General features: G+C 40.3%; 9 protein-coding genes and 1 long non-coding RNA gene across 25 annotated transcripts; 7 read left to right on the forward strand and 3 right to left on the reverse strand.

Annotated features, from left to right (window-relative positions):
• Positions 1-2435: 2435 nt before the first annotated feature.
• LOC113575997 (synaptoporin) lies at positions 2436-7192 on the reverse strand. The gene is made up of 5 exons (XM_027007878.2): positions 7101-7192; positions 5762-5880; positions 4954-5152; positions 4523-4714; positions 2436-3566 (listed from the first exon to the last, which is right to left on the reverse strand). The coding sequence occupies exons 1-5, from the start codon at positions 7122-7124 to the stop codon at positions 3243-3245; spliced, it is 858 nt and encodes a 285-aa protein (XP_026863679.2). The 5' UTR covers positions 7125-7192; the 3' UTR covers positions 2436-3242.
• A 14835-nt stretch (positions 7193-22027) lies between these two features.
• cadpsb (Ca2+-dependent activator protein for secretion b) lies at positions 22028-87533 on the forward strand. 11 transcript variants are annotated; one of them, XM_027007864.2, is made up of 33 exons: positions 22029-22794; positions 37488-37601; positions 41004-41336; positions 48685-48765; positions 49122-49355; positions 51255-51376; positions 54157-54268; positions 56554-56693; positions 57048-57114; positions 57351-57459; positions 57792-58004; positions 60908-60919; positions 64323-64459; positions 64819-65006; positions 66926-67027; positions 67161-67224; positions 67566-67689; positions 69505-69573; positions 70781-70813; positions 72499-72605; positions 73100-73129; positions 73568-73576; positions 75809-75965; positions 76118-76259; positions 77445-77606; positions 80082-80237; positions 80522-80669; positions 81141-81215; positions 81366-81449; positions 81542-81574; positions 81670-81777; positions 85832-85936; positions 86162-87533. In XM_027007864.2, exons 1-33 carry the CDS (start codon positions 22456-22458, stop codon positions 86336-86338), a joined length of 4086 nt encoding a protein of 1361 aa, XP_026863665.1. In that variant the 5' UTR covers positions 22029-22455; the 3' UTR covers positions 86339-87533. The 11 variants fall into 11 exon arrangements, with proteins under 11 accessions (XP_026863674.1, XP_026863675.1, XP_026863676.1 ...); XM_027007873.2 differs by lacking the exon at positions 77445-77606 and having other exon boundaries at positions 22028-22794; XM_027007865.2 differs by lacking the exon at positions 73568-73576.
• Positions 87534-87847: 314 nt separating this feature from the next.
• cplane2 (ciliogenesis and planar polarity effector 2) lies at positions 87848-90860 on the forward strand. Of its 3 annotated transcripts, XM_035524708.1 has the most exons (7): positions 87848-88038; positions 88594-88746; positions 88978-89102; positions 89186-89322; positions 89958-89986; positions 90102-90149; positions 90691-90860. In XM_035524708.1, the coding sequence occupies exons 1-6, from the start codon at positions 87930-87932 to the stop codon at positions 90104-90106; spliced, it is 558 nt and encodes a 185-aa protein (XP_035380601.1). In that variant the 5' UTR covers positions 87848-87929; the 3' UTR covers positions 90107-90149; positions 90691-90860. The 3 variants fall into 3 exon arrangements, with proteins under 3 accessions (XP_035380601.1, XP_026863678.1, XP_026863677.1); XM_027007877.2 differs by lacking the exon at positions 90102-90149 and having other exon boundaries at positions 90691-90859; XM_027007876.2 differs by lacking the exon at positions 90691-90860 and having other exon boundaries at positions 89588-90212.
• A 1136-nt stretch (positions 90861-91996) lies between these two features.
• Positions 91997-97376, forward strand: wdr82 (WD repeat domain 82). The gene is made up of 9 exons (XM_027007919.2): positions 91997-92380; positions 92984-93081; positions 93730-93796; positions 94044-94143; positions 94245-94361; positions 94798-94953; positions 96316-96385; positions 96539-96681; positions 97060-97376. Exons 1-9 carry the CDS (start codon positions 92220-92222, stop codon positions 97087-97089), a joined length of 942 nt encoding a protein of 313 aa, XP_026863720.1. The 5' UTR covers positions 91997-92219; the 3' UTR covers positions 97090-97376.
• Positions 97377-98660: 1284 nt separating this feature from the next.
• Positions 98661-109034, forward strand: LOC113576029 (twinfilin-2). 2 transcript variants are annotated; one of them, XM_027007916.2, is made up of 9 exons: positions 98661-98912; positions 104454-104632; positions 104794-104889; positions 104991-105095; positions 105245-105259; positions 106243-106368; positions 106559-106709; positions 106808-106929; positions 107770-109034. In XM_027007916.2, exons 1-9 carry the CDS (start codon positions 98816-98818, stop codon positions 107935-107937), a joined length of 1059 nt encoding a protein of 352 aa, XP_026863717.2. In that variant the 5' UTR covers positions 98661-98815; the 3' UTR covers positions 107938-109034. The 2 variants fall into 2 exon arrangements, with proteins under 2 accessions (XP_026863717.2, XP_026863718.2); XM_027007917.2 differs by lacking the exon at positions 105245-105259 and adding an exon at positions 105817-105830 and having other exon boundaries at positions 106179-106368.
• On the reverse strand, positions 106799-110247 carry LOC113576032. Its single transcript, XR_003410459.1, has 3 exons — positions 110160-110247; positions 107809-107872; positions 106799-106884 (listed from the first exon to the last, which is right to left on the reverse strand). It is a non-coding gene; the product is annotated as an uncharacterized LOC113576032 (long non-coding RNA).
• cish (cytokine inducible SH2-containing protein) lies at positions 110231-113776 on the forward strand. Its single transcript, XM_027007920.2, has 3 exons — positions 110231-110599; positions 111377-111540; positions 111967-113776. Exons 1-3 carry the CDS (start codon positions 110577-110579, stop codon positions 112455-112457), a joined length of 678 nt encoding a protein of 225 aa, XP_026863721.2. The 5' UTR covers positions 110231-110576; the 3' UTR covers positions 112458-113776.
• A 129-nt stretch (positions 113777-113905) lies between these two features.
• Positions 113906-122596, reverse strand: hemk1 (HemK methyltransferase family member 1). The gene is made up of 11 exons (XM_027007784.2): positions 122365-122596; positions 121652-121828; positions 119259-119350; positions 118984-119077; positions 118665-118802; positions 118371-118435; positions 118225-118274; positions 117751-117856; positions 117515-117610; positions 116555-116665; positions 113906-116058 (listed from the first exon to the last, which is right to left on the reverse strand). Exons 1-11 carry the CDS (start codon positions 122422-122424, stop codon positions 116025-116027), a joined length of 1023 nt encoding a protein of 340 aa, XP_026863585.1. The 5' UTR covers positions 122425-122596; the 3' UTR covers positions 113906-116024.
• Positions 122597-127280: 4684 nt separating this feature from the next.
• On the forward strand, positions 127281-192030 carry srgap3 (SLIT-ROBO Rho GTPase activating protein 3). Of its 2 annotated transcripts, none has more exons than XM_035524678.1 (22): positions 127281-127814; positions 147633-147828; positions 154442-154604; positions 158816-158878; positions 166382-166567; positions 168086-168214; positions 170960-171181; positions 171532-171633; positions 173906-174103; positions 174591-174675; positions 177149-177176; positions 178809-178911; positions 179825-179885; positions 181179-181256; positions 181613-181747; positions 181964-182069; positions 184724-184951; positions 185266-185339; positions 187538-187718; positions 188513-188662; positions 189630-189945; positions 191310-192030. In XM_035524678.1, exons 1-22 carry the CDS (start codon positions 127748-127750, stop codon positions 191742-191744), a joined length of 3306 nt encoding a protein of 1101 aa, XP_035380571.1. In that variant the 5' UTR covers positions 127281-127747; the 3' UTR covers positions 191745-192030. The 2 variants fall into 2 exon arrangements, with proteins under 2 accessions (XP_035380571.1, XP_035380572.1); XM_035524679.1 differs by lacking the exon at positions 178809-178911 and adding an exon at positions 179354-179384.
• Positions 192031-209564: 17534 nt separating this feature from the next.
• Positions 209565-241980, forward strand: rad18 (RAD18 E3 ubiquitin protein ligase). Of its 2 annotated transcripts, XM_035524743.1 has the most exons (14): positions 209565-209712; positions 210200-210278; positions 210529-210590; positions 210744-210814; positions 216406-216746; positions 217586-217685; positions 218464-218511; positions 220699-220880; positions 222345-222415; positions 222553-222613; positions 226978-227100; positions 228201-228321; positions 236579-236625; positions 241755-241980. In XM_035524743.1, exons 1-13 carry the CDS (start codon positions 209662-209664, stop codon positions 236601-236603), a joined length of 1335 nt encoding a protein of 444 aa, XP_035380636.1. In that variant the 5' UTR covers positions 209565-209661; the 3' UTR covers positions 236604-236625; positions 241755-241980. The 2 variants fall into 2 exon arrangements, with proteins under 2 accessions (XP_035380636.1, XP_026853437.1); XM_026997636.2 differs by lacking the exon at positions 218464-218511.
• The last annotated feature ends 9855 nt before the right edge of the window (positions 241981-251835 follow it).

A 251835-nucleotide genomic window follows, 5' to 3' on the forward strand; every position in this document is an offset into this window, starting at 1 on the left:
GTAGGAAGTGGAGGGATGCTAATTCTAAGATGAAGTCAGCCTTCCGGACAGCAGATTGGCAGTTCCAGAGCCCTCCTGCCACCACTATATGTGATGGTGTGAAGCGTTGTGAGTCAGTGAGGTTGCTGAGATTGCGACGTCTATGATTGTGTCGAGGAGATCTGTGGGATATGTGGACAGGAATTGTGAAGCACATTTCAGATTGATTTGTAGATGTATGAGATAAAGGATTGAGATAATATGAGAAGATACTTAGCTGAGTTTGTGAAGTCCTGTAGGTGAGATGTAGATGAGCAGATTGAGAACACCACCAAACCTCCTCCAGATGTTGATTACTGCTACAGACACATCTGTCTGTAGCGGAGTCGTCCTAATTGAACTCAGTTCAATAAGTGCTGAGCCCGCCCCTCAATTCACACCTAAGGTCAGGGCAAAACTACACCTGTAGTGAGTAAATACCGTTACCAAGCAACTAACAACTAGGTTTAGACAACAAGCCTTGAATTTCACAGAATCTAAGACAAAAGTAAGTGAACTCAGAGCCTACCTTAACCAACCAGATGATAATCCAACGAGACAAACCAAAGCACACACAACATTACAATATCAAACAAAGAAATTTACCAAGCTCAGTAAAGCATAAGCTTCACAATATAACATTGCCTTTTTTTCTAAAAAATAGCTTTAGGTTATATACAAAATTGTGGTCAGTGTACCTTTTTAAATAATTTACAGTAACAGTACAGTCCAATACATGCTATTTTTCTAATTTGGTGACTATTTCTGTTTTAGATAGGAAGTAGTTTATTACAATTACTTTAGTGATTTGATTTAATGCCAATTAATTAATTAAGTATATGCACATGGTCCAAGCAGTACAATATAAAACCTGGAAAAGCTGAATCCTTTACATTTTTGATTCATGAAGGTCTAGGCAGGACTTTGTCACAGGTCCAGGTGGGACAGATTGGCCAGCAAGATGAAGAAATTGTACTAGCTAATAACAAACAACATGGTGTCTTATCATCTTCGCAACTGAATCTGGCATTAGCTTTTATGATCATTTCTCTATAGTTGAATTGAAAACCAGCATAAGACTGCTTGCAGCACCAAAATTACTATATGACGGGGTAATTATGCCTGGTTGGAATTAAATGCTAAAATTAGTAATAAAATCTGTCATTGCCAGAATTAGTCTAACACACATTTAACACACAGCTGAAAATTGAGAACTCATAATAAGCATAGATCTTGGTTAAGATGACTATTCACAATAGCTTTCCGAACACATGCAAAGCAAGCAGCAATCACATTTGTTCACTATCTTGCTGCCATTTTTTTGACATATGGCTATTGTCTATTAGTACCCTGCTGCTAATATCAACATCAGCTCAGAAAAACAGGGCTCATTATATTAGAACACTACAATTATTGCTCTTCAGGTTTTCATTCCTCTTCTCTCTCTCTCTCTCTCTCTCTCTCTCTCTCTCTCTCTCTCTCTCTCTCTCTCTCTCTCTCTCTCTCTCTCACTCTCTCTCCCTCTCTCTCTCCCTCTGGGATATATAATTGAACCCTACTTACAGCTGGAGACAGTTCTTAAGTTGTAACCTTTTATTTCCTGTTATAATCTGAATGGCATAAGCTCTAGAGCCATAGCCACCTAAAGCTGCAATTTCAGAGCCTGGGCACCTGCAGGCAGTTAGCTTCACTGCAGTGAGCCAAGCAATGGAAAGCAGTGTGTGAGGACAAGCCAGGACTCTGACAAGCCCAGAGGTCTTAATTGCACCCCAATACCCCCTCATTAGCAAGGCTTAATGGGGAAAATGAGTATCTTCACTATTCCCTGGTCTTCAGCATGAACAGAGACCGAAACCAGTTTCCTTATGAGGGCTGCTGTAATGAACATACACAGGTCAAAAGCAATACTAATGCTGAGAAACAGAACACAGTGGAGACCAAGTTCCTGAGCTTTGCAGTTTGAACACCATTGCTTTAGATTCTCTCTTGTAATGTATGACTTCATAATAGTGAGAATGGAGGTATGTAAAGGGTGATGGGTAAGTTCTCCTTGTAAGGGTTTACAGAGAACCAGAAGTGGGGGTGATTCGGCACATCCTCCTTGCTTCAGTGATGCAAAAACAGGTGATGCTGAATACTCCACAGTTTGTCACATTATCTGCGGTTGTTGCATTGGTATTAACAGTTTTGGAAAAAAAGTTTTTTGATTACAGCTTGTACAGACACAAGTGTGAACACTAAGCATAAACTGTGAACTTAGATCAAAGGTGGCTATTTTAATGTTACTATCTTAAAGCAATGTTCTAATCTAATGTTGCTAGATTAAAGAAGGTTTAAACCACAATAGAACAAAGATGCATAGAAAATCAGAGTCTAGTTTGAGGTGATCATGACATGACAGTTAACTTAGTCATTTGTTGGAATTCTTAATGTTTTATTCCTTTTTGAGATAACAAGGCCAGTTTACAAACTTCAATATTGAACAAGTTACAATATGACTGCATCACATTTTTGACTGAGACTTTCTACATCACCATACTTCTTGCACCACACAATGTGAAATCACTGAGTCATTAATAATACAGCCCTCTGCTCGGATAATTAGCATCTCTAGACATCTTTTAACTTCAGACTGCTGTTTGGCACAATGGTTATTCAAGAAAGTCCTGCAATCAACATCATCACCATTGCAGAGGTGAAACTATTATTATATACATGGAAAGAAAGCATAAATCAGAATGAAATATGTTACTACTCATGTTTGTGAGCAAGACACAGGGGAACAAAAACAAATAAAGAAGTACATCCAAATATTACAAACAGTGGTCATGTTGACTTTTAAGTTTAGTTAAGCACTTCAGAATGTACTAAACAACAAATAAATTTTTTATATTATCAATAAATGAGACTCAGTCACAGAACATAGATTGACATTAAATTTAGCATGTGTATAAATATTTTATCAGCATTTAAAAATGAATACACAAACAAGTTACAGACCATTATATTTATACCACAATTAATCTTTAGATTAAAATCACCAGACTAAACTAGCTAGAGGTCAGCCAAAATTCCCAGTGTTAAAAATCACCCAAATAAACACTGGGTTTTCTTAGAGTGACTATATATACCAATTCTACATTTTTCTGTAAATCTTCCCCCTCTCTCAGTTTCCCCTCTTACACCAAAGGTTGTACAGTGTAATCATTCTGTATAACCTTCTATCACTGACTCTCATTGACAAATATGAGTGGTCCTCTGGAAGTGGGGCTCCCCATCTGTCTGTAAAACATTGGTTGTCCCAGATTGGTCTGTGGTAGGCTGAAGCCTCCACCTGATATTTCAAAACTACCCTGGCTGTAAAGCCTCTGTCCAAAACCTGGTCCAGACTGATCAAAGCTACTTTGACTGTACTGCCTGAAACTAGTGCTGCGTTTCTCAGAGGGCATTCTGGAGAGGTAACGCTGACTGGACTTGTGCAAGCCTGTCTCTTTATAGGCAAACCAAATATTGCCAGCCCACAGAGAGAAGTTCAAAAATCCAAAAGCCTGGAAGCAGAAAGGGATGGTTTAGAGTCATGTAAGATATAACCTTACAGAAATAAATTATTTTTCACATTGTGGTAATTTATTTTGGCAGTGTAACACTTCCCCACAAAGTTCTCTTGCTTCAAGTGTTCTTCTGCACTTATAACCACCAAGTATGGGAAATGAAAGCCCACAGAGATGAATGTAGTCAGTATGGATTTTGGGTGAATGAACTTTCAGCAAAACTTTTATACTCATTCTGCAGCTCAAAAGGCTTGTCAAAACACTTATTGCCCTTTATCTGAGAAGCCTCCTCATGATCTTTGAAGTACTGCCACGTTGTAGATGGAATAAAAAACAAACCACTTCTACAGAAGTTAGCTTTACACATAAAAAAAACCTTCCACTGTATGTTTTCTTTGTCTACTGACTCCACCATTTCTGTTGTGATGTCAGTGAAATCATGAGACCTAGGACTCAAGACCAGACTTGTGTTTGTAAACATACATTTGTGCTGTGACCCACTAGTGAAAGTTCCCTTATCTCCCTCACTCAGGCAGGTCAAGGACACACCACTGACTTGAAATTTTATGTCTTTTATAAAATAAAACTTTGAAAGCTTGTTAACTTCACTTTATGAATGAAAAAAAATGAAAACATTCAGCTTGGACAGTTTAGCTCATCAGCAGCCAAGATGTAAGCCTGCAATTAGACTCTACAGTCTTAGATCCTGATGGCACTTGTTACCCATTACAAAACAAGGGAATACCTTGTTCACTGGTGTTAATTACTAATAGTTTCTGAACCACAGAAAAATATACTTGCTCTCAGAATTAAATTTAAAGCCTGAGATTCTCGCTTCTGATATTGGTGGAACATTAACCAGGTACAACTCTAAATTATGCATTGAAGATCTGGTGTAACAGAATGAAATCACTGATTAATTATACTGTTGAATTGTAAAGCAGCATACTTACCACTGACATGTTAAGATTCGTCCAAGTGGGCTCCGCTATTGTCTCACACACATTCTCCTGGTCTCTGCAGGCAGTCATTAAAAGCTGTATTCGACTTATATCAATAGCTGTTTTAACTCCAGAAAGAGTTTTAGCCCAGGCTATGGAGCTCACTAGCCAAAGTCCTGAGAAAACCATTGTCACCAGGCAATCCTGTGGAAAGAATGGATAAAATTTACACAGTATCTAAATCTTCAAAAAATACTGGCTGCTACTAATTAGTCAAAGGTAGCAGAAGCCAGTTCCCATTAGGCAAATTAGACCCAGCTGATTGAACCGAACTAGTTCCTGGTATTTTTTGGATTAAATATATCATTAATACATTTAATCAATATTCCTTTCAATGAGATCCCTTTCAATTCATCAACTGTGTGATTCTGAGAAACACTCACCACTACAGGGCCCCTGTTTTTTTCCCTGTACTTGTTCTGGTAGAAGATGTAGACTATCGTGGCTAGGAGGGAGTAAAGGAAGGCGAGAACAGACACAGTAACGAAGAACTGTGCTGATGAAGAGTAGTCTCCCTCGAGGAAGAGCATCTCTTGCCTCTTATCCTCACAGAGAGGAGCATTAAAGTGCACCTGCTGGAGTCTAGAGGAACCACACATGGGAAGTCACACACAGTGTACAGCATGTCATGCTAGACAGAACACGTTCATGAAAGATTTCGCCATGCAAAAGTGATATATTAGACATGAGGTAGCACCAGACAGTCAAGCTAAAATAGTTTGTGCACCATCTTGTAATTCTTTAAATGAGCAATCATTTATGTTATGCAACATTCAGATACGTGACCTTATAAATATGGACTAATATCTAACTCAGCCATCTTCTCATCATCATCTATGCTGTATCTTAAACTGATTTAAATTGATGCAATGCTTCTATTGGTCTCAGTTTTAAGCAGAACAGCATGATGTACCAAATTAAGTTTAGATAATAAGTCATATAAATTGGTTCAAGGCACCATATTGAACTTTAGTTTGTACCGTGTTATCCAAAATGGAAACACAGAAATTAGTTAGAGTTCCAGGTGTGGGTGAGTGAGCTAAGGGGCTTCAGACACTTGGGAGGGGCTTCAGACACTTGCTCAGTGACTGTGCCACCAGAGGGAACAAATTATTTCTGTTTCACTGACCACAAAAACTTAATTTGCTCTTTTTAGATTCTGGGGACATTAAGAGGAATAATGACACTTACCGGAATGGATAGGCAAAAGTGATAGTGATGTTGCTTTGGATTTTATCCACACAGTCCACTTTAACCATTATCTGGCCAGAATATCCACCACATGTTGCAAATGCAAAGATGGCAAAAAGCTGTGGAGGCAAAGCAAATCACTTTTAGAAATAATTATCTGAATGTCTATCTGAATATGTGTGCATGCTTTTTAGAACCTGTCATATTGGATCCAACAAAGACAGCAGCTTTTTGTTATAACACAAAATACACCAAACAAAAATTAAATGCAGATAAAATATACCAGTATGTGAATATGCCCATTAGGTAAAAGTTACTTAAAACTGCTGAAGATGTATTTATCTAGGGGGCCTTTATGTGCAAGTTAAATCTGGTTTTAAATGCCAGAAATGAGAGACTGTCTGTGCAAAACATCCAACTCAGGCTCAAATGTTTTCATGTGAAAAATAACATTAACAGGGCTGCATGACATGAGCTGAATATCCTGACTATTGTGTTTGGGTGGTTGACTATAATGAATAGAAGGTGTATTTGGATACTGGGTAGATATTTTATGGACACATTATTTTCTGTCTCTCTCATCTCTTCTTCTAAAATAAACTCACAAACACACACACACACACACACACACACACACACACACACACACACACACACACACACTTTTCCATTTGTTTGTCATTTTATTAAGTGTATGTGAAGCTTTAGATATGAAATGTATCTGTGTGTGTAAAAATACATCACACATACTCAATCCTTATGGAGTAAACAGCATTTAAAAACTGCTAGTATAGAAACATCTGCTAAAGCCATGATGAACAATTGACGAGATGCAACCTGAACAAAGGAATGTACAAAAACACCAAAACCTTATGGGATACTGAGCAAAGTTAACTACATCAGAGCAGATCTGCAGGAAAAAACCTGACAAAATTCACTGAATAATGTAGAGATAATCCATGGGTTACCAAAGGACAGAAGCATAGACACACACATTTTATTTACAGATTCATAAATATATGTGCCTAGAACAGCGTAGAGTATTAGCATCAATCTTTCACGCATACCAGCAAGAGCAGATCAATTATTCAAAAAGGAGAGACTACAAACAGGAGGCTGATGCTGGGACCCCTCACAGTGAATCTGATGAAATAACTGAATGTTCTCACAAATATTCACACAAATACCCTGAAAGAAACATTATAGAAAAAATATAGCTTATAAGGAATGTAAATGTGTTTTTATTACTATATACACAGAATTACTCGGTACACTTCAAAAGAATATCAAGATGTCTTAGTAAGTAAACTAGAGAGAGAGAAAAAAAAGATAGCCTTACCGGAGCAAATATGACCATACACATTGATGAGAATGATTGATCATCAGTCTGTATATCTCTCAATAAAGTGACAGCTCCTATCTTGCCCAAGACCTCTGATAGTGACTGAGAATTCACTACCCAGATGCTTTTACATAGGAACCAAGCAGTGTGTGTGTGTGTGTGTTTGTATAGGAGGGGGGGGGGGGTGAGAGAGAGAAAGAGAGGAGAGAGAGTAAGAGAGAGAAAAACAGGAGAGAGTGAGAGAAAGCAGGAGTTTTGCAATTTAATAAATCAGAATTTTAGTTTTAATTTAATTTATTTAATTTAAAAGTGCTATAGCATGTGCAAAATATTGGATAAATAAGCCACAAACCACAGTGTTATTGACAGAATAACACTTTTTTTGGTATAAACCAAAATCAAACCAGAAATAAATTGTAGGAATTTGGTACACATTTAAAAATGATTCTTTGGAGTCAGATCTGTGCACAGTTTCAGGTATTCAACAAAAACGTGCAAACCAACTACAGTCTAACCAACAATGGACATCAGAAGAACAACAGAAGAACAGAGGACAACACAAGAAGAGGTTAGGTGACTATAGGGGACAACAGATGAAGGGGTTATATGTCAATGCAGCTGCTTTGTAACAAAAAGTCAGTCCTAACAGTTTTAGCATTGCTGACAGAATAAATACTGAATAATATTTTCTTAATAATTTATGAAAATTTTTTGATGTTTAAAACCTGAAAAAAAAATATAAATATTAATGCCATTTTCTTTGATATTATTGCTGAAAGAAATATCAGTCACAATCACTGATGCAGCTGATCTTAATTCTGGGCTAAGGTAATTGGACTCAGTCTGAGAGCATAAACAGGCCTGAGATCATTCCTTAATGCAGGAGAGGCTTCATAGCCCTTCATCTTTTGGCTACATCTGTCCTTCATCTCTCTAAAGGTTTCAGTGTTTCAGCTCAGTGGATCTGTAGGAACCCTTTAGCCTTCTAGTAGATCCAGTGATAGTGCAGTTTTCAAGTCATGTCATGCTTTTTATTGTCTTTCCAGCCATATGCAAGAATACAGTGCAATTATTTTACACTTCTCCAGGACCATGGGACAACACAAAATAACACAAGTGCAAACAACAATAAACATGAAATGCAGGACCAATAATAATGATAACATATAGGACACTGACTAATACCCATCACCAAGCCTAACAGAAAAATATTTCCATTTTAACATGCTGATTTATGATATTCATGTTGCTGTGCACTGTAATGAGCAGCACAGTACTCCAACATAACATTCAACATTAAACTTCACCATGGAGTTTAGATGATCTTTTTCATCACCAGCCTTCCTGCATACCAGACCCACTCCACTCTGCTCCTGATCCTTGTCCAAGTGACATTTAGCTAGCTCCATTAAAGGCCCATGTTTCTGATTTAGTAACTGTAGATATTTCCTTATAGTCTGCCTTCCTGATAGGTTGATAGCTTCTGCAATTCTGTAGTTGTTGGGAGAATTTGTTTCCTTTCGAGCCACCCTCTTTATTGTGTGTGGTGACAAAATACATATGCATCCTTTTTTAGGTAGGTTCACCTTTAAACATTTTAATATTTCAGGTTCACCTTTAATCATCTTAATGTCTGACAGCAAAGGTGTCTCATTTGTGTGTTTTTGATATATGTTGATAGATGAGTACATGAGTGTGGCTTGTGCGTCCATATGTCTTATACGTTCTTTTTATAATAAAAAAAACCCAAAACTTTTTTAAAATAAAATGCTTTGAAAGTATAATTAAGAAGTCTATCAGTCTATTGTTTTAATCTGTTAAACATTTTCAGGATTTTGATTTGCCTTGCCTTTTGGGAAAGAGCAACATTCAACCTAGGTATTTTCCTCTAGCAAAACAAATCTTTTAAAAACTGTACACTGTGCAAATAGCCATTGAAACTGACTCTCCCTCTACACTGTACTAGGCATATATGGCACAACTGAAATCTTGTTTTAAATCCAAGTGATTTACCTCTTTTTTAAGTAATAATTGGACTTTTGTTCATTTTTGCCATTTATCATGTATTAATTGTGTAGGTCAACAGGGTTAGCGGAGCCTTCATTTCAGAAACACAGACAGCAAATAAGCCCTCAAGACATTCAGCACGGCACAATAGGCTGGTTCAGTGAAACCTTATGTCAACATCAAAACATCAGTACATCACACATGTCGCAATATATAACATCAAATGTCTAAAGGGAAGTAAATGTTCTTAAATCATCATTCCTTATGATGAGAGCTATTGCTCTGCTGAGTTAAGTTATATATCATTGCCCCCTTCTGGGCATAAGGTAAAATCACACCATTTTGAAATCATTTTGACTAGTAGTTGCTTTATTCTACCTAAAAGCAGCCAGACAACTGTCTCATGTCCACAATATGATATTTTATAAAAAATGCTCAACATTCTGTGTGACTGAGGTAGCTCATAACATGACCCAACAAATTTCATTTCAACAATTGATTTTGTAGAGCTAAAAGCACACACTAATTTAATGTGTAATAATTTCTGATACTGTTTATTTGTAGCAGTGGGAAAAGCATTTCATCTGAAGAGCAAAAGCCCATTCATTCATGTTAATATCTAAACTGCTTCTTAAACATTACATGTTTATTGTATAGTCTGTTATCATGGTCAGTCTTCAAGCAACCTGTGAGCTATGTTTTGCTTGAAACATTTCTTATACTCCAATAATAAAGTTTAATACTCTTGTGTTGAGAATTATTATTTAATAATTCCAACCATAATTTACAAGTTCTAAATTCATCAAAAAATATACTGAAGTGACAGTAAGAGAGTACTTTATCTTGAACAAAAGGAAAACGTAATATAAAGTTCACATTATAATGTTTGATTGTTTGGTCCACAGCACATTTTCTACAGGAAATCTTACTTGTAGCTTCAATAAATCTGAACTGTTATTTATTATGCATGCAACCCTATCACATATGCACACTCACAGTTATACACATTTGGAAGTGTTTTATCTGATTTTTCCATTTTATGTAACTTTGCATTCAGATTAGAGCATAAAATGTGGTGTCATTGATAAACCTGAGTTAGACATTTCACCTTTTTTTTTTAACTACTCTGGAGAGTGTCCTTATTAAAAACATTTGGTTGCCTTACCTCATTCCCTGCTGCCTTACCTCATTCCTTGCTGCCTTACCTCATTCCCTGCTGCCTTACCCCATACCCTTCTGTCTTATCTCATTCCCTGCTGCCTTACCCCATACCCTTCTGTCTTATCTCATTCCCTGCTGCCTTACCCCATACCCTTCTGCCTTACCTCATTCCCTGCTGCCTTACCCCATGCCCTTCTGCCTTACCTCATTCCCTGCTGCCTTACCCCATGCCCTTCTGCCTTATCTCATTCCCTGCTGCCTTACCCCATGCCCTTCTGCCTTACCTCATTCCCTGCTGCCTTACCCCATGCCCTTCTGCCTTATCTCATTCCCTGCTGCCTTACCCCATGCCCTTCTGCCTTATCTCATTCCCTGCTGCCTTACCCCATGCCCTTCTGCCTTATCTCATTTCCTGCTGCCTTACCCCATGCCCTTCTGCCTTACCTCATTCCCTGCTGCCTTACCCCATGCCCTTCTGCCTTATCTCATTCCCTGCTGCCTTACCCCATGCCCTGCTGCCTTATCTCATTCCCTGCTGCCTTACCCCATACCCTTCTGCCTTATCTCATTCCCTGCTGCCTTACCCCATGCCCTTCTGCCTTATCTCATTCCCTGCTGCCTTACCCCATGCCCTGCTGCCTTATCTCATTCCCTGCTGCCTTACCCCATGCCCTGCTGTCTTATCTCATTCCCTGCTGCCTTACCCCATGCCCTGCTGCCTTATCTCATTCCCTGCTGCCTTACCCCATGCCCTTCTGCCTTATCTCATTCCCTGCTGCCTTACCCCATGCCCTGCTGTCTTATCTCATTCCCTGCTGCCTTACCCCATGCCCTTCTGCCTTATCTCATTCCCTGCTGCCTTACCCCATGCCCTGCTGTCTTATGCCACTTACTGGCTTACTTTGCCTTTTTTCTTACTCATTCTGAGCACTGGACCCTGATTATCATGCAACAGAACACATGAACACATGATACCATATGACACTTAACCTTTATCATATCATAATATTGTATCCCGCCATTTTGAACAAAATTTATTGTGTAACTCTCATTCTTGCCATCTATTTTCTCTTAAACAGAATTTTAAGGTGTACACATGTTGTTATTTTATTCCCTTAGTACCCTTGTAAATGTATGGCTTCTTCTTTTTATTATCATCTGGAACACATAATTGTCATCCTGAAGTCATAAAGTAATGCTCCACTGGAGGAGCCATTGAGCTTTATTATACTGAGGAAAATGGTATTTGGGAAAATGTATTATTGCTTTTTAAAGATATTGTCTGGTAATGCTGAGTAAACAGCCTACAGCTGGCACAGAAATAGCTCCAAATAAAGCAAAAGTGCATATGCTTTAATTCAACTAAATGTTTCTCCATTTTTCCTTTCTTTTTTAAAGGTTACTTTCCACTTCAGTACAAAGAGGGCTCTTATTATATATTATATTTCATTGAGGTTTTGTTTCTTGGTTGATTGTCTGAAACCGCATCTGAAGTACTTTAGCTCCTCATTTAGCTGTAGCGGACAAAGGACAGAAGTGCAGGGCTGTCTGTCTGGTGCTTTCTGCTGCTTACCACTAAGTTTTTCACACTGACAGCTGACTGCCAGCTAACTAAACTGAGTCAGACTCAGCTGCGTGAGGAGTACAACTTTGATTCCATGTCTGTTTTTTTCATGTTTATTTAATTGTTTTAGAGGTTATTGTGGTCTACTCTACTCTGTTGTTTAAAACCATGGTATTGGGCTCCAGCTAAGCCTATGTTCATATGCTGTTGCACCAGCAAATAGACTTTTTATAGGTACAGAGTCCATCTGTTCTTTAAATATGTTACCCCTTCCTCTCACTATTGTACTTTTACATTGCTGCCATTTTCCAACTATTTAATTATTGGTAGCTCTCTATTGACAGGGCAAGCTATTTTTTTAAAACACCATTCAATACCATGCACCACTCGCACTCTCCCTCTCACTCTCTCCCTCTCTTTCACTCTTCCTCTCTCTTTCCTTCGCCATCTCTCCCTCCCTCTCTATCTCCCCCTCTCTCACCCCCTGCTTCTGTGCCTTTCTGTGCCAGAACCAATCAAAGCTAATTTAATTTGTGCACTCACCTGCGCACATGCCAGGAGACCTTTTTATTAGGGAAGCCACCTAATATGGTTTTCCAAAGCACAATGCAGTGGGTATTTAGGTACTGACAAATAATTTGTGAGAGGTTGGACAGACAATAAAAATGTTTATAAATTAGTGTCTGTATTCACAAACATAATCAGCACAGGTTTTGTGAAATGCATTTTTACTTAGTAGCCTTTTTTTGTTACAGTACAGGGTTTGTGTGATCTGGCATGGAATCAATACAAACACCCACAAGTCTACAAAAAGGCTGGTATTTATCTGTGCATATCTCCTTACTCTAATATTAGAGGAATTAACTGATACCTCTTACTGTATGCAGTCAGTATTTTTAGCAGAGCTACAGACTAAGGCTAGTTTTCTGGGGGGGTTTTTCAGTGGGAGAGCCTAGCAGGTGTTTTTCAGTTATGCACAGACCTATCATGCTGTTCTTCTTTATCTCACAGCAGAAGTGTTATATTCTCACAATAGAAGTGTTTCATTTCTCTAAGACAAGTTCATTTATTTCTGTGTTTACAGAGGGCTCTGTTCATGTTCCGTAGACTGTTTCATGCCTCATATCTGCAAGAGGTGCAGGCTGGTATCTCCCCAAGGAGTGCTGGGGCTGACGTTCAGCAGCTGAGGTGAGGAAGGCCGATGCTCCTCGCTGCATAATCAACCGCTCTTTTTCTGGCTTCCTCTTCACGCCTCTCTCTCCCCCTCCCCCCTGATGAGAAAGAGGTGAAAATGAAGAGTGGCATGATGCGAAGGGTGTTGCGAAGTCCTGATGCACCCAAATGTTCAGGCTCAGCCCCTCTGCGTGTGCTGAGCAGCAGTACAGGAGTTACTTCCTGAAGAAGTTACCTCACAGGCAGTACTGCTCTTCCAGATAATGTGGAAAGAGCAGACACATGGTAGCGCTCTAAATATAGCATGGTGGCACTCTTCAGACTGGCCTTGCTTCCCACGGAGGAAGGGAGAGCAAGGTAAGAGCCCAGATAGTCTAACAGCTTCTAAGGCACCTGAATAATCTGACAGTTAAGACACCACAGCCAAGTTATTAGCATCAGTAAATGAACTCCTTTAAATGAAGGTACTAAAGGTGTGAATGATAAATACATGAATCCAATGAGTACTATAGATACAGTGATTGATCAGAGCTTACTGCATAGGTAGAAATAGGTAGGTAGAAATGACATAGTCACCTATGTCATGAGGATAAGTGGGCAATGCTAATGATCATATTCCCACATATGAAACAATAGGGGCTTTTCATTAGCTTTGTGCTGCAGTATACTGGCTTTATTTCATCTATTTCATGATTGCAGGAGGGTGGGAGAGAGAGAGAGAGAGAGAGAGAGAGAGAGAGAGAGAGAGAGAGAGAGAGAGAGAGAGAGAGAGAGAGAGCACGAGCAAGCGAGTGAGCGAACGAGTGCAAAACACTCATTAGAGTGTTAGAATATTTAGAAAGTCACTTGGCCCATGTTTGTGAGCTTTCAGACTTGGTATCTTGCCTTCTTCATTGACCTGTCACTCTTGCAGTCACTTTTGGTGTTTCATTTATGACCTCTCATACTCACTCATCTCCTGCACCTGTGCGTGCACACACACACACACACACATACACACACACACAGAGTTACAATTACTCTAATAGATACAAATATTATTAAAGAAAGCATTACACTTTATGAATATTTCAGACTATTTCAAAAATGAAATATTCATAAGGATTAGAGTGTGCACAATGAAAGCTGTAAGTCATACGTGCTGCTAGCAAACAGAGATTGTTTCTATTGCCTATACATTCACACGGCATCATGAATATGCAAATGTAGTTGTTCCAGTGATTGATTACCAGTGGAGTGGTTTTACCCCGCATTGTGTTTTTCCAATGATCTATTGGCCTTACACAGAAATGATGAGAGAGCACACATGACATGGGGAGGATGGAGAACATCCACAATACCGCATGTCTACAAATAAAGCCTTACCACACACTGTGACCTTGTTGAAGGCTGTGGTAAAAACAGATCTTGAAATTTAAACTATATTTAATTTAGACAGAATATGCTATGTGAAATGACCAGTCAGACTGGTGAAATTTGTATCATATTGCATCTTTCCTAATCCATTATCATGGTGCATTTGGCAATGTTCACCTTATGAAAGCAAATTCTATGTGTATGGTATCCCCACAGGAAAAGGCATGGAATGGTCAGGGTTAGTTGATCAAGACTATCCCTGCCACCATATCCAGAGCTCCACAGGCAGCACTGTATAGAAGGAGAAGTGGAAACTGGGAAAGTGATATTAAACTTTCTCAGTGTTGCTCTTTATTTGAGAAGAGAGGAGAGAATGGCACAAGGGGTGGATGGCGGTGGGGGTATTTGTCACGGTTAGTCCCTCCCATCTTCGGTGTTCCATGGTTTCCCTGTCATGTGTGTTTTGGTTCCATTCCTTAGTTTCATTTTCTCCATCTCTCGTTTGGTTTTCCACGCCCGTCATTACTTTCACCTGTTCCTCCTTTCTAGGCTTGTTAAGTTCATGTATTTATACCCTGTCTTGTTGCCTGTCTCCTGGCTGTTCATTGTTTGGTGGAATGCTTGTTTGGGTGTTTGAAAGTAAGTTTGTACTCGGTGCCTTTGTGTTTCCTAGTCTATTTTATAGTCTGCTTCCCTTGTTTGCCTTCGTGTGCTTTTGTTTCTTTATCGTGTATCCCCGTAATCTCCGTATCGGTGAAATGACCCTGGACTTCTCTGACGACTCTGAATTTGGATTTGCCCCTAATAAATCTCACTCTTCTCCGCACTTCCGTCCGCCTTTTTAACGCTCGCCGTTACAGTATTAAACTGTAATCACTGTGATATTAAAGTTAGATGAGCTTCATAGAGGATGAATAAGAGTAAGAAAGAGGAGGGGGTCAATAAATAACTTTTTTCTTTGCTTTCTGAGATCAAATAATAGCATACTTGCGTATATGTTGCTAGGCGTACATAGTTGCTAGTGACATCAAAAGCCATGCTAAAGTTATTGAAATAGACTGTGTAGTAGCACAACTATAGCTAACTATATATTTATAATATAAATAAAGAAAAATCTCCCCAGACTCCAAAGGGTTATATATGATACACTTAATATTATTCTGCATTTTGAACCCTCTGCATATTTCAAACAGGGAAAAAAACATGCATAGCACTGATATGACATATACCATATTATACATCATTATCATGGAAAGTGCATTACAGAAATTTTCTTCCTTTCAGTAAGCTGTAGGTCTTGCTACAGCCAGCAAGTTTAGTGTGTAACCTTCTCCAGTATATATACAACCAAATAAAGTTTAGGTGGAAGCAGAATAAGAGAGAAGCTCAATCAATTATTAATGGTTAAGATGCAGAGGGAGTGCTACTGCATATGAAGCAAGAGAAATCTGGAGAACCCCCTGGGCTAGTGTCCATTGGACAGAGAGAGTTAACCAACAGGGCTAGCATAGCAGAACAACTACAACACCTGATCAGCCATAAACACCAACATGGCATATACACCTGTCATGCATTCTCTTTTAAGGCGACTAAATTATTTGCCTTAGGACCTGTGATGGAGATAAACGAACATTCCCCAGATAGCAAGCACTAAAGCTGTTTTTAAATTCTTCAGCCCCTGCAGTGGAGTCCTTTTTGCTGACAAACCTTCTGTAAAAACCCAAGAAGTTGTGCTAATTGGTTCTAAAACATTCTGTAAATTCTAACAAAAATGTGGCAACTTTGATCTTGTGATGACCTTTTACTGTGACCCAGTTATACCTTTTTACCAGGTCTCGGTGCGCAGAAAAAAAGAGACAGAGATACACAAAACAGTATATATCTCACATACAAGAAGCAATATATATCTCAAAAACAGAAAGCAGTATGTATCTCACACACAGAAAGCAGTACGTATCTCAAATACAGGAAGCAGTATATATCTCAAATACAGAAAGCAGTGTGTATCACACAGGAAGCAGTATGTGTCTTACATTAAATCACATCTCTTTGGTGAAAGACTTGCTATATTTGATCTTAGCTCCAGGAGTTTTTATTACTACAGTTCTTAACCCCCCCCCCCCCCCCCCCCCCAAAAAAAAGAAAATAGATAATAAGCATTTATTAAACTAAAAATAGCTTATGCTCAGTTTGATAGCAATGTTTTTAGGCCCACAGGGTATTCATTTGGAGGAACTGGGATAAAGACACTAAAGACACAGTAAATAGGACAAAGATCCAAGTTAAAAATAAGTTTGCTACAGCACACACCATACATTTTCTATTTAACTGAACAACTGGTACAGTGTCTTAGACTGTCAGATGTTTGTGTTTATAATATTAAGTGCAATGCCTGCTTGGTGCCACTGTGCACCCAGCCTGAGTTCAATTCAGGAATGTTTGTATATGTTAGTCTTCTTCTGTTTCTCTCTTATGCTGTCTCTCTCTCTCTCTCTCTCTCTCTCTCTCTCTCTCTCTCTCTCTCTCTCTCTCTCTCTCTGTCTGTTTTTATATCTTTGGCAAAGCGCTACAATCAGCTGGCATGGAGTAGGCTTTTTTGGGATCCACCCCTAAAAGAATATCTGTCCTGTGTGCAGTGTTAGATGTGTCTTTAGGATACAGAATTCTGTATTTAGGCTTAAAGGCCTAAACTATGACAAACTGTGTAGTTGACTTTGCTAAGAGAACCCCATATTTTACTGCCATTATGGCAGTAAAATATGGGGTTCTCTTAGCAACTTATCAGTTGCTGATAAGTTGGTCAAAGGACACTACCAAATAAACAACTTTTAACTGACAATTCAATGTAAAAACCTTCCAATATGAAGATTCCTTTTATTTGCTATAGCACTTGTTGAGTTGGAGATGACACATTATTGTAAAGTGTAAAAAGTTGGTTTGCTGATTGTTGTGAGTGCACTACAGACGGCAGCCATTGCTAACTCCAAAAGCCTGCAAAAAATACCTAGTTCTTTTGATGATTTTGCCTCTCTCTCTCTGTGTGTGTGTGTGTTTGCGTGTGTGTATGCCTAAACAGTGTAATGAAGGCACACACACAAGAAAGAGAGGTTTGCAAGAGGTTTTATTAGGTTAATGGAGTAGGTTGGGACTGAAGAAAGAGGTGTCTGGGTCCTAAACATTGCAAGCCAGGTATGTCGGAGTTAACAAGTACTCTAGGTCAGGCCGGTCCAAGGTCGAAAACGAGCAGAATCTGGGTGAAGTCCAGGGGTCAGACAGTACATGAGGTCTGGAAAACAGGCAGAATTTGGAAACCAGTAAAAGTAACTAAAGGAAAGGCTTAGCATTCTTCATGTGAATGGCAATACTTCACAATGAGAGTGTGAGGGAGGGTGAGGGAGCATAAATAGGAGAGTTCAGGGAGGGACAGAATATGAAACAGGTGCACCTAGTTAATACTCCAGTGGGAAGAAGTGGGCATGGCAGTGCTCGGACAAGCATACTTCATGGAATCCATGACAAACAGATGGAATAAAGAATCTTGTTTTTCCTATTAGAACAAGTTGACCTCCAGCTACTGACTGTGGTTGGAGTGAATTAAACCAGTGCTTGCAGTGTTTCCCTTTTGCAGAACATCTGTTGCTGCATCCTGGCTTGTCAGACATTCTAATTTATGGTCTTGGATGCATCATCTACATGCAGGTTTGTGCACCTGTGTATTCAGTTTAGGAATCTCTTTTTTTATGCTAGTTATACAGAGAAAATTGTCTTTCCATCTCTCTCTCTTTATCTCTAAAGTGTGTGTATGCTTTAGTTGGATTCTACTGTTCCATGATATATTGGTGTTTTCAAATATGACACATAAGCAAGTTTATCTGAGAATGCTATAACTTTGTGGTGGTAGTGCTTAAATGCTCAATTAGCTTTGGGATAAAAGCCCAAACTAAAAGTTAAAACTACTGGCAGCAAATGAATTCACTCTGAGAATTTAACATTGAAATTTCAGGTTTAAGATGAAAGCATATTTGTCATGGTTGGCCGGTCACAAAGGTGACACTGCTCCCCCCTCATCGGGAGGGGGATTGTGCCATTACTCTCAAGGAGGGCACGGTGCCCCCCCCAAGTGCAGAATCTATCCCCGCTCCCAAGAGGAAGAGCAAGCAATGGAGCAGTACATCTCAGAAGCACCGGAGCAAGGGTATTACTGTCCCTCCAGCATCAGCCGGGGTCTTTTTCGTTAAGAAGAAGGATGGGGGCCATGTGTAGATTACTGAGGACTAAACAAACTGATTCAGTATCCTTATTCCCTCCCGCTGGTTCCAGCAGCACTTGAACAGCTGAGGGGGGCTAAATATTTCACCAAACTGGACTTACATAGCATGTATAACTTGATATGGGTCAAGGAGGGGGATGAGTGGAAAACTGCTTTCAGCACGTCCATCGGCCACAATGAATGAACCAGGTGTCTTGCCATATGGCCTGGCCACAGCTCCATCCATCTTTCAGGCCTACATCAAAGAGGTTCTGAGGGAGTACTTGGGAAGATCTGTCGTCGCTTACATCAATGACATCCTGAGCTATTCTTCCAACTGGAACCAGTATGTGCTTGATGAGCGGGCCGTGCTCCAGACCCTATTAAGGAACCACCTATACTGCAAGGCAGAGAAGTGAGTTCCACCATAGGGAGGTAGACTTCCTGGGGTATGTCATCCTTGAGGGCAGTGTGCGCATGCAACCGGGCAAAGTAGAGGTGGTGAAGGCTTGGTCTAGACTGCACACATGAAAGGCACTACAATGATTTCTGGGCTTTGCGAACTTCTACATGAGGTTCATCAGGAACTTTAGTTCCATCAGAAAACCCCTCACAGACCAACTTCGGGGACCAGCCAAGTGGGTCAGGTGGACCTCCGAGGTGGAGAGGTCTTTCAAGGGGCTCAACCCCATACACCACCACACTGGTACAACAGCAACCTGACCCGGAGAGGCCCTTCATAATGGAAGTCGACGCTTCGGACACAGGAGTGACCGCCGTGTTGTCCCAACACACAGGTGAGAGACAGGGATTTATCCCATTGCTTACTTTTCCCAGAAGCTAAGCCCTGTGGAATGGAAATATGGTGTAGGGGACTGCGAGTTGTTAGCCATGAAATTGGCCTTTGAGGAGTGGAGGCACTGGCTCAAGGGAGTACGACACCCTTTTATGGTATACACTGACCACAAAAACCTGGAGTACTTACAGACCACAAAAAGACTCAACGCTAGGCAAGCCCTGTGTTCTGATCTTCTCCAGGCTCAAGTTCTGCATAACCTACAGGCCTGGGGAGAAAAACACCAGGGTGGACAGGCTGTCTCGGCAACACCATGCAGAAGCCCTACCGATGAGTGCGGAGCCTGTTCCCCCCCTCGTGCTTCTTGGTGTCCCTGTAGTGGGACCACCGACCACCTATGTACCGCCGAAACATCAGGGTGCTCTGATCGCATGGGCACATGCCTCTGTCGGAACGGGACACCCTGGTGCCACACGTACAGCACAGTTAATAGGCACTTGCTACTGGTGGCCTGCTATGCACAAGGATGTGGTGAAAGACCTCACGTGTTCCCCCTGTCGGTAAAGTTGCACCCCCTGCCTACTCCTCTGAGACCCTGGTCACACCTCGCTGTAGACTTTGTCACCCTGGGCCTTCCACATTTCGGCACTGAAGCCCGTGATGCAGGGTCCCCTCGCCGTGGAGCACAGTCCCTTGACCAACCCGCCGCCACTCCTGGAGATGGAAGGGGGCCTGGTGTACAAGGTGAGAAGCCTGCTCGATTACCAGAGGAGAGGCAAGGAGTTGCAATACCTCGTGGACTGGGAGGGGTACAGCCCTGAGGAGTGTAGTTGGGTCCCGGCCTCCCAGGTTTTAGACCCTGGCCTCATCGCCTCCTTCCACAGGCTGCGCCCGCGGAGGCCCGCCCCACGCAAGGCAGGCCATGCTTCAGGTGGCTAACAGGATCTGGGGGGGGGGGGTTCTGTCATGGTTGGCCGGTCCACCACGGAGATAGACACGCCCATGTCAGTTGGGGGCCGTACCATTTGTCTACCCCATTCTGAATCACCTGATTACTGATTGGAGACACCTACTCCTCATCATTTATGCACCTGCAAGTCCCAAAGAAAACTGCGCATTAGTGGTCAAGAATACTACGGAGTCCCCTCGGTGCATTGCAACTCGGCATTCATAGCATCCCTGCAGATTACTTTACCGTTTACATTGTCATGGATAATAAAGAGCGCGTTAGCCCAACTCTTGCTTCTTCTGTGCCTCCAGCATCACAATATTGTTTAATTTGATTAACAGATTAGTGAAATGAAATACAGGCAGAACTGTTCATTATTAATTGCAATCACTGCCAATATAATACTTAATTTTGGTGTGTCCATTAATGAAATTGTACAGCTACACGAAATAGAACTTCGATAACTTTGGCTGGATATGTAGACAAATTCTTGCCTTATAAAATCTGAGTAAAAGTAACTGATTGATTGATCTTAAATTTCACACCTGAATATTTCTTACAGCTACTGTTCAGGCAAAACCTCTTGAATCAAAAGTACTGACAGTATTCCACTACTAACTTTTAGAAATTTTACTTTAGCTCGGAATGAAGACATTCTATTTGTTAGGAAAGTATTTCCTGTGTAGAAAAACATGTTAGGTAGTTATTTTTTACTATTGGCGGTAGTGTGTGAACAGGTAACACCATTATTGTGCAGGGACGTGGACAAATTACATTTGTCATAATTTTACTATTATATTTAGATTAGACGTTTTTGTCGAAACAGAATCGAAAAAAATGTGTGCTTTTTAAAATAAAGTGCGTTTGGAATTGATTGCTTTTCGTACTTCTGATTGGCTCAGCAAAAATCATACCGTAGTTAGTTCCGACAATGTCATTGGCTGAAAAATACTCTGAAAGACACACTGACCGCATTTTTCAAAATCTTGTTACCTACTGCGCCACTCTATCTGTGTAAAGTTGCTTTTTAACACAGGCTCACGATATAGCACAACCGAGTGTCACTCGCGTAAATGCTAGGCTTGGATGCTTAAAAAAGAGTTATTCCCAATATTTTTTTTAGGTGCACTAGAGTTGATGCATCACAATTAGTTATTTGTGTTGATTTAAGTGATTATAGTATGTATTCGTACCAAATTCTTTTAGTAGGGACTAGACAGCAAATATGAAGCCAGTTATGTCGTTAAAAGACATCAATAATTGTAAATATAAAAATATTATATTCTGCAAAAGCATTTTTGCCCTAATAAATAAATAAGTGGTGCCACCCTTTAGTCTGCTCTTGCCAACCCTTTGCCAACTCATGTATACAATCCCGGACACGCCACTGTTTGGTAGGACGACCTTGCTTACTGAGCGATTTTTTATCTGCTCCCTAGAACAACGTAGCCCTATTGTGTGCCCTTTGTAGTCTCTGAGGAATATAGTACTTTTATAGGGCAGTCTAATGTTGACGTATTATTTTATGTTTAAATAGAGTAGTGCTAATTGCATCACTGTAAAATGCCTCACTGTGAACTCTCTGCATGCCGGTGGCCATCCTGTCCCAGATACTGTGCGACCGGAACGACCCCCATGCAGGACCACGGACAGCTGCTCGGGAGCTGCGCCTGCGTTTCGCGCACCACTTGGCAGGAAGAGGCCGTCTTTCGATCTTTCATTGAAATAGCTGCTTTCGCTCAGCCCTGTGTGCCCCCTCCTCCACTCCTCGGCCTCTCCCTCCCGTCGCTCTTCCACGCGCATCCCTTGCAGTGACTGGCGAACTGAACCACAGCTCGGAACACGTAAGCAACAGCGTCGGTCTGCCTGTGTGAAGATTGCAGTGTCTGTACCCGCAGCCTCCGCGAGCCTTTCCTTCAGCACAGACGTGATTTGCGTGTTTCGTTGGAATATAAAATATTCGAATAGCTTGATTCGATCAAACTGCTGACGGCTAAAAGCTGTGTTTATGAATTAGTCGGACTCCGTTTCTGGTATTATAGCCATTGTTCGTAATATTAGCTTGCAAGGTTAGACAAGCACCGCTTCGGAGCAAAAATGTTGGATCCATCGTCCAGCGAGGAGGAATCGGACGGGATAGTAGAGGAGGAAAGCAAAGAAATACTGGCACCCCAGGCAGGATCCTCTCGCATCTCTCCGAATAGGAGCAATGAGAGCACCGACAGGCTCCAGCCCAGCAGCCGCGGTAGCAGTGCCCGTCCATCCAGCCCAAGCCCGTCGGCCGCCAGCGAGCAGGAGAAAGAGGACGTAGAGAAATTGCAGAGGGAGGAAGAGGAGCGAAAGAAGAAGCTCCAACTCTATGTCTTCGTGATGCGATGCGTCGCTTATCCTTTCAACGCCAAGCAACCGACGGACATGGCAAGGCGGCAGCTAAAGGTAAGAAAATAAAAGGAAAGGTAGCTTCTGTTCCTTGAGGTCTCACCTTGAGAGGCACCTTCTTCTCTCTAAAAATAATAAAAAGCACTCTCCAGTTTGGGACATGCCGCCACCAACATTTAATCGAATTTCGTTAAAGCATTATATAAGGAAGCGTATCACCAGTGATAAATGTGTGAGATCACCACAGCACACACACTGTTTGTGGGACAAGTGGGGGTGTAAACACAAGGGGACCATCTGTACTGCAGAATCCCAACCATAACATTTTATGAGGTTTCTAATGCAAGGCGGAAACAGCGAGTTCCTTGAACATAGACTGTTCCGTCAAATACGGGAGCTGGAGACGAGTTCCAATTATAGCTGTTCTTCAAGAGTGTGATAGAGACAGACCAAAATAAAGCCGTGTCATTGCCGTAGTAGAGTCAGGTGACCCGCTCACATTGGGAGTCCGTGGTTGTGTGCACTCTTGCGGTGGTAGGATAGAGTTCCATTTGCGCCATCTCTTGCCTCGCTCATTCATCTTCCAAGGTGACTTTAGTTCTAAGATGTAACGTTAGACGTAGATAAGGCTGTCGGTTGCTTTAGCTGGATTTGACTGATCTGTTTTGCTAGTTTTGTTTAACTTAAGTAATTAGAATTAATTACTTTTTGTACATGTTTAAATCTTTTCTATTTTTATTTGTCTTTTTCATTACTGTGGAATAAAAACAACAAGGAGACAAGGACATGTTTAAAACTGTAAAATCCTTTTTATAATAATAATAATAATAATAATAATAATAATAATAATTATTATTATTATTATTATTAGTAGTAGTAGTAGTAGTAGTAGTAGTAGTAGAAGTAGTATTGGTAGTAGTACTCAGTGTATATTTGTATGCTAAACTCAAGAAAAGAGATCCAATAAACTTAAGTGTTCTTTTTCACCCCACTGATCTCAGTTCATAATTAAATTTAAATTGCTTCTATTATGTGTATGTTGTCCTTTATTCAAAATAAGACTATACTACTTTAGATACCTGGCCCTGTTTTATCAATTCTTTCTGTTCATTTTTTCATCTTTTTAATGCACTAACAGGGGACTTCTCCAAACTTCTCACTTTTATGCACTGATATGGTGTTGAAGCTAGAACTATAAAACTTGAAATATCAATACGCAAAAGTATACTAGTGGTCCCTGTGCTAATAATCCATCTGATCTATCATATATTCACCTACCTTTCTTTCGTAGAAAACCACAGACCTTCTTCACTCCATCTTTTTCTTATCTCTTTTTGTTTGTTTTCTGGATAGCCTTTTAAATCACCTTTTTATAGTGTTATTATTGCTATTAGGTTTTATGGTATTAGCTCATTGCATAATTCTGATTGAAATACAAATTGCCCAATTTAGTTTTTTTTTTTAATTTAATCATCTTTTTAAAACCGTTATCTCTTTATATTTATTTTTTTATTTTAACCATTATCTTTTTTCAAATTATTATCTTTTTTCTTTCCCTCAGAGCCTCCAGTCCTAGTTTAAAGCTTCAGGCCATTGATCTCAGTATGCTGCAGTGTGTCATACTGTTGCCTCTCTGGTAACTGATCCTGAGCTTGCATGGGTGCACTACAGCACCCATCTACTTCCCCTCAGTTATTGATCGAGGTTGATCTCTTAGAATTTACAACAACCTCTTAACAGCTTGAGGTCACTAGCCTTCTACAGTCAGCGTCAGATACAAAGAATTGAAGCATGCATATTTTGATATACCATCTTTTTAAAAAACACATTTTTTTCAATGGAAATTAAGCACTACTATTTACTGCTTTATACTATTTGACATATTGTGTAGTGTTGCATGTTACACAAGAAGAAATTGGAAAAAGAAACAAATACCAGTACAAGGACATCTGGTTTACGGTAATATTTATAAATTCATTTTTGTTATCCACATCAGGATGTTAGAAGGATATTATGTTTAAGCTGCAGAGAAACATAAGGACATGTAAAAATGTTGTGAAAACAGCAGCAGCAGGCTTAATCACTTATTTGAATAACATAGTCCTGTGTGAAGCTATGTGAACTTTACCATTCTAGTCTGTGGAGTAGTTGCTGCAAAGAATCAAGGCTTTGAGTCTCCCACCGGGAGTCAGTTCCGTTTAGTGAGTCAATGATGATAGTATCTGGGTCACTGAGATTAATTTTATTGAAGAGACACTGCTGAGGTCCCCAAAGTGCAGAAGAGTCACTGTAGTTAATCATTGATTCAGAGTCATCTGTGTGAAACATCATAGTAAAGGACATGGCTGAAGTGTAAGGTTTTATTGTTTGTAAGGTAGATATGGGTAAAATATATTGACAGAATGAATTAATTTTTTGAAGAGCTGAAAAGAGTACTTTTGTGTTTGTTTTTTCAAATTCAAATTCGCTCCTATTTTGGGACAAATGTTCAGAGTAATGAACTGAATTCCTCTTTTGAACTCAATTTATGTCACAGATTTGAGGATTTGAAATGTAACTGAGTCCTGGTAGCAAACACAAATCATCAGTATCAGTATCATCTGATACTAAAAATATATATTTTCATAAGATATAAGAATATAAATTATTGATTAATAATTAATTAAGACATTAATGTGAAAAGCAACGTGTTTGTACAAACCAATCTTACCTAGATCATTCTTAATTTGTTCAGAAAGAATGTTAAGGGTATTCTGAATATTTGTGCAGTCATTTCAATAACAAATATAAAATATTTCATAAAAATTGGCCATAAAAATATTCAGTAAACACTGAACATTTATCTGGCCATAGCAATTTCAGTAGTTTAAATGGTATAGTACCCAAATTTTGTAAGAATGTAAACTTAGTTGTAATCATTATACACTTAATTTATACACCATTTATTATAGAAATATTTTTAAAAAAATCAAAGTGGCTGAAATATTGAAAAAATTACTACCAGGTTTTGTGAATCAAAATAATTATTCACAAATAAGAAATAAGGATTTGCGGTTGGTTAGCGAAAAATGACTTAGCATGCCTGGTTAGGGGAAAATGACTTAACACGCATGGTTAGAGAAAAAAATTATTCCTATGCCCAATGCTTCTCGGGTTCTGCTAATTGCTTTGTACAGCAAATACCTATATAATAGTATTGCTGATATAAAAGCCTTTCTATAATAGCTTATTATTGTATCATGAGCCTTGTGCCATTGTCTGGTCACTTGATTTGTAATACTTATTGTGAATGCAGAACATAGTAGTTTATAAAACAGGGCAGAAATAGTTATTTACTCTTGCTGGGAGCATCTGATAATGTCTTAATCAGCCTCTTGTCATAAATACTTTTTAGCACAGTTAAACTTGTTTTCAAGTGTATTATGTGATATAGTATATTGACAGGCCTAATTAACCTTTTGTTTGGATTGAACCGCTGTGTATTGAAGTAGCGGTCATTAAGTAAGGAAATTAAGGAAATACAAAATATCTAATATACTATTTGAATTACAGCTGGGTCCTTTGAGACATTCTTTACTTCCTGTACACTCCCCCATTCATAACATACACACATACATACAAACATCACATACACACATACATAAATACACACAAATACACAAAAACACACACAGCCACAATTACACACACATTACATTACTCCTTTATTTTAGCTCTGTTGGACTACCTTTGTTCTGTTCTATGAAGGTGTGTCTCATTGCTGTCAAGGATTTTACTGGCAAGGATTTTATAGGTTAGATGAGTACTATATGCTGAATGGACCCCCTGAATGGCTAAATGCTTGGTGTTTGTCTATAGTGTAGTGTAAACAGTGCTGCTTAACTTTGCAATAGTAAGCTGTAATAATTGAGCTCCATAACTCTGCAGTTTAACATTGTTAATAAGTTGCTGAGAAACGTCCCCACAGCATATAAAACTGAGGGCCTGCTTTCCACAACACACTGTAGCTTTCCAAATGTACTGCAACTTTCCAGACCTCATTGTAGCTTTCCAGCACACACTGTACACGTCAGATCACCTTTTATAAAGCATGCTCAAAAAGAAAATTAACCTGAAACCTTTTTCCTCAATGGTCTTGTGAAGCCAAGCATAGTTTACTCTTCTGAACATGAACATTTTTGGTTATTGAGAAATGAGAGTAAGTCAGTCAGGCCCTGTACCTCTGAGGAATGGTTAGAATGTGTAGTGATGAGGGGGAGTCTAGGACTCCAGGACACCTCTCTGTCAGCAGAGCCCAGCAGAGTGAGCATGTGGACCACATGATTATCTTCTTCTTCAGAAAGGATGCAAATCAGGCCAGCATTGTGTGGTGGCTCAGTGAGTGTGCCTGTAATCGAAGAGGCAGTCTGGCACTTCATGAACATTCTCCCCCTGATTTTCCCTTGAGATCTTTTTATGGAGCTGTGTGTGCTGTATGTGTAAATGCATTTGTGTAGGTAGGTGTGTGTTTTTAGTGTGTGTGTGTGTGTCTCCAAGGAAGCATGTGCAACCTCATCCCTTTGCCCCACTCATACACTCTGTTGGATCAATATGTCAATCACCAGGCATGTCATCAACGTGAAATATGAGACATAAAGATATTCAGAGAGGTGCATGAGTGAAACACGCACAATTGAAGAGAGACTGAAAGAGTGTGAGACGCATCCAGTTCTGGCTCAGCTTTCATCAATGAAAAGGTCAAAAATGCCTTTCTTTTATATTATTGGTTAAACAGATGAGTATAGTTAAACAGAAGATATCGGAGCAGAACATAATATTTTGTGTTCTAGTGAGAACTCAATAGTGAAAAGGCAGAAATAAATATTTTTCTTACCCATGTTTTATCAAGCTGAAGGCCAGCTGAACTCTAGACTAACTCACTTCACCGTGGTGATCAAGCTGAGCAGCTGAACCGGCGGAGCTGAGTCAGATTAGAACAGACCTGTCTGTGCAGTCCTCACAAAGTATGCACTAACTGCACTCATTTCATGGAAAATCGATTATTTGGTCAAAAAGCCTATATAGAGAAAAACGAAAGAATCTGAATTTGATTTGAAGGAACTTTCATTTAGTCAGTATTCAAAAAGTAGGAATTTAGAAAATGTTGCTGCCTCTACCCTCAAAGATATTAAAAAAGACACCACTCAGCATCAGTACTGAGAAGCCTGTGGTTTGTTGAAGGTACTCAGACCTTACACTTTCTAAAACTAGAAGATGGCTATGCAAGAAGAAATTAAATCAGTCCCATGTAGGGCAGATAAAGAGGACTAGGGCAGGGACGAAGCCATTGATGATGAAAGAAAACGATGTTCCGGTTGAAGCATAAGATGGTGGACGTGCGCCAGGATAACCCAGCCTGGTGAATGGAGGTTGAGCTGGTTAGAAGAGAAGAAGCCTGACGTAGAACCAGAGCTGCTCAGAGGAGTTCTAGAGGTGAATGACTTTTTAATACGATAGGGCAAGAATGGTGGAATTAAATCAGAAGGGCACATGAAGGGTCAAAGAGGAAGGTGTGCTTGAACATGGTGTTCTGTGACCTCAGATAGACTGATAGCTCACGTGAGCAATAGCAGCATATAAAAGGTGAAGAACGAAACAATGAGAAGTGACAAAGTTAATTGAAGCACTGACTGGAAATTTTGAGCAGCAGCATATGCATTCCTCAAGAATGCTACATTGTGTTACCTGAACAGTGTACATTTACATGCTGACCTCTCACTATACCATTTAAACCACTGAAATTACTGCTCTTTTTTTCAATTTCATTGCAACTTTTCATTATCTTCCCCATTTAAAATTAGAAGGAAATTCATGTCAAACCCATATGAATGAACTGACCACTGTACTTCCAATTCTGTATTTTATATAATTCTGTATACTGTGTTATCTTGAGGAAGTGTTTGAGTGCAAACTTGTGCTCCAACAGCCTGCTTAAGCCTAGATAACTCTAATAGACTAATAGACCTTTCCCTATCCTCTGTATTTGAAACTAGACATCTTAGTTAGGATGAAGTGTAAAAATAGCGATCCAATCCAGTAGTTAGGAGTGTGTAACAAACCTAAAACCAGAAATGTTAATGAGAAAGTAGCTTTGGAGTAGATATGCACACTGATCTGAAAATAGATGAATGGCACTGTTGACCTGCAGAATATGTTGCTGGTTTTATTAATATGAATGAAAAAAATGCTGACTAATCACAGGTCTTATCATTTTCTTAAAGAACTGAGTCATTCTTGCGGGACACAGTTTATAGAGCTCTTCTATTTGCTCACAAAATGTATTATTTATTAAATGTATGATGTCCATTAAAGGATGGAGGGATGGAGTGGAGTATGTCCTTTTAACAGCTGTCAGCTCATTCAAATCAATACAAGCACACATATAATAGTGGTGAGGCCATATTCTAAAGACCGAAGCACCTACCCCCTCCACCTCCATACACACCATCCTACTGTATTGCCATAAACACTGAGTTCCTGCTCACTTTCCCAATCACCCCACACTTGCAGGCAGGCCTACATGACCCTCCACCTTCTGCAAGGCTGAAAAGCAGACAACACTGTGCTTAAGTTTTCTCTCCATGTCAGAAGCAACGAGGGAGATCCACATGTTGCTCACACACATTTTGACTATAAGTTTCTCCCTGTGGCGTGAGGAAGGTAGCAGGGCCATGTTCGTACTTGGTGTGTGGTCTCTTCGCTCAGAATAAATAGGCCTCTACAGGGAGACATTTAACTGATTCTGCAATGTCACATGTCTCAAAGCCTGGTTTTTGAGATGCTGAGTTTTGGGCACCCTGTACATACATTAGTTCTGTCTTGCAGATACATTAGCTCTATGTGTGGTGTTCAGGTATTGTGAAACTTTTCACTTCTTTCAAACACAAGCATGTTAAGTTCTATGTTTAAATAACACAATAACACAATATATTATTTATCGATAATATATATGATAAGATAATATGGCAGTGTGATTCTGTCTCTGCTTTACACTGTAACTCCATTACATACACACACTGCTTTTCAAAGGATGGAGTTACAGTGTAAAATCTTAATTCACTTAGGCAAAGACATGCCATTACCAAAATGTTCTCTGTTAAGACAAATGTGACATGAGGTAAAGTTTCAAACATAATACTCTTAAAAATATAGATGTTATCATTTTGATTAACAGCGGTGTTTCATGTTGTATATATTTTTGCATAACAATGTTGTAATCAAAGGTTTATAATAAGGGTTTGTGTGCACTGATTCATTTGTACACTGGTTGTGCATTTTAGATTAAAAGAGAATTCAGAAAATTTCATTATCAGACTGATGATACAGTCTGTGTTTTTATGCTGCTCTACTGAAAGAGCAAACTTTGGTTTAAAACATTAAAACAGGTTAAATTTCAACTCAAATAGCACTATACACATGTGCATACAAACACACAACCAAACACACAAATGCATAATGTGTTCTTCCATTCTATTACTGTTGTACCCAATTGAATAGAATTCTTTCACCCCATCACATGGAACATTTGGAAGCTGTTTTGGATGAAGAGAAATGGAAGGGGTGTGTACATATGTGATGTGATGCAGTCTTACATAAAGCAAACAAAAAGCTTGTCTCTGAGGCAGCATTTTGTGTCATTGTGTCTGAATGGAAGATGAGCATAATTACATATATGTTTCAAGGCAAAATGCCACTTTGCGGAAATGACATTTGTCAGACTGCAAAAACTCCTCAGACAATTATCACAGGTTTGGGATCGATATGCAGTTCTTTGTCTTTTTGTTTACTTAGCTAGATTGTCAAAGTGAGATACTAGCACTTTGGGCCATGAAAAATGAATGTTAAAATCACAAGATGGCAGGATTGTCTCTTTAAAAAAAACTTCCAGTGAGCTTCCTTTGCCTACAGTACATCTTTATTGACAAACTGACTGGACCATTGAACTGAGGTTAGTGGAGATGACACAACTCGGCTTGCACTAGAGCTCTGAAATGACCCATTCTTAATGGGCCAACAGAGGTTGGTCAGAGGGTTCACAAGGCCTTTGGCATATTTTTCATTGTCTCACTAGAGCACTTATTTGCTTATTTATGATTACAAATGCTTGACTTTGATGTAATGGCAATGCTGCTTAGTGAAACACAGTAGCTGCTGCCTTCATGATTAGCTAATTACTGATGTCAAACTCATGATTACTTTTTATTAACAATTAATTGTTCATCCCCAAGAAACATTGCACATTGTGAGTCAGAATGTGGACTTCCTCTGCTTTTCATGTTTAAAAAGGCTGTTTATTCTGAATAAATATAACCCATGTATTGAGGTGAACTTCACAGATTATCAGTGCTTTCACAGACTATCGATGTCTTCAGATAGCAGCCATCAAAAGAAGCCACTCTGCTTGAATGAGAATGATAGCTTGCATGGCTTCTTCTTGAAGCTGAGCTGCTGGTAGAAGCTGCACAGTGTGAGAGCCTGTGCGCGCTGCTTCATGGCTCAGAGTGTACTAAAGGTATGACTAGCCAAGTATAATCTTGTGCACCTGCTATGTGGTCACCCTGAGCAATGTTATCCTAAGTTGAGAGACAGTACGTGGTTGTGGGGGTGGGCATGGGACACATTGTTCCTCCACAGGCAGAGTTTTCCTAGAGTTCTGGAGCAGCTGTTGGGTTTGGACAGCTTCGAGATGTTTTTCTGTCTCAGCTGTTTTTATGGTTGTGAACTGGAGGAAGATGAGGCCCTACTGAGTGGGCTGTGTACTCACAAAGGGCTCAGTTCTTCTGTTTGCTCAGGGCATTGTGTGTGGCACTGCCTATTTGCTTTGCATGTGTATATTTGGTTTGTGTATGTATGTGTGTGTGTGTGTGTGTGTGTGTGTGTGCGTGTGTGTGTGTGTGTGTCTGTGTCTGTCTCTGTGTGTGTGTGTCTGTGTGTGAGAGAGAGCGACCAAAAATCATTGAATAAATAAAAAGGGAAAACCTGCAGAACCAGCATGCTGCAAATATATGTATTATTTATTTCATTTTTGTGTGTAGTTCTTTGTCTCTGTTATGAGCTATTATTATTATTAATTATATAGTGCATTTCTCAAACTCAAGAACACTTTACAGGCAGATATCACCTTTACAAACACTCACACACTGATGAGAAGCAGCAGCCAATTTGTGCACAGTGTACTCTCTGTCGAAAACTGCAGCACCTTGGGGAACTGCACCGTTTGCAGGGGAAGGGGAGGAGGTTAAGACCAGGACAGTGCACCAACCATCACTGGACATACATGCACACAGTCATACACAGGTCGCAATCATACAGGGCAATTTAGAATATGCAGTCAACCTAACCTCCATGTTTTTGGACCATCGGAGGAAACCAGAGACCCCAGAGGAAATCCACACAGAGACAGGGGAACATGGAAACTCCACCCAGATAGGGACTCGAACCCAAGTATTCTAAATATTGTCTTTTTTGTGAGATTTGGCCCTCAACTGATATCCACACTGAGTTCACGTAGAAGCACATTTATGCATCTGCAGTGTTTATGCCTTCAATATGGTACAACACATAACATAACCAAATAGCTAGTTGTCATATCATATTTTTAGCACATACAAGTCCCACTATAAGATTGCTGTACCTAAACTAGGCAACTGCCTCATAAAGTCAATATGGATACAAGATTACACTACCCAAAAAATGTTTCTTTGAATTACAATCACTTGTATGACATCTCCACAAACTCTCAATTACCAGGACAAATTGGATTCCTTCATTTCATATTCTGTACAAAGAGACTGGAGTGATTCAGCACAATCTCCATACAAGGTTGATGTCAAGAAATTTCTGAATACAAACATTTGTTTTTAATGGAGATGAATACATAACCCAATGAATGGAATGTAGGTCCACGCAGAACAGGGTCCAAGAGTTGTTGTTTTTCCAGAGACAAGCTCTGAGATGAATTATGGTTGCATCATGCACAAAGTCACCCCCTCAGTTCTACTTCAGCTGTCTGCTTCTAAATTTGGCAAGCACCTCTATTTTTTCCTTTCACACTGAGTTGCATAATATTTAGGGAAGGTTCTTTTTCTTATTCTCCTACTGTTGATGAGCCAGTTTGGAAAGCTAATCTTACACCCTTCCAAGAAATTACAATCTCATGCAAGAGTTAGCTAAAACTAAATTCAAATTGAATGTACTACATTGATCAAAAGACACTGTTTTGAATGTAACTACTATATTTTCCCACTATTTTGTTAAATTTAAAATCATCTATATTTTCTCTCTCTTCCGCTGTCTCTCCCAGGCATCTAGCCCTTAGCAAATGCTGCTCCATTCATGCAATTATCATAATTACTAACAACTCTGCAGTGTGCTTCTGCTGAGTGTGTGTGCATATACTCATCTGCACACAAATACACTATTACACAAACACACTGTTGCATGCCTTTGTACATAAAGTACCTTCTCACAGTTCACTCCGGTTAAACTGAAAATGTCAAAAGCATAATGTCAGGGTAAAATGTGACTTAGAGATACTCTTATAGTAGCTGAATACATTAAGATGAATACAGCAGATGAATATATTAGCAAAGAAAAGCTTGATGTGTGCGAAAATGCAGTGAACATGTTTTTATTCCCCTTTTTAAGTTCCAAGTAACATAAAAGAAAAGAAATCAATAGAAACGTTTGTGTAGAATTGTCTGGTGCTTACTGTCAATATGGAATTTTCCAGTTGGGAAACAGACATTTTATTATTATGATAATGCTTTGGAAATTGCAGGTCACTACTTCCCTGTGCATTAATTTGCATTTCATTCCGTAGCTTTGTACTGAGGTACAGAAGCTGGTGGATGTGGTTGCCCTCTCTGCTGCAAAAGAGTGAGCCTATAAGAAGACTTTGAGAAAGGATTGATTGGAACTTTACATGGGTTAGCTGTAGGTGGAGATGCAACGAAATTGCTTAAGAACACTGGCTGGTTCTTAAGTCTGTCAACAGGATGAGCAATGCTAGGCCTCAGTGAGTGAAAAGCTTGAACAGCATTAACTGACCAGGGCTAAAGTGCTTTTAGTTTAATTAAAGAAAGAACCTAGATGACCTATGCTACCATACTAAATCACCAGATGCGTTTGCATATCCACATGATCACACACTCTCTCACTCATACACATACACACACACAAACACACACACACACACACACACACACACACACACACACACACATAGAGAGAGAGAGAGACACACACACACACACACACACACAAACACACACACACACACATTGTATAGATCTAGATTAAAAATAATTTTATGGTCTTTTGGCTGGCACATAGAACCCCATAGGGAGCAAAATGACATGGAGTGAAAAGTGAGTTTAAAAGGGTAAACATGCACATTTCTTGCAACTTCAGGACACTCTTCATGGTTGCAAGGACCAAGAAGTGTAGAAGGATCATAAAAGTTTAAAGAATTCTATCCAACAACTCGAAACCTCCCCCGCCCTCCCATTACCACCACACACCTTTTTTTAGTGAATCAAATCTTTTTAGACTTGATAAACACTCAGATACTCTGTTTCTATTTCCCAGAACTCTCTGAGTGAAAATATATCTGAAATAATGATTACATTTTGTTTCTGCTCATTTCCACTCTTCGCATTACACAATGAGAAGACAGGTTCAAAAACTCTGAAAGGACAAATGTGTGTGTGAGCCTGTGTGTCCATTTCTGTGTGAGGGAGAGTGAGGACAGCAGCAGAGATGAACACACAGATGGTGCTTTAATGCCTCACAGGCACACTCTACATGGTACTTTTCCACTATCCTCCCACACCAGAATCTCTTGCACATTCAAACACACATGAACACATAAAGACTCTCTCTCTATCTCTCTCTCTCTCTCTCTCTCTCTCTCTCTCTGTATCTCTCTCTCTGTCTCATTCTCTCTTTATCTCCTTCACACACACACACACACACACACACACACTCAATATTTTTATCTCTCTAGATAACAATGGGCCAAAACATTTAAACACTGAGTTGCTTCAGGCACCATATTGGATATTACTGGGTATCCTGATTCTACACATCAGATTTCTTCTTTTTTGAATAATTTATTATTTCCATTTTTTCAAACTGAATTTCATATATTCTAGGTACAATGTTTCTTGCATTACACCACAGAAACACAAAGAGGTCAAAGCTCTAGAGCATTGTTTTTGGATACATAAGAAAACAAGAGCACAGAAAAATGTCCCTCAACCACTGGGCAGGTGCAACCAAAAACCAAAAACAAGTTGTCAGGTGCAATATTCACACTATACCACAGCAAAAATGCTGACTTTATTTAGTTCAACTTGCCGTTTCCAGAAACATCATGTTTCATCAAAAAAGTAAGAGTTTTTGCTTTGGTGAAGAGTGAATGTTGAATCTTAAATGTGGCAATCACCTGGAACTCAATCTGGATTCTGTTTCTTACACTTAAATTCCCCTTTGTTTGAGCATTACAGCGTGATAAAGCAGAGAAATGCCAAATGATCTATCTAGGTTGTAGGCTGTATATATATACCAGTTAGAAATTAGAAACAACTGCGCTGTACCTACACTCAATGTTTCATCTATTTAGTGTATCTATCTTTAATCTGTTAGTTCATCATCTGTTAGTTCATCATATATATATATATATATATATATATATAGATAGATAGATAGATAGATAGATAGATAGATAGATAGATAGATAGATAGATAGATAGATAGATAGATAGATAGATAGATAGATTTTAAAAACATTTTTAACATTAAGGGTTTAATCACCACCTAAAGCAGAGCTTTACACGCTAAATATGGGATATGTATCCTATATGTTATATATATATATATATATATATATATATATATATATATATATATATATATATATATATATATATATATATATACAAATATCTAAAAGTTATATAAAGTTCTATAAAACTATAGAACTGTTCATGTGAAAGGCCTATTACTTTACTTGTTGGTAGACTATCAAATAATTCACAACTATCATTGGCTTTCAACAACTTTGCTTAAAGAAAACCTAAACAAACAGACTCCAGTAAATGTTTTTTTTTTCTTCTTTATTACAACTTACTACATTGTCACTGCAGAAGCCTTTTGAATAATTAAAAGGAGAGAATACTTTGTGAATGAAAGAAAACATCTGATTAGCATGACTTATTCAAACACAAACATACCTAAAGCAGGTTACATATGACTGATTCATCTTGGTCATCCTCAGAGACCCTTGGCATAAGAATGCTGTATGTTAGAGCTGCACATCAGAAACTGGATTTGGTGGAATCTCTAGATGGTGTGCCATCATTTTAAATGGTTTAAGACAAATACTGCAGAGTGCTATATCCATAATAAAGAATTCACATAAATCCTTTGGCTTTTATGGAATGGGTTAATTAGAATGATAGCGAATTATAAGCAGTATAATAAATTCTATGCAGAACAGTATATTGTTGCTAATTACTAAATTTGACTTCCATGGAGTAAGGGGAAGAAACTGGTGATCCTGCAAAGTCTCTCATTTGTTTTAAGCAGTTACACAGTACACGTTTAGCATAACATTTACCATAGTCTTTCTGTCTAGGACGGTGTGTGTTTGTGTGTGTGTGTGTGTGTGTGTGTGTGTGTGTGTGTGTGTGTGTGTGTGTGTGTGTGTGTGTGTGTGTGTGTGCGTGCGTGCGTGCGTGTGTGTGTGAAAGAGAGACAGAGAGAACGAGAACAGCTACTGTCATTGCTCTGCTTCCTGCAGTCTGTGTGAGTAGGAGGAGGAGGCTGTTCCAATGTGCCCTTTTCTTTCACAGCACCTCTTTTGTTCCATGGCTGTCTTGTTTGGTGCTGATAATCGGCATTTACAACATCTTCAGCTCAGGCCCTAAAGGATACACACTGTGACCATGTCGTAGCTTCCTACACACCTGAGCCAGGTAAACAAATGCTGCAGAACTGTGATTAGCTGGCACAGGTGCACTGGGAGTTTAGCTAGAAGTCTGTACTGGAAGCTCTGGAGAATTATAACTGATGTTTTCTGCACCTGCATATTCAGAGAAAGGCAATGTGGAAGAAGAGGAAGAGAGAGAGGCCATTAGGGTGAGAGAGAGAGAGAGTGGTTGTGCATTGCATGTACATTGTTGTGCAAAGTTTGTGACTCTGAGAAAAAGACAATGGAAGAGGAACTCTAGTATATTTTAGTGAAGAGAAGTACTGGTGTGTTTAAGATGGTTTCAGAAGTATAAGGGCAGAATGCAAAAAATAGGGAGAATGAACAGCTGTGAAGAGGGTGTACTGATTAATAGCTACCAGTCTGAAGAACGACTCCTGATTTATAACTCTCCCTTTGTCTTCTTACTGACCCCATGACCCATGTGATGTCTGTAACCCTTAAAACAAATTGGTACTGAAAACATATGGGATTACTCAAATTAGAAAATTTTAGTACAGATCAGTAAGATGTAATCTAAAACCAAGGAGGAAATGAAAAACATAGAATACAGCATGAATCAGGGTACAAGTGATAAGAAGTGTTTATGTGTTTGGCCATTCTGCCTACCCAGATGTATGCTTCCCCCCACCCCCACCCTATCCTGTCTCGCCCCTTTGTGCTCTTTTGTTTTCATTGATTAGACACTGATGCGGTTTTGTTTTCTCTCCCGCTACAGATCACCAAGCAGCAGCTACAGACCACCAAGGATCGCTTTGAGTCTTTCCTTAAAGGAGACACTCAGATTGTGGCAGATGAGGCCTTCATCAATGCAGTTCAGAGCTACTATGAGGTACTGTCCAGCTGTCACTGCAAATGCGGTGCTTCAGAACAGCAAATCAGTTTTTCAAAATAGCCAACTATCATTTTCTTTCCAATTATAGTGCTATTTGAGTTGAAATTTAACCTGTTTTAATGTTTTAAACCAAAGTTTGCTCTTTCAGTAGAGCAGCATAAAAACACAGACTGTATCATCAGTCTGATAATGAAATTTTCTGAATTCTCTTTTAATCTAAAATGCACAACCAGTGTACAAATGAATCAGTGCACACAAACCCTTATTATAAACCTTTGATTACAACATTGTTATGCAAAAATATATACAACATGAAACACCGCTGTTAATCAAAATGATAACATCTATATTTTTAAGAGTATTATGTTTGAAACTTTATCTCATGTCACATTTGTCTTAACAGAGAACATTTTGGTAATGGCATGTCTTTGCCTAAGTAAATTAAGATTAAGATGGGAGCACTAAACAGCCCTCAAGGGATATATGAAAGGTTCAAAGCAAAAACACATACACACACATAGTGGGGAAATTTCTAAGCTAATGGCCTCACTGATAAAGTATTGTTGTGGTAAAGTCACTATGTCATTCAGTTCTGTTGCTATGATTGGGACCTCTGAGGATGCTAATTAGCTTGTGGCACTAAATACAGGGCAGACTGATAGAAGGAGGCTTGGGGGCCACCTATTCCAGCTTTTGCTTAAAAGATGAAGAGGCTGCCTCACCTCTCCCAACACTAAGGACATTAGGAAGAGGAGAAAATTAAATATGAAACATGTAAGGTGAAAATAATACCAACAACAACAATACTAATAAATGAATAATATGAGATATAAGAAAATGCACATACATATTCAATGAATGGGATGTAGACTACTTTGAGAAGGCCAAAGGCTTTGCCCATATATGTTGTATATACATCAGAATAATGTATATAATGATCGGTGAAGAAAATCCTAGTGTCTTCAAAGTGAAAATTAGTTTATTACAACAATCTCAGTAAAGTAAACTTGAATTAATTTGAACTGATTAGTATTTTGATAATAATCCATTATGAATAATTTATAGAATAATAGCATAATAAAAAATGTAAAAACATTATTATTTAAATACTTGACAACATTCTGTCTTAGTTATTGTTTGAATAAACAAATAAAAATTAAATCAAAATTCTTTTTTAAAATACAAGTAACTGCAATAGATAGAATGCAACCAAAACTGTAGTAGCATGGCATCACTGGCTTGACTGTAGATTGATGCTTATTTCGGGAGGCTTCATCGAAGCATCCACTGTGGTATCAGTGAAGATACTGCAGAATGAACCTAGACAGACTTTTCACTAACCAGCAACAAGCACAGTGATCCTAACAGATCCATATTTTTACTTCACCATCATTCACAATATGTGCCTCATAGGTTGTATAGTTCTACCATGGGATTCATTTGGCTTTGGCATGATCAGTTTTGCAAGTCTGGAGCAAGGAACAACAGCTGTCAAACAGCTGCACCAGATCTTCCAACTGTAGGAAAGCAGCATAGTCATATTTCACTCACACCACCATAAAACTTTGAGATAAATATGAGACAAAGGTAGGTAAGACGGTGGGGCTGGCAGCTGAAGCTAGAGCATGGGGAGCTGGAGCTGGAGGGTGCGAAGGTGGGTTGGAGGTAAGAATCCAGGATCTTTTCACCATACTCAGCTAATACCTGGACCAGAGAACAAATCACACCACGCTTCTTTTCCTGTCTGGTTTCACTAGGAAATGATAGCCTGAATAATTCAGAGAGAGATGGAACATTTGTGGCCTTATAAATGCACCATTCCTTCTAGCACTGGCCCATCATTTCAGGGCTGTGAAATTTTAAAGTTTCCATTTCTTCCTGTGGCTGTAATGACTTTGCTATATTATTGCTATATCACTATAGACAGAGGTTCATCCATCAAATTGTAGAATTAAAGCAAAGCACTGAGACACAATTTCTACAAGCAGGTTGATGGTTTCATTATGCATATTACACATTGACTCATGTATGTCTCTGTATTTTACCTTCTTATAAAGGCCGATGTTTACATGCAAATAGAGTGCCTTGACATTCTTTTTCTCAGATAATAACATCAGTACAGTGTAATATACCACTAGTTTTGTTCTACATTAACAAGGCAACTAAGCAAGCCTAGTATCACTAGACTGCTATCCACTGCATTGTATTTTTCACAAGTGTCAACTTTGTCATAAGCATCAATAGTATGACAGTCGAACTTCTTGAAAAAGTCTAAAGAAGGCATAGGCAGTTTGGCAATTCAAGTGGTCTTCTATGTCCTTCTGATGAAAAAACACCTCAGTGTTTGCATACAGCAAAATATAAGTCCACTTTTTTCTTTACAATTGATAGTTATAGACATATCTTTGAGCCTCTAGTAAGACTCGACTTGCACATTCATCCATCAAGACACAAATAAGACAGGGACCAAGACTCTGTTGGTCCCTGTCAGTTCTGGCACCCAGGTGGCTCACCACTTCACTGAGACACTGAGTTCTTAAATATGCAATAAAAACTGCTGTCTTCTTCAGGATTTAGTCTGATAGTATTCATGAAACTAACCTAAAAATTATAATTTTTCCAGAATGGGCTTGACTGCAGTGCCTGACTTTGAGAAATTATCAACATGTTAAAACGAGATTGATCTTTCATGTTACATATATACCTGTTAGCCTTTAGATAACATCCTTTATAGCCTTTAGATAGTTAGCCTTTAGATAACATCCTTCCACTAGGTAACGTAGAAATCAAACTTGGATATAGTCCATCAGTATAACTATTTGTCTAATTACATAATTAATGAGAGAACAACTATTACTCTTCACAGGCAGCAAAGATATTTATCTTCTCTACTAACCACTTTATGTCTAGCGTTAACTTGGCTAGATACCAAACTAGATAACAGCTTTAAGAGGCAGTGGTAACTCAGTGGTTAAGCTACTTGACTAGTAATCAGAAGGTTGCCAGTTTATGTCCCACCACTGCTAGGTTGCCACTGTTGGACCCCTGAGTGAGGCCCTTAACCCTCAGTTGCTCAACTTAATCATATAAACATTTATAGCATTTAGCTGATGCTTTTATCCAAAGTGACTTTGTAAATATAAATGTTTTAAGAACTCAAACTAAATTTCAAGACTTAGTCAGTCACTCAGTGAAAATGCTTTTAGGCCAGCAAAAAGGCTAAAATATAGTAACACTTTATATTTTAAAATTGGGTGGCTCTCAGTTAAATATAACAAATTTTGATTATTAATGAAACAATTACTGTTTGTCACAAAGGTTAACATTAAGATATCAGCTTATAAATTTGACCACATTCCATTCACATTAAGAACCATACTTTGGACATGTGACTTGCAGGTGTTTCTCAAAAGTGACCGTGTGGCTAAGATGGTCCAGACTGGGGGTTTCTCAGCTGTGGATTTTCGTGAAGTCTTCAAACGTCACATCGAGAAGCGCGTCCGCAGCCTGCCTGAGATTGATGGTCTGAGCAAGGAGACAGTGCTAAGCTCCTGGATGGCCAAGTTTGACACCATCTACCGAGGAGATGAAGACCCTCGTAAGGCCCAGCAGCGCATGACAGCCAGTGCTGCCTCTGAGCTCATCCTCAGCAAGGACCAGCTCTATGAGATGTTCCAGCAGATCCTTGGCATCAAAAAATTTGAGCACCAGCTACTGTACCAGGCCTGCCAGGTGAGGGCACTCTTACTAGCACACCACATGGTTCGGAGAATGATAGGTTAGTAAAGCAGTGTAGGGACATTTTGAAGTGTCTTCTTTTACTTTGAAGGGCTGCCAAAGCACATTGCTGCTAATTTATTTCTTCCTGCTTTTCTTGACATCTCAACTTTTCCATTGCAGTTTTGTGCACTGTGCTTAATTCTGATACTAATAAAAGATAGATTCACCAAAGTCAAACAAGCTGAAAAGATTCTCTGGTGTGTTCTGGTGTGTTCACAAGAAGAATATGCCTGGTTGTGTCTGAGTTCATAGCTCATTAGTTCTCCAAAGAACAAGTTTTACAGCATGTGAAGTGAGATCTGTGAATAATAAGCACACTGTTGCTAATGTGTCTTCCAAGACCATGATTAGGAGCCTTGTCATGAGGTGATTAAGCAAGAAGCAGAGAGAAATTTACATTTCTTCATCACATTAATGCATCTGAAGGTCCTCATCTCCCTTACATATACTTATAAAAATCATAGATGATTGCTTGGTTTTGCTTGTCACCAGCTACAGGAACACTCATTGATATAAGCTAAAACTGAAAGTCTAAATACCTTTCCAGTGGATTTATAACTTTTCCATTAGTTTTGTCAAACCTGATTTTATGTGCAATTTGCCACTCAATTCTAATTTCACCACTCTCTTTTGTAGCTCATTTTTCTTCTAGTGATAAAGGTCTTGTATGTCTTTAAATATGTTCCCTCCCTTTGTCTTTCTCTCTCCCTATACTGTTCTTTGTACTTTTCTTGTTTAGACCTCTGGGTCAAGAATTAGCATACAGTCTGCGCACTAACATCTCCCAAAAATCCACTCTATGATAGAACAAAAGTTACAGAGCATCATGATTTAGCACTTTAGAGCTTAGTCACTGCTCTGATATAATGCTTCTGTTATGATTGCACGCACACACAAGGAAGATGATCCAATAGCAAGAGGTTTTATTTGGGAAATCGAACAGATCATACGGGTCAGGCAGGTATTCGTAGTCAGGTTGGTTCAAGGTTGATAACAAGGGGCAGAGTCTGGGGGGTGTCCAGGGGACAGGCAGGAGATGAGGTCTGAAACACAGGCAGGAGTCGAAAACCAGGAAGACAAGACTGAACCGCTTGGTACTCAACATATTGGCAATACTTCGCAACAAGAGTGTGAGGGAGAAGAGCATAAGTAAATGAGCAGTGATGAGGGAACAGTGAGGTGTGTGCTAGTATTCTGGCAAACCAGATCGGAGGCGTGTGTGGGAAGAGGTAGGCGTGCCAGTGCGGGGATGAGCATGATTCCTGGCATTCGTAACAGTGACTCAGTTTTAAGACTTGTTAATAAGAAACTACTATGAATTATTCAGAAAGTACATAGAAACAAATATATAGTTAAGCAGGTAATGAATAAGTGCCAGCAACCACAGATGGCCCTTTGGATGTTACTTTCATTATAGTAAACTGTCCTCCATTTGCAGAAACAGCTAAATAAAGCTAAACACAGAATTTAACAAAGCAACAAAATAATTTCAGGGAAACAAGTTAGCACATGTACTTAATTTGCCCCAATCCTAACATTCCCATAGTGCCTTGAGCATAACAATGATTCATTTCCCAAACAAAAAAGGCTCTGCCTTTTAAAGTAACCAGTGTGTATTAATCATAAATACATTATAAATACATTAATCCCTCTATGAAACCTAGGTCTTGGGAAGTGAGTTTGTGTAGGCCATCAAATGGATAGTGAATACATTAAAGTCTCTATGAAATTCCAGTCACTATGTAACATTACAACATTCTTCCACCTTTGAAATGGTCTATCTTCTACACCTGTTCACCTTATCACCCCTGAAATTTTCTTGGTCAGAGTTTAGTTGGAATTTGTTGTGACAGGCGAAGTGTATCTCAGAAGACATTATTTGTAAAGGTCATTCTGGTATAAAAAGGGACAAGTGTGAATCCTTCTTTCCCTTGAAGACTACAAAGACTTTCCTACATGAGATAACTTGGTAAGCGTGGCACACCAGAGAAGCCAGAGGCATTTTGTTGAGTCTGCAAAGAGATCAGTGGGAATTTGTGGCCGATGCCCAGGGGTGTCCTTGTCATCTGTGTTTTCGTGCTTAGATACAGGAAGCAGGAGACAATAGAGGCCTATTTTTGCCCCCCATCATGCCAAGCAGGCAGACATCAGGAGTGAGTCAGAGGCTTAGCTCCCCTCATCGCTCTGACAGCCAGCAACTACAAAAGCATTTCTGATTATAAAGCCATCTTGTATCAGCAATCTTGTTGTTTGGTCCATTAGTAGGCTTGTTTTAAAAAATCAACCCTAAAATGGTTTCTTTCTAAAGTTCCTTGGTATGTTCTGTGTGCCAAGAGAACCAGAGTTAGACTCACCACCAATATAAATATGAATTAGTAATGTGTTCAACTAGTTTGAAAACAAAGATTCACTGCACTGGAAATACTAAGTCAGATACCCAAAGCCCATTTGTATGCTGGATATCCAACACCTTTATTTCAGAACAGCCTCTTTTAGTTGGTTCCCAGCAGCAAATAACTTGCTAATTAAATTACATCAATGTTTGGGATAATTGAGATGGGAAATAAAGCTTGAAATGAATGGAGCTGTTGGCAAACCTCACTCTGTATCCAAAAACCCAGAAACTGAACTCATATATTTAGTTGGGCCACCCTTGATTCAATAACCGTTCCCTATCACTCACATCACTTCAATGAAAGCAAGTAAATACACATCAAATGGTCCTCTCCACATCAAACTGAGCATGTTTAGCTATGGCAAACGAGAAGCGGCCTGCACACACACTCTTTTCTCTTTGGTCCTGTGGGTGGAGTCTGCCGTGAGGGTCTCAAGGCTACGCGTAGGAGGTCTTTTCTCTTTGCCTGCCAATAGTTGCCTCGTACACCACCTGGAGTGTGTTTAATGAAAACACAATCACACGTAATTGGCAGAAATTGTTTGCAGCTACACACTCACAGTCAGAGCAGCTGCACTGTTGTCTGCCTGCATGCACGCTCACACACATGCTCACCCTGTCATGGATAAAAACAAATGGCCCATCATCTCACATTACACAGCTCCTCACCTGGAATTTCTGTTTGAGAATCCCAAAGAGATAGTAAAGTCGGCTCTGGGTATATCAGCATCCAATCTTCCAAATGTACATTTGCTGAGTCACTGAATTTATAATGATAGCCCACCTGCACAGTTAATGAGGCAACCAAAATCTTTGTCTGCAAATCAAACATTTCAGTATTCACATCAGCAAACACTTTTTATAGTGTGTCCCAAAGCTAGAGCTCTTGTATGGAAATTCTTGATGAATTGTAATGCCCAGCTACTCAACATGACGTTTTTGGGTTTTTTTTCTTTTTGATGAAAAAAAGAAACTACTGTTTGCATATGCCATTGCATCAGCAGTTTCTCTTCTGTGGAGACATTTCAGAGGGATATTTTGATGAAAATGTTTAGAGATAATTCTGTTATTTAATGATGAATATTCACATGTACTTAAATATAATGAATATGCATATATCCTTTAATAAATTAGCTTTAAAGGTTAGAGAGGACCTGCGGCATAACACAAGAGGGAGGGGTAAGTCCTGTTGCCATGTTGAGTTAAATTATTGCTTTGCTTTAATAATCAAGGAGTGTAAACATCATTACTCTTATTAGAATCTCAATGGGCTTGGTGATAATCAAAACACTGGCATGTGAACTAATATAAAGGGACTTATATAGCAGATGGCAAACCCCAAAACAGAAATGAACAGCCTTTGAATCTCAAGCACTGTCAGTGTATTATGTGCTGTAATACTCTGTGAGTCTGTATAGTTAGTTGTTGTGTGGCTCTGATCCTCTGAGCATTATGTGGTGGTGGACGGCTGTTGTTATCGAGTAAATCAGCCTGTTCACACTCATCTCCGTACAGTCATAAATATTTCCCCTCACGGATTCACTTTGGAACACACCTCTCTCTCCAGCCCTCTTCTGCTGATTGAATTAGTTACCATCCAGCAACAGAGAAGAACAGAGACCATGTCAATTTTTTACTGTATGTGATTATAATTTTTTACTGTATGTGCTGCCGGACATTAGTAGAGAACAAACTGATCTTTGAGCAGGTGAGAGGTGCTTTGTATTGGGGTGCAGTGGTTCCTCAGTAGATGGATCGACATGATGGACAGTAGAAATGACATTGTGTATGTGTGTGGGAGAGAGAAATATAGTGAGAAACCGGAACAGAATCAATGCAGATAGAGAGAGAAATGGGGGAGGGGGGTTATGCAGCTGGCTACCAGAGCTGAATATATACTCTACTAAATAGCATCTCACAGAGAATCAGCAGGGTTACATCACACACTCACAAGAATACATGCACGCACACACATGCACACATACTATACATAGTCACTAATCAAATGACCTTGTGCTGAATTCTTTATTCAGTCTGTCTATGTTCTTTATAATGGAGCAGGATGGTGAGTCTGTCAGTGATTTGCTGTAGATGGAGGGCTACTGGATACTGCTGACTTAATTATGAAAGTACAAGCCATTAGTGACTTAAGGACTCTCTCATTCTTTTTCTCACTCTTTTTTGTTCTTTCTCTCCCTTTCTCTTTTCTTCCTCCTCATATTAACTACAGAATCAATACTGTCATATCCTTATTTTTCCTCTTTATCTCTCTCTCTTACTCTGCTGCATTCTCCATAGTTCATATGTATGCCACACAAGATTACACTTGAAGAACATGCATCTAGAAGATTTTAACTTTGTCACCACAGTATGGTGGCTCTCTTTACCTCTCGATCACGCCAACATTTTGGGAGAGACAACGGAAGAGGAAATTGGGTTGAAGGCTTGACAGTTCCTTCTTCAGATTTTGTTCTGTTGTCTCTGTCCTGCTGTCAGCAAACCTAGATATGGATTAATTATTAATGCACAGGGGCCTCTCTGCCCATGTTACCATGTGGATGAATCTAGGTTAACAGCTGCCAGTAGCAAACTGCTTAGAAATGTGCACTGATCATTGGTGTGCCAGGTCATGCAGACATCAACAAAGCACCGAACATTAAGAGCTCTGAGGTATTTCACACACACTGGGTCTTCAGACCTGCTGTGACTGCAGGTAGTTGTGCAACAACTGTTCCTATAAACCCCTGCTGCTTGGAGTGGCTGAAAAGGCCAAGCGAACACCCTAATGATTTCTGTGCTCAATGTGAGTATACATAAGGCTATAACATGGCTGGGGTGTATTGTTCCTGGAGTATACCTATCAAAAGGACTGCTGTTTGTTTGAGGCTGGTGGAGCTAGCAATGGCTCCTCCCATCGAGCTGTAGGAAGAGAGGAGACACAGAACTTCAGAAAGTGCACCCCACCCTTGTTGCTTGATTAGGTCCTTGATCAAGTTGTGGAGATCAAGTTAATCAAACAGTGGTGAAGTGTCGTTGTAAAAAAGGTCTATTTTGGAATGGTAATGAGAGCTCAGCATGTAGTGCAGAGCTGTCTTGATCTCACCTACTAACCAAACTATAACAAGTGTTTATGACCTAGATGAGACCACTGCTGGAACCTTTGCCAGGTATTGAATGTCTTCAAATTTTTTTTACTTCTAGCAGCTGTTGGTGCTGGTTGATGTGCAGAGTTTGGCCCAAAAAGGCACGGGCAAGCACAGTTATAGGTGATGCCTGTGAGTCCTGAATTGTGATATGAGATTCCAAGAATACATTCTGAAGCTTTGGCTGGGTTTGCTGCAAGTGCTGCCTCCTGTTTAACAGAGCCTACCCACCCACTCAAAATCAGCGCTGTCTTTTCCTTTCCTGGAACCCTAGCCACACCCACCAACGCTGGGGTTTCCTGTTGTGTCATGCTTGTCGTGCCATGCTTCAACCGATCAGAGCCGCGGGAGGGCAGTCCACGGAGGCGAGGCTCTAGGGACACAGCCCTGCTCTGCCCCCCTCTGGTGGTGGGAATTCCTGTGCCACGGTGACTGTTGTCACAGCAAGGGTTGCCGTGGCGCTGTAGCCCCCTGGAGGCTGTGTAGGCGAGAGCAAGAAAAGTGGCACAGACAGGAAGCGACAGATGAGTGGGTGGGAGGGATGCGCTAGATATCACAGTACACTCAGATGAACTCACAGTGAGGGCGTGTGTGCCTGATGGCAGCTGCGCGCTCGCTCCTCCTCCGCCTTATTTACATGCAAGCTCATGTTCAACACATGCATCTGAGCAAACAGGAACACACACAGCCAAAAAGTCAACAATGCAAAGGAAAGGGTTTTGGTCTCAGAACTCAGGGTGCTTGCGTGCTTTCATTGTGGGTGATTTCTGTTTGTTAGGGTTATTAAAAATAACACTACAAACATGAAGGGAAAGTTTAGCATTTATGTAAGAAGAAATAACAAAATTCACCAGAATGAAAATTTGTCATTTTATATAGGCATTGTGGTTGACAGGATTAAAGTTGCAGATAGTGGTATGCAGAAAGCACAGATGCAGTTCATTACCTTAAATGATTAAGGCTCAAGAAGAACACAAAGCATTTCTTGCTCCTGCAAGACTTTTATTGACCTTAGGCTTTCTTTCTGGTGTAAAATCTATTGTTTTTCCCTAATCCTTGTACATTAAAATTGATTTTTGTGAAAAGCCTCATGCTAAATACATTATGTCTACAAAACCAGTTTTATTGCTTTATATTTAAGTTAAATGTGGTGCTTTCAAAATTCTGAACTTAATACTGTTTGTCTTAAAAACATCACCAGTATTCCTAGTATTTGCAGTATTGCTTAGAATAGACTATTAATTGTATCACTGTTTGTTAAAAAAAAATGTGTTTTAGGATAGTTTCAAAATGAATGGTTAATTTGACTGTGTTTTAGTAAATTAAAAACTATTAGTTTTAGTTTTAGGAAAGTGATGAATAGTTTTAGGAAATTCACGTGGCATTAAATGTATTTAAGCAATTTAAAGTTGCTCTTTTGATCTGACCTAATTATGTTATAATGAGCAGGCCTAATTATGTTATAAATTAAATCAATTAAAATAAATGCCCTTTCATCTTTGTCAGGAAACCTCCACTATCAAGTTTTTTAAGTGAAGAATGACCTTTGGTTCTGTTTTATAAATGGCTGTTTTTTTATTAATTTAAATTTCAGTAGATTGGTTGACCAATTATATGAAATAATTTTTGAAAAGTGGTGCCAACACTAACATTTTGTTTGTTTGTGTGTGTGTGTGTGTGTGTGTGTGTGTGTGTGTGTGTGTGTGTGTGTGTGTGTGTGTGTGTGTGTGTGCGCATCTGTATGCATGTGTGTGATTTGTAGTTGGATAATCTGGATGAGCAAGCTGCTCAAATCAGGAGAGAACTTGATGGGCGCCTTCAGATGGCTGATCAGATTGCCAGGGTGAGTTTGCTTTTCTGATCAGTCACACACCCCACACATCATTTTTAGAAATGATAGTAGCAACTTGGAAATAACTAATATTGACAATTTAAAGTTGTTAGAAGCACAGTAGAGGTTGATATTAATTGTTCTGGTCTTTGCATGGAAATTGCTTCATAAAATTACTAATGCTAAAAGTAAGCTCTATTCTAAACAAAATCTGTATTTTAGTTATTTCTATGACTTACATCTAGGCTTATAAGGTTGCATTGTGTCTGATGTAATAGCCATACAATAATCATACCTGTTTCTGTCTTTGAATTAGTTGCATGTTCATATTAACTTATTTTTTTTCCTGCTTTATTTTTTAACAACAGGCTGGCAAGTTCCCCAAGTTTGTGTCTAAGGAGATGGAGGCCATGTACATTGAGGAACTGAAGTCATCAGTGAACCAGCTGATGGCCAACTTGGAGAGCATGCCTGTGTCCAAGGGGGGTGAGTTCAAACTGCAGAAGCTGAAGAGAGGACACAACACCTCCATCATCGACATGGGCCAGGAGGACGAGAACCAGCTGTCCAAGTCAGATGTGGTCCTGTCCTTCACCCTTGAGGTACAGTAAAGCTAACTATTGAACAATATTTCAGCATGTCTCTGATATGTTTCCCCTATCCCAAATGTAGTCAGTTAGCCAAGATAGACATGTCTGATGTTTCCTTAGTTTTGCACTTGAGCTATAAGACTAATGTAGCTAACAAGTAATTGAAGTATAACTTACCTTTTTCATGAATACATGCCTAAAAATAAGTCTTTACAATTAAAATCTTTGTAATTGTAAAAAAAATAAGTCTTTGTAATTACAGTGTCTTAGAAATACTCAGGACTGAGTTAGGATTTATGAGCAAGCCAAGGATTTTTCATATAGGTTGCTAAAATTAGTTGACTGACAGAAAATTTGGTGGTTTTTAAAAACCCTGCAACAACGCTGTACTTATTTGCAACTGCTTTTAGGACACCAATTATGACATCAATTTATACCAAATTTACACCAAATCTGCAGTAAATCGGTTTGTTAAAAATAAAATTGGAATGTTATGAAAAAGGAACCTTTAACATGCCCCACCTTTAACATATTATTATCTTTGACAAGTGAATGGCATCTATTCAGAGGGGTCATCCATTTACCATGTAGAGAGCCCTTTTAGAGCATTGTCACTGTGTGTCACTGTCACCTTTTAAAAGAAATATTGCATTACTCATTGCCTAAAAAGCCACTTTTCTGCTTAATAGAACTTATTTATCAATGCGAATGAACAGCTAAATATGTTTTTAATGTTTTTCCCATAAAATAAATAAACATTGGTGATTTTTCACATGAATAAAGGAACATTGTTGAAGATCATTTTTTTTGTATATGTATGTGTACAGAATACACTGGCATGTGTATTGTGCTATATTTAAGAGCATCATTTTTTAATTTATGCAGAATGTCTTCTGCAAGTTTGTTTCACTTAATTTGGAAGTCAAGAAGTGCCTACTTGCGATGGAGAATCTGAGATTCTGAGAAAGTGATAGATTTAGCAGTGCTAGCAGCTTCAGTGTTAGTTAGTTTTCCTCACTTGAAATTGCAGACACACTGCACTGTGAGCAGACAAGGAAGTTGTATATTAAAAGGAGTAATACTGCACTTTTGATGGATGATCTTGGAGAAGATTGAAGGCCCCAAAGAGCTCTTTCCACTAAAGTTTCTGCTATAATTACAGTGCTTGGCACTAGCTTGTTCCGTAGGCTGTTCATTATAACATTGCAGTTATTTCAGCACCTAGCAAAACAGTGGTTTATGGATTTGAGAAGCAGGTTTGAGTCATGGGCGTCTTTTTAGTGTTAGTGCTTGGACTTTACAGGTGCTGGGGGTATGAGGATTGAGAGGTTTTTGTGGCACTGCTTTCAGCACTGACGTGAAAAATGTGTTCAGTGAGATGCTGGAGATGCTGGAGTGAGGAGCTCATGAAAAGAACACTGGATAAAAAACATGGTTCTCACTCCCAAAACACAATCCCCAAACAGAAATAAGCAAGCTTAAGTGTCATCAGCCTAAAACCTATTATACTGTTATTGCACTGCTGAACAAGATACTAATCCACAAAGAATCAGATAAATGCTCTCACTTTAGCACTATAGCTTTACAGATGTTAGAACCAGGTTGATTTTCCATAACTTTTATGAAGATGTTCTAATAGGACTTCAGAGAGAGACATCCTAAAGAACTAGTTCATGAGCCAATCTGTTAATGAACCATGGCTTTATTAACCTTCTTATGGCTTGTGTGAAGGCTGAACAAACTAGGATGGACTAGTAAAACTATTTGGACAAGTTGGAATAACTGCAGTATGGACAGAGTTTGGTGAAATACTGAGACAGAAACCATTTTAAGGGTCTCTAACAGCTCACTGAATATTATTAAGTGTTATAAGTGATTTGGTAAAATGCTCAATATGGTCTTCCTGTGTAGGTGGTAATCATGGAGGTGCAAGGGCTCAAGTCTCTGGCCCCAAACCGTATTGTGTACTGTACCATGGAGGTGGAGGGAGGAGAAAAGCTACAGACTGACCAGGCTGAGGCCTCAAAGCCAACGTAAGACTCATTTACTCTCATCTGGATCTTCTCTTCATCCCACCATGACATTTACCATCAAATAGTTTTTTAAGAAAATGTAGGTAGTTCATTTATTTTCAGCCTCTGATTTGAAACTGAAACTGATTCCATCCTTGTTTTATTATAGACAATCGCTTAGCTGGTCATGGGGCTTAAGAATACATTTAAAATGCATCATCCAACATGGAATATAGATAAAGTACTTTGAAAAATAATAAACCAAGGGCATTATGAAAACAATAGGTATTTGGAAAACATGCCTTTTGGAAACATGCCACACAGTTGTGGTTTACTGGGCTGCTAATCTCAGACTAGAGGTGAGTGAACAACATGGTAGTTCTGCTTCAAGTGCTGTGTGTTCCAACCTGTACTAGTGTGGACACACAGAGGCAAAGGCACTGGGGAGGAGCACATGATTTAGAGCTATTTTTGGACACCTATTCCGTCACTGGATCAGGTGCCAATTTATAACGAACTAAAGAGGGGGAGGGTAAAGAGGAGGGCGCGAGAGAGAGCGAAAGCGAGAGGAAGAATGAAAGGGAGCTCTGTTTCCCCTCACGAGTGCAGTCAGCTGTGGAGAAACTGATTAGAAATGGGGAGTGAAGGAAAGAGAGTGAAAAAAGAGAGTGAGAAAGAAAAAGAAGGAAAGAGAGTGTGAATGAATGGGAAAATGCGAGAGTGAATAAGAGAGAGCCTCCAGCAGTCAGCAAGCAAGAATAATGACATACCACAAGAATTAGCTAGATCCATCATCACACGCACATAGTTTCACATACACAACCATCTTACTGGTTCATACACCAGCCCAAACCAACACACACACACACACACAGACACACACACACTACCAAATCCGAGGATCTTGTACCTAAGGGATGTTGTATGTAATTTCTCTCTGCCTGTTCCTGGATGCACAAGGTCACCTTTATGGTCTGCTTTCACTGATGGCAAAACCCAGCATGAGACTTCGCCAAGGACACCCTGTCCTCTGCACCTCCCATTCTCTCTCCCCTTCCCCTGAGGAGGATGGGAGCACAGGCAGAACTTACATCTCTCTTTATATACAGCCTCCCGCTTTGCAATAACTACCAGAATCAGTTAGGCAGAGCTAAACGGAATGTTATTCCATAAGCTGTTTGTGTCTGGTGCACACGAGGTGATGAACGATGCATGACATAGTGCAGTGTCAGCACCCCTAGCTCTGTTGGAAAGCTAACTGCCTCATCACCATAACAGCCAAGCACACTGGACCAGAAAGGAGCTCTCTGAGCAGCTGCAGCCAGGAGTCATTCATTTCCATAGACTCCACTGATTTAGCACAGGGCTTGCCACCTTGCAAAGCACCCAGTTGCATCCCAGATGGGGTGCCTATTATTTTAGCATGACTGAGGTTCTTAGAATTTAGTGGCTCTGTCTTCTCTGTTGTGTTCTGCATCAGTTCTGTTTTAGTCCCATTGTACCACTTTATAGCTGTCTAAACACAAACATTCTTTGATCTTTTAATTTTATGCCTGAGTTTTGTTGGCCTGTAAGTGTTGTGGACTTTCCCAGCTGAGTGATGCATGTAGTTAGAAAGGAACATGGAAATATTGTCTTTACAAACACACCCCATCGCCCCCCAGTCTAAATCTGTCACTCTGCTACCCTCATACTGCTCAGAGAAATCTTTCCCTGCACACAGATAAAACACCTCACAATATACACACATGCACATACATTCGCTCCCTCACACACACTCACTTAGTCTCATTTGACTGCTGCCTCTGACACGTGCAGCCTGTTTCCACGGCAGCAGATGTCACGTGTTTCTTTCTTTACTAGGCCAGGCCAGTCTCCTATTGAGGCTATGGATGTGTTGGGCGTGGCTCTGGTGGGTGATTGTTAGCAGGAACACATTACATATCTGAGAACATCACAAATGTTTCCATTCCATTGGTTTCAGGAGTAATATAACAGATGATTAGTTTATGTTTGTCCGAAGGAACTCACTCACACCGGGATTTTATATTTTAACACTCTGTGATTGTTAGTTTGACTTAATGTCTTACATCATACATGAATATGTTTCTGTAGGAAACATTTAAAAAACCTGCATTTCACTCTATTGCTTTCATTATACATCAAATGAAATTTTCTGAAGCTTTTGTATATCTCACTAGGTCTTCAAAGGACTATACCTTTTGGTGTGGCCTGCGCTTTGTCTCCTCTCTCCATTTCTGACATGGTTTTCTTCATTGCAGTATCTCACATGCGCATTAAGTGTAAGAGATGATGCAAAGTGGAGATTGGAGCCATGCGCTGAGGCGACGCCCAACTGCTGCTTATTGTTTTCCTCCTTTTGCGGCTTCTTCACTCAGGATAAGCATGGATATCAGAGGAGGAGGAGCGAGCATGTAGAACGGAAATATCAGAGGAGAGCACATAGGGAGAGACCAACAGGGGGGATGTGTCTGTCAGAGAAGGAGAGTGGGAGAGAGGCAGACGCTGTTGAAAATGGATAGACTTTAGAATTTATGAAGTGAAATAAATATCAGTGAAATAAATAGCTGACCCTCGAATTTTGACCCCACCCAGGGATGAGTGCTAAAAGATTTTGTGAACTGTGCACTTTAAAGATGCCCATTTGCAATTTCTTTTTATATTACAATGGCTAATGTGATTATTGTGTGTGTGTGTGTGTGTGTGTGTGTGTGTGTGTGTGTGTGTGTGTGTGTGTGTGTGTGTGTGTGTGTGTGTGTGTGTGTGTTTGTCTGTCACAGATGGGGGACTCAAGGAGACTTCACTACAACACACCCTTTGCCTGCAGTCAAAGTCAAACTGTTCACTGAGAGTACCGGAGTGCTGGCCCTGGAGGACAAGGAGCTGGGCAGGGTATGCATCACGTGGTGCTGCTACGGCAACAGTGCACAGTCTCATCATTCTCTCAGCCTGGGCTTTGCACCACAATAGAATGGAGCATAACTTATATGGGTACTGGAATCTCTCTCCTGTCATCATGTCACAGAGAAGGTAAAGACATGACACAGGTTTATATGCAGCTGGATGCAAATATTTTTCTTTAATCATTTATCGGAAATTATTAGAGATATTTTTAACAAAAAAGCTCAGTTGATATTATTTAAAATACATTATGCAAAACTATGACAAATACCATTTCTAGCCTCTTGAGAAATTCTTGTAAAATCTGAAGAGCCTATTCACACACCATCTCATAAAATAAAGTGTTATCACTTAAAGACCAAAAGATGATGTTGATTCAATAAGTACAATCCTATATACATTACTATCTCTACTGCTAGTGCTATGTCTTTGAAGGAATCCAGTTTGAAAAAAAAATAATTTCTAGCTCTTCATATCACTGTCACAGAGGCTTAGTGAAGTAGATTGAGGCCAAATTGTTCTCCAGAGTGCCAAAATCATCAGTTCATAGAGGAAGTTGTGGATTTTTGGATCCTGTTTGATGGCAGCCAGCAGTCTACTTTGACTTTTAGCCACAGCATATAATAGTTTCTTAATCCCGGTCTCTGAATACCCCTGCCCTCTCTTATGGCCATTTTAATCTCCTGATGGGCTTGGTAATTAGCTGATGAGCTGAGTCAGGTGTGTGAGAGCAGGGAGTGATCTAAAATGTGCAGAGCATGCTCACTCCAGAATCAGGACTGAGAAATTCTAATAAATATTTTTGGCTTTCTGTTTATTTTGGTTTGTTTCGTGTGTGTGTGTGTGTGTGTGTGTGTGTGTGTGTGTGTGTGTGTACTTTATACAGTATGACCAATCTCAGACATTCCAGATGAATTCTCTGTTAGGGCCATGATAAATCAAGTCATTCATATGGTGTAACAAATCATTTTGTTTAAAACAGTACTTTAAAAGTTCTTTAAACATGCATCATAGATTCACCTATGTGCTAAAATATATTGCATGGTATATTGAAATAACAATTTTTTGCAGTATAATCACAGTCTTGTAGTTCTGCTCAAACCTTGAAACCCTAACTGGAAGTTTATGACTAAACTGGTTATTCTGTACTGATAAACAGCAAGAGCCTACAGAGACTAGTTTACAAGCATTTCAGCAGTAATGGTTGGGTTCCTGTAGCTTCTTTTGCTTTTAGAAAGCAATAGGAAAAATAAAACTGTTTTGTCAAAGAAGAAAAACGTGCCGCGCTGTCCATTTGCTGACTTCAGTTGTTTTTTTTTTTATGGTTCCTGCTGACACACATTTAAGAGAAAGGCCTGTCTCAGACCTTTAACCTCCCTGTGGAGCAGCAAGTCCACTTCAACCTTTAAGTCTACATTCTGTTGTGACATTTAAATACCCCTGCCCCCACATGACAGCCACAAGAGGAAATAACTTTGTTGCTGTTGGTGCATGTAAACTTTTATGTGTAATCAATATTTCACAGTAACAATGCTTGAAGAAGGTTCATGAGTCAACAGTTTACGATTATATTTTCATAGTCATGACAAAAAATAATTGTCATTGCAAATATGACAAACAAATACACTACACATGCTTTATAAATATTCAGTATCAACCACTTTTGCCTTTGCAAATTCATTGACATGCTGTGAGGTAAATGTATTGCTGAACCTTGAAAAGATTGTTCCTTGTGAACTTTGACCTTTTAGAAAAAAAGAAAAATTTGAAAATAACAAAATAAATATGCCAGTTTAGCAGTTGGGGGGGGGGGGGGGAGAGGGGTAAAGTTACACAGAGAGAGGGAGAGGGAGAAAGCAAGAGATAGAGAGAGGCAGAGAGAGAGAGAGAGAGAGAGAGAGAGAGAAAGAGAGAGAGAGAACATGCAAAAGAGATTATCTCCACTCTGATCAGGTTCCAGTGAAGCAGCAACACATTCAGGCTTTCTGTGCTCAGGGGAGATGAGAAAAAATGAATTGAGTGTTGAGAATTTCTCCAAAAATACTCCCTGGCAAAACAATATATGCCTATTAGCTCCAAGCTACACCCAAGGTTATTCTCCCTCATACCTCACCTGCTTATCCTTCTTGTGGCACTACATGTGTGAGAGAAGGTTGGACAAAATGTGATAACTGAATGGTGGGAGAGGTCTTCTTTCATTCCAGTACATCTTTCTGGTTTGAGTGTTCAAAATTCCAAGTCATAGTAATAATCGTCCTCTCTGATTGGTTGGTTAGGTTGTACTTCATCCAACCCCAAACAGTCCCAAGCAATCAGAGCTGCATAAGATGACTGTGACCAAGGCCTGTCCTGACCAAGACCTGAAGATCAAACTTGCTGTTCGCATGGACAAGCCTCAGAACATGAAGGCTTGTGGGTAAGGCAGGACCTGCTGTCTTGTATGGCTTTTTCCCCAACCAGTTTTTACTCTTTTTCAGGGTTGTTTCTGAAAATGATCAAAAACCCAGTGTAACTCATAACTGTAATTCTAAAAAATTCTAAAGATACTATGGCTTTTTTACCACCCAGAGCACAACTACACAGCAGGTAGATCAGAATGATTTAACATCTCACAGTTCATGCTATTATACTCCTTATCACTTTTCATAGTCATAACCTTTTAGTGAACTAGAATACAGAGGACTGCTTTTGTACTCTTTGCATTATGTTTTGAAATGGTATTATAGTTCTTTGGACCGACACACAGACCGGCCTCTGTTTGACTGGCTAGGTATTTGTGGGCGTTTGGGAAAAATGTCTGGAAACGCTGGAAGAAGCGATTCTTTGTTCTGGTTCAGGTAAGACAGCATAAATCTGAATTTCAGGCCATGTGAGTAGAGACATGGAAAAACAACACAGAGAAAATGATAAAAGATAAAGAGCAAACATATGACATACAACTTATTATAAGGTAATAAGGTTTTTAAAAAGCACCGTCAGTCTAAACCACAGTCTCAAACTATAGAGTTTGACATATATCTTGTGTATAGATATACAGCTGTGACCAGTGTTTGTGTGTGATTTTTTGCTGCAGGTGAGCCAGTACACATTTGCCATGTGCAGCTATCGGGAGAAAAAGTCAGAGCCACAGGAGCTACTGCAGCTAGATGGATATACTGTGGATTACACTGACCCACAGCCTGGTAGACACACACACCCACATCCACACACACAAACACAAACACACACACACACACACACACACACACACACACACACACACACATAGACACACACACTGCTTAAGTAACTACTTATAAGATAATATCCAAAAAACTTCTAAGGAACTGATTTTTTCAGGTTTGTGCAACTGTGTATTAACATTCTGAGAAGATTGGTTGTGTATCTTAATAGAGATTTGAAATATTCTCTGTAATGTTGTTTTCATGGTAAAGGTTGATGTTTTTTGTGGAATTATTGAAGATAGCATTTATTCAATGTTTAAGTAATCTGATTTTGCTTGTCATGTATGTAGGTTTGGATGGAGGACGTGCTTTTTTTAATGCGGTGAAGGAGGGCGACACTGTGATCTTCGCCAGCGATGATGAGCAGGACCGCATCCTGTGGGTGCAGGCCATGTATCGGGCCACCGGCCAATCACATAAACCTGTCCCACCCACCCAGGTCCAGAAACTCAATTCCAAGGGTGGAGCTTCGGCACAGATGGATGCGCCCATCTCTCAGTTCTGTAAGTTAGCACATTAGCAATGCATACACTCATTCACACACTGTAGTGTATTATAGTGCAATTAATTTATACATCCGATGTCAAAAACCAGTACAAGCTCCCAAACTGTAAGGGAAATCTATTTACTTCAAGACAGAGTGGGACTTCAGTATGAACTAAGATAAACTAATTTAAGAAATATAATTATTGAGTAATAGGTTATAGCAAGAGTTTCCAGTCTTATCTGTAAAGGGCCAGTGTGGCAGTAGGAGCATGTGACACCTCATGCAACTAATTAGGTGTTTAAGCAGAGATCCATTAATAAAATAAGTGAAATCAAGTGCACTCCTGTTTGGATAGAATGAAAACTTACAGCCCTTTACAGAAAGAACAGACACGCCTCAGTTATGGACTATGCTAAACTTCAGCTATAACCAGTTACTTTGCAACGTCTCAGCATCATCAGTAAGTCACATGGACACACAAATTCTCACACTATAACACACAGTTGTCATGATGACACCCTAAAATTCTGTGCTTTACTGTCTTTGCATAGTGAACATTTGTGTAATGAGTATTAAAAGTCTATTACACAGTTACTTTTAATACATACTTTAGGTTGGTTTGCAAGTTAAAATTTTAACCAAGTCAGTTTCTTTAAAGTGTTGTTCATGAAGCAAGTGCAGAGAACTGAAAAATGTCATTTTCAAGTGCATGAATGTTTACATAACAGTGAAGAAATATGGCTGTACGAACCATTAAAAATATGGTGTCTCAATGATCAAAGCTCTGGTCAACATTGCAAAACTAATAATCTTACTTATACAGCAGCTTGCACTCTTAGCAGACTGCAGTGGTAGCAAAAGGAAGGTAAGAGTGTGTAGAGTGGAGCAGCATCTGTTAATTTTAATGTACCTTTCTCTGTCTTATTCTCACGCTTTAACTTCTGTGCTAGGTTTTATCCTCCCCACCAAAAATGTGAAAAGATGGAGCCACTTTCAGAATGTAGACTCTATGTGCTCTTAATATTTTAAAGAGATCCATAGTTTTTATGTAGTTTCAAGAATTATGTAATAATTACTCATTTTTAGAAAAGTGTGACTCTGTTTTACCCTTATTCAGATTTTTTTCCCCAAAAGTGGATTATGAGATGTTTCTTTTATTTAACTGTTTTTCCTTGTCTATATCATAAATGAACTCTCTGAGGACCTAAATGATGTTAAATAATAGTTTTCAACAAGTATGCCCTCTTGATTTACTTCCATCTTGACTGTAGTAATCTGAAAGCTGCTCTATCTTTGAAATTCTGAACATAAAGTTTTGTATAAATATATAAATTAGCATTTCTTTGATCTCTAAATATCATTCATAGAATTGTAATTCAAAAAATATGTTATCATTAGGATTGTAATTAAGCTCTCAGGTTTACATTATAATCTGTTCCTCAATTAGGCAAAAGGGACTTTTCAAAGAGCTCACTCAATTACGTTACTTTAGAGTATCTAAACAAAATAGATCCTGCTATTCCGAACCAAATCCATGTTTTTGGTGTGCATCTTTTATCCTCAGCATCTTTCCAGAGCAATTTTTGTCAGAAAACTTATTTTGGAAGCTCCTGAAATATAAATATCTTTGTCTTTTTCTTGTAAGACCATGCCACTTTTGAAATCAGTAACATCTAAAGAAAGGTTTGTTTCAAGGTAGCGCAGCATGTGAAAATAGTGTTTTTGTCCTTTCTATAAATAAACTCACAGTTTATGAAATATGGTTCAGCAAAAAAATATCTCCCAGAAATACTTAAAAGCACAGATTCTTTGTTGTTTCTCCATTGATTTATTTGTCCAGTATGTAAATGTTTCTTGTGGTCAGTTGATTCTTTAAGAAGTTCAGCTAATGCCATTCAACTTCTTCACTGTAACACAGAACCTTCTTCTCCCCTCTGAAACATTATTACACAGTGTAAATGTTTCACACACCCACTGCAGTTGATTTTACCAGATTCTAGTATACTATGAAGGTTCTGAAAATGTTGCTGTAAGGAGAAGTTAACACAGGATTAAATTCTGCTTGAATCATTTTTAAATGGCTGACCATATAAATCAGAACGTACACAACATCATAACTGTGGTTGAAGATAATGAGCCTTACAGATTCTTGATTTGCAATTTTCTTAATGTTTTCAAATTTACCTCAGAAAAGTATGATGTTTAATGGACAGCTATAAAGCTGTCATTATTTACTAGCGCTTTTTACTAATACAGTGCCTTCATAGAATCACAGAATAGAATTCATAGAATTCATAGAATTTTACTTGCAGCCACTGGCATTACATAGACAATTTACTACTATTCCAAAAGAAGATCTAAAGGTAAGTGCCAGTATTATTACAGTATTAGGCAGTATTAATACAGTATTAGTATTTGACTTGAGTATCTTTTTTAGATACTATAGATACTGTAACTGTTAATAATTCAGTACATTAATATAAAATGTAGGACTGAGAATCCTGTTAAAAACAACTGCAGCAGAATGTTGAGTTCAAGTAATATAAGACACCAAACATTATTTATCTCCCCATCTTTTTCTTCTCTTTCCTCTTTCTTTGTCTCTCTTTCTGTTTCTCTTTGACTTTCTCTCTCTCTCTCTCTCTCTCTCTCTCTCTCTGTCTTTCTCTCTTAGTCACTCTTTCTCTCTCTCTGTCTTTCTCTGACATTGTCCCACGCCAGCCCAAACTACACTATCATGTTGGAACAGGTCGTTGTTTTTGCATTGTGTTCTTCTTCTTTCATGCTTTGCTTGTACCCTTCTTCAGTCGTCCAGCTGTAGTGGGGGTTCAGGGTTTTCGTGTCTGCTTTTTTCCTTCAGCCTTGTTGCTAGTCTTTATGTTATTCTGGTTTGTCCCTTCTTACCCTGCTGTCTTCTAGCTGGACTTAAGGGTAAGTGCTTCCCTGTTAGCTAGCACCAGTCAGATAATCATACAACCATTATCTGACAAATGCAATGTGCTTTTTTACTCTCTGTTCCCTCTTCATCTTTTTTTCCTCTTGAATCTCGCTTTTCATTCCTTAGTCCAAAGTAAAAAAAAAATTTTGTCTATTTAATTTATTGAATGTAGGTTTAAAATATAAACTTCCATCCAGTTTAGGATGCATGAATTTTTAAATTGTCTCTTCTTATCATAAAGCTCAGTTATTATGATTGATTTATTTGCATAATTGCCTTCTCTGTAAATAATATCACTGGCATGAGAAAACCCCTCAGAGTAAAGATGAAAGATAGACTCAATTATTAAATATTTTCTGCTCCATAACTTTATGGTATCCAAACAAGACAAAGCCTGTCTTAAATGTTATCCAATAATCTGATCTGATCACTTTTATAGATACATGGAAAAGATGCCTGACCTGAGAATATTTAAGTTTTGGTAAACAAACATTAAAATAGACATTAGAAAAACAAAGAAAAATACAGTTTGTAGTAATTGTGATGAGGTAGAACTTTAAAAATCTGAAAAAGATCTGAAAAAAAAAAATCAAAATCAATAAAACGGAACTTTTAAGTTACCCAAAATTTATTAAAACATTCTATAAAATTTACCCTAATATTCTATCTTTGAACAGAATTTAACAAAGATTTAATTTTCATATACTGAATTACATTTTTACTGATTAATTTATAATTGGTGAAGCCAGCTGAATCTGAAATACTTTACTCTTGAGGGTTCAGTTGCCTTTAGCCTGCTTTCTTTATTTTTGCCTTTGGTTCACACGAGTTGGCAAATATGTAAGTGGAGTATTCTGAATGCCAATGCCAAGGAATAGGTGTTGCCATCCTTCCTTACCATGAAATACTCCCAAATTTGTATTTGATATTTGATTTATCAGATTCTGCAGGCCTGTTTTGAATAGCTGCTAGGCCCAGCATAGCACCTTTAGCAGCGAGACTTCATTTTGAATTTGTTTTTTGATTGCCCATATATTGCTTGATTAGGTGAGCTCTCAAGTGTCACATTGTCCATTTAGATGGTGGCAAATTGGCAGAATTTTTTCTGGATTTTTTTTTTCTTTTTTGTTTTTGTTATTCCCAGTTTTCCTGAAGAATGAATGACCCACTTTTAGCCTCTGTTGGCTTCATGCTAATCCCATGTACTTGCACCAGAACTGTAATGCTAACCCGTTAGCGTGCCCCCATGGTGGCTTGCTTGCTAGTGTGCTCAGCCATTTTTGTGAACACACTAAAAAATTCTCAAGTATTGTCAACTTGCAAATGCCAATAGAAAATAATTGTTGCAAATAGTTAGTCTTTATTGGAAAATATGTTAACAATCATTTCCTTGCATGACATTGGATAGCATAGAGACTTCCTGCATGTAATTCTAGATAATCATAGAGCATTTACATACATTTAGCCTATGTTCAAAGACAATTATGTAAATCAATGTTCTAATTGCTTTCCTCTATAATAATTTTTAAAAATAATTAATAATGGAATTGAGGTATGTTAGTATATTTACATTACCAATTTATACATTGTAACCTGAAGACTGCTCAGCTGAAAAATAGTTTATTTCACAATAACATTGTTAAAAGGACAGTCACCCCTTTTCATTCCTGCTACGAAGTGCCCCTTTCAAGCCCACCAACCTCGCTGTTCTTATTGTGCTCCTTTTTTCATTTCTTTACTCTCTCTCTCTCTCTCTCTCTCTCTCTCTCTCTCTCTCTCTCTCTCTCTCTCTCTCTCTTTCTCTCTCTGTTACTGGCCCACTTTTCAGACCAGACTTTTAAACTTATTTTTCTTACCCCAGTGCACCACAACCCCTATTTTATTCATTTTGTATCTGTATTCAAAATATGTGATTGTGTAATATGTTTTGTCTGTGTTTTTGTCATGAGACTCCCATTACTTTGTGTTAAATCCTTCATTCTCTCTCCCCTGTTTCTTGCCATAAAGGAGTATTTGTCATCTATCTCTTCATTGCTACTTCTTTGAATAATTCTGGCCCAGTATTTATTCCCTTCATTTTGGTCCTCATTACGCAATTCAATATTTTTTATTCTGCTTAACCCCCCCCCCCCCCCCCCCCCATGTGAATTTAAAATGCAATTCATAGACTAGCTAAATTTAAAAGGCAAAACTTAACTACAAGACATACTTTTCATAGTCTTGTCTTCTCTCTATGTAAAAACCTGTTGGATTGTTCTGTCATGGCTTCTTTGCCACTTTCATAACCATTTCTGCCTGTTTGTGTATCAGAAAACACATGATGAGCTGTCACTCACACCTAAGCTCAAAGAGACTGCACACATTTTATTCTGTGTGTTTTCTCTCATCAGTACACAACCATTAGTTCATTTGTTTGGATTCTATCATTCACTTCTAATAATTAAGTAATTATTTAGCAGTGAGGCAAGGAGTTGCACTTAATAGTTATTTGGATAGCATTTTTATGGTAGTTTTATTAATGCTTTTTCTTCACCCACCCCACCCCACCCCCCCAAAAGGAAATCATTCATAAACCTCTAATTTCATAAATGACTAAGACTAATTTTGTGCAATTATATACAAAGAGCATTATAAAAAAATAATATTTATGCTGTGTATTTGAAAATAAAAAAGGGAACAGTTGCTGTCTTTGTTAAGCAAAGCAATAAGTTTGTTGGCAAAGAATGCTTAATGTGACATCAGGTTTTCCCCTTTAGCCCCCAGTCAAAAATGTTGGAATTAAACAAGTCTTTTGAAAGGGGATAACAAATTCTTATTTTTTCTAGTATATTTTAACTCTTCAAATGGTATTACACACTCTAAGAGCAAAAATATAACACTAGTAAGCAAACTTACTAAAACTCCTTGATTTTCTGACATTTCCATTTTTATAAGCACACAATCCATCATTCTCTCTAAATGAATATTAATCAGTCACGAATGGCAGAATCTATTGTATTCATGTGAATGAAAAGCATTGCAATTCATCATTAAGAACTCCGCCACTACCCACATTCCCTTGAGTTATAATTAGTGGTCTTCACAATCAAAAACCTAGGGAGAGTTTGCAGCAGTTGCACCCAAATCAAATGCATGTCCATCCAGTTTGAATGTGGGTTGGTGAGCTGAACTTGAGCATTGCCCAGTTTTGCCTTGCTAGGTCCATTGAACTCTCCTTGACTTTTGCTGCAAGTTGACAATGTGAAACCTAAAAACCTTTGATTTGCTGTAGAGTAGACGAACAAGATGATGATCTTTTTTGTTGAAAGAAGACAGGTCTTACTACTAGCTGCTCTCCTAACTTCCTGCTCCTTACACCGTTCCCCTTACCTACATCTCGCATGATTGGTTGGATAGATGCTGACAGGGCACAGAAGCACGGCATGGATGAGTTTATCTCGGCTAACCCCTGTAGCTTTGACCACGCCTTGCTGTTCGAGATGGTGCAGAGACTCACACTGGACCACAGGCTCAATGACAACTTTGCATGCCTGGTAAGTGAAACATACCAGGGCAGGCTTTTGTCATTAGACACTACCAATAAACTGGTCTTTTATTAGATTTGTGATTTTATTGCCCTGCAAGTTTGGAATTTCCAGTTCTAAATCTTGCCATGGTCTAATGCTGCCAGGGTGTAGCATGTAAGATATTTTTGACAGTGGGTTTGAAACATTAGCAAAAATGAACTGCCAAGTGCAACATATACTAGATAGCCTGATAACATGGTGTGAATGGCTATACAACCATCCACTGCACCAGAGGGCATTCCCCTTAGACACATTTGCTTTACAGAGAGGACTTGTACCAGTATCAGATGCTGAAGCTCTTTACTTCTCTTCTGTTTTGCTTGCAGGGATGGTTCAGTCCAGGCCAAGTCTTTGTTCTGGACGAGTACTGTGCTCGAAATGGAGTGAGGGGATGTCACAGGCACCTGTGTTACCTTAGAGACCTGCTGGAGAGAGCAGATGGGGGGAACATGATTGACCCTACGCTGCTTCACTACAGCTTTGCTTTTTGTGCCTCCCATGTCCATGGCAACAGGTACACTTAGCATTCCCTTAGAATGAGAAACCACATGAACACCTCGGCATTTCCCACAGCTTATCATGTACAGTTTGTCCTTTAATTGTTTTTTTCTTTTAATGTCATGTGTGTTTTATCATTTTCTATGAATAGTTTTTTTTTGTTCCATCTCATCTTAATTCATTTCTTCCCCCATACCTCAACCGTGTTCATTAAGATGTAAAGCCTTTGTGTCTCTTCGTTCATTGTTTTGCTCCCTGAATCTCACTGCTTCAATGCTACTCATCTCATCACACGTTCCTGAAAGTCAGAGGGGGTCTGAGGTTCAGGGGGCTGGCTCTAAGCCATGAGGGAAAAGAGATTCTAAAAAAAGAGGAACTGTAAATCTCAGCCAGCCCCAGTGTTCCAAAGGTAAGAGGGCTTGAAAAGCAGGCAAATAATCTAATTACCTATATATACATTTATTTGAACCATTATTTAACCAGCAAAGGTGCAATGAGCAAATCTGATAAGAAAAAAAATGTTAAAAAATAAAACTATATATGATATGACGAATGCATCAATTATAAGGAACTGGATTAGTGTCTTAAGAGAACAAATTGGGTATTTTGACCATGCCTGAAATAATGCAGATTTATTGTGTTTTGGGAAGACAGTGTGTGTTGAAGGCTCCCTCTGGCTTTCTGGGGGGAAAAAAGCAGATTAAAAGTTTTTAAATGTTTTCTAAAATGACATTTTACGCACAAATAGAGCACTGTGTTTCTAACAATACAAAGTTATAATTGGAGCAGAATTTAATCCTTGGTCTTTTTTAGGTAGTTTTGGAATTTTTTGCAATTTTCCTCTGTGTCTGCCTGCCTTTCAAAAAAGCTTTCAACCTTAATTAATCTACCATATACTTATTTATGGAGGTTAAGGGAGAGGTTATTAATGCGCATGGTAATAAACAAGATACTACAATACATGCATTAGACTCAGTTAGAGAGTAAACCATTGGTTTGTGCTAAAGAATCCTATTCTTGTTGCTATTTAGGTACTCACCATCTTACTGCCACCATCTTAATGCCATAGTTTATGTTTCCTCTGTGTTTTCAGAACAGATTTAAAGTACAAAAATGACTTAAAAATAAATGCCTTACCTCTCCATAGTCCATAGCTTCTGCTACCACCAGGATAGGTTTATGATATGATTAACTATTTAAAAGACACTTAAATCTGACTTATAAAACTAGGACCAAGATGCAGAGTACATGACAAAACAGATTGTACATGAATGGAAAATCTGGAATTTGTTCAAGGTACATGTTTAAACAGTCACAGGAATAGTTTTTAGACTTTCGTGCACAAAAAAACAACTGGCGCAGTTATGATCAAACCCCAGAGGGTGCGGATGAAGTACTCATTAACAAGCTGAAAAGAGCCAACTTTAGTGCTGTGACTTGGACACAACATGCCCCAAGTGTCTCAAAGAGGGGTCCCATCTGCTCTTATCAAAAGAAAAACAAAGTGTTGTCCACAGGTTAAATATACTTGGCTCAGGATTCAGCTAGCAGTTAGGACAAGTGAAAAAATGTTGAAAATGTCCTTGTATTCTCAGTACGTGATCCACAGATTATTCACCTTAAGGTCTTTGTTGAACATTTCATATAATATTAATTTCTTGTTGGATTTATTTATTAATAATATGTGATTCATTTATTAATAGTCCTTTATATGCAGTGAGCTCCCTTTGTCCATTCCCTATCTACACCATCAATTCTGCTTTTCCAAAAATGTTTGGTCATCTTGTTTGAAATTTTTTTGAGGCCAGAGAAGAGCTGATACAAAATATCCTTATTATGATAACGTCATATCTGAAAACCTAGTACAGTAATTGTTAACAGACAAGTGAACAGCAATTGAGATTATAATTGAGATTGTTTTTTTTTCCAAAATAGACCTGATGGTCTTGGAACTGTGATAGTGGAAGAAAAAGAACGATTTGAAGAAATCAAAGAGCGATTACGTGTTCTTCTAGAGAACCAGATCACAAACTTTAGGTGAGTAAGTTCCGACTGGTCACATATTGTGTTTGTTTGTGCACTATTTATGCACCTCTGATGTTTTATTAGGTTTCTATACCGAAATATGGTACATGCTGTGCTGCTTACTATGGTCTTGTTCCTGACATAGGTATTGTTTTCCTTTTGGTCGCCCTGAGGGAGCACTGAAAGCCACGCTGTCTCTGTTGGAGAGGGTAATGGCACCACTGGCTACTATTGATACATTTCTCTCTCTCTCCCTCTCTCACTCTCTCACTCCCCATTGCTGTGTGTGTGTGTGTGTGTGTGTGTGTGTGTGTGTGTGTGTGTGTGTGTGTGTGTGTGTGTGTGTGTGTGTGTGTGTGTGTGTGTGTGCGTGTGTGTGTATGTGTGTGTGTGTGTGTGTGTGTGTGTGTGTGTGAGAGAGAGAGATAAAGAGAGAGCGAAACAGAAAGAGAAGGCCAGAATGGCTTCTTGACACATAATGTGCTCTAAAGCACACACAAAATGTTGAATATCCAGACAGTAACAGTGTTTATGTACTGTTGGTCCACAGGTCCTTATGAAGGACATTGTGACTCCAGTACCACAGGAAGAAGTGAAGACTGTCATCCGGAAATGCCTGGAACAGGCAGCTCAAATCAACTACCAGCGCATTACTGACTACGCAAGGGTGGAAGGTGACTACCATTGCCCTTCTAGTTCACACCATTATACCTCTAACCTTCTTCCTCACCAGTCTAAATCCAAGTTAAAGAAAGAGAAGCTGTTTGCCTTTCACCTCTTTTACTTCTCTCTCTACATGGTCAGATTGCTGTGGATCGCAGATTTCATATCTCAGATATGTTGTTGTTGACTGGAAAACTGCCTTGAATGAAGTAAAAGCTGGTCCGGTTTTGTCTTTTGGATATATATACAGGGTACATATAAGATCTGTACTTCTTGAAGGAGATACATGCAATATTTTCCTTTGAAGTTATATTTTACTGGTTTGCCACTAGAGTAATTTATCTAAACTGAAGAGGGTATAATTGTAGTTTATCCATGTAACCAACATAATTGAATGAACAATGCATTTATTGCTTATATAAATTCATCACAGTATTTAGCTGTAAATACATTGTTTCTAACAAACTCACAAGTCCTAAGATTGCACATAGTTGATTTATTTTGTCCTAACTAGACAAATCAATTAAGTGAATTATCACCTTGAGGGGAGAAAGTCTGGAATTAGAATGAAGCTGCTGAAAAACTACAGGAACATAATTTCTCTACATGAAAATTTAAATTTGGATGATTAATTTTGCCTGGAAAACTGTTGAATACCTATTAATTTATAATAATTTTGACTAGTATTTAATATATACACATTTAATAATATTCTAATTTGAAAAAGTCTACTGTGCCTGTATTCTTTTGTATTTTGTATATTAGAGACTTTCTTGATTGAGTTGTGGTCAAATTTCATGTTTTTAAAGCAAGGCTTAGATGTTTTTTCTGTGTATTCTCTTCTTGTAGACTTGTGAGTGAAAATGCATTCAAATTCACAGAGTGAAGAGCTTCTGACCCCTTCCATTCACTTGAGCATAAGGACTTGACCCAAAGACGTAAAAGATCCTCCATTACCCTGCACCTTTCTGTTTCTCTGTATACAGTACTGCCCAATTCCAAAGCCAAGATCTATCCTTATGACCATTCTTTCAAAGGATGGATTAAAGTAAATCTGCTGAGACCTCTGTTTGGCCTTATGGAATTTCCTTCCATTTAGGTTTTCAGGTCAAGTCAAAGACTATAGAAATGGGAAGAAACTTGAGGAAGGGAATTCAGGTAAGCAATGAAGTTACAAAAGAAGACCTATGCTAGGCAAAAGGGGAGAGAGGCAGTGTAAGCAGTGTCAGGTGGTTATTTGGGTTAAGAAAATGCTGCACAGGAGTAGCTTTAAAAGGATGTCTGTTGATCCAACCTACGGAATGAGGCAGGAAGAAAATCCAATGAAACAAGTAGTGAGTAATGGTAAGTACCTCATTGGAAGGACATAGGAGAAAAAAGACAGAGAGATCTAGGTATGACATTCAAGTGAACCAGCAGCAGTAAAATAACAGAAAGATCATGATGGTTTATTTGGAATTGGGCTTTTTTCTCTTCTAAAAGACATGGGGTCTTGTTCATTTAAGTATACCCCTGTCTTTTGACCCCACCTCACCTCCCACCTCCTAACTAGTCGTCTTCTACTACATCAAGTCATTGGCTCTGTCCCTTATAATATTTTGTCCCTTATAATTTGTAAGGGTCAAAAATGGTGAACCAAAAAGTACTTGTTTTCTGAGTTGTTCTTTCAGGGGGAATGTCGCCTTGTTCCCCATCAAATTATTTTGGTGACATTTTCTTAAAAATGCACAAGAAACGACCAGACATGTCCTTCACCATCTCTAACCCTTAACCCCCCTGATTTCTGACCCCAAACTTTTGCATGCCCAAATCCTCTTTTTCTTCAGGAAAAAAGAGGGAAATGTATGATCACCCTGTCTACTCCTTGGCTACACAAGTGATGGATTTAACCATCCGTGAGTAATTTCTCATCGTTTTCATCCCTTACCCTCTTTCTTCACTCCTTTGCAAACCATCTATCATGACATTTTCTATCCTTTTTGAGATAGAATGTGAAAGCAGCATAAATTAAAACTTACAATTTGCCACTTTGTAGCAAACAGTTGACAACAACTGTCAGCACTGCTGATACACTGAGATATGATAAAGACTCATAACTGTGATTTTACAGCCAAAAAAAAATCTTTTGAGCTAGCCAACCTCCAAGAATATTAAGATAACTGACCATTCCACCAATTATGCTTCAGCTTGACTTTCTGGAGTATTTAGTGAAGAAGGTGCTTAGGGACTAATTAAAAAGATTAAAATATTTTATTTGATCCTTCCTTAAAACAACATTGCAATATAGACCTACACATGTAGATTGCTAAACACTTTCATAAAACTGATTCATACTGGTACAGTTGATAAATGGATAGTAAATAATAGGTATCATTACCAATTGTGATTTATTAGGCTATCCAGTGAATTTTGACCCTTATACCTATTGTACACTCCATGGAGTGGACAGGAATATGTGCCAGTTATGGCTACATCTGTTTGTGACATAACATGATTAAGCATCTGCTCAGCTTCTTCTTGTCCTGTTTTGGTTTTGAAGCTCATGCTCATGACTTGAATGCATTTTTGCTTTTCTCACTTGCTACCTGCCCTGGTCATCTGCCTGTGTGTCTTTGTTGTAGTGTGCTAGCTGGTTTCTCTGGCGATTCCAGAGCACTTCAGCAGGTGACTCAGCTACCAGCAGAAGTCGACTAGTGCAATGGAACGATGAGTCATGTGTAGTTGAACTGAGTCATGAAATTGTTCAATTTGTGGTCACAATAGCTCTTGTCAAAGTTTTGTGAGAGAGAAGAATTCTGTGGTCTACTCGTCGAGTGTGTCACATTGCTTCTTCACTGTGATATTTTTGTCTGTGTCTTTGTCTCTGAATGTTTTAATTATTGTTTGTGTTTTAATGAGATATGCTTCCACGTACTTGAAAATCTCTTGGATTGCAGTCAAGAAAGAAATTACAAGGGGTGACACCTGTCACTGACTTCGAGACTTTAAAACCTCAGATTTTACTCTTAATGACTCATCTTTTCTTCTTTCATTTCACTTGTTCTTTCTTTCTCTCTCTCTTTTTCTATCTCTCTCTCTCTCTCTTTCTCTCTCTCTCTCAAGTTGAGAAATCTCTAAAGGATCAAAGGGATCCAGGTGAAGCTATATTTGACATCCACCTCTGTCCCCTCTAACATATAACCCAGCTCACATTAACAATATGACACAAACATACTCTCACTTATACTACCAAGTTAAGCCTTAATTAACAACAAGAAAATCTTTATTCCCTTGACACAAGAGTTTCCACTGTGCAAATCTGGCATGGTCTGTCTCTCTTTGCACCATACTAAGTGCTGAATTGTTTGTGAAGATAGTATACATCTAAAAAATTATATAACAATTGTGTTCTGCTATGACCAAGTGGCAATGCATTGTTTTAAGGTATGAGTAAAGAGTTCTAAAGATTGTTTTATGATTGCTCAGCTATGCAATACTATCTATCACAAATATCTCAGTGACAGCATTTTCAGTGCCTTAAACTGTGAGAAAAAATGTTTTGCAAATATTTTCTAGTAAAGTATTTTAATTATTGGATTAAGACTAAATTCCTATATTTGTCCCCAAGATGGTAATTCACAGCAGTCTTCTTTTCAACCCTGTTTTTATTCAAAGCATATAATCCACAAACAATTAACAATATTATCAGTTTAGCACACTGAAAATGGATGAAGTATGAAACCTGGATGATAATGATAATTAAGAATTATCATTATCAGCAGTATGTTTACTTCATCATGTGGAGTTGATGACATCATGACTTTAGGAGCTAAACAGCATTAATTTTTATAAAATATTTATCACTGATCAGCAGTATAATAGTATTTTATTACACATGAATTTATCAAGTAGTTGTACTTTTTGTTTAACAAGAGCTCAATTGGACAGTTAACCAGTTTCAGCCAAAGAACAAACTAGGCAGTACAGACTAAAGGGAAACCTAAATGAATATGCAGTGTCATGAGAAATAAACCAAAATGTCAGTCAAATAATGGTTGTGTAATTGTTGCAGACCCATGTTTTAATGGAAACATCAAATTTGTCACATCATTACTGTGTATTTTTGTTATTTTGTCCTATTGAAATTGTCATGTTCAGACAATGTTTTATTCTATGTTAAAATCCAAAGCACTGTATGTCCTGCATTCATTTCATTGAATCAAATGTCTAATCCACTGTTTGTCTCATACATAGTATTAGACTCCACTAATTTAACAACAGGTGTTTTCCACTTTTAACATTTTACAGTTCAATAATTTCTGGCCAATTTATATAAATTTTAAAATATGATTCCAAAATAAAAATGTAATGTATTTTGTAAATGGTATCTTAATCAATTGGCAATCCATTGACATTTCCTACTCATTCTCACTACATAGTTTCCCCTATCAGGATTTCAGGGCAACAACTATTTTAAATGCACTTATAACTTTTAATTTACTCTCACTACCCAACTGAAGCCATGCAATTGAACACCTGATTTTAGCAATTAGGTGTGCTGTCAGGTGAGCTAATTAGTTCAATTAGAAAGGGCACTCTTTGGCTGGATTGAACTTCGAAGGTATAAACAGTAGTTGGCAGATAAGCATTAGTGATTCAGACATTACTTGAGTTGTTATAATAAATGTCATCAACCATATTACTGTTATTGCATGCTAAATGGGGCAGGTTGATCACTCTTTAGGGCTGAAATGTAAATTATCTGACATTTACAGAGAAACTCATCACTAAAAAAACTGCACTGCTGTTGACCTCTGTTCTCCTTTACTATTCTGCACCAGAGAATGTAGCCAACCTAGCTACACCTGCCAAAAAACTGGAGCATGTCATTCGCCTGGCAGAGTTAGTCCTAGAGGTTCTTCAGCAGAATCAGGACCATCACGCTGAGGTGAGCAAGGCCTCTGTTACGTTCCTGTATTGTCCCTCATTCTCTGTCCAGCCAGTGTCGTAGCCCTTGTGCTCTGAACAGTGTATTTACACGTAACAGCAACTGCACAATTTGTACAGTACCGTTTGTTAAAAATATCTGTTTGATGAAGTTGACACTCCCTTCTGATCCAGTTTCTTTCACCCTGAGTTTCTGGATCCTCTGTCTAAAAGCAGCCTAAAAATGTAGAGTAACTGTTTATCTTCACAAAAAGAGATATTCAATAGAACAGTATAAAGCATGACAAATCAGAAAATGGGGTAGACAGGCTTTTTACGAACAATTCACTTATAATAATAAACCAGTCTGCATGAATCATTAGTTCTTTACATCCACGAGCAGGTTGGAAATATCCATGTTTGGAATGACTGCAGTACATACGATTTATATTTAGATAACCCGTGGTCTTCCTGAGCCCTACAGATTTACTCTATTTTTTTGAATATGCTTAACAGGCTGCGGTCACAAGTACAGGAGACCAGTCGGTACAGTATCCATGTTTCCTTCCTTCTTAAGTCCTCATCACATAGTCTATTTTCCCCTCCAGCATGTCAAGCCACACTAGGGGCTTTACTGTCATTTTGGGGTGGGCGAATGGGACAGTTGGATGAAGAAGGTAGACAAAGGGAGGGAACTAGTGAGATGAAGTGTAATATGTCTATCAAAATCTGAAACTCCTTTTGATGCGCTAGATGATAATTATGAATCTTATTTGAACAAGACAGGGTAGCCTCATATTGGAATTTCAGTCATTTAAGCAACATCTTTGAACCAGAATAACAAGGCATGCAAAGAGGTCCTCCATGATGATACTAATGTCCAGAGTTCCTCTCAATATCTTATGTTGTAACTAGTCTACGCATACATTATTCAATATTTCCATGTCTTTTTCACCGCTCAATCCATCCAATGGGCTTGGGCAGGGAAAAGAGGTATGTGAGAACACTGAATGCAATGAATCAGCCCCTTTGTTTCCCAATAATGGTTTGTGCATGAGCTGTGTGGGGCCTCTATACTTGTAATTCCCTACTCCCCTCCCCCCCTCCCCCAGTGTGGGGAATCTTAGCATTCTGTCTTACTTTGATGAGTCAAATTTTGTTAGCATTGTCTGTCCATTCTATTTTGAAAGAGCTGATGGTAAGGCTTGCATCCCAATTTGCAGGGGTTGATCTGGTGGAAGGTTTTTGCTTTTTCTAGAGAAAATATATATATATAGCTGCACCATTCCCCCCCCCCCCCCCCCATAGTTTTGTCATCCAAGCCTTGTCCCAGTTTGTTATGTCAGGTTGGCCCTTCCTGCTAATTTTTCTCTGCCCCCTTTCAAGATGAAGTATAGGTTTTTCTATACACCACAATCCAAAATCATAGCCTAGCTCCATCACCTGGTCTTTTCTTGCCAATTAAAAAAGAGGCTTAAAAATGATGACATCTTTGTCATCTTTCTAACCAGAGGGCAACATTTCCATACTTCTATCTTCCCAGTAAAGATTGCAAGAAAGGGCTTGGGGAAGGATCTTGGAGTTGGTTGGATTTGACATAGCTGATTTATTTCTACCTCTCCTTCTTTCTCTGTGTGTGTGTGGCTGAGCTCGGCCATATGCGCTGCACTTCTGCCCCAGCCAATGCTTTGTTTTCTCTTCATAATTTGAAACATGATCAATGTCCTCTGGGGTTCAGTGTGTGTAGGGCAGGTAAGTGAAATGGGAAGTTTAGACCCAGCTTGTACTCCAGTTCCAGCTGAGTTGACCTTGAAAGAAATGTGTGGTACATGGAAGCTTTGGAGTGGGTTGATGGGGTATAAGAGCCAAACAGCAAAACAGCATGCTGCCGAAGGGAAGGATTGACCCTCTCAAAGGATGATCACTTCCCTGAATGACTTTGTCTCTAGGACAGCTGTTTTTCCTTTTTTTAGCTATGAGAAACAATTGATGCCAAGACTGCATGCAAGTTGTTCTGAGAGAGTATATGGAAACTTCTTTAAGTTTCTCTCAATCTCTGCCACATGCCCAAATTGATCAGTGTTCTTGGAGATGAAAAAAAAAAATAAAAAATATTTAAACATAACAAAGCGCTACTCATTGCCTTTTTAAAGTTTGTTGCTTGCAGTCTTAGGCACACCAGGGTGCAAGGATGCATGACAATAAGACACATCCCCATCCTAATGTCAGGGATGCAGTGATGTGAATGGTTGAACAAACTACATCTTCCATCAGAAGAGCAACAGCATGCAGCGATTTCTACCTCACCTGCATGAGAACTGCACCTGTTTTAGCATCTTGACTTTCCTGACTAGATTTACTGTAAATAAGGAAAGATTCTTATACAAAGCAGTAATGCCTGCTCACACATGTAAGCACATTTGCAACACAAGACTGAAGAATTGGTCGTTTAAATCTGTGGTGATTATTGTACATACAGGCTAGTAAAACTGATAAGGGTCATTCATATCAACCAGATATTTGTACCTTACTTTTACATATTTAGTTATAACATTGCTACTTCATAGGATCAGAAGACTACAATAAGATACCCAGTGTATCTAAGGTGAATCCAGTCTTATGTAAGTCCATGTGGGTTTAAGATGAAGTACTTTGCATTGCATAGAAACAATTTAAGAAAGTAGAACAGAATTTTTCTGTGTTGCAAATTTTCTGAAAGTTTAAACTAGGCTTTGAGGTTCCTCAAACAAAACCTAACATTTCCACTGGTGTAAACTGGTTAAATGAGTGCCTTGTTTTTAAGATATTATTCCTGCTACATTCATTAATGTTTTGTAACTCGTTCCAAATGTACATTACACCAAACCCATCAGTATATAGATAACTCTTTTCAGTTTTTTTCAGTACAGTAGCTTGAGACTGTAAGTGAAAATAAAAAAAACTGTTAAATGCAAGTAATTTCAAGGTGGCTCCACAATTAATTAGAGCCTAACATTTGGGTCACCGACTTCTGAGGACAAATCAGATTGTGTTTGCAAGTACTTTGTAATAGCCAGCCACTTTCTCCAAAATTTGGCTAGTGTAGTAACTTTTCCACACACCACATGGCAGGAACCAGTTTACTCCATTATTTAAGTTCAGTCGCCTCATCTCTGCTCTGCTCTAACATCTTCTCCCTCTATCCTCCCCCTATCCTTCCCACCATGTCTTTCTCTGGTATTCAAGGCCTTTGCATGGTGGTCAGATCTGATGGTGGAGCACGCTGAGCACTTCTTGTCCCTCTACGGTGTCGACATGGATGCAGCGCTAGAGATCCAGTCTCCTGAAAGCTGGGACAGTTTCCCACTCTTCCAGCTTCTTAATGACTTCCTACGAACTGATTGTAAGCACAATTAAGTGTAATTAAAATTTGGGGGTATAGAGTGGTGAAAAGCAGCTGCAGTTGTGGCTATTGACTGTTGCATGTTGGCCACATGCAAAAGAATTGCAAGTCTCCTCAGGTTGAGTCATAAATGTCTCTCTCTCTCCTTGTAGACCATCTGTGCAACGGAAAGTTTCACAAGCACCTGCAGGACCTGTATGCCCCCCTGGTGGTGCGATATGTCGATCTAATGGAGTCCTCCATCGCTCAGTCCATTCACAGGGGCTTTGAGCGTGAGTCATGGGAGCCTGTAAAGTAAGACACCACCTCCTGCCAACTGCACAGTGCTGGGCGTGATCGGAAGGCAGGGCCTTTCATAACAGAAGTAATCATTTAGAGCCACTAATGCCCCAGAGAGTAGATTGGGCAAATACAGCACATTAGATTTCACCTAGTGTGAGAAGGCATCAAGAAAAAGTGCAGTAATCATTTAGCACAGTCATTTTTCAGTCAATTTTTTTTCCCCCAAATGTAACATTTTATAATTTATAATCACCTCAGATTTATCATAGCAAATCATGGTGTTTTAGGAAAAGATTTTAAAATGATTATTTCTGGGTATTTCTGGGTATTAGAAACACTGTACTGATAATTTGGGCTCTAATTCATTCCAAGCATACTGACCTCAGTTCATCATAAACAGAGAATTATCATAACTAGCATCAGTCCAAAAGGAACTCCAGTCAGCATCTGTCATCTTTTCATCTTTTCGTTGCATTAACTAACCTTCATAATTTGTGCTTGAGAGAAAGAGGATGCCTTTTATGTGCTAATAAGCTCTGCTGTTTCCCCTGCCTCTGTAAATTTGTTTTGCATATTGATTTTGCCATTTCCCAGATTAAAATAATGTTATCTCGATGTGGGATCAGCAACCTTTCTCCTTAATTATTATATCTTCTCAATATTTTCCAAATTAACACATGCTCCACTGACCTTTAATTAAATGAAGGAATATGGAGGCGGAGCATACATTTGTACAAAAGGGAATTTTATACACCTAGAGCTCTTACTGTGGATCCTTTAATTCTACCCCAAGATTACATGAGCACACAGTTTCCTTTATTTGTTTGTCTCCTACTTGTGTTTTTAAATTTCCCACCACTGGTCATTGTACCTGTCAGTGTGGCTGATTTATCTGTCAGTGCCTGTTAGTGAAACATGCTGCTTCTCTTTCTTTATTTACCTGTTTATGTGCTGCTGTCTATACCTAGCATGTATCTTTTTACTGTGAGTCCTCTGTTTAAATGTTTTATTAGAGACCTTCCCTACATTTAACAACTGATTGTTTATGTCTGCTATTCTCAGATGTCAAAAAATGATATTTTTCTTTACAGTTTTTCTTACTTCTTGTTACTTTCTTACTGTATGTCATTGCTTTTTTGCAGCATTCCACATTGCCACTGTTATGGATTTTTGTTTCTTTTTTGTCTGTTTCTGCAGGAGTTTAACAAGTAATCTGCCCAATGTGAATCTACCAAATGTGAACCTCCAAATTCCCAAAGTACCAAATCTTCCCGTGCCTGTAGCAGGACTATCTGTTAACCTTCCACAAATGCCTAGCTTTTCCACTCCATCCTGGATGGCTGCTATATATGACTCTGAGTGTGTATTCAACGAGTTTATATCAGCTGTGATGAATTCAAAATGTGCCCTTGGCATGAAGGTGTTGTGACCCTTGTCATTTAACATTGCATAAACAGTAGGAACCAGAAATAAATCTTTGAAAACCCACACTATGGTGGCTTGACAAACATGGCCAAATATATATTTTTTAAATGATCATTTTTAAGATTTCATTCTCTTAAGCTTTCATTGTGTCTTAAGCCATGTGTTACCTCAAGGTTGGAAACTGTTGGAAACAAGAGCAATTTAAACAAATATATTTCTGTTTAGGCTGGAACTTTAGTTGTTAAGTTGTGGAAGGTAGAGCAGTTTAGATAATGTTAACAGACAGAAAGTGAGCAATGTTTTGATAGCTGCAATAAAGTGTAGGAAGAGATTTGACTGAATCTAGTGAATCCAGCAAAGCAAGACTACTTGTCATTTAAGTAGTGCTCTATATGAGTAGCCTGTCAGAGACAGGGACAATGATTTGGCTATGACAGAAGAATAACAATGAGCTGAATAGGGATAAAATGTTTGTCAAGCCAGCATATTTAGGATATAGCACATCATGGTATATTCTTATTTATATAACATTAGATGCTGTGCAGTGTCAGCAAGATGTAACAAAAGTTATTTAAATTCTTTATATCTTGCACAATAAAACAAGCAACAAAGAACCTATATATTTTACAAAAAAGAACAAATGTTTCAAGTCATTTTCATGCCAAGTAGGTTGCAAGGGATCTGGGTCAAGCCCATGTTGTTTGTATATTTGAAATGAGAACTGAAAAGCTTTTCATTTTCCTCAATGTGCATGCCATTGAGGTGGGACTGAGGTGGCGAGATCTGGATTGCAACCCAAACCTACAAATAGCCCTAAATATCCCTGCTTCCAACTAAGTAAAAATTCCCTATTATAGACATGATCTTCGTTTAAGTGTAAGGTTCGAACTGCAGTTTAGGTAACTTATCTGTTTTTCAAGAAGCTCATTGCTCAGCTCAGCTTGATAGGTTTGATAAGGCTGTTTTTAGTTATTCCACGCATTAGATTCATTAATCTTCATTGAGCCAAAATTAGCACATTTTAATCATGTGGAGATATTAGGCTGTATCTGGATCTTGGCCCTAAGGAAGGTGCAGAAGCTGCATTAAATAGTTGGCCTTTGATGTCTATGGTAAGAATTTCATTTTTAGAGGCTCTTTTCAGACTTGAGGTAGAGGGGTTTGCTAAAAGACCATCAGGGCATTCAGGTTCATTTAAAGGTGTCAGTGGGTGTGGGTTGGTGGAACTCCCTGCCTGGTGTTTGCATTAGATGAAAGCACTCTGAAGCAGACTTTATGTCAGACTTCACATCAGACTGGCTTCCAAAGCAATAGAAACTAGCCCTCATGGAGTTTAAACATCAGAGTGGGTTTCATATCTTCAAATTTCCATTCACTCCCCCCTGTCAGGGGAGTACATTTAACTCCTTTATGACACAAATAACATCCCATTCAGTGATAGTAGCCCCCCAAAAAAAGAAAATTGCTTCTCTGCTATGTAATTAAAGCCTGTCTAATGTAAGTTCTTCAAAGCAAAATGAGTTTGTTGGCTTTACCTCTACGAGCAGCCACACCAAAGTCACTCTTATGTTTCAACTCTATGGTAGCCCCCCAAGCCCTCCCCCACCCTTACAACACTCCTCCTACCGTTCCATCAGTCTCCACACAGGATGGTGTCTTCAGAGTTGACTGCATGGTGTGCGTTGACCTTTCGCGTTCCGTCAGCCTTGTCGGGCATGGGTGGTGAGAGAGAGCCTGGTATTTGTGTTTCTTTTTCTCCTCTGAATTTTGTCCTCTAACTACTGAGTTAGTGTAGCCATTCCCTGGAAACTGAAGTCCATGCAAACCTTTTCATTTGGTCCCTCTGAACAAGTAGTGTGTGTGGTTCTAATGAGACTGGAGATCTGGCTCACTCTTAAATGATCTTTTTGCTTAACAATATGCAGGTGGTGTGTAGCACAGCTACATACCTCCTGAAAAGCAACAGAACATGGCTTAGTGTCTCACCCATGTCACATGCCTTCTCTCACCATGGCATTCCCAGGCCCCCCCCCCATCCCCGAACCCACCCACTCCACCCCCCTTAGAGAATGATGACCATCCAAATTGTGCATGACTTTGGGCCCTCTCGAGGGTGAATAACCACGCAGTTGTGCGAGGTTATTGGTGTGTTCTGGTAACACAGCTGTTTATTTTACCATACATTGACTGATGCTGCAAAGCCTTTGCCTGCAATTATGAAGACCAGTATGACTCACCAGGCTTTGGGGGCACTCTCATTGTATGGCTAAAATCCTCAAAAATAAATAAATCAATAAAAAAAAATTAACGAGTAGAGTCATAGAGCTAGCTCTACCTTTCTGTTGCTGCTTTTATTGAGCAGCTCATTTGAAAATGCCCTGACCTCTGACATGTCTCTGTGCCCGGCAGTAATGGCTCTGGGACATCAGAAGATCTGTTCTGGAAGCTGGATGCCCTGCAGACGTTCATCCGAGATCTGCACTGGCCTGAGGAGGAGTTTGCCAAGCACCTAGACAACCGTATGAAGCTCATGTCAAGTGACATGATCGAGTCTTGTGTTAAACGGTATGTGTGTGTTTGGTGGTAGAGGGCAAAGATCAGTATAATAAACTCCTCTGCTTTAGTGTTTGTACAGTTGGTGTGCATGTAGGCATAAACAAAATGTACATAAAGCCAACAAATGTAATTAAATCTACCACAAATCAATACATTTCCAACAATTGTGAATGGACATGATCTCTCAGAATACACTCTTTACGTAAAGCACAGTACCTGAAAATAGACACAGTACCTGTGGACCTAAATAAATTGCTATTGATGTGATGGTCAACTCTTTTGCTGGTCTTTAGCACCAGAGCAGCATTTGAGTCCAAGCTGGCCAAGAGTAGCCGTTCTACAGATTTCCGTATTCCACTGTCTCTATGCACCATGTTCAACGTGATGGTGGATGCCAAGGACCAGTCAGCTAAATTGTGTGCTATGGAGATGGGCCAAGAGGTAATGAGAAAATCTCCCTGATCTAGGACTGGCACAAAACTCAAAGGGTAAAAAAGAGACTGTAAAATCCAATGCTATAAAAATGTTGGTCTTTCTTCATCTTTTGCCAGATATTTCTATGGTTACCTTGATGGACTATCTGTTTTTGTCTGATAGCTGTATTCTTACTGAATGCACCAAACAAGGCTGGCCAGTTTTGTCACTTGCTTAAAGACCCTTCACTTCTTATGTTAAAGAAAACATCCATATTTGTAATCGAAACCGGCAATTATGTTCTTGGTATCTCAGGGTTTATGAAAATTCTGATATTGGTCCTTTCACAATGAAAATTAGAAATAGATTGTAGAAGAGGGAAGTACAATCTATTAAAATATGTTTGATGTGTAAACCTACATTGTTAATATGTGAAATTATATAGCATCTATTTTTAAATATGCATGATGTACTGATTATTTTAATCATATTTTTTAGAAACAGTATCACTCTAAAATTGATGATCTCATCGAAGAGAGTGTGAAGGACATGATTTCTCTTTTGGTGGCTAAGGTAGGTTTTTAGAAGGGGCTGATGTAAGGATTGGCTGTTATGGTAGTATGGTAGTATCTGCTGGATTTATTTATTTATTTATTTGGTTGTGCTAGAGAGCATTCATAGGTTTGTTTTAGATCATGTGTCGCTTTTGTGTATCCTGTACAGTTTGTGGCAATTCTGGAGAGCGTTCTAGCTAAGATCTCCAGGTATGATGAGGGAACACTCTTCTCATCCTTCCTCTCCTTTACGGTGAGATATAATAACTTTTTCAGATGCTGCTGATGTTCTCATTAATCTGGTAAGCCTGGTAAGCCCTTAAATAAATGTTTGTTGGTTTTTAGGTGAAAGCAGCATCCAAGTATGTGGATGTCCCTGTAAGTATTAAACAAATTTGTCTTTAAGGTTTTCAGTGGCGTTGCTTGTCAAGTAGAACAAGTGGCTAACTCTCTGTGCAATCTCTGTCATGCAGAAACCGGGAATGGATGTTGCTGATGGCTATGTGACCTTTGTTCGTCATTCTCAGGACATACTGCGAGATAAGGTCAATGAGGAGGTGTATATAGAGAGGTTATTTGATGTAAGTAAGATGCCGTCTCCTCCTTGCCTAACAGGGGAGGTTCCATCCAAAATGTGGCGGAACAATGGGGCATATGAGGGATAAGTCACATTTTGAGGCTAGGCTCTTAATCTTTTCATCCTGACACATACAGCCGGTCTTATCCCGAGATTCTCGGCCTCTCACTCCTCAGTGTCTCCATTGCTGTGAATCCTGTGCTCTTGTGTCATTAGTCACAACGAGTTGCACTTTTGTGCTCTAATGTTGTGTTAGCTATTGTTTGTTGGAATATGCTCTGTTGTTGCGTTAGCTACTCTCTGTTGGACCTTTGTGCTCCAAGCTCATGAGGCAAAGTGTCAATAGCACCACCAAGTGGATTATTTAAGACAGTGCTCTCAATGATGGTGAAATTTTTGTTAATAATGAAATCTTTGTCAACAATTATTTATTGCCATATTTTTCAATATTACATACTATTTTCACAGTGAATGACATTGAATAAATAATACTCATGCATTAATATCCAGGTTAGATGCAATATATATATATATATATATATATATATATATATATATATATATATAATGATAGGCTAGTGATCTAAGCAATGACACACACTAGAGAGCACTGTTAAATTTAGAAATAATCCTTTGTGAAACATTTGTCTTTTAGTGTTGCACAATGGTGTACGTATGTGTCTAGTGGGAGGTGATTTATTCTGTGTACAGTAGATTTGTGCCATTTTATGTGTGCCTCTATGTGTGTTCAACTCTGTGTGTGTGTGTGTGTATGTGTGTGTGTGTGTGTGTGTGTGTGTGTGAGAGAGAGAGAGCATGTTGTATGTTATGGCTGCTTTGACTTTGTGGTTGCATTTTGACAAGATGCAGCACAGTGTAGAAGGTACTGTATATGTCTGTGGTGGAGAGAAGTATGAGAGAATATTTTGTGTGTGTGTGACTGTGTGTGTCTGTGTGTGTGTGTCTGTGTGTGTGTGTGTGTGTGTGTGTGTGTGTGTGTGTGTGTCTGTGTGTGTGTGTGTGTCTGTGTGTGTGTGTCTGTGTGTGTGTGTGTGTGTGTGTGTGTGTGTGTGTGTGTGTGTGTGTGTGTCTGTGTGTGTGTGTGTGTGTGTGTGTGTGTCTGTGTGTGTGTGTGTGTGTGTGTGTGTGTGTGTGTGTGTGTGTGTGTGTGCGCATGCTTCTGAGTGTTGGAGATACATGTGTCATAGTGAGGTGAGGTGTGCTACTCATGCTGCTTTTTCCATTTGTCTCTTGAACATGTGTGATAAGCACCCATTGATGATGCATGACTATTGGATCTGCTCCTTTAAACATACACTGATCCACTGCATCATTCCACCATTTCTTTCCTTATCCTTTTATTGCAAATGGGATATTCAAATGAGAGGTTGTATGTTCTGTGTATGTTCTCTATTCAATCACAAATGTTTTGACATATTGAAGGACTTAAGGCACAGGTTTTACTTGCAATAACTGGCATAAGACCAGTTAAAGTCTAGAGAAAAGTTTTGATATTTAAATTGTGAAACACTGGAGGACCTGCAGCCTTTCTTTTCCCAAACTGACAATTGCCTTAATCCCATTAATCCCATCAGTCAAATCAGTCCCACCAATCCCATCAATCCCATCACTCCTTTCTATCTAGCTGTTTCTTAATCACATACTTGTGTGCCCTAAGCATGTTAAATTAAAGTCATTTAATTGCTGCTATTTTTCACATGCTATGAGGAATACTTTGTAGACAGCCCAGTTACTAAGGATATAATAGGATCAGAGAAAGTTACATGTTTGAGCCATGAGCACCACAAAAGCCTTGTATATGTTTCTACAAGCAAGTACTTTTAAAGAATTTTTACCCATAAACAACTTTTGAACCAGAAAAAAATATATGCATAAATATGCAAGAGGAGAGCACACATTTCTGATAAACAGCTAATGTCTAAATGTTCTGTTCATATTGATTCATTAATATGTTTCTGTCTCTTCATATTTTAACTCCATTCATCCCTATTTTGTTCTGATCTTTGCATCCTTAAAACAACACCGCCACACCTTCCTTTTATAACAAAGTGGAACTTATCTCTAGATGTCCTACTGTTTGATCACATTCTGTCGAGTGGCATGATTTCTAATCAAATAATCTTCCTGTGTACATCTACTAGCATGACCCACCTCCTACAGTTCCCACGTCATACACACACACAGCTCTCTGCCCCACCTACTACTCACCTGCTCCTTCTGCATGCACTGCACGCTCTGACCAGTCAACTGTTTGAAGTGGACATGCAAGAAAACAAATCACCAATCACCAACCAAATAACCAATCAGCCAATCACCAACCAAATAACCAAACAACATATAACTTAACTAATCACAGATCTAATTAGCATAATCATAACATAGTCACAGTCCTTGTTCACTGAATGAAAGAAACAGACAGCTTTGGCAAGGATCTTGCGGTGTCACAGTTATTGGAAATAGAATATTTCACTAGAAGTACAAGTTGGTGCAGTTAGGAATTTTTCACATAAATTTCCATGTTGTTTTAAATAGCTACCAGCTCTTTTCACTTTACATTATAGTGTGCTTTAAATCATATGTAATTTATAAAAACAGAATATAATGTAATTTTCACCATGTTCCAGTTCGGTGATACACCAGCAAAATAGTGGAAAGTTGCATTATATATGAAAGGGTATTTAAAATAGTATTTCTGATCTTAATAATTCATTATTGCAAAATGTGAATTCAAAATTTCAACATGCAGCTGTAAAAACACAAGTCTTTGAGTGGAAAACAGCACTAACTATTAAGATTCAAACCAAGCAATAGAGAATTTAGGTTGTGGATAGCAAGTTAACGTCTTGAGTAGAACATAACTCATACTTTTTAAGGGGGGAGAAACATTAAAATGCTTAAATATTCAGTGACACTTCACAAGATAATTCATTTTTCTATAAGCAATTACCACATCATCCATTACACAAGACATGTGCTGTTCTCTTTGAACTATAAGTAACATGTTTGACACTGGATTTCAGGAATTCCTAGTAGATATTGTCTTGGATATAGACACATAGACTCATATTTGAAATGATGACATAAAAATGTTTTAAGATAACAGTACAAGCACTCTTTGCCTGCAGATTCCTCTCACTCTCACTTTTATATATTGTTTTTAAAGTTTTCTGGTTATGATCATACTGAAATTTGCTGCTTTGACTTGAAAATGTTTTGTTGGATTTGGGGATGTTTGTAAAATATTTGCGTTACACAGTTGATAGCATGAATAAATGTTTTTATTTCAAGGTTTTGTTTATCACATTCAGCATAGTTCTGTTAAGACAATGGCAAAGGAAAAAGTACTTAATCTAAATTCCAGACTTAATGTATTACAGTCATTTTTAACCTATTAAAAGCCATTACAATTAACAAAGCCTCTACAATTAACATCTGCTGGATTTAGACCTACCTATGAAATTAAAAAATCTTCAGGATTCTAATCTTAACTTGTTCATTTTAGCTCCCAGACTATGCTGTATATATATGTTAATAATATATGATTCAAGTGTTTGTTTTGTTTCTAAATATGCGACTCATTAATGCATGATTTATGTACTTTTTTGCAGATGGTCATATTGCTGGCTCTGTAAATTAATTTATATTGCCTGACTAACCTAGTGCTAAGTGAGGGTGTGATTGTGTCTTGTTGCTATGCATTCTATGTAATCTGTGTGTGGATGTGCCTGTGAATGTGTCTCTGCATGTGTAAGGATGTATTGTATGTGTTTCGTGTGTGCATGTGTCTGTGTGTGTGCGTGTGTATGTGCAAGTGTGAGAGTTTGTGGGTATATATGTATATGATCTTGGGAAATAAGGGTGGGGATACGTGAGCAATCGTGAGTATGTTAGTGTGACCATATCTAAGTATGTATGCCGTATTAATGAAGAATTACGTTTATATGTACGTCTAGACATTCCGGTCTCTTGCATGGGTTTGTTTGTGCGTGTGTGTGGGTGTGTGTTGCTGGAGAACGTTGTGTTTGTGTGCATTGCAGCAATGGTATACAGCAACCATGAATCTTCTGGGAACCTGGCTCACTGACCGAATGGACCAACAGCTCCATGTCTACCAACTCAAAATCCTCATCCGGATTGTAAAGGTAGTGTGTACAGTGAAATGTAAAACAACCACTATGTGTGCTGGGAGCTTTGATGTTATAGTATTATAATATATAATATACTATAATATAACATAATATACTATAATATATAATAGTATTATATTATACTATAATGATATTATAGTATGTTGGTTTGTGTAGATGTGTAAGATATTACATGACTGAGCAAGCTCAGCAGTATTTGACTTTCATTTGTACTTATAGAAAAAATATCGAGACTTTAGGCTGCAAGGTGTTCTTGACTCAACACTGAACAGCAAGATGTATGAAACAGTACGGAACCGCCTCACATTAGAAGAGGCCACTGCTTCCGTCAGAGAGGGCGGCATGCAGGGCATTTCCATGAAGGACAGTGATGAAGAGGATGAGGAGGATGATTAGGGCACCAACCCACCTGGTGCCCCACCCCTGCCACCTGAAACCTGGCCCATCAGCACCACCCTACCCTATCCCAACTTAGCTTGGTAACAGAAGATGCATGTACCAACTCTGATAATTCCAGTTAGTCACTCTAGGACACCCCTTCCCATCAGCTCGAATTGCCCACAAACAGAGCTAAAGTCAAGAAAATATCTAGTAATTATACTGAGTAAAAAGAAACTTTAAGAGTTACAAGAATGTGATTGACAAATTTAGCTGTGCAATGATATAGTAAAGAAAAAAACTAACACAGATATTTGGACTGATGCTACTTGGGAATTTATTTCTAATTGTTCCTAAGCAATATGGAGTACCATTTGTTTGACAATGTCGAGTGAGATTATTAGGTGTGTCCCTGTCCAATGCGATAGCATATATGGCGCTTCTTTGACGTATTCTTACATACATTAATGGTACATTGTTGTGAAGATGAGTGTATGGATCCTTTTCTTTGTATTGTCTGTTTTCAAAGTGGATGCCAACTGCTTCAAAACTAAAAATGAACATATGTATTTAAGTTAAAAGCTGTTAACTGTCAATGTCCTCTGTGTCTGCACATTCTCATAAAAATGTATGTTTTAGTTTTTTGTTTTTCTTCCTTTTTTATCTTATTTGTGCTGAGGTTCTGTGACTCTAATGAGGCTTTTATGTTGCACCTCACCAACAACACATTGTTTCACATTCATCTCAAAATGAAAATTAATTGGTATTCTAGAAAGGCAATATTCTCTTAGCTCCATTTTGATATATTATTAGAGACGTCTTTTTATTTGGATGTCAGTAATGACCACAAAATATATTTTTGTTCAGTTTAACTTTTACAAAGAAAAGAGATATCTTGTTTTGTTTTTTTGTTTTTTGGGGGTTTTTTTTGTTTGTTTTGGTTCTATTAAAGATATTGTTTTCTGTTATTACTTCTGTAGCCAGAGATATGTGCCATTTCTGGGGGGGGTCTCACTATTGTTTTGTAAATACAAAGCTGTACATTGCATTCTGAGCCATCACTGCATGCCTGTGGGTTCCACCTTCTCCAAAAGCTTTTTTTTTTCTGTGTCAGTTAGCTGGTGGATTCATTCTTGGGTTTGCCTTATAAAAAGCCAACAGTTGTAATATGCAAGAGCTGTGGCCTCTCAATAAATATAACTGTACAAATGCATTGGTTGTTTGTGTTTGTTTACTTTTTGAAAGTTTCACATTTTATTTCTTATAAAGTGATTAATATGTCTTGTACCCTTAACAGATTCCTGATAGGTATCTAAGTAACTGAATGTACTGTTACATGTTATTACCTGTAATATTTTCATTTCATTTCTTTTTAATATTTTCATTAAAAAGAATAGAAGGACTTTAACGAACATGTCATAGCTAATATTCATAATTCTGCAATATTCTTGTTACTTTTGTATGCCACTGAGTAGGTTGCGCTTTTATTTTGATATTTGGAAAAGTGTGCACGGCGGCTCGCTTCACTACTGTGAAATAGCGTCATGAGGCGTTCCGGCTAAATTGGTATCTTAGTTTGTTCTACCAGTTAATTTAGCAAAGAGATTAAATGCCAACTGTACCTCCTGGATCTATATTTGTAACGGACTGGCATCGCAGTCCAGAAAGCAGAGAATATTTCAACAAGATATTGTACAAGAAAAAACGTCGAAAATTTGGTATGTTTTCATCTCTATGGATACCAAGCCCCGCAGTCTTCTGCTGGCCCCTAGGTTTATCAAGCGTTACGTAGACCGGAGACTAATAAGATCAGATTCTAGTTGGTTTGCTTGTATTTTTCGAGTGGTAATTGAAAGGCAAAATTGATCATGTGTCATAACACGCTGGGAAGTTTGAATTAAGAAGAGACCTTTGCCGCCACCCATTTATTAGAAGCACCTACATTTTACAAAGCAGCTATATTGATATATTGTGTGGGTGGTGGACCTTTCACAGCCCCAGTAACAGTTGCAATGGGTTTTGTGCCGCTGCCACGGGACACATCTTAGTTATGGGTGTTTTCACATTTGACAGGGCTGAAGTGGACTGTCACTTAAATATATATCCGGCTACTAATGATCAGAAACTGATCAATTCAACAATGTCTAACATAGCTAGGTAGCATGCAGGCTATAGGCTCTAAATTCCCACCTAGTGGTAGCTAGTGAGTGTAAGTGTTGACAGTTTGTTATTATTGTTTTAGTCAAACATTTTCTTTGCATATTTCATATCAGGCCTCTTGGAAGCTCCAGTGATGCCACCTAATTTGAAAGCAGACACCGTTCGGTACAAGGTTTTCATCTCGGGTAAAAGTGGAGTGGGGAAAACTGCTCTTGCTGCTCGGCTGACTGGTCTTGAGATTCCAAACGTACACTATGAAACAACAGGTAAATGCCCTTCGAATTTTATACAGTTATACTGGACAGGTTATTCTGGTATTGAGCTTCTGCACAATAACTTAATCCACAGAAAGCAAAATTAGGCTACTGTTACGGTATACATTATTGTGTCTACTATTTAGTAGTTATTAGATACTCGGAATTATGAAAAGAACATATGGCTCTCATTTTAGACCTACAAAAATTGGGACTAAACAAACAGGGTCTCTAACCCCACAGGCATGGAGACGTCTGTGGTGTTTTGGCCTGTGAAGCTAAGGGAGAGTGGTCGTGTGCTCTTCTTCCATTTCCAGCTCTGGGACTGTGGAGAAAATGTCATGTGCAGATTTGACCACATGCTACCGGTAACGGCATCTTTCTACCACATACTTTCCCAAATGCACCTCCTTTATTTTTTCACCCTGAATTGTCATTGATTTTTTTGCAGTCCTGCGAGGAACAGGCGGATGCCATTCTCCTTCTGTTCTCCTTCACTGACCACGGCTCTTTTGAGGACATCTCAAATCAGATGCCTCGGCTCACAGACCCCTCAGACAGAGTTGTCAGATTGGTGGTTGGCACCAAGTATCCTTTAGTCAGAGCTGAAATTTAATTGACATGATCTGTGTTTGACCCACTTTTGTGGTCCAGGTTTTAAGAATATTGTGGTGTTGAAATAAGATTGTTGGAATTCATTCTCATGTAGAATGTGATATTTGGGGCAGAGGTTATTTAAATGATATTTCAGCTGAGTGCCAAGACATTGGAAGCAGTGATCTTTATTCCAAAAATCAATAATAGATCATGATAGATGTGCTTTGAATTCAGAGCATAGACCTTAACCATAGAGATTTGACTTGTTTATGCACACAGATGTGACAGAGAGTGAGATCACAGCATTTCAGGAGGTGTGGGGTGTGCCCGTCTTCCGTGTGGGAGGTGATGTGAGCAGTGGGATGGGTGAGATCGCACCCTTATTAAATGCCTTGGCAGAAAACCTATGGCACCAGGACTGTGCACATGCTTCTAACTCCCTATCCCCACCTTCTTAATCTCAAGATATAGGCCCAGAGGTCATTGTATGACCTCAGCTTAGTCAGTCATGCTTAGAGTTAGTCATGTTGTTTTACTTTGTGTGAGACACAAAAGACTTGGTGTGAACTCAACTCAAATAACAATCTCAAAGGTCTTGTTAAAGCCCTTGACTCTTATATGTATAGCTATGTACATACTTACTACTTGAACAGCTGTAAGTGCTTTTCTAAATTAAAACTTTACACTTCTTCTATGTATGGAGTAAACATTTGACTAAATTACTTTGTGCATTGTAATTATCTAATGAAAATGATTCTGTTCAATATGAGCTTGAATGGATTGGTCCAGGATTAATCTTAACCAAGCACCAAGATCAGGTATGTTGGAAATAAGTTTAATAGCTGACGAAGCACTCTAAACAATAAAGCTACCTCAACTCATTCAACCATTTCTCCTTATTAAAAGATATATTGAAAATATAATATCATTTATTTATTTTAATTCAACAGCAACAACAATGTAAGCATTAGTTTCAGAAGCTTACTGATTCCTCCTAAATATGTATAAAATAAACTTAATAACATGGTTGCATATTCAAAACAACAGCTATTTCACCACAAAATAATCAAATTGTTATTTAATTAATTGTAGTGCATTAGGCAATCTACATATTACTTTTTAAATACATTTTTGTTAAGAAAATGATTGAGAAATGCTGTTTTATCCTGCAATATACATCAGTCACAATGAGACACTAATCAATTAGTTGTACTTAAAAGAAGCAAAACAAAACATATCTGTCTGGAAGCTATAGTGACCTTTGCAGTAAGTGTACAGTCCTGTACTGGAACAATTCATTGCCTGATTCTATGCCTTGTGTTTGCAAGCAGTAACTGTTAATGCACCACTTTTCCCCAGGGATGATGTCACTGACATGGGGTCCACATCTGCTGGAAACTGACATTTGTGTGAAAATATATCCATGATTGTGCCATCTGGTGCAAGCTGGTCAACAGAAACAATTAGGTAAAACTGACTGTTCCAGAAAAAAAAACAAACATGAATCTGGAAAATGTGAGGGTGTAAAGATATAAAGAACATTCTTTGTTGGAATGACTGGAGCGTTTATTTCCCACAGTCCCCCAAATGTTCTTAAATACACTACAAAGCTACATCAAGGTTTCATCCTCACTGGCTTCCTAGGTTGTCTAGATGTAATAGCATTATTTTGCTTACCTTCTCAGCAGAAACTTGAATGAGGTTATTTGAAGAGGTTACAATTACTTGCTCTGGTGAGAATGCACTCAAATCCACTGTGAATATGTACATTTCTCCCACAGTGCAAACTTTCCCCTTTAGAAAACATAGTTTTGCTATTGAGGTGCAACTTAACAAATCTGTAAATCACAATCATCTGACATGCAAGTAAGTTGCTTCTAATGTAGTAGTACATAATCTACAACATACATGCATTTTAGTTAGATTTGAAAAGATTTCCTGAACTCACCTTTGGATCTAAGCTTGACATTATGAAGTTTTTGGTACACAGTAAACAAGTGCTAGTTTTTCTTCTAAAACTTTTTTTTTTTTTTTGCAAAATACTGCTATATTTAGTCTAAGTAATATAATACTTTACTGTGCTGAGCTTCTAGAAGCATTACACCTATTTCTCCACTCTCCTGTTCTACTGCCTCCACTGAGCGTCTTGGAGTTTGTTATTTGAGTTTTGGTTGTGGTTTAATAATGGTGATGTTAATATGATGTCTAGGCGTAGAATTTATCATGTAAGAGAGAACTTGAACTGAATCCTAATAATAGTTATCCGTTATGCGTCCGTCCCTGTTCAGAAAACCTTAGTGTTTGCATGAATAGAAATGGGAAAATAACATGAGATGCCATGACAGCAAACAAGAGGTCCAATTCACTCCACATTACAAATATACAGATGTGGAAAATTGTTATTAAGCATACAGACAAATGCAGTTATGCAATATTTAGAAAACTGATGTAACATTCTAAACCTATGGCTCACAAGCATTAATTATCATATCCATTCTAAGCAGCTTACTGGGTTTCCTTCATTAGCATAATGGAATATTGTATTGTGTGCCAAACAAAATGATAAACGAGTCATACCCTTATTTTAAACTTATGGGCATTTTTAATGTGACTTGTGCTTGGCCTTTTATTTTGAAGCTAGGTTGTGCCCGTAACGGCCATTCGGCAGAATTTCTAACTTCACCGGGAGGCGGCACCTTCCGTTGGCAAAAATTGTGCAGGCGAGTTTTCTTCTTTAGATGAGTTAAATATTTAAATAGACTTTAATTTACGAAGCTTTTAAGTACATAAAACTAGTCTATATCATCACCTAAATCGACTCCGGCCTATTTGACTTTGTGGTGATAAAGTAGCCTGCGCCTGGCCAGGCACAAAGCAAGGCCACCGCCATGAAGCTCACGGACAATGTGTTGCGGAGTTTCAGGGTTGCTAAGGTTTTCCGAGAAAATTCGGACAAAATAAATTGCTTTGACTTCAGTTCAAACGGCGAGACGGTGATATCAAGCAGCGATGATGACTCGATTGTTTTGTATGACTGCCAGGAAGGAAAGTGAGTAAGCAGTATTTCGATATTTTAGTTAGTAGCTGTCGGGCTTCTCGGCGAATACTCGATAGCGTAACGGGAGGTGGGCGACGTTCTCTGCTCTCTGAACTGCCGCTGCTTGTGTGGTATTCGCTAAGCACGACGCATTGAGGCCCGAAAGCCTCGGCCTCAACTAGCTAGCTAGTCGAAATCTAGCTATCTAACCTACTATATCGGGGTAAATTAATCGAGTTATGCGAACCCTGGAGTTACCAAATATGTAGCTAACAGCTAAGTCAACATTTCGGTGGACATCGGTTTAGAAATGTCCGTAATGGAACTCCTAGCTATTTATGTTGCTAACGCTAGCTAAATGCTCCCTTACTCAACTAGCTAATAATTACGGCGTATATCGCCTGTCTGTATTGGTTATTTCTAGGAATTCTATGCGTCATTCACTTAGGAAAGAAACATTTAAAGGGCAAATCTATTGCAGTTTTCGCGGTTAATTTAAAGACCCTTTTAAGTTTTTGGATACCTTGAAGAAAAGCCTGCATTCAATTTTATTGTTTTACTAGATAACTACAATGGTCCTGTTTCTTTTGTCCCACTAAATTGTTTGCAACACAGACCCAAGCGGACCCTCTACAGTAAAAAGTATGGAGTGGATCTCATCAGGTACACGCATGCTGCCAATACAGTCGTCTACAGCTCCAACAAGATTGATGGTATGTCTCTTTGAAAGCTCAAGTCATGTCTAGTTCTGTTTGTATCTTGACGTGCATGCTGTAGCCATGTTATAGCGCCTCCCATAATGAGACACCTGTTTGTTATTGAGCTGTGCTTGTAAGCTGCATTCCTTCCATGTTATTTAACGTTGTTCATAGTGTCAGTTTGATGGTTATAAATTATAGATCTGTCAGTCATGTTTGGCTGGAAATTCAATGTGTAGTACTAATACGCGTTTTATCACCCTCTCTGAATACTCTACCCAATTCTTATTCAGGGCTACCAGGCTGTGCCCACTCTGGCTTGAGGTAGTTGTTTGTACAGTTTGAGGGTCTGTGATTCTACCCTTTCAAGGAGCTAACTGTACAGACTACTGCCTTGCCCAGGCTGGTGCTCACTCATCTAAAGCTCTACCTGGATATCCACACCAACAGGAACTTTGATGCTGGCTCAAAAGTAGTTTTTATTGGGCTCCATTAGAGCTTGCCATCACCTGACTTTAAAATGCAATCACAAATAATTTTGTGAAGCCTTTTTTTAAAAAAACAAAACAAAAAAACAGTATTTCCCATATAAAAGTATTTGAAATGCTTTGCTGGATTGGTTTATAATCCAGGATTGTCTTCTCACTTTATGTATTAATGCAGACACTATACGGTACCTGTCTCTACATGACAATAAGTACATTCGTTACTTTCCGGGGCACAATAAAAGGTAAGGAATCTGAAAAATATGGTTTTAAACTAATGTGATCTGTGAGCTAAGAGGTTGGAAGCTTGAAATGTTAACAGTGCTCAATAACGCAAATAAATTTGAGTTACCAGATTGCTACATTTACAGTGATTTTGTTTGGGGGGAGGGGGGACTAGCTACATTTGGACTTTCGAAACCCAGAGATTGTGTTGACATTTGTGTTTGTCATTTCTGACCATATGGACCATATTGAATTATAATTTCACAGGGTCGTTGCACTTTCCATGTCGCCGGTTGACGACACCTTCATCTCTGGCTCCCTGGATAAAACTATTCGGCTATGGGACCTTCGCTCCCCCAACTGCCAGGTGATGTCTCTTGTGCTCTGAGTTTATGCACTGTCGTTGTTGTCCAATATTATGATTCCAGCTCTTCCATCAGCCTGATGAGAATCCTCTTGTGGTCACAGGGCCTAATGCATCTGCAGGGAAAACCAGTATGCTCGTTTGATCCTGAGGGCTTGATATTTGCTGCAGGAGTCAACTCTGAGATGGTCAAACTCTATGACCTGCGTTCTTTTGACAAAGTAAGTGGTAAATTCAACTAAACTGAACATCAGTCCTTGACGTCATATTTAGATGAGGGAATGTTGTTGGTTTTTTTTGTTTTTTATTTACAAACGGCAAAAATAATAAAGCTAAGACATTAAGCTTTAAATATTGCTTCATAATTTTACAAACTTGATTTTGGAGGCCCACGTGTATCCCTTCCTTGGGTCATTGTTTTGTTTTTTTGTTTTTTTTTTAATCTGTACGGGGAGCACTATTCAGATTTTCAAAAATTCCTCATTGGGCATTAAGAAAATTAAGAGGAATATATAAACTCTGTCAAAGGTCAGCCAGTCCTTGTGATTGCTAATGGTGTACAGTTCAGTTAGCTATATCTGTTCATAATGTTTGCAATATATAATCATTGGCATGTTTAATGCATATGGAAAAGTAATCTTTCATTGTCTTCTGTAGGGTCCCTTTGCTACATTCAAATTGCAGTATGAACGCACATGTGAGTGGACTGGCCTCAAATTCAGCAATGATGGGAAACTCATTCTGGTCTCCAGCAATGGAGGAACACTCAGACTGCTTGATGCTTTCAAAGGAGCTGTGCTGCATTCCTTTGGGGTGAGAGTGTGGTTAATTCTTGAAGTCATTTGTTTAGCTGACTAGCCATATTTGGTTTGGATTAGTTTCAGGGGGGGGTCTGTAATAAAACATTTTTTTTTACATATCTCTTCAGTGATAAATATCTTGCATCTAGACAGCAATAAAATTACCACAGGTGCAGCAAGTTTTTAATGGGTCGTATTTTCTACAAGCTCCAATCTTTGCAACACATGTTCATATGATTACGCTTTGTTGTCAATGTGACATCCAAGCAGTTGAAGAGGCAGTGGAGTAGAAAGAGATGCTTTATTTTTGTTTGGGGTGAAACAAGGATACAGCTCTGATTTGAAAACATAAACATAATTTGTAAGTGCTTTTTCTTTATTTTTATTTAGTTTACTTACTATAACACCCATGTCCCCCCTCCCAATTTGGAAAGTATTTATCTGGGGCAGGTAGCATCTACATGGAAATTCATGGACATATGTATCTGGGCAGGACTAAAATTTCCAGATGAGTGCTGGGTTACAACAATAACAAAAAAAAAAAATCACAAGGTCTTTTGGGCTGAAATGTTCTCTGAAGGAGAACACCACCACTAATAGGCAATTACCCCAGGACTCCATATAAATTTACCCACATTGGAGTAGAGCATATGTTTGTTTTTTTAATTAAATTTTTTCTGCTTGCTGTTACATCATGCCAGATTGCACATTATCTAAGTATTTGCAAAGTTAATAAATGCGTATTAACAATATTCCATTAATTAGCAATACATAGAATTTATGAATATCAAATCCCTAAAGGCTCTAGTGCTTCATGTTGCTATTCTCTTCTGGGGAATAGGAACCAGACTGGTCCTCTGAAAGTATCTTCAACAGAGTTGGGGATCAGATCATGGTGTCTTAATAATACAAGTAACATTCCTTTTATGTCTAAAGGACATGGAGATGGAAAGTGAATAACTGCATTGGAAACCTTATTGTTGGAAATACTTAATGACTTGCAACCCTTTTAGCTCTACTTAACAATCGATCGAAGATGGACAAAGAGAACATATCACCTCCTTGCCTGCAGTGTGTTCATAACAGCTAAAGTTTTGCGAGAAAACAATGCACTAGAGGCAGGATTCAGTCAGTTGTAGTACAGTTGGAGAGAACCTGAAGGACTCATGTGTGCGTGTAGCCCTAGATGACAGCTGTACCTTAATTCCTTGTGTTCCTTAATTCCTCATTTTACTTCATGCTCTTTTTCCATGCAAAGCTGCTTTATCTAACTCAAAGTGGTGAGGACTGCAGGAAATGTCTTGCCTGTGTTATGTAAGGCAATGGTTTTTGTCATTGTCTTGAAGTCACATTCTTTTGTTATTCTGCTCTGCAGGGCTACAACAACAGCAAAGGTGTGATTCTGGAAGCTTCCTTCACCCCAGACTCGCAGTTTGTCATGATTGGTAAGATGAAAACCTTTTACCATCTGTAATATATAAAAGCCTGGAGAATATCTTCAGCAGTTACCTAGTTTGAGAAAGCAACAGGTCTGTCTGGAAAAACATTAGTTGGCCATTGCCTTGCGGCAGAGCTCTGAGTGCAGCTTGGTTCTCTAGGTTCAGAGGATGGGAAGATCCACGTGTGGAATGCTGAGAGTGGAATGAAGGTAGCAGTGCTGGATGGGAAGCATACAGGGCCCGTCACCTGCCTACAGTTTAACCCCAAGTTCATGACCTTTGCCAGTGCCTGTTCTAACATGGTGATTGCACGGATACATCACACATAGCTTGAATGATGGTCTTTGGTGTACACTCAGTGGCTTTCCTACAAAGACTACTTAGTTAGCTTTGATGCAAATACCATAGTTTGAGTAGATAGATTTGTGCCTAATGGATTGTTTATTATTACTGTTAAGTTTTGTTTGTTTGTTTTTTTATCTTGTAGGTAGCTCTTCTTGTTATGTAAGGCAGGCTAAATTCAAATGTAATGGTGTGTGTGTTTTCAGCACAGGTCATTCCCTGAAATACATATATGCAGTACAAAACAAGTTCATACTAGGCAACTAACTACTAAATGCAACAGTATTTGTGTTTGCTTAAAAAAAAACCCATTCTAACCTCACTTCTCTTTTCCACAGGCATTTTGGTTACCCACAATTGATGACTGATGGAGCTGTGCTCTTAACATTACTTTAAATTTGGTTGCTCCAAGTTGCTCCAATCCAACAGATGGCAGCATGTACACTGCCAATGGCTCGCTGGGACTGCTTGCTGGACTGTAAATAAGTTGGCCATGAGGGAAAAGTTGTATTTCTTTTTGTTAATTTTATAATTATCATTAAACAATGTTCTTTTGTAAAACAGTTTAATCTGTTTGTGATGTGCATTTATTCATGAGGACAATGTTTGCTCTAAATGCAAAATAGTTTTCTAAATACAGGAGTGTACAAAAGTCTTTTGATTTTTGATATGTTTTTTTTTTAGCTATTGCATAATTCAGTGGATAAGAACGTAAGGCAGTCTGCTCTAACATGCTTAAATAAATATGTATAGGCTACAGCTCTTCCTCTTTAAATGGTTAAAAAAAATCTGGCTTTTGGAAAACATGCTTCATTCCTTAATTTCCACAGCCTGAATCTGCAACTTCTGAAACCTCATTGTGTTTGAATAAACATGCTGGTTGATAGGGTTAGTGTCATTTGGCTGTCCTAAGGCAGCATGATTCAGTAGGTGTCTCCCTGCAAGATTTCTGGTTTTCTTTCTCTTTAGTTGTTTGTGGAGAGAAACTAAAATATTGGAAATTGCCATCACATTCACAGTGAAGATGCTGAATGCACTAGACCTGTGCTAGTGCTCTCTACTTTGCTGCCTTGACCACAAGGTAGAGTCTAGAAATGGCTATCTGAACCAGTGAGATCTTTTAAGTGTTTCCTCCTGCACACAGCTGGTTTCTGGGGCAGTGATAGCTCAGTGGTTAAGGTACTTGACTTGTAATTGGAAGGTTGCTTTCAATGAAGCCTCACCACTGCCAGGTTGCCACTGTTGGGGCCCCTGAGCAAGGCCCTTAACCCTCAATTGCTCACGTTGTACTCAGTCATTACTAAGTTGCTTTGGATAAAAGCATCAGCTAAATTGTTCTTTTAAAGTCATAAATGGTTTATATTACTTGCACTGATTTAATGCTAGGACCATGATGTAACATCTGTTCAAGCGAAGTATAGCTAGTGTTCATTTACACCAAAATGCAATACTTGACCTTTCATTCCCAGTTCTCTCAAGCATGCACTGACCTCAAAGATTCTTGAAGAACTACCACTATAGCCATTTAGGAAATTTAAATTGAATAGTTTGTGACCAGAAAGCTTTATTTGCTAGAGGTAATTTTATTACAAATAAACCATGGCAGTGTAGGCTTTGTTTTGAATCACTCCTGCCTGGTGATGTTCTGAATACAAATCGTGTCTATAAGTATTTCAGTAGTAGGAGATTTTTTTAATTATTTTTTTTTTTTGCATTCTGGTTTATTGTGCTCACTTTGAATCTTTAGTGGATTTCAGGTGAGTGTCTCAATGATCATTTCTCTGATGGCTCCATGTGTCAAAGGCTCTGGTGTGGGGGAGGGAGAAGGGGGGGGTTGTTACCCAAGGCCATACACACCAAGCCTGCTAAATTTGGGGCAAGTGGGATCAGGTTCCTTCTGCAAGCACACACAAACCTGCCCTAGTTACATGACCCTCACTCTCTCTAGCACACACGCTGCTCTCGCATGCTGCCTCAACCACAAACCCCCAAGCTGTCTTGCTTCATATTGTGGTCATTAGTCTGTAGCCGAACCCTCGTCTCCTGGTATCCCCACAGACAGAGCTCCTCGGCGGGTAGACACAGAGACCCGCCATGTTCCTGGTTCTAGTGGTGACGGAGGAGCTTCGGCGGCTCCTGGTCAGGGCAAGGAGCGGCACAGGCCGCCTCATCCAGGTGCTGATCCAGGACGGTGAGTATGCTACTGCCTCCAAGAACACTCACCGAACCAGAGGACATTCGTCATATCAAACCTAGTGTAATGGCACATGTCAATGTGAGGAGTAACCTAAACTTATTCTGACGGTAGCGTTTTTCCTTTATTGTAACCATGCATTTCTTCCAACATTTGCCCGTCTTACTAACTTTAAGTGATCCTGATGTTCAGAGTTGTCTGAGTCAGGAGGCATGACCATGGAGGTGTGCAATGACGTGAAAGATAACCTTGGGCTACATTTATAGTGATACTGAATCTTTTTTCTTCAGAGTAAAACATCTATCACATGCAGAGAGCAACCACCAGTGAGGGGTGCAAAGTTGTATTAAAGTGCCTAGTGGAGACCTTGAGTACTTAAATACTTTAATCGAGTTATATACAAATGTTACCACTCAAAGTTCATTATTATTATTATTACTTACATTTATACAGCACCTTTCTCAGACACAAGCATGCTTTAAAGCATGCTTTTTTTTTTTTTTAAACAAACACGTCGATGAGAAGCGGCAGCCATTTAATCATGGAATATAATATTTGTGTAAGGCTGTGCTGGCCTGCAGCCAAGCTGGAGTACAACTTTAGAGTAAGCAGGGCACAAATGCCCACGCATCTCATATTAGGGCTGAAGAAAATCTTACTTCATAATTGAACCAGTTATTATTTATTGTCTGAAATAACCCCTCTTGTCTATTTATTTACTTGTACATGTATTAGATTGCTGGGTGATAGACCCATATTCTCTTTTCTTTTATAATGAATCAATGTATTTCATTAGTACGTACTTCAGTGCTGTTTGGTTTGTGTCCAGAGCTGAGATGATGTAATATGGTGCAAGGGACAAAATATATTTCACAACATATTATGATTGAGAAAGGTCAGGGTGAACATGTGTAAGGTCAGGTGGCACATTGATGCTGATTGGTCAGTGAGGGATTTACTAATCTGTGGTGCAATGTCTGTGTGTGTTCCCAATATCAAATGAAAAGCTCAACTACTATCAAATTATGTGACTAACCTTGTGGGGAGGGCAAGACAGAAAAGACAATTACATTTGAATTAGGTCATCTTACATCACTTCTGTACATGTACGTGTGTGTGTGTGTGTGTGTGTGTGTGTGTGTGTGTGTGTGTGTGTTATTTAGATGTGCTACACATGCATATGATTCCCATCCATAACAGTTCATTTTGCCTGAATGACACCAGGATACAACACTCGCTCTTGTCATTTTGATCTCTATATAAGCAAGTATTAAAACATAGAGAGCATAAAGGTTAATATATAAAATATAATATTACAAAAGGAATAACTAATTGATTTAACATGAAGCTTGTCAGTCACATTATAAGGGGATGAAATGTCTTTGTCCAAGGATGTCAGACAATGTGTCAGTCTGCCTATTCTTTGGTTTTGGTTTACCACAAAGTCTTACTTTTGTACTATAACACATTATGCTATCCTGGACTGACTGTTACTATCACATTGCTCCAACACCATGATATCCAGACATTTTATTTAATACTAACACAAGACTGGGTATTAAAACAGAACCACAGACATTCTTTTCAGACTGATTTGTTTTCTTCTGCACTGCTATTCGATCATGTCCATTCTGAGGGAAACTCCCTCTGAGCCTATATGCAGTTCTCTCATGTGTCTAGAGACACCATGTTGCTGCATATTATGGTTTCCAGTGTTGTTCTGTAACTATCTACGCTCGCACACTGGAGCCTCTATCTTCATGGGTGATATCGGAGACTTATTTTGAGTCATGTCATGTCTGGGTTGGTCTTTTTCGGTCTGTGCCGCTTAGTAGACTCTCTTTTGGTCGTAGATATTTTCAGTGTGATTCAGTAAGAGAAAGAGACCGAAAAAGTCAGAAGGGCTGCAATTGGCTGAGGGCTGATGAGTCACATAACTGGTTCATGATTGGCTGTGGACATAGGCCATGTCACATTCACTGTCACTTGGTCTCCATATTCTACTACTTTAGTAAACTGTGACATAGAGCACAAAGAATGTCAGTTAACTAAGCTCTCTCAATCAACACCTTGGATTGTTTGTTTGTGAGAGAGTGAGAAGGTGTAACTTTATTATGGCTGATGTTAGAGATATATATGAGTGCAAATAAATTTTTAAATATACATCCATCAACATTGTGTGTGTGTGTGTGTGTGTGTGTGTGTGTGTGTGTGTGTGTGTGTGTGTGTGTGCTTATGGGCAAGTGAACTGGTGATGGAAAGTATGCATCTGTGCTGATAGGCAGAATGTGTGCAGGCCTAGAATAGTAGTTGCTGCAAAAGACAGGCAGGAGATCCCCCATCAAGGACATACTGTCATGTATGTCTAGGTGTTTGTGTGCTCATGATGTTCATTTATTGACATACTAGTACAGATCTTTGACAGTGTCCTTTCAGTGGTTATTTTTGGTGAACTGCAAATTTTCACAATCCCTCTGCACAATCTTCAGATGCTTGCATTCCTTCAAGGACAACAGCACCACTGGCCTAATCACCATGTTGCAAGAGTACAAGATAACTGTCTTTTTAAATAGTGATGTCTCTTTGTTTTTAAAGTGCTCGTATGCCACAGATAAAAATGAGTGGTTCTAGCCAAGGCTTGGCTGGGTGTAATATCAATTCAGCTCATGAGAAAAAGATGCCTAGAACTGCAAAGTTCAGCATCCCGATTCCAATAAAACTGCTCTTTAATACTTAAAGTGATTTAATTAAAAGAAAAAATCAAAACAAGAAATAAAATTTTAATTAACACTAAGTATTACATTTTCTTCTATTTTATTACAATACATAATTAGAGTAATAACTCACAGGAACTCTCACAGCAGTATTTAGTATTTCCTTTTGTCCTCATTCTAAAACACATAGTTATCTATATTTGATCCATATTAAATGCAGACGTTATGCTGACAGCAAAAAAACTGCATCTCTAAAATGTTAGTGTTTCTAGTGGAACTTTAAAAAACTGCAAGCAAAAAATTTATGGAACAAAACGAATTGTTCAGATAACTAAAAAATGCTCACAATTTACAAACAGGTCAGTATTGATAAAATGTATTTTAATTTGATTCATTCCTGTCCTTTTGCTTGTTTGTGCTGTAAAATTAATTTAGCATTAAGAAGGAAATATTAAAATTTGATTTAAAAATAAAATATCACATAATTACTTTGTGTTATTTAATTGACCGTGGGGGTCTTTTTGTAGAAATAATAAGCAGTTGGGTTTTAAGGCCCTTTGTGCTTATATAAAGTCACTTGGACATTTTGAGACTGTAAGGTTATCCTTAATTTTTATGCTGATGAGACAAAATTAAACTTATCGGTTCGGCCACATGCAGCAACACAGCTACACAAAATTAAAGACAATGTTAAATGAAAACCAAAAATGTCCTTCTTCTATATTCTGATAAAGCTGAAGTACTGATGCTGGATACTAAGTCTGCTTGAATGAAGATTGCCAGTGTTATACTAGACCTTAATAGATCAATGTAATTAAGATCTACAGTTGGTTTTTACCTTGGTTTAATTATTAATATTACTTTAATTCGAGTCCCCTCTTAGTAACATGATTAGCATATGGTCATTTAAAAAACATATAGGATATAGATCGAATATAAGACATATACTAATTGTAATTGATGCTGAGAAATCGTTTTATAGCGTTTAGAATAGGTTACTGTTGCTAGATGAATGCCCTATTCTCTGTTTAGATAAGCTTCAGTTAGTTCAGAATGTGGAAGCCCATGTCTTTACCAGAAAATAGCATATTAGCATATTAGCACATCCACAGCATAAATCATTTAGAATAGCCTGGTCTTATTCAGTTTACACTGGATTACCATTATGTTCTGTATGGACCATATAGTGTTTATGAAGTTTAAAGCCCTTAATTATCTAGATCTGGCATAGCTTGCTGAGCTCCTGAAGTATTAAAATCCATCCTGATTACATTGTTCAGCTGAGGTAAGTGTCATTAATTTCTAGGTTTGCTTGCAACATAGCTGGTGGAAGTCCTTTTTCATATTGTAAAGAAGGAAAGCAGTTGTGTGTGTCTGCATACGTAAATGTGGTCTTTGTGAAGCATCTACAATAACAAAGAGATACTGAATATGAAATAACTGTTGGATCAAGTATGCTATCTGAAACTAGATGAGCGTCTCCCAGTTCTGGTGCTGGAGTTTCTCTGTGCTGTACATTTGATCATGTTCCCAGCTTCCAGTAAACCAGCCTGATCTCATCGATTAATTAACAAACCCTCACATCAAGCTGGGAGTGTTAAAACAAGGTAGGCATGTGTAGTGCTCCAGGAAGAGTAATGAAAAACCCTGCCTTAGACTTACTGATGTGAGACAGGATACATAAACATCAACAATGTTCTTTTTCCTCCCTAAGGTGTTGAACCAGTACACTAGGATACCTGGGGGAAATGACAATGAACATTCTAATAAAGCTAATATATTTCAGGGCCAACAATAATCTAATCCAAACCTCATTAATTATGCATTGATCTTTCTGAAAACAAGGCAGTAGTCTCAAAGCCTCACAAAAGAAGCAGAAATTTCTGAATAGCAGGCCTTTCAGAACATCACAACAGAATACATTTTGCATGTGGCAATGTCTGTGGGTCACAACAATTAACTGCAAAGAATTTAAACCACGGGCTATACATAACAACTTTACTAAAGATCACATAAGATTTTAAGGTTCTTATAGGCATCTACCAGATTTAGCCACCGAAAGATACAACCTCCTGTCAATCCCACATCTGCCATCCTTCCCTCAGTGACTAGTCAGTACATTTACAGCATTTAGCTGACACTTTTATCCAAAGCAACTTACAGTCATTACTGAGGTCAGCTTGAGCAATTGAGGGTTAAGGGCCTTGCTCAGGTGCCCAATAGTGACAACTTAGCAGTGATGGAGCTTGAACTGGCAACTTTCCAATTACAAATCAAGTAACAAGCAAAATAACTGACAGGCAGGGAGACCAACTGCCCTATATCTAAATTATTTGATTGACTAATGCAGCCAAACCTTGTTGACATTTTTGTTTGTTGTTTACAGATCCCAAGGCTGATCCCAAGTGACAGAGACAACTTTTTCAGAGCAACTACTAGAGATAACTTTCGGAACATAAGGAAGTAAAGACAACTGATGTTTTCTTGCAATAAACTAGTTACATCGGTTTTGTCTAATTACTTATGTTCCCTGAAATAGTAGACTATATATAAAAAGTTGAGGTTTATATATGGCTCATCAAATAGATAGATAATTTGAGTTAAAAAGGACATTCCGCAATCCAAGCTCATAGTCATTGAATTTTGATTCAAATGTGTTGGACAGAGGAAAATAAAATGGTCAATGTCTGGTTACTAATGGATTCCACTGCAAGTGGCCAAATTCATTTTAATGTGGTTATCTTTTTACACAGATGTCAAAGGTGAACAAAGGTGGATTTCATATGTACTAGGTATATGATATGATCCTTTCTGTGTATTTCAGAACAGCTGGTGCTGGGGGCACACCGAGAGCCATCTCAGTCCTGGGAGAAAGATTATGACCACTTTCTGCTTCCTCTGCTGCATCCTCAGGAGCCCTGCTACATCCTGTACCGCCTTGATTCCCAGAATGCACAGGGCTATGAATGGCTCTTCATCTCCTGGTCACCTGACCATTCTCCCGTGTGTTATACATTTGTAACATATTTGTGTTATCTTGTCAAAGACACACACACACAGTACATATGATTTATTATATTATACTTTTTTTTTTTCTGGACACAGATTTGATTTGAATCCTGAAGATTTTCGATTTCTGTGTGTGGATATCCTACTCCTTGTAGGTCAGACAGAAGATGCTGTATGCTGCCACTCGGGCAACAGTGAAGAAAGAATTTGGAGGGGGGCATGTCAAAGATGAGATCTTTGGCAATGTGGTGGTATGTGCATTTTTAGGGATTTCATTAGTTTTAAGAATGGTAGAGCAGACCATATTAAAATTTCAAACTCATTATTTGGTTTGTGTTTCTATTCCCCCAAGGATGATGTGTGCCTTCAGGGCTACCTACGCCACATGTCACTGAGCTCTGGCCCTGCTCCTCTTACACCTGCCGAACAGGAGCTGCAGCGAATCAAAATTACAGAGGTGAGAGGTCCCACCCTTTTGACTCATACAAATACTGTACATCATTGAATTTCACTGGCATCTGCTGCATTTCTCCAGCAGAAGAACACAATGTAAATACTTCGGTATAACCGCCTAACCATCAGTTGTAATGTTTGTGATCTTTACAGGGCAGGGTTAAGCAGGTGAGTGTGTTTTCCCTTCACTCTCCAATACATTCTTCAGTAGATGACAGTGCTGTGTGTGTATGTGTATCTGCATGGAAACTAGTATATTGTGTTGAAGTTGCTCTTGTCAAAACTTTATTTGAAGGACAATCCATTAACACATCAAACCCAAAATGTCTTTTTCAATTTTTCAATTTTTAAATTGCTTTTCCATTTATATTGTGTCTAAAAAGTATTTGGTCATAGTGAGAACATTTTAACACATGCAAAATGGTCTGTAGAGCTTGCATTCACGCACGACTCAGTTGATCCTCAAAAAAGAGATTTGTAATTTTGAAGGGTGCAAGACAACACGGTATATTTCAACAGCTTACAAAAATAATAACAACCTAATAATAACCTAAGCCTATGTGTTACTCGGGGATATGGCTTCAAAGTTCATTGTGACTTAATTTCTGAACTATGGGACTGAGTTTATTTATGGGACTGAATTTACTACTAAAATGCTATGAGTTTGTTTCAGTCTACTGGACTTACCATAATGCCCTAGAGCAAACGTTAATACAGATTTAGAGGATACCATAAAGAGGTCATGCTACTCTTGAGCCAGTGTTACTACAATTTTACCGTGCTGGTCTAGAGCCATTGATTACCTAAGTTGGTCTGGAGCCACAGCATTATCATACATTTCTTGAGCTGATTACCATGCTGGACTAGAGTCAGAGTATAATCCATGGATGCCTTATGCTAGTGTTTTTCATGCCTTATTGTTATGTCCTTCTAATAAAATGAGCTCTGAGCTGTTTATGTGAGTAGTGCCATCCACCATATTGAATGAATGCCTCAGTGTTCTGATTATAAACAGCAGCATGTTTCTACAATTCACCAGTTGTCATGTGATCTGAATATATCAGTGTCCAGAATGGATGTGTTCCAGATATTGTCCTCGTGCTGTGCGCATACGTGTGCACATGTGTGTCTGTGTGTGTCTCCCCCTGCAGGTGAAAACAGAGATCAGCGTGGACAGTAAGCACCAGACATTACAGGGCCTGGCCTTTCCCTTGCAGCCAGAGGCCAAGCATGCTCTACAGCAACTCGCAGACAGACACATTAATTACATCCAGTTGGTGAGAATGCAACATATACTCACACATGGAGACACATTCATACACACAATTTCTAGAACATTCACACTCTTAGTCTAAGACTGACCAATGCACTTTGCACAGAAATTGTAAATTCACCCAATTCACCAAATGTGAACTGTGCACCAAAGCTACTGCTTTAATGTATATTTAATCCATATGGTTGTATCAGAGGCTGGACACAGAAAGGGAAACAATTGAGCTGGTGCACACTCGGGCAACAGAAACACATGAACTACCCTGCAGAATCCCAATAGATGTGCCACGTTACCATTTCTTCCTCTACAAGCACAAACACGAAGGAGACTCCCTGGAGTCTGTGGGTACGTCGGAGTGCGTCCCCACCACCTTTCTCACATACGCCCATCCAAACCCACGTGATGTTCATGGCTCTCTCTTATGGCCTCTGCTGTGTTCTCAGTGTTCATCTACTCGATGCCGGGCTACCGCTGCAGTGTGAAGGAGAGAATGCTGTATTCCAGCTGCAAGAGCCGCCTCCTAGAGGAGGTGGAACAGGATTACCACATAGAGGTGGTCAAAAAGGTGCAACCCCAGCACACTCTGCACTGGCATGGAGCATGACGGGCCAAGAAGTGCCATGGTTTGGTTATTTGATAACATGAGAAGCAGGACTTTGAGCTAATTTTCCCATGCACATGAGGTTAATGAATTGTACAATTGTTAAAGTGTAAGGTGTTACGCTGACAAATCAGCTCTGGATTTAATAACAAAGCTTCAATACTGCAAACACAAGCAAGTTTCCTTACTTATATATGTACATGTATATGTATACTTAGAGGACTCAGTAAAACAAGTAAAAAAGTAATTAAAAAAAGAGAGAGAGCAGACAGAAAGTCAATGGACATCATCCTTTAGTGTTAACAAAGCAAATGCCATGTATGCACTGTTGTCTGTTGTTGGTTATTTATAGAAGATATAATTAGACATTGGCATTTGAATGCTGGCCAGGAGCTTTCGGTCCAGAATGACAATCTTTCCTTATTAGAGTTTTCCCTAATAGAGCCCTTGCTCTATGGTCCTAGTGCGGTGAGTGAAATAAACAGACATTCTTCCTCACTAAGTGATGTTTGTGTGTGGGTGGCTTAATTTGTGTCTCATTTATAGGAATACATGAAGATTCTGATGTTTTGGTATTATGAGGAAAGACTTTGAGGCCAAACTAAAACATATTAAGGTTTAGAGCAGAGTTTAGGTATACCAATCAGTATTTATCTATTTAACTACAGTAATGGAACCCCCTTCTCCCCCACCCCCCACCCCCTGCAAAAGATAGTAATAGTGTGTGTGTGTGTGTGTGTGTGTGTGTGTGTGTGTGTGTGTGTGTGTGTGTGTGTGCGCGCGTGCATGTGCGTTATCCCCCAGATGGAGATAGAAAGTGGTGATGAGCTGACTGAGCAGTACCTGTATGAGGAGGTTCACCCCAAGCAGCATGCTCACAGGCAGGCATTCGCCAAACCCCGAGGCCCTGCAGGAAAAAGAGGAAACAAACGGATCATTAAAGGAGCAGAAGAGAATGGCAAGAACAGTTAGGGAGGAGGGAGAGGCTGACAAGGCTAACCAAGCCCAGCTGCCAGAGGCCCTGAGGCTGGGTGTGCTGTCTTGAAGGAGGGTGGCCTGCATGCGTGCACATGAGTATGGAGCAAGCTTGACTCCATTTGTTTTTATCCTTCTTGATTGTGTTTCTTTGGGTTTTTACTTCCTTGGCTTGTGTTTAATATTTCATAAATTGTGATTCTTTCTAACAAATTCTTGTACAGGTCTATAAAAATGAAGAAAACCTCAGGAATTTACTGTCTCTGTAAATTGTCTGTCCACATTTTGTTATGCATTTGGCTTGAAAACAGAGACATAACCTGTCAGTTTTACTCAGACAGACATACACTCACCACACACTTGTAAATACCCACCTACATCTTATGAATGCATTTCACACATATATAATTACGAGCCACGTGTCTATGCACAAGTTGTCACCAATCCTGTTTCCCACTCATCACTGGTCAGTTTCTGACTACATTTTGATTGGATGGCAGATCAACACAACAGTGGCACTGGCATGGTAGTGGTGTGACAGTTGCTGTTATACTAGTGTGATTTCAGATACAGCATTGTTGAGTTGAAAGTATTTTGCCACCCCTAAGTATCCAGCTTACTCAGGTCCTTTTGTTGAGAAATTGACCACTGATAGGATGGCTTTTCCAAATGTGTGCATAGTAGCAGATAGAAGAATATAAACAGTAAATTTCTAAAATATAAATAATTTTATTCAAGTACATGGTAAAGTTTAATTTAAAATTTAACTTTAATATACAATAATTTGAATATGGAATATGGATTCTACTACTGAATCAGTTATTTATCCAAATATCCGGTGAACATCTGATGTTTTCAATGTGAACAAGCCACCATGTCAATAGATTTTCTCAGAGGAGCTCAGTTGATTAGCAAATGTACACACCACCAGTAGAAATACTGATGTGCATCTAGAGTCAGTAGTGAGGGTTTGAACAGGACTGCACATTAGGTTACGACTGCTATTTTACATCTGTTTTAGATTTGTTAAATGTCTTACTGTTTAGGCCATGATGTGCTTTGCTATCATTTCAAAAGCCTACCAATGTACCCTTTTTTGCACTTTTGTCATGCTGACATATATGTCCTTCAGTGTTTTGTGTCAAACCTTTTTTTTTTTTTTTTTTTTGCATTTAGCTGTTATTAATTAGAAAAGGAATTCTAAATAAAATATTTTTCTGTATGATGGGTGTCAAACATGGTCAGGTTCAATCAAGTCGAAGAAATGGAAACAATCTGTGAATACCAATTTGATATAGTTGTTGTCTATTAAGTGGTCAGAACAGTATGCACTTGTGTGTTGGATTACGAAAATGGGTACTCCAGTTAAATCTGTTATTTCTTCAGTACAGAACATGGGTCAGTACCTCTAAGAATGTCAGATGAGAACGATCATAAGGTTTCCTTTTTAGACTGAAACACGCTCAATTTAAACTGTGCACCAGGCAAGTCTTGCCTTAGCATTATTTTCGTTATTTAGTTTTAGTCAATGGAATCTTGTGAGTTCATGAGAGAAAAGAACGTTAGATGAGAGTTTAGATAAGACTAGTTTCTCAAGGACAAAATGATCAAATCCGTGGACTGGCGATAGCCTCCAGATGGCGGTATTGACAAGATCGGTTTATGCACGATTAAGATTAACCCTTGCTGATGACAGCGCTGCTTGTAGTCATTATTGAAGTATTACGTTGAACAGTAATATCTGTAGGACAGTGAATACAATGCCAACCAGAATGATACACACCTAAATGACTATAAAGTGGTCAACGGAAATTGACAAACGCCAAAAAAGACAGAGACTGTGGTAGTTAATTCCGCAGAAATGTTCATGTAAATATACTCGATTAACAGCAGCTATATGGTAGTAAAGGTTAATAACTGCAGTAACACATCGCAACTTTAGATTGAGCTTAGTTTAACCGGAAACAAACAGTTAACCAAACCGCGGGGCTGAGAAGGCGGGTTTGCAGAGACGGAAGGAGTGCAGTCTGGCTGAAGTCACCACACCGCTACCTTTTCCTGGAAAGTTCTTAGAACGCGTTCACGAGTCCCTAGGTAATGTTCATCGTCATATCATGTCTGATAAAAAAAAAAATCAAACGGTGTCCCACACTGAAACAAAACCACGGCAAAACTCTTCTATGTGTGTTGCTGAAGGCTTGTAAAAAATTGATACAAACCGGTATCCTATCTTACTGGAAAAGATTCACACGGTCTCAGAGAAGCTCCTGCTGGCGTCAGAGGCGCTGGCACACAGGGGGATTCCGAGAAAAGCCGCTGCTGGAATCCGGGCGAACTCAACAAGCCAAACCCTACAGTGTTGCGTCTGCTTGGTTTTAGGACATTAACTAGCGTGACACCTTTCATTTGCCCAAACCATGTCTGTTGCTGATTCATGGACAGATTCGACTCTTTATTAGTTATTTAAACTGTCCAATTTATAACGTCGGTAATTTTCAAGGGAGTTGACATAGCCCATTACTGAGGAGCGTTTAGACATAAAGAAACGCGATCATAGTAAAGTAACGGCAACTATAGCCCCAGCAGCAGATAAGAAACTGCAGTCGTTTAGGAAGCAGATTATAGCCTCAGTTCTCATGATGATTCTCTGCGTCCAAGGGTGAGTGCTGGATTTAACGTTTCACTGGAAACAGCTGAGAAACATATACTTTAAATTTCGTTACTCAAACGATTACCTAATTAATTGAATCTAGCTATTATTAAGCCATTGTTATGTCATGCTGTGAGATGTTTAATGTAGGGTAAAGTTGCTTTGAGCTTTAACATATAGAAGTTTATTTAAATGTAAACAATTACTGGAAAGCAGGTGTAACATTTTATGGGCATTTTTTAGAAACTGTCAAAACACCGAAACTACATGTGAAGCTAGTCTTCCAAGAAGAGTCAACAGCGAAACTACTCTTCCAAGCTTTATTAAAACAGAGGCTACATTAAAATTCCAGAATTAAAATTCCAGACCCAATCGGCTTGACCTAAAACGATCAAATGGCGCTTTCCATAGTCAAGGATATTAAAGACCAGAAGAAAAAAAAAAAACGTTTGGTAGTACTTAAAGAAATAAGAGATCTTTTGTTTAAATGTACATCGCTTTTTCCAGTACAAATGAGACAGCAGTGGGATTATTTTATACTGTATTCAAGTCTGTCCCAGATGAACGCAGTGAACAGAACAGAACGGTATAACCCTAGAACAAAGGGTGAGGAATAATCGGACGTGTTCTGTAACGTGGTTTGCGATCGTGTGTTCTGATTATTTTATTCCTATTACCTACGAACAACTTAAAACAACTGAACAACTTATATTCTTCTCAGTGTCAGTTGTTATATTTCTATAGGTAGGGATGTTGTTTAATCCTTTTAAATTGTTTTCTGTCTAGTCCAAGAACTTTGTTACCAGACTCCCAAACTCAAGTGGTTCCTCTTGGTGTCTCAGTCCTCTCTTCCTCTTCTCCACGATGTCTTCACAATTCTACCAAGTTATGGGACCCCACCACTGACCTGCGAACCATTGGCGGCACATTCTGTTATCTAGATGCATCAGGTACACATCTTTAACATGCTCAGTTGGACACCAGATAGTTTTAAATTCAACTACATGTCAGTGTGTTAGGAAACATGCACCACACACCGCAAATGAGCTGAACATATTTAACCACCCAAGAGCACATTCAGGATCACTGCTGATGGCTTGAGCGATATCTGAACTTTCCTCTGTGATACCCCAGAGGCAACCCCAACTGGGGCCAAAGCATGTCACAAAACTACTGGTTATGCTTTGCTCCTTGACAAGGCAAGTAGTCACAATGTAATAAGTGTAACAAGGAAGTTCTCTTGTGACTACAACACACTCCCAACACAATCAACAGAGATGGAAATTGAGAGATTAAATATTACTGTTTTATTTAATATTTGTTCTAATGTTTATCTTCAGAAGTAGTTATTAATGTTTACGTACGTACTTTTTCAGGGTGGTACTGGGGTGCTATCACCGCTGGTGAGGCCCATTCCGTCCTGCAGGGGGCACCAGAGGGCACATTCCTTGTGCGGGACAGCAGCCACCCTCTCTACATGCTGACCCTGTCCGTCAAAACAGGCCGCGGACCCACCAACATTCGCATCGAGTACAGCCACGGGAGCTTCCGCCTGGACTCCAGCTCCCCGGCCAGGCCGCGGCTCCACTCCTTTCCTGATGTGCCCAGCCTCGTGCAGCACTATGTGGGCTCCGGGAAAGGCAAGGAGGTGGCCACAGAGGACGAGAGTGAGGCCATCACTCTGCCGGCGCCTCCGGAGTGTAGCGTGCTTTTAAAGCTCAAACAGCCACTGCGAAGGCCTCAAGCCTTCCCTTCCCTGCAGCATCTCACACGCCTGGCCATCAATAGATCCACAAAACACCTAAAAGATCTGCCTCTACCAAAGCCACTCCTCCAGTATCTGTATAATTATCCTTTCCAACTCTGAAATCACCATGGAACACATGCCGGGCCCGAACGAACAGGACAGGATGGTGATGTCATACAGGAAGCAAAGAAGGCATCGGAATATCAGCAGAGAGCCCATTTCCATGGAAATTGGGCTTTGGCACAAAGTCCAGTGATGGCTACTATAAGCTGCAGAACATGGGTGGCCATGTCCAGTGCTGGTGATCTACTGCCTTGCAGAGTTCAGTTCCAGCCCTAATATAACACATCTAATGCAGGTAATAAAGTCCTTCAGTTACTTCTTAATATCAGAACTAGGTGTGCTAGATTAGGTTTGGAACAAAACTATATGGGGTCGTAGATCTACAGGACTTAGACATCATAACTGTACTCTCCTTACTTTATCTGGAATGCTAAGCCTAGTTTATGCTTTAGCAACCGGTCTGCTGTAGAAAGTTAAATTTAGGCTTTATGGCCCCAGAACAGGCCAGTTGGAAGTCTAATGGAACCTTAAGGACTTGCAAATGCTAAATCCCTGAGGATGGTGTTTTTAAAGCAATGGCAGCTTTCTATCATTGTTTAATAAAGATGGAAACAAGTAACTGGTTTCCTCAAAGTAGGCATCAGACCACAGACTTTGGGTGGACTGTATACAAAAAAATGACATGGAGTTTACCATGGGCTTGTTGCTCTATGCAGTGTAGGCTTTTCAGAGGTTCATACTGCACATTTAAGAGATGGGCAAAGAGAGCGTAGGGAGACAGACATTTAGGTGCACAGCTCTGCACACAGCTTGGTGCATGAGAGTTGAGACACATTCAGCCAAAGCCCTGCCCTGTCTGTCATCTTCCTTTTTACTTTTCTTGGTGTAATGCATTTGGGTATATCTAACTATGTTAATCAGTCCAGATTAAATTATTTGTTTTTCTATCCCCACTATGTGGGTATTGTATATATTTATGGATAAATATCCTTTTTATTTTGTAATAAAAATGAATGAATGTTCTTCAGACTACTGAAGTCTTTTTAGCTTATCCAGTTTACTTTGTTCTAACCCTAAAATGTTTCTCTAAAATACTGCACAGTGGCTTTCTGGGAAAAGTAGGTAAAGAAGAACTTATGAAAGTCTATCTGATTTGTGATGTAAGGCCATAGTGGGGTTGAGGGGAGGAAATCATGTGGATCACTAGGACACAGAGAGCTACATACTGATTCACTAGGGACTTTTTCTAGACCAGACAGATCTGTTGTAAAGCAAAGAAAACATTTTTAGAAAAAGAATGCCCTGAAATGCATGTGAGGGAATGAAACATAGTCCTTATCTTCCAGGTATGTTTTTTTTTTCTCGTGTGTGTGTGTGTGTGTGTGTGTGTGTGTGTGTGTTTTATTTATATTTTTATTTATATATATATATATATATATATATATATATATATATATATATAATTACACACACACACACACACACACACACACACACACACACACACAGGGACAGGCAGAGCAGCACTCCCCTTCTAAAGCAATAATAGTTTTCCATCAGCATAAGTAGTTTTCAATCATCTCTTAGACAAAACCTGTGATAAATGCCCAGTCATCACTGCGTCAACAAATAAATGAAATGTAATAAACACTTATTTGCCTCTAATATTTTAATTAAAATTGACTAATCATTAAGGACAATGAAAAAGTAGCTCAGTCCTATTCACAAAGTCTAGAGCTTTTGACTTAAAAAATCTGTTAAAACGTGGCAGTCAATGTCATGAAGGCCAGTAGTATATTTCTAAAGAACAAGGATATGTTACCATTAAAAAAAGAAAAACTTCCCCCTATTTTTCGGATTAAAGGCCATTCTCTCTTGGCAAGACTGTGATTACTATTCCAAGAAACTGAAGCAGTGTTTTACTGTAATGTTATCTCAGTGGCAGCTCCTCACACACATGCAGGCAATCTAAATACAGAGAACATTGAGGGGCAGATTTGAACTTTAGCTATATAGTTCAATTAGTGTAATTTTCTGTAGGATCTTAATTTTAGTTGGTGACATTGAGGCAACAATACCAAACACATGATGCAAACAACTACATTTACATCAGAAATATCAGCTACACTACGTAACAAACTGCTTTGTTTAAAGGGTGGTCACTTCAGAGCCTCTACAAAACTCTACAAAAGCTGATTCAGAGTGATCTGATTCACAGTAACATCCATGCAAAATGTAGTGCTCACTTCAGCCAGCATTATAGGCACTATGCCTTTCTGTCTGCATGCATGTGTGCATATGCATGCTCACCAGTAAGAGTGCGGCAGGTTGCCAGCTGTTTCGCAGAATGCACACACTGCTTCCAGGGAGCGGGTAGAGCCTCATCGGGAGGGGGAGTTCTCAGAAAAAGGCTTGAATAATTACCTTCAGCCTACTGCACCCTGCCACACACTCGCACACAAGCACACTTGCAAGCCCACTGAATGTAATCTCACCAAAATAAACCACAGCCACATATTCAAATGCGCAAGCTGCTGTGCTAGTAGGCTCAGAAAGGAAGAAAAAAAAAAAAAAAAATCACAAAGAAACAGACGCAGTGGTCCAGCTGTGGTGCTAGGTATTCTGCAAGTGGGGATTTGATTTAAAAAAAAAAAAAATCTGTCAGGCTTTTGGTCGGATGATCATTTTTTAATCATAACTTGGACGTTGAACAGTCGTACCCTGTTACATTTCCAAACAGGCCAGCCTCTGGCATGCTGCAAACAAGCCATGACCCCAGGCACAGGCTGCAGGTCTCCTGCAGGGATTCTGCGTCATTTTCAATGATGCAATGTGAGTTCCCGAAACACTTCATGAGCTCAAATGACATTTCATCAAAAACGTAAGGAACGTGATTCCCCAGAGGGTGCACCTGTTAAGTCACCGGTAAGCAATGTAGAGGTGTATCCTCAAGCTGATATTCAGGTATAACTCTGAGGAGACACTTGCTATGACAGTGTCTATAAGAAATTGGGTTAGATTCTAAACACTACAGTGTTTAGAAGGGCTGCACAGACTCCAGAATTTCCAGAGCTCTGATGTTAAAATCTGCCTACAATTCAAACCACTCACACAAACCTGGTTTAAAGTCATAATCAATAATAGCATGAAGACATCCTCAAATTAAAGGCTGTTTCAGAGTTTCTCACAGCTTTTAAATAAACTCAGAATAACCCAAGTGGCGAGAGCATGTGTAAGATACCATATTTTTCATAACTTCAAAGTAAAAGTCACAGATGGTGAGTTTTCATCTAGATCCCTTCATGGTGATAAGTCTAAAACCCAGTCTGCTGGAGTCATGTGGCTGGCCTGTCATTCCACTGTAACATTTCAGAATTACTGCACTGTTATCCCCTCTACAATGATCAGTACTGGGGAGAAGTGTTAGGAGGGGAGGTGCTCAACTCTCTGGCAGGAAGCCACCGAAACAGAAAAAGGCTGTGGCTCCATCCACACGACATATCAGCTTTCCACCACTTTATGTGCCGTCTCACCCTCTCTTTCAGCCTGGACTTCACTCCTACTCAGTCTGTAGCTTCTACCCTGACACAAACACTCAGACACTCTTCAGCAGGCTGTCTGTTATCATCCACTCCTCTGGAGGACACAGAACCGTGGCCTGAGGAAACAACAGAGAATCAAATGCGGTGACGCTCAGTAGTACAGTTAGACACTCAAAAACAATATCCAAGAATATAATGAGGAAATTTGGAAGTTAATTGTTTTTGCATAATTGAAACAATATTAATTCTATTTATTGGCTGGTGGTTTAAAATAGACAAAGTATGGGTGTAATTATCTGCATGTCATTGCGTCATGCCACAAGTGTGGTGTCTAGGACATCTGCAAGATGCTGTGCTTCAAGAGTGCTAATCTGAGGAACTGTCACAAATCTGTCCTCATATGACACTTGTGCAGGGGCATGGACGGGTACATAGCACGCCAAACATTTCACCAAAATGTAAGTTGGGAAACACTACCAGAAAATAAGGTGCAAATATATAACACTAGTGTTGTTAACCAAGATGTTTATAATGTCATTTTGGTCACGGAAGCTTAACATAGCTTCACGATAAATATACCTATTACAAGGTGTGACTTTTGGTAATTCAGACCTGGTAGTGAGATCACAGCTTGTTCCCAGATAATGTAGTCCTTCTGTCTGCTCCTCCACAAGCCATTGTAGGAGAGGGGGGTGGCGTGGGTCCACCTCCAAATACAAACGACTGAAAGGGGGGGTAGATAGAGACAAGTGACTGAAGCAATGACACACAAAAAGATTCATATTTTAGGCTTATGAGTTGAGCTGGATGAAAGCTTTAAAGCCACTATGGCTTCAAACACAGAGAAAATTAGATACGACAGTCTTTTTTTGATTAAACTCACCATGTACCAATTCTGTGAATGAAAAGTAGATCTCAGTAGTTTAAGTGAACTTACTAGTCCACAGTAATAAATGTTTGCTAGGCCATAGAGGACACACAAAAGGATGTTTGAAATTTACCACAGAGAACATGACGCATATGTACATACTATCACGCACACATTCACACACACACACACACACACACACACACACACACACACACACACACATATATATATATACACACACACACACACACATATTCTCTCTCTCTTTCTCTCCCTCCCTCCCTCCAAGCGTTCCAAGTTTAATATATCTATAACAGGAGGTTAGCCATTCTTTAAAACTCTATTCTTCTATTCATGAGACTAGAAGATGCTTTTCCCAAGTCTTGCTTTTTAACTACCAAGGGCTGTTTGCGCTGTAGGAGGAATTAGTAAGAAAGAGACCTAGTCCCTGGAACGCTCTTTATCTGCTTCTGTGAAAGTGTGGAGAGCTCTGAGTGCCACTGGATTCCCTGAAGTGCTTTAGAAGTGCTGGGAAAGCTCCTTAGCTAGATTAGACCATTCTATTTATACACCACTGCTCTTCAAGGCCACAGACACAAGCTCATGTTCACTGTGCAACAGACCTAACACAAGGCTCCTTAAAAACCACACAAACACACACCCACCTGCATGCACAGATGCACAGATACATTCCCCCTTACCCTTCATTCGTTAGGAGTTGTGGTGCTAGAGCTAGAATCTGACTGATTACTGACATTCCATCCAAACCACCGTCCAACGCTGAGTGGTCTTCAAACCTGTACAGAGGAACCTCAGGTTTATTGATGTAAGCACTGGAAGCACATCTGAATGCTTATGTATCTGTCACATACTAAATGTCTATGTGTTCAGTCTAGATGTGTGTAGTCCATTCTCTCTATGTATGCATTTTCAATACTTAAGTATCTCAGCTTCCAGAGATGCCATATCCTCAGTGAACAGATAGGGGGGGTTACTAACGAGCACATCAACAGGGCCGTAGTCTCTCACTATCAAAGCCGCATCTATGAATAAGACACACGCACACACGTTTTCAACAGATATATTGTCCATAGATAGACAATAATACATATAATTGTTTATATATATTGTCTACATTTAAGATGTTTACTCTTGCTAATTTAAAAAAAATAATTAAACATGAGAACAGTAGTGTGTAAGAGGCCACACAAAATATTGTTATCTGTCACAAAGAGACAGATAAAAGAAAAACCACATGTAAGTGGTTTGGAGATAAAAATCAAGCAAACAATTCTCTGCTACACTAGGGGCTGTCTTTTAGATGTTATTAGTGACAGGAATGACTAATAATCCAACATTTCATCGCAGTGTACAAAAACCTAACAGCATTTTATGCACTTAAACCACTTACCCTTCATAATATCTAATTTACGAACTTCCAGTCTGTCCTGAAGACCTAGTCTGTTACAAAAAAACATACATAAGCATATCTTCACCAGTGAAAAACTCCTGCAATCACTCCTCTATATCATGCATTCATAATGAGATGATAATCACCTGCTCGCATTTTCTTTTGTTAAGCAAACTGCTTCTTGACTTTGGTCCAGTGCAATGCCCTTGAGCTTAGAGATATTACATTAAAGAATGACTTATTTTCATCAACTTTTTCTGTGATCCATGCTTATTAGCTTTATTCTTACATTCCTTTCCTATACAAACAACCATGAACAAGCACAGTAAATATATACCCCAACTTTAACACACATCAGGAAACTGGAATTAAACTTTTGTTCCCTCTTTAACTCTAAGAGCTAAAAGGATAATGGGATAATGAAGTGTGGAGTGACTAACCTGAGGAACAGAGTGCAGCAGGCTCAGAGAGATGGCTCCTGAACCACAGCCTATCTCCAGGCAGTGAACAGCAGCCTTGCCCCTGGCCTTCATTACCTGCTCAGACTGGAGATGCTCCAGCACCAAGCTAACAAGCTCCTGCACACAAGCCCATCACATGGTTACTGCATGGTAACCGATACTTACATGTCCGCACAATGTGTGTCCATACATGTTTCTCCTTTACAAGTCACATCCTGCAGTTTCCAATACCACGAAGGGAACCGCAGGCTGCTGGGAAATGAGTAAAGGATGGATGAAGAGTGCATGTGGAAGGAACCTCTGTCTCAGGACGAGGGATAAACACTGGAGGTCTCATCTTCAGAGTCAGGTCCCTGAAGTCCCACTCCTCAATCACATACTGCACAGGCATCCTGAAACACAGACCCCGCACACACAGCCAATATAAAACCCATGGGATTTTCACACACAAACCCATGCACACAAGATTTTCTGTTTTGCACCAGTACTCTTCAATATCCTGTGATTATCAGTACATGGCTGTACTATACTACCAAATACATACGGGGACATCCAGAACAACAGTGGTGGTACCTTGTGAGGCGTTTGGAACATAATTTCCAAACACACTCTCTCTCCTTATCAGTCAGGGTTTCCCTCAGCCTCCTCCTCTCTACACTCTCCAGCTTCCATAGAGAGATAGTCAGACAGATAGAGAAAGACAGAGAGGGAGAGGGAAATATGTTTTCAATTAGGAAAACAAAGCAGTGGGACTGGTGGAAAACATCATTTGATTCCTAGAAGTTTCCAGACAAACATTGTGCCTGAGTAGGTCACAGTATGTTTGCTGGAAAAAATATACATGTGTGTGTCCTCCCTATAGATAAATATAGAGAGAACACATGTGTGCACCCCTCCTCCCCCAATGGTTATAACACATACTACTGACCCAAAAATAATTTGGTTAGCCTATAAAAGTGAAAAAGTGACTCAGACAAGCAAAACAAAGAAGCCATAACTATATACATAAAACCTGAGCTTAAAGTCTAAGGTTTTATACATAAAGCACATTTGTACACAGAATCCTCTGCAATAGATGACATCACTAATAAAGCATAATAAAGTAAGACCAAAGAGAAGCATCAATTGTTTATCAGACTAAACAAACTTATACTATGTTGTCTGGTCAACAGAAGTCCTTTTCAGAGAAGCCTTTTATCTTTGCCTCGAGAGTCCACAAGTAATTGAACAATAAGGATTTTTGCTTTTTGACTCCATACTTTAATGCATTGTCTCAATGAAAAAACAAGTTTTAGCTTTATAGTATTTGATGTCATTTACATCTGTATTGGTTAAGTCACCTAGGCATCTAGCAATGCCCACGTTTCAAAGGTACCCTGCAGATGCATACATAAATGGCATCTCTGGACTATAATTAAATTAACAAATTAAAACTTAGAAAAATTAACATAACCTTAAAGGAAATCATTATGTATAGTAAGTGACTGAAAATCCAATGCACTTGATGACTACTTGAAGTCTGTGACCCACAGACCAGTGTCTTCTCTGTTGTAGCTGATAACAGAATGCTTCCGTACACTTCTGTATTTCATCCTGCTACTGGTGTAAAAATAAGCAAGCCAGTTCCTCAGACAGTCACAGATGTTCAGGCCACTGTGTCTCACCGATAATGTGACATTGGTTTGACCATGAAAAGTTCATTTTCCTCGCCTACACTTCCTCATTTAATCACGCTGCTGCTTGATCTTCATCTCAAGTCTACATAACATTTTGTCTACAGTTGTTTTATGTACTATCTGGCAAATTGTAGCAAACATTGCCTTTGATTTGATTTCGAATTACTTAAGGTTGAACAATTAACTGATATCACATTAAAAGAGCAATTTACAACAAATGCAGTTTTTTCCACAGATCTGCTTTTTAATTAAACATGCTCAACAAGATTCTGTAGATTTACCCCACTGTTTTTTTTTTTCTTTTTTCACCAGTTTTATAGTGCTATAGTACTGCTGTTACATCAATAAAATCCCTTCATAATTATAGCTAAGCACATCTAAACATCTACATAGATGTGTGGGGGCCCATCACAAGCTCTTCACAAAGATCAACAGGTTGGCACTTCCCTTTGTCCGCAACCCCTCCAGAAGGCCCAACAGTGAGGTCTGGCATCCCAACCCCACCCACCTCCTACTTTACAGCTAGAATTTTAGTTATATAGCACAATTATATAACACAATTATAAAATTAGTCCGAGTTATTAAATATTTTCCCCAATTCATTCAGGCCTTCTTTTACCATTGATTTGGCCTACTGAGTTTAGTCATTGCGCGCTTTGTTTTTTGCTCTTTTTGGCACATTTAGATAGCGTTCTTGATCTGCTCTACAGGTTTTTCTTCATGATTGAAAGGATTTGTCCTTCATTCAGTGGTGTGGTTTATGCCTCCCAGGCTTTTTGTTCTTGTTAATCTTACCAGAGCATTATTTATACTTAAAAATGTACAACTGACTTTAAACCTGTATACACCATGAGCAGGCATTTAGTCCAAACACTCATTTCTTGTAGCCATATACCTTTCATAGTAGTTTCAGTGTGGTTACAGAATAATTAACAGTATTTACTGAATAATATATTAAGATTACTAACTAAACAAGACGTTGGCTATGTAAGAGATTAACACACCTAACGCTTTATGTCATTGATTAATATATTCTAATAAATGAAATTGCCTGCTTTACTGAGACTGAGTATTGTTTTTGTCCCTGTGATGAAAGACAACCGCACCACACTTTAAATGCCACATATAAACTCTTAGAAAAGAAAAGAAAAGAAAAAAAGAGTAGCTAATTATCTAGCCAATAGCCAATATATTCTTCTAAAAATGAATGGGGGGGGGGAGGGGAGCCAAAACAACAAAACCTGTGCCACTGTCCATGTACTTACGGAGAACAAGCATGGGAAAACTCACTGTTTTCTTTCCAAGTACATGAGCTATGATGTAGTGACTGGACGAGAGAGGCTCAGAGACTCCATGCTGCAGGAAGTGTTGAGTCCACAGGCTCACTGCCTCCTCTACTGTAACACTGCAGTCTGCAGGAGGGGCAACAGCACCACCTGCAGCTCTGCAGGGTAATGTGACCAAAGTCTGCAAAAGCAGAGACACTACAAATCATTCCTTATTAAACAACCTAACTTGCAAAAGGAGCGGAGAAGCTTTTTACTTTTATGCACCAAATATTAACAGTAAGTACTTTTTACTTTAGCAAATTGCCATTTTACTGTATCTTTAAACAAATAATGAGTATGCACTACTATAATAATTACCTTCTTTTTACACATCTGTAAAGAATTTTGATCTGCATGTTTAAATGTTTGAAACCTTTCTATTGTCATTACTGAGACAATCTTGATGTACATCAGTAAAATCCCTTTATAAATACAGCTATGGCAAGCACATATACAGACACAGACAGATGTGTGGGGTCCAAAACACAAATGTATTTTGTTATATAATGAGTAATATCAAAATGCTTGACAATTACTGAGTTATTTTGTTGCATGACAAAAAATCCGTTTACCCTTCTCCACCCCGTATGAGAAACACTGTGCAGCAGAACAGTCTATTCTTTAATGAGCGTTTGCTCCCAGCAAGTTACACTCTGCTCATAACCGATATCTTACCTCCTGCTTGGTAATTCCTCTTCTAAGTTGGTTTATAACAAGTTTCAGAATGCCATTCATTTTCGAGGAATTCAATGTGGATGTGTTAGTCCTCAGACTAGACTTAAAGGTAGTTATTGGCAATTTACAGAATAGTCGCTTAATGATGTGACGAAATTCCAAAATATCATTATTTTTTGTCCCCTACAAGACGCACTTTCGTTCCATGCTATTTGTTAACACGTTAACTCCGCGCTGTTTGGTGACGTTGTAAAAACGGAAGCATAACCAAATTTCAAAATAAAAGCTTGTGTAGACTTGTAAGTTCAAATATGAGTAATTTAGAATGGATACTACGAAAATGTCAGTAGTTGGTGTTTTAAATTAAATAACAGTATAAAAAGTAAATTATAATAACTTTTATGTTATAAACCGGGGGCCTAAATAGCACCCAAAATATATTGAACACAGGGGGGCGTCAATACACTACCACTTCATCTCTCTAGGCATTTTCACATGGTCATAGAAATGTCATCACCAGTTGTGGGTACAATAGCATGTGTGTAAACTGAAATAAAACTGAGTGAAATGAGAATATGCGGCTTGATGAAAGGCTATATGTTCCCACCAGCTAAACTTAATTATTTTCCTTTCAAGTGATTGTGGAACAAAGTAACTGCACACAAAAATAAAATAACATTTAAAAAAAGCTAAGATGTCTACCTGAAATATTACAGAATCAAGATATCCAGCTGTAAAAACCTGACTGTGAACTCGGACTGTTTTTTGTTTTGTTTTGTTTATTTGTTTACTGTTTGCTTGTTTGTTTTGTTTTTATCATTACTGTATTCCTACACTCTTAACAAGACAGAGCTTGATAACTTCACCATGTCTTGAAAAGCATGCTGATCATGTGCAAGAGTGAATGAGCTCTGTAAACCAGATGATACTGAATGTTAATGTACATTATAATTCCTCCTGTGGCTCTGTGTTTATCCTTAAACACAGCACCAAGCAGTATCCACATGCACACACACATGCATGCACATGTGCTACCACATGCTGACAGAGACAGAAGGTGGCCATGGAAGAGAACTTGAAAGGGAGGTATGGAAAGAAAACAGTAAAGAATAAACACACATAAAAAAAAAACAAAGGTGAAATGGAAGGGAAGAAGAAACAGAGAAAACGATGAAGACAAAAGAGAGGAAAGAAAGATTTTAAAAATGCAAAGGGAATATGCATCAAGCTTTGAGCTTATTTCACATGCAATTCGCCTGTTGGCATGTTTGTGTTTAATGACTTGCAGTGTGTTTGTAATTAGAGTGAGAGGAATTGGCCAACACACACAAGCTATAGTAAACTTGCACCGGTATACAGAATTTCTGAACCAGCAATCCACTCTTTAAAAGAAATGATGGACTCTTTATCATAAAGTGGCACTGAGTTCCTGTTGCTGATTACACTGATTGCACTGTGCATGATGAATCAGCAAAAGAAATCCATGAAGAAATTGTATCCAATTTAAAGGCTGATATTATAGACACTATACTTAGCCTAAGCATAACACTGCTGCTGGTACTTATTGTCTTACTATGCTGTTTTCTGTATTGCGGTAGTTATGAGTCTTTGAATTCAATTATGCCTGCATGCAGTCTTTATATTCTGCCATCTTTTTTGCAGAAACAAACTAATTGACAGAAATGCTTGCATTAATGTGTTACCTGTCCTCAGTCAAACTTACATCTACTGCAAATGTTTAGAAACAAACAAGCACTTAAATATTAAATAAAAAACAATACTGCAACCAAATACGGTTTAATCAGGCACCAGAAGCAAACATGGAAGTTTTCACTTCAAAGACAAGTTCTAATTCCTCTGTGACTGAAGCTGGGTGAGTCTGTTTGATGCAGAGGGTAAGGTGCATTCCCACATGCTGTGTTATGGATCACTACGGCTGATAACATCTGTGAGTTACAACTACAGAACGTTTGTTTAAATATTGCTATGAGAAGAAGCAAAAACAGATTGCTGATTGAAAAAGCAATGCTTACATAATATGTTTATTTTAGGTCAGTGGGAATTTTTTAGATGATTCAAAGGAATGACCTTTTCTTTACCTTTGAGCTGACCTTTTGCTCATTTCTTAAAATTGCTGCAACTGCCCTAAAACAGCGCTCACTTAAAAAAATAACCATAGCCTAAGTACACGTATGTATACACATGCACTCTCTCTTGCCCACATGTACACATTACAAACACAAACACATATGCAGACATGTGTGCCTACGTGTGCCTACACACACAAACACCCCCCCCCCCTCTCTCTCTCACACACACACACACACACACACACACACAGAATGAAACCCACAGGACTCAACTTTAGATTTCCACATAGTCGGAGTGTGCAATAATGAGTTCACCAGACATTCTTTCTCCATCTCTCTGCTAACGGTTGCTCTAAGTTCATTAACTACCACAGAAGCACGATGAACTCTGCAGATCATGTAAAATGACAACTGGGTTTTGGGTTAATTTTGGTTGTCTTTGGAAAAATGGGTAGATATGCACTGAAGTAGATTTCCAGCATTAGGCTCCAGCAAGTTAGACATGAATCATAAAAAGTTAATGAGTAAAAATTCTGTAATTTCTGCAAAATGTGGTTAATGTGTTTTATTGCTTTACTTCGCCATATTTTGTATGCTACCATTTCTCCAAAGAATACCCAAATCACATGCATTTGCAGCATTACTCCAAAATACTGGGAGTGCTCCAGATGGTCTCCTCTCTCTGGTGTCCCCAGCGTTTTCCTCTGGTGCAAGGACTCACTCAGTGGACTCTCTCTCTCTTTTCTCTCTCTCTTTTCAGACTGAAATACTGAGGGGGACCTCACAATGAGGCTTTGTCCCTCAAAAACACTGAAGTCATAGTTTCCCAGGCCCCTGCACCCTGAGATGCCTAGCAATGAGTTGCAGAGAGGAGGGGCAAAGGACCAGGCAAAGTCTGCCCAATAAGCAAGTGGCGAGGCAACGTCCTTGAGCATGCACTCAAATGTTCACTGTTGTGATAAAGCTCAGAGCCAGCAGGCCTCAAACTCCGGTTCATATAAAGTCCAGTTCATATAAAGGCAAGCTGAGTGTTGGGTCAGACCCACAACTCCCAACAGTAATCAGGTGACACAGGAAAGCTGGAAAAATTAACATCATAAATCATACTTCAAACACAGCAAGTCATTCACTGGATTCCCAATATGTAGTTGGAAAGAGTTTCTGCGTTTCACGTTCCAGTCATTTTCATCTGTGATCTGCAGATCATCTCTTGCCTGTAGAGCTTGTTGTTCTGTTTGTTTGTTTGTTTTATTCACACAGCTGCTGAGGATACTTGCGTCCACTGCATTGGCAATTCTCTCTGTGATTTAGCTACTGCACAGAGGCGTGCACAGAGTGGTGTGCAGACAGAGATTCCAGAGACAAGTGCAGTGGGACAGGATGCTGTAATATCATACAGGTCCACCTACTGCTAAAGGCTTTAAAGTATGTTAAGGAGCATTACTCCTGACATTCTCTAAGGGTGAAGTATGCAGTAAAATCTCTACTGGAAGATGTTCCACATCTTAAACTCAAGCTGTGCCGAATATGTTAAGTAGTATTACTAGACTTCCATAGCCATTGTCTAAGAAAGAATAATAGGTGGTTGTGCCAGGGGGTTGGGATGGGATAACGCTGGGCTCTACTGGATTGAGTTTTTTATCATTAGCTCGGGCATACTTTCCTTGTCTACGGCAATAAACAGCAGGAAGCATGACCAACATGCAGAGGCAATGTACGTTTGTGATTAATTAATATAGGAAACATGTAGGATTAATTATAATCCATGTAGGATTAATTAATGTAGGAAACATGCAGGAGAAAATGAAAAAAAAAAAAAAAACATCACTGCAAGATTACTCCTGGACTCCTGCTCTATAGCTGTACATGTAAGCTTCCAGTTTTTTTCCAGCCAATTCTATGTAGTCCTAAATTAGTCAGATGATGATAACCTCAGTCTCTTCCATAAATATACTTAATAGACAAGTAACTTCTTCAGTTTCGCTGGCCTTCACTTGCAGTCTTGGGTGGCTCATGCTCCATTTCACTAGGAGCTTTTCTGTCCTATTGCTGGATCGTTGATCGGGTTGTGCGGTGACAGGTCTCTAAGCAGGGATGCGCTTTTTCTTTTCCTTAAACAGCTCACTGACACAAGCTGTCAGCGAAGCTCCACTGTGGTCGGGGCTTCCCCTGCCGTGCTTTGAAACTTTGCTTTGACACTTGTGGGACACAGAAATGGCAGGTCTCCTACCACCCCAGCAGCGATAAGGGTGTGTGGGCGAAGAGCCAATCAAATACGAACGTTACCTATGGTTTTTGAGTTGGATAGTCTTTCGATATAAACAACTGAGTATATAACGGGTTAAATATTTGCCAGTGTCCTCGCTAACCTCTAAACTGCTTTGTATATAACTAATTTTTTAGGCTACCTTATTTGGTTACAAACTCAACTTAAGTCAAAACCTAAAAACATTAAACGGGCTACTTTGGCTTATTATACTTTTTATTGTACACTTTAGAGGTGGGTGTAAAATTTGGAGTAGTTAGCAGAAATACAATCTTTCAGAACATGAACTGTTAAGATGGCTAGATAGAGAGGGGCGAGGGAGCGTGCGCGCTCTCGGAGGCGTGACTACGGAGCTGATTGGATTGGTTAAGGGAGGGGATTCTATAGTAGGAGGAGTTTCGTATGGAAATGATGGGATTGGTTAAGGGAGGGGATTCTAGAGTAGGAGGCGTTTCCTATGGAACTGATTGGATTGGTTGAGGGCGGAGATTCCACAGTAGGAGGAGTTTCAGATGATGCTTGGCGCAATTCCATTCTTCGTTTTACTGAGATTTTGGAGCTCGAGGGTGATTCGGGCGCATTAGGACTCTGAAATGCGCCCTCAACTTTTCATCAACGGTTATTGTGATGCTTTAAACGGCATGGGTACACACATAAAGTGCTACCATTCTCACAGTAAACTCATCTTTTTATAAACAGGAATTTCCATTTCTTCAGTCACTTTGGATGGCACTCTGTATTGAGCAAGGAGGAGCCCCTTGTGTAGAATCGTAGCACTTCTCAACGCAAGGGATTAGCTAGTTAGCTATCTCGGTTTGAGAAAGTGCAGGTGTGCATTAGGTGAATCCCGTTTCGCTTGGTGGTCTTGTTGGTTGAAGAAAACAGACATCTGCTGAATGTTACACGAAGGACATTTATTTTACTTAAGTCCTGAAATAAGGAAAAACGCTGCAAGCTGTGACAGGAGTTATCGTGCAAGGATCCACATCCACATCTCGCTGGATTCTACGTTAATACCTCAGGAAAAATGTCATCTCAAACGAAATTTAAGAAGGACAAGGAAATCATTGGAGAATATGAAACACAAGTCAAAGGTATGCGACTGCCGGTCTGTCATAGCAAAACCTACTTAACGCTACCTCGTTCGTAAATCTTAAGTTTTGTGAGGCGTTGCGCCAAGACGGTTCTGGTTAACAACATTATTATGAAACATCGCAATTTGAGATGTGTTGATTACTGGCCCATTGCGTTTATCATGGAAGTTAGCTAATGCAGTTCTTGCAAACGCATGATTGTGGATTCAAAGAAAACAAGACTAGCAAAGCTCAGTTAGCCTAGATGTATTTCTCTGCACTGAAGCGGGTACCGCCTCACCTCCCTCTTGGTGCAAATTATCCCCTCAGTTTTTATTTGTGGACGAAGTTCCATGCAGTATTTTAAGATTTTAAGATCGGACCATATGCACCCTCGTTATCGTGCAATGTTCCTTTTATGTTAGCAACGTAGACAAGGAGGTAAGTTTTTAATAATCGGTAAAACCTTAACCTTATTGAAGGAAGGAGCAGTGTTGCCTCGCTATTACACAGTTCATGCGCTGAACGTTGCCTCTGCAGGGTTAATTGGACATTTTCTGTTTTAGCTGATGAAAGTCTCAGTTCCAAAAGAACCGAATGCTGCCGCTTTGTTGCTGGGTAGAATGGAGTGTATTGTAGCACAGTGTTCTGGTCCTTGCAAAGATGGGTGGAACTTGAAGGCGAGTAGCTAGCTCAGTTAATTCCTCCCTTTGTTTACGTTTTAAGGGACATCTGTGAGATCAAATGTCTAGCACCGCCTGGTACTGCACACTGAAAATATACAGGGAGATGTGGAACATAATAAACAGACATGATGACCTAGCAATACGGATTCGAAATGCAACACGATCTCGTTTTTTTTCCACGGATTTTATGACATTGTAGTAAACATTTAGCTACCAGTCAGACATATTTATAACACAGCTATCCTTATTAAGAAAGAAAAAAGACGTCCAGTATGGCCGCGCTGACCAATGTCCCTCCTTACTATCGCGTTCTTTAGCTGCTTTTTTGCCCAGCAAATATGGACCCACATATTCTTTACACCCCAGATTTTCTATTCCGATAACACAATCAATATCTTCACTTTTCCATACAAAAGGTTTTGTGTCTGCAGACACAATTGTTATTTCCAGAAGCAGCATAACTGTCGTGGCTTGGTTGGGGAGTGCAGCAGTTGACACCCTGGTTAGTGGTTGTTCTGTTCAGGTCTGTGGATCTCTTATTACTCGTCCTACTTGGTTGTGCCTTTTGTAAATCATTTGGACAGTTCAACCATCAAAGAGTTGTCACAGCAGTCATCTCTACACCCATTTTCTTCAGTGTTACTTTGTGGCAACCCCAAACAGAGCTACTGCCCATTTCAGTACACTTTACTATTATAGAACTAGTTGAATGTGTAATAGTAAAGAGTCCGGAATCATGCTAGAAATGTTATGAATGAAATGAATTTACAGTTTAATGATTTTATATATATATATATATATATATATATATATATATATATATATATATATATATATATATATATATATATATAATATTATATTATATTATATAAAATCACTCACACACACACACAATCTGATTGGCTTCTTGCTTGAGTAGCATGTGGTAAATGGCTCGCTTTCCTTCTGGGACTCATGAAGATGACATGTGTCTGATGACTTTAAGCACACATGGACATATCCCACATTTTGAATTAGCATAGTTGCCTGTTATAATATACTGGTTCTTGCCCACAAATTAATGAACAGATGAACAACATTTTGTCATCAAAGGAAACAGCTGTAGTGGACATTGCATCCCTGTATCCTTACGATGTGTGCAGCATTTTATGTATACATATTAGTTCCTAAAGTGTAGTAAAAACACACACACACACACACACACACACACACACACACACACACACGCACAGTGGTCATTGTTAATGGGCATAGTAGTCTAGACTGGAGTGGACTGTGAATGTATAAGAGAGCCCCACAATGCACATGCCGTTTGGGGTTCAGTCAGGTATCTGAACCTCTTTGAAGTTTTCTCATCCACTGAACCAATGTGATGAGGACCACAGGCTTGTAAATCAGCTTAGCTGGTTAGAGTAGAGACTTGGGCAAGAATTGCCCTGTTGAACAGCCTTATGAATAGATTTTTGAGCTTGCTGATTTTCTTTTGTTGTTATTTTAATACAGTTGTTTATTGGGACCTGGTTTTAGTTTCTACCCCCATGATTTATAATAAAAAAAGAAAAAATCAAACTGGGGTTTTAATAGAGCCAAATATTGAGCATGGCTGAGATATGCAGCTTCAAAGAAACTGTGTTGTTTCGTGTTTAGAACACTGGCGTGTAATTCAGCTTTGAATTTCAGTCTGTTTAGGCCAGATACAACCACCATGGTAGAGAGGCTTTTAAACGCTACACTGAAAATCATTGTAACACTTCACCTAAGTAATTTACAAACAGGAAGGTGAGTACAGGCAGCACCTGAGAAGACCAGGCTCTTATAAAAATAAATATGTTGTGAATAATGTATGCCATAAGGATGAATTACAGAGGGAAGGGGACTGAAAGACCCAGAAAGACTGCAGTAGGGGAGGGGGCAGCCACCACAAGAATACAGAGTGTGAGAGCCAGGGTAGCAGTAAAAATGCATGAATGTTACTGATTTTCTGTTTCTACATCTCCATATTTTGACACAGAGAAGACGAGGAGGATAAAAATCAGGGAGATGGTAATAATGAGAAGAAAGTGCACTTGTCTTGAACTTGCAAGCAATCTAGCTGTTACCTTTTGGTGCATAATTCTTTGGGGTTGTATATGAAATATAACACTTTTGTTCTTCAGATTCTGATTTGACTTTTAGTTATTTATTTGTTTCTGTTATAAGGACAAAGCCTGTAAGCAATAAAAAGATCAAAACGAAGTATTGACATCAGAATAGTTCAGTCAAATACAAAACTATAAAGCACAATATTGAGGTGAACTGAATAATGAACAGGTCTCTATGCCAGACATTGCGGATCTACCAGGAGGCTTTGTTAGGAGCAAAGCTACATTGAGCCTGTGCCTGAGTAACCATTGTTATGCATGTCCCCTCTACTGGCTGAGTAATGACCTCTAATAGTCTGGATCATTATGATGACTTTGAATGCTGCAGCTCTGCTAGTAGCATTTATCCTCTGCCTGTCAAGTGACATGGATGCTTTGTTGTGCATTATGCAGTCCACATCTGTGCCATTGGTGCGTGGCTCCTGTTTAAGCAGTGTTCCGTGTGAAATGGGAGGAATAAGGGGGGGTGGGGGTTGGTTAATGCTAATTCCATGCTAATTTGAGCTCCGCTGCTTTGTATACATGGAGGTTTGCATATGAGCTACACAGGGGAATTTGATACTACATGTTAACTTTGAGCAGTAGTTGATTCACCAGTGTGTGGTTTTATTCACAGACGATATTAGAAACTGATAAGGAGAAGCAACTTTAAACAGCCCATATCATGGGTGTAGTTAGTGCTATTTTACAGTAGTGAAGCATGTATTATCATGAGTGATTAAATTATGAGCTGTTGGCACCACTGCTGTTGCAGCACATGTAGATTGGACTATGCAGAGCCTGGTGCTCAGGTCCATAAATGCAGTGAATGTCATTATCATGGCACAGCAGTACTGAGTTAATGAAGATGTCCTCCATTACTGTTTGTTGCCTGACAGTTGGACTAGTTTTGTGAATGGCATGGCAGGGTTATTATTTTTAATTTTATTTTTAAAGGCTCTCTAGGCACAAAGAAGTTAAATGAATCTGTACTTAAAAATTATGGAAAGATGCAGACTCATTTTCATGGCTCATTTCTGTTTGTTCATTCTCAGACAGATTTCCTGTCAGTCCAGATTTACTAGTTCCTATGTAAATTATCCTCATCATACTGCCTTCACATATGTCTGTTACGGTGGGGGAGTAATCCTATTTGAGGAGGTGCGGGATATATCTGCTTCTTTATTTATGCCTTTCTGATGCTTGTGCATCTGTGAGATCATCAGCCTATGACCCCATTATCTTAGGTTACTGTGAACCACACCCCAGAGTACCTTATCCGGTCAAATCACTATATCCATTGCAGGTTTTCACTCTCTTGTCCCCTGTGCTTTTTATTGGGCGGAATAAAGCAGTCATCCTTGTTTTAACTGAAAGGATGGAAATGGGTAAGAATGTGGCAACTTAAGTCTCACCTCAGTCAGTTAATCTTCTCTTCTGCGCATGCGGAGGAGCTTGCCTGAGCATCTGTGTGGTTGGTAGCTGTAAACCATGCCAGCAGGCTGGTGTTATGTCACGTGGAGGTGCCTGCACTGAAAAAGACCTAATTAAAAATGCCTTCACTTCATTTTAAGCACCCCCTGTCATTTCTTAAACTCACACACTGAAATAAGGAATGCCCTTTTGTTTAATTATCTCGGAGGATTATGGCTCCTGTCTGCAACAAGAACTCTTGATGATAGATTTATAATTTTGATTTTCAGCAATCCCATATTTAATATCTCTCTTGTATATGGCTGTTAGATTCGAATTCATACAGGTTCGTGTCATATAGAACAGAATGAGTACAGCCCTGTGTAATATCAAAATGTCAAAAGATTCAAAATGATCATCTCTCAATTATTGCATTATTTATTATTTCTGAGTTGACAAATAGGGTAGTTTCTTTTATGAACAATACAAATATAGGCTATTGTAGACTATTTTAGAAGTACTGTATTGAAAATACAGGCTCCAAAATAGAAACTCAATGTAACAAAAGTGAATACACCTGTGATCACTCGCACACAAGGTTAGTGAACCTGTAATCATTAAAACAAAATTGTGTACAACTATGAATACAACTATTTCCAATTAGCCTAACTGTATGAACAAGGTTATGAAATGACCTGTGAACACCAGAACCTTCTCACATTTTATACCTATGGGCTGTGTCTATTTGTATGTCTGCGTCATGACTCAACATAGAAAAAAATTGCCAGAGGAGCTAAAAATCTGATTGTGAGGTTTCACAAAGATGGAAAAGGATACAGGAAGATCAGTCAAAAACTAAAAATCAATCGAAACACAGTTGCAGCAGTAATCATGAGTATAGAACAAGCCATAGTACCACTAACCGGAGCTATAATGGCTGTCTTCCATAATGACACCACAGAAAGTACACTATTCACACAATGTACCTCTGAAAAACAGACAGGCAAGTACTTCAGACTTGGCATGGTGGGGAGGTTATCAGTGGAAACTGGAGTTTCTGTGACAGCTCAGACAGTGTGAAGCACATTGCATAAAGTCAACCTCTACAGATGGCATCCATGAAAAAAAGTCATGGCTTGCTCTTCGACGCAAAACTGCAAGATTAACCTTTGCTAAAGAACATGAAAAGAGCCCGATAAAAATTGGAAGCCCATTCTTTGGTCATATGAGGTCAAGATAAATTTGTTTGGCTCAGATGAACTGGTGAAGTATGTCACCTGACCTGAAGTTAGAACAGGGTGTCTCAGAAGAATGGCAGAACATCTCTCCAGAAACTTGTGGAACACTTGTGTCCTCCCTGCCAAGGAACTCTGCTGTCAAAAACGAAGGTGCACAGTGGAAGGTGGAAGCATTGGGGGGGGAAAAAATTGAATCACAGTAATAAAAGGTCTACTGGCTTTTGTTGCATAGAGGTCCTACTGTGAGGTTTGTATATTTAATACAGCAAATCCAAACTGTTAGTTTTTAAGAGCAAATACCCTAATGCTCACCATTAGAAGTAATGCAGTTACTGTAAGGTGATACAATTTTGAATCGTTTGACATTTAAGTGACGAAGGGGTGTACTCATGTCTGCTGTATACTGTACTCTCTCTGCCCTTATTAACTCCTCTTAGAAAGGAGTCTTAATCGACATTTATAAAAACAAAATATGTCAAATGTCAGAGTATTGGTGGAGAGTTAGGACTAGGATATGAATGGGAAACATCTGTGAGCAGTGGTGTTGTGGTGTTTCTGTTCCTCACATGTGGCTCACGTGCCTGCCTCCCTACTCTGTTGCAGGAATGTGAAAGATGGGTTTATATGGCGGTGTGTGTCTGGCCAATGGTGATTCATGGCAGTAACCACTGCAGGGACCCTTGGTATTACCCAGAGCTGGGCTGTTTGATTTACAGATGGTCCCCCAGCCCTTGCCATTTAAATGCGAACCTGAAATAGACAGCCTACCCTGGCAACTGCCACTCAAATCTTGCAGAAACTCCCATTGATGGGGGGGGGGGGGGGGGGGGGGGGGGGGATCCATTAAATATGCACAGAGACTATATGCATTAGTGTCTGATGCATTGTGGAGCTGGAATAGGAAAGCTTTACAGTGCATCTGGAGGGGAAAGGTGGGGGGATCCTGCTCAGCTGGTTTAAGCCCCCAGCGGATAGGTGGCAGGATGGGGTCCTTCACAGGACCAGGGGGGCGTGCGCCTCACCCCAGTCCGTGCTGTTCAGCTGCCTTTATTTGCATTTAAATAGAGAGGCTCTAGGCAGAGAGGGAGCAGGGCCTTTTTAAATCAGACTGCCTGTAGTCTTTTCTCTCACGCAGAGCAGTGAGGGATGGGCAGGCTTGGAAAGAGCTGCTTCCTGCTTGTCCGCTCTTTCCCTTTCAGTCTTGTCATATTCATAGGCATTGAATGGGGCGCATTATGTAATGGTTCAGGCCTTGGCTGTCAGGCCTGCCAGCCTCCCGCTGGCGCAACTAGGATGTGGACAGAGGTCCCCGCTTCTCCCACTCCTCTATAGTAACAGCTATCTAGTTATTTATTTATTTATTTGTTTATCTATCAAAAGAGGTATTTCAATGAATAGTAAGGAACTTGGGTCAGGCCATCTATTTTTAATCCATGCTTAAAATGAGTAACTATATGATTTTATGCTTAGGTTGTGGGCTTATTTTGCATTGATATTCCCTGATTTTGTAACACGGGCCATGCGTTTTGGTGCCGGATCCTAATCCTCCATAAACTGCTCATGTCTGTACAGCGGCCATATGGTGTGGATCACATGGTGAGGTTGCTTTTTTGAGTGCTTGACTTTTATTAGATTTGTCTGTTCTCCATTGTCCTCGGTGGTTCTCTGCAGCCATGCTGGCAAGTGGGGGAGAGCAGGTTGTCTGCGCTCTTGGCAAGGTGCCTGGCGCCAGGCGGCCTTTTAAAACCTGAGCCATGGCTGCAGCTTTCCGTCCCCGCAACATCTCTCTGCTCCTGAGAGGATACAGGCCCTAATCATCAGTGATAACAGGAGGCAAAGACTTCAGTGCTAGCCAACTCTGAGCTGGGGCCTAATCCAATCAAACTGCTCTATGGCTGCAACACTGAGCTGATGGTTTAAGAGACTCTCTGTGGTTAATACAGTTATGTGGTCTTCCGGTGTATGTGTTATCATTTTATTTTATGGTGCATTTTCATGGCACATAACTTCAAGGTCACTTTCAGTGTATGGCCAGGTCTACCAGGGCTTCTTTCACACCTTGTCTTTGATATGGCTTTCTGTTTCTCTGTTGTCAATAGCCTTGTTACCCATGGGTTTCCTGTTTATTTACTTTTAACTAATTTCTAAATTGCAAATTAGATAGAACATTAAACATGGATCCGTTGGACATTCTAGGATATGCTGGCACTGCACACATCAGTAATGGTGTTGGCTCTGCATTGAGTAGCCTTTTCTGGACAATATATCTACAGGAGCCACAATTTTTCAGCATGCATATGGAGCTGAGCGCTTTGGCAGAGTTGGTGCTGCTCATATTAGAATACCAACATTTCACAGGCCTAGGCTAAAAAAATTCCATTTTCATCATGGATGCAAGTACAGAATGTATAAAGATAAGCTTCTGCATGTAGTGTATTCTGCGTAAAACTGAATAGTCACTGTGCCTTTCCGAAGAGTCAGCAGATAAAAATACGAATGAAGTCACATATCCAGAAAGAGTGTGGCAGTTGTTACCTTCTGCATTTAAATAAAAGAAGGCCAAGTAAGTAATGGAGAGATGTAACCTTATCTTGTAGTGCTGTTACAGCTGGTTGTGATCTGTGCATGGCTATATTAACTAGTTTTTATTGTCAGGTAGAACTGAAACATGACCTTTGGCCTCATACTATACTTTGCGATTTATTAGACAAAATCCATTTCTGTCACTGTTTTTTGCATATTCCAACTTTTTTACCTGATGTAAAGATTTTTTTGTGATGTTCTGGTGTTTTCTTTTTGTATCTCTGGCTTTTCTATTCAGAATTTTTACTGCAGACTTTCAAAATTTGAATAAAAGCGGTGGATGGAAACCTCACTAGGGTGCGGTTTCACCTGCTGCTGAAGCAGGGTGAGTGGATGAATGCAAGTGATGGAAGGGCTTCAGTAAAACTCTGCAGCTTGGCTGGTGTGCTGGGGGTATAAGTGTGTATGTGTGGGAGGAGGTAGTGCAGGTCTAGTTCATCTGGATTGCTTGTTTGGGGATTGTGCAGCCTGTGATTATCTCCATGGACTTTGTTCTGCAGTTGACCTTTGGACTGACCTGGAGCCGAGCCAAACCAAACAGCGATGGAAGATGTGATGGCACTTGTAATGAATGTCTCAGATAGTTGTCCTGGGGCTGGATGTTGTGTTTCAGCAGGTGCAGAAAGTTCCTACCATGCTTTCTTAATGATGAAGTTTGTGTCCCAGGTGCAGAACTGAATAATGAAATGGGAGGGAAGAATAAAATGGCGAGCGCTCAAATTCCTGTTAAGTTGCGTGTTTTTCAAATAACTTGTTTTAAAAATGGTTTTGTAGGCCTACTAAATGTAACAAAAAAGTGATTGAAGATGGTTCTTGTAGGAGGATGCTTAATTTTAGTCATCTTTGAGGGAAGAAATCAATTTAGTTATAAATAGTGATTTTTGAGCCTGGCAATTCTTAGATCAATGCTTAAATAAATAAATAAAACATCACTGACATAATAATATGCTCAGCACTTTAATTAGGGGCTATCAAATAGTGCAGCTGTCTAAGGTTTCTCTCTTCTGAGTCTGAATCCCATGGCTGGAAAAGATGAATTGCTGGCTTCATGTGTTTTGAAGGAAGCATGTGCTTGCCCTCATCCTTCCAGGTTAGTGGCTGTAATTATAACACTTTAGCAACCAAATATCATAGCAATGAATCTGTATGTCTCTGGCATTTTTACATGCGTTATTCATTTATAACTAAAGGGAAACAGCCAACTTTGACAATATCGCTTGAAAGATTTTACTCTTCTACTTTTAGTTGATAAAGAGTGCAATAAATAGGCTGTGAGAATAATTGTGTATTAGACAACAGTTTCTGAACTAGGGTAAAACACATCAAAACTAAGGATCATAGAACTGTTAATTACTTTAGTTTGGAACGTAACCTAGCATAACTGCACTGTTGCATCCAGATTGGCCATAAAGAAAGCGAACCATTAGTGTACGCATATCTCATTGGACTATTGGCACCTCTCTGTCATCATCTTGCTTGCATCTTGACAGTTTTTTTGCTTTAGCCCAGCAAATGGAAATGCATCAAATGTGTACTCTCAGAAATGTATAGTTGTATAATGTCACAAATGTGCAAAATATTTGGGGTCATCTCATGATCAGGAAATTAAGTACTAATCGTGATATTTTGTGGTACATTTTATGAAAAATGGTACATGGAAACTAGTATCTGCTGAATTGATGCAAATATGGGATTAATTTTCATATTCTTATCACTTCTACACATAAGATAAAAATGCAATTTTGCATTTTTCCACTTCATCATTAATCTAAGGGTAATTCATAATGCGAACAGTAATATCAACCTATGGCAATACTACAAATGAGCAGTGACCTGTAAAATGTCCAGAGAGTGAAGTTTTTTTTAAAATGATTTAAAGCTAGCTTTAAAGCTGACGTATAAACAGTGCCTTTAAACGACTCATGTGCGTAGTTCATGCCCTGCTTGAGTTTGAATTATCATTACATGTGCTCCTATGAACACTTCAGGATTTTGCCAAATGCACGGACGGTGACGTCTGCATTCTTCAAAGGCTTTTCCAGCTGCCTGTTTGGAATCCATTCAGCAGGAGGCCCACAGCTACAGCCAAGTGACAGAACTGAGAGGGAACGGGTTTTCAGATTTAGAGTTCAGAATAGTGTAGTTGTGCGGCACCAAAATATGCAAACAGATGAACACCTGAAGGAGATGTGTGAAGATGGCCATAGAGTATTTTCTGCCTTTTACAACATTTACAATTTCTCCTTCCTGTTATTCTTTTCACTAGGGAGCTTTATCTCATACATAGCTGATCCTTCAATATGCTCACATGTTGTGTGTCAATTCCTCAGGGAACTGCCAGGCACAGCAGGAATGAGGTTATCACTGATTTTCAATTGCCTTACTGAATAGTTAAGAATAATGCGAATCTATGTGAATATATGTCACAAAAATACAATGAAATCTTTTAATTAAAGAATGGTTAAATGAGCAACAGAGCATTGCACTGTTGCTCATTTAATGGCTACGTTATTTTACTTTGATTTCAGCCTTGTTGATCAGGATAGTCAGTTTAGTGTAGCATAGTTTTGGAACCTGAAGCTACTTACAGTCTCCTTCAGGGTCAGCACCAGCACTTTTGGGTGGACACTTATTTTTGCACCTTTTGAATGGCAGGAAGAAGTGATGTACTACATAGATAAATTTGCCAGAATATAAGTCATGGAGTCAAGTAATTTCATAATGAAACTCAAAAGAATTTGTATTGCTCAGTTGAAGATGTGGCCTTTGTAGACAGAGCAGTGGTTGGGCTGTGTATCAGCTATAGTTCTTGGATGCTGGGAGGCTTTAGGCAAGCTAGAGCCTGAGTCAGTCTTTCACAACGGATGAGCTGTCATATTCATAAAGGACTGGAAGGGTTGCATGTATTCATTCCAACCAAAGAGCAGTACACCTGAGGCTAATCAGTTTCTGAAAACTGAGATTAACTAACGAAGCAAATGGGATGAGGTGTGCTCCTGCTTGGTTGGAACTAAAGATGCCACAACATGGGCCGTTCACTGGTAGCATCAGTAGACCCCTTACCCCAAACCTGCGACACAGCAATGCTGCAAGATTATCTGTACCATTATTGGAATTTCAATCAAAATTCCTTTAACATTAGGCCTGTTTGAAAGAGCATGGAGCTGTTAATGTATATTAACAAAAGATAATGTGGATAGTGTCTTCCCCTTTCCCCAATCATTCACAGCAGACTAGCCAAAGAGAAAAATGGTGCTGTTTTTACTCAGTTTTTACTCAGATGTCTTCTGGAATTCCTGAGTCAGTGTGCATTTGTGTATCTTGAAAGAGCCTGTAATTGAATCTCTTTGGAAAAGTGCTCCATCTTGTATTAGCTTCAGCTGGTAGCTACTGACGATGTAACAGATTGTGTCCTAGTCATAGGCTGCATACTAGCATACTAAACAGTGTGCCCAAATAGTAGGCCTTTTAGATTTCACGCTAGCTTACTCCACTTAACCTCACCCTCATCAAGGTTCCTGCTCATGTGCAGCATATTAATCCATTTGGGTGTCTAAAATGTGTCCAAGAACTACCTTTACATTTTCATAAAATAGGAACATGATTTGTAATTTGTACTTTGGTTCACTTCTGACTTCTGCCCTGTGGTGTAGGTGGTCCTGGCATGCACACTTTCTGAAGGCTGAGTGGAGTAAAAATTTGCATTAGGTTTAGCTATTAGCACACACTATGCTACTTCATCTTCAGGTCTCTCTGTTCCCCTTGGCTGTGAAAGAATGCTAATCTATCTGAATAATTGATAGAACTCTTAAGATTATTTTCCTGAGAGATGATGAAACTGTGTGCTGTGATGAGTCAAACTGTAGTAGGGGAGTTGAGATGAGGGTCTGTATGCTGACTAGATGGTGATATGTCACACATGGTTGAATTATATAATCAATTTTCATTTTTTGTGTTCTCACAATGTAAAGGCATACCCACAGTATATAGGCTAACAATGGAAATTTTGGCTGACTGGTGGTCAGTGAGATAAGCAGTACTAAGTATTTCCTAGCATCTTTTTTCCCAAACATAGGTAACTTTTAATAGTGACGGAAAATGACCTGCATAGCCATGCACATACAACTCATCCAGAGGTATTTTTACTTTCTCATGTGAATGTGCACAATAACATGGCAGCTATGACAGGAGTTGTTTGTGCTTGGTAAAAGAAGAAATGGCCACAGCGCACACTATGAAAAAGAAGTCAGGCTGGTGTCAGGCCATGTCTCCGTTTCTGAGTGAGCGCGTGTCAACATCCTCTCCTCACCCTTTCGTTCGCTTCACTCCCCTGAAAAGGCTGCATGTGTTGCTGTAGAGACAGTGTGCAGCCATTTCTCTGACTGGATAACTGGGGTTGGAGTGGAGATGGGCTTGACTGACAGTGGGGTTCTAAAAGGATGTGGCGCTGGTTCCCCAAAGAGGAGGGATCAAGTAACGTCTGCATAGGATGATGCCACTGCTGATGGCCCAACCATGGAGGAGAATAATCAATATGGCGCTGGTGGCTGAAAGACTGGGCGTTACGCTTGCTAGACATGTGCTTGTGTGTGTGCTTGTGTGTGTGCTTGTGTGTGTGCTTGTGTGTTTGTAGGAGGGCTTCGCTCAGACTTTGCCATTTCCCCAAGAGGGCAGATTTATTATAGCCTGCTAAAGTTCAGATAGCCCTTACCCAAAGAGCCAAACTCTTTCAGAAACTGTTCTGCTTTACACTTGATTTTACTTCTGAGGAACTTGAGTGGTGTTTGCGTGAAGCTGTAATAGCCCTTGCATACTGCAGGCCTGAAACCACGCTCGGTTAAGCACCACAGCAGACTAGTTTACCTCACTCATCTTTTCCATTCTTGGAAAGGAGTGTACTGCCGAACTGTGAGACAGAGAGGGGGAGGAACTGAAGGAAGAAGTGATTTGCATTACAGAGGGTCGGAGCTGACCACAGTCAGAGAAATCGATGGAAAGTGCTGTCTCAGCTCTTCTCTCATCTTACAAATCTAAGTGCTTGTCAAGCTTCTCTATTTGATTTGAATATGTTGAGCTTCGAGTTTCAGTTCAGCTCACAGTGCAGTAAACAGCAGAACATGTCGCATTCATTTGACCTTACTTCCAGATAGCACTGCCTGTCTCCTCCACAGAAATACTGCATCTACTTCCAAACAAGTGCAGCATTTACTTCCAACATGCTCCCAGGCAGAAGTATAATATCGTTTGCATCATTGTCAGTCCATCTGTCCTTGTTTTGGTCTGACAAATTGCAAAAATGAAGCTAACAGATGCTATCTGACTCAGAAGTTCAGAAAGGAAGCAGTTGGCAGCTCATGGCGTGAGTTACCCCTTTGAGCACACAAGTCCTAAAGGCGTTGTTTCCAACCAGAGTCAAATCTCAGAAAGTCTTGGTGGAGGAGTTATTTCAAATTTCAAAAAATGAAACATGGGACAGTTGATGCTCTATTTCATGTACAAATTATTATATTTATCAAGCATTTCCAGAGACTAGCTTCTACCTGGAACAATGATAAATTGGCCATGTAATTTTCATTCTATCGAACTGGACATTAGTTCAGTTTGAATGGTAAGATTGAGAGAGAACAGTTTGTATTGGCTTTTCTTCACTGACATTTTGATGTTTGATGTGCTGTGAGCAAGATGTATTACAAGTCAATCAAACACAGATGGCCAACTCCAGAGAGTGTCTCTCAGGCATATTCATACCTTTTTATCGCAGTAACCTCCAGGCTTGGTCTCATGTCATTTGGTTTTGAAATCTGCCAACTATGCTACTGGTTAACCAAAGCCTGCACACCAAGGGTTCCACATATGGATACTTTCAGTTTGGTCTCAGGACTCTTATCATGCACTTTGGGTAGCCTGTCCTAAGGTGGTAACTGCCTTTTGAGCATGGTCAAATCAGCCTCCACCTACACCAACCCAGTTCATGCCAGGCAGAGCCCGGGCCTCCACACACAACCGAAATGCACTTGCTCTGCCTTCATAAATCTCCGAACTTGCAGCTTGTGACTGTTATACATGTGAGCTGCCCAGTGCCAGCACTTCAGGCTAATGTGTAGTGGCTGTAATGTAGCACAGGCATTTCGCACTGCCACATTGCCTCTGGGCACATCACTGTGGTTAGCTTATGGAATAAAGAGTGCCATCACAGGACTGCCACTCAGTCACACAGGATCAAGTGATGCCACGTAAGGGGTTTTATGTCATTTTGTATCATTATGGAGGAGACAGTGTTCTCTGAAGAGAGAATGGAGAACTGACATCAGCGGGTCTGTTATTAGCTCTCAGTCGTCTCAATATTGGCTGCCAGTCTGTGGCATTTTGACGGGAGGTGATGTTGCTGCTAATTGGGTTACAGGGAGCTGCAGACAGCACAGTACTTGCTTTCCGTGTGAACAGTTCCACCGCAGCTCCGCTGAAAATGCTGGCCTCTCTTTTATGGCGTGTTTGTGGCATTAGTTTTTCCCTTTGTGCTTTCCCCATTGCCTCTCGGTGTGTGTGGATCTACTGCGGGCCCGCCCCTCTGCTCTCAGCTCGGGACGGTTTTGGTTCAGGACTCTGACTAATGGACACTCCAGTCCTCCACTGCAGTCATTAATGAATGGGCTTTAATGGAGCCGATGGGGGGTTAACATATTCAGTTTGAAGTTAATTGCCTGCAGTGCGCACAGTGTAACCTTCCGTCTGAACACTGTGTTGCTTCTGCAGTGTAGCAGACTCATCATTTACAGATGAGAGAGAGAGAGAGAGAGAGAGAATATGTTTGAGTGAGAGGAAGAAAGGTGTTTTCAAAGGGTTAGACCTGTAAGAAGTGTTTTAGAAGGCATTCTCTGCTCTTAGTTTTGATATCTGAGAATGGTATGGCATTTGCATGTTACTGTAAACCACACTGAAATTGTGTGAAAGAATGCAGAACTGTTTTGAGCAACACAAAAACCCATAAAGCTCGACCTACCCTTTCTTTTGTGCTTTGGTACATTTCAGTTCTATTAGTCCTTTGTTGTCATGATCTAGTTTGTGTTTGTCATGTTCTCCTGCATATTATTTTATTTTTTTACCCATTCAACTGCCACACTTGGCAAATCCTGACCCGGACATTAAACAGGCACGAGTGACTCCCGTTTCAGTAAAACTCCTGTGGATCACAGGACAAGAGTGGGCCTTTCTTTACTGGTAGAGATGGTGAAAGTGTGCTGTTTATCCCCCTGCTCCCCCTGATGTCCCTCTTGACCGCTTCCCTCCATTTCAGTCTGTACAACTAAAATCACCTGATTCAAATCACCTGCAGATATGGTACATTACCAAAAGCGGTATAGTACTTTGCGCGGGGAAACTTGCCCATTCAACTGTGGGCCGTTCTGAAAGCTATGGTCAAACTGATGCAAGATAGCAGCATCTTGTTTAAGTGAGAGAAACGGTGTGGTGACCTGCACAAATGATTCCGTGTCACTGGACTCCTCTGTTTTATCTCTCCGTCCCATCTTTCTCCTTTCTGCCCATTTATCTGTCTCCTTCTCTTTCTTTCTTTCGCTCCTCTCATGGCAGTTATGCTACACTCATTCCTGTAATGTCCATCGTTCATGTAGCCTTTTTCCCCCCTTGCTGTCTGCAGGGTCACACTTCCTCCGTATCCTGCTATTGTATGTGGAGGCTGCCCGCCCATTCGCAGAGGCTACAGGCCTACATGGCTAATGCTGAGGAATTGTCCTGAGGTCAATGTGACCCACTCTTTGCTTATCTTTGTCGTGCTGTCTGCCTTTTGATAGGCTGTAATGAGGCTGCGCCCCACACAAAGGCAGTCTTAATCTATCAAGCTTATAACAGAACTAGTACTGTTTATTGGCTGATGGTGGCATTTAATTGAGAAATTAACCTTTGATCTTAATCCTATAATAAACTGTAGTTATGCATGGTTCCTTTTTTGTCTTAGTTTTTTCTTTATGTCTGTGTGTGTGTGTAGCTTGCACAACTGTGAGCCTCTCTGCACCATCTTCTGCTGTCTTAGTCATGAGGCAAACACACACACATCACACCACTCCCACACCCACAAGCACACACCACACTAGACACACTGTGAATGTAGCTATCCGTTCCCAGCTCTCCTGCATCAGTCTCTGGCTGAGGTTCCCGACTGCAGGGAACATTGCTGCATAGCGCCGCAGTCAGATGCAGTAACTGTGGACGCTGTGCTGCCTGCAAGCAGAGGAGCTCCACTGAGTCATGCACTGAGTGGCCAAAGCCGTCATTAAACCATGTGTGAAGAGCGCACATCAACTTTTAAATATGCCGATCTTGTGTGAAGGGCGTGCACAACCACCTGAAATATGGCGTTCTTATCTGTAGATTGTGATTCAGGCCACTGATGTTATAAAATACCGAGCAGAATGCATAACATCTGACTCGGGCAACTGTTCCTTTACAGATTATATTATCAAAAGCCAAGAATGTTTTGCTTTGCATTAGCAAAGCTATAGTCAGAGAGGATGAGGGAAGCCCCATGCTATGGCACAGTCCTGCAGTCATTAAAATGAAAAGGACAAGAAAAACCTTGTAAAATACACAGTGCAGTGTTTGACTATGACTATGCTATTCTTGCACTTTCTGTTAAGAACACATCTGTGTCACATTTATGTGTATTGGAATAATAATATGCACTGTTTCTATTCCATCTCACTGTAAACCCTTACTTACTGACTAGATGCATTGACTACATAGCTAGCAGAAAGCAGCCAGTCTAAATGAGTTGAAGGAGAGGAGCTTGGCACAAAGAGGTACTAATGGGATTTTTCCAGACCAGAGAGAGACAGTACTGAACACATCAGTAGAACAAGAAAGATACTAAAAAAAGGGGGAAATGAGCGAAATAGCAGTGTTAAGTGGTAACTGGTAGTGCGGAAAATGGGTATGTGCTGTGTCCACTGGGCCTCCCAATTGTCTCCTCCTTCTGGTTCAGTAGGGGGATTAGGGCAGGGTTGTTGAAGCCACACCATCTCCTTCCTGAAAAGGGGAGCTTTACCCAGAACGTTTGTCCCTCGCATGATGCTCGCACCTGACAACAGTCCAAACATGCACACCATGAAAGCCAAGAGTCTTTTTTTTCCCCTCTCTTTCCCAATCCTGAGACAAAATGAGAAGTTTCTCAAAAATGATGGAGTCACATACTCCATGAAAGGTATTCACACACAAAGGATATTTGATGGCCTAACATCTTGTAGCATTTCTCTTTCATTTTAAAGAGCTTAACAACCACTTGATGTAATTTCTGGGATCATACTGAACACCCTGATTAGTGAGGCATAATGTTTGCAGGATTGTAAAATCTTAGAAGAACTATAACACAACGATTCTCAGTACTCTAGCCTAAATGTTGCAGGAAGCATCCTCATCTCTTCCTCATTTAGCATTTCACTCCTCTTCCTCAGTGGTGCCACCGACACCTGTTACCACCCCCCCAATGGGACTGAGCTGCATACAGACAAAGAGAGGCCATGCTGTGGGGGAGCATGGGAGTGCATAAGACACAGAGTGTAATTGCAGCTTCTCTTAATCAAACCACAGTATGAGATGGAAAACACTTCAATTAAAGGTTAAACTCAGGGTCTACATCTACACAAGCTTTTCTGGGATTTTAGCCCTTCTGTGAAGCTCCACCCTCCTCCATCACATGTGTGAGTAGTCATTTCTTATTCATTCAGATGGCTTAACAGCAGACGCACCCATGCTGAGAGATTAGATGCTCTCAGCTCTCAGTGATGGACACGGTTGTAATAGCTGTGCTATTTAATGTCGGCTCTGTTAGTATTCAGTCCTGTTTGGACAGTTATTAATACTAAGAAAGTGTATGTTTTAATGCACCCAGTTTATAGTTCTGTACAGGATGTCGATGTAAGGCATGCACTCGCTCAGATAAACCCACAGTGTCATGGCTTTTCTTATGAGGAGTGGCTCGGAGAGCAAGGAATCCCAGGCAGGGAATGGAATCGAGCCAAATGAAGGCAGCCTGTATGGCATCGCGCTGTTCTCCTGAATAACTCTGTGATTGCTCATGGCCTCTGCCAGAGGCTGAAAGCTCACTTCCAGCGTGACCTATTTTCCCCACCCGCCCTGCAGGCCTGTGTGCTGCTGCTGGTCGGGGAGTGAAGTGGAGAGAGATTCTGAAGTCCCTGCCTGCCATTCGCAAAGAGCAATGCCAGGTCGTCCATTTTGTCATCAGACGTGCCAAGAAGCAAAAGAATTAAAAGCAAAAAACTAAAAAATAAAAGGAAAAGTTGCTGGAGGGTAATGCAGAGCTTTGAGGAAGGGCTGGAAGGTTTGGAAGAGTGGCAGGACTGGAACCACGGATGCTTTGGGCTTCCGTCCATATGTCAGGTGTAATAAAAAGGGGAGGAGTGAACCATAGGGAGCAGCAGCAGGTGGTGTTAATGTCTCTGTACCTGGAGAGGATGGTCTATGGAAAGTAACCTGAATGTCTCTGCACCTGGAGAGGATGGTCTATGGAAAGTAACCTAAGGTTGTGTAGCGCTACATGAACAGTGGCTAGGCAGCGTAACGTCACAGGAAATAACTTCCCTTGGAGCATCAGGGCTACGTATATTGTTAACCAAAATGCTTAGTTCCCTATCATCAACCAAGGCACCTACTCTTTATGGTGTATTTGGCTGTTTACGCACCCCCCAGCAGTATAAAGGTATACTTTATCACATTTGTGGGCTTTGAAAGCCCATAAATGGAATGTTTTTCAGTCTAACCAGATTGCCAGTGTATTTAAGAACTCTAGGTAAACAAATATGTGTAGTAGATCATGGCACGGGTCTATAGTAATACCAGTACTCTAAGCGATCTCAAATATTTCTGTTCTGCAACATGTGAATGCAATAGCCAATGTCAGATCTTCCTCGGATGCGTGGGGAACAGGAAGAATCCCAGACATTAAAAAAAATTGAAAAGAATTTTAAGAATTTCTTGTCAGACTTACAGCCCTGTATTTGCCAATATCATCTGGAAATACCATTACTGATGTTTTTCTAATGTTGCAATATCTAAAGCTAGCTGTAAAAATGTAAAATATTTTGTCAGTTTTCTGCAGCTCTAAACACAAAATGAGAAACAGAAAAATTGTTGAAAAAGTTTTCCTTTGAAATGTTAATGTTAAAATGTTAAGCAAAAGACTTCATTTACCCTGATGCGTGCATCTAATTTCATAGAAACACAAACCTTAAAAAACATTGTTGTGTTTTCCCCCTCGATGATCTAAGTGCATTTTAAAGTAGCATTTGCCGTGACTCATGAAAGGAACTTTCCTTCGACACGTTAGACACTGCGGGACCCAGGGAGGTGGTTTGACGTACAGCGGGGATGTAGTGATCCTAGCTCTCCTGTTTGCCAGCTTGTCAAGCCACTTAAGAACCTTCTTCCTTTGAAGTAGCAGCAAGCCTTTCAGGAAGACTATGACATCAGATTTGATCTCCTTGTAAAATAGACCCCTTCGGAGCTGTACAGATGCAGCTGTACCTCAGTGTACTGCCTCACAAGCAGAATCATATGTGTCTCTAAAATCTACTCACACCGGTTAATCAATAACAAAGAAGTGAAAGCAATGTATTCAGAACCTACTCACTTACACTGGTTAATCAATACTTTGGCATCCAGAGTTATTGATATATATTTTTTTGGTATGTCAACATCATACTAAGTGGTGTTGTTTGGACAGAAGTTGATATAAACTTTTTGTGTTTGTGTGTTGTGTGTCAGAGATCCGTAATCAGTTGGTGGAGCAGTTCAAGTGTCTGGAGCAGCAGTCAGAGTCCCGCATCCAGCTTCTGCAGGACCTGCAGGAGTTTTTCCGCCGCAAGGCTGAGATCCAGCTGGAGTACTCGCGCAGCCTGGAGAAGCTGGCCGAGAGGTTCACCTCCAAGATCCGCTCCTCCAGGGAACACCAGCAGTTCAAGTAAGCCACTTGCCCACTACATGGCCAAGTTCTGTGGGGAGGGAGGGAGAGCAAAGAGGCAGGGAAGTGTGTGTGTGTGTCTCTCTGCGTGCGCGCGTGTTTTATATTCAGACCCTTCACTTGCGCTTGCACTCTTTGCCTCTGGACTCACATGTCCTTCACGTGCACGCTACCACATGCGCCTCCCTGCTGCATCTCCTTACCAGCTGCGTATCCAAAGGCATCCAGACTTAATTTCTATTTTACCCCAAACTTACAAAGTAATACCGAACTGAATTGCAACTCTTTCAATTAAGAGAAAGACAGCAGTCCCTTGAGGGACTGTGAGCTCGGCCGCACCCCTGCGCTCGGCGTTCCTGGACTTCTTTGCTGTGGCCGTAATGGAGCAGCACTTTGCGTGTATGAGGTTAGTGGGCACTACTCACTGTTGTGGTGTCCTGCCTGACCTGGGCTCCTGACCTGCCAAGGGGTAGTACTCAGGGTCTGTCGATTATGTAGTTAACAGCTCTGCTCTCAGTAACACCTCACTTCACCTTCTTCTTTATCAGGTGGGTCAGTGAAAATGTGCTGGGAGGAGTACACCGTTCCGCGTGTACTGGGGGGGAAAAGACTGCACAGCTGATAAGAGTTTCGTACAGTAAATGGAAGGCTCGAGTACGGCTGCGTGCGCAGCGCCATACTGTGCAGTCGCGTAGTGTGAATGTGTGTGCAAGAAGGCAAGCTGTCCCTGTCCCTGCTGTCCTTGTTGCCCCTGGTTCTCCTGCCCTCGCACTCAGCCTGTTGCGCTTGGAGACGAGACCAAGACTAATACTTGGTTTAGGACTGCACTTAGGCATTATTTTCTTGCAAAAACATCTAAGAAACTTAATTTCAAAAAAATCCTGGAGTGAAACCAAAGACACATTTTTGGTGGCTGCTGGCCAGTTTAAAAGATCAACAGAAAGCTCTTGAGCACACCCCCCCCCCCCAACACACACAATTTACCTAATTAATTAATTAATTTACCTGGTGAAACCTATTGTGTGAAGAGCGATCCTTTGCAGTGTTTTCATCTGCATGCACCGGGTGTTGGGGTCTGTGTGAGTGCGGCAGCTGTCAGTGTGCAGAATAATTTGAGGTGTGAAACCATGACTTTTGCTTGAGCCTTTCTAACACTTTCAACACTGCTCACCCAGCCAAACACGTCTGGATACAAACGGCCGTTCTCCCATGACACATCTAGTAGAAACTTTATCTAGCCATTACTTATATTTTTTCTTTCTATCACTCCTCCTGTCCTCCTCTCCCTCCCTCCCTCTCTCTTTCTGCCACCACCAAAATCATTCACTTTTTGCGTCTTTCTCATTGTGTGTCACTGTGTCCAAGTGTGAAACTAAGTCTCTCTTTGTGTGGGAAGTCATTTAACCTTCCCATTTATTAAACAGACTCAACATCCCTTCAGAATTCACACACTTAGCACACAATGAGTGAGGATGAGAGCACGCGTGCGCGTTGGGTTGCTTTAACCCATCCTGTCATATCTAGCATCACTGTGTCACTGTGGGTCTATGTTTAGTAGCACTGGATTCCTCACAATTACTGTTTCTCAGTCTCACTGCTTCTCAGGTTATAGGTTCTGAACTTGGTTCATTCGATTTTTGAAAGTCATATTCATAAATAGCAGTTACTTATCCCTAAAGGTGGCTGTTACTGTAAATTATAGTAAAACCTATTGTATTTAAATGACAAAGAATAAATGTATATTTTATCTTGGTACTCAACATTTAAATTTGTCATCAACAGTATTAAGAGGAATGTCTGTGTAGAAATTGTCCTTGAATGGAATCCTGGGATCAGCATGGTGCTTCCTGCACCAGTGCAGGCAGAAAGGCATGGCCCAGAGCACTGCAGGCTGGACCCAGAGCACTGCAGGCTGGACCCAGAGCACTGTAGTGTGGCTCTGAACCTTCTTTCCTCTCACACAACCTCTTCCCCCCCACCTACTCCAATCCTCTCCCACTTTCATTCATACTGTACCTAAATCTGTAACCAGTGGTAGGGAGCATGTAAATGCATACATGTATAACAGGATGTATCTATCACTCATCTTACTGAGGCATGTCTATGTGTGTTTGTGAGGTCGCAATATTTACCTATGAAGTACTGATGAGCACTCATTACATAATTGGTTACTCTGTGTTGTGAGTCTCCCTACCAATCACATGATTGTTCTGGGTGACATGCTGAATCATAGGATTCACATGATCCAACAAGCATGCATAACTGTAGTAGAAATCTTCAGACCAATCATTAATCATGACACAGCACGTGACTAATATAGTTTAAAGCATTCTGGGGTTGCAGTCTGTAGTCAGAAAATTTTAGTTGTTTATTCTATTTTAGTCTTTAATCCACACCATATGGTCCTATTCTGAACTCCGAGTGCTGGTCAGGCTGGTTTCCATCCAAGCTGGCTAGCGCCTGATTCATCATGGCCTCTTCTCTCTGGACCAGACTTTACTGGAGCTTGGAATTCATGGACCTATTAAACCTTGATAGTCAGATTGTGTCTGTATGTAGAGAAGGGGAGCCAATGTAAGATGTGCAAATGACCAAATGACTGCTGGATTTTACTGAGCTCCGAATACAAGGCTGGCAATGCATTTGAACACAACACAAAAACGCACACACACACACACACACACACACACACACACACACACACACACACACACACACACACACACACACACACACACACACCTCTCTTTGATATGATGTTTTATTCTACTACCTTCTTCCCTTTTTGGAAGAGAAGCTGAGCAAGCCACTGGCAACTAGACTGAAAGTCTTATGCTTAAGCACTATCACTTTGAGAGTTCAGACAAACCACATGCCCTGTTGAAGTGTTATGAAAGGGTGTGTGTGACTGTGTGATGTTTGACGCCTGAAGTGCCAGAGTAAAAGTGCAAGAGGCAGTTTGCATGCTGGCATCTTTTAAACCCAGTTTGAAACAGGGTCTTGTCATTCATCCACATAAAACTGAATTAGAGGTCTTCACATCTGTGAGCACTTACTCAGTGAAACACACAGATGTGTTGAATCTTTCACATGTTGGCACAATTATTCTCCTAATCACAGATCTCAGAAATTGATGGCTGATTTTAGATATTTGTTCTCTGCCCATGTAACTGTCAGGATGGCAGTACTGGTCTTACACTGGTATGGTCAAGGACAGGGCGAGAGTAAGGAAGTGGTGTGTGGATGCGAGAGACATGCACATGCTAGAATATTGCTCTGTTTGTCAGTTGCAAGACATTTCCCTAAGGAGCATCAGAACCACTCTCCCAGCACTTAGCTCCAAATAATGATACCCCACTCAGATTACACACACACACACACACACACACACACACACACACACACACACACACACACACACACACACACCGGCACACACACAGATACACACACAGACACGCACACAGAGTTATTACCGAGATTTTTTAAGGCCTGGTGACTCATCCATGGCTGTTGGTCTGTCCGGTGTAGAGGCACAGATCGGTGGCTGTCTGTCTCTGTGGCCTTGTCGGGCTTGTTTTAAGTTTCTATTCCACAAACAGGCAATAAATTGTACATTATGTGTACATACATGCTTTTATGTGTGTGAAAAGGTAATATCTGTCTGGTGTATGAGTTTGTGTGAGAGTTTAGTGAAGTCACTTGACTGACACTCTCAGGCACATTAAAATGGGCAACGCCCTCAGCATTTCTGTTAACCTGTTTAACAGCCGACCTGCTGCCCTTAATTGCTTTCCAAACCAGGACACAAGCAGGGCTAAAAACAGATAATTGCTGTCCTTTGACTCTTTTTGTGAAACTAGATCTCAGCCAAATTAGTGTAAAATAAGATGCTGGGATTTTGGATCTGGGACATATAATGATGCCCTGTCCAATGCAGAAGCCACACACCAGTCAGGACATCTTTAACACTGTTTGTCACTTTTGACCACTCAAAACCCTTGCCCCTGCTCATGCAAAAGTGGGCTATTATATCATATAAAAGCTGCGTGTGTGTGCAGTTACGGGGTCTTGCTCCAAGGCTGATATGATTGTGCATTGCCGACCTGTGAGGTTTGACGCTGGGACACTTTTGGCTGGGAAGGATATCGGCAAATTCCAGAGGCCCCTACATTACTGTTGAAACCGTTCGAGTTAACATAGCGCAACATGTAGCTGCCTCAAGGCTGCTGTCACACCAGAACAGCCAAATGTATTTTATTAAGACGGAAAAGGGCTAACTAAATAAATAAATATTTCATATGGGATTACATGGGAAAGCTCTGTGCGGTCAGCGATTCTTTAGAGGCTGATTTGAAACTTTGAAAATTTCACCATTTGCTTGAGTGGGCTCTGTGGGTGTGTGTGCAAAGGGGAATAGGGTCATTTAGAAAATGGACCATAAGCTCAGCTCATGCTTAAGAAGGTGATTAAGCACTTCAGTACCTAGACACATTAATCAGCAGATGTATATGCTCCATATGTGTGATCATGTGGTTTGGCTGCATGTTTGACTGGAAACATACATAAACATCATATGCTAGCAATAATCTAAGACTTAGACACATAAAATATATATTGGTAAAATTCTGAGCCGAACATTTTTGGTTGTGTTTGGCTTCAATTTAACACTGGTTTTGGAACTTTGCGTGTTGCGTTTTATATATATATATATATATATATATATATATATATATATATATATATATATATATATATATATATAAAATATTTCGCTATAAAATGGATTCCTATATGTGGTAACAGTCTGAATTCAGTGAATTGAGTTTTACTTTTTGAAGCTGGGAGTCCGAGTATATAAATATGCACATCCTGCTTTTTTCAACAACTCTTTAGAACAACACCATTAGCACTTTCTCTGAATGGAAAGATTCAAAATGAAATGCAGGAAAAAGTGGACGAGAGTAACGTCGCCCCTCAGATCTGGGTGAAGCAATGGCATTTTTCTTTGAGTGTTCTGGCGAGGTAGACTGGGCCAAAAGGCTGATGATGACCCAGTTCCACATGAGGACCCCTGGATCTCACAGCCCACATGGAGAGTGAAGCCAGGGCTGCTCTGTATTGTTCTGGAGCATTTCTAAAACAAAGCCAAGCTGCTGAAGTCTTGCCAGTTCTACTTTGCTCAAAAACTAACCAACCAAAGTATGATGATGATGATAAAATAATCATCTATAGGCTTCTGCATGGCATGTTCATGATATGTTTCTGCCATTTTTCTAGCTTCCTCCTCCTCTTTATGGTTGTGGATATGGAGAGGATGTTTTGTGCTCATCAGCTGGACATGATCAACCCTGTTGGGACTCCATCGTGTGCTCTGTGCATAATGATGATGTTTGGGGGGGGTTGTAGTAGACTTGTCTTTGCAGGAGCGTGTGGAGGATAAATCTATGGCACATTACACGCTGTTTACATGGCTCCATAAATATATAAGAGAAGAAGTTATGAAAGTATGATTCCCTGCCGGATTAATATCAGGGTTTTCACACACACACACACACACACACACACACACACACACACACACACACACACACACACACACACACAAAAAGATAGTGCTTTGTCCCGAGCGGAGTGCGGCGGATTAACAGGCCAATAATGCTAGCCTCATCCTGGAAGAGAGAGATATGCACTTCATTAGCAGTGATTAGCATACTGCTAACTGTCACAAGAGGCTGCGCTTTGATGTTGGCACCCTTGTCCTCATGCTTGGAGAATGGATGCCTTTCCTACTCTCATATATCCATTATCTGAGAACTCGCCCTGCTATCTCACGGCTTCTCAGGATTTTCCTCCCCCCGCTCTGTTCGATTTCCATCCTCAGAGCTTCTTGATTGATGGGTGGAGATGGGAGCGTGACAGAGGACGCGGTGGGGTTGGTGGGGTTGGTGCTTAGTGGAAGCTTAAAGTCGTGAAAGCTGATTAAGCCTAGACTCGGAGACTTTCCCTCTGACTCATTATGACTAGCAGTGTTAAGGAATTAAGTGATCGATGTGCTGTCTCTACTCGTGTTTGTACGTAGATGTGTGTGTTTTGTGGTGGGTGGGGTAGGTGAATGTGTGTTGACTGAGTTATTCAGAGGGAATAAAGGACAAAGATAAATGCCCCCTAAGGCCTATGGCTGAGGTATTCGTGAACTACATGTCCGCTAATAACACAGCCAGGAGACTGAACATCAAAAACATGATTTGGGCAAAAAAGAAAAGTTAATTAAATGTTATTGTATGTTCAGATTCCTCCAACCATTAATGACATGCATGGGCTACAGGAAATCTGTATTGTTTAGTAGGTTTGCAAGTGCATAAGATTTTTTCCTGTGTAATGAGCCTATACAAGGGTATGGAGGTGATGTACTCCATACAGTACCAATAGACTAATAGCAGGATCACAGAACATTCTCAGTCTTCTGTTGAAAATGCTGTTTCTGTTGCATGTTTCATTTTAGTCATCTTGTAATTGTTTTCTTCATCCATTAATGATCTGCATAATGGAGGCAGTCATTGCTTTTTGCAGTCTTCATACCCCTGCATTCTGTCTGTTTCTGCACCTTTAGGAAGGATCAACACCTCCTGTCCTCAGTGAACTGCTGGTACCTGGTCCTGAACCAGACACGGAGAGAGAGCAGAGACCATGCCACACTGAATGACATCTACATCAACAACGTCATCGTTCGCCTAGCTCAGATCAGCGAGGATGTCATTCGGCTTTTCAAAAAGGTCCGCACCTACCCTCTCTCTCTGGCGCACGCTCGTTCACAAACAATTACACATGTACAGATGCAAAGAAACTGCAATGCTAACCTGTTTCAGTCTTAAGAGTACAGTGTAGTTGGGATCTCCTCCACAGATACTGTCTTGTACACGCTATTACAACTTTCCTCCCAAATGACTAAAGGTAGGTGAAATTAAAGATGAGATTTAACATCCCAAACCTACATTGACGGACATGTGTCGACACGTCACAGTGGCATGCTGTGCCGCGCTTGTCTGTGTTGGAGTTCAGTTTTGTACACGCTAAAAGGCCAGCACCCTTTCCCTTCACCGTTCAACTGCTGGGCGTGCTCGGTCCAGCACGTCAGTGCTGTCAGTGCATAGCCCACATTCCTGAGGTCTAACCCAAATACCAGCAGTGTGTTTACACCTGGCAGGGCTTCCTCTAGGTGAAACCCCACCCTCTAAGGCCCCAGTCATCAGCGAGCCAGCACACCACGCGCATGAGTCAACGGCACTATAACGTGCAGCGAATGGGAGGCGGATGCAAATGCTGAGATGACAGAGATTTATTAAGGGAAAATCCAGAATCGTGGTCATAATCACAGTCCAGGGTCCGAGAGCCAACACGGAGAGTCCGTGAATACATAAACAACGGGGAACCAAACAACAGAAAAGGGAAGCAGGCTAAACAAAACAACACTAACACAAGCAGTGATATGAACACACAGCTAACACAAGAGATCAAGAATGAGGCATAGATTAACAATGACCAGCCACAAGATTGAACAAACACAGGGTTTAAATGCATGTACCAATGAGGGATAACAATGTGACACTAATGAGAGGCGTGATATAAATGAAAGGTGTGGAAACTCAGACGAGGGGCGGAACAATAAAGAAGCAAAGCAAGTGAAAGATATGAGACAGGGTAACCATGACAACAGGATGCCAGGGAGAGGCCAATTGTGACAGGCATGCAGTGTAATGTACAAGGCACTGCTGTCTACTAGGCATTAGTGCTTGTGTTTAGCAGTGCTTAGAGTAGCTTGACCTTATGTATCCCTGGCTGGTTAAAAAATAGCAAGAGAAAAGTTGTTTTTTTTATGTTGGTGTGTTTAATGAAACAACAACATTTGAAATAACTTGTATTAGTGTGAAGAAATGCATTAAGCTGCATGGAGTTTTGAATCTGTAGGTCTGTCAGATCTCTCCTTCTGGTTTTCATATCCACACAGAATTCCAGAGACATTTGGTGCCATTTAAAGCATTCTGAAACAAGCTCAGAAAAGAGATCTTCTTAGCTGGCAATAATCAGGTTTATAGAGTTTTTACTGCTGGACCTTGACGTCAGCCAATGTATTTTCTCAGTTGGCAGTAGAAAGAACCATTTTTATTTATTTATTTTGCACCCCGAATTTGAAGGTCTCGCTCCCTCATGCTGGGAACTCAGTCTAATCTGCGTTTTTTGCACTCTGGGGCTGAAAGCATGGCACTTTTACATCATTTACGGTCCTGCGGTTTTAACAGGACATCTATAACGAGTGCTGTCCTAACTTCCTTTAACCTCTTTATGAATAAACATGTACATGTCCCAGTCTAGTTTCATGAAGCAGTCAGCGTAGCGGTGTTACACAGTATTGAGTGAATGGCATACTCTCTCCATGAGTTCACCATCCCATCTATGTTTCTTCATAGCATGTATAGGCTGTTATATAGAAATGTAATTTCACCCATGAAGTGATATTTGAGTTATGGCAAATTTGTGGGCTTGTTGTTCTTAAGGCTTCTACTGCATAGAAAAGACCTGATGCTCTTAGTGAGGAAGACTGTAAGAGACTGTGAGTGAGTGAGAGGGAGAGAGAGTGTGAGTGAGCGAGAGTGTAAGAGAGGGAGAGAGAGAGTATGTGAGTGGGTACTAGTTGTTATTTAGTAGAAAAGTACATGTAGAGATTAGGCAGATTCCAAGACTAATATTTGGAAGTTGCATGTATTAAATGATTGTTTAATATTTTGACTCATATTAAATAATATGCAATAAACATACATCATTTTAGTTTTTGCCATCAAATGGACAGAAATTGATGCTGCAGCAAGTGATTTCATCTTATTCATGACTTATTTTGCCTTAGGCTTTGCGTAATTAATGCGGCCCTCTGAATCTCTTAGATTTAGCCACCCATGTCTGTTGACATCTCGACAAAAGATGTTCTTTCGTACACACACTGGTCAGGGGCAGAGAGTGAATGAGTGAGTGAAGGGTAGAGTGAATGAGTGAGTGAGGGAGAAAGATGGTGAGAGGAAGATGGGAGAGTGACCGATCCCCAAACTTGGTCCTGTGCACACGCTGCACTAATGCTGCAGGCTCTATTGATCGTTGGTTATTAAAGCTCTTTGTGATTTATCAACATGAAGGGGCATTTGGGGAGCAGAGATTAATCATTCTAGCTGATGCCAAGGAAGAGAACCCCACCGCACATAGAGACGCAGTAGCAAAAACCCAAAAGGCCGCACTTACCCTTGCATTTGATAAATGCCTTAAATGTAAACGTAGCTAACTGTAGAATAAACATACAGTAGCTTATGTTAATGCTAGTTTTTTTTCTGTTTGGGGGAAAAGCATTCTTATTAAAGAAACCATACTGTGATATGATGTATGGCTGACAGAGTGTATTAATTTTACTTGATGAGACTGACTGGACCTTTGTGCTTCTTTATAAAATTAAAAGTTGCTGTAATTTGAAAATGAAATGTGATGTTGGCAAAAAATGGCTGTGATTTAAAATACTATTCATACCAGCTTGGCCCTGTTCGCGCACGCACTGTCACAATGGCCAAAACGAAAATGTAGGGAAGCTTTTACCTGCAAGGCTATAGGAACACCTTTATGCTTTTCCCCTGAGCCACAGACATCTGGGTTTCTGCAGCCTTTTGAAGTTGCCCATTCTCACCTTTTGCCCTTGTCCTTGTTCATTTCTGTTTGTCTCACCTGCCTCAATACCACCTCTGACACGTTGCATGATGGGTTCACAGTGAACCGAGTGTTTGTGGGTGTGCTTTTGTGTGGGAGATGGTGCAAAATAATTTTTTTTAATTAAGCATCCTCTTCATTCTTAAAAAAAAAACTTCTTAAATGCAAAGTGTTGCATAAAGGGCAGTGGTAGCTCAGTGGTTAAGGTACTTGACTTGTAATCGGAAGGTTCCTGGTTGAAGCCCCACCACTGACAAGTTCTCACTGTTGGGCCCCTGAGCAAGTCCCGTAACCCTTGTAAGTTGCTTTGGATAAAAGCATCAGCTAGATGCTGTATATGTATGTTCATATGTGTAGTAAAGCTTGAAAACTTCCATGCATCACTTCAATTTTTGCCATCAAATGGACAGAAATCGATGCTGCAGCAAGTGATTTAATCTTATTCATGACTTATTTTGCCTTAGGCTTTGCGTAATGAATGCAGAACTCTGAATTGCTTAGATTTAGCCACCCATGTCTGTTGATGACATCTTGACAGAAGGTGTACTTTCATACACACACTGGTCAGGGCTGCTAGTACGAGCATGCTAGCACTAAAATTAGACTTTACTGCAGACTCCACTCTGCCACTTCTGGTCCCTATCCTTGGCTTGTGGTCTGCTCACAAGCGAAATGCCTTAGTCAGACATGAAAGACCACCCTGATGAAAGACTGGATCAAATATCGGAGCGTTCGCTCTGATCACGACCATGCGGCTTTTCTTCCATGATCCAACAGGTTTGGATGTTGTCATGGTGTGCGACTTGGCAGAGCGTAATGAAAGGACGACCATTTACACTCCTGCTAAGTGTAATCACAGCAGAATTAAGGACTACACATAACAAAGCAGCAGCCACAGACATGATGGTTGAGTAGAGCCTGTGACCAAAGCACATCTAACCTCCGATGCCTGTTGGTGCTAGGCTGCCTGCAGCAGCTACCATATCAGATGTATGAACATTTAAACATTACGAACTGTATAAAACATATGACCATTAAACAACGTGTAATTGCAATTCCTTTTTTTGGGGGGGGGGGGATTTCTGTACATGTTCTTTTCCCTAATGTATCCCCCAATGATATCATCTGTGTATAAAACCCCTTGAGATTTCATTTTTCTTCTTTAGTGTCTAATCATGTGTTTTACCTGTTAGCTTGACATGAAATTTGAAACCTTTTTTATTTGTGGTGTTTTGTTCTCTTCCAGAGTAAAGAAATTGGCATTCAGATGCATGAAGAGCTGGTGAAGGTGACAAATGAGCTTTATACCGTGAGTAAAACCTCTTCATCCCTCCTCCTCTCCATGTTTCCATCCTTCCATCCCTCCATTCAGCTCTGATCTTTTCCAAGGGGGCTCACGCCTCACCATAGCAACATGGCATTTGACCTGCAATTTTCATTGTTAGCCAGAGCCATGTAAGGAGGAAACTGTTGCTTCACATGCCTTGCTGCTGAAAGCATTCAGATAGTGATAGTGTGCAGTAAAGTGATAGTGGCGATGGTGACAACGATGAAGGTATTCATAGTGATGCCAGTTATAGTAGTAGCTGATGATGAAATAAAGCTTGTGGGCTTTCTCAACTGCAGTGATCCCTTTTAAATTACTTCTCTCTCTGTGTGTGTGTGTGTGTGTGTGTGTGTGTGTGTGTGTGTGTGTGTGTGTGTGTGTGTGTGTGTGTGTGTGTGTGTGTGTGTGTGAGAGAGCGCGAGAGAGAGCGAGAACTGTTCATGGTAGTTCCCCAGTGCAGCAGAAAAGCCCTCTGTGGTTTCACTATGCTGCGTCTCTCCCTCCCTCTCTCCATCTTTCAGCTTAATCATACAATGATGTTGTAAACTTTCCTCCTCAGTCAAGAAGAAATAAAGGACATCATGGTCTCTTGCCTTCTCTCTCCCTCCCTCCCTCCCTCTCTTTCTCTTTCTTCCTGGATGAGTTTCTCACTACCTCAGCTATTCTGCTTGTCCTGCAGGGCAGGCAGCCTGATATTACTCATTCAGCCAGTGGCAGTAGGAGCAGCAGATCAGAGCCCAGTCTCTACCCACTTCCATCTCTGGACTATAGCAGCTGCACTGTTAGCAGATACATAAAAAACAAACAAATAACGCTGCATTGTGTTTTAATGTTTTTATATTCACAGTGCTAGAGCTGCATATTAATTTTGCAGACTGCATAAATTGCACTATGCCTCTGATAGACTGAGGTAAGACAAAACCAGTATGTCAGAGACCATTGAATGTAGAGTAAAACCTGCATGTCTGAAAGACGGATCTCTCACTGTCGTAGCCCAGCTCTACCATGAATGGGAGCATCTGGAGGAGACGTCCGGAGCAGTGGCCGCCTCCTCAGCTGAAGGAAAATGGCATCCTCATTTTCTCTGTCACATGTAATATTCCAACATGCAGCGATGTCACTGATTACATTGTAAGACAATGGAAATGTGCGCCGTCTTGTGGCAGTCTTTGACACCCCTTGGGGAAATAAGTAAAAATAATATGCTACAGTAAAACAAATTGTGTCTGGCCACTGGGGGTGATCCCTGTAGCATGCTTCAGCAGAATGCAGTCAGAGTGGCGCTCTCGCACTTGTGTGGGCTAGCTCCCTGAGCAGCCTCCTCCACAAAACGTTGGCAAAGTTGCCAAAGTGTTCTGCTGAGCTCTGACAGACAGAGAGGGCCCGCCGGATCCTCCCTGCACCCTTGAGCCGTGTGCCACCTTGCCTAATGTTCGTGTGTCCCCGCGCTGTGCTACTGCTCGAAGCTGCTTACCGGTGTGCACGCATCCCCATGCCAGGCTTCAGAGTAGGAGTGGTGCTATGTATGCCAGGGTCACCTGGTACATTGTCCATTTCGCATAGCAGCGAAAATTTTCCAGTGATAGTGCAGTTATGCAGATGTTATCAAAAACAATAGTAAGAGACTACAGGTGCTGTTATAGAACGTGATTGATCCTGTGACCCTTTTATATTGAATAGGCCTTTGTTTTGAGATATCTTTGATATATATGGCTCAGTATTATGTTTTCAGATTATTCTGCTGTATTTGTAAATAATTTTACCATTATGGATTCTTGGTGCTCAGAGATGGTGGTTTAATAGCTTGACACTTAAAGATACAGCTTTCATGTGAAAATGAAAAATATTTCCCTCCAAAAACATAATATCCTCATATGATGAATTGCTGGGTCCTTACTGAAGGATGCATGGCTCAATAATTAAAAACAACAAAAGTGAATGAATAATTGAAAAGGAAAAAAAAAACTTGGCCCGCGCCTGTAGGCTTTGGTATTGATTAGTAGGCTGGCCATTTGCGGAATTACGTGTTAGGAATGAGGAATGAGATGTGGAAGAGAGACTGCAGATGCTCTGCTGCAGTATAGCCAATTACTGGCCTCGTTTAACAGTGCTCCGAAGCAGAAGAGAAAAGCGCAGCAGGAGGGTTTGCAGCTCTGTGTACAGCACCCTGAGCCTAGTCACATAATGAATTGGCCTTGCTGATCCACTTATAAGCTCGGCCTTTATAAAGCGGGTAAACATTTCTCACCCACTGTCTTGAACTAATAGCCAATCAAGCTGCAGATGTATTAGGGTTTGTGTCCTGATGGTGCCCCAGACGAGACCATGTCACCTCACCTACTTCGGCTTTCCAATGCCATGCTGGACTGTGGAAGCTTCTAGAAGGTGATTTAGAGGCTCTTGGGCTTTCATTTCATGGATGGAAATGCTCACATGCCATGAGGCCTGACCATAGCACTGGGGTGCAGGGGTCAAATACAGGTTGGACTGCCATTGCAGTAGAATACACAAGTGATGTTTATTTTCATCATTATTGGCAATGTTAACACACATGGATGTGAATCAAACCATTGACGAGGCACTGCAGAAGAGGCATTGATGAGAAATTGTTATATTATTATACTAATAATTATATTAAGCATTCATTATATTAAGCATTCATACATAACCATTATACATTAAATTAATAATTTATTAGTAGTTTCTGCCATTTCTATCATATTTTAGTAGAGAAATATAAATTGTGTGTTTTATCACAAAACTTCTAATTGGTTAAAACCTGGTCTACTTTTCCTTAAAGTGTCATAGCACAAACCTGCCCTGATTATGTCTCCAATGGCCTTAACACGTGCCAGATCTTTGTGAGTTTAAAATGGATCAGTGCCGCTTCCCAAGGCCAAATTATAAACCCGGCATAGCATTAATTATGATTTTTTATGAAAGTGCATTGTAGTCCAAAAGTGCATCAGTGCAGTTGTAAGCGTGTGTGTCACTGTTGGCCTGTGTTGAGATTGGGCTCTTTGCAAAGTGCTCTTCCTGCCCATTTTCTGCAGTCATGCAGCTTGAGTATATCACCAGAGTACAGTGCCCAACCCACGTCAGCAAGCCTGTAAATGCGATTCTCCCGCTGGAGGTCTTTTGGCCATGGCTAACTTGTCAACGTGCTTTTCCCCCTTTCTTTTTTTATTTTCTTTCCTCTGTAGAGGAATAAGTTGTTGCTTTGCTGCTTTGGAAGGGATGGAATGGGAGTCTGGGTTCCTGCCTCTGGAAGGCATACAGTGAGGGCACGGAGCTTTGTTTTCCTCTCTGATTACGTTTATTCAGGATTTTGGGCTGCCTGCAGATGAAAGGGTGGATGCAGTTATGAGTGTGGCTTTTATTTGTTTTGGGAAATGCTGGTGTGTGTGTGGGTGGGTGTGTGTGTGTGTGCCCGCGCAGAGGGCAGCAGACGTGTGTTGCCTGGATCCAGCGCTCCATAACAGGCCCAGCTGTTAGGTCGCATAAAACCGCACAGCACCATCATCATTAAACTGCACCATAAACTGAAAATGAGATGCATCATTTCTTCACAGGCCATCTTAGGAGCCTTATCGGACGTGGCGGGACCTCGCGGCCTAATCCACAACACATGAATATGAATGCCATGCTTGAGTGTAGCACACCCATTCTCTTCCTTCCCCTTCAGTGACGTTGCATCTGAGTGAGCATTTCGCTTTATGCTGATGGCGGGATGTTGGCGCACCAGCTGCAGCCAGTCCACAGCCTTGCATGCCGGTCATTATCCAGGGAGAAGACCCTGGCAATGCACTTTTAATGGACTCCTCCCATCTTGGTGCTTTTGCTGGAGCCGGTGTTGTAAAGGACCAGGGATCAGTCCCTCAGCGAACACCCTGCTCCTCCCTTCCCTAACGAGCTGCAGGAAACCAGCTGTTCACTGGTGAGCATGCAGGCCGCGAAGGTCCGGATGCAGCAGGATGCTGTTGACCGGGAGAGCACGCTTAAAGGCCGGGCATATTACTGTCTCAGTAATGTCATACTGGGTCATATTAGCCTGCGTGATTAGGAGTGGGCGCGCTGATTTCTGCTGCTCCCAGTTGGCAAATGTCTTGTGTAGGTACTGTAGCTTTGGTTATTGAAATGATTGTCTTAGGAAGGGTAATTCGCTTGGATAACAATGTCAGAGTTGGTATTTATGTCTCTGTTCATAGCAGCCATTGTTCATCATAGTAAAAGAATTAGCTGCACTCACCCTCAGTGTGAGTTGCTTACTACCATAACACACAATGACACGGTTATAGAGACACTGCGGTACAGATGCAGTGGAGACGGCAGCTTGCCTAATTGTGAGGTAAAAACTCAAGGGCTTGTAAAGGTGAGTGTGTGTTTGTGTGAGTGAATGTTAAGCATTTTGAATTGCCACGGTGTATGAAAAGTGCTATACAAATAAACTTCCTTTGCCATACCTTTTAAGCACGTAGTGTATTCAGCTGAAGGTTACAGGGGAAGACCCTTCAAACCGCCATTTTTAAAAAATATATGGCAAAACCTTTCAAGACATTTCCTTTGGTGTGCCCATTTCTGTAGGAAATAATGACTTCACATTACAGTGGATAGAGTGGACTGTCTGTGTGTGTGTATGCATACATGTACATGTGTGTGCCTGAGTCTGCATGCATCCCCATCACTGCTCCTTTTAGTGTGGGGTGGGGTGTGTCTGTGTGTGTCTGTGTGTGTCTGTGTGTGTCTGTGTGTGTGTGTGTGTGTGTGTGTGTGTGTGTGTGTACGTATGTACGTTGTGTATGTGCCTGAACCTGCATGCATCCTCATCACTACTCCTTTTAATGTGGGGCTTGTGAGGTGTGTGTGTGTGTGTGTGTGTGTGTGTGTGTGTGTGCGCGTGCGTGCGTGCGTGCGTGTGTGTGTGTACGTACGTACGTTGTGAATGCACCTGAACCTGCATGTATCCCAGGCACATTTACTGTGGAGGAGCAGAGAGTAGTCCTGGCAAGTCTACATAACAAGAAAGCCAGTGAGAATAACGGAGGGACTTATGAAGTGTTAAAATCTAGTCAACGGCTAGATATATTATTGGCAATTTAGAATATCTGTCTTTATAAATACGAGTGCCTGATTCATGAAAGGCAGAATTAATGTATAGAATTCCTAAGAAGCACAATATTCCTGTTGACCCCATAACATGGAGAGACATCTCTTTAATCTCTTTATTGCCAACAAGCTATAAAATTGTTCATGAAATCTCTCCTTTCTCGGAATCTTCTGTGGCCAGTGTATGTTAATGTTCACCGCGCAGAAAGCTTATATAGAAAGGCAAGGAATTGAGGAACTCATTTTATCTTGAAATGAGGACTGATGACATGTCTGCAAGATTTTACACCATCTTTTTAGACTTTCGCCATATGTCTGGAGCTCTTCCCCACATTGATAAGAGCTCTGGAGGAAATACATCTATTTTGGGTATACACTGACTTAAGAATGTTTACAAGAGCTCTTTTCTTAAATTTTTGGCAGCCAGCTTAGACCCAGTCCCTATAAAACTAGAACCTGTTTTCTATGGAGTGCAGTGAACTTTATTTTAGCAATGAGTCAGTGGCTGTGTTGAATAGAACAAAGCACTCCACCTGATATAATCTCTTTTAACTGTATTGAGGCGTATGTGGATGTGCAGATTTCGCCATGTCGGGAGAGTGTGATAAAGGATATGCTGAGCAGGACCAGTGCTTTTCCTCAGGGGTCCAAATTACAAGTGAAGGAATGGAAATGTGCTGAAGGAAGAAGTGGAGGAAACGTTCAAAATCTGACCCAACCCCACAATTGATCTTAAACTGTAAACCACTTGGACTACTGTGCATGGAGTTACAGGCTGGTATGGTATGAACCCAACGTGAGATCATCTTCTGCAAACATTGTGTTGGGGTCCTGTGGGTCCTGTGGGTCCTGCATTTTGAGTGTGTTTATCTCCACGAGGTTAGTCTGCCTGTTAAGTGTGCTCAACAGTGATGATGACACTCAGAGAAATAGCCTCTCACAAAAGTTTAATAATTTTTATATCTGAAGCTGAGAAAGCTCCCATTTGCTAGCAAGACTAAGCTCAGTTGGATATGAATGCAGCTGGATTTGGGGTAGGTCTGACTGACTGGACTTTAATGACCTGTGTAACTGGGCAGGGGCCAGTTTAAAGTGGACACGTGCAGACTCCACTCCATTGAATGTCACTGAGTGTGTAGTAAAGGACACAAGCGTCAGCGTGAGCATGACTTTAACAGTGCAGGGAACACAGCGTGTAATTTCCATTAAACACCTGCACATCTCTCTCCTGACTGTACATCATTGTGAGCTTCAGAAACACTGGACTGGGCTCAGACTGCAGGGGGCGCTAGCATGTTTCTTTTCAGCTGTTTTTTCAAAACTCTTCTCTGGATGAGGACATTTTAGTTTTTACAGTTAAAGCTGGACTTTGGGTATCACCAAACCAGCTTAAAATGGCACTGTGTAAGATTTACTGGCTAATGGTGAGGTTGCAAATTTCAACTAACTGAATACCTCTCCCTCACAGCTCCCTTTCCAAGTGTGTAGTAGACTCTACGGTGGCCATAGGTTTCCAAGATACTTCCAAAATTGTCATCATTTAAAATATTTGGCCCCTTTACCTGGGCCCATGGAGGTCTTCACCTGGCCCGGTGGAACCCTTCACCTGGGCCTGCAGAGGTCTTCAGGGACAAAGGTGGTTGATTTCAAGAACCTGAGTCTCATTTCCCCTGCATGGAAATGGTAGTTTCATCCTGAATAATTGGTCTGAAAACAGAGTATTGCTTTATTGGCTCTTTGGTGCTTTTTGTGTCATAAAGAGAATTTCTACTTACCTTAAGTGAATGTTTTACAAAGGCGCAGTTATCATAGGATATCTTCGCCACACTTTTGAAAAGTACAGCTGGGGACAGGAATGGGAAGCCCAGGTTTTAGCTGTTTAGTCTCAGTCTAGGGGCCCTGTGAGTGGAGGAAAGTGTCACTTCTGTGCCGAGCCCGCCATCCTGAGACAGATCGTCATCCCGGCATAAATGGCTCGATCTGATTCAGCGACAGCAATGAACTGAGCTCGTGTGTGTGTGTGTGTGTGCGTGACTGACTGCTTTGTTCATTCATTATTGTCATCATTTCAAATTGCTGTCGTTGTCCTGGGGGTGAGAGCTGTGCTGTCAGCTTGTTATCCTGCAGTGCCTTATGTAATCACCATAGAGACCACAATAAGCATGTACTCCTTGATTTCTGGTTTCTTTTCATTTTATTGCCAAACACAGATTTCATCAGTATTTCAGTATTTGTCTAAATACAGAAACACAGGTTTCATCAGTGTTTCAGTATTCTTCTAAATACAGGCCTCCTTACCTTCCGGTCTCTTGACTTTCTTTCTGAAAGTGGAGCCCAGGTCACTCTGTCGGCTAACAGCCTCATTTCTGCTCTGTGCAGGTGATGAAGACATACCACATGTACCACACGGAGAGCATCAGCGCTGAGAGCAAGCTTAAAGACGCCGAGAAGCAGGAGGAGAAGCAGTTTGGCAAGTCGGGCGAGCTCAATGTCAACTTGCTGCGGCACGAGGAGCGCGCCCAGCGCCGCAGCTCTGTCCGCAAAATCGAGAAGATGAAGGAGAAAGTGAGTGTGGAGCACACTAAACCTGGCCCAGCTGCTTGGCCCAGCTAGTATGTCAGGACCGCCGGGTTGCATCTGTTCTACCGCAGGCCACCATCCACAGGAAGAGTTTTCGATGACCCCTTAACCCTGCCGGCCATAGTTAGGGCCACTTAAGCAGAAGGCATGTTGAAGGTAACATGCTGCTTTTTTGAAGCAGGTCCAACCAGATCCTGCCTCCTCACACAGTTTGCCTCTCACCAGGCCCTCTGTGGGTTCAGCAAGTACGGCTCGATTAGGCCTTGTTCTAGGGCTCGTAACACTGAGAGTGGATCCAGCATATATGGAAGGTGGTGGTGATTCAGACTGCCTGGAGCCTTCATGGCTGGCCATTCACAAACACCATATGTGCCTTTTAAGGTTTACGACCTCAGCCATCCAATGTCGACAGCGAGAATCTGACTTGAATTCATGTTAATTCACAGTGAATTCAAGGTGAACTCCTTTGCTCAGCATTCTGAGAAGGTTGTGAAGTGTTCTTAGGACGGCCCATCAAAGCATCTCTGGCTGGGGTGATTTTTCATGTAAAGCTGCTTTCGCTGCCGGCCAACCGGGTATGCTCAAGGCTGCTAGGCCAGTATACTCGCACCCCACACCTTCTGCAGTGTATGGACATGATGGTAAGAAAGGCTCTTGGGTGCATACTCTTTATACCCACTGTAGCCATGGATACTCTATGCTCATACCATGCCTAGACTGTGCCTGCATGACCTGATTCTGCACCCTGGTCTACAGCCCCTTAGCCCTCCTTCACTAGCTCACAAGAGCACTTAACAGCCAGCCAAGGCTAAAAGCACCAGTCCATAATTCACTCAGTCATGTGCAATTTCCATAATAATTAGCAAATGAGGTTTAGAAAATCTTCCCAGGCCCTACCGCTTATCAAATTGATTTGTAATGGATCAAATGTGTATTTGTATTTTGCCAAGTGATGAGCAGTGTATTTTTAAACAACAAATTTTGTTGTTGTTGTTTTAAACTCTTTACATGTACAAATTTGCATAATATAATCATACAACATTTAAATGAATCTGGTTTTTGTACGCCTTTTATGTATTTGGTTCTGTCAATGCAGTCATACTCTCGATAGTCAGTCTATTTGTAATGGCCTTAAAACAACTTTGAGGGATGATTCTATTTGATAAACATTGCGCACACACACACACACACACGTCCGCACAAGGCCCAATGTGGAAGGTTTAGCACTGCACAGAGCCCTAAAGTACTAGTGGTAGACCTACCTACCTGCCTACAATATGTTTTTAGTATAGTGTTTAGTAGTAAAATGAAGGTGTCTGTACATCCTTAGTATTTCAGTTAAGTGAATTTAAAGAAGAGTTCTGCTACATGAAAATAACATTCCTCTTCAGTTTAAGAACGGGAAAGGTTAAGTATAATTCAATTTCACCTGTTCACACTGTAGTCCACTTTCACCAGTAATGCTGTTTTTCTCCTCTGTTTTCCTCTCGCTTCCTCCCCTAGAGACAAGCCAAGTACTCGGAAAACAAGCTCAAATGCACGAAAGCTCGCAACGACTATTTATTGAACCTGGCAGCCACCAACGCTGTGGTGGCGAAGTACTACATCCATGACGTCTCCGATATGATTGATGTGAGTGTGCAGTACCAAGCTCTTCTATGCTTGCATGCTTCAGCTGGGATTTGTACATGTTGGTCTAACACAGCTGAACTGCAGAGGAGTCCGCTCCATCTGTCTCTATTTGCATTGTGGGTTCTTGGTCTCGTACCCACTGATCTGAGTCAGTTGTGTCCTCCAAATATTTAATGTGGATTTCATCATAACCAGCTCAGATTAGCAATGTTTTATTCTCCCATAGCAGCAGGTTACAGCCCCATAGATATTTATTATAACTTTATGGCCAGTAACCTGGCAACCAGCTTCACTGCTTTTTGATGTCCGTTACTTGCAATCTGGCCACTAGAATTACTGCTATGCTTGGCAGTGCAGCGATCATCCTGTCATAATCCCCTATTCTTTCAAGACCTTGTCATGACACTAATGGATTTCCCATGTTGCCCCCTTTGTGTCTGGTTAGTTTTCAGTTGTGGGTGTGGTTGTGGGGGTGGGGGTGTCGGGGTGGGTGTATGGGGGTGGGTGGGGGGTTGAAAGTTGGCATTGGCAAGTGTGAATAGATTATTCCAACCATGGGGCCTTGGGCTGTAAGACTGAGAGTGTAGCCTTGCATTGCTGTCTGTTACCGCTCAACACACTGATCTGATCTCCTGAGGTAGAAGACAGAGAAGACACTCACAGTGCATCAACAAACACTGTCATTCACTCAAAATCACACACGTTTGTTGAAATAAGGTGGCATATTCAGGGCAGACTTCCTTGTTTGTTGGCTGTGGAACTAAATGCAAAGAGGTGGGTGAGAGCTATAGGGCACTTACAGATATGCTGGTAATTCCATAATACAGGACAAGAAACTATGGAGTTAATCAGACCACAACTGAGAGTTGGGAAAAGTGTCGAGACTCAGAATTGCACAGATTTCAGGCAGAGGGCCTGTGTGACTGAGGATTTCAGGCAGAGGGCCTGTGTGACTGAGGATTTCAGGCAGAGGGCCCGTGTGAATGAGGATATCAGGCTGAGGGCCCGTGTGAATGAGGATATCAGGCTGAGGGCCCGTGTGAATGAGGATATCAGGCTGCGGGCTCGTGTGAATGAGGATATCAAGCTGAGGGCCAGTGTGAATGAAGATATCAGGCTGAGCGCCCGTGTGAGGGAGGATTTCAGGCTGATGGCCTGCATGCGAAGGGTTTCATGCAGTAAGCCTGCATGAAGGAGGGCTTCAGGTCGCTCATAAGCCCAGACTAAGCCAGTGCCACAAAGCCCACCAATAAACACAGTGAAACTTGACTTGCCATAGGTCTGTGTGTGTTTTATTTTTGTAGCTTGCTTGGTAATTTATTTATTTTTTAACTTTTTTTAATAGCCATGCAAAATATCAACCCATTACATCTCTAGTGGTGACAGCATGACAATCCCACTCCAGCAACCAGAATTCCACTATCTTGGAGCCGGGGTGGACGCTAGGAAATGTTGCATGATTCCAGTGCCCCCTGAGGGCAAGATTCTGCTGCAGCGCTCCTGAGCTCATTCCATAAGTGTGTCTGCGGGCGCTGAGCGCTACCCCCCTCCAATCCCAGCGGTCTTTATTAAAGAGCCAGGGCTGCTCTATGGGGGATGCTTTTCATGAGCAAAGCCAAAAGTAAGACAGTAGATCAGCAGCCCACACACCCAGAGCTGTATCCTGGGTGCATATGCTGTTGTGCACACTTCTTGCCAAAGCGAGACTCAGTTAATTCAGGCTGGTTTATAATCTCTCCTCACCCTGCTTTTTTATACACCAGGTGGCAGTGTGACAGTCACTCTCACAAAAATGGCTTTCGTGGAGCCCTGTGATTGGCTGCTTGCCTGACACCAGTTTGCTCACTCCATTGTGAATGGTCTCTGTGAGAAGGAGCAAGTGAGGTGTCAACACAGCAGACAGATACACACTGTTAAGAGTACTGACTTGCATTGTTGCTAACTGCAAGTATAGTCTTAAAGAATGATGCTTGTGATAAGTTCACTTAAATCATTTGCATGATACATAATGCATACTACAATGCCTTAATATGTTACTACACTTATTTAGACAGAAACTGTGGTACGTGTTTTTGTTTTTTTTAGTTGTTGTTTTTTTTTTTTAAAAACTGCCCAATGTAAGAGGTCTGAAGTGGACAGTATCTTATAATTAGGTTATTCAAATAATTCCCTGTACTTGCTTCCCAGACATCTCCTTGAGTCTACTGGATGGATTTATGGCTGAGTAGACAGCTAACTAACTCCTCTTCATTAAATGACCATATAATGATTCACAGAAGTGTTCCTTACCCTGCAGCATGTTTTAAACCCATGCCATGTTTTGCTAAATGAGGTTAGTTTGAGGCTTTTTTTAAACGGAGAAACTAATTAGGCTAGATATCCCACTGTGCTTGTACTTTTACATTTTTGCATTATCTGTGTCATTTTGCAGCAGGTTTGGCACCCTCACTCTGCTCGTCCATCTCATTTGATCTAAAAATATATGTATTGTACCCCCAAACTTACAACTAATTAAGTATACTACCATTGAGAGAAATATACAGCAGTAATGTAAAAAAAAAGAACTTAAGTAATTTATTTCTAAGTGAACAAATGTCAAGAATAATTATCCAAAGCTTCCTTTTCTCACAAATGAAATGGAACTGAAATGTTTATTGCAGCCCATTGCTGTAGAAAAAATAGAATCTGCTATCTGCTTCTGTTTTGTGGCGTGTCTAAAACGTGCTCCCCTCTGGCCTCTTGCAGTGTTGTGACCTTGGTTATCACGCAAGTCTAGCACGCACTCTGAGGACCTATCTCTCGGCAGAGTACAACCTGGAGACGTCTCGCCATGAGGGCTTGGACCTCATCGAAAACGCCGTGGACAACCTGGACTCCCGCAGTGACAAGCACAAGATCATGGACATGTACAACCAGGTGTTCTGCCCCCCCATGCGCTTCGAGTATCTGCCTCATATGGGAGACGAGGTGAGACTGTTGTGCAGTATGTAACTATCAGCCAGTTATTACAAGGAATCTCTGCTCTGTATAAACCTTGTTACCTTTATGTGTAACACTGAGGCCTTAAAGTGAAGTTGACTATGTGCTGGAAGCTGTGTACCTGAGGTAATGAAAACATGAATTAGCATCAAATTAGCATGGGCCCCATTTCTCAAAAGCATCAAAAGAGCATCTTAAACAAGAGAGAGCGCATTCAGTGTAATGCTCAAACTACCATTAACTATGATGTTTGTGTTGTGGTGCCTTTGGTAATCTCAACTCAGTATGGCATCACAGCATCAGTTTTGTGTGTTTGTGTGTGCATGTGTGTGTGTCAGGTGTGCCAAGTGAGTGCCCAGCAGCCAGTTCAGACAGAGCTCTTGATGCGCTACCATCAGCTGCAGTCCCGTCTGGCCACGCTGAAGATCGAGAATGAGGAGGTAAGGATCACCAGAAAGAGGCAAAAAAAGATTGCTAAGACACCTCAGCCGTCAGGGCCATGCTAACACACCTCAGAGCCTGGAACACTGCTAACAAAATCCCTCACTGTTTACCCAGTGAGGACATCAGGTTGTATTAATTTATTTCACTTGGTCCACACCAAATTGGAAAATGATACATTGTTGGTTTTTAGTGCTGGTTCCCTTATCTTTCAAACTGACCAATTTACCATCGAACCAAAAGATGTAAACAAACGTCATATGGATACAGTTACATTCTGACTGAACAGCTTTTACGATGTTTTGCATGAATAATTATGCCAACTGTAGTAGAATATGCATTGTGCAGGGCTAAAATGGGGTTTGTGTATGTGGGGTGGTATTTTTAGGAGGCAAAACAGTACAAGAAAGCACATTTTAAATACTTTGACATTTCTGTGTTTTTCCTCAATTTTGTACTATAGATATGGACAAAGTAATGAAGCATTTTACCAACTCAAGGGGTTTCAGTCTGCTTATTTGGTGCACACCAGAGTGTGAAAGGAAGTGTTGTCATTTGCTCTGCTGAGCTGTACTAACAGAGCAATCACACCAGGATTCGTTTTTAATCAAATCAAATCTGCCAAGTCTGAATGCACCCTTAAACTGCATTTAAACGAACCAGGGTTGACTGGTTTGGATACCAGTTTAATTTTGGATTTTGGAAGTGGTGTTTCAGTTTCTTCACACCATGTGCCCCAAATCAAGCAGACTCAGGCATGACTCAGCATCTAACCTCAAGGCTGAACAAAATCAGCACTGCCTGTTTCTGAAATACCTGTGCTGATTCCACTGTGGGGGTGTGTGGAAATAAAGGTTAAAAATATTCAGATGGCAAACTGAACATAATTATGATACTTTTTGGTGGACATTTTAATAACAAACTTAAGGTAACATTTCCTTTTTTAAAGCTGTATTTGTAGGGCTGAATTATTGTAAACTAACAGTGGTAACATGTATACACCATATAAATCATGAAACAAACCTCTAAATAATCTCAGCAACACACAAAACCTTCTCAAAAATGTCTCAACAATATCATGAAAAACAAAATGCTTACAGCAGCTTTTCTATGAACATCCTGACTGACACACAAATTAGTTTGTGCACTATACTTGTGTTACCTGATCTTTGCTAGTGTGAATCATAACTCTACAAGCTTTGGGCCAGGAGTCTGCTCTACTGAGGGCTCTTGGCCAGACGTCTGTGCTCTACTGAGGGATCTTGGGCAGGAGTCTGTGCTCTAATGAGGGCTCTTAGATGGCACTCAGCGCTCCTAGCCTCACTGAGAAACCTCTGTCTCAGTCTAAAGTTTCAAAAAAACTCCAGAGAAAGCATTGTGACCACACTTGTTTAACTCTTTTTAGTAGTATTTTTAGTCTACTTCTGCTAATGGTGTTTTTCGTTGAGGTAAAATATTTAGCTCTGTATTATATCTGTAGAGGTGCTACTTTGTTGGTGGGGAGCAGAAGGCGGTTTGCCGAGATTTTCTACTAAGTGTACACAGGTGCTAATGGACTCTATAATAGTCCCCTCCTGTGTGTATTGATGGCTCCATTCAGGCCTTATCACTTTGTGTCTCATAACCAGCCTGTAATGGATGATTTGTTCCATGGTAGAAATATGGCACATTAATCTGAGGCCCCCACAATAGGGTCCTGGGGCAGTTTTACATATCATCCCAGTGGCAGGCAGACAGACCTCATTTTCCGCTGTTCATGTGATTGATGCTCGACTCTGGGGTAATTTACAAATCAGTCCCATGATCCCTGCTCAGGGTCCAGGATACTGCCAATTGTCTGCATGTACAGTCTTAAGGTCACTTGATGCTCAATTTAGTGTGGAAACAAATTTAGGGACAAGCTCACATGTCTGTCCCTGCGCATACCTATCCCTGAGCATGCCTGCTTCCGATTGGCTGTCTTGATTTCCTTTAATGAAGCGGTAAAAGTATTTCTTGTGTAAGCATTTAGATCACTTTAGATGACTCAGATAAGCAGCACCTTATAGGCTGGGGTTTTAAAAAGACTTTAAGGAAGTGAAGCAAATTGCCTTCACACAGAGCTTTAAATGGTAAATGGTAATTCATTGATATTGAAAATTGGTTTCAGCATAGCATTTTCATAGGAGAAACATTTTGATTCTTTTAAAAGCTTGTCTTCAGTCAAGTCCATCACTAGGCAAACAAAGCTCCTTTGATAATTGGAGGGTTGTTGTGCTCTCTGCTGGCCAGGTTCGTAAGACCCTGGATGCCACCATGCAGACCTTGCAGGACATGCTGACTGTAGAGGACTTCGACGTGTCCGACGCCTTCCAGCACAGCAGGTCCACCGAGTCCATCAGGTCTGTAGCCTCTGAAGGCTACATGAGCAAGCTGAACATTGCCAAGCGAAGGGCCAACCAACAGGAGACTGAGGTCTTCTACTTCACTGTGAGTGTGTTTAGGGTGTCCCTTGAAGTCCCTGTGATAAGCCATGTTCACATATGTCCACCTCTGACAGGGAAGTGTAGGTGTTCCTAATGCATTCATATGTATTAGTAATAGCTTTTTGCTTTTTGGAATAAGCTTAGATGCCTTTGGTACTGAAAACACAACTGCCTTTATGTAGTACATTTTTTAAACTTGTTTATGGTTTTCTTATTTGATCCATGAGATACCAATTTTGTTATCTAATCCTAAAATACAATGTCTTGAAATGAAAGTACGCAGCATGTGCTATCACACATGGAATCATAAAACACTCATTACAGTGCCTCATGCCTTACCAGTATAACGGAAATTAAAGTCTTGGTACAGGTTGAATTAGTTGGCATGACCAGATCTGCACTTTATCTGCCATAGCTGACATCTCTCTCATGTGCCAGTCAAGTTCTATAACTCGCTATTAGCTCGCTGACGCCTTCATCTATGTTCACAGAAATTCAAAGAGTATCTGAACGGCAGCAACCTTATCATCAAACTGCAGGCCAAGCACGACCTGCTGAAGCAGACGCTTGGTGAAGGTGAGTGGTTATGTAACAAGCCCTCTTCTCATGCCTGAACATTAAATGTCAGGCCTCACGTGAGGGTCTCTCATTATGACTGTGGTCACCATGGGGATACTGTGTTTGAAATTGTCACGTTAAGGTGAATGCAAGGTCTGTGTGTAATGGAGAGCAGCAGGAAAGGGTTTACGATTGGGAAGCCAGACACTTGCCCCTGATCTTTTAGCACATAAGCAGTGGGGCAGCAGTTGGGCCTTTAGGAGAGAAGGTGCCTGCGTCATCTCCGGAATATTCCACTGCATCTTAATTCCAGCCTGCTTATCCTCTATTGTTCAGGTCAGAAGGCCCCTGTAGGTGCAGAGGCTCTCTTCTGTTGGTCAAGAGACCCAGCTCTCATGCTGCTCTCCACAGCTCCTGTGAGACCTCGTCACCTCCGTTACGGGCAGTTAGCACCCAATCAATCATCAATGGTATTTCGGCAGCTGCCAGTGTAGTGGGTCTTAATCTAATGGAGGCGCTTGGTGGGACGGCCCAGCTGAGGCCAGTCTGACACGTGTGTGTTACCCTACAAACTCATTCCCCACTAGGCTCTGCACTCAATTACTCTACAGCTCATCAGCTGAGCCGAACCAGACAGGGCAGGTCATCTGGCTGTGCTCCGATCAGACTGCGTGTGTGTGTGTGTGTGTTTTGGCACTTGAATATCTGTCTCACATTTAGTAATTGTTATTAATTATTGACCTAACTGCTGTATGTATTAAAAGAACTGACATATAAGACATCGTGTGCTCTAGTTGTACTAGAGTTGCTATGGTGCTAGCCACTTAATGTAAGTGTATGTGCATCTGAATGAGTGACATGAAACAGTAAAAATTGGCTTGGATGTGCTCCAAGCACCACAAGAACTGAATAGTGTTTAAAATCTGCCTCCTGAACCACTCACTCCAGAATGACTGGCTACTCAAGGGACACATTTTTCCTCCTCCGTTGTCAGCACAAATGGCCATCTTTGGGGGCCCATTACGATGACACTCTGGATATGCCAATTTGCAGAACTGAAATGATTTGAGGGCCTTCCTCAATTTCTGAAGTGGCTATCTCGCAGCCCGAATGGTTAGGGTTACATGGAGCTTTAGGGTTGGAGAGGGAACTATATGTGCACTGAGTGCTCACGCTAGGCATACACCATGCGACGACGGCACTCAGGTTCTTTAGTGAAGCAGTTTTTTGTGGCACCTTGGCTGAGCAGTCGTGCTTGAACACAACAGACAGGGAAGACAAGGTTCGTTCTGCTGGAGCGCTTCGTAGCCTTCAGACGAGGTTTTCTTCAATCTCAAGAAGCTATTACTATGAGTTTTATAGGATTTTTTTCTCCAAAGTCAGTTCTGATGGATGATGTGATGGTGATATAAATATAGCAACACTGGGTAGATCGCACAGGCTGATTGTTGATGCAGGGTTCAGTACTTAATAAATAGCTCACTTGGCTCTATCACATAATTGCTTCCATTGATTTTATTTGCCCAGAATTGATTTATACATCTGATTTCTGAAGACTATCCCCTGCATAATGCTGAATAGTTACCTAGCTACAGGGATATGCGTCCATTCCTCATTTGCATAATTCTAATGGCATATGTGTAGTCGCAGACTGTGTGTGTGTGTGTGTGTGTGTGTGTGGTGGGGGGTGTGTGTGCGTGCGCGCGTGTGTGTGTGTGTGTGGTGGGGGTGTGTTTGTGTGTGTGTGCGCGCGCATGTGTGTGTGTGTCAGGCTGGGTTTTGAATCTCTCTGTGTCTCTGCATGTCCATGCATTATCTGCATGTCTGGTTTTGAGTCTCTCTGTGTCTCCGTTTGTCCATGCTTTATCCTTGTGTGCAGTGACAACTCCCTTCAATCACTTTCATTTTGGCAGGTTCGGACAAAGAACTTATTGAGTCGTCACATGCATCACTCAGTTAATTGACCACACACACGCGCACGCACACACACACACACACACACACACGCACGCACACACATACAGGCATCACACACGCACACGCGTGGGCATCACACACACACACACACATACAGGCATCACACATGCACACACACACACATACAGGCATCACACACACACACATACAGGCATCACACACGCACACACACACACACACACACACACACACACACACACATACAGGCATCACACACACACACACACACACACTGAACACACCCTCCCCCTTTTCTCCCCTCTGAGCCATCTTGCACCCCACAAGGATATGCCAGGGTTTCTACAGCGACCGCTGCCCTCCTTTGTCTGCGGGATGGGGTTACAGCCCCCCCACCCATTCAGCCGTCCCTCAGTAGTCTGGTCCACTTACATCATAGCCCTCAGTCCACCCCACCCCACTGCTACTGCGCATAGCATGAGATCAGACTCTTAAAGACATTTCAGACTAATCCCCCCTCTCTCTCTCTCTCTCTCTCTCTCTCTCTCTCTCGCAGGAGAAAGGGCAGAATGTGGAACCACGAGGTAAGATTCTTGCTACGAAAAGTGCTTCATATTTTCTCACCAAGATGAAGGTTCACATGATTGTGCAGAGCTTAAAGAGAAGCCATGCTAAACATGCTGATGTAATGACGGAATCTGAAATTATTCCAGTCGTTTTGGCCCTTCCTACCATGAAACATAATGCTGTATTTCAGTGTAAAGCAAACATGAATGCTAATGCATTCATTCATTATCAAGCATATATTACTGGTGCTCTTTTTAAAACAGTGGGGTGGGGTGGGGCTATTGTTAAAGAGATGATGCTCATTTTGGTATCTCAGAATTGCGTTGAAACTCAGAACACAGTGCCCAAACTCCTTAACCTTAGTCACAAACAAATATGTGACAGAGAGATGGGAATTGATGATTAATATTGAATAATGTCATAATTAAATAGCTATGACATTACATCCAGATCACTGGTTTTATAGGTAGGCACACAGGGGTTGGTTATTTCAGCAAAAAACCCAGAACTCTTCTTTTAGAAGAAAGCGGAGTGGGCAAGCCTCTACGGCTCTATTCCATCTTTATCAACGCCACGTTCTCATAGAAACGGTCCTTGTTGGTACATTGTGGACAGCCCCGAACCATCCAGCGGCCAAGAAAGGGCTGGCGAACACTTATTTTCTCTCCCCCCTTCAAACAAGCTGTAGCGCAGCAGGCAAAGAGGACATTTCCTCAAGCTGTTCCTGCCATGTCATCAGCTCCTGCAGAGCTGCAGCGGGACACCTATGTCATGCCGCAAGGCTGGAGAGCTGCACCTCCGGTCGAGAGCACATGCCCACCGCCGTCTGCAAAGGTGCCCGTGCGAAGCGGCTCGGCCTGAGCAGCAGGGCTGTAGCTGCCGACATCCGCCCAGTCTGCCAAGCTTCCGATGGCCAACAACTGTTCACTGTTACCCCTCACAACTATACCAATAAAAGTTAAGGTTACTAGTACTGGAGTTCTGGTTCCGTGAGTCCTCTTTCAAGCCCGTTAAATCAGTTAGTAGTTTTAGCAGCAGAATTATACATAATGTGGCCGTAATTGAAGACCTCCTGCCTGTGATTCCCCCGAGCTTTACAGGTAAAGTTCAGTGGCACATGATATTTGACTCTTATTGAATTTGGTGATCTGTAACAACTTTAGGGTGCAATTAAGCTGTCATAGTGCAGTATGTGTATCCATAAGGGTTTGTGCAAAAGCCATTTATCTGACATAACGAAACCTTTCTTGCGGTTCTTATGGGTTAATTAGGGGTCAGATCAATTAAATAATAATTGCCCTCCATTACAGTGACATGCGCCTTCTGTCCTTGAATCTGTTCTAAATGCATCATTTCCTTAGTTATTACAACCTCCACTGGAACATTTGGCACAAGTGAGAAATGTATCAGTTAAATATTTGGCTTTCTTCTAGGGGCTGCATGTTGTAACGTGTCACTGCATTTGGTGTTTGTGTGTGTGTGTGTGTGTGTGTGTGTGTGTGTATGTGTGTATGTGTGTATGTGTGTATGTGTGTATGTGTGTATGTGTGTATGTGTGTATGTGTGTATGTGTGTGTGTGTGTGTGTGTGTGTGTGTGTGTGTGTGTGTGTGTGTGTGTGTTCTGTTCCTCCTTGCTGCCTGTCCCCAGACCCCCCACCCTTCCCCCGAAACCACAGAAATTGCGGAAACCCAGGCCACGCTCTGTCTATAATCATAAGCTGTTTAACGGAAATATGGAGACTTTCATTAAGGTACCGCTTCAGGTTGTGCTGAGACGGCGCCCTCTGCTGCCGTGGAGGGCTGGCTGTGGCACACAGGCTCGCTCTTTCTCCTCTTACCACTCCCTTGCTCCCACCCTCTGGGTCACTCACACCTCCTGCCTCCACTGGCAGTGACGATGCATGCTGTAAGGGTGGCTGTTCACGGGCCATGGCTTCCCGCTCCGGAAGCCAGCAGCTGCAGGCACTCATGGTGCTGCTGTTCTCAAAGGAAAATGCCTGGGAAAGCCTGGGCCTTAGCTAGGGCTCACCACGCCACCCTCCGCTGCATCTCCAGCCCTCCACGCCGGCCACTCCAAGGCTCGGAACGACAGGGTCGTCTCCATGGCGATGCTGTCGTTCCTTCTTCTCTAACTGTGATTCTCTTGCTTCTCTCACCCCTCTGCCCTCTGCTCGCCACTGCTTTCTATCCTAGGGGAAGACGGAATGCCCGTATACGCAACCAGGTACCTTAGCCCAGGGTCCACCTTAGGACGTGCATGTTTGTTGAGTAGTACTCTTGTTTTGGTCTCTAATGATCCTGGCAACCAAAGGGAGGATCTTACAGCCATAGTACTAACTTAATAGGAATCTTCCCTGTTCTTGGTAATTCAGTTGGAAATGGACATTTTGTTTATTTTGCATGTTTATAAAGGCTTTATAAAGTGCATAATGCATTCTTCTTCACTAATGTCACACTAATGCATTTTTAACTCCCCCTTTTTGAGTAAAATTTACTCAAAAAAAGTTTATGTAAAAATGCTAATAAACTGACAGTACAGAACCTCATTATACAATTGCACATTCCTTCTGTTAATTGCCTAACTGCGTGCAAAAACAATTCTGCCATGACGTGCATGTACAAACCATATTACAATGTCTACATTGCTTTCAATTGTGTCTTCAGGATTCAGGTCAACCCATTCCTCTTGTGGTGGAGAGCTGTATCCGCTACATCAATCTATATGGTAAGCAGTTCAGACTTCACTTTAGCCTGTTCACATTTGCTAAAAAGCTCGTAACATCTGGGAAAGAGCTCTCATAAATCCCCTCTTTGTATTATTGCTGGAGTTCTTTGTGGACACTAAACGCAGGGTGGCAGATCTGTAGATTTTAGCACAGATGCTAATTTGAATACAGACTAATCTGCCCAGACACATGTGCTAAAAGGTTTGTGACTGTTGGAAGGTTTACAGAGTGACAGTTCTCTCAGTGTGCCATCTGTTAGGGACAGTGTGAGCTAAAGTCATTGAGATATGACACTATGGGCTATACACCTTTTCCACAGGAATTTGTTTGCAATGCAAGAGCATGTAGTGTTCGTAAAGCTGCAGGAATTCTGAAAAGCCATTTTTGTTTACATCAAAGGTATAGCAGTAGGTAGGCTGCATATTTATTGTTGTGTAAAGTGCAGCACCCATTTCATAGAGTTTATGAAAACAACATAAGCAGCCAATTACATGAGCTAAATGTTATTTAATGTCATTAAATTTAAAACTCCCGTTCTTAATATTCAGCCCATAGGTCCCAGTTATACTGGGATCTTTGACGGTACCGCCAGTTAACATGCCCCTGTCCTGTAATGCTAAAGTTTAATCCCACTGGACCTGGAATTCCATTCTCCACTCCTCCATAGGCTGATGAATGGGCTGCAAAGAGGGCATCTGGATGGCAGGCAAATGTATTAAACCTCTGCTAATTCCAGACTGCATGACAACAGCAACTCTGCTGTATGCCTGTACCCAAATGTGCAGCTGTATTTCAGTCCAGGAGCTATGTGTACACACCACACAGAAGAGGTCCGAACAAGCCCTAGTTCAACAGTATCTCAATTTCATTTCAGATTTTTCTTTCATGAAAGTAGTTTATGCCTCTGTTCTAAGATTCTCTGAGATGATGTTCAGATAGCCGCTCTTCATTTAATTTCCTCTATCAGATTACCTTATCCACCCCTCACTCTGTTGTTTGTCTACCTTTCATATGTTATTACGTCTAAACTGGCCTTGGGGTGTTCTTTCTCTTTGCCCTCCACATCTAATGAAATCTCAGGAACTGATCAGTGGCTTTAATAGAAACCATACATCCCTCCAACCCTAGAGACCTCTGCCTCACAGAGCAGAAAGTCCCTTTACAAGCATATCGCATTTCCTGCCCCATGTTATGCATTTTGAGATTGCTTTCATGTCGTTGGAGGTTGTGCTGCTAAGATAAAGTCAGCGCTCCAACATTGGTCTGGTTTCATGTTTCCATTTCTGCTTCAGGCCTGCAGCAGCAAGGCATATTCCGAGTTCCTGGATCTCAGGTGGAAGTCAACGATATTAAAAATTCATTTGAGAGAGGTTGGTGTCCAAAGAAAGACCCCTCATTGTTTTTCCACTTGCTTTTCTCTCTCTAACTTGGTCAATTTGTTTTGCCATGTCAAGAAAGATTAACTTTACATAGCAAAAGGGGGAAATGACATTTGAAAACTGAATTTGACATGGACTTACCAAATTTGTCTATAAAATAAACCTGATCCAGCTGAATTGCCTATTGATGTTTCCAAGGAAGGGTCAACTTTACCCTTACGCTTAGCACGTTTTGTGTTAAATACAGTTATTAATTCAGGATCCTGTTGCCAGTTCACAAGTGCATTGTAGATTTTGTAACTCACACTCTAACAGATCCTTGAAGCAATGGGTGTCCCCTCTTTCAGGCGAAGACCCGCTGGTGGATGATCAAAGCGATCATGACATAAACTCTGTGGCTGGGGTTCTGAAACTCTACTTCCGAGGCCTAGAGAACCCGCTGTTCCCTAAGGAGCGCTTCCTGGACTTCATCTCCACTATCAGTGAGTTCTGCTGCATGCCTGTTTAGTCTACTGGGAGAGAGATGGAGACACTAACACACTAGAGCCTTTAGAAGGCTGCTTTGGGGTGATGGAGGACTAGAAACCATTAATACAGTCTGCATGTGAAGGTTTTGGTAAGTTTGTTATATATAAAAAATGCACTGTTCGCAGTATTTTCTTGTGTACTCAAGTTTACTCGTGTGTTGTTTGTTTCAGAGCTTGAGTCACCAGCTGAGAGAGTCCATCATATTCAGCAGATTATAGTCACTCTTCCTCGTACCATCATCATCGTTATGAGATACCTGTTTGCGTTCCTTAACCAGTGAGTCTTGGGGCTTTTAACCTGAATCTTTTGGTGTAACAATCGTTTCAGAGAGACTTGGAGTTCAGTGCTAGCAGAGGCTGGCCCACTATCTTTAGTTTTCTCTGTATTTGTGCTGTATGTAAGGGGGCTTCACTGCATAGTATATCAGCATGTATGTGAATAACTGCAGTCAGAGGTACCGACATTCATTATGTTCAGGTGTTATTGAACAGTTCCTACTGTTCATGTCCAATTCACTGGGGCATCTGTTGAGCCATGCTTTAGTGGTTATTTATGCCAGCGGAAAGCCATTGCTCTCGGCTCTACTATACCTGTCCTGTTTTATTGTGCTGTTATTAATGCTCCCTCTGTGCACTTTCCCCTGCAGAACAGAGAATGTGATTTTACATTCTGTGCTTTTACCTGAACTGTTTTTTATTTACTCTCTCATTTGAATTCAGGGTGGTTTTATTGACATGACAACATCAGGTACAATTTTTGAGAAAGCAAACAGAGTTTGGAGCTGAATATGCTCTGTAGAAATAATGTTTTTAAGTTAATGATGGTGGTGGGTGGTTTGCGTGAAACCTGGATTTGAGCTAGCGGTAGCTGGTTTGCTAACTACCGCCACGTTGTGTATTATCTACTTTGTCGTAGTGTTATGGTTATGTTCAGACTTTGTAGCTTTGGTTCGATTAAAACGAATACTGGCGCGAATGGTTAGTACGGTTCGTTATCGTAAAGTGTGAACCCTTCCTTTCGAACTCAGGTGCACACCAAATAAGCGGACCGAGACTGCCTGAGCAAGTGGGTCTTTCTAAACGATTTCTGGTGCGGTTCGTTTTAAGTATTAACCCAATACAAACGAAAGGCATCTGAACGTACCAGCACAGGACGTGTTTGTCACAAGATGCGACACTAACAGAATCAAGTGCATTGAAAACAAATAAGGTTTTCCATTAAAGTTCGGTACAACCAACAGAAACGTACGTCGCCGTCTTTGTGCAGCGGATGAAATTCTCTTGCTGTTTCCCGATGATAAAAATAATACCAGGTGTACGAAAGCCCAATATGTGCATTAAAGCCATGGACTGCATCGTGCGTCATATGCCACTTTTTTACGTCCTGCGTTTCGATTATAAATTTGAACTCTTAAGCAAACAGACTAAAGTCGAACAATGTATCGTTTTCTTCTTTAGACTAAAAGTTAACAATGTATAATTTTCTTGTTTGGCCCGGAACAAGGAACGGAACAACAAGTATGAACATAACTTTAGTGGTGGTTCGGGTGAATTGAACGATCTAGATGTTTCACTAACTCATCTAGCTAGTACCCTGCTAATGTTAGCTACTAAGGCACCCAACAGTGGCAACGTCGCTTGAACTGGCAACTTTTCGATCGAGTACCTTAACCACTGAAGCTACCAGCTACGATGAGCTCGTTTTACTACTGCGACGTTCATGCAGTCGTAACGTGTGAGAAGCAACTTTACTATTGTTGCCTTATTTATAGCTAGCTAAATAATTATTAAGGCTGCAGCATTAATTTTTCAAATGCAAGCCTTCACTTTGTTTAAAATGTTTTCTCTTAGTTAAAATATTCAAATGTTTGTTTCACTGTGAACATTATAGAAATAACTTCACGTTTAAAATACATATACAAATGACCATTTAACTTAAAAAAATGTCCTGTCACCTAAAATTCTTAAGCACCGCGGGTTTGTTTGTTTATTTAAAGTTCTCTAACAAATGTGTGGAAACCAATAAACTAACGCGCGGAATGCGTAAAATCGCAGCGCAAATAATAGTAAGTTAACTCCCACTCGTACCAGCACCCAGAAACAATAGATGGCGATAAGGAAAACTGCACAACCTCCTCTCTCACACTAGGTGGGCTCCATAGGAACACGGACCCTTCTGTCCGGACCCTTCTCAGTTTGTTTGTTTGTTTGTTTTTTTATATATATCATCGTAGCTTTTTTTATATATATATCTACATCAACCTGGCTATGGCCAGGTTGATGTCAGTGACCTGCAGTGAACCTTTCTCTATCTTTGCTGGTCTGGTGCTTGCTGCCTTTATTTTGCTGTGGCTCTTCTCCAGCAGTCTGTATTGCTACAGTGATGTGTGAACATGGTGTCATTTCAGTGTCATTTGCAGTGGAATTGTATGGTGAGATGCGATTGGCAGCACTGGCACTGAATGGCAGAAAAAGTGATGAGTGAAGACAAGGTGTCTTACCTGCTCAGACCTGCCATGTTCTTTGAATTATGCCTTACATTTAGCCCTGCCACCATGGCCCCAAGTGTTGATTGAATATTAGGGGTGCATCATTCTGCGGTCAAGCAGTTAAAAATGCTTGCAATTAAAATGCTTGTAAGAGGTAATATGAGGACATAGCGGATGTTGTATTAATGAGCAAATGTATGAGAGTAGGATTGTGGACATGTATATTTGAATGTAAGAAAATACTTTATAAGACACTAAAGGTTCACCTGGCGAATACCTGCCATTCAAGTGTACTGCAATTAATCAAACTTTACACTCCACGAAGCCACACTCTCTTTAGTACATCACTGCAAATCTATGTTTTTGGAAGTTTGGATTGTTGACATAGAGGCCTTGATCCCTGTTACCTGCCTGTCTGCCCTCTCTTTCCCACTTGGACCAGCTTGTCCCAGTACAGTGACGAGAACATGATGGACCCCTACAATCTGGCCATCTGCTTTGGCCCAACGCTCATGCCCATCCCTGATGGCCAGGATCCCGTGGCCTGCCAGGCCCATGTCAATGAGGTCATCAAGACCATCATCATCCACAGCGAGGTGATCTTCCCCAGCCAGCGCGAGCTGGATGGCCCCGTCTATGAGAAGTGCATGACCGGAGGGGAGGAGTATTGGTAAGAGCGCTGTTTTGTAATGGCCTGCCCAATTGAATGTTCTCCTCCTAAATGGCTGGGGGCTGGGGAGGTGAGGTGGGGGGTGGTCAATGACAGGGTCATGGGTCAGGTCACTTAATGAAAGCGGCTGAGGAGACCTTCATTAACAGTTCACCAGTGTTCGTGCGCATAGAGGCCTTCATACCGTCAGTATTCTCACTAGTCTTGGTGTTTGTACTTCTTTTCAAATGTTCTTATTGTGCTGACAGCTGTGTGTGTGTGTGTGTGTGTGTGTGTGTGTGTGTGTGCGCGCGTGTGCATGTGTGTCTAAAAAGTGACAGCCCCCACAGTGAACCTGGCACCATTGATGAGGCGGACAATGGAACTGAGCCCCACACTAGTGATGACGGTACGGCCAGACATACAGGGTTGTGTTTCTCTCCTTTGCTCAGTTGTCTTTTTGATTTGACCTGCTGTCTTGGCCTTGCTGGGCTCTTTGCATTTAGCCACCTTTCTACAACACAAGATCAGCTTTATTTTAAGAGAAATATTTTCACTTCCTATTTTTTCCTTCATGTAATTGTTATGTAAATGTATGCATATGTGGCAAAGATTTTTTTAAATGTGGGAGTAGGGGTGGGGTGTGCGTGTGTGCGTGTGTGCGTGCGTGTGTGCGTGCGTGTGTGCGTGCGTGTGTGCGTGTGTGCGTGCGTGCGTGCGTGTGTGTGTGTGTGAGTGCATGTGTGTGTTTACTTGAAACTTTCCTCTTCCCAAGTGAAAGCAGATGGGTGAAGAAATAAGTCTTTACTTGGCTTGATGTGTTCACTATGCAGTTCATTTAATGATCTATTTGCTTTTGGAACAATAAATCAGCGATGCCAAAATAATTTATGTAGACAGCCTCTCCACATATGTGCACAGAACAGATTGAAGCCACTTTGCTTTTTTGCTGTGAGCAATGGGTTGCATAGGAACTTGGTTAAAAAAAATTGTTGGTGATTTCCTGTGGTCAGTGGTTTGATTGACAGGCCCCTCAACCACCCAGATTGCTGTTCCATCAGCAGAGGGCGAGCAAGGCATCTCATTGGCTAGTAAGCAGTGAGGCGATAACAAGGCAGATCTTAAATAGAGCTTGACTGCCAAAGGTTACAAAAGGCCTTAGACAAGTTGTGCTTGCTGGATTTCTCACATTCTCTTTCTCCCTCTCTCTCTCATTTTTCCTCATCTCAGATGCTAATCTTTTGGCAAGGTTCTTGCACAGCGATATTTCCAGCTTTTTATTTAGTGAACGGTTCAAGGAAAATACCACTCCTTTTGCTGCTTTATTCTTTGCAGGTTCTGTTTGACCGGCTCTGGTTTCTCCTCCTCTGCCCTGTATCCCTTGGCTCCCGATCTGTGCTCTCTCCCACTCGCCTGCTGTCTGTGTCTAGGCTTAGCAGACAAGCCTCTGGGGGCTTCCATCTTCAGCTGCATTTCCGCCCTTCCTCTTCACTCAGTGACTTGCCGTGCCGTGCACAAGCCCCTAACGGTGGCCTGCCGTGCATGCGCTAACCCTCGGCTCACTCTGCCTCAGCTGCCAGAGGGAAGTGTATTACACTCGCATGCAATGAAACTGCTTTTGGATCCACTGCCTTGCAGTCAGCAACGGGCAGGGTGAGGGAGGGAGAGCGCCCTCAACAGGCCAGTCTGAGTTGCGCTGCTGGTGAGAGCTTCTGAAATGCCGTGCCAGCAGGGGGGCCATCGCACCCTCCACTGCCTTCAGCATGTGCTAAGAAACTGCAGGCAGAACTGGTAATGAGTTTTAAAACCTCCCACTGTGCTGTGGTCATCACAGGTCCAGCAAAAGACAGCACTGCAGTAGCCGGTTTCTGCATTGCCTCTCTTAAGAGAGCACACAGCCATTAGAAAGATTGTGGCCAGAGTATTACCTTCTGCTCAAAAGCACACAGCATAAAGGAGTGAAGTTGTCTATACCTCCATCTCCATCTGTCTCCTGCTTTCTGTATCCCTTCATCCTCTGTCTGTAGGTAATTTCACCCCTGGCTGAAGCCCTTAATGGAGCAGATTGGCTTTGCCGGTCGAATTGGAGATTCCCTACTAGGGGAGCATTTATTCTGGGCATCTCTTTAACCCTTCCTGACCCGGCTGTCTGCCAGAGAACTGGAGCTGAAGCCTGACCTTGTATCTGTTCAGACTAATGACATGCAGCCTGAGTGAAGCATTTGATAGTGATTGGAAAAATCCTGCTTTGCATATTGACCATATATGTCCTGATCATATTTTAAAAAGGTGTTTCTGTGAGGGTAATTTTTAGGCAGGAAATTAATTGAAATTTCCTGATATATAATATATGAGAGAGAGAGAGAGACTTTTGGGCTTTTCTGTATTGTGGTGTAACTTATGGATCTGTGTGTGAACACATAGCTGAGTTTATTTGCTGAGTCAGCGTGAAAATCATGCACGTTAATACATACTATCTATTTCCTTTCTGTTCGTCTCTAAATTTCACACTCCTGTTCTTTCTGTTTTTCTTTCTTCCTCTTTCTTCTTCTATTTCCTTCTCTCTCTCTCTCTCTCTCCCCCCCCCCCCCCATTCCCTCCTTTCAGAGGTGGAGCAGATCGAGGCCATTGCTAAGTTTGACTATGTGGGCCGTACCCCGCGAGAGCTCTCCTTTAAGAAGGGGGCCTCTCTCCTGCTCTACCACAGAGCCTCTGAGGACTGGTGGGAGGGCAGACACAACGGGGTGGACGGCCTCATCCCCCACCAGTACATCGTAGTGCAGGACCTGTGAGTGTACACATCACCTGCTCACCACCTTGAAGCTTATAGGCTTTTATACTGCTCACATTATGTTGATTGGGTAGGGTCTTCACCCTTCACCATGACAGGACAGCGGCACACTGAATCTTTTTGAAGTGTTCAGGAAGCCATGAACTAAGTACTATACACTACAGTGCACTTTTAGTGTATGAAATCATGTCCCTCACAGTAAGGCACCAATCTGCTTCTGGCTTCTGCTATAAGGCTCTCTGTATTAAGAGCATCTTAAGAGCACATTCAATCATGCCTGCCATTCTGCCATTAACATTTTCAAATTCAGTCTCAAACATAATGGCACTGCGTGGTCTTTAAGGGGTGAGCTCCATGTAATTGTGATCAGAGGTGATCACTGTGCTCTGGAGCTTTTTATCTGCTTGTCATTGTGATAAATGAGAGCCAATAAAACACAAGTTCTGGGCCAGAACGAAAAGAAAGGCCTCCCTGTAGAATGTGGTTTCTCTATGAAGCTTTCAGAGAAATGTTCTGCTGCATATTGTGCACAACTCTGGCCATGACATGCTAGCTTTGGTAAGGGGAAAAAGCACAATACTTTTAAAAATCCTTGTGATGCGAGTGTCGGTTTAAAGTGTCAGTTTAGTTTATGAAACTTGGTAGCAGGCCTCAGATCCAATAACAAACTGCTGGAGATTAACTGGCGAGCACAATTAATAATGGCCAAAATGAACGAGTTGAGGTGAGAGCATATGAGGGGTGGCTCCTGTCAGTGGTGCTAACGGCTGGCCACGGCCCTCCTCCCTCAGGGACGACGCCTTCTCCGACAGCCTGAGCCAGAAGGCGGACAGTGAGGCCAGCAGTGGGCCACTGCTGGATGACAAGGCCTCATCCAAAAACGACCTCCATTCTCCATGCGATCAGCCAGCTGAGTACAACTTCAGCGGTGTGATGGGCAGGTGAGCTTCAAATCAATGAGGAGCGTTGGCTTTTGGGGAGGAGCCTGGAGAAATGGCACTGCCCCCTTGCCATGCACCGCCTCTCACGTGTCTTTCCTGACACTACAGGTTGTGCATATACTGGATAAAGGGTCCAGTAGTCTCATTCCTCTGATTTTCTTTCATCATTTATCAGAAACAAAGCTGATACTACTGACAAATATATTATTAGCCCACATAAATGATTTATCGCTGCTTTTCTAACTGCTATCTGAAAATAACTTACCCCCATTTATTTCATTTTCTAAAACACTTGACAATAAATGTTTTATTCCAATATAACATAAGTTTATATGTGATTTTTTTCATCTGTTGACGACAAATGAAAAATAGTTATTGTGGTCCTCTGTGTAATCGCTACTGTTAGTGATTTAAATTTGAAGAAGAACTTTCACAGCTGAAAAATATTTTCCAACTCTTTGCAATAATGTAGAAAGCTTTTAAGTAGTTTGAGGAGTGGTTTGAGCCTGTGGAAGGGGAAGCCGGTCTTTGGAGTGCTGAAGAACTAGCCCAGTGGCAAGTTGCAGTGGATACCTGAATCCTACTGGACATCTTTTAAGGGGAATTAAATGCAGTGCAAAGCTGTTCACAACCTTTAGTTGTTCTGTGTCCTCTGTATGTTAAACTTCAGTAGCTAGCCTGTCTTTCTGGCATCTCTCAGTAAAATATTTTCCTTGGATCTCTCTCTGTTTGACTTTTATATTTAAAGCTCTTCTAGTATTGACAATGTACAAATACAGCTAAAGGAAACCATTGTAATAGACTTTATACATAGAGAAGACATGGGTACATGTTCTTTCTGTCACTACTGATGAATCCAGCATTTACTGAGTATACAGTGTAAGCATCCTTCAAGTGCTGAATTTGATTTCAACATATTTGTTAGTGAAATATATCGGTAGTATCTATGTGATGTCACTGTCATCAGGGTGAGGTTGCGCTCGGATGGCGCCGCCATTCCTCGCCGGCGGAGCGCGACGGAGAGCCACAGCCCCCCACGAGGCTCGGACACGCCTCCCCGCGCTGCAGCCTGTCCCAGCAGCCCACACAAGGTGGCGGTGAGCAGGGCCCGCATGGAGAGCCCCGAGAAGAGACGGCTGGCCACGTTCGGCAGTGCCGGCAGCATCAACTACCCCGAGAGGAAGGCGTACCCTGAGGGTCACCCGCTGAGAGCTGGCACGGCTGCTACACGCCACGGCAGCCTCGGAGACCACAAGAGCCTGGAGACGGAGGCCCTAGCCGAGGCGAGTGACCCAGACCTCCTCCGCCCACTCTCTGATTCTTACTCATCCAACCATTCAGTGCACAAATTTTTCATTGCCATTTCAGTGTTTTGTATTGTAGTATTGCATCCTCTCCAGCTCTGAAAGGCTTAAATTAGTGAAAAAAATTAATACATGGGGGAATTTAATTCTGTAACACGTTTATGGTGTTAGCTAGATGTTTAACGTGTTGCTTGTTTAACGTATGTTTAACATGTTCACTGAAATGCAGCTGTCGGGATGGCCGCTGATAACGGTCTTTACGCTCTAGCCTGTCATTAGCTAAGCTCAGGAGGCCTGAGAGCACATGTAGTCTTGAGCATGACTGGGGAGAAGCCGCGACTGATTCATCTCATTAATACAACATTTGTTTAATAACGAAAACGGCGGCATAGGGCACAGTTAATGATGTTTTAGAATGATGTGCCCTGTATTTGGGTTTAGCTAATGGGAAACAAATGGGTGACATAAGGGTATAGTTATGAAATGGAAGAATTATACTAAAGGCGAGATAGATGTTATGTTCTCAGTATTTAATTTTGCCCTGAGTGTTGGGTTTACTATCCAATTGTTCTTGTTTGTCAGGCAGGCAAGACGAGATGATTAAATTTTGTCTCTGATCCTTAATTACTTTGCCTAGGTCTAGATTAATATGCAATTTAGAGTAAGCAAGTTTGTTGTAGGGGTTTACCGTCATGTAGTCTCTTTCCCAGAGTTGAATTTTTGCCTACTTCTCAGAGACTCACGCAGACATTAAGAGAGTGAATAGGTGGTTCTGAAGCCCTTGACCATCATGAGTGATTTTTTTATGTGGCAACTTAGTATGAGCAAGTGTGTGTGTGTGTGTGTGTGTGTGTGTGTGTGTGTGTGCGCGCACACGCATGCATGGTTTTACACCCCTCATCATTACAGCTTTAATGTGGTTTGTGAAGTCATAAGACCAGGGCAGAGCCCATTGTTTTGAATGGTAGTAAGTTTTATTACATATGAGGCCTGGCCGAAGCATTGTGTAAATGTCACAGATAAAATACAGCAGTGACATATGGACTAAGAGATGAATATAGAGCAAAACAAAAGCTTGAAATCCCCTCCTAACTTTGTCCAGTAGTTTTCAGGGATCATTCTAGAAAGTACTAAATTGTTGCTAAGAAGGAGCTTAATAGCAAGCAATGAGAATTAACTGTGTTGTATATATTCTAAATCAGAAATCCTGTACATTTTTAAAGGCAGTTATAATAAATGACTGCAGTTATTACTATAATACACTATAGTTATTATGATAATAAACATCTTTTTTTTTAACCAAGTAATGGAGTTTAATGTGTTTTCAAATGTCTTCTGTGCAGGACATAGAAAAGACCATGACCACGGCCCTCCATGAGCTCCGAGAGCTGGAGCGTCAGAACACAGCCAAGCAGGCCCCTGATGTGGTGCTGGACACACTGGAGCCTCTGAAGAACCCGGCGACCTCAGAGCCAGCCAGCCCGTTACACACGATCGTGATCCGTGATCCGGACGCGGCACTGCGGCGTGGCAGTGGCTCCTCCTCCGAGATGATGACCACGTTCAAGCCGGCGCTGTCAGCGCGCCTGGCCGGGGCACAGCTCCGCCCACCGCCCATGAGGCCGGTACGGCCACCACCCACGCAGCACCGCTCCAGCAGCTCTAGCTCGTCTGGTGTGGGCAGCCCTGCCGTCACGCCCACTGAAAAAGGCTTCCCCAGCGGCTCGGCCAGCGCCTCCCCTGCTGGTGCTGGCGAGAAGCAGGGTGGTAGTGTGTAGTTCCACTCACAGGGTCAGGGATCGAAGGCGGTCATGGCTCCCAGCCCTTCTGAGCTGCAGAGATGAGGGAAAATGATTTAGATTTTGAAATTCAGAATGAGCCTCCGAACACTCCAGAAGTCAGCCCAGGTTGCTATGGCGACAAGGCATGTGAAATTTAACAGTATAGTACTCTGTCAAGCACGATGAAAGCTGAGATATGAAAACAAGTTGAGTAAATGTGTGTGCTGGTATAGTACATATACACGTGTGTGTGTGTGTGTGTGTGTGTATGTATACACACATACACACCCACACACACCCACACACACACACACACACACACACACACACATCCACACACCCACGCTCTATATATATATATATATATATATATATATATATATATATATATAATCACACACATGCCTGTATGTATAAATATGCATATAGTATATATTAACACTTCAGAGCTTCATATATTTCTTTCTTTTTTTCATTTAGATATTGTCTTCTCTGGCCAATCTTTTGCTTTTGGCATGGTCTTACTGTAGGTTGAGCAATACTAAGTGAGTTTGGCATTTTGCTTCTCTGCACCGGTCAGCCAGAAGACTTCTGTTATTAAGGAGGAGCTTCCTCGTTCAGAGGAGTTCCTAAACAAACCCTTCTCCTGAACTTGACTGTCCATTTAAAGCAGACAGTTGCTCAAAGACTGCCCACGGGGCCACCTATGAGCTGTTGTAAATAGAGATGTACTATACTTGAACTGGTAATGCCTTTTGATTTGTAGTATAAGGGGTGTTCACTTAAGTAACAACATAGCCAAGTTGTAAACATATATGAGATGCAGAAATTGAAACCAGTATACATTACCAACTAATTGTAAGAAACCTGTGGTAAAGATGTAGGTTAACTTGTATATAATTTTAAGTAGTTTCTTTATCTTTTTTTAAAATGTTGAACATGTACGTTTGTGGACAGAGCAGGCAAGAATGGCATTTATCAACACACAATCACAACCAGCAAGCAAAGAAATAATTTATTATTATGGGTACTTTGTGTTAGCTGTCTGAGCCATTAATGTTAGTGCTGACTATATCCAACTTTATTCTCATTTTCATCTCATTTTTCTTTCTCAAAACACATAAGCATGAAATACATCCATACCCAGCCAGTTACTACACTTATTTGCAGATGAATCATCATAACCATGTTTAACTGTCTCATATTTCATATGTAAATTATACATTTAAAAGGTGACATTTTTTTGAATAATGGTTTAGTCAAGGAAGATTCAACATTATTGCATGTAGTTTTACACATATCCTTAAGTCTAAATATTAAACAGTTTCACCAAAGTTTAATCTAGCTATACTGTGTAGTAAGGATATTTTCCGTGCTGTTGTAGGTGGTATTCTAGCCCGGTGAATTGTTCATAGAAGAAAAAACAGCTAGCAGCCTTGTACAAGACTGTTTATTTGCAAACTATTGGAAGTGACATGCACAACCAAAATGTCTCATATCCATGGCTGGTCTTGAATCATCAATCAGTCAACAGTCTTATGTCACAATTCTTCTATGTTCACAACTTTATGCCACAAAGTGAAGAATCGTTCCTAGATGTATGTGTCAGTCATTCAGGTGCCCTAATTAATGATATTATTAAGAATATTTATTAATATTCATTGCTTCCTGAAGATGTTAAAGGGCTCTAATATGCTTTATCTTTGCCATATGGAGTTAGTAAACATTAGCTAATTCAGTTTGTGATTTAACTGTAAGGGTGTTCAGAGAGCATTGCTAATTTCAGACTGACACCTGACAGTAGACCAGCTCCTACAGGGAGGGTCTGTGCTGTCTCCACTTCCAGTTTGTCCTTAGTTGGATTCCAGTTAGCCCCTCCTCCCCTCTACACTTGCAATGGGAAAGTGGCTCAGGCGTAAAGATTGCCCGGCTGACCCAGATCTCTGCTTCAGCGTGTGCAGCTTTGGTCACTCTTCCTACGTAGACAATCAAACATGTCTGCGGGTTCTGCCTTCTGCATTGCCACCTCTTGCCTGTTCAGCTCATATCTATAGTATGTAAATGCTTGTATAGCTGCAAAAAATAGAAATCTGCTGGAGTATATGTACTGTTGTTGCACACTTCTCCAGATGACCGTGGTGATGTTTAGAGAGTCAAACCCTTGTCTTAATACATCAGTGGCACAGAAGTCTGTCTTTGGTTCAAGTACATGCACACATCATAGTCCAGCCCAATGTGTCATGCATATTTCATCTTGCAGTGCATAGCATCTGTTAACTGAGAATGACTTGGTGCTCATCCTACTGCGGGCGCTTTGTGTCAGTGTTGGCGGCCACTAGCTCACGTCTGCTTGCCTTAGCCTTGGCCCTTGCATTGGCTTTCAGTGTGCATTTGAGGGTGACAGACAGCCATGTGCTTCTCTGGGTTATAGCCCCGCCTCCTCTAACAACACCAATTGGAAACTGCACAGGAATCACTGAGGCAAGGAGGTTTTGGTGCTGATATTTATGGTGTCTTTTTCACAAACTGTAAGCATGTATATGCCAATAGAACACATGTTCAGAGCTGTCAAGCTGAGAAGCATGATCATACATGGTGGAAGGTATTGCTTCCATGCTTCAATGAGAAAGCACCATTGATGATCATATCTTAAAACATTGTGGTTCTCTGTTAGATTACACTTTTGATGAGGTCTCTTTTATGTAGGTCCAGGTCATTCCTGACCTGTGATTGTTCCCTTTGTCTGGAAAGCCCAGATGCTTTGGCATCTGTCCCCTGGAAGTTAATACGCTGCCCCCTGGTGCTGAGAGAAGGCCCTGTCCCTGTTTTTCCCATCCCCATGCTGGTAAATGCTGGTATTCCTATGTTCTTCTAATTAGAGTTTTGCTACAAAAGGGCATTGAAAACTTTGCTGCTGAATAATGGAGCCTGTCTCAGTGGACTAAAATAATTAAAAATCAGCATGAACCACTTGTAAGTGGCTTCTTCGCAGGGGCAGTTTTGCACAGTGCATCATCTCAAAGCTAACAAGTCTAAGAACACCCCCCCCCCCCCCCACTCACATATTAAACTTGCATTCCAATTTGCATATAGTTTACAAAACTGACTTTGCCATTGTCTCCAAGTATAAGCACAAACAGGACATTCTTAAATTATGATGGACAACCAGTGGACATCTGTATGATGTACTATGACAACCATACCATTTTTTAGTTATCTAGGATTCTTTGAACATCTGTGTGGCATATTATTTGCTCAACAGTTTTTAATTACCAGTCTTGTGATTACATCACCTAATAATCAAAGACTCCCTGTGCAGTCTGGGATCTTTGCTCGTATTAAAACCTCCCATATCAGTGATCACCCTTGCTTATGTGGGCACTGCAGCAGTGGTTGTGTGTGGGGAACTGTGCACTTTGTTGCTGGAGTTGAATGACATGCAGGGCAGCTTTCTCAAGTCTCTTCTATCATAGCATATCAGCATTTGTTTGTTCACTTTTGCATCAGGGTTTTTTTTTTAATCCCCGTTTCTTCTCCAAATGTACCCCAGACTGTGCTTTGGCATTCAGCTTTCCATATAATTCCCCCCCACCTGGGCTGATTAATTGCAGTATTTAAGGCCTAGTCAGATCTTCTATGGTACTTGCACAGTTACTGAAGCACTTGGTGCACCTGTTATTCAGAGCCTATATGTGAACTGTACTTTCTGGAAGGTTTTTTTTGTTTGTTTGTTTTTTGTTTTGTTATTTTGGGAAAGTATGCTATTAATTATAATGGGTGTGTATTGAATGTATGCTAAACTCTACGTATGCTAAGGTAACATAGACTTTCTCCTTCTCTAGCCGCAACATTCATAAAACCAAACTTGCCGTCCGTCTGTATCAGTGGGTTGTGAATATTGACATGCTGTTTCTGCCCTCCTCTTAACACTTCGTTATAGTGGTGCTGTTTGTTAAAGAGTGTTTGAATGGTTGAATCCTCCCTGTGATGTAGGTTAATTGTACACCATGCCACATGTTTGGATGTGAAGAATTCTCAAATACAGAATAAAAACAAATGACCTTTTTGACCTTATTTGAAATTATTACTGTGCACTCTTTTGGCACTTCACAGTCATGCTTTCATTAACTGTTCCTAACTATTAATAGCTGCATTTTATGACAACTCAATCCAGTGTATGGAATGGTTTTTGTACCATCTGTAGTAATAACAGAATGAATAATGTCTAGGAATTATTTCATGTGAAGTTATGGAAATCCCATTCATGTCATTCTGCATTTTTTCTTACAGTTTATACTCATTTCATATGTATGGACCTTGTTAAATGCTTTCTGGATATGCGCTTCACCCATCAGAATGTAATCATGCAGTACTACTCTCTTCCACTTGATGGTGGTAGTGTGACAGCCTGACATTGTAAAGGTGACATTGTAAAGACATTGTTGGTCCAATGAACAGAGATAATGAAGTAGTAGAAAGTGTTTATGGTCTGGGTTATTTTTACACCAGAGGTAGTACAAACAGTACCTGTCAGTGAGCAATCATTCTCTCCATATTAGGCTCCCAGTAAGGCCAGTGCTTTGGAGAAAGCCCTTAGATTTTCTCAGAGTGCCACGATATTCTCTGATTTGCACCAATCAGTTATTCATTTGTCGTAATTCATCGGATTACAGTCACATGATGTGGTGAGTAGTGCAGATAAATAAAAGCCTATTTGTCACACCTAAGGGACTCTTAATAAACAAGGTGTAAACACAACAAGCATTGCTCCCCCTTGCTTACAGGCACTCTAGTGGAGTCATTACTTTTCTGGAGTACAAAATGTTCCCTGCATGGGTTATTTATTTCTTGTTTGGCATTCTGAGATTTGGTGATAAACATCACTGCATATCCCATAATGATCCCACAATACGCTAGACACAAATGTACATTTTATAGTCGCTTCTGATGGCTACATTTTCATCTAGTTATTTGTTATTCATTGAAAAGTTATTTCTCTGTTTCACTGATAGCACAATAGATCTTGATGTAAACACTGTGTCATAAGATTGTTAGATTTGAGAATCTTTGTATTGTGGACCCCTATACCTATGTTACATTTACCGATTACCATAACACACCATTTACCTTTACCTGATCTGACTAGAAAAGTGTAAAGTGCGTATGGGGCATGAGACGTGCCTGCAGTCCAGAGCTCTGTGGGAATGGCCCACGTAAGCTTGCGTGAGCACAGCCAAGGCTGAACACTTCCTGTGTCTGTGTGCCTGCTCTTTACAGCTCACCCCATGACTTCATGGCATCTGAGAAAATTGCTGTTTTGAAGTTTTGAACAGAGTGGGTATGCAGGTATACAGGTGCTTCAGGACAGCAGCCAAGACTCATCCCTGGGGAAGACAGAAGGACCTCTAAAAGCAGATTATAGAGACTGAAGAACTCAACAGAAATACACCATGGCTCCCGGCTCAGTCTGGCATGTGATGGTCCTTATGGAGTAAGTCTAAAGTTTCTCCAGACTGGGGGAAGGGTTTGCATGAATTGATCTGTGGCCAAAAAGAGGTTTAGATTAAAGGTTGCATTTTTAACAAGTTGTCAACAGAATTCCAGCTAGGTAAAAAAAACAAACAAACAAAAAAACATATCAAGGATCTCTTCCTCTTAGTTTCAAATACTGAAGTTGCGTGTGAGAAACTGCAGATTTTATACCTTCAGTGGCTCATAATCCACCCTGTGTCTTATAAACTTTTTGTTTAAACATGCTCAGATTTTGTCAGGATAATGTATCCATTTTAATGTATAGCCTATTGTAGTCCTACTAATTATCCATACATGATCTCTCTTACAATATATCTAATAAATTACATTGTGTCCCATAAGCATGTCACATTTAAGGTTTTGCATTTTGAATGAGGATAATTATTCATGTCAAAGAAGAGCAAACAGAACAGTCATTCACTCTGCCTAATACCTGCACCATCCTCTGACTCTAAAACCCCTAATCCATTTATTTGTGTGTGTACAGCTACTTCCTGAGAAAAACAAGACAAAGTACTTGGTTTAAGTAGTAGTATAGCATATCATATTAACAGTATTAAAATATATGTTCAGTACTGGTAACAAAGATAGAGTCTGTTTCCTACCCAGCACATGGAAATCAGTCAGTGAAACACTGTAAACACATGGACATTGAGAGAGCCTGAAGCTAAGATTGTGCTTATAGTATCGGATATGGATTGTTCAAGGCTGAAATTCCAGAGTATAATGGAAGGGCATTTACGTTAGACCTTGTGGATGTGGGTACACAATAACAAGTCTGCCTTTCCTTTGCTGGCAGCATAATGTATGAATCCTAATTTTGTAATAGTCCTTGTGCCATTTTTGGACAATTTTGCAGATCTTTGACTAAATCATTATTTACATAATTATTAAGCTATATGAAGCCATAGACTGGTGTCATTTTAATTTGGGTTTCATGTCTACAGCAATTCATAAAGGACTTAGAAATGCATCTGTCAAACTGAATATTGACCATTTTTCTCTTGATTATTGATTATTAGCCAGCAACAACATATCTAAGAAAAGCAACCTATTGTGCATGCCCCTATGTTCAACCTGAGCCCAGGATCAGGGCAAGATTATGTACCTGCGCGAACAGGCTGGGCGTGCACCAGCTGAAGCAGGTTCTGGAAGAAACCTCTGATGGCCTAATTTGGCATTATCCCCACAGCAATTACAGAACAAAGGTGCACGTTCTACTAAATTAAGCGTAATTTTAGTTGTTTACGTCAGAGCAGACAGCATTAGGATAATCTCCCCCTCAGCTGTTTTTATCTAGCTTGTCTTTTTTTTCTTATCGGGACATGTTTTGCAGTTCCTTTGCCAAGGGAGAGCCCTTGAGGAAATTAAGGTGCACAGCTGTACAATTTAGTAGGATTTACTAGGATTTCTACCTTCTCAGGAGAAAGAAATACTGCATGACTAATGAAGTATTGATGAGACAATAAAATCTTGAAGTCTGAAAATGCATATTTTATTTATTACTGCCCATCAATCACTGACCCTGGAGCTGATCAGATTTTACTGCTTTACTCACGGCTGTGTCTAGTGCTAGTAGAGTGTTAGCTAATAGCCCATAACCCAATGCAGTTAAAGAGGCCTGAACATGTAGATCTCCTGGGATTAAGTTTTCCAACCACTGTGCTGGACCAGAGCCTGTCTGGCATACTCTTAAAGATCTGAGTTTTCATTTGAGCCCGTGGGATGGAGTTGAAGGCATATAGCTGCCTTAGTCTAAATGTAGAATCCATTTCTGTGGACAAAAATGAAACCGGACAAAACAAAATTGTAGTTTAAAATTATGTATCATGAATTTTCAAATACTATGATTCTTCCATATTAAATATTAACATATGTGTTTTAAACTTTAAACCCTTTAAAAGATAAAAAAGTATGAAAAGTAACCATAGAATCAACTTTTTCTTTGTCCATAGCATTGTGATTACATTCCAGCAGTAGTCCAGTTTGGAGAGGGTAACTGCAGTAATTTTGTTGGAATGGAGGCAAAAAACACCCAGCCAGTGAAATTTCAGAGTATCAGGAGCAGCATGCAAACATGCTGAGTGTCTCTGAGTGTACCTTCAGAGAAAGATACGATGAATAAAAGAAAATTGGGATCAAACAAAGTGGGATCCACTTATCAGAGGAAGACCAGAGGAAGCCATTTGGCAGTATAGCCATCATGACAATAAAATTATAGGCTTTTGGTTGGTTGGCTGTGACAATGATTCTCTATACAACCAACCCTTCTGTGGATCAGAGCAAGTCTTTAATCTGGCTGCACTTTGTTTACGGAAGCATGGGGTGAAACAGATTTGAGATGTCTTTAAAACTGAATCAGGCTTACTCCACACTGAACTACTGACAGCATGACTCCTGTTAAGAATTAACGCGTACTGAAAACAATTGTTTATGTATGATTAAAGGAAGACAGCTTTAATACAACAGCATAGCACTTTTGCTTAGATCAAATGTTTAGATCAAATCCACATAGCATGTTTATTATTCAGTCATGTGTGTTAGTTCAGTTTTAAAGAATTTTGGAAAGTAACCCTCAATACATTCTTATCTCCTAAAACTAATACACTCTACCCTCATCATGACCTGCAGAAAGTTGCGGTGACATCATAATGGTGCTACTATGGCGACAGCTTGTCTGTGTGCTCCTGCTTTGAGGCACTGGTGTTGGTGTAATCAGTCTGAATTAGAGGAGTTTGGCAGATGGCTCACTGCACTGAGTTCAGCATACACTCAACAGATCAATACAGGCATCTAATTACAGCAGGCACTGAAACGGCCAGATCTCAAACACACAAACACACACACAGTGAAAAGGTGCAGGAATCAAGGAGGGGTTTGACAAAGCACTAAAGCACTAATCTAAATGTGCTTGGAGGTGCTGCAGAGGAATGATTGAAGCATGAAGGTGCCTAGGTGAAAGCAAAATGCTTAGAACAATGCTACGCTTTTAAATACGCAATTGCCTTTTTCTTTGTTTGAATATGACTTGAATTTATTGTGTTTCATCTTACTTGCAAATTACGGGTGTCTAAGGAATCTGTAATCCAGAATTGGCAAACATCTGTCCTTTCCTACATTGTGCTCTATGGCCCTGCTTCAGCTGTCATTTGTGTGCAGTGTCTTTTAGCCTGAAATTTGTACACCTGAGAAAACCACATCTACTCAACATTGTAGGTGATTAACTGAAATACTGGAACTATTGGTTTAAGCAGAAACTCTCACTTTCCCTCTATATTGATTCAATACAAGCACTTTGCCTTTTTGTTCAGATAGTGCTTAAATATGCTGTAGTTTAGAAGAGTATTTAGGCTTGTTTTTTTGGTGAAAGGTGCTGAATGAGGTTTGGAGAGTGTTTAACTGTTGGCTTGTTAATCCAATCTTGGAGAGCACCAAGACTAGTGTGGAGTGCAACCACTAGCTTGATCCTCTCATAGGGCCAAAAGGGTCAGGGACGTGCTCCAAGAGACCTCTGGGCATTGCGGACCACACCCTTAATCCCAAGGTAATCAGCCCTTAAACAGCTGGCCCAGAGGAGAGCAGAAGATAGCAGAGCAGGAAGGAAATGTGCAGCAATAACAGAGAAATCAGATTCAGGAACTGGGCATCAACACTGAGGCTCAGAAGATAGAATCCATTCCTTATCACAGGTATGAAGGAAGAATGGTGGTCTGAGTGACTGGAGCAATTGGTATTTCTTGGAGGGTTGAGAGTTGGAAGGATGAATCAGTCAAAGTAAAGGTCACATGTTATGGGAATGCAGTTTGATTTTGGAGAAGTAAAACGCTGAGTGATTAGACATCAACTAGAGACTAACCAACCGAAACAGAAATAACACGCTGTTGAACATATGAACACAGTGTTAGTGCAGGGGTCAGCGCTAGCCATCTGTCATGTCAATGAACATACAAGACCTGATGCATATCCCACAGAGCCTAACACAACTTTCCTCGGCCCGGCAGGGACAGCCAGAGAGCAGGTGTGCCGGTGGCTTAGAATGGAACTCCTCAATTACATGTTTGATGATTATGAATCTCACCTGTATCTAGTTACTCCTCCGGTGTTTCCCTATATAAGCCCAGCATATTCAGTCTATCATTGCAAAGTCTCATGTGCTTGTCTTACGTTACTGAACCTTTCTATTCGTTGTGGTTGCTATTCTGGTTATTGAACTCTTTTGCTTGTATTTTGGATTTGCTCGTGCCCATTCCCTGTTGGATTTGTCTGCTCTTCATTTGTTATCTGGATTATACTCTTGCCTGTGTTTCTACAATGTCTTTGCATTGCCCCCCTTCATTATTAAACTCTAATTACCTGCATTTGTCTTTTTGACAAGCCTGAAACATTCAGAAAGAACTTAGTCCTAGTGTACTCAAGAAACTCTGGCTTAAACACTCTACACTGTGACACATAAATCCAAAGGAAAACTAAATTATCTGAAAATATGATTCTGCACTCTTCTAAGCTCATTTCCATTAGCTACTTTCTCTTTAGTATTTGAGGTGCACTGGTGAAAATACATACATGCGTCAAGTACAAGTAGTCCTGACTGCAGACATAGATAGAATATAGGTCTTTTTTTCCGTATGCATGTGTGTGCATCTGAGGAAGACAGATGCAGACTGCTTCTCTAAGCACACAGATCTGATCAGGTAAAAAGCAGTGTAAACATGAAGAGGCAAATGGACTCTTGCTGTACAGTAATGCTGTTTTGGCCAGGAAAACCTAGTGGATGAAGGCAAGTACACACACACAAACTACAGCCATGGCTGCTTTACTTTCTCCAGGTTCTGTCACCTAGACTTCACAGTTTGACAGAAGGATGATTAATCTCCACGCTCCTCATACATACAACAAAGGCTGCAATATTTTCTGCAGGTTAGGTGGTGTGTCTGAGGCTGAGGCAACCAGAACAGAGTCATGTTCCTGTGATCTGATAAGAAGACTGTCATAATAGAAAATGCTTTTTATGAGACACAATCACCTTTTATAAATGCACAGGAACCCACAAAGCAACGGGCAAATAAATCTTTCCATATCCATAAGGTAGGAGTACAGCAGTGAGGAGCAAGAATTACATCATAGCGGTGGAGGAGATATTTGTGCTCGTGCTGTAACCAGATCACAGCTAAGCTAGCAAGAGGAAACATGCCCTTACTCCTGATCAAAACCAGCGTAACGGTGAGTGGTAAGGAGGCAGACGCATGCGTGGAGAAGAGCAAGATTTTTTTTAGTGGCAAATCCAGAGTCGTAGTCGTCAGAGTAGTCCAGGGTCATAAAGCCAACATAGAGAGTCCGAGAATACAAAACAGGAACAATGCATACGTACATACAATGAACTGCCGAGACACAGGGCACAAGGTTTAAATACATGAACTTAACAAGGCTAGAAATGAGGAACAGGTGAAGGTAATGACGGGTGAGGAAAACCAACTGAGGGGTAGAGAAAACGAAACTAAGGAATGGAACCAAAACAATACACAAGACAGGGAAACCATGGAACATGGACAATAGGAGGGACCAACCATGATAACCAGAGTCTGTAGACTTACAATTTGGTCATTAAACAGGTTGGCTGGGTGTTTGGTTACTTGACATACAGCTTCCCGAATACATAGCTGCCCTGGGTTCAAAATGGTTTATCATTAGATCCCAGGATATTGTAGGTTTAGCAGTTAAAGTACCTGATCACTATCTAGAACATGTGTCACTGCCAAATAAGTTGCCACCGCCAGAGAAAACATCATTAACAGTATAAGAATTAGCACTTAAGCCTCCTTGAAAACAATAGCAGTATAAGCCTCCATTAAGTCCACAGGTGGGAGCAATCTAATAGTCACAATGTTGTCTCATTGGTTTTGCAATGCAACAATGGAATATCACAACACCAAGTATAAGGTGATAAAGTGATCTGCATAAAAATTGGGAAAACAAATTAAACTTAATTTTTATGCTTGAAATAAATTGGATAAATAATGAAAGGCTTCCTGTTGTGGAATAATTCACATATATTTAAATTCTTTTTTTGTGCTAGAGGAAGAAAGAGCAAGAGCTGATGAAATCTTGGCTCTGGCTCATGGTATTAATCAGGCTAGCTAACGAGATGATTCCAACAAGAACTGATTGGCTGTGACATTTACGAGTCCCCAGAGTGTGTAGGTGAGACAGATAGATTGACCTCCATATTCATTCTACAGAAGTCTGAAATAGTGTGATAAAAACGGAGACTGCTATTTTAATCACCTGAAGGACTATAATATCATTCAAAGACACAGACCTGCTCTGTCTTGTGCCATCTTGCATTAGTCTTATCTTCTTCCTGTTATAAGGGACAACATAGATATTTCTGAGATATTACCCTGGCTCACCTAGCTAATGGGGATATCAGAAATACCGTTGAGGCTAGTATGTTTCCTTGAATTATTAAAGGTACCATCTACCATGTTACAGACCAGCACTGATACCATTTGAAATTTTTCAGTGGGCCTATTGAATACAGATGCAAGTATATTCAATTTCATACAGATAACAAAATGATATATTTAATACCTTGGTACAGAATATATATCATCTGTATCTACTTGTTCATTTCTGACAATAAGCACAATGAAAGTAAGTATTAATCATGAAAGTTAAAAAAGGAGAATCAAAGCTGCTCAGAACACTTCTGAAGTCGTATTTGCAGCTTCAGGTAGCTTCTAGACAATAAAAATAATAAAAAGTAACTTCCTATGAACCCAATGAGAGAAAAATATTTATATGTAAATTGTGCATGCTATGAACCCTTTGAGGAATGTCAGTGGTGGTATTTATTCACTGATGTTATCAGTTCTGGCTGCTCTGTGGAGTATCATGCCGTTATAATGAAAAGAACAATTTAGGTGAAGGTAATAAATTCAAGAAAGTGTGTGTGTGTGTGTGTGTGTGTGTGTGTGTGTGTGTGTGTGTGTGTTGCATCTGGAGATTCTCAGATTTTATTTAGCAATAACTAAGAAATGCAGTGATAGAAAAGAGAGAGAGAGAGAGAGAGAGAGAGAGAGAGAGAGAGAGAGAGAGAGAGAAAGTACAGTTGTCTCTTTTGTGTACCCTGGTGTTTATTTATTGCTATTAGACTAGTTAAAATCAAGACCTTTTTAAAAGACAAACAAAGGAAGAATTGCCACAGGCCATATTTAATTATACATGCTGCTTCACGGCAATGAATATCTGTTTAAAACATTACTCTTGTGATGGAAAAGCTAGATAATCTGGTGTCCTAGTGCCAAACCTACATTAACCATTTCTCTCTCCATGTTCTACATTTATAGTTTTTGTCTGGTTACAAAGTGACGATTTTCTTATTTCCTGAGAAAAAATAACATAGGTTTGCTGTTTTTAACAGAGCTTATCTCTGTTAAGACTGGTTTACTGCTATCATTATACACTCACAAGTTATATACACTACCTGGCCAAAAAAAAGGTCACCACCTGGATTTAACTAAGCAAATAGGTAAGAGCCTCCCATTGGATAATTACTGCATGGGTGATTATGCTTCAGCTGGCAACAAGTTATTTAACCTGAACTGATGCAGTGAGTAGCGTCTCATTTGTTAAACAACCATGTCGAAAGACACATCCTGTGGTTGTGGAAAAGATGTTAATCTGTTTCAGAAGGGTCAAATGATTGGCATGCATCAAGCATAGAAAACATCTAAGAAGATTGCTGAAACTACTTAAATCGGGTTAAGAACTGTCCGACTCATTATTAAAAAGTGGAAGTTCAGTAGGGAAACATCATCTTCGAGGATGGAATGCGGTGGGAAAAAAATCTTTAATGATCGTGATCGGCAATCACTTAAACATGTGGTGAAATCAAATCGTAGAAAAACAACAGCAGAACTCAGGGATATGTTTAACAGTGAAAGTAAGAGCATTTCCACACGTGCACAATGCAAAGGGAACTCAAGGGATTGGGACTAAGGGACTAAACAGCTGTGTAGCCTTAAGAAAACGACTCGTCAATGAGGCTAACTGGCAAAAACGGCTTCATTTTGCTAGGGAGCATAAAGATTGAACTCTGGAGCAATGGAAGAAGGTCATGTGGTATAAATCCAGATTAACCCTGTTACAGAGTGATGGGCACATCAGGGTAAGAAGAGAGGCGGCTGAAGTGATGCACCCATCATGCCTAGTGCCTACTGTACAAGCCTGTGGGGGCAGTGCTATGATCTGCGGTTGCTGCAGTTGGTCAGGTCTAGGTTCAGCAATGTTATGTGCCCAAAGAATGAGGTCAGCTGACTACCTGAATATACTGAACGACCAGATTATTCCATCAATAGATTTTTCCTTCCCTGATGGCATGGGCATATTCCAAGATGACAATGCCAGGATTCATCAGGCTCAAACTGTGAAAGAGTGGCTCAGGGAGCATGAGACATCATTTTCACACATGGATTAGCCACCACAGAGTCCAGACCTGAACCCCATTGAGAATCTTTTGGATGTGCTTGAGAAGACTTTGCGCAGTGGTCCAAATCTCGCATCATCAATATAAGATCTTGGGTGGTAAATTAACTACTTTAATGTGTGCAGATACTTACTCTCCCCAGACACAGGCAATATCTGCACACATTAAAGTAGTTAATTTACCACAGTCTGCTATCACTGTGTTTCTATGAACCTAACTGCCTGCTTAAGGCAATTCCATAGTTATAATAGCTCACATAAAAGATATTACTTTAGCTGCTTTATTGCTGTATAAAATATTGACTATTCAAGCAAAAGAAAGCTTGCATTTTTATTATACATAACTCCCCAAATCTGCAGACCAATGTCACCAGCACTATGTCTGTTACAGAGCATTATACCTGAAGCCACATTCTGTAGCACAGGCGTGAACAGCTCCTTAAGTGCCAGATGCAGGCATGGTAGGATGTCCACCTTCAGTCTTTTACAACATGCACATTTACAGCATATGTCATTTATCATGCTAACCTCACACAGGCTTGAAAGTGGTTTGATGGAATTTCCATGTTTGGTGTTCTCATTTTCCATCTTCTCATAGTACCAGCCCTGGGACAGTTCTAGTTGTCCTAATAGGTTACATATGCATGTGACTTTACTCTTCTTTCTCAGTTGAGAAAAATTAGTGAACTAATCAAAATCTTTTAAAATATTCTACAGTTAGCTTACACTGAAAATGGAGAAATATGGTGCTGTTGAAATGTTCAATCTGCATTGTCTCTTTGCAGTCACAAGAAAAATATATTTAAGTAATGTTTTAAATTATTTACATTATTATTACATTAGGAGAGAGAAAATTCTTTGAAATAAATGTCAATTTACATAATACTATATTTCAGTCAATAGAATACAAACCAGATTCCTGTCAGATGGCCACAAATTTGGGTCAGTTGCAGATCTCACATATCCTTATTGAACATTATACAATTCCACACGTTTTACATATAATGTTACTTTTAGAAAAATTAAACTGTTTAACCATTGTCATTCTGTTCAAATGAGTTTAAAAGCTTACCTTAAGTGCAATAAATTGCTTCTGATGAATGTCCTGGAGTTGTGCCATTACATAGCTCATGTTGGCCAACTTTACTTGTTCTGTCACATCATGTACATTGGTTAGATCTTTGCCATCACCTGTACTTCACATTTCCCTGTAGTTGAAATATTTACAGAATTCTGATTTTATTTTTTTTGCTGGAGGAAAGGTTCTGGGGTCATGCCACCTTCTGTGATGTTCTGGCCTGCCTCTCTTTATGTTTACATCTCTCTCACAGCAGCGAGGACAGTGACACGAGATCAGAGCACCACACAGCAGTGACTGTGCGAGGTATTTATAGCAGGACTGCTTTGTGTCTCTGGTGAAATAAGTAGTATTTTTGAAGTGCCCACAATAACGTTACTATACTTCTTTAATATTGTGATATGTCGTATTTTCAAATATTGACACATGCCTAGTCTCAGTAGTAAAGTTAGCATTGTTTCTCATCAGAAGTTTAATCCTGGATCTATAAATATGACATCACTTCGCTACAGTATTCCTCAGCATTTTGGATAGGGTCTTTAGTCATAGAGAGGATGTGTGAGGGCGTGTTCATGGAGGAGATATGGTGACACAGTAACATAATATTAAGACAGTCTTGTTTATCAATTTATCAATTTAAACAGAACACATTTTAGAGATCTAAATAAACAACTAAAGAATTAAAAGTGCTAAGAATTTTAAATTAAACATAGAGTGTCCAACACGCCCCTATAGAAAATCCATAATGCAGCAGTATGGCTGCTCTTCAATCTTCTGAAGTTCACTTATGCACTACTGCATTCCCTTCACTGGCTTCCACTAGCTGTTTGCATCACCCTGATGTTCACCTACAAAGACAAGAATGGACCAGCAGCTCCCTACATGATGGCAATGATCAAAGGGCAATCTGTGCCTCAAGCACTTTGAACTTCAAGTATGGCTCAGGTTGAAACACCACCCTTCATGTCTCATGGACGACAAGCAACATGATTGTTCCCAGTCTTGTCTCTCAGATAGTGAAATGAACTTTCACAGGATGTCCAAGCAGCAGATTCCCTCGCTGCCTTCCAATGCAGACTGAAGTCTATTTGTGCAGTATTTAAATGACTACTAATCCTGCACTTTTAAAATATCTTATTGTCTTATAACATCCTGAATTACACTACTATCAGTGATTGAATGATTGGAATGTTACACTTATAAAGTGCCTTTCTCAGAATACAAGGACAATTTACAATCAACAGACACTATGTTTCTTCTTCCCAGGTATCACTGCTTATTGGTACTTGGTATTGCACTAAGGATATACTTATTTTGTAATTCTTTCTAGGTATCAGCATTGACTTCTAAGCAGTATTGTGGAATAACCTAATTTACTTGCTAGAATGCATTCAATGAGTTGATGACAGCTCTTTTGTAAGTTGCTTTGGATAAGGGCATCTGCTACATGTCATAAATGTAGATAAAGCACAAAAAAGACAATATTCAGCAAAGAACTGTTGAATTAGTGGCAGTAAGATTTTCTTAACAACTTTAAAGGAGATTTATAACTCCATAACCATAACTGCATGCTTTTGATCCTGTTTGCAATGAGGGGAATGAGACAACGAGACAGGCATATTCAGACAGCTATGTGGTTTTGCACTAATCACTGATGTTGTCAAAGCACATGGACCATTCAAAGTCTCCTGCCAAGCAGAGCCAAACTTTTTCAAGTGCCAAGCAAACCACAACAATGCTGGATTGCAGATAGCAACTGAAGATATTCATTAAGTATGAGAAGGAATCTTAACTTGGTAGACTCATCACCAAATTTATATTTAGCAGGTAGTGGAGCAATATCAATGTGATACCAGAGAGAGAACAATAATGGTGCTAGTGTATTCATCCACCTTATAAAAAAGCAAAATAAAACCAAAAGGATCACTTACAATGGTCAAACATCAGACAGTATTAAGCATACTGCATATGATAATGAATCTGAATGACTCTGTTACTTGGTCAGAATATAAACAAATCCATGATAATGCAATTGTCTTCTTCCTGGTTTAATCCACTTCATCTATATGTGTACCTAAAAGCTGTCACTGTACTTTAATGCACTGACATCTCCTTTATGGTGATTGATCTTTTGATCTGTCCTCATTCATGTTTGACAGATCAGCTCTCTGTAGGCTTTCTTTCCTTCCCTTCAAAGTCCATGTGAAACTCTCTTTTTTTCTGAACACTTTGATGTCTGGTGAAACCTTTTCTTTTTTTTTGGTAATAATGACTGCTAAAAAGCCCCTACACTGCCTCGTCCTGTCTTGCATCCATCTTAATATGCCTAACTGCTGCAGTTTCTCTTCAGTGCTTCACCAGAATTTTGCCTTTAAAATGCCTACTCAACTATATTTGGTTTGCTAGGTTTACTTGTTAGAGCTGATAACTATATTGAAATCAAGAAGACGTGGGACTTAAATTTACGTTTACATTTTCGGCATTTGGCCGACGCTTATAGAGTGACACGTATATATGGGTATGTCAGTATTTGATAACAAGGACTTAACCTATAGCTCGAGTGTTCGAGTGTTTAGTGGAGCAAGTTTAAAAAACAAAACAAAACAAAACCAAAAAACATTTAATCGTTATTTAGAAGTCAGCAAGCATCGATAACCAATGCAACCAGCTAGCAAATCCGGTGAAAGGAAGTGACGTTGATGTAGGTTATTGAAAATGTGCGCGGGTAACACATTAGGTGAAGGCTTTTTGCTTGTAAATACTGCAAAGTGAAGTACGGTTGAGTTTCATGGTTTAAATCGTGTGTTTATTTGCACGATAATGTCTCATTCAAGTGAGCCGGATTTATCACCGAACTTGGCTTGTCTCAAAGTAAGTTCACTTTATGAAACTTCTCATTAGATTGGAGTAAGACTATTGCTAGCTAGATAATGCTAGCCAGCTATCTTAGGTTAACTAGCCTAGCTAACAGCTAACTGCTCAGCTGTTCCATGAGCTGCAGGATTTGGAATATGGCCAGTTCTGCCGCATTCTGTTAAGTTAATAAAATAAACCTGCAATCGTCGCCAAGTTTACTTTTCTCTCATTACTAGCGTTAGCAGCAGGCTGTAAATTTTTTTAAATGAAGCTGAACATTAAACAATTAGCTATCTACCATCGTTCTGGCTTTATTCATCGTGTTAAGTTAAAGTTACTTTTAGAGAGTAAAGTACTTGAAGGTTTGCAACAAACGAACAACGATTTAGCGTTAACGGGAATAGCTAGCTAGCTAGCTGCGTTCTTAGTGGTATAGCAAACTAGACAGATGGGCAGCCTTGATCAATGGGTTTAACTGCTTTTAATCAATCTGTTTTAACAGACAGTAGACAACTTGCTTCGATGTCCCATTTGCTTTGACTTCTTGAATATCTCCATGATGACACCGTGTTCTCATAACTGTATGTATAACCTAACCTACTGTTTGCTCATGTAAGCTGTTTGAGTCAGGCTGTCATGGTCTGAAAGGGCGGAAAATGGCCTAGCTATCTTAGGTAACTTATGCAAAAGTAGGATTAATCATTATCTGTATAGTCATGTAGATTTTGATGTTTCACTTTGGAGAATCTGTAACGTTATAATATTTCTTTTTGACATGCCAGTTGATAGGTTATGGTTAAGAATCCAAGTTATTGTTGGCTTTCTCCACAGTTTGTTCCTTGTGTATACGGAAATTTCTGTCCTACAAGTTATTGTGCCCTGTTTGTAACATGGTAAGTGTACTTTTAAGTAGATAATACAAATGTTAACTTAAGTTGTTACAGCAGCTTATAATACTGTATACTGTCCATTGTCATACTGCTGCACTAGAATCATGCCTTTCGTAGTGATGAATGTATTGAACAAGGTCCCTACTTTAATTCCAGCCTATGACTGAACAAGATCTGAGGAATAACAGGATATTGGATGACCTTGCTCAGTGCTTCCAGAGTGCAAGGTAACCACTAATGCTTTTAGCTGTGATGTTTTTAAATGAAAGGAACAATAGATGTTTAGCAGCAATTTTCCAGACATAAGACATAATATTTTGACAGGATTATTTTCACATGGGGAAGTGGGGTAATGTAATTACTTCATGCATTCCTCAGTTACTTTAGTCTTGGCTGAATCCGACATGTCAGTAATTTTTACGGACTGTGTCTTCCATGTCAGTGAATACTCTGGCACTTTTTACCTACTACAAAAACATCCGGTGGAAATAACCCCAGTCTATTGTAATCCTGTGCGAGTTGCCATATCAGTAAACATTCCATCACATCCTGTGGAAAATAAGTTTTCTCAAGTGCAGAAGTGCATGAGGGAGCATTTGGGGAAATAAGGCTTGGTGGTTAGCATGTTTGCTTCTCAGCGCTTGGGTCTCTGGTTTAAATCTCTTTCTGGGTGTTTCCATGTTCTCCCAGCGTCTGTCTGGAGTCTCCAGTTTCCTCCCGCAATCTAAAAACATGAAGATTAGGTCAATTGGCTATGGTGTGTTTGAATGATTGTGTGTCTGAATGTCCAGTGGTTGATGGTCCTCTGTCCAGTTTGTTGTCCTCTCCTCCCTCCCTGTACCCTCACGGCTGAGGTTTCTGGTTGAGTGTAGGCTGTGCATTTACTTGCCAAAGGCTAACTTGGAGGTCTGTCACCACTTTTATCCTTGGGTATGTTTAGCAACATGGGTTCAAAAATTTGCAGACTATATACAAGTTAGTTACTAAATGAATATTAATATTTTGCATAGAGGATGGATGTGAGGAATTAGCCCGAATCTAAATATACTTCATATCTCTACATGGATAAATTCATGCAGCAATAATGTTTGTGACCTGTGAAAGCTATTACACATACCTTTTTTTTTTTTTTGTGTGTGTGTGTAACAGCAATTCATAAAGTTTCCATTCTCATCTGTTATTTATACCAGAATTCCTCATTCTGTATAAATTGGTCAGAAACATTAGAGGTCTATATCTATAGCCTCTCTTCCACCATAGGCACGTGTTTAAAGAAAGGCCATTAACCGGTCTAATGACTTTTCCATGTCGGCATGGTTTAGCACAGAAAGCTTACAAACTCTGTTCAGCACAATTAGTCAGCCATGCTCAGAGCTGCAGAACTGTTCAGGTGGGATGGCTTAATGACAGGGGATTGCTGATTGGTTCTACACAAACTGAAGCCTCTTGTTGCCTTCTCTCATATCACCTATGGCTGTGTCCTCTGATGTTTTGCACACAAAAAAAAAGCTAAAAACTGAACGGACAACTCCAAATGATCTATGTCCTCAGACCTGTGCATTGACCAGAGTTGTTTAATGATGTAGTTATGGCGAGAACCCATCACCACCACAAATTTCCTGACCTGGATTTCAGGTACAACATTTCATGGCTGGTCAGAGTCATGAGGACTGGTCTAAGGAGTGCCCTTCTTCTGCGTACCAGAATCGGTTTGTCAGCTGATTAAGATGCCCTTTCTGAGGTTAAAATGGTTGTGTGAGAGTAGGAAGAGCTAATGTGCAGGGCAGAGGTATACTGGGATAAGCAAGCACTGTCCTATCAGAGATTCTGTGTTGCCACTAGCAAACAAACAGTAGCATAAGTTTTTTAAATAAATAAAATATTGCATTAAATTCTTAATTATTTTTACAACTCATGCATGTTTTATGCTGTTGTGGATGATCTAGTGAGTATTTTGTTCTGTTTGCCATGGGACTTAGGATTTCCTTTTGTAAAGATTTGCAGTAGGGTGCTGTACAGAGGTGACTCAGAAGGCTTCTAAAGGCTCCTTTAGTTCTACAGGGGGCCTAGAAAGGGGTTATTAAAAAAGAAACCTGACTGACTTGAGAGAGCAGCAGTTTTTAGTCACTGTTGGTCTTCAGTCTTCCCAGGCTTGCTGCATGGCCATCAGGTGAGCGAGAGAAGTGCATTATGTCTTTTGCTCTCCCAGTTACTTAATTTCCTGTTTTGTACTGGCAATGTTAAAGGGAAAGTGTAGCAGCACAAAGAGGGAAGGGTGTTCTTGCTCAGTGTCTGACTCTTTCGATCTGAAACAGTCCTTATTTTTTTAGTAGTGTGACAGTGTTTTAAATCAGAAGGAAGGTCTGAATTTTCACTTTGTCAGCATTATAATTTTCACTTTGTCAGCATTATTAAACCAAGTGCGAACACTTCAAAACAATATTCATCCCTTGTCCAGTTACTAGGCCTTCACATTTCCCACAACCCGGCTCTCAGAGCCATTACATAAGGCGATTTAAAGTTATGTCAGAAATTAAGCATAATACTTGAGCACAGGTTACATTGCAAATCTAAAAATAATTATAATTTTTCAGGTTGCTGCATGGAATGGATTTTGGTTCACTCTTAACTCCCATCTTCAGTCAGTGGCCTAGGAAATTCACTAGGCTCAATGATGTGGATTCCTTTGTTAGACCATTTTTAATACTATGATAGAAGTCTGTCTGACCCTGATTCGGCAGTATGCCTTGATCCAACTGAAACATACTGTTGTGCATAGCATGAGGTAAACATCCATTTGCGTGTCTGTACTGGTAGTGTTGTCAAAATTTGTTTTGATACTGATACCAAGTAATGAATTCTGATATGCCATGGTATAGTTTCAGTAGTGGTGATAGTGTTGTCAGGATACTATGTAATGAATCTCCATAGATTTCCTAAAAAAGGGGAAACTCTCGAATGTCATTATTGTGCTTTATTTCAAACATGGACAACATTTTGAGTCAAACACAACTTTTCCACAAACTTGTACTTTTTATAGCAGGTATTTTGTGCAACGCTGCTGGACATTTGGATCTGTATGTTTCAGTGAGCTCACCTGATGACACTGTTGTAGGTGCCTGTGGGATGCAGGGAATGCAATTAGGCAGCTGGGCTGAATATTGACTTCTACTGCGCCCCGCCACAGGGTATGACCTGTCTGCTCAGGTCTCCTCCAGTCTCCTCCTTGCCTACCACCATAGCGTGATCAATGAGCTCACCCATCCATATGAGTGCAGGCAGCATCTTGCCCTTCACCGTCTCGCCAGCTGTGAAGATCGTCTTCTTTGTTGTCAAAGCTTAGTTTGTAAAAAAAAAAAAAAAAAAAAGGTGCTTGCTTGTATCCCTTAAAAGTGGTTGATGGGGGTGCTGGGGTGCGGGTTAGGAACTAGTTCTACTTCATTTGTGTAAAATGCAGTCATTTATTGACTTTAGTTATATTATCTGCATACAAAATTGAATTGGTTTATTGGACAATCTCTTCAGTATGGTGCTGCTTATCCCCCATCTTTGTGATCAGCCTGTTTGTTTGTGCATGGGAATGAATGGAGTCCAAATGGGTGGACTCTTGATTCAGATGGGAACCAGCTATTTTGCACCTGTCATATTTTACCATGATAGTATTAGACAGATGTCCAGGCAATTTGTATTTTCTCAGTCTATTGTGTTGGCAGTTTATTGTTAAATTGTTGATTTGAAAGGGAAGCACACAACTACATTCTAATGTGATTTTTGTCTTTTAGTCCAGTTTGAGACAGGACTGCAGTGATTGATTTGTGGACTTTATGGGTACGCAGGACAATCCATTGGAACCTATGTACAATATTGCTCTAAATTTTAAACATGGTCACAAATGTCAGACAGAAACGAAGTAAATGAGACTGAGGGAAGCAGGGATGGCATACAGGATGCTCACACACCTTCCCACTGGCCCTCAGGAAGAGGTCATTTTGAGTTACTGTATAATTTCTGTGTAAAAATAAAGATGTTACTTTTTTTGTAGTGATGACGTATTTTGCTGAGGGATCAGCTGAAGCCAAAAACTAACCTGCAGTATTTTGTCATGCCTAATGGTACATTTCCATTGCAGTGAAGCCAGGTGATTTTTCTTTCCTGTTCCATTGTTAAATTAATTTCTAAGGAGAGAGGCAGCAGTTGGTGCATGGAAAATTAGGCGTGAACACATGGGAAGAGAGTGTTGAAGTTTAGCTTTATGCAAATGAGAAGTGAGTTTTGCTGGACGGATGGAGGCAAAGATTAATGTTATGCCAGTTTTTCCTGTATTTAACACAGCTGTATGAATACAGAGACATATATTTTAAATAATAAAGTATGACATATGACTGTGTGTGTTTGTGAATGAGCGAGTAGATAGCTGGTTTAAGTAGTTTTTGGGATAATCTTTCTGTGGATAGATACACCTTAGGCCACCTAAGTGACCAGCAGAAGGATAAATGAACATTTCACTTCACTGCTTTGTAAATGTACCATTAGGCTTGGACAATGAATGCCATTCTGATTACGTCATTACCTTGCTGAATTCTCTCCTTTTGTCGAAGGAAGTGCCAACAGCAGGAACCCTTTCCCTGACTAGTCACATGCATGCATGCTGGGTTATTAGCCTACTGAAATGTTGCAATTGCAAAATAGTCTTAAGTATTTTGCTAAACCAAATTTACTAGATTTCCCGTTTCTGTCACATTGTCCATGGGCTGTTCTGTACTTCTACCAATGTGTAATGTATTAGGCTGCTTAGTGTTCTTTTTGTTTGTTTTATTTATTTGATTGTTTAATTCTAACACATTTGCAGTGTACTCAGTGAAACTACTCAGACAATGCAACAAAATACCTGTTAATCACAGCTATGTAGGCCTATGTCTTCTCTGCATTATAAGCTAACTGGCATCACTCTTAAAGTCTTTCAGGTTTTCCCAGAGTCACCTGTGACTTTTGGTTGTTCGATCTGCAAGCAACGATGATATTCACACTGAAAGGTTATGCCTACAGCACGGCTCCAGGAGTTGCTGCAGTTCAGGGCTTCACTTAATCACGCACTTGTATTTTCTCTTGATAAATCTTGTTTTACTCCAGAATGTCTACTAATTTAGTTTAGGTCCGAAGGATATTTTTGGACTCTAAGATATTTGTGCTATTTGTCTTAAAGCAGTGAAAGAAAGGCTGTGCGGTTCAGGGGCCTTAGCTCTACACTTCCATGAAGATGGCTATCCCCAGCCTCCCCGCGGTGTGTGTGTGTGTGCATGTGTGGGTCAGGAGGGGAGATTGAGCGTGTACTCTAATCTGCATACAAAGGACCAATAAAAAGCTCTCCATAGGAAATCCGACCATTAAACATCTCATTGACTTCACTTTATAGCACCATAACGGTCTTCCAAATAGCTGTTTGCTTGCTTTCCACATTTACAAGGTTGAAGCCAACTGGTGCACTTTTCGTCCCCTGCACTCTTGCTTTCTCTTAGTCTCACTCTATGTATTTGTCTCTCTGCTCCACCCCCCACACCCCCCCCACACACACAAATGATGGCACTGTGTGTGAGACTAGATAGTTACTCTATGGAACACTTAGCTGGCGAATTTTTCACTTTGTAGTGTCACATGTCCACATGTTCTCTTCCTTCCACAAGTATGCAATATGTCTGATTTGGCTGCATGTGTCACTTTAGTTGTGTGTGAGTTGCTGTTGCTAGGTGTCTGGCTTTTTGTCATTAATGTAATTCATTTATTGCTCTATTTCATCTGCTGCTTGTCTCGGTCTCTCAAGGCAGCAGTTGTCCCAGGCCAGTTTTGAATCACCCCCGATTTCCCCCAAAACACCCTCCATGGAGATCCGAGGCAAGAAAGTGAGGCAGAAGGGGCCCAGGAAGGAGGGCACCACTCTCACTCACTTTTTCCAAAAGCGCTCTCCTGCGCTGTCAGTGGGGCCACAAGCAGACTCCAAGCCCCTCATCCCTGTCAAACAGGAGCCCATGGAAGTGTGTGTCCTTGACCCCACTGAGCCCCAACTGGAGGGGACAGAGTCTGACACCATGGGCCTGAAAGAGGAGAAGATGGATGTATGCGGATCGCCATCCACATCACAGGTGGTTCAGCCTGTGGTCAAAGGTGATGCCCTCCTCGCTGTCTGCCTTTTCAGAGTGGTAATGAAACAGTTCCGGACTGTTATGGCACTTTCCTTTGGCCTAAGACACTAGGCCTACACAGACTTAAAATGATCTGTGTAGTTTGTTCTTACATCTTAATTGATTTGATTTCATGGTGAAATGGACAACAGCAAGTTAGATATGTAAGGCATCAAAGGAACACTAGGCAGAGGAAACATGAACTATATAGAACAAATTCCTTAATCTATGCATAGCTTAACGTACTTTGCGTGGGATGAGTGTAAGCCTTTTGTTTCTGTCATTTACCCAAACAGCTGCTGTGTACCTCAGAGTGTTGTGCAGAGTTCTGCTCTTTGGCTATAGCTGTTATCTTTTGTTTATTATTTAGCCCTTGAGGTGTAGTTCTGCAGCAGTTTTGTGTCATAAAACTTAAAAGGTCTTAAAAGGGTGCTGAACTAGATAGGGAAAAGGCTTTAGGGATGAGCACCTTGTGTCAGGGACCTGAATGAATATGAATGAGCTCTTGTCTCTTTCTTTGTTTATTTTTAGCATTTGCATCACACATCTCATAGGGATTGCAGTGTGAATTTGTTCAGGTGTTCCTTGTTTTTCATGAGCTTTGGTTCAGTTGCAAATCAAACACATTAAATGTTAAAAAAAAAAGAAAAAAAAGAGCAATACTTGTCGTCTTGGCTTCACTAATAATGATAAATCGCTATCAGTTCAGTTTTCACAATAGATCATCTCAATGACTGGGATGTTAAAGTGCCACAGAGAAGAAGCTTTCTTTGTCAGTGGAGTTGATCAGACTGGTCTATCTGCTTCTCTATTGTATTGCAGTGGAGTGCCCCGTGTGCGGAGTCAGTGTATCTCATCACCACATTAATAAACACCTAGACGTGTGTCTGACCACCGATGAGAAGAAGGAAGGCCTCAGAAGGTTTGAAGATTATACCGTACACCTCATACAGGACAACAGTTACTCAAACCCTAATGTATTTTATTGGTTGTCTAACTGCTGTAGGTGCATGAAGGGAATAACTTGCAGCCACTGGCTCTTTCCTAACGCGTAGGCTCTGGCTGCTCAGCTCTAATGAAGTGTGAAAGTCACGTACTGTGCCTGTGTAGAAATGCAACTACATTGCCTCCACATGCAGGCCAAATATTCCCAAGATGGAACTGTGTGATTGTGATCTAGTAAAAAGTAACTGCCATGGTAGGGTTCCTGTCGCAGTAAGAAGCTTTTGTGCAGTGATGCTCCTGCCTGGTAGAAGGGGCAGTAGGAAAAATGGTTGTCGCATCTTGAGAATTATTCCCAAATCCTTCAAAAGATGTCAAGTTTAGTTGAATACATAGCAGTTTTTTTTTTCTTCTTCTTTTTAATGTTTTTGTTTGAAAAATGCATTAAATGGACATGATCTTAAATGATAGATTTGCTGCTTTCAACCACACTTTTTTAAAAATGTTTGCTTCCCATCTTGGAAAACTGCATATCTTAGCCTTTCTGATGGCTTAGTGCTAATAAATTTAGTACTGAAAAACCACGCCCTCTTTTACAGCTCCTGGTTGGGCTTAAATGCAATCATGTGAGGCGATCATTTACGCCTTCAAAATCCCTTGTAAATCTACTTTTAAAAAGTAAAAATGTTTCAACCCATCCTTTTTATTAGGTTTTATTGAGTTCTTTGAACCCATTCTCTTGTCTACATTCATGCCAGGAGTGAAAGTGCACCTTTGATGACCTGCGGAGCAAAGACTCTTCACAGGTGTGTTTACCAACCAGAGCATCTCTCTCTTGGCTAAGTGAAGTGGAAGAGCCAGTATTCATACTGTTGTCGCAATTTGGAACAGCACAAAGGTGACCAATTTCAAAGGAGCAAAAAAAGGAAAAAGTTCTTCTGTACTGCTCTGCCAGTCTAGAATGCAAGACTGCAACTGCTGGGAGGTTTCTAAGTGCTTGTGATGTACTGGAGCAAATGCAAGTAGCTTCAGAAATAAAATGGAACATTAATGATGTTCAGTTATTCAAAAGATGTTTCAAATAAGCCCATAATGCAGACAGGACTCGTGAGTATACTGTTGGTTTCCTTTTGGTTCATTGGGGAGAGAATTTCATCAAATTCTTTTTTCATAAAGAATTTACTTGGGATTTTGAAGGTTTTTGAACATATATGCTCTAAAACTGTCATTACAATTGTACTGCCCCTAATTCTGAAAGATTGGAAACAACTAATTACATTTGGGTTTTAAAAAGTTTTTTTTTTTTTCCTCAATTTCTTTGCCAAGGAGACATGGAAATCCAGTGACAACAAACAAAAACATTTTACATTTTTCAATTTTTAAAGAAAAACAATTCTTGTTTTCATTTCAGGAAATCTTTAGCTAAACCTGTAGTCTGTCCATATGAAGGTTGTGTGAGCCTTACCCTCACAAGGAAAGAGAAATTGTATTGTGTCTTACTAATTGCTGTCTTGGGTTTGACAAACCAGGCACCCCCAGCGCTGCCTTTTGCAGTACCCTAGTGAATGTCCAAGATGATCTTGAGATAATGTGATAAGATGGAGCTCTTGCCCTGTCTTATGGTTCCTGTGGTTCCATTGCATGTGTTGCTAATGTGATAAGCAGCCATGGCTAAACTAACATCCATTGTACACTTATGTGAAGAATTATGCATTGGTGAAAGACACCAAGTAACAGTAAGTTTCGAAGTAACCAGTTATGCACCTGTGGGGAGAATTATGCACAAAGGTGTATGCCTGGTCTATTCAGGGCAAAGGACAAAGCATTTGGGTGTGTGCATGCAGCAGCCACAGAATGTACCTTAGAGCTGCATTCAGAGACGGAAGCAATCACACACAGTTGGCCAGCCATTGATCACCTTATAATAGGAAAGGAAACTGCGAGTGTTATTGTCCCCCCCCCCCCCCCCCCCCCGATTTATTTCTAATAAAAATGCACTTGTTCTATTATTTTAATTTGCAATTGTTTGCCTATGTTCGATGGACAGCACTCGGGTGTGGCTCAGGGTCTCCACCATTCCCCTCATCCCCTGAGCGCTTTATTCCACACCAACCTCTGCTTCTACCATTGACTCATCTTCTCGCCCCACGCCCAACGCAGAATTCTCGCTCAAAAAAGTCTGGTCACGATTCCCAGCTTGACTTTTGTTTACACAAACACCTTCCTCTAAAACCCAGCTATTCTCACTCAGCTAAATTCCCCTGGGGGTGTGGTTTTGAAGGGCAACCATTTTGTGTCAACTTTGGCAGGCAGGCTGATTTGGTTTGTGGGTTACCTTGAGGTAAAGCTGATGAATGAGGGTCCTCTGCTTGCCTTTTGTGCATCCATACACACACACACACACATACGCGCACGAGCACACAGCTAACAAGATTGATCGGAATTTTAACCATGATGCGTGGGTTCAACTTTTAATGCTGGATAATTTATGCTATGTGGATCTGATGAGTGAGGTAATGGATTTTTAAAGCTGTGTTGCATGTTGTCCATAATCCTTAAATTGGACTTGTCCAGTGGATGGGTTTTCATTCCCTACAGTGGGGTATTTGACCTTTTCCAAAATGGACAGCTGGCAAAACCAACTGTTATGAGGTTTGGTTTTGTCTTCCACAAGCCTGTTACCCTGCTCCTTGTGAGAGTAAAGGTGCACTATTTGGGAATAAACGAGCAGAATTTTCTACTGTTTTTAGTGTTTGCAGCGGCAAGAGCATGATGAAGCTTTACCAACTCTGATCAGTGTCAGCATTGTTTGGTTATCTCATGGTCCAGCAGTGCATATCCATGTAGGATAATTTCAGTCATGTTGCATCATAAATAATGCTGTCATTTTTTATTAATGGACAATTTGTTTAGAATCCTTATACTTATTCAGAGTTCTGTGTGTGTGTGTGTGTGTGTGTGTGTGTGTGTGTGTGTGCTCATGTGTGGGGCAGCTCAGGGAAGCGTAGGCTGATGACTAAGCCGGTGTACAACCTGATGACGAAGCTGGAATTGAAGAAAAGGCTGAAAGACTGTCACCTCTCCACGCGAGGCTCCAGAGATGAGCTCGTCAGCCGTCACCAGGACTTCTTGCACATCTACAATGCCCAGTGTGATGCCCTCAACCCCAGATCAAGTAAGTGTGGCATGAGCCACCTAAAGTGTTTTAACCTGCTTGCTAAGAACAAGGACTTTTAGTTTGATTGCATTTTCCTTGTGTTTTTGCCTTCTTTCTTGCCTTCTCTGTTGTCGAGCATATTCTCTCTCGACAAGTTTTCTGGCCCTGATATAGAATGAGTAACTGAGACGTACAATAGTTCTGGAGTATTTGGTCACTGGAGGCGATTAAGAGTGTTTTCTCCATCTGCACTTTACGTTTCTTCTGATATGGAAAGCAATTTTGCCTGGCGTGTGCATAGACTGAGGGAAGGAGTTCTGAAATGGTTTGCTGGCCTCCATGCCACATGTGTCTTATGCAAGCCGTGCTACGATAACAGGGAGGCCTGAAGGGTGACGTTTCCCGCTGTTGATGGGGAGTGGGTGCAAGAGGAGAGCGTCAGAGGCTCAGTATGGTGGCTATGCAGTGTTGGCTCGCTCGTTGAAGAACCCGCAAGATACCCTGCTGACTTGCTGCTGAGCTCCATCCTTTGTGTTGAGCTGTCAGTTATTTATTTATTTTTTTGTTGTTTTTCCCTTTACATGTCTGCTTTTACTGAAAATATTTTGTTGGTTGGTTTTCTTTCTTTACTTTTTTTATATAGTGGCTAAAATGGACCACCTGTGGAGGTTTGCAGCTGAAGCCGACAGAATAAATAAGGCTCGAAAGCTTTAAAATTTCATTTTGACTGTAGTGGTTTTCTGATGACTGATGCATGACTTTTTTTTTTTTCCAGAGGTTTTTCTTAATGAATAAAGTATCCTTTTTTTTTTTTTTTTTTTTTTTGTTTATGCTGTTTTCTGAAATAAACACACTGCAGTGTTATTTTAAAGAATGGACACCAAAGAAACAGGTCTGGCATTTCCGAAATAAACAAATGGATAAGAATCATGAAAGATCTTGAATCATGAAATACCCCCCCAAATTACCTTTCAGGATGCCTTATTTGGCTAAGCTCATGCCATTTTACTACCAGTGTAGTGTCAGCTGTAATTGTTTAAGAAGTTTCCATAATTTTGTTTAATTTAAACCTTTGCCACATTGTTCATCCAAGTCATGTGCACCAGTTCCAATCTGCATCCAGTGTTTTACTCCCTTCAGCTGCCCAGTCATTTCAACTGCTTACCCACACTGGTGCTTCCTGCCTCTATGGGCTGATAGGTGCTGTTGTGGACCAGGTCCAAGCTGAGCTCATGCACAGTGTCTGTGTTTCCACAGAATGCACCTGACTGGGCACTCAATGGGTGACTGGGTGTTACCTGCACCCAGCCTCAGTGATGTACTGGTCTGCTGGCTATCCATAATATCAAGTGGCACTTCCTTTTATTTTGGCTGAATCTCAGCTTGACCCTTAAAGAACTGTAGATGGCTATTTGTTTGCCTGTCTACACCTTATGTCCTGCCCTCAGTATTAAATGTGACATGAAATTCTCCTGCTGATAGGTGAGAACATCGCTAAAGAGGTTGAACACAATGAGAAGATGAGGAATCAGCTGGACAATAAAAGCAAACCTGTATGTCTTCTTTTACAGTCAGAATTTGCATGTTTAAACAATATTCAGTAACTAGTCAGTAACTGAATCATAATTTTCTTAAACTGTTCAGAGCCTTGGTCTAATCTTCAGTCCTTTTTTTTTTTTTTTTTTTTCAGGAAATAATTGTTACAAGGAACAAAACAGCTGAGGAAATTGAACAGTTGCACTCACACTACCGTAAGTTTGATGACTATTAAACACTGTTCACTTGAATAATCTGATTAGTTCTATGAAGGAGCTTTGGCTTTACATTGTGTTTCTGAAACATTAGAAGAGTGCCCTACCACGTTCCTGAATACAGCTTTGTAAAAGACTACATTAGTAGTTATGAAGAGGATTTCCTTCCACTTTTGTTTTTGTTTTTTTTTTTGTTTTTTTTAAGGTGAAAAGCAATAGAAACTTTCTGCGTTCTTTTTACCATGGTTCCTCTGTAAAACACATTCTTACAATTTTTTGTAAAAATTGTAGCGAGGAAAAAAATCTCATTTTGTGGATAGTATTTTCTGTTTTAATGTCCCCAATGTGTATCACATTTCATGTTTTTCTTTTTCATGGTGCAGTTATTGAAATTCACAAAGGTCTCTGCGGTTTTTGAGTGGGTCTGCTGAACTCTTTTCCAGAAAGCCTCCCATATGGTGTGTGTGTGTGTGTGTGTGTGTGTGTGTGTGTGTGTGTGTGAGACTGACTGACTGACAACAGTACTCAACAAATGCTGATTTATTTCTTTAAAGAAATAAATCAGTCTCACCTCATTCAGTGCTCTCCTCTTCCTAAGTGCAACACTGTGCACAAAAACCCCCCAAAATGCACACACACATGGGATTGGATAGACATTTGTTACCACCAAGCTAATTGATCAATTAATAATAATAACAATTTGGGACACTTTACTTTTTGCATTTAGTAATTATGCTATTAGTGTTTGTGAAGAAGAGTGAAATAGGCACAAAGGCCAAAGTCAAATAAGTTGACAGCCACACTGTGAGAGTCTCCCACAGCAAATAGCACTTAGTTGCTCATGTTACCAGTATCTATGTTAATAGCTGTGATAAACTCATCTCAAAATCTACTGGCTAATTTAAAATATAGGGTTTTTTTTAAAACATCAGTTTAGTTTATAAGATTTCAGCATTAGAGTAAATATTTCAGTGTGCTTATATTACATAAATGGATAAAGTAACAGGATTCCTAGGAATTGTTACTGAAACTTCTAGGGTTCCCAAATTTGACAGGTTGGTGTCGTGTTTTTCTCTTCAAAACTCTTAAGTGCATGTTTTTTTTAAAAAAAAAAAAGAAAATTAAATTATAGCATGCTGCATACTGCATTACAATGTAACATTTTCATATAAAATCAGTATTTTAAACAAATGTGCAGTTGTTGGTGTGTGCGCGTGTGCAGCTGAGTCTTCGGGCATATCCTTTCTGTCTCTACATCTGTGATAGACGAGCCGTTTACCTATGTGATTACTGTGTGCTGTTTACACGAGGAAATGTCTGGGTGACGTTTGCCTCATATAATCAACCTGGCAGGGAAAAGGTGAAAGCCCCTATGAAAGTAGCTCAGCAAGACATTTACTTTTGAAAGAGGTTGTTGAAATATTAATGTACATCACAGAGGTGTCTATAAATAGCCACCATGGAGAAATAAGTGCTTGATTAATGTGTGACATGTTTGATGAGTCACTGGCCTGGTGGAACAGCTGATGAATGGAAGTGGAAATGACACAGGAAGAAAGTGAAGGAGGGCGATGCCCAAAGGCAGGCCAACTGTTGCTGCTATTGGTCGTAGTTCATCTTAACTGGCAAGACCAAATTTACATGACTGTAAATCATGACTGTAAATCGAGTCATTCCAGGAACCAATAGTTGTATTGCATGTGGAGTGATGCACTCTGCTTTGCATAAACTAGACTGAGCTTGATTTGAAATTGCATGGTAAATTAAACTAGTCATATATCAAGAATATTTTTTAAAAGCTGCTCTTTTTTATTCCACTCCCCCCCCCCCAGCTGCTGTTGTTCACCCTCTTTTTTGCTCTGGGCTAGATATGGATTTAATCACTTATGGCTGTTTGAAATTGAATTTTTGGCTGAAAAGTATGTTATCCCTAACCCACTATAAGAGCACCTGGACCTTTTTGACATGTCTGGAAGAGGAAAGAGAAATGGGCAAAACTGAAAACCATTTAAAGGTGCACGTAGGTTTATGTTTCGGCCTGTGTATGTTACATAAGAATGCTGTCTGCTCATACTCAGGTTCCTGGAGATTCCACACTGCTGTCAGCAGGGAAGGCTTGCTCTGGCTTAGATGTCTCAGGCGCTCAGTAGGCAAAGGTCCAAACGTGGACTTTTTGTTTTCTACATGGTGATGCAATATATAATATCAAGTCTTCCTGTATTTAGGCAGTGGAAACTTTTAAATGCAGATGTTATTTCCCTGTCTTTCCATAACAAAGTAGTGAGCAGAATTTTAATTTGTTTTTTTTAAATGCACTGCAGACTGGTCTCAAACATTTTTTGGTGTGGGTGTGTGAGAGAGAGAGAGAAACACAGGAACTCAGAACTCTATAAGCATTGTAAGCTTTGTCAGATTCAGTAAGTTTTTAATTGATATTATTCTCTAATCTATATCATCTCTCTTGACTTTATAATTAAAAACTCAATAAACCTTAACATGTTACTGTCTGCTAGTTCCTGAAACACATTTCAAATAGGAAGCAAGCTGCCCTTTAGGGAAGGAGCATTTCTAAAGCGATTTGAAGCTACTTACAGTGGAAACGGTGTGTAAGCCTTTCAGGGGCAGCTTTATAGCAAGCATGCTCTCCCTTCCTCTGCATTTCGCTGCATGGCCTGTAGAACAAGTCTAGATAATAGACCCTGCCAACTGTCTCGACACGTCACCTCAGCCTATATCACCTTTTAATGAGAGGAAACGTGAGAGTTGTGCAACTGTAGGGTGTCACAACGGGAGTTTGTGAACCTATGGCACCTATGGCAGGCATGGGGACAACAGGCCCTTAAAGGTTTTTGAATGGGGGAAGCTGGCCAGAGGGCTTATGAGCTAGACCTGGAGGAAATGTCCTAACTGATGTACAGCAAAACTGACACTCATGTATTCAGTAAAGGAATCGCATCTACCTGCGAAAAAGGCATTCTTTAGAAATGATCATGCTTGGAATTGCATGCTTTCTTTATAAATCCATTAACCTTTAACCTGAATTCTTAACTTCTTGGTTTATGAAATTTGCTTCTACCCAGTTTTTTTGCTTTCTCTGATGCAGTGACCAGTAATTGCTGATGTATTCATGCATACCATTTGTAATACTTAGGTTAAATAAATGTTCATATACTGATATGCATTTTAGTCCAAACATCTAACAAGGAAACTTCCAGTGGAGCACAGTTATTAGTGGAACATTGAGGGTGTTGATGTGCTTCACCACAGTAACCCAGAGCTGTGTTTGAGGACCCTCATTTCTAACTGTGAATTTCAGACCTGTGTGTGCGTGCTGGAGGGTCCTTTTTGAAAGTCTTGCCATTTCAGAATCCCCAGTGCTACTTTAGGATCGTTTTCGCATTCTTCTTAGTATACTGTGTGTATATACTAGTTTATCTGGCAGGCAGTTTGAGGTGATCTTTTATCAGAACCGATTGGTTTACTTTGGCTCCTTAAATCATTAGTAATTTAAGATTACTCCATCAAGTGAGGTAATAGTATATTCAAGTGGAGTTGAGGTTGTCTCTTGTGTGCCATTGTTTGTAGTGTGCACATCTCTGCGTTGGGGGGAAAGGCTTTCAGTAAAGACAGTAAGCAACTAAGCATTATAAACGGTCATGACGATCTGTGAGGAGGATAGCCTGCTTCTGATGTTTTGATTTCCACCTTGGACTAATTGCACTGTGTATAATACAAATATTCCAAAACAATCACAATATTTATTTCCCTGATTTACATTGATTTAAATTCAATACCGGAAAGACAGAGGTGGTAGGATTGAGGGTTCAGAAACCAGACAGCTGCTGCTGGGGCATGAGCTGGCCTTGTTGTGTCACATGGGCTTGTGTTGAACAGCAAGCATGCTCACTGCTGCCATGGCCAGCCAGGCCCGCTACAGCACAGTGGCGCTAGAGACGCAGGTGCCAACGGACAGTGTGAACACAGCAAGTGCATATTTAATAAACTAGAACACTGGGCACAAGATGGACAAAAGAATAACTAGCTCCAAAAAGCCATGGCTTAATAATTCAGGTAACACATGCAAGGCATCACAATATACAAAGGAAAACAGTAACTATACATACGGGCATTGATCACTGTGGTAACAAGGCATGGGTCAGAATTACTGAGCAGTCTGTACCAGTGCTGCTGTGGACCATGAGCAAATTGACCACAGCAGTGTCCCCTGGGCACAGAAACTATGCTAAAATGGATTCCTGTTGCTCAGTCATTAATAAGTCTTAGGAAGTCTAGCTGGTAATTTTGTGTGTTATAATTGCTTGGCTCAAATGTCTCACCTATCAAGACCTCTCTCCATTTCTTAGGAAAGGAGCACAGCAATGAATTTTCTCGCCTCATCGCCCAGGTCAGAGGTCGATTGGCAACGTCTGGGAAGACACAGTTTAAGCAGGAACAAGTGAAATCAGTGGAGCTATCATGTTTCCCAGGTAACTATGGCTCCTGGAAAAGTTCTTCTTTTGGTGTGGGTGGAATCAGTCAATAAGCAATTTCCAGTGCAGAAATAAGGGCTGTCGTGCGTAATGCTTGCATTGCAATTCTTGTCTGCATGGAACCTCTGTATTGATGTCCATCTGGGCTTTGAGGATACTTCCTGCTCAGAGCAGAAATGGGGTCTAAGAGATTATTTCAGATCACCTGTAGGTGTCGTTTGACTTCATATCACCCATTGCTGACTTTGGCAAATAATGAGATTCAAAAAGGATTTTTAGTTGAATTAGATGCAGTTTATGTGAAATGAAGTTGAGAAATGTTTAGACACTAAACTTTAACCCAAAAGCTCAGTAAAGCTATTGGCATCATGCCGTGACATCTGCTGTGCTCCAGAATCCTTGATCAGCCACGTTAAACTCATGTGTGATGACTGAAAAGAAATTCTTTGTGGAAAAATCTTTCCCCTCCACCCAGATCTCTCTAAATGATGGCAAATAACATTATATCCCATGATGGGTGCAGGTAAACTGAGAGAGTAGCAGGTACACAGTGTAAATAAGAGCCAAATCAGAGTTGGAGGGAATTGCTGTTCCTGAAGCTTTTATGCCAAAATTAAGGCAGATCAAGATGTGAACAATAGATTTTTCAACTTGAAATGTTCAAATGTGCCTGCAATTCATCTGACTGTTTGTGCCTCTTATCCCCATCCTCTCATTAATTAGAAGCATGCTGATTTATTTCACATAATAGAAACTTGCGATTAGGCATCTCAGAGGTTGTTATGGAGCTCAAATATATGCTCTTTACAGACAGGCTTTTGGACCATTGTAGTTGGAAATTTTTTTACATTGAGAAATGGTTGTGGAAATGTTAAATGAATGGATTTTTGAGATTTACATTTTGTAACTTTGGTCATTATGTAAAAATGTCATGATTTAATTGGAAGCTTTTTGGTCATTAAGAATAGCTCCCTTGGCACCCTCAAATATGGAATTGTATTGTGGAAATCTGATTAAGGTTATATTATGGAAAAGTGGATAGATGATATTCTTTTTTTATGTAACATCTTTCTTTTTCCTGTTCCTGTTTGATGCAGCTGATCCTAAAGTTGTCCAGAGCACTACACAGACAGCACTACCCAACAATGAGAAGATGTCAGCTCCAGAGACCGTGTCTAGGTCACCAAGCCCCAGTCTCAGTGACGTCTCCCTCAGCAGGTACGCTCCCCATTTTCATATTTGTCTTTGTTAGCCCTCAGGTACCTTATCTCACTTAGACACAGCAGTTTGCTCCCATTTCTGGTTGCCTGTGTCATTTTGTGATGGGGAGGAGTTGTAAAGTCGCAGGAATAAGCTCTGAGAAATATTGGAGAACAAAAATCAGAACAAAGTCATACAAAATTGTATTGCTCTATTCTTAAACTATTTTTCTAGTAATATAAACTGAAATTATTTGTAAGGTTTTCATGATGTTCTAGAACATGACTTGTAAACAGTCTGAATTAAGTATTGAAATCTATTCTCTTATTAATTCCTTAGTGTTGTGGGAGCTGGTGGGTGAAATGCATCAGCATTAGCAGTCCTTCATCATAGTCTCTAATCTCATTATGTCAAACGGAGACCCTGAGGGAGTTCTTTATACAGACTCAGCTGGTCTCACAGAAGATAAACATATTTGCATGTATGCACATACAAATGATTACACATCTTAAATACTGGGAAATGTTAGACTCGATTAGGTGGACACATGTATAAGAAGACTATTCATATATTAGTTTTCAGTAAAAATGTATGCCCCCAGCTAAATGCAGCTTTGTGTAGCCTGCCACACATTGTGTAGCTTTTCTTTGGGATGGGGTCTCTCTCTTGGGATGGGGTCGGTCTCTCTCTCTCTCTTTCTCTCTCTCTTTCTTTCTGCTATTACACACACACACACACACACACAGTTATTTTACATTGCTGGCTTTATGGGAAAATATTTTGCTTTATTGCTGTATAGCCATTGCGGAGTTTGCCCCTGCAGCTAGAAGTCTTTGTGTTGCGGTTTTGATCTGTAGTGGTTTGTCTTTGGCATGATGTGCCATGCATTACCCCCACATCTCTCTGACTGTATTTAATATTAGCAACATTTGATATGCATGGGTGCAGACTTCTCCAAGTGTGGCAATCTGATTAATTACATTCATAGCCCTCTGTGCTCTGCCGCTTGTCACACTGATAAGGGTCTTCCCTGGAACGAGTGCAGACTGGTCTACTGTGTCATTTCAGCTATGATGTACCCCCCCCACATTTAGGCTTGCTATCTTGTTCTTTGCTGTGGAGCTGTGCTGCTCTTTTTAACACAACAAACTTTTGTTGCTGTGCTTGTCCTACATATGAGGATTGTTGGAGTTCTTCTGCATATAGTTAGCTATATGCATGTACACACAAACACTCACTGGGATGCCTGATGTCCTGAACCCTGGCTCTGTGGTTCTGCGCAAAGGCCTATACTGTTTTAATATTACCCTTCAGCCTTTGTTGTCTGTTCACAATCATAAATATATAATCGGTGTTGATGACCGTATGCATTTCTTCTTAATGTAGTTCTTTTTCTTTTTTTTTGTCCTTGTCAGACAGCACAAGCAAGCACAACCCAACACGATAACTCCGCTCAGGACATGACTGAGGCTAGTGTGAAAATAATCAGTCACAGGAGCAACCATGTTAGGTTCATTTTAACTGGCAGTAAATGTCTAGCACATTGATATTTGCTTAATGTAAGGACTTATAAATATGCAAAGTATAAATGGAAAATGTGTACAGTGCATACAGAATATTGGGCAGTTAGTCAAACACCCAAAATTCCACCCCATTTAATCAGAGAAGAAAAAAAAAAAAGTTTCATCTTCCTAATCTTTTCTGCCAATTTGCAAGAGATGTCACATTTGTCCAATTAGAGATCAGTATTTTTCTCAGAAGTCCAACATTCCTTACCCTTTAAGAAATGGCATGTGCAATCTAAAACAGCAAGTTGTTTTGTATATTAAACATAGAAAGCACTGATAACTGACCATTCTTCCTAAATTAATCTAAAGTGGTTCTTCATAGTATAGTTCTTATTTCCCACACCTGTTTGGATCATACCTGCTGCTTTTTTTTAATTTGGTTAACTTTATTTAACATAGGACTATTCTAGTGGATGTTGCCAGTTGGCCTGAGGTGAACCCAAAATCCTCTGTTTAATTATTTTATCCCCTTGCTAACTTGCTTGCTCTCTCTTATTTTATGATGATGTGGAAAAGGAATACTCTGTTCTGTATGATACTAATTGTAGCCCAGCACTGATTTCAGATCGGGTTATTGAAAATGAATTGAAGTGATGAATATGCTGCCAAGTTGGCCGTGGGAGAAAGGGACCAGTGTATATTGGCTTCATTGTGGTATTATTCAAATAAGTTCAAGATTCTTAATTGCCACAGAGCATGGCTGGTGTTTTATTGAAGTTCAGCACAGTTGTGTATATCATCTGTGCATAATAACCTATAAACAAGTGAACAATAAAATGACATGACAGTAAGTGCAAATGTAAGCAGATTTGATGCACAGCATTCTGAAGTGATGCAAAAATAGTTTTTAACATCATAATGGAACAAACTGGGAAATCAGTAGTAAGTCACTGATGAACATATGACTAATCATTGCAATACACTAATAATGTGAAATAAGCAGATGCAGTGGAGCGAGAATTAATAGTGCAAACTGAGATAATGAAGTTACTGGCTTTGGGAATTAAAGTCTGAATTGTCTGCCAGATGGAAAGAACTGAAAAAATGAATTGACCTGGGGTAGAGGGTCATTTTCAGACCCCTTTTCTTATGTGATTATTTTACAGGAAATGCACTAATGGGACTGTGCCATCCAATGATTTTGAGGCCATCCATACAGTTTTCCAATGTTTCTTAGTCACATTAGCCATACCAGACAGTAAGTGATGCTAAGATTCACTGGATAGCTGCAGAATAGGACTGTATCACTACTTCAGTTGCCTGAGGAAATGGGCTCTGTTCTTGATCTTGCTCATATACAGGTCACACTTGTGCATTCTACGAATATTCATTCACTTTCTTAATGAGCCTCTAACCTTGATGTTGATGCTGGCTCTGTTAATCATGTATGTAGTCAGCAAGAACCAGAGTTCTGGCCTTTGGCATGAGCTCAGTTAGCTTTTTATTAGGGTAGCTAAATTACAGAAAGATCACATGCTTTTACTTACTTCCATTGATTATCGATAACTATCTGAAATTGCTGCTATAAAGTGTTAAAAAGGGCAATGGTAATTTCTTGTATGTGGCAGAGAATGAGGGTGCATTTTCCAAGTTATCAGGAGTAAGTGGTAATGAATTGGAGCATGCTAGCTAGCTGGCTAATCCAGGCAGTTGCCAAGGGGATGTAAGGAACAGAAGACTTCAGGTTTAATCCCGCCTAATTAGTAGACTGCGATGTTTCCAAGCGTAGCTCCTTATGCAGCCTATAAGCACCCTGTTTCTAGTTCATGCTGAGGCACACTGTGCAGTGGTGCATAACCCCTCAAAGTCCGTATACTTTCTAGCAGTCAGAATGACCTTTATATGTTGGTCAGATTTTATTTTGATTGATTAATTCTGTTCACCCAAATATTAAATGTGAGTGGAACGTGGGCCTTCCAAGAAATGATTCTCTGGACACTTATATTTACATGTTTAGTGTTCTTTCTACATGCAAATAAACAATACAGTTAAATGTGTGGTGTGATTCTAGCTCTTTTAGGTAGTTATTTATAAAATCACACCCCCCCCCCCTCTCTTTTGGGGGGGGTGGGGTGGTGGGTGTTGCTCTGCTGCACTGATGAATAGCTATAAGCATTTTTTTAAATGACCTGTAAGCTTTTTATTTGGTGGAGCTTAGTGCTTTTTATAACACCTAATATAGCATTATGTTGCTGAGGTAAAGTGCAACCTAGGGAAATGCATTTATTAACTGCAAGCCTCCTGAGATTTGTAAGCGAAATACTAACACATTTGGCAGTACAACTACTGTTCGACAGTGTGTTCCTTCCTCTAGTTTAGTAGTGTGGTTGTCTGAAGTTTTGTACCCCTGGGTCCTTTTTAGGCAGCACTGCACAGAGCTGGCAAGTTTGACTGTAAGCCAATACAGGCAGTAAAGTGACGCACGTTAACCCAGTAATGTTTTAGAAACTGGACACTGGTGCTTATGCCAGTTAATGTTGCATGATTAGCCAAGGTGCACAACCACAGGTTCTCTTTTTTTCTCTCCAGTGTTTCAATTTGAAAACTAAATAAAGCTTTAATTATACATGTCTGGATTTGGTGGCTAATGGGGTCTTTCTGATCCATATACCCTACTTAAATGTGTATTGTATTTCTTTAAATAAAAAAGGCTATTAAAGTGGAATCGGTGTTCAGTCTAGCTTTTTCTTCATTATAGTGGAAATGGAAGGTTTTCAACACATTGATTTGACATGGTTGGTGTTCTGTGATGCATTTGGATGTTCTGTTTATTTTATGGACATTTTATGTTGCCAGAGCACTGTTTTATCCTTCTTGATTTTACTGCTGATGAAATTTAAAGGGGAGCAGTGGGTGGGTATAGAAGCATCTGAGAGGTGTTCATGGAGAGAGATCTGGCGCCCACTTCCCAGTCTGGCCCACATACATACCCATATAGTTCACCTGGTGCAGCATGGTGTTAATTCCAAGGTCATGGGCTTGATTTCCAGACTGCAAATACTTTAATACTGATAAATAATGCAATTTGCTCTGTCAAATATTGTGCGTGTAGAAAATGAATGCATGTGAGTGTCAGTGAAGTGGTTTTCATTTCTAAATTGATCTGATCACTAGCTGTGCAATACAAGTGTGGATTGCTCCTGTTTGCTGAATGGTGTGAGCTATACAGTGCTCCGACCTTACTAGTGTTTTAGATGTGAATGACCAGCTAATGAGGGCAGAGTTTCACTGCCCCCTCTACATGGCTGAAGAGACACTTTTCAGGTGAATCTTGCTGTTTTTTTCCTCCCCCTACGCCAATATTAAGACTTTAAAGATTTTTAAAGGCTGTCTAATTGGATTAGTCTTATTAACCTATTAGTGTTTTAACTTTTGCCAAAGGTTGTCCTACCTTTTTTGGCTGAATTATAACACATCAGATAATCAGTTTAAGATCATTAAAATTTTTCTCTTGCCATTACAGCGCAGGGATTGGATTCTCATTAATAGGTAAATATAATGTATGTAATATAATGTGACTTTAGAATGTTTCCATTCTCTTCACCAGTGTAATTAGAATATGCAGTATAGATTTTTACTTAATGTAAATTATAGAATACTCTAACTTTTTAGATGAATGTTATTTGGAGTAAGAAATGGAATTTTTATTTTTCCATCACAAATTTGTTAATTTGGCAAATTTTACTTTAGTATAGCATGCCTGAGCTTTTCTTTATTTTGTTGTTCTTGTGATGTCTGGTTGACCAGAGGAGCATTGTTTGCCTCTTTTGAATTTTGGATCAAAATTGAATTTTTGGATCAAAATTGGTCTCTTTCTCTAACTCTTGGGGAGTTTTCCTTATCTCTGTCACCTTTTGACATGCTCATTGGCAGCTTGGACAACTAACTACAACTCTGTTGTAAAAGTCCTATATAGATCATTTTGACCTCAATTGATCTATCCAGCTTGATCTCTGTTTAACGATAGTGTCTGCCACTTAAACGATCTCTTACAGTTGCCGTGGTAAACAGCTCATAACTTAAACTGCTTGACTGCCACATTGGATGGCTTTCAGTAGCTGAGTGCTGGATGGCTTTCAGTAGTTAATTCTAGTAAAATATATAGCCCTTTAAAGACTTGTCTGCAATTAGAAAGTGTGGTGCTTGGCTTTATTTCTTTTAACACCCCCCTGGAAAATGCTCTGTTCAAACCACATTTGCCTGGTTGCATCTGTAAGTGTTGAAACACTTTTTCTGTGTACCTTTTCTCTGACCCCAGCACTGCTTATTTGCATTGTGGTCTGCTTTTGTTTCTATGCGCAGTGAATTGTTTAGAGGCTGTAAATCCTGTGGAAAGGCTAGTGTGATGGCTTTTCTTGGCTTCCTGATCCAAACAAGGACCACAGAATGCATTATCTACCTCTCTTTCACTGTTTAAGGGAAATGCAGAGCGTTTGTCATACAGAAGATTTGTTTTTCTATCCACCCCCCCATCCACACTTTCGTGCTTTGACTGGATACTCTTCCCCACATAACAGCTGATTTTTGATTGAGAGCTTTTGTTGTGTGTTAATTTCTTTTCTGCAGAACTCTTCGTATATAATATACTGCAGGCTTTATGTATATAGGTAATGTACTACAAAGATTGGTTTGGACTAAAATACAATTTGTAATTGATAACAAAATAGCGTGGCACATCCTTGTGCAAAAATCAGTAGCGCTATTAAAACAAAAATTGGATCTAAAAAGCCACGTATGTCCTGTCAGAGACCCTCAGAAGAACTTGAGGGGAGTATAACTCTAGTTTCAAATGGACTTTTTTGGGGTGGGTGTGAGAGAGAGTGAGAGAGAGAGAGAGATGATTAGTGATCATTTTAGGATTTTCACTCTGGTAAAACTGGAATGTTTACTACCAGCTTGAGTTTGAGAATAAGAATATAAAATAGATGTATTGATTTATATGTTACTGTTGCATACCGAAACTGCTGAATTGCTGCTGTACAAATGAAAGAGGTTTACACGTGTACCCACACCCACATGCATCATGGCCCTTTTGATCTGACCTTGGCACAGCGTCTTCACACACTCCATATAAAATGAAAGCAGGTTGTTGAGGGAGTAAATTACTTTGGGTTTTTGTAGCTAGTGCACTGGAAACTAATTCAGTATTGCATTTTGTATTACCCTTGGACAAATGCAGAATCCCCCCCCCCCCCCTCTGGTGATAAACAGAATGTCCAAGGGCTCATTTTTCAGCATTCCTGAGTCACCAGAATGACTCCTGGCCTCCTGTCAATGTTGTTGTTGTTTTTTTTTTTTTCCTCCAACATTATAAAACATATACGACTGAATAGTTCAAACCTTCAGTACTCAACAAATCATGAATTATGGCACAATCGAGTTGTGTACACATGCCTCCAGTGTGAGGCTACTCATGTTACCATGACAGTGCCCGTCAGTTTTATTTCTTTAATTATGGGGAAATAATTCCTATTTTGGAACATCATCATCATCTGCTTTACTTGTAGCCTTTTTGACCTTAAGGAAGACGGTGGAGGTTTCCTTGTTTTTTGTTTTGTTTTTTTGTTTTTTTTTCCCCCCTTCTGTCTCCTTCCAATTTTCCTGTCACATCACCCTTCCATTAACCTGGTGTAGCTGTCTCTCACCTCACGGCCTCTAGCATCAGTTTCCTTACTCTGTGGGCGCCCAGTGGCTTATTGTGTTGGTGTGCTTTTCATTAGTGGAGCACTATTCTGTAATCATCTCACGGGCAGACCTGGGCCCAAGCACAGCTCAAGCTTTTCCTGCAGGCAAGACTACAAGCAGGACCAGGCACCTATCACTTCACAGCACTCCCTAAGCCTCTCTCTCCTGCTCATACACACATTCACACAGCATTCTTTCTACGTGTGTGTGTGTGTGTGTGTGTGTGTGTGTGTGTGTCTTTTCAAATTATTTGTGAAAAAGGAAACCCTTATGTACATTATGCTTACTTAAACTCCCTTGAGATTAATAACAAACATGAATAATAAACCCAAAATGTGGAAGTGTTTTGGATGGAGAGCTGATGTATTGTCGAAAGCCACTGTGTATGTGGAAATCTGTTTGATTCATAAGTACATTAACACGGCTTCATGTCCGTTCTGGCCAAAAATTTCCAATGTACATGTTTTTATTTGGTATTATTTTGTGTTCTAAGTGTTATTTATGAGAACAATGGAAGAAAGCTATGTATCTGAACACTGAGGTTTGTGATGGATGAGACTGCTAAATGTAAACCATCACGGCTGTGCTTTATCAGTGACTAATTTTGTCGGCTTCCAAATCTTCCTTTGTCTCTGAGAATGGCTCAGGGTGCTTTAGCAAACATCTCCTTTGTGCTGGCTGAGAGCATCATTAAAAAAACTGACAAGCAGTTGAGACACAAAGTAAGGTGAAATGTCTGTATGGTAAACACATTTGACAACAAACAGATGTTGAGATGTAGTTGGTTTTATTTTTGAAGTAATGACAAATTAAGGTTCGTCTAGGCCCATTTCTCACTATGCCTCTGTTTTTGTGTGTGTGTGTGTGTGGGGTGGGGGGGGGGGGGGGTGTTTTTTTTTTTTTTTTCCTCTGTTGCTTCTAGGTGTTCTGAGTAACCCAAGAGCCTAATATACACATACATCTCACTGCTGAAAATCTTTTCACAAAATGCTAAGCAACATTTTCTTTACTTTGTTTTGTAGCTCCATTTCTGATGTTTTCAGCTGAGGACTTTATAGAAGCTTCCTGAGTAAGTGAACCTTTATCAATTTACCTTTATCAATTTAAGCTTACACTAAAAATACTGTCACTTAAAATAACCGTAACCTGTGGGGGTGTATAGTGTGGGGGTGTGTACAGTGGGTGTGGGTGGGTGTGTATAGTGTGCGTGCGTGCCACTGTGCTGTAGCGGGCCTGGCTGGCCATGGCAGCAGTGAGCATAATTGCGGTTCGACACAAGCCCATGTGACACAACAAGCCCAGCTCATGCCCCAGCAGCAGCTGATCCCCTAGGGGCGGGCACTGAGCAGTCTTGGGCTCACACCCCTTATAATGCTTAGTAGCTTACTGTCTTTACTGAAAGCCTTTCCCCCAACGCAGAGATGTGCACACTACAAACAATGGCACACAAGAGACAACCTCAACCCCACTTGAATATACTATTACCTCACTTGATGGAGTAATCTTAAATTACTAATGATTTAAGGAGCCAAAGTAAACCAATCGGTTCTGATAAAAGATCACCTCAAACTGCCTGCCAGATAAACTAGTATATACACACAGTATACTAAGAAGAATGCGACACCGATCCTAAAGTAGCACTGGGGATTCTGAAATGGCAAGACTTTCAAAAAGGACCCTCCAGCACGCACACACAGGTCTGAAATTCACAGTTAGAAATGAGGGTCCTGAAACACAGCTCTGGGCTACTGTGGTGAAGCACATCAACACCCTCAATGTTCCACTAATAACTGAGCTCCACTGGAAGCTTCCTTGTTAGATGTTTGGACTAAAATGCATATCAGTATATGAACATTTATTTAACCTAAGTATTACAAATGGTATGCATGAATACATCAGCAATTACTGGTCACTGCATCAGAGAAAGCAAAAAAACTGGGTAGAAGCAAATTTCATAAACCAAGAAGTTAAGAATTCAGGTTAAAGGTTAATGGATTTACAAAGAAAGCATGCAACTCCAAGCATGATCATTTCTAAAGAATGCCTTTTTCGCAGGTGGATGCATCATCACCTGACTGCTCCTTTACTGAATACATGAGTCTCAGTTTTTCTGTACATCAGTTAGGACAGCGTGTGTGTGTGTGTGTGTGTGTGTGTGTGTGTGTGTGTGTGTGTGATAGATAGATAGATAGATAGATAGATAGATAGATAGATAGATATAAAATAACTTTAAACTACTCTCTTCTAGACCTGGGCACAAAGACATTTTCAAAAACAATTTTTGTTGTCAAACTTAAGCAAATGTCTATTTAAATATGTGATCTCATGTTACATGATTTCCTTTTCCATGGTACAGTAATGACCTCAACAATGGGTAAGAAAAAGGGATTGAAGGTCTGGAAGTTCTTCATGAGAAAAGAGTAAGAACTCTGGGTATAAATTTATACATGTGACTATTCCAAGAGTTATGAAGGAGTTGCTGGTGCAGTACATAAAGATGTGCTGTACTCCATCTCTGTGCTGCAAACTTGGAAATGGTGACCAAGTGCTTAGTGAGTTCATCATCTCCTGGATCCTAGTGTGCTATAGTGAAAATGGGGCACTGGATGGTGGCAAGGCTGAGGTGTGATAGTAGTAAGGAGAAATATAAGAGATCTCCTTTGGTAGCATATTATAAGACATTGAAGTGAAGCCACAACATTTATGGATATGTTCGGTACTTCTACGCTCTGATCTTTGCCAAACCTATTAGCAGTTTAGTGATATCAATCTCAGGAATATAAATAATTCTTGTTGTATACAAGGCACACCAGCTGTACCCCTAGGCTTTCTGAAGACTGATCACATAAAGTATTAGCTAGTTTTTTGAGTTTTCACTGTTTGGTGGTTTTTTTGTAATTTTTATATAAAGCTCCAAAGATTTATATGAATATTCAACATACTCTTGTCACACCAGATGTGGTGCTTTGTGTGCTTTCCCACAAGGTTCACTCTTGAGAGCCATATTCTGCTTTTTACCCCTTGTGAACAAAGTTGTTCAACATGTGACTTCTCTTCATGTGTCTTCAGACCAACCAATAGGTGCAGAGCTTTTCACCTTGTCTTGTCATGTTGTTATGTCCTCACAGGGTGATGAAACATTAATGTACCATATTAATGATGCAGCTTGTTAACCTTCAGCTCAAGGACCTCTAGAGCACATGGAAGTTGAACACAAAATATGTCCCCTGCATTACTATGCATCTTTCCCACATCTTGCAAATAATAGTACATTGTGGTGTTTTTCTGTACTATATACTGAACCATTACTGTAAAACCTTTGCTAGGATGGTCTGTGCTTTCCCTTCATTTCTCCATTGATTTATGGTGAATGGCTTGGGTCTTTGGCTGTAAGATAGAAGGCCCATCTGCAGAGACCGAGCATTTAGTTATTGTTCATAGAGCCAGATTTCACAGTCACTTCTGAGGATGTTTGATGTAAGTACAATGGGAGGATTAAAGTTCTGATGTCTTTTGGGAATGGATCTGTCTGTTAGTGGCTTCACCGTTGTCTTTTGAAACAAAGATGTACTGTACTCCATCTCTATGGTTAAATTAACCCTAAGACTTATGGCTCTCCGGTTTTAAAGAACTGTGTATGACTGAGGGTCAGGGCTGATGCGTTCTTTCACATGGGGAATTTTTGTTTCTTGGAGAAGGCTTATCTAACTTTCAGACTGCATCATAAATCCCTGTCCAAGCTAAAACACTGACTGTGGTTGCAAGGGCAAAGGAGATGGTGGAAGAACAAACTGTGCGTGTGTGTGTTTTGCTCAACACCATAACCAGCACAGGAGCATGGAAGTCTACTGCCAGTGTGTGAAGTCAGATAACATCACTCGCTCTTTTAGTAGGCAGTTATTTTGCACATGCAGTTAGTAAATTGACAATGAATAAATGCAGTTGATATTTTAATTATTCACCACAGTTAAAAGTCTTATTTCACTGAGGCCAAATCAAATCGCCCTTTGGTATGTATGTCTATACGTATTTATTTATTTAAACATGTCTTTGGGAGCCTCTCATTTATTCATTGGCTTATGAAACATGCTCCAGTGCTCTGCTATTCTTGCATCATTCTCTTAGCAACCCATGTCTGCAAAAAAGGCTTGCATTGTGGCACCCAAGGACAATCACTGATCTTGCATGTACATTTCAGTGTGAAGTGCATTCAGCTCTGCTCACTCCCCTAATACGAAGTCCTTGTCCCACAAGAAATCCTGCTCAGATACTCCAAAGCTCCTCCATTTAAGATGTGGTGAATTGATTAGTTACACTTAAGTTCCTAATAGTTTAACTAATCTGGAAAATATTGAGATCATCAGACATTGCTAAACTGTTGCAATGTCCCTGCAAATAATGCTAAATGAATCACCTAGGCATTCAGAGAAGCATTATTGTTAATGGCTTTTCAGATGGTCACATTGTCCTTCTGGGTTGTGCTGTGACTGAGATGAATAGTCCCTCCACCTGCTTTCCCCCTGAGGAATACCTTCTACGAGTCTCCAGTGTTTGAGTCTAATGAAAACATATGGGCTGGGCCCTCTCACTGCTCTGCACTAAAGCCCTTGTAATGACAAGTGTGCGTCATCAGTCCATGCGTGCGACAAGTGATTGCACAGAGGTGTCACCTTTGCAGTGGGGGTTCTGGGTTTAGTGTGTGCTGACACTGCTCCTCTCCCTGCCCGCAATCTACCAGCCTTGGGGTGTTGCATGACCAGCATCCAGTCTCTAGCCCTGGTCCACTTCAAACAGCTCAGCTGTGTGCAGAGTACTGCCAAGCCAATTTGTAAGTTTCTTTGCTTATTTGTGAAGTTTTTGGAAAAAGGTGGTCAAGTGGAGATGCTGTAGTTTGGGAACATGTACTTTTCCTATTGCATTCTACATTGCAAGATGAAATGTATCTTATTAAAAAACATAAAGTATGCTGATAAATGTGCTCAATGGAAAACAAGGTATTAAATATTTTGGGTAAGAGGAACTGATTGAAATGAGATGTCAACGAACTTCAGACATCATCAAAATCCAAAAGTGGACATGTGGGAAAGAGTGATGTAGATTGAAGCTGGCTTCAAAGAGATAAATCACACTTCAAATGATCCAGGCTTGCATCTATGGCAACAACATGTAGGAAACCTTCAGCCAATTCCTTAAAACATCTTGATTTGTTCATTATTGGGAGGGGGAAATATGAAATGTCTGCATGTATTATTACATGCCACAGGTATAGTTTTCACCCTGCTGAGCGGTTGTTGGCTGTCTGTGTGCTGCAGAAAATCTCTGCAGGAGAGGAAGAATGCTTGAGTTAATTAATGGTGTATTGGCGATGTATTAATATGGCCCAATGCTGTGGACTTCTCACACACTGGCCTCTCTCCCATATGCTGTGTGCTCTGCAGGGTGTAATGTTCATCCTCTGGGGTCACCACCTACTTCTACTCAGCCCGCTGCCTCCTGCGTGTCTCCTGTACTTCCTCCTTCCTAACAGCAGCCCTTCAGTAGTCATCTTTGAAACAGAGAGTAGGATGTGATTGGCCCAGAAACAGCTTAGCTTTAATTGTTTAGAAGTTGTTGTTTGTTTGTTTTTCCCCTCTTCCCTGGGAAAGCCATGTGATTTCTCTAGGCAAGAGAGGTTGGAGAACAAGTGAGCTCTATGAAGGCAGTAGAGTTAGACCTAAATTTAGTTTAAATTTAGTTTAATTTAAAAGAAAAAGGGGAAACAACTTGAACCTTGCAGTAACTGGTAGTTTCTGAGGGCCTTTGTATATGGCAGGCTTGAATCCACTTTGGTCCCTTTGGGTCAGCTGTGAATGTTTGGTCTTTACACAGGGGACAAAAAAACGGTATACAGCATAATGATGATGGATTGGCTGAGTTTCCACACAAACAATAGAAAAAAATGAAAGATGGTCCACAATTTGGTCATGCTTGGGTACTGAAACTACCCAGCTGAACAATAACACCTTTCTTTTTTAAACGATGACACTGATGCCGTGAGCTTCTGATTGACGTATGATTTGAGCTCATTGTTGAGAACAGAGGTGTGATATTTCTCTGCTTGAGCGTAATGCTCCCTTCCCTTATCTTTCCTTCCGCTCAATTAACCTAAGAGTTACTCCTGGGTTGAAGCAAGTCATTTTTCTAAATTTCTCTCCACAGAGTACCTGAGAGCAGACCAAGAGGCAGCCACAGAGCCACAGGCACTCTTTCTGTATCCAAAAGGCAGTAATTCGAACCTGAGTTCAGTGGAAAGAACCAGTGGAACACCTGGACTCTGTTAAAAATGAATGAGCAGCAGAACTTTATACCTTCACAGAATGTAGTCTGGTTTCATTTTGGATTTTGTAAATGGTGCATTTTTAAATAAAGTTCATCTTTAAAACTATCTTTGCTGTGTTTGTCAGATTGTGACACTGAAATATTTCTTTGAAACAGAAAAATAACACTGAGCAAGATGTCCTTTTTTGCGTCGCATCCATACGAAGACAGCTTTTTCAGTTGAATGCACAAATCTAATCATGTAAAGCATCCTTTTACACAGTTGAAATTGAGGATTTGAATATTTGAAACAAAGGTTTAACTGATTTATACATGAATACACATATGACACAAAATCCTCATTAAGCCCTGGCATGCAGTTCCCAAAGTGAGTGCAGTTATAAGACCGCACGTTGTCCTACTTGATGCTCTAATGGGCCACCTGTGTGTAAAAGATTAGAAGTCCTTATGTTGGCTCTAAAAGAATTTTATTACATATTTTTGTAATGGAGAAAAGAAATAAGAGTGAAGCACTTTTTATAGGACTTGAAGGTTTTGCCTACAGATTTAGGTGTTTGAACTGAAGATTTGTGATCATTTTCTTTCCTCTTGCTTGAGGAAATAAAACATGCCTTTAGGTAACATCTAAGGATGATGCAATGGACCAAAGAAGTGAGTTCAGTTTCTAGGTTTAAACTAGGTGTGTGATTTGATAAGTAGAAGTATGGTACATACCATAAGGCCATCATTTCTTTGGTTACTTGTTTGACCTGATTTAAAATTAGTCTCATTTAATCCATATGATGATCCTTGAAGTACAAATACACAAGAGGAAGAAAGGATACATGGCTACCTGACTTCCCTTTTAATGTTTAGCCACCTCTACATGTCTTCCAGCTGTACTGTAACCATTGAGTCAGCCTTGTAGCTTTATGTATGTTTTCCATTGACGTTTACAATGGCTATGCAAGATTTTAAAGATATAAGCATGCACCTGATGCATTTTTCAGATTTGGTCTTGTTTACCTGAAAGCACTGCATTTGTTGTAACTTCTTTGCTTTTGACTGGAAGACCATGCTGGTCTTGCCATTCAGAATTGTATATTGCTGTTTTTCTACGAAAGCAAAGCAGCAAGAGAATTATTTCATAAGGTGATGGCCTCATGCACTTCACCTGTTCTGACACTTGAAGGCTTCTTGTTTGGACTGGTCTTACTACTGCTGGTTCCACTTTTCTTTCTTCGACACAGCTTTCGGCCTGAATGATGGCTGTGTCTCCTTTTTCCTTGTGTAGTAGCTTCAGCTTTGTGAGACTGATGTGTTGAATTTGCCTGTCCTTTGCTGTCTGCACATCTGCAGTTCGCTATAAACAACGTTCAGATTGATCCCGTGTTTAGTGTACGGTGGGTGACGGCTAATTCAGTCAAGGTTGCAGGGAGGGGACCTGGAGGAGGGAGAAGAAGGACAGCTTGCCAGCCGCAGCAGTCAATTAAACCAGCCACAGCAGCAGTCATTTAAACCAGCCAGCCACAGCAGCAGTCAATTAAACCAGCCAGCCACAGCAGCAGTCAATTAAACCAGCCACAGCAGCAGTCATTTAAACCAGCCAGCCACAGCAGCAGTCAATTAAACCAGCCACAGCAGCAGTCATTTAAACCAGCCAGCCACAGCAGCAGTCATTTAAACCAGCCAGCCACAGCAGCAGTCATTTAAACCAGCCAGCCACAGCAGCAGTCATTTAAACCAGCCAGCCACAGCAGCAGTCATTTAAACCAGCCAGCCACAGCAGCAGTCAATTAAACCAGCCACAGCAGCAGTCAATTAAACCAGCCAGCCACAGCAGCAGTCAATTAAACCAGCCACAGCAGCAGTCAATTAAACCAGCCACAGCAGCAGTCAATTAAACCAGCCACAGCAGCAGTCATTTAAACCAGCCACAGCAGCAGTCATTTAAACCAGCCAGCCACAGCAGCAGTCATTTAAACCAGCCAACCATAGGACCGGTCCCTTAATCGAGGCAAACTGAACCTCTCTCGGCGGCACCGAGCTGGAAAGGCTGTGGCACACTTCCATAGACGTGTGGCCCATTATAATCCAGATAGCTTGGGGGAATGCATGCAGGTGTCAGCTGCCAAAATACAGCTTGATGCTTCTTCCCATTGCTCCGCCTCTCTCATACTGGGAGCCTGCTTTTCCCCCCGCTGCTGCTACTGCTACTGCTGCTGCACTTTCACTGTGACTTTTAAGGCTTTGTTTCTATCCTTTTAGGCACCCAGGCTCTGTGACTGCTTCTGCCTTTCTCTTTGCCCCCCTGTGTTCTTTCTGCCTGCTACCATTTTTCTTTCTTCCTCAAACACGTGCTATTTTTTTGGTCTCCATCCACCCCTCCCCCAACCACAGGGTGGGGGGCATGTCGGCTTGCTTCCTCCATCTGGAAACATACTCTGCCTGTCATCTGTGGCAGGACAGAGCTGAGCAGCTTTAGAGCTTATGGTTTGGGAGGTGTTGAGGCAGGAGCTTTATCGCTAGACCCAAAAATCAGGTGTGCATGCACTTGAACCCTCGGGGAAAGAGGCAGAGAGAGACGCACACCTTAGCTCGTCATGGCAACAAAGTACACTTTCTCAGTATGATCCTCTCAACGGCTTTAGTTTTCTCTTTTCTCTGTCGCATTCACACAGCAGTAGATGGGCACATTCTCGTCTGTAAGGGTTTACCCAAAGGTTGGATAATGGATTTATTTGTAATCCCTTCCTTTGTAAGTCCATTTTATTCATTTTGAAAATGCATTGCAGTTGCTATTTCATTGGAATATACAATATTTGGTGCTCAATTGAAACAGGCAGAAAATCCTGAGTAGTGCATTCTAAAATGTTATGTCTTTCTTCATGACAATGATTGCAATTTTTTTTTTGGATGTAACTAATTATTGCTACATCGGTTTGGTCTATAATGTGATTTTTAAAACATCATTCATATTATGACTAGAAACAAATAGTCTATTAATTTTTAATTAAGGCCATTTCAACAAGTATGAAACCAAGGGCCTTTACATATATGATTAGTCTTATGCTGTCTTGTTTTTTTTTTTATATTACAGATGTCATCAGATCTAATGATATTTACTCATCATTGTTTTCAGATATCATCACAACGCTCTGACTCAGACATACCATTTGATCTAGATTTCCAGATTTAGAATCTAGAAATACATTGTGTAGGTTTTTTCCACTGTGTAATGCAGTCACATCCTGCAGATACAGATGTGTGTGTATATATCCTCTTTCAACAACATCCCACCATAAACACACCTTGATTTTAGATCCTGTTAACTATTCTCAGTCCTCTCTCTTCAACATACAAACATGCCACTTTGACACAGCTTACCAAAACATGTCTGAGTTTCCAAAGCAAACTTGTTGAGCAACTCCAAACATCTGGCGATGTCCCTCTCCTGTGCTGCAGCCTCTGTCCCAGCTCTCCTATATATGAAGGTGTTTTGGCAGTAAACAGTCTGGATGAAAGGATGTGAAATTTGGACACAGTAATTATTCAGTAATTATTTGACAGCTTGAATAAATGATGACTATTTCTTGACAAGTACATTTGTTGGTCACACTTTAGAAATCTGTATTCATATGCTCCTGTGTGTCCTATGTGTATAATTCTGTGGAGCTGCAACCGAACCCTCACCCCACTGCTCCTTTCAATATTGCATGTTTGTTCTGCTGCTTTGATCAGATAAGAAATCTGTCCTGAATGGCACTTCTTCCTCACTACCCCTTTTTAGCTTTGGGGAAAGACTTATAATTGCTGAGTAGGTTTTTGTTGCCTTGTCTTAATAGTGGAGCAGTGTGGTCCATTTGTAATAGCTGTCACTATGACACTGGTCCTGATTCTGATCTGCTGTTGTGTATGTGAGTCTTTGTGCCAGGAGATGCTGTGGAAAGGTCAATCAATAGAGGAGGCTGACCATTGTGTGACTTCGTACCTGTGTGTATAAGATTGCATTCATGCTGTGTGTGAAAGTGCCTAGTGCATTCATATCCCTGATACATGTGTGCTCTGTATGTGTGAGACAGATCTGTGAACTGATCCCTTTCGTAATGTTATTCTCTAAATGGCAACACTTGCGCTTGCTTTCTGATGTGTGGCATTTTTTTCAGTATGTGCACGCATTGGTATGTCAGAAGGATGACTTGTCAAAGGTATAATAAACTGAAATTTGAGTAATATAGCCTATTTAAAGGTCACAAAACATAATAGAGTAATTTTGGGATATTAAATGTATAATCTACTAATTGGAGTGTTGCCAATGCTGAGACAAGCTGGTCTATTGATTTTTGTCTTAAAAAAAGATTGATGTACACTCTATTCTGTTCATCACTTCTGACTGCATATTATTTGGGTGCTGAGCAATCTTAAAACAGAAGAGTACTGACATGGTGTTGCTTTTAGTGTTTTTTTTTTTTTTTTTTTTTTCTTCTTATCCAAAGTGTCAGTGTGACTGCTGGAGGAGGGTTTGGAGAAGGCTGCTATCCAAATCTACCCAGCCAGCAGTGGTAATGTGTTCTGAAACTGACCATAAACAAGTTGCAGGATAAGACAATTTGTCCATGGCAAAGACTGGAGTACAGTCTAACTATACAGCTACAAGGTGTTTCTAATGAATGTGTGTAGTAAGGTGGTAAATGTGTCTGGTTCCCCTTTCATTGAAACATAAGAATGTAGATTGTAATTCTGTTGTTATTATTATTATTATTATTATTATTATTATTATTTATGGATTAATTTACAAACACCTCTGATTAAAGAGATTCCTGAGAGCATTCTGCTAAATCTGTTTGGGATACAGAATCTGCCAGGATTCAATTAATTTTGCTCATCAATTAAATTTACCAACTATTCTTAGGCTTTCCTTATAAGTCTATGTTCATGCATTTTCCATTCTTTTCTAACTGCCAGGAAATATGGTGAAATTGTCTGTAGTAATTAATAATACTCTACAGATGTGGTAGATACAGATAGATCTAAGGAACACAAGAATATTCCTTTTAAGTGCCATTCCTAAGTGCTGTTTGAACAAGTTGTAGAGGCTAGATGTGGTGCTCTTTACAAAAAATAATAATAATAATAAAAAAGAAATTATGGGTTGGTCTTTTTGGGAAGCGTGTCACGTAACTATGTATGTGTGTTTCTACATATATTTTTCTAACTCAGTCGCTGTGAAAACCAAATCTAAATTAGTTATGGAATAGAAAAGTAGGAAAAGATGAATAAAACGGGCAAAGAGATGATTCTTGTGGTTAGCTCTGGAGATCATTAATTTGTCTTTGAAGATCTCTGATTATATCTGTGCTCATCTTAATTTCTCTATCACCCAGAAAGAGTGCACTGTGTATTAATCAGGGGTTCATTATTATTCTACCAATATATAATGGCATACTAATAGCAGTAATGAACATGACTGACCCATGGATGAGCAGAACCAAAGGTTATTTATCTGAGGGAAAAAAGAAGCTCAATAAGACTTTTTCACCCTTCTTAATCTTTTGTGATCTGCGTTAAAGTGGAAATGACTGGTACATTTCTGTATGCGCAAAGCAGTGCCATTTGCTACTAGTAAGGAATTAATTTATATTTTATGAAATATGAAATGCATAAAGAATAGGTTGTCAAAATGGATAGAATGATGATGTATTCATGTCGCATAGTAAATTTAGAGAATGGTTTGAATGGTTAACTCCATTAAAGTCAGAATTTATTTTGTTTTTCCCACTTTTACAATGAAGGCCAGTTTTGCATTCACTCATTATTAATATTCACTGATGTTAAATGATGTAAGGATACATGTCATTCTCCACTTGCAGCATTTAACAAGCGAACATCTATGTACACTTGCTATTGGCTATGCGGCATGAAGATGAATGAATGTTTTAGTTGAGTGAAGACAAACTGATGGAATTTTTGGATATTGCCTTTTCTCCTTTCTGACTGGAGATGGAACTACAGATGGAAGCCATGTAGGATAGCTGACTGCCAGATTTTTGCTATTGATCTCATTCATTGTGTGCCAGTGAGAATATATCCTGTGACGCACAGTTTATCTGTAGGCAGAGGGCATCAAAAACAAACGAGAAATTTGAAGTAGCCTAATCATGACAGAAGACCAATATGTATGCATGGGAAGAACACTGATGTTCTTGAATGTTTTTTAATCATAGCTTTGGGCTCTACAGAGTCCTGAGAAGTGTCAGTCCTCTCTGTTGCATGAGTGGTAAATAGGGCCGCATCATCAATCAGGTTCCATATTTATTATGTATTATATATTTTCAATTCTGATTTGCATCTAGGTTCTGCCCTCCCTGGGTATGTACTGAAGCTACACAGATTGGCAGTGAGCTAAACCTGTAATGGAGGCATATATACCATGTTTTGTGACTCCAGTGTTTATTCTTGAAAATGTGGTAATACTCTAAATACAAACAAAAGGTTTCTTGTGAAATGAAATGTCTTTCAATTTAAAGTTTTATACAGGCATGTAATAAATGATCTCAAATCTTCACTAAAACAGAGCTTGTCAATTTTTACAGCAATTCTGATGAATACAATATCTGAAAAAATACATAGTTCATATAGACAATATTAAATATGATGTGACTGCGTAGCAGAAATTATAACAAATACACTATATGGACAAAGTAGTTGGACACCTACACACTACACCTATAGGGAAAGTTTTCTACAAGATTTTGGAATGTGTAGGAATTTTTGCCCGTTCATCCAGAAGAGCGTTTGTGAAATCAGACACTGAAGTTAGATGAGGGGGCCTGACTCGCAATCTCCATTCTAGTTCATCCCAAAGGTGTTCATTGGGGTTGAGGTCAGGGCTCTGTGCAGGACAGTCAAGTTCTTCCACACCAAACTCACCCAACCATGCCTTTATGGACCTTGCTTTGTGCACTGGGGCACAGTCATGCTTTAACAGAAAAGGGCTGTCCCCAAACTGTTGTCGTAAAGTTGGTAGCATACAATTGTCCAAAATATCTTGCTATGCTGAAGCACAGAACTCTCTCCTCCACCAAAGTTTACAGTTGGCACAATGCAGTCAGGCAGTTAATGTTCTCCTGGCATTTGCCAAACCCACATTGTTCATCAGACTGCCAGATAGAGGAGCTTGATTCGTCACTCCACAGACCATGTTTCTACTGCTCCAGGGTACATATGACACTTGGCATTGTGCTTCATGATGTAAGACTTGCATGTAGTTGCTGGGCCATATAGCTCTCAGCATACAGTTTTTGTGCTGTTATTAATGCAAGTGGAGGTTTTGAATTCGAGTCAGCAGAGCATTAGCGTCTTTTACACACTCAGCACTCGGTGACCCCAGATTAACTACACAGCCACTTCGGGGCTGAGTTGCTATGGTTCCTAAATGCTTTTCAATAATACTACTTACTGTTAATTGTGTAATATCAAGGGGGGAAGAATTTTCACAAACTGACTTGTTGCAACAGTGGCATCCTATTATAGTACCACGCTTGAATTCAGTGAGCCTATAAACTACCCATTCTTTCACAAATGTTTGTAAAGGCATACTGCATGGCTAGGAATTCACTGATTAAAAAGTGTCCCCATATGCCCCATATAGCGCACCTAAATAATAAACAAATAACTTTCTTTCCAACTGACAATCTTCACTACACATGTAATTCTAACAGAAGTTCTTGCTTACTGTCGCTAAAATGTTGAGGCTATAACAACTGGGCAATGCAGATATGTCAATAATGCAATGTCCATTTGCATTAAAATGCCTTGCCAAAGGGAACAACAAATCCCAAATTCTGATGGTCTGAAGATGTTCAACAAAAGATCTGCATGCCTTCTCTTGGTTTCTCCAATGTAAAGCTAGTCTCTTTTAAGAAGTATTCCTGTAGTAATAAATGAGGATACTGCAGAACGTTGTATGTTAAAATGTGCCTAATAGATTAAATAACATAAGCATGCTTGTTATTTAAGATATTAGGCACATTTTAACAGAGTTAATGTAATCATGTCTACCAGAACTAGACAACTACTTAAACTGCATTAATCTGACACAATATTTGCATGTTTCAAACATGAACAGTTCATTGGAAGTGCTGCATAATGAAGCACTGAAGTAAATCAGTACATTTGCAGTTATTCACATTCACATTTGGCCTTTGAGACTGAAAAATAAATCACTTGTATTTTACTTTGTTCTCTAATCTAAACTTGTTTCATTAGGCAGTTCAATGCAAACAAGCACGCATGCACACGCCACCAGTTAATACAATATGTGGCTGCCTGAAACTGCAAGCTTTCACACACTAACCCAAGCACTGCATGTGAAAGTTGGCTTCTTAATTGAGAAGGCACTGTTTTGGCATTACTGACTATTTTTTTCCTGAACACTTCTCAACAATCTTATGACTGGTGTCGAAATGCAAAAATCCTTATGTTTAGGCTTATACAGTAAAGTAGAGTTTTAATAGATTCATAGAGCAATAACCCGTTCAGTATCCCTTGCTTCTCTGTATGTATTAGGAATCCTTTTTCATGTTTACACTGTGGTTTTAGAAATAAATCAGGTGACTTGACATGAATCTAATGCAGTCATGAATCTAATCAGTCATCACCTAACAATTATAATTCCATAAGGGGTAGTATTTTTACACACAATCTGAAGCTGTATTGGAGAGAGTGCTATTCAGAACAGCAAATACAGCTATGATGACATCGATCTTCATCTCTTTATCTGGTTTGCTGTTTGTTGTACCACCTGCCTGGTGCTGATAAATTCAAACTAATGCTCAACAGCAACAGGTGCTAGAGGAAACAGTGGCAAAGTTGCTTAGCTAATGAACTCATAAAAGCATAAATCATGATAAATGACAGTCATCAATGACAGGAACGCACATTATGTTCTAACAGCTGAAACTCCTTGTACAGTACATTGACATACACTTCGTCTATTAGTGACACACCAATGGATAGTAAAGGCTTCTTTTTTTTTCATGCAAGCACATCATAATCATCACATCACTGGTGTAAATATTTGCTTTCCTTTTCTCTCTCATTTTTATTTTGTAGTCAGTGTTTTTTCCTTCTTCTTTTTTTTCTCCTCACACCAAACAAGCTAAATGCAGCACAATATAACACCCCAAACTCTCCCTCACATCTTGTGAAGGTAATGTAAAATTCAAGCTCACTATTTAAAAAAGCAAAAATCCTCAGAGAATTTAAAACAGCTCCAACTCAAAATATGTAGCAACCTCTAGGCTTCTTTGCTTTACATCTGTTTCTGGTGTCGGTGTGGCTATGTGCCTGCATGTATGCAGGATCACGTTACTGGATATTAATATGAAATCAAATAACAATTCAAGCTTTTTTAATTACATAAGATATTGCATCATAAATATCAAAGCATCAACATTCCCATTATACATTTTACAGCTACATTTCACATTTCAAATTCAGATCAGACACTTAATTACTTTGAGTATAAACACATTTTTATGTGGCTTTTTTATGTGGTGAACACCTTAGCTAATTTTTATCCACGTTTCAGCATATTCAGAATTTGTCTTCAGATCTAATGTAATCCTGAACTGAATGCATGTTTTGTGCAGTTGATAGGCGAACTGTAGATGAATTCTGCTCTTTGGTGTGTCAGTGTGCTCTAATGTAGCCATTTTATTGGGATTTTCTGTTCTGCAACCTGCCAAAGTAGCAGCCTATATGCACTGTGTATGTAATTCTATACCTAGAAATGGAGTGTATCTTGTTGACTTCCACAAGGAGCAGTGGCTTATTTGTGTGCGTGTGTGTGTGTGGTGATGTGATGTTTCATATGCAATGAAGACCATCAAACCAAGAATGATATAAAGTGTTCCACCCATCCCCTCTGATCACTCCTGCAGAGCACATTATACTAAACATCATTTGCATATTATGTTTT

This window comes from Electrophorus electricus, chromosome 3 (assembly GCF_013358815.1).
Source record: "Electrophorus electricus isolate fEleEle1 chromosome 3, fEleEle1.pri, whole genome shotgun sequence".
Lineage (NCBI taxonomy): Eukaryota > Metazoa > Chordata > Actinopteri > Gymnotiformes > Gymnotidae > Electrophorus > Electrophorus electricus.

Excerpts from the sequence above, each read along its gene's own strand:
- LOC113575997 (XM_027007878.2), bottom strand. The coding sequence starts at position 7,124 with ATGTGTATGGTCATATTTGCTCCG. Across the intron at positions 5,881-7,100 it reads GTATGGTCATATTTGCTCCG|CTTTTTGCCATCTTTGCATT; the intron begins GTAAGGCTATCT and ends TTGCCTCCACAG. Across the intron at positions 3,567-4,522 it reads CGAATCTTAACATGTCAGTG|GCTTTTGGATTTTTGAACTT; the intron begins GTAAGTATGCTG and ends TTCTGCTTCCAG.
- cadpsb (XM_027007864.2), top strand. The coding sequence starts at position 22,456 with ATGTTGGATCCATCGTCCAGCGAGGAGGAATCGGACGGGATAGTAGAG. Across the intron at positions 54,269-56,553 it reads AGGACAAGGAGCTGGGCAGG|GTTGTACTTCATCCAACCCC; the intron begins GTATGCATCACG and ends TTGGTTGGTTAG. Across the intron at positions 67,028-67,160 it reads AACCAGATCACAAACTTTAG|GTATTGTTTTCCTTTTGGTC; the intron begins GTGAGTAAGTTC and ends TTCCTGACATAG.
- LOC113576029 (XM_027007917.2), top strand. The coding sequence starts at position 98,816 with ATGTTCCTGGTTCTAGTGGTGACGGAGGAGCTTCGGCGGCTCCTGGTC. Across the intron at positions 104,633-104,793 it reads GGTCACCTGACCATTCTCCC|GTCAGACAGAAGATGCTGTA; the intron begins GTGTGTTATACA and ends TACTCCTTGTAG. Across the intron at positions 104,890-104,990 it reads AGATCTTTGGCAATGTGGTG|GATGATGTGTGCCTTCAGGG; the intron begins GTATGTGCATTT and ends TATTCCCCCAAG.
- rad18 (XM_035524743.1), top strand. The coding sequence starts at position 209,662 with ATGTCTCATTCAAGTGAGCCGGATTTATCACCGAACTTGGCTTGTCTC. Across the intron at positions 217,686-218,463 it reads AAGAAGGAAGGCCTCAGAAG|GAGTGAAAGTGCACCTTTGA; the intron begins GTTTGAAGATTA and ends CATTCATGCCAG. Across the intron at positions 218,512-220,698 it reads GGAGCAAAGACTCTTCACAG|CTCAGGGAAGCGTAGGCTGA; the intron begins GTGTGTTTACCA and ends TGTGTGGGGCAG.
- cish (XM_027007920.2), top strand. The coding sequence starts at position 110,577 with ATGATGATTCTCTGCGTCCAAGG. Across the intron at positions 110,600-111,376 it reads ATGATTCTCTGCGTCCAAGG|TCCAAGAACTTTGTTACCAG; the intron begins GTGAGTGCTGGA and ends TTTTCTGTCTAG. Across the intron at positions 111,541-111,966 it reads CTGTTATCTAGATGCATCAG|GGTGGTACTGGGGTGCTATC; the intron begins GTACACATCTTT and ends GTACTTTTTCAG.
- cplane2 (XM_027007876.2), top strand. The coding sequence starts at position 87,930 with ATGCCAACTGTACCTCCTGGATCTATATTTGTAACGGACTGGCATCGC. Across the intron at positions 88,039-88,593 it reads GAAAAAACGTCGAAAATTTG|GCCTCTTGGAAGCTCCAGTG; the intron begins GTATGTTTTCAT and ends ATTTCATATCAG. Across the intron at positions 89,103-89,185 it reads GATTTGACCACATGCTACCG|TCCTGCGAGGAACAGGCGGA; the intron begins GTAACGGCATCT and ends ATTTTTTTGCAG.
- srgap3 (XM_035524678.1), top strand. The coding sequence starts at position 127,748 with ATGTCATCTCAAACGAAATTTAAGAAGGACAAGGAAATCATTGGAGAA. Across the intron at positions 182,070-184,723 it reads CTGTTTGCGTTCCTTAACCA|CTTGTCCCAGTACAGTGACG; the intron begins GTGAGTCTTGGG and ends CACTTGGACCAG. Across the intron at positions 184,952-185,265 it reads ACCGGAGGGGAGGAGTATTG|TGACAGCCCCCACAGTGAAC; the intron begins GTAAGAGCGCTG and ends GTGTCTAAAAAG.
- wdr82 (XM_027007919.2), top strand. The coding sequence starts at position 92,220 with ATGAAGCTCACGGACAATGTGTTGCGGAGTTTCAGGGTTGCTAAGGTT. Across the intron at positions 93,082-93,729 it reads CAGCTCCAACAAGATTGATG|ACACTATACGGTACCTGTCT; the intron begins GTATGTCTCTTT and ends GTATTAATGCAG. Across the intron at positions 96,682-97,059 it reads CCAGTGCCTGTTCTAACATG|GCATTTTGGTTACCCACAAT; the intron begins GTGATTGCACGG and ends TCTTTTCCACAG.
- hemk1 (XM_027007784.2), bottom strand. The coding sequence starts at position 122,424 with ATGAATGGCATTCTGAAACTTGTTATAAACCAACTTAGAAGAGGAATT. Across the intron at positions 121,829-122,364 it reads GAGGAATTACCAAGCAGGAG|ACTTTGGTCACATTACCCTG; the intron begins GTAAGATATCGG and ends CTGCTTTTGCAG. Across the intron at positions 119,351-121,651 it reads ATGTACTTGGAAAGAAAACA|CTGGAGAGTGTAGAGAGGAG; the intron begins GTGAGTTTTCCC and ends TCTCTATGGAAG.